Source organism: Strongylocentrotus purpuratus, unplaced genomic scaffold (genome assembly GCF_000002235.5).
Source record: "Strongylocentrotus purpuratus isolate Spur 01 unplaced genomic scaffold, Spur_5.0 spur5_scaffold_5, whole genome shotgun sequence".
Classification (NCBI taxonomy): domain Eukaryota; kingdom Metazoa; phylum Echinodermata; class Echinoidea; order Camarodonta; family Strongylocentrotidae; genus Strongylocentrotus; species Strongylocentrotus purpuratus.
In genome coordinates, this window is record NW_022145611.1 from 29,531,056 (window position 1) to 29,787,173 (window position 256,118).

General features: G+C 35.9%; 11 protein-coding genes and 1 long non-coding RNA gene across 20 annotated transcripts; 5 read left to right on the forward strand and 7 right to left on the reverse strand.

The window, feature by feature from the left end:
• Positions 1-2,400: 2,400 nt before the first annotated feature.
• LOC578197 (TNF receptor-associated factor 3) lies at positions 2,401-21,166 on the forward strand. Of its 5 annotated transcripts, none has more exons than XR_004066531.1 (9): positions 8,295-8,483; positions 9,614-10,206; positions 10,784-11,108; positions 16,756-16,806; positions 17,403-17,636; positions 18,268-18,490; positions 19,145-19,488; positions 19,826-20,319; positions 20,468-21,166. XR_004066531.1 is itself a non-coding variant. In XM_030998757.1 (9 exons), the coding sequence occupies exons 2-8, from the start codon at positions 9,701-9,703 to the stop codon at positions 20,126-20,128; spliced, it is 1,986 nt and encodes a 661-aa protein (XP_030854617.1). In that variant the 5' UTR covers positions 8,295-8,483; positions 9,614-9,700; the 3' UTR covers positions 20,129-20,167; positions 20,468-21,166. The 5 variants fall into 5 exon arrangements, 4 of the variants coding, with proteins under 4 accessions (XP_011667620.2, XP_030854617.1, XP_783477.4 ...); XM_030998757.1 differs by having other exon boundaries at positions 19,826-20,167; XM_030998758.1 differs by having other exon boundaries at positions 8,296-8,483; positions 19,826-20,017; positions 20,168-21,166.
• An 11,042-nt stretch (positions 21,167-32,208) lies between these two features.
• LOC578276 lies at positions 32,209-35,718 on the forward strand. Its single transcript, XM_011669321.2, has one exon. The coding sequence runs from the start codon at positions 33,147-33,149 to the stop codon at positions 34,926-34,928; it is 1,782 nt and encodes a 593-aa protein (XP_011667623.2). The 5' UTR covers positions 32,209-33,146; the 3' UTR covers positions 34,929-35,718.
• Positions 35,719-48,212: 12,494 nt separating this feature from the next.
• On the reverse strand, positions 48,213-61,647 carry LOC578337 (methylmalonate-semialdehyde dehydrogenase [acylating], mitochondrial). The gene is made up of 13 exons (XM_778510.5): positions 61,518-61,647; positions 59,747-59,791; positions 59,058-59,132; positions 58,377-58,538; positions 57,542-57,620; positions 56,910-57,033; positions 56,531-56,561; positions 55,485-55,632; positions 54,805-54,986; positions 53,113-53,242; positions 52,398-52,579; positions 51,160-51,339; positions 48,213-50,266 (listed from the first exon to the last, which is right to left on the reverse strand). Exons 1-13 carry the CDS (start codon positions 61,569-61,571, stop codon positions 50,066-50,068), a joined length of 1,593 nt encoding a protein of 530 aa, XP_783603.3. The 5' UTR covers positions 61,572-61,647; the 3' UTR covers positions 48,213-50,065.
• Positions 61,648-64,404: 2,757 nt separating this feature from the next.
• On the reverse strand, positions 64,405-69,620 carry LOC100890235 (uncharacterized oxidoreductase YtbE). The gene is made up of 8 exons (XM_003723618.3): positions 69,398-69,620; positions 68,814-68,894; positions 68,426-68,533; positions 67,746-67,931; positions 67,260-67,351; positions 66,504-66,602; positions 65,534-65,627; positions 64,405-64,798 (listed from the first exon to the last, which is right to left on the reverse strand). The coding sequence occupies exons 1-8, from the start codon at positions 69,420-69,422 to the stop codon at positions 64,653-64,655; spliced, it is 831 nt and encodes a 276-aa protein (XP_003723666.3). The 5' UTR covers positions 69,423-69,620; the 3' UTR covers positions 64,405-64,652.
• A 203-nt stretch (positions 69,621-69,823) lies between these two features.
• Positions 69,824-88,034, forward strand: LOC578463 (symplekin). The gene is made up of 27 exons (XM_778628.5): positions 69,824-70,055; positions 70,947-71,069; positions 71,500-71,573; positions 73,086-73,218; positions 73,872-73,981; positions 74,367-74,478; positions 75,018-75,121; positions 75,598-75,695; positions 75,851-75,909; positions 76,167-76,262; positions 76,627-76,716; positions 77,075-77,239; positions 77,808-77,954; positions 78,537-78,630; positions 79,208-79,381; positions 79,819-79,905; positions 80,488-80,680; positions 80,899-80,980; positions 81,302-81,484; positions 82,026-82,207; positions 82,639-82,708; positions 83,232-83,340; positions 83,680-83,780; positions 84,198-84,390; positions 84,894-85,129; positions 85,675-85,803; positions 86,269-88,034. Exons 1-27 carry the CDS (start codon positions 69,969-69,971, stop codon positions 86,815-86,817), a joined length of 3,780 nt encoding a protein of 1,259 aa, XP_783721.4. The 5' UTR covers positions 69,824-69,968; the 3' UTR covers positions 86,818-88,034.
• Positions 88,035-89,910: 1,876 nt separating this feature from the next.
• On the reverse strand, positions 89,911-96,412 carry LOC578532 (protein dpy-30 homolog). The gene is made up of 4 exons (XM_030999572.1): positions 96,344-96,412; positions 94,895-94,947; positions 91,482-91,681; positions 89,911-90,673 (listed from the first exon to the last, which is right to left on the reverse strand). The coding sequence occupies exons 1-4, from the start codon at positions 96,351-96,353 to the stop codon at positions 90,607-90,609; spliced, it is 330 nt and encodes a 109-aa protein (XP_030855432.1). The 5' UTR covers positions 96,354-96,412; the 3' UTR covers positions 89,911-90,606.
• Positions 96,413-109,326: 12,914 nt separating this feature from the next.
• LOC100892501 lies at positions 109,327-118,655 on the reverse strand. Its single transcript, XR_004066554.1, has 6 exons — positions 118,512-118,655; positions 115,593-115,617; positions 113,524-113,577; positions 112,357-112,431; positions 111,160-111,256; positions 109,327-110,178 (listed from the first exon to the last, which is right to left on the reverse strand). It is a non-coding gene; the product is annotated as an uncharacterized LOC100892501 (long non-coding RNA).
• Positions 118,656-124,576: 5,921 nt separating this feature from the next.
• On the reverse strand, positions 124,577-146,881 carry tpcn3 (two-pore calcium channel 3). Of its 2 annotated transcripts, XM_030998271.1 has the most exons (20): positions 145,663-146,881; positions 144,495-144,805; positions 142,785-142,867; positions 140,152-140,272; positions 139,107-139,232; positions 138,182-138,304; positions 137,429-137,547; positions 136,618-136,722; positions 135,965-136,091; positions 135,350-135,551; positions 134,652-134,796; positions 131,537-131,701; positions 131,005-131,069; positions 130,420-130,498; positions 129,755-129,824; positions 128,439-128,670; positions 127,799-127,889; positions 127,207-127,320; positions 125,540-125,661; positions 124,577-124,860 (listed from the first exon to the last, which is right to left on the reverse strand). In XM_030998271.1, the coding sequence occupies exons 2-20, from the start codon at positions 144,777-144,779 to the stop codon at positions 124,712-124,714; spliced, it is 2,523 nt and encodes an 840-aa protein (XP_030854131.1). In that variant the 5' UTR covers positions 144,780-144,805; positions 145,663-146,881; the 3' UTR covers positions 124,577-124,711.
• Positions 146,882-147,096: 215 nt separating this feature from the next.
• Positions 147,097-153,091, reverse strand: LOC578588 (iron-sulfur cluster assembly 2 homolog, mitochondrial). The gene is made up of 4 exons (XM_003730577.3): positions 152,940-153,091; positions 150,788-150,905; positions 149,671-149,786; positions 147,097-149,024 (listed from the first exon to the last, which is right to left on the reverse strand). Exons 1-4 carry the CDS (start codon positions 153,038-153,040, stop codon positions 148,850-148,852), a joined length of 510 nt encoding a protein of 169 aa, XP_003730625.2. The 5' UTR covers positions 153,041-153,091; the 3' UTR covers positions 147,097-148,849.
• Positions 153,092-158,552: 5,461 nt separating this feature from the next.
• On the forward strand, positions 158,553-230,508 carry LOC100890668 (calcium-independent protein kinase C). Of its 4 annotated transcripts, none has more exons than XM_030998736.1 (15): positions 158,553-159,285; positions 186,856-186,916; positions 203,202-203,361; positions 207,780-207,811; positions 208,705-208,787; positions 211,564-211,696; positions 214,436-214,569; positions 215,401-215,473; positions 219,782-219,969; positions 222,732-222,905; positions 225,842-225,996; positions 226,593-226,731; positions 227,922-228,110; positions 228,642-228,788; positions 229,696-230,508. In XM_030998736.1, the coding sequence occupies exons 1-15, from the start codon at positions 158,911-158,913 to the stop codon at positions 229,867-229,869; spliced, it is 2,217 nt and encodes a 738-aa protein (XP_030854596.1). In that variant the 5' UTR covers positions 158,553-158,910; the 3' UTR covers positions 229,870-230,508. The 4 variants fall into 4 exon arrangements, with proteins under 4 accessions (XP_030854596.1, XP_030854593.1, XP_030854595.1 ...); XM_030998733.1 differs by lacking the exon at positions 215,401-215,473 and adding an exon at positions 216,498-216,651; XM_030998735.1 differs by lacking the exon at positions 215,401-215,473 and adding an exon at positions 216,498-216,651 and having other exon boundaries at positions 211,567-211,696.
• An 8,592-nt stretch (positions 230,509-239,100) lies between these two features.
• On the reverse strand, positions 239,101-243,036 carry LOC578771 (probable RNA-binding protein EIF1AD). The gene is made up of 4 exons (XM_778923.5): positions 242,556-243,036; positions 241,057-241,165; positions 240,533-240,641; positions 239,101-240,215 (listed from the first exon to the last, which is right to left on the reverse strand). Exons 1-4 carry the CDS (start codon positions 242,640-242,642, stop codon positions 239,885-239,887), a joined length of 636 nt encoding a protein of 211 aa, XP_784016.2. The 5' UTR covers positions 242,643-243,036; the 3' UTR covers positions 239,101-239,884.
• A 1,283-nt stretch (positions 243,037-244,319) lies between these two features.
• LOC578830 (complex I intermediate-associated protein 30, mitochondrial) lies at positions 244,320-251,148 on the forward strand. Its single transcript, XM_030999602.1, has 4 exons — positions 244,320-244,447; positions 249,264-249,900; positions 250,398-250,583; positions 250,937-251,148. Exons 2-4 carry the CDS (start codon positions 249,412-249,414, stop codon positions 251,141-251,143), a joined length of 882 nt encoding a protein of 293 aa, XP_030855462.1. The 5' UTR covers positions 244,320-244,447; positions 249,264-249,411; the 3' UTR covers positions 251,144-251,148.
• Positions 251,149-256,118: the final 4,970 nt, after the last annotated feature.

Genomic DNA, 256,118 nt, shown 5'->3' on the forward strand with positions numbered 1-256,118 from the left:
AAAAGCTACATACTACCCAGGCAGGTTTCAGGAAAGGTAAATCAACCACCGACCTGGTGGCCTGGCTTGTTATCTTAGAGACCGCTTTCCACAAGAAGCAAAAGTTTGGTACAGTTCTTGTCGACCCTACTGCAGGATTTGACACAGTATGGCACCGTGGCTTATACCTCAAGCCCCTGCAGCCCATCCCAGATGTAAGGAGTGTCAAATTTAGCATGCTGCTTGTACAAGACCTGTCATTTGTTCTTGAAACATCAAACGGCAAATGTAGCAGGAAGAGGAGACTCCCCAATGGTGTGCCTCGAGGCTCTGTCCTAGCTCCGATACTTTTCACCATTTATGTCTCTGATATGCCCAAGGGGGGATACATGCAGTATTCCTATGCATATCACACCGCACTGGGGTTTGATAACCACTCCTACGAGGCAATCAAACCATCACTGGAGAAGGACATAAGCATGCTAGCCGAGTTTTTCAACAGATGGCATCTCAAGATGAGTATACCCAAGACTGTATCCTCCCGTTTTCCATCTGGCAAGCCGATGCGCGGCATGCGCCAGCCTAGAGTTGAATATCTCACTAAATGGGACTAGGCTGAATTTCGACCCCACGCCAAAGGAACTAGCTAGTGTCACTCGATCTTGATCGACGCCTCACCTTCCACGAGCATGCCAAAGCCACAACTCAAAAGACCCAAGCCAGAGTGCCTCTCCTAAAGAAGCTTGTTTGGAGCGGATAGGGAGCTGATTTCACCACCCTTCGCACCTCCACCCTAGCTAGCTCCTGCCTTCTCCACCGCCGAGTATGCCACACCCGCATGGAGCCACAGCACCCACATAGTACACAAGGTTGATGTCGTCCTCAATGATGCTATGAGACTAATCATCGGAACACTCACTGCAACATCAGTCTGTCAGCAACCTTCCAATACTGTCTGGCATACCACTAGTTCAGCTCAGACGAGATGTGCAGGACACTAAGCTTGCCTAAAAGCTTGACAGAAATAACTGCCTTAATTGTTCTTGCCCCCGGTCTCTGCCTTTGAAGAAGGGGCATCTGCCTGTGGAAAGATCGGAACTATGGATCACGACATCGATGCTTGTCCTGTTCACAAATCCCCTCACGGTGCTTCTGGACTTCGAGAGCTTGATGATGAGACCATCGTTTGGCTAAATAAAGATCTTTCTAGTTAGATGATGTACTCCACAACTCCCTGATAAGATATTCTTCGTTCCTCCAATATTGCTGAACAGTAATTACAAACTATTGTTTATACTAGGTCAAAGTTAGTTTAAAAAAGAAACAGAATGAGTTAATAGCTTAATCCAATGTGTCTTCTCATTTCTCTTCGTTCAATGTTGGTTTTCTGTACCTTCATGCTTTTCTATCCTTAGTTAATAATTTGACATGGGCAGACATTAAAACGGGAAATACTTTATGATATACCCCTAAAATATTTAATTTATCATGAACCTTTCTTGTGTATTTTTTGCACGAGAAAGTAGGTCTGATATTAGAGCAAATAAATGTATGTTTATAAAAGGACTGCGCTTAAAAACATCAGCGCATATCTTCTTACTTAATGGAGGCAGCTTTCGGTAGTACAACACTCCCGAAAATAAGCGACTCATTTAAGGCTGGAATGCAGACTATTCATTTTGGGGATTCCCCGCAGCTATTCATGGACCTACTGCGTCGTAGCATAGGTCGTAGGTCCATGGTTTATTACAGCTGCGTATGTTATCTGGCTGTTAGCCATACTGTATAATATATGCGATGTTCCTCGTAGCTTTATTAGCATCAACTTCCTGAGATGCATGCCGGGTGAATATGACACCCCCCCCCCCCCCTCCTCCCCTAGAAACCAGAAGAGAAAAAAACGAGCTATAACAAAAACGAAGTGAGCAAGATTGATCAGTAATGTCTAACGGTAATACGGTACTGGATTTCGGCAAGCATTTTTTCCGGCGCCTAAAGTAGACGATACTTATTCAAAATTGATTACTTTCAGACAATTAAAAAAAAATTGAGACAAGCATGTCTGTCACTGTTCGCCACTGGAGTAACACATTAGCTTCTTATTACAAGTAAACGGAAATAATACTAATGTAATCTGATGATTAACATTTCCTAAATAAATTATTCTGATTCGTTCTTAACAAGATCCATCTCCTCCCAATACCATGGGATCGGGTCTGTTTAAATTGCTTGAACTGTGTGTAACCCTACTACAAGATTATGTACTTAATTGTTGTATCCTTATTAATCTCATGCTGAAACACATATGGTATTTATACCGCTTCGAAACTGTAAGAGAATCGTTTTTTTTTTTTATACAGTATAACAAAACTTGTGAGCAATGAATCAAGGCAGAGTCTCTTAGCTTTATATACGCTCTATAGTCGAGAATAGTTTGTGGGGATTCCCAGGCAACCATTCATCTTGTTGCCCTTTTAGTTGCCATTCTTATTCACAGCGCTTTCGTGGGAGCGAGAACATGTTAGTGGCTTCCAACAGCCATCGAAATATTTGCATTCTTTGATTGAGGCATCTTTGCAATTGGATTAGTAGGAATACCCTATTCGGAAATCTATCTCGGTATATACCAGTAATCATGACTTGTTTCTTCAGCGTTTGCATCTGGTGAGTAACTACCGAAAAACCCCTATCTCGTCACTCTGCCCTCTTCTTTCTCTCCCTCCCCTCTCCTCCTCCTCTCTCTCTCTCTCTCTCTCTCTCTCTCTCTCTCTCTCTCTCTCTCTCTCTCTCTCTCTCACTCTCTCTCTTTCTCTCTCTTTCTCTCTCTCTATCTTTCCGTCGTTTTATTTGTTCTTCATCGTCCACTATTATGTTTATTATTTGTACACGCTCATCAATTAACTCATAAACTTATTGTGTTTTTTTATATTTTTTTTTAGCAAAATGCTGCTTGTTATTGTTAGATGCTATATCGAGCTGTTGCTTTTTATTTTGTTTTATCTTAATAATAATTTATGTACGGGATCTCTTTCAGCATGACTTTGAACTCGGTGGATGTCTGATGGAGAAGCACTCTCATCTTAACGATTTCATTTTGTCAACGGAAAGTGGCAAAAACGATGATTTCAATACGTTTGTTTCCTCACAAATAATACTAATAGGCACAACCTCATATGAGATTTTGAAAGGGATGTTTACTATTCCCTTTCCCTATAATTCATATTTAAAAAAAAAAAAAAATTGCACTTCAAATACAAATTTCCATGACTTTTATACAAAATAAGCAATATGCGAGTACTTTCCCTTTCATTTTGTACTCTCACATTTTCCCTTTAGAAGACATTTATTCACTGTAATACGTACGATAAAATATTTCATACTGAATCAAATTCGCTGCCCGTATTCAATTGCGGCATTTGTCGTTGTGGTTGTTGTGGGTTGGGGAATAACTGAACGGTGGGAATCCCCTTGAAAAATAAATTCATTTGCACAAGTTAGATGGCGCTGTTCGTTTGCATCATTTTTTTTTCTTTGTCTTTTTCTTTTCCGTAAGGGAGGGATAGTGTGAGAGATGAATAAACATACCGTGCACTATATTTAGAGACGAGGGTGAGGGTGGAACATGATCAACTTCTACACAGTATTTTTTCCCCAGTGTAATCGTGTGACAATTACGATAAAGAAAAAAAATCACTCTTTTAGATCTCTCGCAAGGGCAGAGGCGGCGGAGCGACTTCCAAAGTGGGAGGGCACCAACAAAAAGGGCATTTTCTGGAAAAAGGGCACCTTTTCAAAGGGGAATCTCAAAGCGAAAATATACACTTTTTTATACATCGGTATATACCCATATATATTACATTATCATTTATCATGGATGATTTCAATATTGCTTAAAGGTAAAGACCAGTTATGGTAATGCGATTGCATTGTGAAAGAAACGTTGTGGAATCGATCAGAAAAGGTTGATCATCTAGCATCTAGCATCTGCAAGGTTCTGGAATCATCAAAATGATAAGAAATTTGGCCCATTCTTCGTAAAGTTACAAGCACTACACAGAAAGATGTATATGGGACTACCCTATATCTCAAACAGACCATGAGAGAAACAAATTTACCAAATATATGAATTAGTAGGCGGTTTCCCGGCAATTTTTTTATCATCATGTATTAGTCAAAACATATTCTTTCACATGATTGGTAATGAGAGCTTCCATCTCATTTTTTGAAATTGGGGCGTTTCCAATACTGGTCTTTACCTTTAAGCATCATACTTTGCAGTTGGGTGTGATGGTCTGAAAATTCATTTGCGAGCGAGGACATTTTTTAAGATTTGTGAGGTCGCAGTGTGAAACTTTACATCTTATAAAGAGGAAAAACCAATCCTGATACGGTTATAAGCACATTCTCATAACGGAAGACTGAAAAGACCTTTGATAAGTTACATAATTATAACATAACTACGAATGAGCGTAGCGAGCGAGCTTTTGGGGAAATCGCTCTTAGTCGCTTGACATTAGGGGCACATTTAATGATGAGAGGGAAAGGGGACACTTATCGAAATGGTTAAGACACTTATTTGAAAAGAAAAGGAGCACGTGTCATAGTACAAAGGCTAATTACCAGAGGTGAAAATGGGGCACTTCTTACACCTAAAAAAAGAGGCATGCACCAGGGATGAAAAGGCACCCATCAGTGTGTGTGTGTGTGTGTGTGTGTGTGCGTGTGCGTGTGCGCGTGTGTGCCTGTGTGCGTGTGTGCGTGTGTGTGTGTTTTGTATTGGGTTTTTACAGACGTGTATCAATCAGATATGATTATTTACGTCTGGGGACCGACCTTTAAACGTCACCATCCGAAAGACGTGACTCAGTTTCGAACCTGCGTCCTGGGATGAATCAGTTTGTAACTTCCACTGTTAGCTGGATTACAGGCGCACGCCACAACGCCTAGTCAGATTTTGAAAGGGGCATTTATGAAAATGGGATAAGTTCCTTATTAGAAAGGAAAAGGGGGCACATATTGTTAAAAGGGTAATTATCAGAGGTGAAAAGGGGCACTTATCGCATCTGAAAAGGGGCACTGACCATACATGAAAGGTGGCACTTATGAAAATGAAAAAGGGCTTTTATGAAGAGGGGGGAAGTGGCTCTTATTAAAAAGAAAAAGAGGCACATGTTAAAATAAACGGGGCACTTATCAAAGATGAAAAGGGGTAATTATGAGAAGGGGAAGAGGCACTTATAATAAGGAAAAAGAGCATTTAGGAAGGAATAGGATGACTTTAAAAAAAGGGGGGCATTTATAAGAGATGAAAAGAGCACTTATCAGGAGCCGAAAGGGCACTCGTCAAAGTAAAACGAGTATCTCTCAGAATTGAATAGGGTCATTTACAAAATATGAAAAGGGACACTTATGAGAATAAAAAGGAACTATTTTCATAGATGAAAAGGGGGCATTTATGAGAAGGGAAAGGGGCCCTTTTTAAAATGGGGGCACTTATAATGAGGAAAAGGGGCACTTATTTAAAAGGAAAAGGGGCACATGTGAAAATATAAGGTCCGCTTATCCAAGTTTAAAAGGGGCAGTTATTAAAAGGTGTAGTTATTAAAAGAGGAAGGGGCACTTTAAAAAAAAAAAGGTAAAGTGGAACTTGTCAAAGAAAAAGATGAACCTCTCAGATTTGAATAGTGCAATTATCAGAGGCGAAGGGGAAGGGCACTTTTAATAATGAATAGGGGCACTTGTCAAAGTAAAAGGGGCACTTTTGCTATTTAAAAAGGGGCACTGCTTACAAAGTTAAAGGGGCACTATTCCTATGCAAAAAGGAGCACTTTTAGGGTAATTGAAAAAGTGGGAGGGCACTGTGCCCCCTGCCCCCCCCCCCCCGGAGCGCCGCCTCTAGGGGTTGGGGTTAAACCTCCTCAATTTTTTTAAATTAAAAAAAAAAAAACAAAATTAAAAAACAAATATTTTGTGTGTTAAAGAGGCAAGAACGGTTCAACGAATCGTCTTCTTTCTCTATTAATTTAATGAAATGTGAAAGCTTCCGCGCTGCGCGCGGGATGGGCGAAAAGGATGTCGGGAGGGGGGAACTGAATTCAGACAAGGGCATGATACAACGAATCGTCTTCTTTCTCTAATAATTTAAAGAAACGTGAAAGCGGGATGGGCGGAAATTGAATTCAGACAAGGGCACGATACAACGAATCGTCTTCTTTCTCTAATAATTTAATGAAACGCCAAAGCTTCCGCAATTCACGCGGGAGGGGGGAGGGATACTGAATTCAGACAAGGACACGATACAATGAATCGTCTTCTTTCTCCCTTATAATTTAATGAAACGTGAGAGCTTCCGATTTTTGCGCGGGATGTGCGAAACTGAATTCAGACAAGGATTAAGAGAAATAATTTATTGAGACGTCAAAGCTTCCGCGCTTAGCGCGGGCGGGGTGGGGGGAACTGAATTCAGACAAGAAATCAGAGTCGAGAACGGTACAATGAATCGTAGGCTATTCTTTCTGTAATAATTAAATGAAATGTCATAGCTTCTGCGCTCCGCGTGGGAGGGGCGAAACAAAAATTGAGAGTCGGGAACGGTGCAACGGATCGTCTTATTTTTCTAATAATTTAAGTGTCAAAGCTTCCGCGCTTTGCGCGGGAGGGAGAAACTGCCCCGGGTTAATAGGGTTAAATCTGTAGAGATTGGGACATTGGCATTAATATATTTGTCGGTAATTAGGGGATAGTTTTGTCGGTAATCGGTGGCCTTTACACCCCCCCCCCCCACTGAAAAAGGTCTAGCGACGCCCCTGATAACAACACACTTTATACACTCGAGTTAATTTTGGAAGTACTACTGGTGAAGTACCAGACCACCGTGCATTGTGCAGCAACGAAGCATATACAACGTCTCACGACGTGACAGGTCACTTTTCTCTAACTTCTAACCAATCAGAAGGCCTCTTTTTTTTCCAGGAAGACAGTGTCGGTGGACATTATGCGCCAAATGTGGTTCTCAAATTGCAAAAGATCCCTACTCTTGCATGGAGGGGGTAGGATAAAGCAATTTTACGTCATATTACTCCAAGAAGTGCCTGAAAATGCGTCTATGTGGTTCTAAAATTGCTAATGCTTCCTACTCGGGGAGGTTGTGACTCAGAACCCCCTCCCAGACCCACCCCCGCTTGGTCGCTCCTCTCCATGCCATTTTGTGCCCTCCCTCCCCCCCCCCCGGTAAGAAATTCCTGGATCCGCCACTGATGCCCATACCCCTTGAGCTTCGGGGGCTCCGCCCAGTAGACCCCACTTTGAAAAACGTTCAGCAGGGTCTGCATGTAAAAGTGGGGGTGATGTGGAATTTTTGTCTGCCCCCCCCCCCCCCCAAAAAAAAAAAAAAAAACGTTTTTGCTCATTACGCCACTAGTGGTAGCTATCCTGAGTTTACAAAATAATTATTCAAACATTTCAGGATCCATCAAACAAATTTTCATGGAATGCAACCCGCCATATCATAAGCAAAATGTCGCAACGAATAACGATGGCGAAGATCGGAGACCATCATATATTTATAAATTTTCTTTCTCAAAATCTAAATGCTAATTATAATAATAATATTGGGTTCTTGTATAGCGCTCATGTCAGTCAGATTTGACCCTCCTGGCGCTCCCGATTATTACCCTGGCTTTAGCACGGCTGCCATACGGCGTTCTAGCATCTAAACACATCTTCGTTCCTCCTCCTAACCTTGGTAAGAAAAACAAGTTGTAGGGTAGTTCTCCCTGTGCATGTAAAAAAAAAAAAAAACTAATACCATTTTAAAATTAAAACACGTGACCGTCCACAACATTAGTGGTGAGGTCCTGATCATGTGCTACCAATTTATTAGTTCTTCCTAATATCACAAATGACATCTGATTGGACTTTTTTCCTTCTCCCCAATACACCCCTCCCCCGTTCTCCCAACCGGGGGGGGGGGGGGGGGGGAGCTTTTTTCTTGACTTGATTTTGTTTGGCGATCAGTCACAGTTGACTATTTTTCGTGCTAGAGAGAGAAAGCTAGTCTAATTACCAGTACACTTAAATTACGACGACAGAAATTTTCTGCGAAAATTGAGTTAATTTGATGAAAAACCTTTCTACCGTAATATTAACTAATTTTTAGTGCTTGGTATTTCTAGATTTTCTGTACCGTGTCTCATAGATCAACCTGAATCTCCATATCAAAATTACAAATGCCTTGTCATCAGACTGTAGAATCTGGAAATCCCCGTTTCTATTCATAGCCAGAGAAATGCAGCGCGTAATGTGTAACGTAAGAAAGCGAACGTAACGTACATGATGTGTACGTGTGTATGTGTGCAGCATGTAAACCGTATTGGGAACAGAGGCATTGGACTAGTATTTCACGGCAAATATTACAGTACTAATGTAATTTTCATCATTATTATACATCCATTTATGCATCAACGGGTAAATAAATATTGTGTTTAGGTAACTTCATATTATTGGTAAGTTTCATAACGTTTTAAATCGTGATTGATGATTAAAATAATGAAATAGACCTTGACTCTTGAGGCTAGCCTTAGAGTGAGACTCGGCTCAGTCAGACTCAGAGTTAGGCTTAGCCTCAGCTCAGAGTTAGACTAGAGTCTAGAGATTACCGGTACCGGTATGTCACTGGTACTGGTTGTGGTAGTGTAAATGTTACTTTAAGTTGAGTGTAAGCAATTGATAAGGTATTGAAAATGATGGATATATTTGCTGGACCCGGTGTTTGAACTTTTTTTAGAGAATAATGAATTTCAATTCAATGAAAAAAAGCTACAAAAATGATTGATCAGCAGATTTCTTCGCTGGGGTCCATGAATGATGGACCTGTATTCAAGATGCATATCACCATCACTTCAGGAATAATCTTGGTAATGCTGCATAGTATGGACATGCATGATAGATTTGGAGTTCTCAAGACATGCAGGACGAAGTAGACCAAACAGGAAAAATATGAAAAAAGATGGCTGCCAGTGGAGAGTCACTTTTTATGAATGACACTATTGCAGTATTGGTATTTAGAACTGTTTTGAGGGCTAAATATATTGATTGCTAATTGCGTATTTTTTATGTTGCATACTTTTTTCAGGATAATACTAAAACTGTAATAGTGCTATACTACTATAGACCCTTTATGTTTCAAAAGATTTGAATTATATGTAAAATATTTCCAAACTTGTGCCAACTTGCAGTCTTAGTTCTTACATTACAGAAATGAAAACATGTTTATTCAGATTCAGAATCACAAAAAAAATGATTGTTTAACTACATTGCACAGTCTGATGTTCGCTACAAAATATGTAGGTCTACTTGAATAGTTGAATAATATCTTTTAAGTAAGGTTATTCAGTTATTCAATAGAAAATAAAATGTTATACAATGTGATGGATTGCAGATAATATGTCTTTGAACACTGGGCAACTGTACATGGATTTTAATATAGTAATAAGCAAACATTAGGAAACATAATGGCATTCAAAACCATTCCTCACACTTTTATGGATTGATTCATGACTTGACACAGATCATACTGATCATCATTGTTTTTCTTTTTTTCTTCTTTCACCCTCTCTCTCTTTACCTCTACCAGGAATGTTTAAGTTAAAGATTTATCTAGTCAACCCCCTGGACTATCCAAGGACGGTTCTACCTACAAGAAACTTTCAGAATAGAGAAGATGCCATTTAAAGATGAAACGGCTCTGATGAACAATACACATTCTGAAAGTGTGATCATCATATACCTCATCCTAGGATCCCTAATCAACTTCACAACGTTGGCTTCTCTCTTCAGCAAAAGTGGAATTCTTCATCTACAGGCAATCTTTTGTCATCAAGCTCAACAGAGAAGTGCATCTTTGTTTTATTTGGGAATTAAGAAATCGAGACATAGATTTGTATTAAGCAGCATGGCGGAGAAAGGAGCTGAGGTGAACCCTAGCATTAGAAGCCTCCAGAGTGATACAGGAGAGTTAGAAGGTCAACCTGGTTCAGGAGCATCATTTCAAGGAGCATCACCTCCTCCATCATATCTGGAATTGCCAGGATACTCTACAAACATCTTTAAAAGTCCTCCATCAGAAGGTTATATTTGTGGAATTTGTGCCCAGGTAGTACGATGGCCCGTACAGACGGACTGTGCCTGTGGATTATTTTGTCATGGATGCTTACATAGATATATAGGGTGAGTGGATTTCAAAGGAAAAGTGTCTTGCTCTGTTGGTTAGAATGTAATTAATTTCAGACCCGCATATCGAATGGTCGTATGTTTTGTGTTGCGCAAAGATTCAATCAGTTTAATTTTGGCCATTACAAGTAGAAGTGGGTTATTGATGTAGACAACATATGCTCATGAACCCTTTACATCTCATTTTATGTATTATATTACCAAAGAAAAAGAGAAGTTACTCAATAGTGGCCGACAGAGAAGTCGAGAAAGTGAACAGGTTTCCTTGCATAATTTGAATACAGTGACACTGCTAACGTTTAAATTTCAGAGATAGGACATACGTGACACATTCATAATTCCTGCAGAATTGTAGACAATTTGATGTTGGCTGCAAAGGGGATACACTACCTTTATAAGACTGCTTCTACCTCCCTCCTGAAAAAAAAACTGAAAAAGAAGGAGAAGAGATAAACCAACTTTGTCAAATTTTCACTAAGTTTAAATATTCTTGCTTTTAGTTTATACAGCATTTATATGTTATTTGCAGCAGAATAAAAGAATATATTATCTCTATTTTCTGTTCATTCTTTAGGGATGAAACAGGATCACTAGAGTGTCCAAGATGCCATGATATGTTTCCAACAACTGAGACTCAGCGAGACAAGATCGCCCATAAAAAGTTGCTCAAGCTAGACATTATATGCCCACATGGATGTGGTACAGACATGTTGCTCAGAGACTTGGACAAACATGAAGAAGAATGCTCATTTGTAATAATAGAATGTATCCATAAACACCAGGGATGCAAAGAACTTATAAAGAGGATCGATCTGGTAAAACATCTAGAAACGCAATGTGACTTTAGGAAAGAATCCTGTCAGCATTGTGGACAGCAGTTTATAGCTACAGAATTAGAGGTGAGTAGTTTACTCCATCTTATTTTCATGTTAATGCCAAGACAACAAAGGCAATTAGCGTCAGTTGGGTACAGTGACATGAATTTATATTTGATATTTATTTTCATTCAGTTTCATAACTTTCATTCTGTTTGGCAGTTTCTAAATTACATTCAGTAATTCCTACACGTCACCAAATGTGGTATTTCAGTATTTTGCAGAGGTGATATCTCTCTCTTTAATCTTATTCTTCCTCTCTCTCCCCGTCTCCCTTTCCCTCTTTCCCTTTCTTTCTCTCTCTCTCTCTCTCTTTTTCTCTCTCTCTAGACTTTATCTTCCTCAGTGGTATACTGTTAAAACATATTTAAATAGCTCAAGTGAGTAGGTGGGGTTTGAAGGTTGGTTCACATTCAGGTGCTTGAGTTTTGTATCTTGCTATTAAACTAGCATGACATGCTTCAACATGAACGATTGGACAGTAAGTGTTCTGCTAATGCTATTAAGCTAAACACACATCCTAAACCAGGACCATGGCCCACATTTAGAAGGGTTCAAAGATTATCGACTCACAAGTTACAAAGCAATACAATTTGCTCATTCATACAATACTTGTACATACTTGAATAGAGTGCCCTTTAGTATATTGCATTATTCTGTAGGGGTGTCTGGTTTTATGCAGTTCAACAAATCAAGGATGATAGCTGGCATTCCTATTCATAAGTGCCATATTTATTCCAATATAAATTATACATTCTACTTATCCCCTTCCAAGGATTATCCTTAGTAGCATAGGAATTATTTTTTGGGAAAAAAATAACTAGAACATTGTATTTCCTGACTAGATAGTTCTTGCATAGACAAGTTCTAGGTAACTATCTACACCCTAGGGTCAACTTGTTGTGAACCGCCTTAAACTCCTCCTAACCGCCTACATCTGTATAAATAGACATGATCGATCAAAGTGTAATACTCGGTAAATCACGTGGTTCGCTGTAATTGGGGATTCCCCTGCTTGTACATTTGGAAGCTTTTATGGCTCCAGATGATTAAAATCAATCATGGGTTGATTCATCACTGAGAACAGTGTTACAAATACACTGTACATGTACATGTACTTGTAGGCAGGTTGAAGATTAGTATTTTCTACACAATCAATAAACAATGACAGGTATATATATTTACCAGTACATACATAGTACTTCCAAAACTACAAATACACTTCATTAGAACTGGTTGCAACATGAACATGCCTCTTATAATTGCATGTACATCGGTAAACACCTCATGACTGCTCTGTGCTTTTTGCGCCCTCATTGTATTCAAAGTGAGAAGTATTGCCGATGATTACCAGAGAATTACATGAATCTGTGCCCCCCCCCCCAACCCAACAAAATTGGACAAAAGATAATTATTCTACACAGAACATGATTAATGTTTATATTTAAAGAGGAAGATAATTTTAAATGTTTCAATAACCTTTTTTGTTGGTAGGAGGGGGAAGAGGGAGGGGGAGTGTACGTACACTGTTATTGTTAAAGGAACATGGGAGAAAACGGGGACATTCTACCCAATTTTTGAATCTGGAAGAGAACAAGAAGCCTCTCCCCTGGCCTATATATAACACATATTAACAATTTGATTCTTTTTAAAATATTTGTAGTTTTCACTAAACATATGAGACATATACGTACACATTTACACATGTACACATGTACATAATCATGTAGGTCTACCTTTTCCTTTCTTTTTCCTTTTTGTTGTACAAACCATGAATATTATGGTAGTTTTCATCTGCTGTGTATGAAAGACTAAACAATGAAACAGTAATATATAGTAATATAAAAAGGTACTAGTATTTTCATTGAGTCTATTGGCAACCACGTGGCATAGTCACAACCCCCTCCCTAATTGTGCTCTGAGTCTGAAAAGATGTTCATACAGTATAGTCTGACACATACTACAGTAAATTATCAATGCAACACATGCTTGTATGGCTTCATGTCAATGCTTAATGGAAACACTTATTCATCAGGAATGCGCTCTGCTGGCACAAGCTTTCATTTTCATTTATAATGGAAGATATAAAACAAATATTGCGCAAATTGTCAGAGGCATTGTAACAGACCAGTGGTGGGAACTGATTTGACATTTCTGTTCTATCCTCTCTTGAAAATGCATGCTGCATATTTAGGACTAAATGAGATCAAATATTTACCCTCTAAATGGCTGTCTATTGGCACAAAACAAAAATTTCTTCTGTTTAATTCTCGTGCTACATTTCATGGTTTCATTCAAGTTTTAAACAAAAAAAAATCCTCTTTTACCAGAAATTTTGCAAATCTATTTAGTGCAGCCCAGGCATATTCCTATGATAAAAGTATTTATATAAATCTATAGATGTACTTTTACTTGTTTCTGTTTTTCTAGATTACCATTTCTTTATTCTTTCATGGTTAGAAGGAAATATTGAAAGATAATGGCAGAGTTATGGAATTTTGTCTGCAGCTATTTAAGGTTGAATACAATTATTTTTTAGCTCCTTGTTCCCTCCTCTTTTCCGGCCTCACGTTGTTTTGGGGGATTAGATGGGTTTTGTGTGTGTGTGTGTTTTTTTTTTTTTTTTTTTTTTTTGGGGGGGGGGGGGGGTTGAGTTGAAATGAAATGAATAAGAATCTGAGGACTTCTAGACAACAGGGTTTACATAAAATCCTCAGGCATTTCAACCTACACAAAAACATCAAATATCCAATAAATTGAAACCACCTCCTCATTTTCAAAAAAATCCACATCAAACTAGGTAGGTACTAGGAATTGATTTTTTACTTGGACTGCCATGGTTATCATGATACTCATGACTCGTCATCGACTACCAAGAGAGGAAGCCAGAGGGGATGTGGGTGTGGTTTAAATCTCTATCCTTCTACTCATTCATGTACAGTGTACACATGTGTAGCTGAAAAATTCCAATATGGGCTGGGCTAGAAGCCAAATACATGTACCAACAAACTTCCATTTTAGGACATTGTATAAGAGCAATTCCAAAAGATTCTATGTGCGTATTATTCACATCTCTTCCTGCATATACTGTATTAGTACGTTGTTAAATTACAAGGACGTCCTACATTACACCGCTTTTGTGATTATGGGTTACAATAGGGAATCCCCCCTTTATTTTGTAAAGGAGGAAATAGTACATGTACATGTGCGCATATGACTGACATTTGTAGCGGTAGGGAATTCCTTGAAGTCGACTTTTAACAAGGAATCGAACTTTAAAAAAAAAAAAATACGCTGTACCTCTAAAAGTCAAAATAATGAATTCATATTTCTAAGAAATTATGTAATACAGTACAGTTTTAGTAGGGTTTCAGTACTTGCATGTGTCTGTATACTATCAGGCAGACCATATACTGAGGAATATCAATTTCCACAATTAATCTTGTCAGTTGTCATAGGGGATTTCCCCTTTAGGGCCCTTACAAATGTTGGTTTTACTTTTAGGCAATATACGCATGGACCTACTATGTCACAGTATAGTGCAATACAATACAAACAGTCATTATTCATTGGGGGATGTACGCATACTCATTTGATAATGATACATGACATATTCAAAGAAGAAAGAGGTGTTGCATATTCTATGAATTCAGGATATATGCTGTGGCAGCTTACTTTTATTCACCTTGAATGCTTAGGGTTACAAAGTGGTGCAAAAGAATTTAAAGGGAAATTCAACCCTTCACAGAAAGCTGGCTTCGGTACTCAGTATATGTTGAAGTAAGAAGTTCATAGAAGCATGTCTGTGGAAGTTTTAGCAAAGTATTGAAGAATAAGAAATGTCAGGTTTTCAAATTTCAGATCTGGAAAAACTTCAATTGGCAATGTACTTGTAGTCATTCGTGATTCATGTGTTATCTTGTTTAACATGGACATAACTCTCCCATTTACTACATGTATGAAATACTGTACACAAAAAAAGCCATTTGGTGATTTATTTTTATCTTTCAAGTCATATAAAATATTTCTTTATATTTCTTATGATAAAAGTAACCTTCGGTATGTTTTGTCTAGGATAAATGGTTCATGCTCTGCAATCTCTAGTGGAAAAAAAAAACAATGTTTGTCTCACCACTAGTATTGAGAAAATGGATCAGTTTGCCATGTATGACATCAAATATTATGACTGCTTTGCCAATGGAAGATTCCCCATATCACTAATTATCTCAAGTTTATAACTTCCTTATTATTTGTGGAATTGGTCATGGTAGACCAAATAGCAATTTACCCTGTACATTATCCAAGAAACAATCCATTATATTATCCCTGGGTAAAATGTTTCAAACTTCACTGAATGACAGGAATTTCATCTTCTTTTTCTTCTGGTGTTTTGCCCTAAGGCATTTTTGCATACCAAAACCAAAAATACAGTATTTTTTCAGCAATTCATTGTTTCATAACTACTAGAATATACATGTACATTATGTACATTCCATGATATCAGTTATTATCTCACTCTATAAAGGTACCTGCATCTCTGAAGAAAAAAAAACCTTCAATATAATACCCCTTTCATAGTCCTTCTATTGTCTATCAGAGTCACCGGATGAAAATCGGCCACAAAGGCGAAGCCGACGCTTTCCCTCATGTGCCATTCATACTGCCGATGAAATTCACTCGCAGTGGCATGCCTCGGCCGGAAGTGAAGAATTATTGCGCAATCGCTGGTCGCTTGATTCTGGATTCGGCAGACAGTGCAGCAGTGCGCAGCTAGCTAGTTACCTACAATTTTACACTAAAGGCAACTCAGCTAGATTCATATCGCGCTGGTGGTGGAACACAATCATGGATCTAAGGTGGTTGCTACTTGCTACTATTTCCTTTACTACGGACTTTACAGTCCAAACAAGCATTTTTTCCAACAAACACAGCTACATGTAGCTGCTAGCCGGGATTCAAAAAAGCGTGCATACACTAGCTGTACAAGGAACCAGATAACAACCTTTTACCATTTTCATCAGTGTTTTTCTCCCATTTTTCTCCTGAACCCATCATAGTGGCCGTTTCATCGGAGTCACCCTTTTTCCTTTCTTTCTATCGGCTATTTCTCTTCTGTACCATGCATTCATAGTGGCCGTTTTATCAGTATCCGGATGCATCCGATGAAAATGTATTTATTTATTTATTGTGGTATAAAAAAAACATTGTACATGGCAGCCTTTCAGCTGAATTGAGTTCAAATTACATATGTAATAACTAATAACAGAAGGATACTGCACAAAATACAATAGTATTAAAAAGTCATTAAAATATTTAAATAATAGAAAACAGAATAGGAAGCAAAGATGTCAAGACGGTATTTAATAGCAGAGAATTATTTTTATCAGCCATATCTCACTACAATTTATTGTGCTTTATCTTATCTGCGCAAGGAAGTCATGCTACACTAGTCATAAGCCTTGAATAAAGTATATATTCTAATTTATTTGTATACTATTGCTCTGGCATGTCACTACATTACATCTTTAGTATAATTGAGAGTTGAGAATAGATATTATATCTGATATACTGATTATACACATTCTCATTGCATTCTCTTCACCATGTGGTATCATCATTTTGTTTCTTATAACATGTATCATTAATTAATTATTCTCTTTTCTTCCTACAGAAACATGAAAAAGTTTGTGCATTTACAGAGTCAGTAACTAAAGTATTAATGGTGAGTGTAATAAACTAGAAATGAATTATTTTAACAAACATTATTTTTCTTGTGTGGTTGGCTATGATTAGCATTTATCTCTCATATAGCCAGTGATTACTAGTTGGTTCTAGTGCATGTGGGATTTTACACATTTGCACTGGATTGTGAATGAATATATTAATATATAAAATGAATATTCTATGAAGAAAATTTTCAATAAAATGGTTGTTGGCAATAAAGTTAGTACATTCAAGTGCTGCTTGAAAGATATGAGACACGTACTACAATGGTTTATTGAAGAGTGTAGCACATAATGTTTAATGCTGGCCCCAACAATGAGAATACACACCTAGACATTGCGATTGATACAAATTATGCATGAAAAATAACTGTTAAATATCAAAATTTCATTAAAAAAATATAATCAGTATTCCAATGGGATGAATGACAGGAATACCAATTTTCAGGCAATAGCCTGAATTTAGGCCTTGGTAAGTTTTTTACAGACCATAGTTTAGGCTTTTTTATGTACAAAATAGCTCATTCTAGGTGATTTTCAGGCCCTCTAAACAATTCTAACCTCGCATCCCTGGAATGACCTTCTATCATTCCAGGCTAAAGGCGGAGATGGTGAAGCAGGAGCTGCAAGTGGAGAAGTAGTCACTCAGGAGCTCATGAAGACTGTAGCCATCAACCTGGAAGCTAAGATAGCTGAAGTCAGGAGGATAATGACCGAAATTGACAATCAGGGAAAAGTCCTAAAGAAATTATATGAGGATAGTAGGGCAACGATTAATAAGAACACAGATAACTTGTCGGATGTGGATAAGTCCGTTAAACAACTACAGGTGAGTAAAAATGTCTTTAGACTTGGTAATCAGTTTTAATGTAAAACAAATTTGGGCAAGACATCTGGTAAGAGGCACATCAGGTTTCTCCTGATATTAAAGTACATGAAGTTGGAAAATAAACTGTGTAGCCTCTTTGAAGATTCACCCTCAGACAGCTGGCAGACTGATGCTTTGATGGTGACTACCCTCAGGAATATATACTTAAATTATTCTATCATCTATCATTCTCCAACATTAATAAATACCGTACTAAGACTCGGACTGAAGCATCAAAATGAGCTTGTACTTAGGGAGCTAGAATATATGACAGATGTTCCTAGAATCTAATTATGTATTTTTGAAAAATATAAGTTTTAGGCATTTTGTACGTTCAAACAGGTAGGAAAGTAGTCCGGCACTACATTGCATTGACATTACCGATTCAGCCATTGTGAAGCGCCCATACTTACAGGGATTACAACTTTCAAAAAATCATAACTACTTTATATTATATTTAGTCAGATTTAATTGAAACTTTCATCAGTTTGCTTCTCTGATTTTTCTGCTTTAGTCTATTTGGGTTGGATTTCCTTCTATGTTACCATCTAGTAATTTTACCTTTCACTTTCCGCTCCACTCTCTATTCTAGAAAATGGTCCTAACGAAATTGAGTAAGCTGCCCGACATTGAGCGGAGTGTCGGAACGAGCTTGTCCCGAACGGAGTTTGAGAGCCACAAGGAGAGTGTCCAGGGAATCAGAGAAGAACTGGACAGTCAGAAGACTAGAATTAGCGAACTGGAAGATCAGAGTAGTAGTGGAACAATTGGTGGATCCAGTGAGGGTATATCTAAACATCTCAAGGATCAGATAGGTTAGTGTGCTTCCTCAATTGATCTCCTTCTTAATTGTTTTATTCATTTGTTTATTTGTTTATTTTAGTATTATTATTAATATTATTATTTATATATTTTTTAATACAATTATAGTTGTTGTTATTTATTTATTTATTTATTTTTTTGGAGGGGAGGAGGGTGGTTGTTGTGATACCTAACTTGAAGGATACTGTTGGTAGCAAATCCTGCTCAGATTCAATTTTGGTCTTCATAACATTGTAAAGAAGAAGAAGAGATTGTTTTTCAAAATTTCATGATGATGGTCCCATGCAATATTGATTGATATCAAGCTTATTGTAGTTCACAGTAATAATTAAAACTTTTCTTTCAAATGTGTATTTTGTGATGCATGTTTCTAAATTTGGCTACATGGGTCAGATTAATTAATGACATTTAAATGTGATCCTTTTCCAGGATTCAGTAAACTTTGGAATTGACCATAGGAAGTCATTAACTTTCTGGCATCTGGATATCCTGCAACTGACAACAGTTTGAGTTATTGCTTTACAGATACTGAATTGTATGAATTTTGGACAGCGTATACAATGTCTGTAAAGCTCTGTATTTTGTGAATAGTGTTTTGAGCATTAGTAATTGATTATATCCGTGTGATCTTTGTCAATCTCTTCCAGCTAATAATACAGAAAAGGTGAATTACTTTGATGATCAAATTAATATGTACTCGATGCGGCTAGCTGAGCATGAGCTACGGTTCCAGTTCCAGGAGACTGCCAGCTACGACGGCACGCTCATCTGGAAGATCAAGGAGTTTGCCCGTCGTAAGAGGGACGCAGACAACGGAAAGACACTAAGCTTGTACAGCCAGCCCTTCTACACTAGCCGCTTTGGCTACAAGATGTGCGCCAGGATATATTTGAATGGTGATGGCATCGGGAAGGGCACCCATGTATCTCTCTTCTTTGTTGTGATGAAGGGTGACTATGATGCTCTCTTGCCCTGGCCGTTCAGTCAAAAGGTAAGCACAAACTTCTGCAAAAAATAAAAAGGAAAAAAACCTAGCTTTAGGCAATTCTTTCCTTCCCATGGCATGTTCTAAAAGGTAGATGGACATGCCCAGACTCATATTTTTGTTTTAAGTATTACTACTGTTTTTTGTTCTCCTTTTTCTTTTTGGAGGGGGAGGGTATGCTCCAGCATTGTCTTAAAAGAATTGATGGAAGTTTTTATTACTTAAAATCTGTAGGTGCCATATGAACATCTAGATTTATTGATACAAAATATTAAAGCAGTTAAACTGAGTTAAACGCTACAATTTAAAAATATCATCTTGTCATTTCTGTTAACCATTCCAGGTGACATTAATGCTCTTAGACCAAGAGACTGGTCGACGTCACCTGTCGGATTCCTTCCGACCCGACCCAACCTCAACAAGCTTCCAGCGCCCCTCTACCAACATGAATATTGCTTCAGGATGCCCTCTGTTTGTCTCTCAATCAGTCCTGAAGGACCCTGCCTATGTCAAGGAGGATACCATCTTCATCAAGGTTGTGTGGATACCACTGATCTCTATGGCCCTTAGTAATGACTGCCCTCGATCAACTCAAGTTCTCTTTAGATGTCTGTCTCTAACTAGTGACCACTTAACTCATTGTTGAGTCATTCGCATAAGGAGTATGGTACAGATGATAGCAAAGGTTGTTGTGGATACCACTGATCTCTATGGCCCTTAGTAATGACTGCCCTCGATCAACTCAAGTTCTCCTTTAGAAGTCCGTCTCTAACTAGTGACCACTCAACTCATTGTTGAGTCATTGGCGTAAGGAGTATGGTACAGATGATAGCAAAGGTTGTTGTGGATACCACTGATCTCTATGGCCCTTAGTAATGACTGCTCTCAACTCAAGATCTCCTTTAGAAGTCTGTCTCTAACTAGTGACCACTTAACTCATTGTTGAGTCATTCGCATAAGGAGTATGGTACAGATGATAGCAAAGCACTGCAGTGCAAAAGAAATCAAGGCGCTAGTCTACAAAGTGATAGACCTGCAAACTGCTGAACTATTTCCTTGAGTTTGTTAAAATAGAGATGTACCAGTTGGAAACTCCATAGATAGAATGCAACTTGTAGGACCACAGCCATCATGGGACAAGACTATAGTCGCAAGGTGTGATCACAAACTTATTCATAGCTAAGAGGCATGATAAGTAGCCCATATTGCACTGCCTGTTACATGTATTTGTAGACAACAGGGATGTCTATGCGCATGTAGTATGATAAACCCATAGTCTAAAGGATGTTTATCAGATTTATGGTGGATGATTTGCATTATCGTGTACATCTTATGTTAGAAAAAAATCCAACAATATTTTATTGACTTTGAAATTGTTATTTAAGCACTAAATTTCAAACAGAAAATAGACTTTTTTCAAATCATTTATCAACATTGATTTATGTGAGAGCAAAAAGAAGTGTCTTTGATCAGCATAGGTTTTCCATTGACTGTTGTTAGTTATATTTAAGTTATAAAATACCGGAAATAAATCAAATAAGTCACTTTTTGAGATTTAAACTTGATTATATTTGTTATTTCATTTCAGCAGTTATTATCATTCAGAGCTTACTTTAAGAAAGAAGGGATATGAGGCTCAGGCTAAAAAATTCATTCTTTTTATTTTAAATTACTAAAACCCATATATAGAGATGTCGAGGTCTAGTAGATACGTTGTCCGACTAGTCCCGCCACGGCACTAATGTACTTTGGCAAGACATTCATCGACATTTGCCACTCTCCACCCAGGTGTGATATAGGTAGAGGTAGGAGTCAGGACGGCATACCTTGAAGGCTGTGAGCACCAAAATCAATAGCCTAGCAGAGCTGGGATAATATTGGGGGGCATTGAGCACTTTGCGAGGTGGATATGTGCGATGTGATGTCCAATATTATTATTATTCTTCTTATCATGAATAATATTCTGATGCCAAGAAAGAATTTTTTGTTTTGTTTTGAGATGACTATTGATAACGTTCTGAAAAAGCAGCATTGCATTGAATTACGTACAATTATCAACTTTAAATGATTTATTCTTTTAGCTACCTTTATGATTATCATTAGTCTTCCATTGGAAACCAAAAAACTTTGGCAGTATTTGTTTTAGTTCAATCATAGATTGTGGATTGTCTTTTTTTAGAATAGTGCTCTTATATCTCCTCCATCAATGGTTATGCTGGAAGAATATTGTTTAATCTCATTTAAAAAATGTTTTAATAGGGAACAGTACCTAACTGTAGGATTAGTGATTTGAATAGACTTGGGGTTAAAAATGGTTAAAGGTGGAAGGACATAGCAATACTACTGTAAAATTGAAACTGCTTGCAAATTTTGAAACTAATCAAGATTCACAAAAGTTACATTCTTGCAAAATAATTGAATTATAACACTGAATTTTTGCAATTTTCAAAAGTTTATCGGTATGGAAATAAAACAGCTTTCATCGATTAGTTGCAAAAGTTTCTGGTTTTACAGTACCGGTAGCTTATTATTTTATCATAATGTCTTAATTTGGGACTCATTGTATCGATAAAAGAAAGAGGGTAGATTATGAATTAGGACTCAAAAAGGTTAAGTTACAATTAAGAGTAAAAAAGCAAGGACATCTAAATAATTTGATTTTAAGATCAAACAAGTTCGGGTGAAAGCCACTAATTATTAAACATATCTCGGTACTTTTTAAGAGCATTGTTATATTGTAACTTGGGTATATCTCTTATTTCAGATTTCAAAGTTAGAATGTAAATTTCTCTGCCCAGATAGAGTGTACTAACCTAGCTCACAATGTCTTTTGATTCATAGAGCACCTAACATTGTCCCTCTCTGTTCTATACAAATGATTGTAATTCTCTTTTGAACTTAATGAAGAAGTCAATTTATGAAATTCATTTCATGATATCAGAATTTTTGTTTATTCATTTACCAGTAGTTAAGAAAGTCTGTAATATATCGTAACACATTAGTAAGTAACACATTAAGCTTGGTTTAAAACAGAGTTTTAAACCAGGCTTAAAGGTAGTTCATTCTCAGCAATGCTGACCCAAACATAGTTATGGCCAGCTTTCTTCTGATCCAAAAATGTGTTATGCTTAGAATATTTATGGCCTGTCATTGATGAAGAAAGAATTGTTCATGTTATATATTTTTGTAATAGTTAATTTTGCAAGGTCTTGTTTTAATTTAAAGGTAGGGTATGTAACCGACATCACTACCACTGCTTTAATGTATTTTCAATTGTGCCATCTTTTGTTGAACGCACACATAAGAGTGATTTTCTTTTCTTGTACCCAAGTGTCATATATTATTGTAAAGAACTTTGATGATATGTAAAATGAGTTGTGGAATTAAGTTCTAGAGGAACTTTGGTAAATTTAATCCAGAGGATAAAGACACTTCTTTCTTCATGACTCTATATTATATAGGGTGTCCCTAAAAAAGGAAACCAAAAATTTAGTGGTAAATTACTCAATAATTCCAAATTGTGTTTTTATTAGTGTATACATCATTGAAAAGCTTGATTTCTCTTCTTTTATATGACATCAAAAATATGATCAATAATCATGCATGACCAATTGCAGACAGTGTTAAGTGGCGTTGTCAGCAACCTAATTGTCCAGACTAAGTAAATTGCTGTTTCGTTTAGTTTATAAGGGTTTTTAGAGAAAAGGAAATGATTTGGGATGGTCATTTTTTTGGAAATATACATCATTTAAAAGCTCATATCCTAACTTTTCATATGATGCCATAATTATTATGGAAAGATCATGCATGAAGTGAGCAGGCACAATTTGTTAATGGTAAGGCACGTCAACATTTGTTCAGCTGCCTAATTCATTACCAACAACAAAATCTTGAGGTGCCTGATCAGTTGCAGATTATGTTTCTTATTCAGTCATGGGGGATCCTTCCATCATTATTATGGTCTAATAGCAACGAGAAAATATGAGCTTTGAAATAATGTGTATTTAAAAAAAAAGTATTGAAACATTTTTCCAATCATGTCATATTTCTTCAAGATCAAAGTGAACCAAAAGAAGCAGCCATTCACTTTACAATTACAATTGGGTTTTCTGACTCTGCCACTTTATGCTGTCTGAAATTGGTCATGTCTGAGGTATTGATGATGTTTTTGATGTCATGTAAATGAAGAGAAAATGAGCTTGCCAATCATGTATACGTTTACCATAAATAATTTTGACTCACCCGTAAACTTGGGTTTCCTATTTTCAGGGACAATCTGTATAGGATTTAATTTACTGTTTGTCATTCCAACTGTATCCTTGTTATTGTCTAAGATATACTTATATCAAAAGCATATCTGAAATATGTATTTTATGGGCATTATATCATTGTAAATATACATCTTTTACCATCCTTGCTACATTAATTATGGGTGCATTATCAAAGTTAATAAAACAATTAAATAAATGAAGAAAAAAAATTACAAAAAAAAAAAGAGGAAAACTTTTCTATACAAAAGCCGTAATAAAAATAAATAAAAAAACACTAAAAAATTTAAAAAGTAAACACAAGCATTTGTAAAATTTATTAATTCTTAATAAATCATTATTAGTAAAGCATAAAGTAAAAGGATTCGTATTGTTCCCTTTCTTTTTTAATCATTGTGAATTTATTATTTTTTGTATTTTTTAGGATTTAAGATTTTGTTGTTGCTAAATATCAGAAAGGTTTTACCTTTTGATTTAAATGTGTACCATACATAAAATTGTGTATTCTAATAAGAAATCTATCTAGGTAATTTGTAAATAAATGCCTGTGCTTATTACATTTATTGGTTTTGGTATAGTTTATCTCTCCCTATGCTTATCCTCCTTCCTTCCCATAAAATAAAATAAGTAGAAGGACAGAACGATCAAACATACAAATTATTCATGGATATAGTTTTATGCTCTCATGCCATACTTTTTTGTGAAAGGCAAAGTGGAAAATTCATTGGATATGATACTTTTTTTGAGGTGAAAACATGTAAGAAAATAGAAACAACATTGTATATATATATAAACACACTATTAGTCACAGGCTTTGTGTCTTCATGTTTTGACAGCCAAATATTGTGTTGTCTTTGGTCACTTGTTCAAAATATGGTAGGTAAGGTTTATATTAGATTTTAATAGAAAGGCTTAACAACCTTCTTTCAGCTCTCAAATGTTAAGCTGAGGAGTTATTATAAAAGCAAAAATTTTCAAATTTTTGTGTGTAAAATCGGAGGAAACAAGAAATTGGAGAATTAACACAGGTGAATACATAACACTAAATATTAGTAATGATTGAGAAGTAGGTTAGTTGTTTGTGTTGTTGTAAAAATGTTTAGCCATTTAGCGTTATAGTTAGAATGTTACATAGGTCTACTTTAAGTCTTAGTATTAGATTTAGAAGTATGAAAGCTCTGAAGTGATCACATTATCAAATGTGAAATGGGCTTGAACTTTTTACTTGTTATGTTTCCTGATAGTTTTCTGTATTTTCTGCTGTACCATACATATCCAGAAAATAATGTCAGATTTGATAACAAAGCAACTAAGTGATATATGTATGAGTTTGGCTAGTCCACATGCAGTTGCTAGTAGCCTTGTCAAATGGGAGTTTTCTCAATATATTTGTAATTCAATGTTGCAGGCATTAATAAACTCTTCATGTAATGCAAATACCGTATATTAGAAATGTAATCGTATGTGTGAACTGAATTATAACAATTAAGCTGTCAAGATGTTTTCTTTATGCGATGGAAATATTATTCACCAGCCTCAGGTTTTTAAAAATGGAATGAATGCTTCATCCCATATTTTTTTGCATGATTTTCAGATTTGATTAATTTTGTAGATTTAAAACTTTGGTTGTGATTGGGTTACAGCTCACGCTTAGAGTTAGGGTTGTAGGTAATATTCTTGGGTACAGGTTTCGAAGTTTGGAATCAGATAAGGGGTTAGAAATTGACTACCGGTACAGAACTCTTATCACCTGGCATATGTTGTATAATTATTGTATCTTTATTACCATATCAAATTATATTGTAACTATACCATTTTCTGTTTAATCCATAGTTTGCATTTTACAAAAGTATGTATATTGTTAAATCAGTGTGATCATACAGGAAGTTATCATTTGCCTGGGTACTTAATTTGATTTTGGGTTGTGCCCTTTTGCAAAAGTATAAATTTAAATTCCTGAAAGAAAGTATTGCTATATATATATATATATATGTATATTTGTCATCACACTCTTGCACAACCCTTGGATAGAAGCAACATTTTAGAAAAGATGTTGTAACAGGAAAAGATATCGCTGTGAAACAAACTTTGAAAAGGTGAACATCAACATATTTATGATTATGGAGAAGGAGCAATGTTCCTTTTAGTTCACATCTGTGTATATATTGTGCTGTAAGATTCTAGGTAATAATAATAACTAATGGTTATCATCAGCAGTAGTAATAATATCTTCAAAGAATGAAAGAAGTATGTATCACCTCTATTGATTGTTTTGTTTTAATGATTAATGGATTGATGTGCTGTTGAAAGAATCATGCTAAATATATCAGCAATTCTAATTGCTTCATTTTAGTGTAAGATTCCTTAAACCGGTGTTAACTGTCACTAGTATAAATATCATAAGAGGGAGTCGAGTGTCAGATGGGGAAATTTATAGGGTGTACTAATAAAGTCACTTGAAATTATATTTAAACAGTGTCTCAGTAGTGACCTATATAATGAAAGAAAAATTGTCAGATAAAAGCAGAGAAAAGGCCTGCTTCTCTTATCAGTTTATTGCTAGTTATTTTCTTTTCTTTTCTTAGTGCATCTTTTGGTCTTAAACTACATTGTATTGATGTTGAAAGCTACACGAATAAGAGGAAGAACTGCCCTGCCAAACAATTTTTATATTAGGTGATGCAAATGTCAGATTAGGACTTTACTATATAGGGAAAAGACAGATCATTACATAAAGCCTGTTGGTCATAAAGCTGAAAGCTAATCTTGGTTATTGACAACACCTGTTAAAGAGAGGGAGAGAGAGAGAGAGAGAGAGAGGGGGGGGGGGGGGGGGTAGATGGGAGTAAGACATGTTCGTATTAGTTGAATAAATTGTCACTTGCGGAGACATGGAATGGATGTCTTGTTAAGAGATTCATCATGCAAATCTGCATCTATTGTATAGAATATTAAACTGTTTTGAACATATTCTAACTGTATATGAGATGACAAATTGGATTCCATGACATTTGCTCCGGCGACAATTGCTCCGCTGTAAATTTCATACACTAATCGAATGGCTAACTTCAACCCTGGATTCAACACTATACCCTACCCTAAACCTAACCCTAAACCTAACATAAAACCCTATTGAAACCCTAACCCTAACCCTACATCTTAGACGAAATAAAGCCCGGAGCAATTGTCGCAGGAGCAAATGTCGTGTCACCGACAAATTGGCAATGAAAGTGTATACATGATGTTGCATTGTTACGTGTTATTGCATTGAAAGTCAAAGAGTTACTTCAAGCTATAGGCTGCTTAACCACTGCAAATGAAAGATATTTGACTCAAAATCGAGTGTTAACAATTTAGTCTTAGAGAAATGTATAAATAAGAAGTTATTATGTGTTGCATTTACAAGAGAAAAATTGATTACAAAACAGAATATTTGAAGTGAGATTTCAATAAATGCACCTAGAAAATATAATGGTAGAAATACTGGAGATTAACATGATTAAGCTTCAATTATTTATGGAGGTGGGAAAAATAAATAAAGTATTCAGTAAAAATTAATCTTAATTCTTAGTTCCTAGCCATTTAAAATTCCATATCCTAATGCAGACAATACAAACAGAATTGCCAAAGTCGTCCTCCTCCTTCAAAGAAATAAAGGATGTTATATATTGTGGTGACGAAGAACTCAATACCCCTGACCTCTCTACCTGAGTTAAATTACAAATGACTTCTTAGAAGAGTAACATAAACCATGACACTGGGTTGGCCGGATATACCCCTGAAGTGAACTTGCTATTTAGAGCAGGGCAGTTGGACCTCCACAACCATATTATGAAATACATGTATGTCTAGGACCAAAAAACACATAATCTAATGAAGAAAGACTGAAAAGTTCTTTAGTAAGTAACATAATCATAACAAATATAACTGACATAGAGCGTAGGGAATTTTTTTTTTAAATGGCTCTAAGTCGCTTTGATTTAGGGGTGCATGTTATGGAGAAGGGAAGAGACAGTTATTAGAAAAGAAAAGGGGCACGTGTGAAAGTAAAAAGGGCAATAATCAGAAGTGAGAATGGGGCACTTATGCACCTGAAAAGGGACACCCAACAGAGATTAAAAAAAAGGCACTTGTGAAAATGGAATCTGTTGAAGAAAAAGGGCACCTATCAGATTTTAATAGGGGCATTTATCAGATGTAAAAATGGGCATTTTGAAAAGGGAAAGGGGCTCATACAAAAAAAGTTTAAGGGGCACTTATCCGAAGGAAAAAGTGGTACTTATTGGAAAGGGAAGGGTTTCTTCTTACAAAGGGAAAATTACACTTATCGGAAGGAAAAGGTGCAATTACTAAAAAAGGAAAAGGGACACGAGTCGAAGTATAAACAAAAGATGCAAAATAATCAGAGGTGAAAAGGGGAATTTCTTGCACCTGAAAAGAGGCACTCACCAGAGATGAAAAGGGGCACTAATGAGAATCGAAGAAGAAAATGAGCTCTTATCAGGATGGGAAGGAGACAATTATTACAAAGGAAAGGGGGCGCTTGTCAAAGTTAAACGTGTACCTGTCGGATTTGAATAGGGGGAACTATCAGAGGTGAGGGGGGCACTTCTCAGACAAGTTAAGGGGTATTTCTCGTGCCTGAAAAGGAGCACTTACCAGAGATGAAAAAGGGCGCTTATGAGAATGGAAATGAGATACTTATTCCAAAGGAAAAGGGGCAGTTGTCGAAGGAAATGGGGCACTTATCAAATTTTGATATATAGGAGCAGTTATCAGAGGTTTTTTAATTAAAAAAAAAAACAATTCCGGTGGAGACTGTAATTCTTTTTGCAACGGTGTATCTATTAATCATATAGTAATAACTCGGTATTGAAAATGAAAATACATTATGAGCCTGAATATCAAGTCAATAAAACATTGAAAACCACAAATACAGTCTATAATCGTTAATACGAATTTAAAAGATTACCAAATTCCAGTGAGGGTTTTATGAGGTTCGCGTCCTCGAATCTTCCAGCCACCTTCTATATACGACAACTGTTATTCAACTTGTACACCCCGTCCCCGCCCTCCATCTTAACAAACGGTCAACAGATGAGGACTATTCCCAACATCTTCATAATTATATAGCTAACATTTTACATGGCATTTCTCGGTATCCTTTTCCTCGTCATCGTCAGTTGTGGTAATCTTCATCTTCGGCCAAATGCCTTCCAAATATAGAATTTTGTAAGCGTGAACATATTTTGACAGTTTCGTGAACATTAAGATTCATAAACAACAATAATTGTGAGTAAAAATTATTCAAAAATCAAATTCAAAAAAATAATTTATAAACATGACATGATATAGGATCATCATCAAAACGAACAAACAAAAAAACAAGCAAACAAAACATGAAGGCAAAACGAAATTACATAAATGAAACAGGAAACAAACGTCAGCTCACTGCCAAAAGAACATGACAGACCGTCCCTAACGTTTATCATAGGTGAAAAGTGAAGGGGATCTAATGAAAAAAATGGGGTTGCACTTATCAAAAAGGAAAACGGGCACTAACAAAAGTGGAAGGGACATTTCTTACAAAGGAAAAGGGGCACTTGTCCAATGTAAAAAGGGGCACTTGAGGGTATTGGAAAAGTAAGGGCACTGCCCCCCCCCCTCCCGGAGCGCCGCCTCTGTAAAAATGTACTATTTATGCAGGTTTCTCTCCCAAACTCTTTGTTACCAAATTTAAGCTTGATTCACCTATTATCAGTGCCATGCAAATGGCATCTCTATGGATAAAGTTCACTTTGCGTTATCTAGTTGTTGCCATGTCGGACAAGCTCTAGTAAGCTTTAGTCGATGAGAGAAACTTTTGTTCAAAAAGTATGTATGAAAACAAAAAGTGAACAGGTCTATTGAAGTTTAGGCTTAGCTAATTATAAAACACCTGTGACTTTCACTGGCTACCCCGGTAGCAAACAACAGATTTAGTAAAATTGAAAACTGCCTGTACCTGAATATCTTAAAAAGAGAATACACAAGTTTTTATTAGCGTGGTAAATATGTAGCTTTCAAAAAGACAATTTTCCTGTCATCTTGGATAACTAGACACAAACAAGATTATTTTTTAAATTGACATCATTTTTGTGCCAAGTTTGGCAAGCATATTGGCACACTTGCGACCAAAGCTATGTATCGTGGGTTAACTTGATACAGGAAATCAATTCAAATATTTTCTCTCAGTCTCTCCGGTTTAAATAATAGCATTTTAAACACCTGTTGCCATCTGTGCAAACTTGGCAAACAAATATTTCTTTATGATTGTTTCAAAAAAGTGACGATCTTTATGAGTTAGTTACCCGAATAAATGACCGTTTTAGTAAAGTTCTTTGAATAACAATGAATACTGTAGCGCTGTAGGAAGAACAAGGACTTTATAGAGATATACAGGTTTTTTTTTTCTTCAATTACGGATTTTTATCATAGGGGAGGGGATAAATCCCTTTTATCCGCTGCGGTAAAACATAATGCAAGCATACCTTTTGTGGGGAGCGGGGGCGGGGTAGTGAAGCATCCTTGTCACAACAGCTGCACAACTTAGTAGCGTATCCCAAATTCACTGAACAATTAAATGACAAAAGTAAAACAACTAAACAAACAAAATATATGGCTGGGATCCAGATTTTGTTATATCTCTGAAAAGAATAGAGATCGAAGATTCAAGAGTAGGTGTAAATGGAGTGGGATGTAGAGCTATCCGCGTGCAATATAAAAATGTAAGATTATGTTTATGTAAGCTTTCATTGGTTTCTTTGACCTGTAACTTCAAACAGGTAGGGTGCGTGGAGGGGCGTATGCCGGCTCCATGATGGATACGACAAAATGGTGAAAATAGAGGTCCAATAATTACGCAGAGATCAAATGCCAGGAAAGTTGAAGTATGCTGTTTACTTGTTTTTCATCAAATTTAACAATAATCGTTATTACCGAGCAAATTAAACCATCTAACTATTAAATCTTTCGATGTCAGAGGGCGCACGACGATTCACTGCATCTTTGCCTGCGCCTCAGATTTATTGGCGGCCAAGTTCGGGGGGGGGGGGGGGGGGTCGATGAATCTGAGGCGCAGGCAAAGGTTTAAGAAGGGGGGGGGGCAAAACAATCATGTGGAAGGCCGGCGAGATTCCTGCGGGAAATGTCATGGATCTCCCTCTTTGCGGGGGGCCAGCTGAACAACCCCGTCCCTGGCAATGAGTCAGAGGATGGTCAGAAATTGAAATTTTTTAAATATTTTTTTTGAAATTTTTATTCTTCTGTCGGTTCATACTTTTTCATGTTGTATATACTTATGTTTTCGTACGTTATAGAAATTCTACAAATTCATCATTATTTTCCTCTTCTTCCTTCTCCTCTTTTTCTTCTTCTCCTTCTTCTTTTTCTTCTTGTACTTAATATCATTTCTATCATCAGTTTAATGTTGTTATTATTATTATTATCTTTAATAAGTAGTTCTTTTAATTTTCTTATCTGTCTGTAAATATTACTATTTTAACTTATTAATTTCATACATGTCTGTAAGGGACCCCACTGGAAATAAGCTCTCGAGCTTTCGTGGGTTATCCTGTTCAAGCTGACTTTTTTTGATCTGTTATTATTGTATATTGTTGTATGTTGGAAGCTTGTCGAATAAAAATCAATCAATCAATCAGAGGTGCCTGGAGTGCGCCAGCATCTTGGATTCCCAGGTAAATTATAAATTCAAGGACAAATCTAAACATTGTGTTTCTCTATAAAAAAAAATTAAAAAAACTGTAGCCCCCCCCCCCCCCTTCCTCCCCCTCTCCTTCATCGATCCAGGCCACAAAATAAAAAAGCCTATATCCATCGCTGGAGAGCATACATTCGGTGAAGAGAAAAAACTACTGGCAGATCTTATCTACATGTTTTCTCTTTTATCTTGATATTAATTGTTAGGTATATCTTTGGGGACCTAGCTATATCGGCTTTCAAGCGGAAGCGGACGGGAATTAAAAAGCGGTATGCACGATTCGATCTAAAAAGAAAAGTACTCAGTTGATTTTCTTATCGGGATTAGATCAAGTGAGACTTGATTTTTTTTTTTTTTTTTTAGCGGGGGGGGGGGGGGGGGGGGGGGGGCTGGCCGGGGCGGGTATTTCTTCATCTAATGTCGGAGGGGGGGTTGAGGTTGAGGAAGACGGGCCCTTGGATTACTACCGGCAAGAGTAAAAAATCAAGCCCTATCAATTTGTTTTCAATCGTCATAGAAATAAATGAAATTCACACAAACCAAAATATTCACGGTATTCGTAAATACGTGCTGTTCACAAGAATACACCATTGTTGACTGAACAAAACACACCCGGCCATTCGAGCGGAAATGGGTCAATTAATTCGATGACGTCATTACTTCCGTTTCGGCGACGAAATAGGCCAGACGAGAAGATATGAACACACTCTGTACGTATTGTGCAGTGCCTAGCGCCTACGACAGGTAGGTACGGTATCGTACGTTCTTGCGCGCCGTGTTTAATGCATGCACGGCCGGTCTATTCACACTTTTTTGTGTTTGCATTGCGATTGCATGTTAGAACAAGTTCATCATCAGAGACTCCAATGTTGACGATATGATATGAGTTTTCTACGTTTTGTCGTACATTTTGCCACCGGTATTTTGTGAACGGATACAGAAGATCATTCGATTTGTTCAGATGTGGGTGACAATGGTGAAAGAAAGAAATTGACACAATTCTACGAACAGTTGCCGTCTCATTTTTCTTTCATTCTCATGACTGCTCGGCCGATCGCGATCCGAGCGAGCTGTAGCCTGCGCCTGTGCAGCTGCAGTGCTACGGAATTCAGTGCAGTGACTCCACTCCAGTGATATTTATCTGAACTCTGTAGTCAAGAGATCAGACTGAATTTGTGAGTTGTTAACTAAACGGTTGTTTGCAGTTTTGATGGAATAGGAGTGGCTGAATCGTTGATTGTAATCTGAGCCGATCCGTTGTCTGCATTGTTCCGACATATTTGTTAACTCCATTGAACATGGACCATGGTCGTACTCGTGGATGCTGATTAAAAATTTGATTTCGGGGAATATGCTGCTTCACACTTTCATCACTCCTTTTGAAATTAGGAGATAGGGTCAGCTGACTGGACTAACCCTCTCTAAAGCCTAATGCCTCTACTTGCACAGCACAGTGTTCCATTTTAGACTCGCGATACTCACCAGGATCACCGCTGCTGAGAGATGAAATCAGAGAACCTGCCTGCTTTGCATTTGTTAGTAGTGTAATGTACAGTCAAGCTTTGATTGACGTCCATGAATGACAAGGCTATGATAAGCTTATTTTATGCAGAATAAGTAGTATCAAAGTGGCAAAGATGGCATCTGCTTCGTCAGCGTCGGTCCTTTTTGCACTGTCAAAAAGGCGGTCCACCTCCTCCCCGCAATTACACTGTGAAGCTACTGACTTTTCATCATTGACTGGCATTCCAAACACAACAAGCACTTCTGCATCATCTTGGTCAGAGAGCAACGGCATTACGGTCAATACAGTGGACAGGAAGAGTGTGAAGATAAATACCATCACCCAGGCATCTGTGCATTGGCTAGAACCAAAACAAAGGGCGGTTCTACAAGATGTTAACCCGGTAGTCAAACCCAAGAACAAGAAGTCTGCCTTTGTTCAGACGAGAGCAGGGGCCAGTGGCAAAGAGAATGCATCCAGTTCAAGACAGCTCAGACCCGATTCTGAATTGCTCTGTTGTAATGAGACAATACATTATCTCCAAGGCAGTGACTCAGAATCAGAGACCTCTCCACGAGCGTCACCAAGACGAAAATCACATGCAGGTATCAAGCACAAAAATGACAGCACCCAAAAATTCAAGAGGTTTAGTAAAGCAGCCAGTCAAATCTTCTCTAAACTAAAGCTTGAAAGCAAAACTATGAGAGGAAAAGACAGGAGGAAGGAGGCTGATGACAAAAGTGGTGATGAATCTGCTGGCGAAGATGTACAACCAATCTCAAGGAGGCGCTCAAGGTCATTAACAAGCAGGGTTATGAAACGATTTGGGCACAAGGAGGAGGATACAAACCCAGAAAGTTCAAAGGCTGAAGCAGTGCAGACAGCAACTCCATCTTCTTCAGGAAATGAAAAGCCCAAATCAAAACATAAAAAACAAGGAAAGAAAAGGTCTTCATCTTCAAGTAGGCGTAGAAAATCGCGGCAATCAACACTTGTTAATTTTGCTAAGTTTGATCCTGAGAAGTATCCCATCGAATGCACAGAAGAAATCGAAAGAGCAGTGAGGGAAAGAGAAATAGAGGAGGGAATCGCTATAGAGGGAATTGATGTACCTGTACCCGTTTCTCCAGGTACAGTACCAGTATCTGATGTGCTCACACATATGCAAAGAACAACAGAGCCAGATATGCCAATATCCAATTTACCTGAAGCTGGTGCAGCTGCAGCGAGTTCTAGTTCTGATTATCAAGTCGTTGATGCTCCAACGCATACCACAGAAGATATCTATGACCTCTATGGATCTTTGACTCCATCTGGAACCTTCATACCTCGGACTGTTCACACACAGATTGACTACATGCATTGTCTTGTTCCTGATCAGTGGAACATCATGAAGGCTCCTTATTATTGGGGTAAAATTGATCGATATGAGGCTGATATGCTTTTAGATGACAAGCCAGAAGGTACATTTCTCTTGCGTGACAGTGCCCAAGAAGAGTTCCTCTTCTCTGTTAGTTTCTGTAGGTATGGACGCACTCTCCATGCACGGATAGAGCAGTGGAATCATAAATTCAGCTTTGATGCTCATGATCCAGGGGTGTATTCTTCAGACACCATCTGCAGCCTCCTGGAGCACTACAAGGATCCCAACTACTGCATGTTCTTTGAGCCAATGTTGACCAGCCCACTTCCTAGGGCCAATCCCTCATCTTTGATGGAGCTCAGTAGGGCTAGCATCTGCCAGCATGTCTCCTATGATGCCATCAGCTACCTGAAGCTGCCAAACGGTCTGAAAGAATTCCTGACAGAGTATCACTACAAGCAACGTGTACGCATCAGGAGGGTTGAGGTAGATATGCCGCAATTGCCAGAGGCCAAGCAAAGCATCGTCACAAATACATGTATCTCTAGGTGAAGTGATCTATTGCATTGTATATTATGTGAAATAATCATGCAAATAATTATTAGAATACATAATCTGTGTACGGCCAGACTGGTGTTAACTGCTATTTTATTACCCTTCTGGCCCCAGGTAATGAACATGTTGTACATGTACGTACATCTACTATCGTCTTTTTGATAGTATCCAGTAACAGAATGAAATCTTAAGTTTATTTGATGAGAATACCTTGTTTTGAACTTAAATGTATTCACATATTATACTTTTTACTTTACATTGTCAATGACCTAACCATTTGTTTGTTTTACTTTTTTGTAAAGCTCATTCAGTAGTCAGTTTCATTAAATCTACCTGTTGGTGCAAAAACATTGATTCTAATGTGACGTTTTCAGTTTTCACATATTTTAATGATCAGTAATTAATTCTAATGAACTAAGTGCCATGAGGGGTGCACTGCTTTGTCAGTTCTCAATCATGATGATTATGAAATTTCTGCAGCACTTGCACTAGATTTGCCAAATATTTTGGACATGTCTTATTATGTCCGAGTCAGTTTGGAAAGGCTATTGACCAATTATTAGTTTTGTTATTTTGTAATGAGCAAAACTTAGCAAATTGTGAGTATACACACACTTTGTACTGTACATGTATGTCCAGATGGTTAGGTTAAATGGACAGGTCATTTTCAAACATGGTAGTTTGTGTTATTTTATCCATTTGTTTCATCAAATTAAACTAGGAAAGGGACAGTCTTACTTATTTGTTCAGTGTTTTGACACACAGGGGATACGCCCCCCACCCCCAATCTTAAAATAAAGAGACAAACAGTAGGAGAGGGCATGCCTAGACTTGTTTTACTATCTGTACTATTATCTATTATACAGGTCTGATGGCGGCATTTATCTGTCCATCGGACTCTATCCTCTTCTATGTTTCATTGATTTGAGAATTGAGCCTGTATATTGCAAATCAGACACAACAATAAATGCTGTAATTGCTCAAACTTTTGATGAACATGCCATGTACAGTACAGTGTGTAAACAATACAAACCAATACATACTTATGTAGATTGCTAAACCAAAGAAAGTACATTTCTGGGTTTTTTCGGCATACATGTAATTAGCAATAGATACCCAGTAAATGGATTTAAAGTTTATGTTTATCATTTAAATTCATAAACCGGACCGGTACTCCTCTTGTAGTGCTGAAATCTAGTGAATAAGAAAAAATGATAAAGATGTATCCATGTACTCGTGTACATGTATCTATCTATTCTATTTGTTATCAAATTTAGATACCAGTTGGTACCAGTTGTAGGCAAACTATTTCCGGTAGCATCATTTGATTTCTTATCCTGTTTTATATCCTGCATCAAAAATTTGTTGGCTTTTGATTGGTTTAGAGCTCGTCACATGACCAGAAATATTTGACCTATTTTTTAGAAAGTACTATATGAGATTGGTTTCCTATTTGAGAGTTGGAAAAAAAATGTGAATTTTTTTTTTTTTAACTGAATCATTTTTTTTTCAAATCATAATTCAATGAAAACAAAATATTTTAAATCTTTTTAGATAAAAATTGACTTTTTTTTTTGTTCTAAATTTTTTTTCCAATTTTTTTTTTTTAAATATATTTTTAAAAAATAATTTTTGATGCAGGATATAAAACAAATATACCATGCCTTCTATTCGAGGTACTGGTTAAACTATGGGCCTCGGTGACTACAAAAGTACCATTTGCTTTGGGGCTGCGCCCCTCAGCAAATAGTACTATTGGAGTCACCTCTTGCACATAGTTTTAACCAGAACCTCTCAAGGCTTGTATAATATGTACATCTTGTATATTCACACTTGCAGGATCTGTGAGTAAGTTCTTAAATTCATGCAATCATGGAGGTATATACAGTAATCTTATATGTGTTAAAAGCTGTCATGAAATGACTGTGCAGTGTTTGTCATTTATATGAATGTGTTTGAGTAATTGTGCAATTAAATATAGATAAGATTAAGTTTATAGTTGTAATTACACATACATGTTAATGTGGGATATTAGCATTTCATTGTTATGGTGGAAAAACTGGAAATCATATAATACATTTGCTAGAATAAGAGTTTGCAATGTGAGAAAACAAAGACGATTACCTGACATAATTAACATTGCTTGAAGCGCTTACCCAAGGAAATTAGAAACTTGATCAGACTTGGATCAATACATTGTACACATATACAATGTACATCAGTGCATGCACCTTGCATATTGGCAAGAAAATAGAGTGTGTAATGTGACCAGGATGTGTCCATGTAACTTGAATAAACTTATGCAGCCAATTTAGCACTAAAAATAGAACAAGTTGTTTTTAAAGGTCAAGTAAAACAAGGCAATGTTTCTCGGCAGAATTAGAGAAACTGATACAAAATATGCTTGTGGTGAATCAAACGTTGCAATGAAATTGCTTTTTCATTAATATGATCTTCTGGCAACTTGGTCATACAAATGTGATGTTTAACACTCGGAACACACCAGTCATTATGTAATGTCTTAAACATGATGAAATGTACTGGTAACTTATGACGTTGAGGAATAAACAAAATAATGGCAAACAAAACATTGTTCCCACTCATGACCAAGCTGCCAATTTGTGCGATATAATCAATTTATTTTTAGGCTGGAATTACACTTAAAATTTCAGAGAGGAAAACCATGTACTTGTGGTTAAAATACTTTTTCGTTGTGGTTTTGTTATAAAGTGTGTCTAAATCTAAAAAGTCATATTTGAAGTTGATACATGTACCTTGAATAAATTGTAGAATTAATAGAAAATACTGCTTGATATGCTTGCATGTCATGAGTTCCTTAGCTAAATGATGTTTGATGTTGTGTTATAAATCAAATAAATAGATTCCTTGCAGTTCAGATGAGCTTTAATAGTGATTCTGAAGAAGAAAAAAAGAACATGAATGTCGAGTTATTCATTTCAGCAGATTATGACTTAAAACCAGAACTCTAGATTACGTTTTATTACGACAGACAGTGCACACTTATCAAGTTTGTACAGTAAAAAACATCCTTTACTTGAACATTTTTGTTACATGCCAGATCAGATGTATCTTTTTCCTTTTTAAAATTTATGATAAACACATAGCATTTTGTTTGTAATACAATTTAGCACAGGATACTGAGGACAATTAGCTAGGGGACCAAAACAAAACCTGCAGATAACATAAATATAGGCCAACCTGTACCTTGGATAAAATGCATATTCTTATTGATGCTTTTCCAGTGTACATGTAGTAATCGTGTTATTTTTATTTTGTAACTTTATGTACATTTTATTGGTCTAAGCTTCCACATGTGATTCATCAAATGATAAACAATTTATAATAGAATTTTCATTATCACCCAAGATTGCCTTTAATGTGTGGATAATATAACCATCAACTGCCTTTAAAACAAGAAAACTGATGTTACTGCAGTACATGTACATGAAGTCAAGGAAATGTCACACATTTGTTATTTCCTGGTGATGTGCAGTTTTTGAAGAAAAGAAAAGAAGTCTAAAATGTCAGCATAGTGTGAAAGCAGTGAATATTACATGTCTATGAACTGTGAAGGCAATAGAGTCAGGGACTTTGCCCATTGAAATGCAAATTTCTGTACATGTGTATGCCTTTCACTCTGATAGTGTTATACAGGTACATATAGTGACATACAGTGTATGGTTGTTCTTGTTGGAAATTACATCTCCATAGTATTATGTATTGTAAAGAAAATAACCTAATATCATGAGATTGATGAAAAAATAGTTACCAAATGATTAGAGAACTCAATTTGATCTATTAAAATAATCACCTTATTTTATAGTGTGTTGCAAGACTTCTGAGGCAAAATACAAAAATTAGGGGGGGGGGAGGAAAAAATACCAGATTAAATAAATAAAATACATTAACCACCATCCCCCATCTCGGTTCGTCTTAGAAATTAAAGCAAGGATAATTAAGACATTTAAGAGTAAAAAGAAATTGGGTTTTTATATTGCAAATATATTTAGCAGCACCTGTGCTTCAAGGCACCAATTCAGATAAAAGAGATCGATAGAAACTTAGAAAGAGAATTCATGTTATTTTTAGAAACGCTCTATTCCGGAAAGAAGAGAATCAAGAGATGAATATTACATTTCAAGCGATGGAATAAACAAGAGGATTTGACTTGTTTTTTTGTTCATGCGGTATCCCTCGGAGTAATCCTGCACTAGCCTCATTTCCATAAATAAAGCCGTAAGGCTTTCTCGCGATACAACGCTTCCTGTCATTTGCATATCATTTGCCAGGAGGCTGGCAGTGGTGGAGATAGCCTGCTTAAATTGTACTTTGTTCTTTTTTTTCCCTTTCTCTTACGTTGCTTTTATTGGAATACCATCAACATATTGGTACAAATGTATACCCTTTTATTTTAGTTTAACATGGTTACGTTCTTAAAGGAAATTGATTACTAGATTGTAGAAATAGAATTCCTCGCAGGAAGGCCAGCATGCCTTCATACATGTACCTGTGCACTGACTCTATAAGGTACTTTATCTGTTCAAATATTGATTAACATTAATATTTTTTTGATGGATGGACTGTTCAACAGTATGCAAGAGAGATGAGAGATTTTCACATTTCCAGATCCTCTATCCTACAGTTGCATTACTATACATTACAAGTAAGTTTGCTTGTTTGTGTGTGTGTTGTTTAATGTTCAGTTATGTTTGGGGATAGTATTTTGGAAAATGTCCTTATTCACATTTCGATTTGTGCAACATCACAATCTATCTGTACATGTGTATGTGTAACATGTTCTTTATATTCATGAAATGATAACAATTTTAGATTCTATTTATTTATTCTAAAGTGATAATTGTTCTTTGTCTCTTCGACTGACCTGGAGCAGTGTCAAATTATTTCTAACCTGGGTCATTTTTCCAACAATTTATATGCCTGTATGCACATGCTTATAGCTAACTGCAGAATGTAAATTTAACTGTACCTATTTGAAATAGTGAAGACTTACAGTGAGATATTTACATTGTACATGTACCGTAATTGCACAATTACTCAATCACAAATGACCATGCCATTGACATGGTATTGTTAATGTTTCTTATATATAATTAGATGAGTTTTCTGTAGAGTAACAGGAGATGAAATGCCAATGCCAATCATGCCATTGATAGTGTGCTCGACACGCCAACGTCGTGCTCAATATATTTATCAAATTTCATGTTTGTTTTTTTCCTTTCTTGGACATGATGTCTCTAAGATATAAGAAGATTATGTATTGTTTTCAAGGACTTTTCTGAAATATGCAGGCAGACTGGCAGAGCTTTGTATATATCAAAATTGTGAATATGAAAAATATTATTAGGATTGTAGTACATGTAGAATGCATGGTTTTGATTTTGTATGTTGCATCTTGATAAATTGTACAATTTCATAGGCAGCAGTCACTTTCTTGTAGAAATTTGGATTGCTTCGACTAAATAAAAATGTGTGATGCTATAGAGAACTTTCTTACTGTTATTATCTTTTGTTTTCAATTCAGCGACTTCATATAAATTGTGTGATGCATTTAGACTTTTTAGCTGTATATGCATTTGTTATTCATTCATGTAGGATTTGGAATGCCTTAGTTTAAACTCGCAATGTTGCCTTTTCTTAATTGCCTTTTAATTGTGCAAGCCTTATGCCAGCATATTCACATGTATGAGGTATGTGAAGATGCAAGCAGGCGCAGAAATACAAAAGCTCCTTTGACTTTTGTGTATTCTCTCATTCGATCCTACATTTCAAAGAATAGTCACAAATGTTACGGCTAGTGGCCTTTTCTCTTCGGTATAGCTTCATACACACCGTACTTGTCATTTGGATATTAATACTTGCATATTCTGATTATTGATTTAGCCTTGATATTATTTTCTTGACATTATTATCTTGACACTCCAAATCAAATTAGATGCCCCCCCCCCAAAAAAAAAAAATAAATAAAATTGGTTACATCAGGTAATCTAATAAAATTTACCCTTTGGAAAAAAGATGTAGAAAAGAGGATAGGTACCAAAATAGATCTGATGATTACAAGAAACGATGAAGTGGGGAAGCATTTCGATAATGGATAGGAAAGCATGATCAGAATAAATCCTGCAATTACATGTAGATGACAGGGGATATTGAGGAGAGAAATTGAAGCGTTTGGGAAAAGAAAAAAGTGAGGAGGCATGGAAATAATTAAATGGATTATGAGACGGGATATGATTTTTTTCCCCCACAAGTACAGAAATAGATATGAGGAAGGGGAAGCATACCAGATTTGATCTCTTATGTTAGACGAAAAGAGAGAGAAAGAGATGTGTCTGACATATGGAACATTGTGAAAGTTGGAACATGTATATGTTTTTATAGAAAATAAACAATTTAAGTTAAGTAAAGAAGGATGAGGAATATATATATATATATATATATATATATATATATATATATATATATATATATATGTATATGTTCTCAGATTGAAGTAGAGTAAGATCAGAGGACTTCGTAAAAGGACGTAGGCCTGTATGAAAATGTACTGGGATTTAATAGAAGATATTTTATGTATCTACTTCACCGCTATTTATTGAAAGAAATTGCATACCGGTACTAGCATAGTGGAGATTACAAAAATGAGAGAAGATGAAAACGTGACTGAAGCAAAAGGCTAGGAAGATGCAAACCAGAAAATAAGGAGAGAATTTAGCAAATGGAGAAGAGAAATCAATTGGAGACAAACAAGAAAAATGAGAGAGAGGGAGAGAGAGACATAGGGGAGTGGTATGAGGGAGTGAAAGGTATTGAAATGCATCCATGTAGGTTAGATGGACAGCTAGCTTTATGAATAAGTCCCTCTCACTCATCTCATATGACTCATTATTACCAGGAAGTGCTTCATTCATCTCCGCACTAAAAATAACTTGCCATTTCACCATTTTGCCCCTGATTTTTGTATGCGCACCCGGCCAAATCATCAATTTATACCCAAAACGGAGGATGATTAAAAAATCTGCAAAGTGACGAATGATGACAAGTGGTGACGAATGGTTGTGTGTACTCTCACTGTGTAACTACTGTAGATTACCAAAAAGCAAGAATGTTGACACATGTGAAAATCTCATGCCATAACGAAATTAAAATGATGCAAAATATATCTGCCTATATAAATGAACAAAATTATGCAGAAAATGTATACATTTCATATGTGGTAGAGTTTCTTTTGCTACAAATAGCTCCAAAAAACTGTGTTATATTGCCATTATTAATGAAATGTGTATTTGTAATGGAGGTGACTTCTATATTGTTTTACATTTTTTATTATTGTGTTTGAAGAGCTTTTAAGAATGTGAAGGGATAAACAATGTTTGTAAGGATAGATTATGATATCTCTTAATTTAATCTATATTCAACTGGTTTGAATCATTACATACAACTGCATAGCCAGGATTTGAAATATAAAGAAGAGATGGTTATTTATTAAACATGCACCAAATTCTTAAGCCTCCCCCAATCTTAACTCACTTCACTTGGGGGCAATGGGAAGGAGACTGTGTTTGCCCATGATTATGCTACCCCAGTATGGTATTTACATATAGTAAATCCCTGTCTCACATGGGATGGGGAAACAGTCAATGCATCTTCATTTCACTTCAATGCAGTCGAAGGCGTCCAATTAATTAAACTTCTTTACACCCAACATACATTTAGGAAAGACATTTTGAGCCCAGAGGAGGGGGAAGGGAGGGGGGTGGGGGGGGGGGGGTGGAGATGCGGTATGTCTCATTGAGGCCTACACATCATCTGCGAATATGAAAATGCTTGTTTTCTTTTACATTACAAGGGGCATAAAGCGCGTATTGTGTTAAAGGCTAAGTCCACCTTGAGATTAAGTTCATTTTAATAGAAGCAGACAAAATAGGAGAAACAGCTCGGTGAAAATTTGATACCATTAAAGGTTAAGTCCACACCAAAAATAATTTGCTTTTAATAGATGCAGAAAAACAAGAAAAACAGAGCAAAAAAAATTGAGTAAAATCGGATAAATATGACAAACTATGGAATATAGAAAGTCACTACATAAATTGCCAATTTGGTTATCAGTTTGTGACATCATTGCCTCACTACGGGTATTCATCAATTGCTTTATATATTTTTAACCCATTAAGTTCCTTTTTTATCCCCAAAAACTTGATTTCCCCATGCCTTTGCCCAAGTTTTAGATTTAAATCATATTGCGTACATGACATTTCACAAAGTCTTTTATGAATTTTGAAGAATTGATACTTTTTTCTGAATATTGTATATTCATAATCATTGATTTTTATATAAATAGTTTAACAAAACTCACATTTTTCATGATTTAACTGAAAAAATTACTCTATATTAGTGTATCCACACAAAAACATACATCTATCAATATAACTTGGATGTTCGTGTGAGGAAATAAGAATTTTAGGGGGAAAATTGTAAATGTATATTAAAGAAAAAAATTAGTGGATAGTGAGGCAATGACGTCACAGACTCATGAGCGAATCGACAATTTGTCTTGTGATTTTCAAAGTCTTTCATGTCATAACCGATTTTGATGAGCCTTTTTACGATTCAGATTTTTCTGCTTCTATTGAAAGTAAGTTATTTTTGGAGTGGACTTGCCCTTTCAAAATAAGAAATTTATTACTTTTGATGTGAAGTTTTGACCAATCAAACACAAATTGGCTCTGTACCAACAACAACAAATTCAAATTTTTAATTTTTCCTAAAATTTTTTTTCAATCATACATGCACCCTAATCTATACAACCCCTGTATGAAACCAATGTATTACTTTATCGACGAGTTAGAAGATGAAACTTTATGAAATTTATGTACAGGGCAAATGACAGAGAAAGAGGAGCTTGCAAGATCATTGCCAATTTGTGCTTCATTGATTACAACTTCAGAAATTCATAACGCAAATATTTTTGATCAGATTTTGCTCAAACTTTCACTAAATTATTTTTCTCATTTTCTGCTTTTATCGAAACCAACTAAATATAAGGGTATCAAAAACAGGACAAATATGAGAAAAGGGTATCAAATTCACAGGTCGTAAGAAGATACATGGAAAGGGTAGGAAATTTGATAAACCTGAAACCTGAGTAGAGGGTCAATAGGGTTTAAAAATCCTGTGGAAATACACAATAAAAATACAAATCTCAGAGAGAATAAATTGAAAAAGAAATGGTTTCTCTTTAGAAAATGTTTTGAGAGTGTTGGAAATGTGCTAACATAAACAAGATCATGTATTTTATGTTTTTTTTCTTTTTATGCCTCCGCCACCGAAGGTGGTGCCGGAGGCATCATGTTTTCGGGTTGTCCGTCCGTACGTCCGTCCGTCCGTACGTCCGTCCGTCCGTCCGTCCGTCCGTCCCGTTTGACCGTTATCACAATATCTCAAGAACCATTTAAGATTTAAACTTAAGACTCGGGAATAGTATTTATCACCATAGGAAGACGATCTGATTAGATTTTGGAGTACGTAGGTCAAAGGTCACAGGTCACAGAGGTCAACTTATGAAATTCCTTGTATTGAGTTTGTTAGCGCGATATCTCAAGAACCATTTGAGATTTAAACTTCAAACTTAAGGATAGTATGTATCACCATAGGAAGACGATCTGATTAGATTTTGGAGCACGTATGTCAAAGGTCAAGGGTCACAGAGGTCAACTTATGAAATTCCATACATTGAGATTGTTATCATGATATCTCAAGAACCACTGGAGATTTAAACTTCAAACTTAGTGATAGTGTGTATCACTATAGGAAAACAATCTGATTACATTTTGGAGCACGTATGTCAAAGGTCAAGGGTCACAGAGGTCAACTTATGAAATTCCATACATTGAGATTGTTATCATGATATCTCAAGAACCACTGGAGATTTAAACTTCAAACTTAGTGATAGTGTGTATCACTATAGGAAAACAATCTGATTACATTTTGGAGCACGTAGGTCAAAGGTCAAGGGTCATAGAGGTCAACTTATGAAATTCCATACATTGAGATTGTTATCATGATATCTCAAGAACCACTGGAGATTTAAACTTCAAACTTAGTGATAGTGTGTATCACTATAGGAAAACAATCTGATTAGATTTTGGAGCACGTAGGTCAAAGGTCAAGGGTCACAGAGGTCAACTTATGAAATTCCATACATTGAGATCGTTATCGCGATATCTCAAGAACCACTGGAGAATTTTCACTTCAAACTTAATGATAGTATGTATCACCATATCATAATATCTCAAGAACCACTGGAGATTTAAACTTCAAACTTAGTGATAGTGTGTATCACCATAGGAAGACAATCTGATTAGATTGTGGAGCACGTAGGTCAAAGGTCAAGGGTCACAGAGGTCAACTTATGAAATTCCATACATTGAGATTGTTATCATGATATCTCAAGAACCACTGGAGATTTAAACTTCAAACTTAGTGATAGTGTGTATCACTATAGGAAAACAATCTGATTACATTTTGGAGCACGTATGTCAAAGGTCAAGGGTCACAGAGGTCAACTTATGAAATTCCATACATTGAGATTGTTATCATGATATCTCAAGAACCACTGGAGATTTAAACTTCAAACTTAGTAATAGTGTGTATCACTATAGGAAAACAATCTGATTACATTTTGGAGCACGTAGGTCAAAGGTCAAGGGTCATAGAGGTCAACTTATGAAATTCCATACATTGAGATTGTTATCATGATATCTCAAGAACCACTGGAGATTTAAACTTCAAACTTAGTGATAGTGTGTATCACTATAGGAAAACAATCTGATTAGATTTTGGAGCACGTAGATCAAAGGTCAAGGGTCACAGACGTCAACTTATGAAATTCCATACATTGAGATCGTTATCGCGATATCTCAAGAACCACTGGAGAATTTTCACTTCAAACTTAATGATAGTATGTATCACCATATCATAATATCTCAAGAACCACTGGAGATTTAAACTTCAAACTTAGTGATAGTGTGTATCACCATAGGAAGACAATCTGATTAGATTGTGGAGCACGTAGGTCAAAGGTCAAGGGTCACAGAGGTCAACTTATGAAATTCCATACATTGAGATTGTTATCATGATATCTCAAGAACCACTGGAGATTTAAACTCCAAACTTGTTTAAATTGCTCTATGGCGGAGGCATCATTTTCGACTGCGCGCAGTCAAAATTCCATCTAGTTTTCTTTTAAATTATATATTTAAAGTAATAATTTTGTCATAAATGTTTGTTTTTATCTGCCACAAAAGTTTTCAGCAGTGATGATTATTATCTGTGTAAAGCCATTATGTATGGAATTTATTTCTTGAATTATTTGTATATGATATATGGATATACTGTATATGATGGAACTTGTTTTTGAAAATAAAGAACCCTGTGGAAGGGGAAAAAATATTTTGAAAAAAATAAAAAAATAAAAAGAAAGATAAAAGCAGAATAATTCTTGAATAGGGTGTAAAATACCATGTAAGATATAAAAGGGATAGATGAGTTTTGTTGCAGAGGGCGCTACACAGAACAATTTTTTTGTGTGGTAATAAAAAAAACTGATTGTCAAATTTGAAAGAACATTCAATATAAATGACTAAAATCATCTGTTTGATCAAAATCTGTTCAGAGACGGCTGAAATATCCACAAACATAACAATTTCTAATATTTGCGGTGCCCCACAAATATTCAATAATTTGAACAAGCCGTTGAAAAAACAAGATAGCGCCTTATACGTTTTATTTCAGCCAATGCCGATGTTGGCTTTTTAGTGTTGGTTATAATACGCACAACCAGCTGCCCTTGTATTGTTATTATCAATTCATTAATTAATCAACAGTCACCATATTTTTTTGAAAGTGGAGCTGAATTGGTATGATGATCGTATTGGCTGAATTTCACACATCTTGGGGTCTAAAATTTAAGGTCCTAAAAGAGTACTAGAAGGCATTTGCGGTCTGAAACAAGAACTCAACTATCCCTTTAAGGGTCTACAAAATGGAGATGTTAGACAGGTTTCCCTGTACATGGTATCAAAACTACTCTTGACTTCATCTTGTAAGGTCCTTTACAGACAAAGATTTAGGAGAATGATTTAGACATTAACATTAGCATATTTGAAGGGATTTATGCTACGGTCACAACGATAATTTCGTACAAATCTGTTTTTCCATTGTCTGAAAATCGTTCGTTAGGCGTTCGTAGCAGTTCGTAATGGCATGTGTGACCGAGGCTTTAGTTTAACACCTTCTATATAGCCATACATATTATGCAAAGTTAATATCACACAATTTTACCGTTTCTGAACTGAGTTTTCGTTGTGTACAATGCATTTAAAATACAGACGCATTTGAAAAATGAGAGCAACGATTCAGTGAAAGTTTGAATAAATTTCTGAAGGTGGGATCAATCAAATACAAATTTATGACTCTGTGACGTATCTCGGGAGCTCCCCTTTCATTTGCCCTGTACTAAAAAACTCCAAAAATTACATTTTTTCCATCATACATTATTTCACCATCAATATTATTATTAAAAATATGTTTTTATGCAAATCCTGTCTGAAACAAATCTATTCCTTCATCAATAACAGAGAAAATAAACATTTATGAAATTTTCTATACAGAACAAATTGGGGAGGAGCTCGCAAGATACGTCAGTGTTGCAAATTTGTGTTTCACTGATGACAACTTCAAAAATTAAAATGTTTCTATTTTCAATTGGATATTGCTCAAACTTTCACTACCGGTATTTGTTTCCCTAATTTTTACGCTTTTATTAAAACCAAGATAATATCAGGTTGGACTTCACCTTTAAGGAATTCAGTACTATTACAAATGATGAAAAATGAGTATCCCAGTCAATTACAGCAGGAAGAAAGCCTGGAGGGTTACAGTGATTAGATTAGCTTTCTCTTTCCAGGCACAGGTGACGCCAAACTGTAAACACTTCATAGAATTGATAGAAGCAACAATACCGTTCACTTCAAATGCTTTTGTATCCCATTACTTTTCCAAAGAAATTAAACATATGCTTTAAACAAAATATGAAACATAAACAACAGACTTTACTTGGCAAAGATGAGTCAGTAAAAGTGAAAAGAAAATGTTGTTCACCGGTCAGATGGCTCTGTGCCAGATTATTAGTTAAAACAGAAAAAGATTCTAAACAAATGCTATAAACAACATTCAAGGAAATACTGAGTCATGATCATGATAAATTTATTGCAATATCATCTGCAATATCAAAATAGATATATATCTTTAATAAGTGTCCATCCAAACAAAAATTGAATCAGTGGAAAGAGAATACATGGCATTTTTTATACAAAAAAGGGAAATAGCATGTACTATATATTCATCACAACTCAAATATAACAGCATGGTATGAAATTTTTGATTTGATTTGTGTACTCTAAGCCATGCAGATGTAATTATTCATTTGATATCTCACCCCATTCACTCCTATCCAATACACAGACATAGATATGGAAGAGTCAACAACCCCTAAAACAGTTCAGATCAATAGCACATCCAATAACAAGTCTTATCTGCTTTTTCCAACTATATTCGAGATTTGTCCACTAGGGATTTTAAATAAAATGTTTAGAAATCTATGCAATTAGAAATTCTTATAGTTGATGTGTTTTCAAATTTTCAGGAGATGCTCTTCAATCTTGAAAGGTTGTTTGTACCACACTTTCTAACTAAATTACCTCACAAGGGAATCGTGGGAATTCCCCTACAATCCTCCCTCCTTGAGAGAATAATCATGTAAGCAGAAAGTCAGGAATAACAGCTCTGATCCACACCTCTTAAGGGATAGAATAACAGACAGCATGGATACAAAACAAATCACTTAGATTTCCTGCTGTCATAAGGAAATTATGTCAATAACTTTTAATTCTAATGAATAATCAAAGCAGTACGATACAAAAACAATCTCTTTCCATTATGCAGCATTAAGACAATTTTTTTCTTCTCTCAAACCTCTTTTCTGAAAGTAATTTCTTTCCTTGTGCATATGAAATTGTGGTTTATTTCCTCAAACCTCTTTACATCTATCAATTTGTACATCTTACAGCAATTACAATGGATATGAATATACCGAGTAATGATAATCATGATGAAATGATGAGTTCTGTGCAATAGATGAGATAACAGTACAGTAGACAATGGATGATGTACTTTGTGCCAGATTCCTGTACAATTCATATTGACTGTCATTAATTATACTTTTGATTATTTCAATGACTTAAATGGCCAAGAAATTGATAACCATGAATCAACAAACTTGGATAATTTGTCCACAAAGACCCTGCCAAGTGACTTTTATACAGAATAATCGCATCTTACAGATATGAAGGCAATAAATGCTAACTATATATATTAAAATAAAATAAAGCAGTCTTTAAATAGTGTTTTAAAGCTTCACATAAGCTGTCTTTAAATTCATAATTAGCATGGAAAATCTCTTAATAACACACTACATGTATTTCTACAATTTGGCATTTATCATGATTATATTTGACATCATGATGAAATACCGTTTCCAAACAAATGGTTGCAGCTGATGCAATGTGTTCATCAGAAGGCATTAATAAGGGTTTGATAATCTCATAAATTCATTATCATGGCTTTAGAGTCCGTTTACAATTTTTTAAATACAGCTGACAGCCTAAACCAGCCACTTTGGGGAAAATAAAATATATTTCTAAATTCTCATATCATTACACAAACACCACAAAAGTAACATAACACCACCCCATGTGGTTTAGAAAAAGCCAGAAAAAAAACAAATTTAACTGCAAATCAGTGATTGACACAAATTATTTGCTCAAATGTATGACCCAAAAATGCCTTCAGTTATACAAAAAAAAATAGGCAGCACATAAGATTGTGTTGAAAGAGAGTACTATTAATATTCCCTTCTTACATTCACCATTCCTCGTTTGGTTCGCTTGTAAATCAAGGACCTGGCATCTAGATACATTTCAGGAAATGAAACATAAAGGAATCTTCATGTTGTTTGGTGAATACCCGAGGTTTGTTTACTTGAGGACTGGCATGGCAACGGCTGCCCTGGAGTGGGTCACATCTTCGGCCCTCCATAACTGGGTCACGGTCTTGACCTGGGTGTAGAACTGGAGACCCTGCTTGCCGTAGAAGTTGGTGTCTCCCTTGAAGGAGCCCCTGGATCCGGTGAAGGAGAACATGGGCAGTGGCACAGGGATTGGTACATTCACACCAACCTAAGAAACAAGGACACAAGATAGATATCTTTGTAATGCAAGATTCAGAAGTACTAAACATCCATTTATCAGGTGTAATTAAGTGGTTTATCCAAATAGGTCAACTATCATTTGTGATGGACGTACGGACACCATTTGAATCCCTTAGTCTCACCTCTACCTTGGTTGGGTAAGACAAAATTCAGATTGTTTTTCTGTAGTCCCTCACAAATCATTACATAGTGTGGAAATTATTTGAAAGTTATGCACATCAAGAAGATAAACATGATTGCTCAGTATTTCATTGTAAGGGTGACACTTGGCCTCAAATAATAGATAATTTTCTCCTCATTAAATAGTACCCTTAGTTTTCTGGAGCGGAAAATCATTGTAGTTTCTTTAAAGATTTTAAAAGCTGTGACAGCTGCATAGATACAGGGGGCACATTCTCATCAAATGAGAGAGAGAGAGAGAGAGAGAGAGAGAGAGAGAGAGAGAGAGAAGAAGATTGTAGGAACCCGCCCCGCTAATCAGTGGCCTTGTAGACCCCAATAACGCCAGTGCTCTTTCAACGGCTAGACCCATGCTACTCCACTGACCTCAGAGGAAACAGTGGTTTGCAACATGAGGTACAGAATCCTCACTCACATGCACCTTGCCATGCCTTTTGTCAACTACCCTAAAATCTCACACTGTAAAAATGTCAAAAGCAATTTACAATTTACTTGAATGTCTCATGTCACAATACTAACTTTGAGTTGATTAAACTGGGAATGACACCAGTCCAATCTTTTCAGATATATGAAATTATAGACAAATTGTAGCAATACAAAATAAAAATATCAGTGCTGCCAATTTGAAAAAGAAAAGATGATCAATATAGCCCTTGAATGATTCCTGCCCTAAAATCTCACCTGGCCAACATCAATCAGCTCTGTGTATGTCCTGGCTGTTGCTCCGTTTGTGGTGAAGATAGCAGTTCCGTTACCATATGGGTTGCTGTTGACTAGTTCAATGGCTTCATCCAGGGTATCTACATTGACCACTACCAGGACAGGCCCAAAGATCTCTTCCTTGTAGCAAGTCATGTTTGTCTAACACACAAATAAGAGAAACATGAATATTCTACCATAATGATGTGCTATAAAAAGATCCAGTTAAAACAAGTGCTATCGCATTGATGTTGTAACAGATATTGGGCATTCTGAAACAAAACATTTGTCACAACAATATATAATGCGTACAGCAAACAAAGTTGGGAGAACATCAAAATATATATTCCTACTGATGATCGACTATAATCTACACTCATGCGCTGGAGTAGTATTTCAAATAAATGTTGACTTTTCAATCTTGCTTCTACTCTGGCATAGAACCCCTCGCAATAACAGGAGAACTGAAATTTTATATGGGCTTCATGATCTGCACTCAATTAAAAAGAACCATAATTCCAATCATAATTGAAATTTGAATCTTGCTCTCACTTTGACATGAACAAACATTATAACAAGATGTCTTTCAATACAGTGTGTGTAGTAGATCAGGATCTAAACCTATTTACAAAGATCCCAATCTAAAACTTGACCCTTGATACTAGTATTTTCAGGAAGCCCTTGTAACTGTCAAAACAAGTGCTTCTGGTGAACCCCAAAGTACGGAACATAGTGTAACTAATACCTCATATTAAAAGGGAGGCATGTGGGATTTTAATTTTACTGATGTTCTTAACAGCCACGAAGCTTATGAAATGTGATAATACCCATCAAGTTAACTTCTTTCTTCAATACTTAGCACCCACCATAAATAATATAAAACGCAACATCACATAATAATGCGATACATATGTTTGATTTGGGGGGGGGGGGGGCAAAAGATAGCATAACTTAATATATGAAATTTTACCTTTGTTATTATTACTTATTTATTTATTTTGTTGTATGTATTCAGAACAAATAACACATCACCCATACACACAAATAACTCTTTTCAACACTGAGTCTCTCTGCATCTGTTTTCAGGGTCATCTTGTTGTCTATGAGAGTGAAAACTGACTCTTCTCCCCCCCCCCCCCTTTTTTAATTAAAAATCATTCAAAAAAAAAGTATCTTTAAAAAGATCATAACTAAAGAAGCTTTTTCTCCCTGTTTCTTACCTCAACATCTGTAATGATGGTTGGTCCGACAAAGTTACCCTTCTCATAGCCGTCAACGACAATGCCCCTGCCATCCAGGACAAGGTTAGCGCCCTCATCGGCTCCAGACTGGATTAACTCACATACTCTATCTTTAGCTTGAGGTGAGATCAATGGACCAAGATCTGTACCAGGCTGGTCACCTAAAACACAAATAAAAAGGGATTTCAAAAAAAGAAGAAATTATTATAGTCCCATACTCATTGTGAAATTATATCTCTACAGTATGTGCTTTGGATATGAGAACACTGTCTGAGAACAGAGCTCTTACCGCTGTTCCAAAGTAACTTTCAACACAACCTTTGTTGAGAGAGAGAGAGGGAGAGAGAATTGGGGGGGGGGGGGGGAGAAAGAGACAACTTCAGATAAATGCCTTGTCTAAAAAATTATGCACTGGGAAGGGATTCAAACTTTTAAACTCTCTCATTGAATGTCAATAAAACTGAGCAAGAAACAAAGAAAATGGAAACAGCTGAGTTTCCAATAAGCTCTATTGCCAAATGGATCAAAAACTGGATTATATAGTACATTTATGATTCAAAAATTACAATATTTTCATGCACTTATATGTGGGTAGGAAAGTAGGTAACATATTACATTCTTAAAAAAGGGCCAAGATTGATCTTGGACTTAAGTTTGAACTTCAAGAATGCCTTCTATGATGCATGTTACTCACCAGCATTGACCTTGAGGGCCTTGGCCCTTTCCACCAGGTCAGGTAGCCATTCCTTGGCTTCTCCTACAAATACTGCAGTAGACAAAGCCATACACCTCTGACCGGCGGCACCAAAGGCTGCTCCACAAAGCTATTCATAAAAACACAAAAAATTGTTACAATTAGAAATGATGTTATAGATACAGTAGGCTGGCACGACGAAGTTACGTCTGTAACGTAGTCCTCACCTAAATAATTGTACAAGTACTTTTGCATATATTTATATTTCATAAGACTGAAAGTAATTTTAGGACTAAAAAATATTGTAAAGATTTCATTTGTATAATAATGGAGCATTACATCTCTAGGTACTTTAACCCTTACTGTACTGCGCTATTTCGAGCACTCTCTGACCGGGGGGGGGGGGGGGGGGGGCCTGGGAGGCCCCCCCCTATGATCTCGGCCGTTGAATGTCCGATGAACGCAAAAATTTGCATGTTTGTAGATATTTACATAAGGAACAAGATGGTATAATTAGTTTTTTCCTGATATGCAATTTTTTGTCGTTATAGCCTAATTAATTATGCGAAATGCTAATTTTATGCATTTTACAGAAAACTCTACATATTTGTCCGTAGACTTGTGAAGAATCTTGAAAATGTATTGAATAAATGTTTCCTTCATCTCAAATTCATGAGGTTTCATTTTTTTAATGATATTTGAAAACGTATAGGTTAATTTGCATAAATTATGAATACGCATTCATGAATATCAAATCTGGAAATATGATAGGGAACTAGAATCATTACAAAATTTGTCAGACTCCACTTTTTGAATGTTGAAACTCATTATTCATATGAAACTTCTTTTCTAACACAAAATAGTTATTTGAAGTAATTAATAATGATAATTTATGCAAATTTGATGCGATTTTCAACTATTTATTTTCTAATGTATTTTATTGTTTTTTATTTCTTATTATATCTATTGTTTTATTTCTAACGTATTCTTTTGTTCTGAAATACATCAAGTTACTTTGAGAAACATATAAAAGCAATTTGATATCAATTCATATCTTCACATTTCTGCTTGTACATGAATATACGCAATTATAGCACTTTTTTGATGACATGCGCATACTAATTGTTATGTAACACCTTACAGGTATATCCGATTTCGACGAAAATGGTATCAAAATGTGCGTAAGACTTGAGGGAAAAAAGTCATGAAACGACAATTCAAAATTCCGAGCGGTTGCGGCGCAATCTCCGAAAATGTCGGGGGGGGGGGGGCCTTCCAGGCCCCCCCCCAAGTACAGTAAGGGTTAAAAGGTTTTGGCTTTTAGCTCTGGCAGCTGTTTTCAGCATAAAGTGCACTTGTGGTAAAAAATCCTACCAGGAACCTGCTTACTACACGTGGAGAGAGAGGGAAACAACAAACTATAGATGAGATGCCTTGTCTACGACATATCCATCAGGCAGAGATATGAACCCTCAACCTCTTTATTTGAAGTTAAAGGTGTGAGCAATAACCTGTCATTCAGTAAAGATAAGAAATAAATACTGGAGTATCTTTTTGGATGTTAAATACACTGTGGATACAAATTCAGCACAAGGTAAATTTGTCATCCAGTGTAAATTCAAGAGTCCTACAAATCTAGTCTAAATCTGAAAACACCCAAATAATAAATAACATAGTAAAAGTTAGCAGTACCTGGTTGAGTGTATTCTCTTTGTTTGCATCAGGCATGATAACACCGTGGTTCTTAGCTCCCATGTTGCACTGTACACGCTTGCCATTACGGCTAGCCCTCTCATGGATGTAGTTGCCGGCTTGATCTGACCCAACGAACGACACAGCCCTGATGTAGGGATGGTCACAGATGAAGTTCACAGCTGTAAGGAGGAAAATAATTGATTGAACGTGGTAAAGAAGAATAACAGTTTAAAGGAATATTTAGGTAGCATACAACACATTATATAGAGATAATCAACTACATCAATTTATTTGACAATGCTCAACATTGATTTTACTCCCTAGTTATTAGTAGTGTTGTCTTTAAACTGGTTAATCATACTGACTGGTGGGGAGGGGGATAAAGATATTCCTCAAGCCAAAATAGTTCCTGGCTTTACCCCCTCTCCTCTGTACTAAGCCTGGGATACCTCAGGTCTACGGAAAATGTGTGTTACACCAAAATCATAAAGGTTAATGAAAATCAAATTCTGCACATGGGACCTTTTAAAGTTATACACAGTATTACAGAACTTCACTATCACCACCACCACCATCATCAACATCACCATCATTACTACCATCACCATAACACTACTATCAACACCACCACCACCACTACTACCACTATCACCACTTCTTGACTACTGGGTACTCACAATCATGTTGACCATGAATGATATTAATGACACCATCCGGTAGCCCAGCTTCCTGAGCTAGTTCAGCCAGGATCATACATGCTCCGGGGTCCCTCTCTGATGGCTTCATAATCACTGTGTTACCAGCAACGGCAGCTACAGGGAACATCTGCAAATATCCAATTAAAAGACATCACAGATTATGGCCCACATTCTTGAAGGTGGTATCTGTTAACCGGTTTTAACTTATTGCGCTAATTAATGGAAGGCTAAGTGTCAACCTTTCTATTAGGGTCCATGTTCTTGAAGGTGGCCTAAATCAACTTAGTCCACTGATTTATGGAAGGCTATGTGTGAACTAATTATTTTCATTTAATTACAGAATTATGATTTGTATAACATGAAGAAGTCCATAAATCAGTAAAGTAATTCTTTGCGTTTAGGCAGGGTATGAACCTGGCCTCAAGTTACACAGCTTTTAAACATAAGGGGAAATTGATCAGTCTATAACTAAAGACCCATATAGAAATTTGTGACTGGGTGCATTTACCATTGATCGGGACTTCATGATCGAAAAAACTCAGATATATGGAAAAACTTCAAAATCAATAACTACATGTATTTATTCCAAGATTTGAAATTGACCTGCAAATATATCAATAATCCAACTCATCATATTTCTATTGAAAATAAAGACCACCTGTGAGGAAAAAATTCTTACATTACATCTGGGTTTCATTCTTTACTAGCCAAGTCTAGGAGCCCAGGTATGTTTCAGAGTATATGCCATGCTTCAAAAAACATTTCAGAATGATTGAATGAACAAAACTAAACTACACAAACAAACATATGAAGTGCATTCCTTAATGGCAAACCTAGAACTATTTCTTCCTTAAACTGAATAGAAGAAAACAAATCTGTACTTGGAAGCGAGACAATGAGGGGAATCCAGATAATGGTCTAAGAAGATAAGAAAGCTGGTTGTAGTAGGGATCAGGATTAATCCTTAGAACAAATACCAATCACATTGTTACTTTGAAGGTTAAATATATGTAGGCTGTACTTACCCATAGTGGAATCATTGCTGGGAAGTTGAATCTGTGGCAAAGGAGAAGAAGAAAAAAAAGAACAGTGTTTAATATCGACAGTGCTAAAACTATGATGATTTTATATTGAATGAATTAACAATTCTGTCATTATTTTTAAGACTGCATTTCAAACTGTACCATTCTAAGCACACATCCTAATCTCTCTCATCATTCAGGGCCTGAAACTGACATAGTAAGGTGAACATGGGTCTCTGGATAAGAATTCTGCACTACAAAATTTGACAAATTAAACAGGGGGCCATGCATGCATGATTTCATTTAGGATCCCTGGTGAAAATTAAGTTGGTGTGCAACCCTGCATCATCACAAAATATCCTAAGAATGAAAGCCATCTTACGGTGTGATTCCAGCGCAGACTCCCAATGGTACACGCATCGTGTAAGTATCCATGTCTTTGGTAATAGAAGGTAGAGTCTCTCCAAGCTGTAATGATGTAATGCTGCATACGTGCTCCACAACCTCTGAAGTAAGGATAATACAGATGGAAGAATCATAGAGTGAAAGAAGTCATTTATTTTAAGCTATGATAATTTACTTTGCACAAACCAGCTTGATGAGAAACATGTATACCTATTTAGTTCTTCATATACACCCATTTTTATAGTTTTATGCTCCCTTCATACATGTCAGTAACCCAAAATCAAAACTAAGACTTTTATTACAAAATTTGGTTTATTCAAAAACTTTAAAAGAATACTTCTTAAGGTTGCTTCCTACACATTCTTCCAGTTACTGGCACTAACTGCACTAGTCATCTCTAAGAAGAAATTTCCTTTTGGAATTATTAATTATATTATTTACATGTATATAAAAATTATTATATTTTTTTTATGACAGGAATATTTGTTATAATTGGTACTACAATTTTTTTTAATTTTTTTTATTAGAATGTCTTTGTTATCTTTTTAATTGTTTCCGGAGTTTTAGAGGTATTCAATTTTTATTCTGATAAGCCTGGGATTAACTTACGGAGTCCTCTCAGTACATCACCCTCAGCATCTACCAGTGTCTTGCCTTGTTCCAATGTGATGGATTCAGCAAGTCTTTGCTGTTAAACAGTAAAGCATAGCATACTAAATCAGTTAATAAGAAACCCAGTGAGACCATTCAGTGGCACTACCCCAGTAGATTGCTTTATTGGCTAGATTGTTTGCTAACTGCTATAAATGGATTACTTGCCACATAGCACTGGCAGCATTAGATCAAGTCACATTGAATTAACACATACATTAAATGAATACACCCCTTTAGTCTGCATGTACGGTATGCTAAATATGTTATTCTGGTATTAGAGTGTATCATAGTTGGCACCCATAATTCAGATTTCTCAAATTGAATTGAATTTAAATAGGCTATGATTTGAAGGCAAATTTTGTATAAAATATATATCAAGTGATAATACTTTAAAAGGTCTTTCTTTTTTCCTTTAAATTATTTTAATTCACAAGGACTTACTCAACAGCATCCTACAAAATTACCTCAAAGTCAGATATTACAAAAAGATTGGTAGAAGAATCTCCTTGCTTAAATACCCTTTCTTCATACTCTATAACTTATCTTCTTTACATGTTCGCATCTACTTACCATATTTTCCTTGATAAGTGCTTGGTATGTTTGCATCTACTTACCATATTTTCCTTGATAAGTGCTTGGTATGTTTGCATCTACTTACCATATTTTCCTTGATAAGTGCTTGGTATGTTTGCATCTACTTACCATATTTTCCTTGATAAGTGCTTGGTATGTTTGCATCTACTTACCATATTTTCCTTGATAAGTGCTTGGTATGTTTGCATCTACTTACCATATTTTCCTTGATAAGTGCTTGGTATTTGAACATGATCTGTTGTCTGGTGAGGACGCTGGTCTTAGACCAAGCTGGAAAGGCGGCCTGTGCGGCATTGACGGCTGCCTCCATCTCGCTGGCAGTAGCTTTGGGAACCCTCGTCACTACTTCATTGGTTGCCTTGTGGGATCAGCCACAATGAAAAATATTTTGTCACAGTAGGTTTCACAATATCGTGAGCTACATAAGGATTTGATCATGGACAAGGCGTTCATATTTGTGTAACAAGTGGGCATACAAAGTGGGCTCAACACTAACACAGAACATGCATACACGGGCCCTATTGATTTCAATCCAGAACAAAGATTGCCAAAATATATACAGAGGCTAACCTCTTCAAGATGTGTTTCACTTTGTTTTCAGGATTTTTAAAGGGATACTCATTTTCAAAGTTTGCTCAATAAAATTATACACGGTACAAGGAGCTTTTGTCCAAGAAAAATAACCGTGGATCTTTTGCATAGATTCAATTTCCAAACATTATTAATGTAATAAAGAAGATAGTATTTGTGTTTAACATACATTTCCAAAAGTTAAAAAATGCCAATGGTTTTCATTGATTTATTTTAATCTTATCAACTAGTTATAAAATATTTCATAAAAATATAACTATTACCAAAGATCCAATGCATAACTTACAGGATTATGGACATCAATCCACTCTGTCGTCTGGGACTCTACCATCTTTCCATCGATAAGCAGTTTGGTAGTTGGCTAAGATTGTCAAATGTAATCAAATGAAAGGATAATATGTCATGGTTCACTAAAATGCTGAAATAAATTGCATATCACTATCAATATCGTTAAATGTTATTCAACTGCTTATAGATATAGAAGTTTTATATACAGATAAGACACAGCAATCTGAATCTGAACGATCGAAAAATGTCCTCTAAATAATGCAGAAAGTGATGAAGACAAATATCCTTCTTGCCCATAGAGAAAGCGAATACTGGTTTTATGTTAAGCAGTCAAGCTTTTAACAATATATTATTTGGTACATCACAAAATTGCAAGTAGTAAAATGGTTTAATAGTTGGCTATATTTTGTCTTAAAACTCTAGTGTAATAGCACCTCCCAGACTTCTGTGTAAATCTTACATCACACACTGCAAAACTATGCACATATTGTATAAAATACATAACAAAATAATTCACATTACAGGTCTGAGGTGTAAAGAGAAATAAAAGTTTGAAGTGCAAACAAATTACTCTGTTTCGAGTGAATTAACAATCAACTGATTTATCGGGTGTAATTATACAATTTATAAAGAAAAATGTCTAATAAATGTATAATAACAATTTTAACAACGTTAAAGTAAACTTACTGCACTTGAGTAGTTACATGATCCAGCTCTACTACCAAGCAGGCCCTATAAATCAAAACAAATTACAATTTGGCTTTTAATAAGGATTCATCAAAGGGCACAAGGGACAAGAAAATAGATAATTACTTTTAAGGACGTTCCGCAGTAATGTTCGTGTGCATCTTACCAGACTGTGCATAGATATATCCTATCCTACCCAGATAAGGTGCACAAGAACATTACTGGAGAACATCCTTAAATGCCAAAGTTTGTATATAATTTATATTTGATGATTGCAAATATAGTAATTAGACTTATCTCTGAAAATTCTGACAATTCTCAGTTTTATTACTAGCTATTTTATTAAAGTTATAGCTTTCATGATACATACAGGGTAGGGATGAGATCTGGGTGAGACGTCCAATGAATATTTTCTTCTCTAAATTGTTGTAAGTTATGTTAAAAGCTTTTATACCATTTGTACTTTTGTATTTTTAATACCTATCAAAGATAAGTAATTTACTAAATTTCCCTTTTACAATGCAAGTTTCATGAAACTCTCGAGTAAAGGTGTGTCTTGAGATAAAAATGATTTACTTTGACTTGCTTTTCAGTTTACTCTTGGTTCATGTGTCTAGACCTATAGTCAAGTCAACAAATTATTAAATGAGGCTTGATTACTGAAAGAGTCAGACTAACTTGTAAATCTATCTATGTAGCATCCAATACACCCCTTCATGGTTAATGGCTGAGGGGGGGGGGGGGGGGATTCGCCTCCAAATAAAATTCAAACATGTTTCAATATGAGTGATTTATAAATGTTGCTGAAATGTTATGATTTTCCAGGAATCCACTTTGAAAAAACGATCGGCGGGGCCTGCATGTAACATGTAAGAGTAGTGGTGCTCATTACGCCATTGCCCCTGAAAGGCGAGCCCCTTGGAATGTTTGCCTCCCCCCCCCCCCCCAATCCATGCAAACTGCTTCTGGCGCATCGCGCCTGTCAGTGCAGTGTAAGCTGCTCTACAATCGGCGCTAGTGTAGTTCCGTATCCATTTTTTTTTAAGCAGTTTAAAAATCCATTCTTAGCAAAGGAATTTTAGCCCAATTTTTAACTTATTTTAATCATAATCATTAAATTATGCAGACTTCTCATATGGTTTATGGTATCGCGCGTACGAGAAGTCTGCATAATTTTGGACTGATAGCTTCAGTTTGAGTTGCAGGACTACAGCGTAGAGCCGGTACTGAGCGACGACGTCGACATCGAAACCTTAAACGAAGGTTTCCCGATGTCGGATGTGATCCAAATTCAGGTGGAAAATGCAATATATGATTATTATTAAAATTAGTAAAAAATTGTGCTAAAATTCATTTGCTAAGAATGGATATCAAACTGCTAAAAAAATGGATACGGAACTAGGTCTACACTAGCGCCCTACGATCTACCACTACAGTACCAGCGTATGTACTTCAACCTGCAAAACGGAGGTCTAGACTGATGATATTATTAGCACTCAATTAACAAGCCGTTGACTTAAGAGCAAAGTTAGATGGGATTTCAGCATTTTCAGAAAACACCACCCATCCAACATGATCAAATGTACGACCGAGGATGCCACCGCCCACGACCCCAGGCACCACACACCCTGCACACACATGGACATGGCAGTTAGCACCAACATTTGATTATGATTCGACACTAGAATCGTTACATTCAAACTCATGTTTTCTTTTCTTCTCATGCTTAAATTGCTTAAAATATGAAATAAAATTATATACAAATAATTACCCTGGTGAGAAGAGAGGAAGTAGATCTACCGAAACGCAACAAAGAAGACGCCATTTTCGCAGTTTTACTCGTTGATGATTTAACGTGTAACTTCACCTGGATGGGGTCGATCGTACACTGAACTCTGACGTACGTCGATATGCGATCTGCAGGTACCGTACCATTTATAAGACAATACTTAACAAGATATCACACTCACGAATAATCTGTAGAGTGATTGTGTGCATGTGGATAAGGCATACATTATCATCATCATTCATCATCAACATCATCAACATCATCATCATCATCGTCATCATAAGTATTATAATTATCATTGTTATTATTATTATCATTGCCATCATTATTGTTATTATTGTATCTGAGAAGATTAACTTTATCAGGGATATGTGAGTTTGTCACAATCATTTCATGAAAATATAGGTATGCGTATAGACTAGGTCTATTATACAATATGTACTAGAAATAATTTATTCTAACTTTAAATGGGCACCATATCTGATTATCTGTAAGTCTACAGCTATGGATAGGATATATTATGTGTCTGCAACGTTATTTTGCACCTTATAAAGATAATGTTTGGGAAATGTGTCAGGAAATAGTATGCCCGGTAGACAATTGATGATACTGCTACTTCCTATATTCAGTTGCGGAGCCATGTAACTTATCTTGTCAATACACATCCTTGAGGCTTGATTGTGGACGTGGGCAGTGGCCATCGAAATCCAATGGCTGTGCATGTGGGGCATGATTGCATAATGGCATAATGGCATAATGGCATGCGCACGCATTCCTGTCTTGTTTGTTGGAGGAGGTGTGAGGGAGGTGTGTCTCTTTCCTTGCACGCTACTGGATACTGGTACTTCATTATTTTGCGTTGTAAAAAGTTGCGATTATTGCGGTTGATATCAATCGTAACTATAAAGATAGGGCCCGCGGCCAGGGGACTGCAAACTTACGATTGATTAGAAGACTTGCGATTGATTCGATCAATAAGATGGGCCCTGATTTCAAAGTAATAATGATGATGATGTTAATGATAATAATAATTATGATAGTAATGATAATATATTAATAAAAGATAGTAATAATAATAATTATAGATAATGTTAATAACAATCACAATAAAAATACTAGTACTGCTACTACTACTACTACTACTACTACAATAATCGTTGTCAGTTTTTCTAAATATGATTAAAATTACAGACATACTTAATTTGGTTTTAAATATCTAAAAGTGCATTGGTATGATTATTGCATTTATTGTTGTTGTTCATGAGTTCTGATCGACATATATATTGGGAAACTTGTATTATTCCATCGTATAATTTCTCCTCTCATCGTATCCTCAAACGAAATAGACTATTTTGGGGGTCTAATGACCATGTGTCACCTCTTGTGATTATATTCCATCATTAACATCCCTCTCTTGACATTTCCTTCCTTCTTCTCATCATTATATTCTTAATGCTTAATGAAAGAAAAGAAGAAAAAACAATATTCCACATCTCTTTTCTCCGCCTCCTAGTGTTTATCCTCTCATCATTCTTCGCTTCATACATGCACTGCTCCCCTCTTTTCCTCCCATCATCTATCATATCAATTTCCTCTTCATGTCATCATCTGCCATTATATTCTTCTTATACATCATCTCTACATTTTATCTTTTCTCATCGTTTATTTATTCTGTCTGAGCTTTTCTACTCTTTCTCTCTCATGCCTATTTTCTATCTCCTGATTTTTCTCTTCTTCTCATCTCATTTTCTCTGTTTTTTTTTCTTTCTCTTTCCCTTCTCCTCTCTATCTCTAAATCTATTCTCTTAGTTTCATTTTTATTTTCTCATTATCGCTACACCTTGGTACATTCTTTTCTTTCCACATTGCTTCATTCACAATCCTATGCTTCCTACTTAGCTCAGTATCATCTAGGACCATGTCATTTTTTACACCTCAATAAAGATATTGGATAACAATATATATCTAGTTTCAAAGCCTTACTCTTTTTAATACCGGTACTTTAGAATCAAGTCAATATTGAAAAAAGAATATGTGTTACAGTAAAGAAAAATTCACCTGAAGAAATAGGATGAACAAGGTGATTGCAGGTATTTATACCATTAAACAGACTAAAGAACTGTTGTTCAACCAAAACATTTTGAAAATTTGTCATCAATTATTGCTATTGAAGTGCCTGTGATTTTAGAAAATTGATACAGATATGAGGACATAACCAGGAATGGAAATTGCCAACAAACACAGAATTGCAACTTGAAACTGTACTAGGACACTTACAGGGAGGACTCTGAGCTGAAAAAGTAAGGTGAAAGCTGCTGTGCATCCAAAGAATCAAAAGATGTGGAATTACACCACAGCATAGGGAACAGTCAGTTAATCTACAATACCAGTTCATAGTTACAGCCCGGCCCCCCCACTCAGGTTTCGAAATGACCGCATGCGTGTTGCCAAAATGTCCTTTTCGTAACAAAAGAAAAAGGTCGACCCGTATTGACTTTACACACCGGACTTTTGCTAAAAAGGGGGGGTGCTGAAAAAGGCTCGTATACAAAAGAAAAAGGTCGAGCCGTATTGACTTTACACACCGGACTTTTGCTGAAAAGGGGGGGTCGGTTGGAACAAGCATATGCGTACCCTAAATAACACTGAGTGGGGGGGCCGGGAGTTACAGTCTAAGCATGAGCAGATAAAGGTCATTGCAGACCAAATTGTGAAATACACGGAGACAAAATACTGGATACGTGCTCATGAAAGTTATGTAATCATTATTCATTTATGCACAATTAAGCAGTGCACTCCATGATAAACAGGTGGAAGTATTCTTTGAAAAGGGGAAACAAAGGCTATTTATGTAGCACCTCCATCACTGTAGGAGTGATTATTTCAAAATGTACAAAGTGGGACCTCTTCATGTTTTGAAGATCTGTGGATATTATGGGTCATTTGGGACATGTGCTAACCATGAACTGGTCTATACAACTATTTGTGGTATGGCTGGTTGGGCTTATAAATGAATTATTGTATTCCTACTTTTCCCAACATACCACTACCCACAACAAAAAAATGCTTCTGTCAATATCCCCCAAAGGGGTTTCTAATTATACATTTCTCTCTTATTCAAATGATCGCTGTAGGATCCCAGGCACATTTTTTTGTTTCTTTGAGGTTATGTAACACTTTCATATCATCATCTGTGAGAGACCAATCATGTACATCACAGTTATCAATGATATGATCAGGCTTGGTAGACATGGGTATCACACCTGTCAAAAAGAAAGAGGAACATTGAAAAGACATCATAAATTACGACACTGAATATATAGCCTGTATTCATTTTGCTACGTATATTTAACAGAAGAGCATGAAAACAAGCCTTTAATAATCAACTTCAAAAAGGAGTTTATCTCTTCAATGACACTTCTGTTGTTGCAATTTCCATGATGGATTTATGAAAGGAAATTGTCAAAAGTCCACATGTACAGGTAGTTTTTGTTGTGAAAGCCAATAAAAGTGTGCCACTAGAAAATGAATGTGCCCAGATACTCTTTATAAGATAATACATTTACAGATTGTGTAATCCTAGATTTGAATAAACGGGAACTTTTATATAGCATTACAAATAAATTTGAAGCTCAACACTTTCACTTTATCATCCCTTTATTAAATGTACACTGCAATATTTCTTGATGAGTTTTGTTATAAGTGTAGGACTGCTAACCATCCATTTTCTGTGAGCTTGTCTTCTTCTAAAAGTTTTAAAATACAGTACAAAGTTATAAACTAACAAAACACCAAATGAGATTTGCAATAACTATGACACAATGGAACTAAATCTTCCATGAAACAGAGACGCAAGCAGGGGATCATTGGAAAATGGACCTTCTCTCTTTAGAAGGATTGATGTGTTAATCTGGTTAATTTCTTCCAACATCCACCAAGATGAACTACTTTATTTATTGATACACCCTGTAGAATTTAAATATTGAAAATGGTCTTACCTATTCCATCCTGCATGGCCCATTTGAGGATGACCTGGCAAGGTTTATGTTTTATTCCGTCTGCAATGGACATTACTGTAGGATTGGTCAGCAGCTGGAAAGAGAAATAACATTCAATAATAATAATGTTGGCTTCTTGTATAGGGTACATACATACTTTAAATTATACCCCAATATCAGTGCTCACAGCATTCACAGATTTTTTCTAACAAGGTACCAAATACTGCATCTGGGTAGAGGGTGGCAAATGATGTTGTTGCAAAGCTCTGAATGAGAAATAGCAAGGAAATTGTGTATGGGACTTGATGCTGTTGTCTTATATCCTGCCTTTTGTCTGTAACAGGCAAAAATAAGCACAGATCTCTAAAAGTGGTCAGCTGCAATAGGGTTGCGAACCAAGATTCTTTACATGAACTTAATAAACACAGACAAGTCTATACCTAATATGAAAGAACTCCAGGAACAATATGTTGCAAACTTAGTTACGCTTCTCTTTCTGTCTCTGCGTTTGCTGGCTCTCCCATTAAGGATACACACATTTTTGAGGGTCAATAATTTTTCAATTGCTAAATTATTATTTCATATTTCTTAAATAGCTAATGATCATCTAACATTTCTGAAATTGCTAAATGATCGTCAAACAAACAGTCTCCAAATTGTTCAGGATTTTCTACAAAACTCCATTCGCTAGATGTCATGTTCTTGGCAGGAATAACTCTTAGATCTGTCAGCATATTGAGTGTAGAGTTCACACGTTATACTAATAAACCCTTTAATGTCTCAAGTAAACATATCATTGAAGGGTGAAAATTTGCCTTCTTATAATTCATGTCAGGGAAAATTCCTATTTCTGCTAACTACATGCATGGCACAATTCAGCAAAATTGCAATGTCCCCTTCCCTTAGATGAATTAGTAGGCCTACTTTCAGATGATGGATAATACTACCAATTTAGATTACTGGTACTCACTTCTCCTCTTGCTAGTGTCGAGTATGATTGAAACTGTATACCCTTTCTCCGACAATATTCCACAACATCTTTATTTAAAAAGAGAGGATGATATTCACTCTGAAAAAAGACAAATAAATCATGAACAACAAGATCAACTACAGCAGTCTTAATCTAAATTTTTATCCCTATGAACACATCAATATATTACAAGACCTAAGAACAAACTATTTCAAGGTTGTTTTTATTCGTTTCCTCAGTTCTCCAATTATTACAATTACAGTATAGCTAAATTATTCGACCGGCGACCTTAGACTACTTCACCTAAGCATGAACTTCTTAATAAAAAAACTCAATCACAACATTAAAAAAAGTATGATACATGATCTTTTTACTATTGATCCAGTCCACTAAACGACTTTTTAAAGTTTAACCCTAGACCAAATACTATACCCAACCTTCCCGTAACCCCATACCTAACCTAAATCCCAATAGCAACCCTAATCCTAACCCTTTAGCTTTGACGAAATAATATAGTCTGTAGTAATTACCGACAGCGCACAAGGCGTTGGAGCCACTAAAAAGGGTCCTCAACTCATTATGATAATGATACTTTAAAAAAACGAGAAGGATCAACTATTTGACAACATAATACATCTGCTGTAAGCTTGAGTGTGGTGATATGTGTCAATACATAATTATTGTTTTTAAAACTATAATGGTGGGGCATTCATTCTTACCGTAAGTCACGAAAGTGTAAGAAACTCAAGCACATACCTGGTTTACAGCTGGTTGAATTTCAGCATATGTCAAGAGCTCTTCCATGTGTCTCACTATGTAGTTTGAAATTCCAATATACTTACACTTTCCTGTTGTCGATAAAAACAAAACATTCTATATGTAATTAACACATTTAAAACATTACATTTTGCATATTCCTGCAAACTGGAAAGAGCATAAACTTTACAATCTAAAAATATAATTTTGTTCTCTTGTTGACAACATAGCGAATGTACATACAAAACAAAAAGACTGCACATATTATTTCAAGTCTGGCAGAGTCTTTTGATTTTGTTTCAGAATATCAATGAAATAAAGGATAAATTACTAATTAAAACAAATAAGTTCTGCAATTCCAACAATCCTCTGGTATTTTTTGTGTGTATTTATTACAGAAGTTTTGTTAACGTTGACTTTTAAAACAAAATTATCGGTCAAAAATAAAGATTTAAACATAACCCAATAATAAAACTGCTCAATTACCTTCCTTGTGTAATCTCTCCAGTACTTTCCAGCTTACTTGTCTGTTCTCCACATTTCTAGGATCATCTGGCTTCAATTTCTGGGTTCCAGGCCAGTGTATGAGGTAGAGGTCAAGATAATCTGTCTGAAGATTTGTCAATGAAAGCAGACATGCATCGTATGCCTTCTCACCTTGGTCTGCTGGAGCTAGATGGGTCAAACAGAAAAGATTCTGGTCATTTCCTATTTTATCTCTACTTTCTACACTTGCTGCAAGCCGCCGAAGATGGCATGATCAACAAATTTGTATGCTCAACATAAGATTATTTTCACCAGGTATACCGGTATACAATTTTGAGATTTACACCATCTTCAGCTGGTATCAGGTATGGGGAGATCGCAGTATACTTGTAAGATTTCTCTTTAAATAAAATCGGCCAGATTCTGCATTACAGAAATGAAAGAGAAATTGGTTAAATGGGATCAAACTGTAACTGTGAGTTAGGGACAATTTCATGCCCATTTACCAATATGAGTTGTAACACAGAATTTTGTTCAGGCAATTTGAACATCAAAAACATAATTCTCAATTCCCTCTATTCATCATGAGAGAGAGATGTAGTTTGTGACAGATTCAGAAAATAAAAAGTGAAAGGACAACCACACACAGAATATTGCCTATAGGCTATGTTTCTGCTCACCCAGTTTACTTGTGATAAAGATATCAGATCTTGAGAGTCCATGTTTTGGAAGAAGCTCTTTCAAAGCATGACCAATGTCTTTTTCATTCTTGTAAACAGTAGCTGTGTCTGTATTAAAATGAAAAACAAGGAAAACAATTATTAACACATCAATACTTCAATCTGCAATATAGCCAATTAATATGATGTCATATGGAGATTCACTGTGACAATATCTAACTCTGATATTTTCTGTGCTCTATCATATTATGAAAATTCAAAGTATGATACTGAATTTTCTGAACATTAACTATATTTATTTGGAATGCCTGATAATCCTTGATAACCCAATATACCCTGGCAGTGGCACCAGTCAACCATTGATGAACATCAATTACATGTATCTTACCAATAAGACGATATCCATGCTTCAGAGCCGTGTCAAGACATTTGTAGACAGTATCTGTACCTCTCATACAGTAAGTTCCAACTGTAAAAATTAAGTTCAAAGAGATATTTATTAATTTGCACAATTAAAACATGTCTCTTCATTACCCTAGTTGCACTTCTGCATGGTCTGTCCATTTTGAAAGAGCGTATGCAGAACTTTCTTCAGAATTAAATTTCAAAATGCACATGCATCCATGGTAGTATTCTTATTTATTCCCTTGGAACTGCATCAAGTCCATGTTGTCTCATCATTCTCATGGGATTAGGAGGAAAAGGTGTTGCAAATATGTGTATACTTTATTGCAGCATTTACAGGATGAAGTAGATCTATACTGTCTACACTAATTCCCAGAAGAAGGAAGAGAAAGCAGATTTGCATTAACTTTGGAGAACTATTTCACTATAATTCTCAATTCTTGATGACTAAATTTTTGACATCATCATGGAAATATGGATCTCGATATTGCTTATTTCGAATTCGATCAACAGGCCAATTCCACTATATTTTGCAAATTAGGGGTGGGGGAGTGACGTTATACTTACGACCAAAAATAGGAAGATTAGTCATTTTTTAAACTTCTTCCAAGCTCGGTGACCAGCGTCATGAACGTCAGAGTGGAATTTATTCTGTTCTTATTTCAGGATTGGTCTATTAAGTTAACAACGCGATGTCGATGCCTTCCTAAAGAGTATAAGCTAGTTCCTAGTCCAGCTCCAGCTCCAGCATTTTATTCCATGTCATACGGGGATCTTGTGATCTACGAGCTACGCGCAAGTTGTCCATTTATAGGGAAAGTCCCGATTGGGTCGCGAAAAAAACTCTTTTGAAGATACCATAGATAGAGAACGCGTGCATTGTGTATGTATGTAAGGTTAGTTACTTACATGTATGGTTTGAGTTCGTTGACTTACAGTTACATACACATGATGTAGAATCCCAATCAACACAGCGCCCGCATTATATATTGTACAGTGCAGTGCATGCTGAGCTAGCTAGCCGGACTCTGCGAGCATCAATCCTGTTTTGGTCGATCGCAAACGGCACTGTTGTCTTAATTTGTTGAAACTACACATTTCTTGCCCCTTTTGTATGTCCTCTATGTAGATGTGAAAGATGAGTGCTGGAAGTAGCAGATTATCTGTAGCCTCACAGTTTTTCATGGACGATGATGGAGCAGATGGCCAAAGCATTTCTGATCGGGTGAAATAATGTTCTTTCAATTTCAATTCAAAGCTCAAAAGTCAAATCCAATGGAAACGGAAACATTTCTGTTACAATGAAATATAAAGACATGTTGTCAAGTGAAATAGTGTAATTGCATTGCCTTTGGAGGGGATAAAACTGTTTCAGTAACATACCCAGCAAATGTGTGTTTTGACAGTTGTATAAAACAGCAATTTGAAGAAGTTTACAAGCAATATTTTTTTAAATAAATTTTCAAAGACTTATGGTGGACAATATTATAACATTAAGATTGTAGATGCTATTTTATGAACATTTATCATTATGTCCGAAGGCTAAAGAGAAGTCTTTATGTTTGTTAAGTGTCCGGACACCGCACATGCCGCACGCAACACTACGTTACAAAATAATATGATGATCTGAAATTTTCTGAATAAAAAAGAGAGATCCCATCCTCCAAACAAGGTTCTGAACATTTTGAAATCTGAATGCATATTTAGTTTAACCGCCAACAGTTTTGCTCTGTGTTTAGTAGAAATGTTGGCTATACAATGTGGTAACCACTTGTTCATCTGCGCGCTGCACTCGATCACACAAATGTGTGTAGAGTCTATGCGGAGGGGACAAGGAGATCAAATAATCAAATAAGCCTTCATGTGCAGAGGCTGAGCTATATTGCAAACCACCATTTGCTCATCTGAGCAAATGGTGGTTTGCAATTTCATAATCCAAAATATTCAACTTTAGCATTACAGCATGTAAGCATTATGTAATTGGGGTCTAATCTACTATAGATGGGCATGATCAGATGATGAAAATTTATCTGAGTGAGATGCGGAGCTGTGTTAGATTTAATAATAATAATATGAATATCTAGCTCGGATATATTATTTTGTTCCTCCCATACAGGTAGTTGACTTGCTGCAACAAACCCACTCTTTACCAAGGGATTCTCAAAAGATTAGCAACCTAAGCCATGTCCAGGAACTCATTATCGAGAAGGATCCATCTCTACTTGACAATTTCCTTGATGTGAGTTTTGACTTTCTTACCATAGTTTGTAGGTTGTAATTAACTCATTGAAAACCAGGGCATCATTTTACAAAAATGTTATTACCGTTGTACAAGTTTACCTACATCCCATGCATGGAAACATGTTAAATTTAGTACATGCATGTGTCATTGGGTTGTCCGCAAACTTATTTGCTAATTGGGGAAAGCACTACATGTTACATGAATATAAACTATTTTGTGAAAGGTAAAACAAACCATAAAAAGAAACAAAGTGAAGAAGGGTATGTACTGTGAATTTTAGATTTTTGAATTGCAATTAACAAATGCTACAAAGAATACGAGGACATCAGGTGGATAAACAGTGTAAGGATTGCATTGTGTTTTGGAAGATCATGAAATAAGTGAGTTTTGAGTGAGACTTTTCACCTTCTTTTTCTTATACGTGCAGGAAGTTCTTCAGTTCCAGTTTGATGAGTCAGTGGAAGTAAGGAACTTTGTCCTCAGCTTTGCAGAATGTGCCTGGTGAGCAAATCTTGTTTGATTTCTTAACCAGCTCTAATTTTGGTGGCAAATATTTCCCAAGAATTCAAATGTTTCACAATGTGTGTTTAACAAAGAATGGCTATTATAAATGTAATGCTTCCTGGGAGAAATTTCAATTATTTAAACATATTTGTGGTTTACACCCGGTAAATAAGATCGATTGATCGATCTGTATTGAAAAACAAGTCAGAAAAAAGTTCAACATGAATGTGCCATGGACCAGTGATGGCCTGGTGGTAGAGTCGCTGCCCGGCAAGCAGTAGATGGCAGGTTCAAATCCCGCTGGTTTCCAGATTTTTTCTGACTTGCAATACAGATCGATCAATCGATCTTATTTACTGGGTGTAAGCCACGAATATGTTTAAATAAAGAATGGCTAGTTTTATCCTTTTGAAATTAAAGGGAAAAGGGTACATGTATACCTAAATTTGTGAGGTTTCCTAATGTGGAATGTACAGGTGTATGTTATGCAGAATTGAACAATCAAACAGTGGAATAAAGCTAAAGAAATGACTAGTGCTGTAACATCACGGATATCTCCAATTCCGTTTAACCGCCAGTCAAAACCGGACGGTTTTCGGTTAAACGCTTAAAAAAAAAAAAAAAAAAAAAAAAAAAAAAAAAAAAAAAAAAAAAAAAAAAAAAAAAAAAAAAAAAAAAAAAAAAAAAAATCGTTTTTTTTTTTTTTTTTTTTTTACCGACTCTGTCGGCAACTTTCATTTAACTGCGAGGTGCATTTAAAGGGGCCGATTTGTGCTTGTGAACTTGTCACAAATAATAGTAACAATGTTGTTTTTAGAAGAATGTGTAAGATCATTAATGTAAATTAAAAACAGTAGAGGACCTAGGACCGAACCTTGTGTAAAAGTTGGATGAATTATTATTATAAACTACATATTGAGATGATGAGATCTATTACAAAGATTACTTTCAAACCAAGATGACAGACAAATTGGAGTGTTGTTCTAGTTTTGGAGTGGTGAGTCAACACACAGATTACTGAGCTGGGAGACATTGCCAGGCATAGTGCCAGGTGGAGGGGCATAAATCGAAACTTTAAAAAAAAAAAAAAAAAAAAAAAAAAAAATTATAAAAAAAAAAAAAAAAAAAAAAAAATTAAAAAAAAAAAAAAAAAAACGGGAAAACGAAACCGTCCAATTGAAAACGGAATCCGCCATGGGCGGTCGGATACCGGGCGGTTAAACGTTTGACTACAGCACTAGAAATGACTCTTGAAAGCTTATCAAAGCTAATTTCTGTAAAAAATTGGCTGCACCAAAGATTTTATTGAAGCAAAATGTAAATGCAATTTGCATTCATTCCATCTTTTTATACTACCGGTAATGCAAGAATATAGAGTACTGAGGTGTGATTTCATACTGGCAAAGTTGTCCAGAAATTTTGTGTAAACAATGGCATGGTGATCACACCAGTGCAAAACTCTGAATTTGGCTAAGATTTATTTATCTGTGTGTTTTGGTCAACCTGCAGCAAGAAAGACAACCAGATGTTGTGCACAGTGTTGCCTCGTCTTCATATGATGCTAACAGAAGAAAACCAGCCTGCAGCAGTACTCAAGAGGGTCATCTTGTGTACCTCACAACTATACAGAGTTACCATTAAAGTGAGTTGTACAGGGATGGCCTAGAAGTGGGAAAAGTTGATGACAGTCTACACATAATTTATTATTTTCTATATCTTGTGTAGAAGTTGGAAGGGTGAAATCACCATTTTACTTCATTGTTTTCAATATTTACCTCATAATATCATTTTGTATGGTCATAAATTACCTTTAGAAAAACAATATCTACCAACTTTGATATACAGGTAAGATTTATATAAATTTCAGGAGCTTTAGTGCTATTGTTATGTGTAGTATTTAAATGTTGATGGTCTCCTCAAAGGTGACTCATGTGTCATGATATCTTGAGCGATACCCTTTTTTTCCTTAATTATTAGCAATTAAGGAAATTAATGAACAAACAAAACCAAAGAGATATAATTACCATTCAGTCATTTTAAAACTGTGAAATATTTTTTCTCAAAGGTACTATAAAATAAACCTTGATTCTGGTATTGTTTTGTACAATTTGTGAAGTACCGGTAGATTTAAAATGATTTTGTTTGAATTAAACATTACATGTCTGATTAAGCCAACAGCCAGTAGTAATTAACAATTTCAGAAGATACCTAAACTATTGGTTATGAAAATAGATTTTTAACATTTTTAAACATTTTAAAATGGTATTTTTGTTGTGTTTGATCACATCTCTGCAGTGGCTGGCTGGTGTGAAAGTGTTACAGGAGGACATGGAGGCTGGCTGGGCAGCTCTGATGTTAATGAAGAAGAAGATTGTGTCTGAGCTTTTAGATGATGATAATGATGGGTTAGTATTTATTAACAAATTGGTTTTCTTTCCTAAAAATTGTGTGATTAGTAAGGTGCTTATTTGTTTGTTTCACAATTATGTACTCATGTGATCAAGTTATTAACACCATGCATTATGAGCTTCCCATGCTTTCCAGGCTTAGTTTTAATTTCTAATAGTTCTATAAACTTTTTTGTATCCTTATTTGTCAAAGAAGTGGAAATCAATTAATCTCTGGGAATTATTTCTGTATACCATGTATTATTGGATTTTTTAGGGGGGAAAATCAGATTGTGAAATGTCTGTGATTGCTTAATCCTGTGTAAAAGTTCATTTGTTTGTTTAGATAAGATAACTGGAGAACCTCAACTGACAATCTTTTTCTAACTTCTTTATATTTTAGGGTACGAACGTATGCCATCAAATTTGCGGAAATGGTTGTCATCACGTTGTCTGCCAAGTCATCTGATTCAGTAGTACCGAAGAGAGCTGAGCAAGATATCACATTGGATCAGGTTTCTAATTTTTAACAATTTCTTTCATAAATCTCATTCAATTGATACAAAATAATTCTTGATTGGGTCAAATTTGTCATCCCTCTGGCTTCTCACCAGCTCACATGGATTGATGGATTTTCTTGATCTTATTTTTTCTATGCATGGCTTGGTCGTTGGCAACAGTCAAAGCGTATTGAGATATTGTTGTGACGTGCACACATGTACGTGATCAAGTTCAATTCATGGAGCTCCAAATAGTTCCCTCCAATATACAATCTCAATGGGAGGGAGCTATTTGGAGCTCCACGAATTGACCTTTTATTGCGTATATGCGCATGTGTCACAACTATCTCTCTCAATATGCTAGGGCAACAGTTATTAATTCTTTTTATGTACCATTCTGAAGCTTTTATTTTACTGGGTAGCTTATTGTAGGTGTAGCTCACGCTTTATCATGATTTGGATAACCTTCCAAATGAAATGAAAACTAGAGAGAATCTGTAGAGTATTGACTATTGTATACAGTTCTAACCCATTTCATGTTTGTCTCGTATCAGTTCCCAGATGGTAATTCTCTTCTTCACAAGAAGAAGCTTCAGCATGAAGGAACGCAATCCTTGGATTCACTGCTGAGTATCTTGGTGTCTGCAAGTATATCCAGGTCAGAATACTCTCATATTGCTGGAGGAATGGAGTGATTATTGTTTGACAATTGGTTAAAGAATTTATGTGGTGTGTTTGGACTTGGAGGAAAAGGGTTTCTATTGAAAATCACAATAAGATAGAATATACCCGGTATCTCAATTTACTATAGGATATTTCTAACTGCACTTTTTGTCAATCATTTTGTAATTTCTTTTTTAAAAATGGAAAATTAAGTTGGTATGATGTGACAATAGGTTCTTGTATGATGTGAGCCTTGTTTTGTATTCCATTCTTTACCTTTTTTTTCTTTTCACATATGCTAAGTACCATAAGAGTTTAACCTGGGTATGCTAATTTACATGTGATGCTGTGCTGTAAAATTTGTATATATGTTATGTCTCAGAGATGTTGATATCAAATGTTGTACAATTCTTTGAAGCAGATAATGTGCAGCTTATTTATTTACCTTTTTTAAAATTTGATTTATTACAGCATTAATCTGATGGTGTGTATGGGAGCACTGACATCTATTGCTAAACAGAGACCAGACTTCATGCCTAAAGTCATCCAGGCATTTGAGAATCTACACGGTAAGTCTTGATACTTTCAAATAGATCAGGGTAGAGACTTCATAGTGACTACAAATCTCTCTCTGTAGTATTACTTATTTCTTGTTTAAAGCTTTACACCATTTTTATTGGAAACTTGCTGTCATATTAACATTATTGTATGTTTTAATTTACAGTGAACCTTCCTCCGACCTTGTCAAAGTCACAAGTAAGCAGTGTCCGGAAAACACTTAAGGTGAGTGCCGTAAATTGAAGTTTATGAAATCAAAGGATTCATCTAGATATCTTTGACATTTATTTCATCACCATGATAGATATTGATTAGCAATTTGTCAATACATCCTGCTTTATATATCCACTGTATCGTCCTTAAAAGAATGTGAAGCTGAAGACCTGAATTTGCATGACATATCAACTGTAATTGATGTGAGTATTTATGAATTATTTCATTGCATCTTTCAAAAGTATTTTGTTGGTCTACCTTGTATGCAGATCCAGCTATTTGGTCTTCTAAGGCACCAGTCGTCTGTTGATCTCAGACGTAACATTGGAACACTCCTCACTGACTTGGGAGCATCTGAAACAGAGGTAAGTTCAGACTGATTTAAACTCAACAATGAATTTACTTCTTTGAAGTCAATGAATCTATTTAAGAATGGCATAGCTAGTTTTGTCTCTCAAAACTTAGAAGAATGTTTGAATGATTAATATTTTAGATGAAGAGCACAGCTATTGTAGCTTTGTCTGTTATATCGAAAGCACTTTAATTTGGTATATCACTTTTCATCGACTGGAAAGAACGAGAACACAATTATGAGCAATAGGAAATCTGGAAGACGTGCAGCATTGTTTTCATGAGGAGATTAGAAGTTATATAGAGAACATGTCTCATGCTATGTCTAAATGTACTTCGCTTGTATTTGACATTTCATGTTATGATACTTCATTTCAGATAATGCGAAACACACCCAGGGTTTCAGAAAGACCAAAGCGGCCACGCATAGAGGCAGACAGTGATCAGAGCAAAAGGAAAAAGCAGAAGGCAAGTAACAAGAGAATGAGAGATATTATCTTTCATGATGGTCTAAATTAAGTTGGTCTTCTTCAGGTGTCAAGAATCATTCCATATGTGCAGATTTTCAGGAAAATTAATGCACAAGAAAATGCCCCAGCAATTACCAGTTACCCGACATCCTTCCCCTATCCCCCAGTTCTATTCCATGTCCCTTTTTCCCCAAAAAACTTTCATTGATATGTTTTGGGTTCTAATTCTACTTATGTCAGACATGCATGAGGGGCTACAGTGTTTATCTTACCAGAAATAGATTTTAGTTCTTATCATGAGCCTTATACGTTCACTTATGAAATAAAATGATGGGCTATCCTTCTTTCACAACCAGGTACTTGATGATGATGAAGAAGATGAAGCAGCAGACAAGAAGAAAGATGAACCAGGACCAAGCAAAAGGGTTACCAAGGCAACCGTGATTGATCTCTTAGCAGATGAGATTGAACCTTTGCTCCGTAACCATGAGAATGTGGCAAACCTGGTTCTCTTGAGTATGGTAGGTATTTAAAGCAAAATACCAAACAAAAAGTGTTTGTTCAAGCCCTTTGCACCCAATTGTCCTAAGCAGCCTGTATGCTTTCACATGATAAACCAGCAAGTGTATAGGATCTTTTATGATGATATTTGGCATGTTTTGATATTAGGGATTCCCAATTTCATTCAGTATTGAAGAAGACAAGTTATTTTTGGGGAAAATGCATCTGCTTGAACTACGCAACTTTCTAGTGAGTAGATAACTGGCGTGCATGTAATATGTGCTACTGGAACAGTGGCTTTTAGAAACAAAGACAGAAAATTTTAAGATTCATGTATTCATGCAACTCTTGCTGTGATTGAGACCAATGTGGATTGCGTATTTGATCAGCAAGTACTTTAAACTAAGAGAAATCACATGGTTTATTTTATTCTTACCAAATGAATTGCCTCCAGGACAAGCCTGTTGAACAACCTGTACGATGTGAAAGAAAGACATGACACAGGTATTGGTCAAGGACCACAATACAGAATCTAGTGACTACAAAGAAATAATTAAATTTACATTATCTTTTCAATTTTTATTGCAGGTTTCCTTACCAGAGACAATGCCAGCCACATTCCTGGCTACTTACACACCCATTGCTGCAGCGGGTACAGATACTCAAGTCCAACATTTAGCTAGGATGGTGAGCAATCAGCTGGCTGCTGCTGGTATCAAACCTAGCAATTATGAGGTGAGTGTGGGAAAATCGAGGAGAAGTATGAGCTCCTTATACCTCTTCTACAATAGTCTGAAGCGAGGTCATAATCCACTAATTATTGGAAGTCCTTTAAGAAACTATTTTGTAATACTGTATTTACACTTGAGTCATTTTCCCTCTGTTAATCTACCCCTCTTCCCATTTTACCTCTTTCTCTTCTTCAAATATCTGAATCAAATGATTTCTTTTATTTCTGTATGCCTTAAATGCCTTGTTTTCAGTGGTGAATATTTTATTTGTGTTATAAAAGATGATGTACTTGAAAGCCTCCACATTGTTACACTGTGTACATATATGTCATGTGACCATTCTTAACATAATAACATTAGTTTTAGTATATTTGAATTTGACCATTACCAACATTGTCTAGAATTACAACCATTAGATAACACTTGCATGTGAATGTTATCTATGAAAGCCTCTTAAAAATAAAATAACTTTAAATTCAATATTTAAATTCACACATGTAACTACATGTCTTCATTTGTCCTTAAAATGGTGAAGTTTTGTCTGATACAGTTGTCATATGGATTCATTGGTTTTGTTTTGATGCAGAATGTGGAAGTAGAAGAAGAGCAAGAACCACCAGAGAAGATGGAAGAAGAAGATTTCACTACCAAAGGCATTCCTGTTCTCGGAGGAAAAAGTGGTAATAAGAACTATGAGTTTGAAATATGTATTGTATGTGCTTCTCTCCATTTTACCACAAGAGATAAATTCTAGTCAAGTTGAAGTATATATGCTATACCACTTTACTTTAAACCAACAGAGAAAATCCTGGTTGTTGTAGAGTTCCAATTTTTTAAGGGGGTCTCTTATATATAAATGACTAAGTTCTTTGTCATATTATTTTTAAAGCACCCTGTCACAAAGGACAAAATAAGAAATCCCCCAACTGTGATAGAGCCTCAAAGCAACCCATTACGGACAAATTTTTCTCATTCCCATAGTCGTAATGCAGGGACCACTCGGTTTCCATAGGCGATGTGTTAGGGGGTTAAATGGTTTTAGCACATGACCTGATTAAAATGACTTGATTCTTCATCATAGTATTGGTAAATCACCCTCTAACAATGAACAAAAAACAAAGCCCCTACTGCAATAGAGCATCAAAGCTTTGAATCAAATGCTTAATACAGGGACCTCTCAGTTCTCTAATATCAAGGGGGAAATTATTTTCCATACATGACCTTGTACCATTCTATTGTTCTTTTATATCGGTAAAGCGCCCCCTACTGATGAATCAAAGAAGAAAGCCCCCATCGTGATGGAGCCCCAACCTACCAAAGGGGGGAAGCGACCCAAGCATTTCAAACTTCGAGAGGTCACCCATCTCTTGTCTAAAGATGATGCCAACAAGCTAGCCCATGGAGCTGTCAAGAGGATAATTGCTGCAGAAAGTAAGCATAAACAGCATTTTCATTTTTTTAAAGGTTTTTCACTTAAAGATAACAGAGGAATGAAATGGATTATGTAGCAATATATAGCAATAAGTGTATATTACTATATTTTTGTCTTGAATTTATTATGATCTCTCTTTGATGTGTGATGCTATAATTATTATAGCCTATTCTTGTCACTACTATTTTGTAAAAGCCGATTGATGTTAAGAGATGCTTTAGAATAATTAAATAGAACAAGGTAGAATGTTTATGAATGATATGAGATTTCATTAACTGGTTCACTACATATCTGATATAATGTGAATTTTCCAAAAACTCTAGACCAAGTTATCTTGTGCTTTGTATTTAAGAGGCTACACTTGATAATATATGATTTTGTTTTGTCAGTGAATAATTTGATACCTGGGATATGTTTCCTATTTTCCTCATTTTAGAAGCTGTAAGCCACGGGCCTGCAGCAAAAACAAGAACCAAGATTCTCTCTGCTCTTGTCACACAGTTTGGAGGAAACCTGTCTGATTGTAAGTATTGTTACTACATTTCTTCTGCCATATGCAATCTTTCATAATTCTTGATATCTATCGCATCTTTCCCATGACACAGGTTGCAACAAGCTTCAAGACGTTATTACCTTTTGTGAACTTGTGAAAGCCCAGAAAGCATTGCAGTCTCTATTCAACACAGATGTATAGACTAGTAACTAGCAGCAACTTTATATTCATAGTCATGACAATGCTTTGTTTGTATCAGCTGTGTCAATCTTTCAGGTATAAGGAATAAATCACAATACAATAATTTAAAATTTAAAAAATATGTGGATGATTAGGGATGGAAAGACTTTAGGTACTCTCTATATTGGCTACAATGTATTAAAGTGGAAAAGGGTGTTAGGTCATTTCTACCTTATGTATCAGTCACACCAGTGAGACTGACACCAGACTGACAACAGACCAAACAAAAAAATTACATAACCTCTAATGGCCAAGAATCAATCGGTTTGGAGTTGGTCTGTAGCCAGTATATTGGTGTGACTGAGGTATCATACTAACCTCTTGTCCTAAACAAATCTTGTCATTCTGCATTTCTCTTCCTTTGTCTTTCAGTGCTGGAGAACCACATCTTGGAGGATCTGCGGAGCCGCAGTGACATAGCTTTGGCATGGCTCTACCAGGAGTATTCTAACATCCAGGGCTACATGCCTCATACCCACGGCCAAGATGTAACCACACAGCGATACGATAGCCTTCTATGTAACCTTCTCAAGAGTTTGCTCGTGAGGACAGATCAGAGAGATGGGTAATGATTAAATTTCATGTCTATTCACCATTTTCTGAGACCAATATAAATGTATTCAGTTTGTAACTTAATAAGTGCTTGAAATATGTCTATTTTAATCTTGTTGGAAATATGTTCAACCTTAGACAATTGTTTTGGCTTTCAAGTAGAGAGTCTTGATTCTGCATTGTGATACTTTAACAGTACCTAAGTCATGTCTTTCTTTTCACGTTGTACAGGTTGTTCAACAGGCTTGTCATGGAGGCACCTGTCATTACAGATGATGCTCTTAAAGTCATTAGACAGTTCTGCGAAGATGAGGTTAGTGTCTGGTACTGTAATGTACAGTGATTTTATTTCCTCTGGCATAATATTTTACCCTTTGTTGTAAGCCATGAATTTTGATTACATTCCATTTTGGATGAGAGTATATTCTCTTGGCATAGCTTGTAAATATTGACCGGTAAGATAAGAATGCAAAGCAGTATAGATGATAAGTTTCAATATGAACCGATGTACTGCATTTTTCCTATTTCTCAAGTTTGATAGATAGGAGGAACCATTACAGTATCTTATCTTTTGAAACACTATCACAAGAGAGGGGCTAACCAACTGGTTTGTATCTCTTTGTCCATTTTTCAGACTCATTTTTATGCTGGTATGCATGCCCTTCGAGAGCTGATTCTGAAGAAACCAGCTGATTTGGAGAAGTATGTGAAAGAGCTACTTGACCTGACCCAGCATGAGAGAACAGAGGTCAGGTCACAGGCCATACAGTACATCAAGAGATTCTATGAAAGATCTGATCTCAAGCCACTTATTGAGGTAATTTTTAAAGTATTTTAACCCTTAATCTTTGATGTGACCCCTCAAGAGCTGGTTCTATAAAGGACTTAATCTAGAACCACTGACCAAGCTAAAGACTATAGAGGTCAGGGCATATGCCATATAGTACACAAACAGATCCCATTAAAGACTTGATCTTAAGACAGTCATTCAGGTAATTATGACATGTAACCCTTAACCTTTGACCTGACCCATCATGTGAGAACATAGGGTAGGTCCCAAGCCATACATTATGAGATCCCTAAAGAAAGGTATAATCACAACCAACTTGTTGAAGTCATCTGTAGTCTGGGAGAGATACCCACTTTGTTATGTATCATTGTATATTTGTGCTAGTGGACCAAGCCTTACACTTCTTGTATTCACCTGTGCTCTACCCTTTTACGCTCATGTTTACTATATGTACATTTTGTATTAAAGACAGTATCTTTTTACAACTGACTTGTTTTGTAGAATTCTTTTTAAAAAGTTCATTGAAAAGCCCCATGTTTATATCCCTTTTGCTTTGTTCCTACTATAGGAGTTTGCTACCTCATTCCTGCGTAAGCTTCTGCTGAATAGACCACCGGCGACCCTCGTGTTGCGTTTAGCCGATCAGGAGATGCAGGCTACGGCTGCGAAAGCCTGGACGGAAGAGACTGCCAAGATGTGTCTCTATCTCTACCTAGCTCTCCTACCAATCAATCATAAACTCATTCATGAGTAAGTTTTGCAGTGATATCACTTTGTGCAGGTCAATTTAGGCTTAACAGCATGTTATTGTGAATGCAAGAAAAATCTTAATAATAGATAAGTGCAAGTGTAAAAGTAATAAGATGAAATTTAAGAAATCGTAAAGTTTTCCTCAGAAAAACTTTCCAAGAATGTTGGATTGTCCTTAAAATTGAATTGGTTATTAAGACTCTGAGATTTGAATTTATTGTAACTTGCAGATTCAGCAAGGTGTAGATTAGTACACTACAAAATTTGTGAATATATTTTGTTGTGTAACTTACTAGCCTTGAGTAAAAAAAAAATGGAAGATACTTCTATCTTTATTTCAAAATTAGCATCCCCTCAATGTATGTAGATCAGACAACAATAACCTACAATCACTAATTATGATAGTAATTATGTTTTATTTTGTATCTCAGATTAGCCAATGTGTATGTAGAAGCCACAGCAGATATCAAGAGAACAGTACTCAGAGTCTTAGAGACACCGGTAAGTTGATAATGCAGGAATCCCAAAAGTTGCGAGACTTTACAGAAATATCTAAAATCAGATTTATTATTCTTTCCAAAGTGTTAAGAGATCAGGGAAAGAAGATAAGAAGGATCTGATAAGTAATTTGAAATGTTGATGAAGGATTATTCATAGAAGTCAAGTTATGTTTTTAGCTTTTAGGTTAGTTGCTTTTATGTCATTTAATATTGCCTTTTTTCCTATAGTAGTGTACACTTTTATACTAATTTTACCTTGTGTGCTCCACAAACTTGTATGTTTCATATATTACAAATGTGTAGTTACTTTTGTTTTTGATAGATTAGTGATACATACGATCATCTGAACAAGAGAAAACCAACTTTGACAGGCCTATTCGGGAGTCTCCATACAATATAGTACACACAAAACAAGGCAATCTCGCATATAAAATAGCCTTGAATAACAATACATAGATTTGACACACATTGTATTTCATATTATTTGCACATGTACTTTCTTCATCAATGTATTCACTTGTCAGGTTCGAGGTGTTGGTATGGTATCTCCAGAGCTACTGCTCCTGGTGGAGACATGTCCTAAAGGAGCTGAGACACTCGTCACCAGAATGATGCATATTCTTACAGACAAGAGTAAGTCATTCATATGGGATGAGTCAAACATTTCACGGCATCATCAAAGATAGTTTTGGGGTTGGCGTATCAGTATCATAATGCAAAGTGGTAGTATGAAAGCTCGCTAATATTTTACGCTGAATATCATCTTTTTATTTTCTAATGAATTTTGCCTCTCTGTATGGTTGAATTTGAGGTAAAAAGTTATTGTGTCGTTTTGAATCATAGAAAGCTGCTTGAATGTACAGCTACATCAGATATAAAATGACTTTGGCTGACGTACTTGATATTAAATATACAATGATATTTAGCTTGAAATTCTGTAAGGTCTAAAGTGCTGTTTTCTCCTTTCTTTAGCTCCACCATCTGTTGAACTGGTGAAGCGAGTGAAAGATTTATATCACAAGAGAGTATCAGATGTGAGGTTCCTTATTCCTATCCTAACTGGGCTTGAAAAGGTAAGAAACTAGTCCAAATTGCTTCCTGTGTCCATGTTACAAGAAATTTGTGCGTCAGTCTATTAAATCACATCTGATGATTTTGCTCTGAGCTGGACAAGAATAAATATTATTATTGAATGAAAAAGCGTCCAAATGAAAGTTTAAGCATATTCATTGTGTATTGATTTGTGGAGCTTTAGATGGGGGCAGTATTATAATACATCATACTTTTTTTATGAGTCAAACAAGTTTTTGACATAATGAAAATCAATTCTTACTCTCCTGTTTTGAGGGAGGTAAATTTTCATATTTTTCCACCCTTCTTTCTGTAAGAGATATAGTTAGAGCAGTGCTCCCATTCTTCATACAGACAAGGCATGTTGTATGACTTGAAAGCTAATATATGATTGAACCCACACCTTGTTGCCCCCATAGAAAGATGTGATATCTGCCATGCCCAAGTTGATACGTCTAAACCCCATCGTAGTGAAGGAGGTGTTCCATCGTCTTCTCATGAGTCATCAGGCAGAAAGCAGTGGAGGTCAAAGCCCTTTGACACCAGCAGAGCTTCTCGTTGCTCTTCATAACATTGATCCGACAAAGTGTGATATGAAATCCATCATCAAAGGTAATGCACAGAAATATATATTTGTTTAAGAAGTGTCCTTTCCATAAAAGAATAATACAATTATTTTGTATGTTTTGTCTCTCTATAAAAAAAGAAAGTTAAAAGATCATGTGGGCATATTGTAGTTCATGTCGTATCTTATTTTGATGAGAAAGGTTATTTAAAAAAGGTTATGGGGGTCGGATGAGAAAAGATTCACATAACATGTCTACATTGAAACTGTCTAGTGAAATCATTAGAGGATACAGGTGTTTGATGTGAACACCTCCATATGTTTTATCTGCTTGCTGCTTTAATAGACCAGCCATGTTCATCAGTAATTGTCCTATTGTGGGGTTTGACAGTAACACTGATCCACAAACAGATGACTGTCTAAATCTAGAATTTACAATTTCACTTTCAAAACTTGTTGCAATCCTGACCATTTCCTTGTTATTACTCAATGACAAAATAAATGTCAAACACTTTAATAATCATCAATCATTTTTTGATTTGCTCAACAGCAACTAGCCTTTGTTTCAGTGAGAAAGCTATCTACACCGGGGAGGTGTTAGCAGTGGTGATGCAGCAGCTGATGGAGCAGACACCTCTCCCAACCCTCCTCCTTAGGACCATCATCCAGTCTCTCTCCATGTATCCTAAGCTCAAAGGATTCATCATGAACCTTCTCCTAAGACTGATCAACAAACAGGTCTGGAAGACACCTAAGCTGTGGGAGGGATTCGTCAAGTGCTGCGAGGTGAGATCCGTGTCAGGGTATTTGTTTGGTCCTTAGAAATCCATTGGAAATGCATACAAAGTTGATGTGAAACCGTCTCCAAATGATTCAAACTTAGTGGTCATATTATTAGCCAAATACAAGGATATAGTGTTTAATATAATGAATTCCAAGCTCTTTACATTAATCACATTGCATGATAGGGAGAAATTTAATTAGGTTTTAAATGAGTTTTCCAAGTGGCACAGAAACTCATATGCAACTCAGTTTGAGGAAAGATAAGGGACCTTTCGAATGAGAGACACATGCTGAACACACTTGGCTTTCATGTTGCTTCCACCCATACATAAAAGCAGTGGCCACTTTGTTTTCTTTTCTTGAAGCCAATGATATTATGATGCAAGAACACAATGAGCAGCAGAGTTACCTTCATCATGTTGACTAGTTTTCAAATGGCCTGTACATGTGAAAGACTAGGGGGAATTACTACAAATGTTCCTTTTCTGACTCCGATGATTCCTTTGTCTTTATTATTAATACTTTCCTACATAATTGCCCCACAACAGCGAACCATACCTCAGTCTTTCCAAGTACTTCTACAGCTACCCCCTCCTCAGCTGACTGAAGTGTTTGAGATGAGCAAGGATATGAGATTGAAGCTTTTATCTCATGTACAGGAATTCTCTTCTCATCAGGTAAATCTAATTACAAAGCCGTGATAGGGTTTTGGTGTGAAAATATTCATCATAACATGGATTGTTTGTACTTGCACAGATTGAATTTTATGTATGAAATTGTTTATTAAATCTATGATAAAGATCTTAGAAATTTAAGTTCGTAATTTTCTACCCCAAAATAGTCCAGTAGGTTGGAATACAATCTGTTTCTTTATATATTTAAAAAAGTCATGTACAAAATACTGATTTTGAAAGAGAAATATTTTTTGTCATATCTTACACTTTTTTGCCCTCGATGTCTGTTTTGGAAGATATTGTTCTTTTTGTTGATAACCAAAAAGCAGGTCTTTATGTTAAATTAAGGTCTTTAAAAAGAGAGAAAAAGACTTTGATGCCGAGAAATAACTCCAACTCCAACAATTACATTCATGATCATGTGGTCAGTGATATTGTACATTTATTTTTCTTCCTTAATTTATATAGCAAGCACATGTACCCAAGGCAATCATGAAAGTGCTGGAAACAGATCCAGTAAAGGAGAGAGAGGAGCGTGAGAGGAAGGAGGCAGAAGAGAGGAAGAAAAAGGAAGAAGAAGAAAGAGTTGCTAGAGAGAAGGCAGAAGAAGAGAGACTAAAGCAAGAAAAGTTAAAGAAGGAAAAAGAAGAAATACTGGCTGCAGTATCAGAGCAAATTAAGAAGGAGGAAGCAGAGAAACGTGAAGCAGAAGAGCGAGAGAGAGTGGCTTCTGCTGAAGCAGCAGCTGCTGAACAGGCTATCAAGAGCGAAGAGACGGTGGAGAAAACAAGCGAAGATATGGAGCAGAAAACAAGTGAAGAGATGGAGACAGAAGAACAACCTGAAGATGAGGGTACGCCAACTAAAGATGAAGAAGAGGAGGAGAAAGCAAAGGAAGCAGATGCCACACCTATTAAAGCAGGTAAAGGAAGGGGGCGAGGAAGGGGTGCTAAGGCGGCAGCGGCACCGCCTCAACCGCCTGCAGCAGGTGTACGTCGTAGCTCAAGGAGGAAGTAGGGTCCTTTGATGTAGATGGATCCTCAACTTGGCTTGTTACTTCCAAGATGGTTTTTAATAATAATGTCCAAAGAGCAACTACAGGAACTTTAAATTCAATCATTTCCTTTGTACATTTAAAACCTGCTTTAGCAATTATCTGTATAGAAATACCACCTGTCTATATAGACCACACCTTCTGTTTCGCTTGAATAGCATTTCCCATTAAAACATGTACTGTAAAAGAAACATGTACTTCATGATCACCTGCCAAGACTGCTTTTGTTGTCTCCTTTGAGCAGTCTTTAAATACAGGATTCACCACTGTATAATGTTGTATACATGACCATGTTGGACACATTCCAGGAGTCTGGAAAGGAGGATCTCAGGACTGTATTATTCAGTCTGCAGGATTATGTCCCATACCAAATACGATGAGTGTGGAAATTTAAATATTGTACTATTATTTGATTTTTGCCCCCAAAGAGGAGTCTCCTTCATGTTATATATTTTGATGAAGGTTGTTGTAGAAGATGGGAAAAATTAAATGCATTTTCAATAATTCTTAAAATTCATGAGTATGCTATTTTTTTCTGATTTTGGTTTATTAATTACTGGTAAATCTTTTGAGGCATTTATTTACTACTTTAATCAAGTTTTGAAAAGCTCTGAGTTAACCATGTTAATATAGTCTGAAAATAAAGGATCAAAACAAATTTGACTGCCGAAATAAATTTCTGCCAGATGGTTATCCCTTCTTATTATATTTCATTTATATAAAAAGTTATGAAGCAACAGATTGCTGGTTTGTGAGATTGTATATTCATATCAGCAGGTCTTACTTAGCATTTTGTTATGTATGCCTAATTATTTTGGGAGGGGTTAAATTTCTCTACATAGTAACAAAAAATTGCTTTTGATTTCCATGGCATCATAAATCACATTGTATTGCTTGATATGCAAGATTTTCAGTCAGATTTGACATACCTTTTTAGTGTATGTTGCATATATATTGTGGTCTCCTGCCAATTGTTTCCTCTCTCAATTTTTTTTCTTCTTCAAGGTTGTAGTTTTTATTTGTTTTAAATTTCCCCCCTCACATGTTATCAGGTACCATTTCATTGGCACAAGGAGCATTTTGATGTCTGATAACTTATTATCCCTTTGTCAAAATATCACTATGTAAGATAATGTACATTTACAATTCAATAAAATGAAATATTGAACCGTGTCAAGTAGATATTTGTTATGTGTGTTTATGTACATTGGTATGTTTCACTTGTATTCGCAAGTTGCTATTGCGTGAATGAAAGTTGAAAATCTGTAGAATGAACTTGTACTTGCAAGTTGCTATTGTGTGAATCAAAGAAGAAAATCTGTAGAATGAACTTGTATTCGGAAGGTGATATTGTGTAAATGAAAGTTGAAAATCTGTAGAATGAACTTGTATTTGCAAGTTGCTATTGTGTAAATGAAAGTTGAAAATCTGTAGAATGAACTTGTACTTGCAAGTTGCTATTGTGTGAATCAAAGAAGAAAATCTGTAGAATGAACTTGAAAATACCTGTAACTATGAATTTGGCAAGATGAGATGTATGAGAATCTGTTATAGGTCAATCCTCTATGAAAAATAATCTGCATGTAATTCAAGAAGAATCAGTGTGTCTAAGTTGACAGTAAGTCCTATAAATGGCAATCATGAAGACATGAACCCAAGTTTCACCACATTTACATGATCTTGCCTATAAAATTCACAACAAAAAAATAAACTCATGTATTATTTGAATGGCATATAGTACAGGGGGGGGGGGGACTATTAGTACATGTAAAGTACCCTTGGATAATCCCTCAACAACAAAAATATGCTCAAACCCAGATAGTTCATTCTTTCATGTACATTCAGTAAAATCTGAAACTCTCTATGCATAACGCTTTCACTTATTTCACAGGACTATCAATAATATTTGGGCATTTGTGTTATTTAGATAGCACATTATGAATAGATGGATAGATAAGACAAGAATAGAAAAGGAGATGACAGAATTTTTTTTTTTTTTTTTTTTTTTGGGGGGGGGGGGGTGGGAAATATACCATTATTAATATAATTGGAGATATGCCATGAAATCTAGTCTGTCTAATGTGGATCTTCAGATACCATGCACAAATACTTTACATGTACTCACTTTTTAAAACGACAATTACCCTAATTGTATGGTATTAAGGTATTTTCCAAAGTAAGACAGGCGAATCCAACATGCAGGGTGGAGCCTGGACCAAATGTGCATCAGACACATGTATTTTTAATTGTATTGTACGATAAAGCAAAAACATCATAGCAACACATAATAGTTGGAACAAAAGTGGACAAGTAATAAGAAGTTGTGAATGTGAGATGTCCATGAATAATGAACATCTAATTGATTGTTCAACTTCAATTTAGTACGGTATCTGTTTTGCTTATTTTTGCTTTCACGGTACAATCGCCCTTTAAAGGGACTTGGTAACATTGTTCAGATGAGAGATAGTGGTGCTAAGGTAGTGACTTCAATGCTAGATGTACAATTAAAGATAATCTGAAAATTTGAGTGAAAACGGACCATTTTTCATGGTACAAATTGGGAAAAACTGATCTGATCGATTCCTTAATTCTCCAACTATATTATTACAATTTTATTACATTTTAGGTGAATAGTAATCTCACAAAGCAATAAACTGGCTCTACATTCCATTCCAGACATTTAAGTGTTGACAGAAAATTTTATAGCCTGTTTTATGTCTTTTTTTTCATGGAAAAACGGTTGGGAGAATTTACTGTTAATCACTGTTACTGTTAGAGGGTGTCATACATCGACGCCTTCAAAGAAAACCATAGATATCTTTGTGGTTTCAGAATTTTTCCAGAATTTTTTGCATGTCAAAGGGTTAGTACAGCAGAAGGAATATAGTAAGTAACATTTTATACAAAAATTAAGCAATTTTTTGCATCAACCTTCAACACTGTTACCAAGTCACTTTAATTGTCATGAATTTCCTTCCGGGCTAATTTAACAATTCATACTTCTATTCTCTTGTATATTGAGGCATCACATTCTCACAAAGGACAAGAAGTCATAGTTTGTACAGGAACACAAAATTTAATAAAATCTCATTATCAAATGGAAAAAAACTACCACAAAGGAGGTTGAATATGTATAAAGAATTGAATTCACTTCACATTAATTTGTTTGTACACGCACAATATTTTAATGAGGGATATATTGTGTACAAGGTTAAATATCTTACTTTGAAACCAAATTTCAGCAATCAATGACATGAAGTTATTAACAATGGAAAATTGACATGACATACAGCTCTTGCTATTTTCCACACATATAAAACTTTTATACTTTTATAAGTATCTGGATTTCTCTGGAATACATTTTGTACACAAATATAATCATTTTAAATATCATACATATAAGGACAAAAAAGGAAAGATAAAGAATAGAACACACACATTCAACTACTGGAATCTGAAAATGTAATATGCACGAAAAGCTAGCACTAACTGGAAAGAAAAGAAAATGACCACAGAAAAGTGTGGATTCTAATCAAAACATGGCTACAAAAACATTCCAAAACACTCGTCTAAATACTCAATTTCCATCCTCCTTCATCTCCCTATGCGGAGTGAGGGTAACCATACTGAGGATTGAGCCCTGCCCAAATCGCCTTGCCCTGCCTGCCTTGCCCCTCTCCAATTGGTATTGCTGCATGATTTAGCAGATGAAAGCAAAATTTCAGAGTTCTATCTTCATCACTGATTGTGGTTTAATTCTCAAACTGGTCCTTGTTCTTCAAGAGGTAGGCTGCTAGGTACTCGATGGGATTCGGCGGTCTGTCCAAGAGAAAGAAGAAAACAGTTAATTGCAAATGTTATGCATTTCTTGCATCTAAAACTAAATGTGAAAGTTGAATTTTAAACATGATTAGAAAGAATACAAGAATTTGGTAATCGTGTTATCTAATTTTGATTCTGGAAAGTTTTTTATCTTCAATTTATGAATGGCAGAAATAGAAGCTGTATAGAATCTATTGTTTTTCAATGTTGTACTAGGTTTGCATCAATGTATTAGGGGATATATGTGGAAGAAATGAATAAAGACATGAGAACAGTAGACCTGTCACGGAATTTTAGACAGTACAAAATTAGTAAAAAAGATTTCATTCTAACTTACATTTACATTTTTTTGATAAGAATGAATTGAAGTGTCCCAAACACATCTGCTCGATTTCCACATATATTTGTACGAGCAAGCACTCTTGAAATTTACATGCAATTAAATCCATGAAGGTCAACACCGAATCATTCAATAAATCACAAATACCTATTTTGAGAATAACAAATAATCTTCTACAGGGTATCTATTCATACATGCATCTCTATTCTGTCCATAAAAGTAAATCTAACAAATTAAACAAAATGTTTGCCTAAACATCATATGTTGACCTTCACAACTTTGCAACTTCTAGACACTTACCCAGTACTTCTAGACCTTACAGATGCACACATGTCGCCAAAACCATGCTTGAATTCATAAGAGACTTACTGAATGTAAAAAACACAGTAAATTGCTGACTAATTTCTGACTTTATGGGTTTCAGAAATACACTGTTATGTGAACAATCTAAGCAGACAAACCTACCTCTCTTTCGCCAGTGCTGACATCGCTTGTAGGAGGATGGGTACTACGGTGTGATCGAGGTAACTCCTGGTTGTCAATGATTGGAGGTCAACTTTAGGTCTGCTCTGCTTTTCCGCCTCTACTTTCTCATTGGAGATAATCTTCTGTACATTTTCTGTCAGGCCATGCTCTGCGTGTGGGTTCTCTACTGGAGCTACAACCTGCAATGCAACAAGAATTTGGATTTGATACAGGTATATGATTACTCGACAGGGCTCAACTCTAACAGGGGCCTGGGAGACATGGGTGCCCAAAATCTAGAACCACAAAACTTTTAAAATTTTGCGCAGGGCTCATGCACAAAGAATTTGAAAAGTTAAAGTACAAGACCACTCTAAAAATAACTTACTTTCAATAGAAGTAGAAAAATCAGACAAACCAATCAAAAAAAGTTTAAACAAAATCCGATAACTGAAGTATGTAAAATTATGAAACAATGAAAATCACTAGGTACACAAATTGCCAATTTGGTTATCAGTTTGTGATGTCATGTCCTCAATATTTATGGATTGCTTTATATAGCTTAATCCCATTAATTTCCCTTTTTATCCCCTAAAACTGGATTGGCCAGGTTATGTGATTTGTATCAAACTGCGTGCATGACATTTCACAAAATCTTTTATGAACTTTGAAGAATTGATACTATTTTCTGAATATTGTATATTCATAATTATTGATTTTTATATATATAATTTATCAAAATTCACATTTTTCATGTATTAACTGGAAAAAATCATTCTATATTAGTGCTTCCACACAAAAACATGTTACTATCAAGTATCAATTTAACTTGGGTGCTGGTGTGAAGAAATAAGATTCTTAGGGGGAAAATAGGACATTTATATTATCAATATAAAGCAAATAATTAGTGGATAGTGAGGACATGACGTCATAGACTGATGAGTGAGTTCCCAATTTGTCTTGTGCTTTTCATTGTTCCATAGTTTTACAAACTTTTTCGAAAATTCATAACTTTCTTATTAGTCATCTGATTTTTTTTATTGGTTTGTCTGATTTTTCTGCTTCTCTTGAAATTAAGTTATTTTTCGAGTGGACCTGTCCTTTAAATCTTGACCCATTCCAAAAAGTACAGTATGTAGCCATGCTTGAGACCCATACGAAATACAATCTCTTAAGTGCTCTACCCTTGTTATCGGATTCATTCACGTACAATGCCTCTGCATTTATTTATTCTGGATTTATATAGCACTTAATATGACTCTTCAAATGAATTGTTACTTTAATATTATATTTCTTCTACTGTACTGACACTCTAACATGCAAAAAATCCTGAAAAAAAATTCTCAAACCACAAAGATATTTATGGTTTTCTTTGAAAGCATCATTGTGTAACACCCTCTAACAGTTAATTCTCCAAACCATTTAAAAAAATTTCCCAACCATTTTTTCATAAAAATAAGACATAAAACAGGCTTTAAAAAAATCTTTCAACACTTAAATGTCTGGAATGGTATATACATTGTAGAGCCAATTTGTTGATTCGTGCTGATCTTCATTCACCTAAAATGTACATGTAATTAAATTCTAATAATATAGTTGGGAGAATTAAGGAATCAATCAGATCAGTTTTTTTCCTAATTTGTATCATAAATAATGGTCTACTTTCACTCAAACTTTCAGATTATTTTTAATTGTACATCTAGCATTGAAGCCACTAAATGTACCTTAGCACCATTTTCTCTCATCTGAACAATGTTACCAATTCCCCTTAATACGAAATACAATCTCTTAAGCGCTCTACCCTTGTTATCGGATTCATTCACGTACAATGTGAATTGTACAATGTGAATCTCCACTCCCTGGTATGGTCACCATGGGGCCGTTTCTCGAAACCGTCATAACTACAAGATCAACGACATCTCGCCACTGTCGCGCAACTTGTCAGCTAAGTGTTTCGCGAAGCCGTCTTTGCCAAGATGAGCGACAACTTCCGCGACAAGCGAGTTGTCACTGCTCCGAACCTGTCATATCTTTTTAATTGCTGTAAAGCGCCATCACAAGTCAGTTTGTTGCCATTCCATGGGCCGCGAAATGGACGATTAGTTTCACTATCATTTTGAGAAAAATATAGACGAGTTCGGTACGTAATTCTCTGGGAATGCGAAATGTAAATGTACAAAAGTGAGAATACAAATTATACAGAAACTTTAAAAAGCTGAATATAAACATTAAATCACAAATCATTAAACTATAACATATAAATAAGAGAGGTAAGAATGTTACACAACGTTTTCCATAGTCGATCCATAGTCTTTTCTTAGGATACCGTCATACCTTTGGGGCCTATGTGCATTATTATTCCCTCTCTAATTACTTCTTCCAAATTATATTTTCAATATCAAATCAATTATATAACGAGTATTTATGAGACTCTAGAATAAAAACTGGCTGAGAAAAGACATTTTGCCTAAAATTCCTCGTCACAATAAATAAAAAAGTACGTATTGATAAACTATCACATTACGGTATCCTTCAACTAACTTTTGATTCGACTGTTGAAAAAAAAAAACATTCACCGCTTTTTCTTCAATTTAAGAATCTTTACAGAAATATGCAAATCGTTTGATGATGTAAATATGATAATGACACTATTTATTATTTATTTTAGGAGAATTTATATGTATATATTTCTTTTTGAACAATTTTAGCCCCAAAACTTGTTTTGGGTTATTCTTCATAAATCAAATGGATCGTGACAAAGACTATCTTCTTGAGCTGCTAGTATCGCGATATATCGATATCATGTCTGTCATGGCTTTGTGAAACGGTTTATCCACTTCATGACATCTCCGTAGGTCGGCGACAAAGATAGGACTGTCATGGAGTTGGTTTCGAGAAATGGCCCCCATGAGGACATATGCCAATTACTAACACAAAGGCTTTCACCATCCTACCAAGTCCTCATTTTCCTCCTGGGTATTGAGTGGCAAATGTAGATTAATCCCTTGCCAAAGGACAATAGCGCCTTTGAATGTTTTTTTTTTAAACAGATGTATGGCGCCATACAAATGCTGTTCATCATCATCATCATTAATGTCGAAGCAGGGATCAAACACACTATCTTTGCATTTCAAGTCAAGTGCTTAAACCACTGCACTACAGCACCTCTACCTAATGTATTATTTGCAGATTATTAGTTAGGATCGTTGTATTCATGTACCTCAGTTTTAAAATTCAAACATTTGTTCCTAGTTTTCAAAGTATTTGATGGCAGTGAATGTATATTACTACAATGTATATTAGTGACATTTAACATACCAATACCATGCAGATTGATTAAATAACAATAATTAAAAAAAAAACATTAAAAGAGAACATTCTTACAGGCAATACAGACAGATAAAACTACTCACCACAGGTTCCTGTGTAACCACTGGTGTCTCAGTTACTGGGGGAATTTGCTCTCCTACACAAAGATAAAACAATGAATATCATTAACATATAATGACAAAAAATGGAATAAAGATGTTGCAATTTATCTGATGTTCATTCGCAGTTTGCTGAGTTTTTCCTGCAGGCCACAATCGACACATCATATTTGACTCAAAGGCTAGTCTGCTGCACAATACAAGTGCATACCGTACTGATGGAGGGTTGCAGGCGGGCGCGCGCCTGTGTGAAGTTATCTACCGTAATGTCTCAGATCCTCATTACGGTAGATAACTTCGCACAGGCACCGCCCGCCCGCAACCCACCATCGGTATGCACTTGTATTATACATCGGTTTGCCGTGAAACCTGAGAAAAAGTTTATACTAATATCATCGTTTTTCCAAAAAATATTCCAAAATAACGACTTTTAAAGAGATCCGGTAACTTTGTCTCAGATTCTGAAACAAAATTCTGGATTTAGCTCATGATGCAATGATAATTATAAACCTTTAGGTCAGTCAGGAACCCCATGACTTTTACAAGCCGATCGCCTGTCTGATTATCAAGATATTTATGATTGGAATTACAAATTTTGAAAACCGTTCGCCTGACGGTTTTCATAACACTACAGTCTATTGGGGAAAACGAGTATGGTAAAACCGGTCACTCCAAGATTTTTACTTTTTTGAGGCACTTCTTGATCATTTTGAAGTGCAATTTTTTTAGGGCTTCAATATTACACCATATCACAGACACTGATAACACGTAGGGCCGTGTATCTCAGATTTAACATTGTTAAACGATCCCTTTAACTCATGATCTTTATTTGGACATTTAATTACTTCATTTTAGGGATGTTACGGGTCAAATTTTGGATACATTTCTAAACAAGCGCCAACTTCTGAAATAGTGCCCTAGTCCCAACCATGTTCAAGCCAATTATTAAATTAAAAAGTTGTGCAAAATCGACAGCAATATTTTGCAAATGCTAAAGACAAAGTCAATAACTCAATGAAATTGAAAGGCAAAAAAAGTTAGGCATCATTTGCCAACACGTTTTCTTGTCAGTAAAGTCTTCAAAAACTGTCTTGCTTTTACAATAGGTCCAACATAAAACATATATCTGAATACATTCCTTACTTAGAAAAGATAAGACTGTGTTGCCAAGACATGCACATGCAAGATAGAAGATAAGAAAATGGCCAACAAAAATCAAAATGTGTGGGGCAAGACTAATTTGACTGAGGCTCCTGCAGTATTGTGCACACATTTATACACGCGATTTAGCGTATTTCTTTTACGCAATATAAAATAACAAAATCTTGATAAATAGCAGCTTATCTTAACAACGAAAGCAATGAAATGAATTCAACGAAAACGAAACATTAAACAAGCAATATCTATTTAAAAGTGAGTAATTTTCGTGTTTACCTTCGGCCATGTTGTCTACAAACAAATGTCACGTGACTAAGTGGCTCGATCGTACTTGCATAGTGCATCGTCGCGATCAACACATATCGTGCCATAAGAAATGCAATTCACACTGGCTTTAGTTTAGAATTTATTTTTTCAAAGAAAATGTTTACATTTGAAGATTTAACTGCAAAAATGGTATATAAGAGTCAAATTAAAAAGAATGTAGAAACAAACTCGGCAGGCGGCAATTTAATGACACTTTACAATATTCCAAGAAAAGAAGTAGAAAAGATATATGTTCAACCAAGGATGTGTACCTTAAAGTTGATACTCTAAGCAAATAAATGTCCCTTAATTTGTTACCTACGGCAAATATATGTTATTTTTAAGTTTTTCAATTACTTAGTATATCACAAAAAAATTCTGTCTACTCGAAATCCTCAATTGAAATGTCGAAAATATCCGCCTCTCTTTGCATAGAAAATCAGTTACGGCGCTGGTCTACTATTTATGACCTCACGTCCGGGAAGCGTTATTTTTTTATGCGGCACAGATTGGGGCTTTTTTTTAAAAGGGGTCTTGATTTACAGACTAATAGTGGTCGTGTGCGTACTAGACAGTATAAGTAGTCGAGGTCTGTTTTTAATAGTGTTACATGTAATCCACTACCGTATGGAAAATCATTACATCAACAATTAAAATGAAATTGGAAATCTGAAGAGGAGGCAGCACGTCAATAAGGAGAACATCATAATAATTATTCAATAAAACTTAACTAACTTAAACTAAGAGGAATGTTATCTAAACACATAGTTCGCGATGGATATTCAAACGTCTTCGCAGCGCTAATGCGCTAGCGAACATGACTAGTCTCACGTACGTGCAGACACTATTCAGAAGGGAAAGAACGTACTTCCCATAGGCTCAACACGCGCCATGCCCCAATCTGTGCCGCATAAAAAAATAACGCGTCCGGGAAAGAATATATTCACGTACCCGGATGTTCCATAGCAAACATGTGCAGAGTGATACGATTTTCTGCTTATTTTTTTTTCAAAGGCTGAAAAGTCTAATAAATCATAATTCTATGTACAATTCTTTACCTTCCCCTAGTACTTCATAGTATTAATATCAATTCCCCTTTTAAAAATGATGCCATATGCATGCCAGCGATGTGCTATTAGTCGATCTTTTTCACCATGTAATTTTTGTTTTGGTGTTGAAATCGGCCCAGGCACGGAGTGAACAGTAGCTGTCAACCCATGCACAATTACCATACACTATATAGCGATCTCCCGATGGTTTCTTCTTCCTTTTTCCCCATGTCTTTCGCCTTCCTTGGCCCTGAAGATCCTTCATCTACCAATTCTGACACCGGTAGTCAGGAGCAAGTCTTTGTTAGTTTTTTTCTTAGCTGGCAACGTCGCTTTCATTCTCTTGCAATTGCCGATAAACATATAATCCCATAACAATACGACGTTACGCCAACGTGGGGCCAACGTAAGCTGTTACGTTGGTCCAACGTCGCCAACATGATGTTGGGCCCACGGCTTTCTTGCCGGCGGGCCAACGTTGGCCCGACAGTGACAAAATGACATTAAGCCAACATCGGGCCAACGTTATGCCGACCCCTATCCGACCATATGTGCCGATGTCCTCCCGACATTGAACCAACGTTATGCCAACCTCTTTTCCACCGTATGCCGACGTCTTTCCGACATTGGACCAACGTCGTCCCAACCCTTTTTTAACCATGTGCCGACGTACGACCAACGTTATGCCAACCCCTTTCCCACCATGTGCCGACGTTGTTCCGACATTGGATAAACGTTATGCCAACCCTTATCCCACCATGTGCCGACGTCTCCTCGACATTGGCCCAACGTTATACCAACCCCTTTTCAACCATGTGCCGACGTCTCCACGACGTAGGGCCAACGTTATTCCAACCCCTATCCCACCATGTGCCGACGTAGTTCCGACATTGGACCAACGTTATGCCAACCCCTATATCCCACCATGTGCCGACGTCGTGGGCTGTTACGTTGCGCCATCGTCGCCAATGTGATGTTGGGCCAACGGCTTTCTTGCCGGCGGGCCAACGTTGGCTCGACAGCGACGAAATGACATTAAACCAACATCGGGCCAAAGTCCCCCCGACGTATGACCAACGTCATGTCAACCCCTATCCCACCATATGCCGACATAGGACAAACGTAATGCCAACCCCTTTTCCACCATGTGCCGACGTCTCCCTGACGTAGGACCAACGTAATGCCAACCCCTTTTACACTATGTGCCGACGTCTCCCCGACGTTGTCCTAACATAATGCCAACCCTTTTCCCACCAAGTGCCGACCCCTCCTCCACCATGTGCCAATGCTAGACCAACGTTATGCCAACCTCTTCTCCACCATTTGCCGACGTAGAAGCAACGTTATGCCAACCCGTATCCCACCATGTGCCGACGTTGTACCTCCCCTTTCCAGTTCATGCCAACATCCTTCTGACATTACCAACACCAACTCAAAAACATATTCACACCAACATCAGTCGTCCGTTCATAAGAACATCGTCAAGATCATACTACATCGGACATGTACAATCATTCAAACACATGCATCACAACGTGACAAGGAAAAGCCAAGTAGTTTAAGATTGGATTAAATAAATAAACAGAGCAAAATCCACAAAATGAAGGTAGTAACAATTTCATCAAAATTAGACTGAATTTGAGAAAAGTTCATTATAGAACTCGACTTAGATCCCTCTGGAAGATATGTATAATAACAATATTGAAGCAAGAGGGACATGTTATTTTAATTTCGTCATGTCTATTATCTTGTACATTTTAATCACTATCAAAACTTGATAACAACTTATTTGTCCCATTTTAATGAAAAGTTCACCATCTTGCTTCTTAGAATTTGCTCTGAATACATCCCCCTCCCTCCAAAACAAAAGAACAAGGAAAATAAACTGATTTTGTGATAAAACATACTTTATTTTATGTGTAATAAACAAACTGTTGTAAATGTGAATACAATTATTGTACATCTTTCTTTTGTATTTTCGTCTGAATTCGAAAAAGATGTAAACATAGTTTCAAGTTCAAGGTATCTCAATGTGTCACAATATAGGCCTACTATCAATGAATGCTAGGACGATAGGAGCTGTTATAAAATGAATTGTCGCTTACACGTAACACAACATAACATACTGAAATTCATTGTACGAATATAATAAACAATCCTCACAACTTCCCAAGTAAAACAAAACAAACTTTGTGGCAGACGAACACGATTGCTTATGACAAGATTCCTCTACATATGTACAGCACAAAAATATAAAGAAATTAATAAAGTGTCCACCATTTGCATACCAAGAACTAGGCAATTAATGTAAACAATGTTCCATAAAAAATAAAAAATAATATTCAGAGAAATTGCCAACATTTTTGATGCTTAGGCATTTCAGAGATGCCGATACATTTCGTCGCCATATCTATTGTTAACACATCTACAAACTGTTTTTTTTTAGGAGGGATAGTATACATTGCTTGAATGTGTGAAGTAAAGCAATCGCTAAATGTTTATATAACAATAGAGGAAATTTGAAAGTGAAGTAAGAAAGAGCAGAGCTTGTAAAGGGAAAAACACAAGTTTCTTCACTCTGATATACCACTTTCAATATTTCTTTAAATTGAGAAGAAGGTAGTACGAAAAACATTCAGTCACTTAGATATATGAAACATTTTTTTCTTACCTTTGAAATTCTTTATAGCATGCATTTAGTTGACACATTATACAGGCATTCAAATCAATTACGACCTTCTTCGACTCATGGTATAGCTCTCTTTTTAAAATTGGGCCATTAGTGAAATTTCACCACAATAAATAACAAGTAAAGATGCATAGCACACTTTTTAATAACAAAAGTTATTGTTTATGTTTGTGTACAAAACATAATGCCTGCAGACCTGGCTAGCAAGCACCGTAGCTTGCCTAAGCGGAGATCGTTCTTGATATAACATCACTAATCCTTTGGTCTATCATTCCGAGGAACTCTGAGAATTGTAAGGGGCGGGGTCCACTATTAGACGAGCAACTTGGAGAGGTTTTCAAAAAATTGTAAAAAATATAAGGAGGCATTTATTTATGAAACAAATTGTTATTTTGCTTTTTTGCTATTTTGCTATATGTTGCTTTAAAAGGGTCTTGATACAAGACATAATAGTTTTAATTTCCTAAGGCAATGGACCTTTAAAGAATGGGTTAGTCGGAATCAAAATCTTGTCTAGCTTGTGGTGGTACAACTTCGACATCTGCGGCAAAAAAAGAAGAAAGAAACCAAACAAGATTTAAAAGCAGATCATGGAAACATCACCTTGAAATAGTACGGATATTAATCAAATAGTACAGCATTCAAGGGAAGTAGTCCTGAGTGGCACATCCTCCCTAGTTTTGATGAAATTTCATGGATAGAAGTACTTTGTCATGAAAATAACTTCGTTCAAACTTTAGAGCGAATGACCCAGACGTATGGAAATTAGAAAGGAATGGATTTCTTTTATTTTTGTCTTGTTTAATTAAAATAGCATCAAACACTCTTCTTAACAAAGGAAATATACATTTCAGGTAAAATGGCAGTAATATTCTTCAATAGAAAGAACCAATTTATAGTATCTGTTTGCTCAGTGTTGAGATACTTGATTGATAACAGTTTAAAGCCCCTCTTAAGTGTTGGATCCCAAAATTAGCCAAAGAATAGATGGCACAATCTCACTTAAATGGTATGATGTAAAAGAGGATGTCATTAACACCCGGACACTTCTGCAAATAGAATATTGCCCTAACAAATGTGTTTGAAGTAGAATATGGATGAAAGAATACAAAATTTGCGTTTTCTGCATACAACACAAAACCCTTAGTTAGTAAGTTTGTATTCTTTCTAATTTTTAGGACAAATGTTTGAAGAAGAGTGGCATTTTCTTTCACATCATTATAACATTGAAGTGAAATGTGAAGCTCCCAATACTTTTTTTTGTATTTATGTAAGCTCCCAATACTTGAGAGAGCTCGAGGGGCTTCAAAGTAGAAACAAAAACACAAAGCTATATCGTTAGTTGCTTATACAAGAAACAAATCATTGACTGTGTTTTGTTTTTTGTGGCACCCTGCATTCAGAATTGTTTCCAAAAAAATACTGCTATAAGCAGTATTTCATGATTTGTTGTTGTTGAATAGTTTTGTAAGTGATCACAATGCAGTTTCTCAATATAATCAGGAAAAAGATACTAGCATCCGTTAGCAGCTATGTCCTACACAAACGTACATTAATCCAGTACATTTGTACTTTGTGTGCAGGGCACAACTAAAACGAATACTAAGAAGTGCTATCCTGTCTACATGTATAACTAAATACAAAATGAATAAAATGCCAAATGACATACCCATATTTCTGAATGTTGAGGTCAATGGGGTCGTTGGGGTCGACAGTGTTCTGGAGGTTGATGGGGTCGATGTCGAAGGGGTCCTTGGTGCTGTTGATGCTGTTCTGGATGATCGAGGTAAGGGTAGCTGGATCTGAACGGGTAGAGGAATCTGGAATTTGTTGTGAAGTTGACGATATGAAATGCAGGATTTAATATTTAAATTTCAGAATTGTAGGGATTATGGGAAAAAAAGTATTGGGATTTGGAAGAGCTATATAGAATTGAATGTATTAATAAAGAACGTCAGAATTTTAAAAATAAATAATTAGAATATGGCCTTCAGTTCAAATTATAGCAATTTAATATACATGTGCATAAACAATAAAAACTAATTTGAAAATGAGAATAAAAATGCAGCAATAATCAAATTTGTGAATAAAAATTGTGAATGAAAATTATGGGATCGATCAGTGTTACCCCCGCCCCCAATAGTTTTTCCTATTTACTATTTGATCAAATTGAGGTTCTTGGCCAATTGCGACTTTAAATGATTGCAAATGCCAAAATGAGGGTAATTCCCACCAGCTACCTCTTTCACATCACACTCACAATTAATCCACTAAATGTGTTGATACAAAGTTCTTGCATATTTTGGCAGACTTGGCACACTCCCTTGTAAGATTTCAGGAGGCTAGAAACATGTACTAGCGGGATATCTTAATTCACAGCCCAATCTCGTAATTTATTCCTTTTCGAACTGAATCATCATCAGCATATATTGAGCTACTACAGAGTATAGTATAGACCTACTTCTAAATCTGAAAGTATCAGAGACTATAATATCATTTAGATATGCATACAAAAATGATGCGTCTTCCCATTCAGCTCTATTTGATTCAATTGGTCTTTCCAACAATGCATCGATCAGCACCTTCAACACTTGTAACACCAACAGATTCACAATCATTTGATTCATGGTCGATATTGCATATTGGGATGAACATCATCACTGTCACGGACGCTGAAACATGATGCATCAATACATCACCTAGGTCCAGGGGTGATAGTGGGCACTAAAAAAAAAATAGGTTTTTTGTTTTCCCCTCAACCACGCCCCCCTTGAGTAAAAAAAAAAAAGGCGATTCGCGGGGAAAAAACGGCATCTAACAACATTCCCCCCTTTCGAGTAAGAAAATTGGGAGAAAAAATAGGGCAAAATAGGGAAGAATAGAGAAAATAAGGGGGGAATCAGGAAAATCAGGATAAAAAAGGGAAGAAAAAAAAAATCTGGTAAAAAAAAAAAAAAAAAAAAAAAAAAAAAAATCTTTTTTTTTTTAAATCGGGAAGAAAAAAAAATCGGGAAAAAATCGGGAAAAATCAAAAAAATCGGGAAACCGATTTAAATCGGGTTTTTATCAGGCCTGCCTAGGTCTAACTCTAAGTCAGGAACATATTAACATTTATCACGGCAAACACTCAATGCATCTGATGCCGACACTTCAGCCCCCATAATAGCCATCACTCACACTTCAATTGCACGCAGCGGGTATGCATGCTAAGCGTACGCCGATCGGTACACTCATACACACTTTCACTTTCATTTGGACAGGGAATTATCAATGATTACTTTAACAATTTCTCATGCTATTTCCCTCGCTTTGAGTTCTCACACTATACAATTTATCAGTTTCACGCGACATGCTCACAAAAATAACGTTGAAAGAGAAAGAAAATCATTAATTTACCATGCAGTGTTGGTACTCCCCGGCAAGCGCGTTTCCGTTTTACACCCTGCCCTAGGCTTTTCGGCAAGAAATTACACGAAACATGCTGTATCCGAAGTCTAAGTTTGTTTATATCGACGTCAAGAATAGCGAAGCCAAAGCTTATGTACAATTTCAATTGGGGATGCGAGGGTCTTCTTGTTCAAGACGGTTTTCCCGATATATTATTGTTTTGTTATCGCTGGGCTAAATTTTGCGAGCTGATCACGCATCCTCACGCTCTTAGAGTATTGCGTATTAATGGATAAAAATAAATGATACGACTAGGAAGATCAACTAGTATAGAGAGTTAGCTAGCGCTACGTGACGTTTTCAGAGTTCTGGTGGTGTGCAGAGCGCCGAGGCAAGATGTGGACGACTAGACTCCGAATACCAGTCGGTTTGTAAAATTTTATTGGAGAAAAGCCTAGGGCAGGGTGTAAAACGGAAACGCGCCCCCGGCAACTGATCCAGACAAATGGACAGGATATGGCTGACGTACGTTGCAGCATGAGCACATGGGCATGCGCACGCATGCAATTTTTTTTACCCGGATGTAGCGGTACTAGGTCGTATTTGCTACGTTGGCCCAACGTCATATAGCCAACCAGTATATACATGCACTATTTATCAGTAAAGATGGAGACGATATAGACCAACGTTAAGCCAAGGTTGGCCCAACGTCGCGTATATTAGCCAACATATCCACCATTTCTCAGTAAAATTTGAAACGATGGACCAACATTGAGCCAACGTTGATAGCCAAACGTCGAATAGCCAATTAACAGCCACAATTTATCAGTAATAATTGAGACGATGGACCAACGTTCAGCCAACATTGGCCCAACATCGAATGGCCAGCAAAAGCCAACATTTATAATTTAAAATTGAGACGATGGACCAACGTTCAGCCGACGTTAGCCCAACGTCGAATAGCCAACCCAAAGCCACCATTTAAAAAAAAAAATTGAGACGATGGACCAACATGAAGCCAACATTGGCCCAACGCCGAATAGCCAACCAATAGCCAACATTTATAAGTTAAAACGATGGTCCAACTTTCAGCCCACATTGGCCTAACGTCGAATAGCCAACCAAACGCCAACACTTATCAGTAATATTTGAGACAATGGACCAACGTTCAGCCAACATTGGCCCAACGTCGAATAGCCAACCAATAGCCACCATTTATCAGTGAAAATGGCAACAATTGACCAACGTTGAGCCAACTTTAGCCCAACGTCGAATAGCCAACCAATAGCCACCATTTATCAGTAAAAATAGTGACAATGGACCAACGTTCAGCCAACATTGGCCCAACGTCGTATAGCCAACTAATAGCCACCATTTATCAGTGAAAATGGCGACAATGAGCCAACGTTAGCCCAACGTCGAATAGCCAACCAAAAGCCAACATTTATCAGTAATAAATGAGACAATAGACCAACGTTCAACCAACATTGGCCCAACGTCGAATAGCCAACCCAAAGCCACCATTTATCAGTGATAATTGAGACGATGGACCAACATTTAGCCAACATTGGCCCAACGTCGAATAGCCAACCCAAAGCCACTATTTATCAGTGAAAATGGCGACAATGGACCAACAATGAACCAACAATAGCCCAACGTCGAATAGCCAACCAAAAGCCACCATTTATCAGTGAAAATGGCGACAATAGACCAACGTTCAGCCAACATTGGCCCAACGTCGAATAGCCAACCAATAGCCATCATTTATCAATGAAAATGGCGCGACAATGGACCAACGTTCAGCCAACATTGGACCAACGTCGAATAGACAACCAATAGCCACCATTTATCAGTGGAAATGGCGACAATGGACCAACGTTCAGCCAACATTGGCCCAACGTCGAATAGCCAACCAATAGCCACCATTTATCGGTGAAAATGGCGACAATGGACCAACGTTCAGCCAACATTGGCCCAACGTCGAATAGCCAACCAATAGCCACCATTTATCAGTGAAAATGGCGACAATGAGCCAACGTTAGCCCAACGTCGAATAGCCAACCAATAGCCAATATTTATCAGTGATAATTGAGACGATGGACCAACATTTAGCCAACATTAGCCCAACGTCGAATAGCCAACCCAAAGCCACCATTTATCAGTGAAAATGGCGACAATGGACCAACATTAAACCAACAATAGCCCAACGTCGAATAGCCAACCAAAAGCCACCATTTATCAGTGAAAATGGCGACAATGGACCAACGTTCAGCCAACATTGGCCCAACGTCGAATAGCCAACCAATAGCCACCATTTATCAGTGAAAATGGCGACAATGGACCAACGTTCAGCCAACATTGGCCCAACGTCGAATAGCCAACCAATAGCCACCATTTATCAGTGAAAATGGCGACAATGGACCAACGTTCAGCCAACATTGGCCCAACGTCGAATAGCCAACCAATAGCCACCATTTATCGGTGAAAATGGCGACAATGGACCAACGTTCAGCCAACATTGGCCCAACGTCGAATGAGCCAACCAATAGCCACCATTTATCAGTAAAAAATGGCGACGATGGCCCAACGATTAGCCAACGTTGGCTTGCCGACTGCGACCCTGCCGACCGTGGCCGACGTTGGCCCAACGCCCTAGCGCACGTACGTTCCATTATAGCAAGCAGCGCCTAGAGCAGCGGCTTCGTCTTACCTCCCGATTCTGCTCGCTTCACGAACGTTCATGCAAGAGCCGCATCACTCGCCAAAATAGGAAGCGCGCTTGCATGATCTCGTTCAAGTTTGATATTTTACAACATAAAATGTTTAACTGGTACTGTATCCTTTTTTGAGGCAGTCACACACATCTATGATAAGTACTATCATAGTTCTAGACCTATTCGTTTTACAAAACTGCTCCTGTACCTTATCTGATGACAATAATGCATCCGCCTATTCATACGTGCACGATTTAACTTTAATTCCTAAGCAGTAAACTCGTCTTAAATCTCTACCAAATAGGTGAATATGAGGATATAAAAAGAAATCAGCGACTGGAAAATGTTGCTTCGTTATTCTTCATTCAAATGAAAACAGAAAATCCATCAAATATACTCCTTAACAACAACAAATCTAAGCTCTGACAGGATAGCATTTACGTAGGGATATCACTGTCATTCACTCTCACTGAGCCCATGAGTCCCGTTCGTGACGTCACGGATAGAGGCCCGACTCTATACGTGCACTTCCGGGTTTCAGACTTAGATATTTTGGTAGAGTTTACTCGAATAAATTCATTATTCTAAACTTGTTTTGTCGGGTGGACACCATTTGGTGTTATTATGGGGGTTAAAAGCTTTATATTTATGTAATATTATCTCAGTATTTGGGATTGTCTTAGAGTATCAACTTTAAGTAGTTAACTGCGAGAATTTCAGTTCAAATTATTGCATAATATTTTATATACAAATCATCATTTACATAGATTCAGGTTCCATGAAAATGGTTTGTGCTCATTTTGCAAAAATTTTGAAGAAACTTATCAACATGTATTCTTTGAATGTTCTATGTTAGTGTTGTGTTTTGTATACTGTTGTACATGTTATGTGTTTAATTGTTGTGTGGGGTGGGGGGGGGGGGGGGTAGTAGGTGTTTTGTAGCTTTTTCTCTTTTTTTATATATATAATTTTTTTGTCTCCAAAGGAAAATGAAGAGGTGTAACTTTTGTATGTAAATGTAAATGATCATTGGTAAATTTATAAAGACATATGTTAAATTATTTTGTTATTTTGTATCCAATGTTATAAATGTACAATTTTTCTTTGAGAGAAACGAATAAAAACCTATGAAAAAAAAAGAAACAAAAATATCGTGCCATATCGCCAAGCTAGCTAGCTTGTTGGCCTCCAGCTTATTCCTCATGCTCAAAGGCAGATTTTACCTTTCCTAATTTTGACTAATTTTTTTTCAATCCCTCTAATGAGATGGTCTGTGGTAATTCCAGGTACCGACGGGATATTTCAACCCCCAGTGAATGAATCATTACTGGTATTTTCCCTTTTTTACTGGTATTTTCCCTTTTTTCACTAACCAGCTGTCTCGCGGGGCTGGCCTATTGGGGGGGGGGGGGGGGACCCCTCCTCCAAAGAAATTGATTACTGAGCACATATATAAAGTACATGTAGCTGGGGAAAAAATGAGGAGGACTACTTTCGCAACCCCCCCCCCCCCCAATAAAATTTATATGCATGTATCAGTTCATCACAGTGAAGCAGTAATTTTAAAACATTGATACCCCCCCCCCCCCCCCGCTCAAAAAAAGTGAGGTGCATTCATCATAATATACACAAGTAGTTGTCTACTTTTGTGTCAAAGCACCTCTCATATGAGAATTTCTCTTTTCTGCACATCGATCAATCGGCAAGTAGCTAAATTTCAACCATTTTCTCTAGCTTATAAAGTCAATCTCAATTAATTTTTTTTTTAATCAGTTTAGTTCTCTAGCTATATCCTGAAAAATTAGCAGGCTTTCATTAGTTATCCTCACACAACACATCACACTTTTGTAGTTTTCAATCCCAATGCCAATTTTTAATCAATTGGAAAGAAAATTTTAGTAAAAATCTAGCTCAGTATTTCTCATGAATTAACAAACTAAATATCCACTTTGTCATGTTCCGTACTTAATATCTACCAGCACTTCTATTAACCCCACTCCTAATAAAATGTTAGTCTTCTTCTCTTTCTCTCTCGGTCTCACTGTGTCCACTCTCTCTCTCTACCTCCCCCTCGTTTTCTCAACCTCAGTTAAATTAAGGCAGGGTATTCTACTGACACTATTTTAGATTTACGTATATCGCCATCTGCTACTTACAATGTCCCACAATCATTACCAACAGCATTATGCACGCATGATGATGCTCGAGTGCAGGAACCAGATATCACTCTTATGTACACCTTCACAAAAAGATCCCCTAATTGAAAACACATTACAACAGTGGTAGCCAAACTAGCGATATTGATCAAATTAAATACGCTGCCTTTAAACTGCACATAAATCATATTACACACACTCTTTTATTTTTCTCATTCCTTGATCTGGCACATACTTTTCCCCACATTACCCGATAGCTCTTAAAAAATTGCATGTACAGCCAAACCTGTCGATAGCAACCGCCTAAGAGAAACACAAAACGTGGTCTTTGTAGACAGGTTCCTTTAGTACATGTTTCAATGAGAAACCATTTTCAAGGGAAACAAAAAAGTGGTCTTTGTAGACTGGTGGTCACTAAAGCAGGATTGACTGTAAATGCAAAACATAACATCAAAGCTAGTCCATGTAAAGAATAACATAACAACTGGGTTTTAAGAGAATTTTTTTTTAGTTTAATCATATTCAGGAAAAACAACATTGAAAGCAGAAAGGTTGAAAGAGGCACTTGATTCTAAATAAAAACCCAGATTTTATTACTTGTTAGTTAAACCAAAAGCACTGTTAATTATTGTTTCAACATGGGAAAGGAATCTGCCGAAACAAATCCTTTTCAAAATAATATGCATATATAACTCTTCAGTGGTGTACGCAGGATTTTTTTCAAGGGGGGTTTTAAAATCAAAAGGGGGGGGGGGGGGTTTCCAAAGAAACATACTTAAAACATACACATAAAAAAAACTCGAGGGGGGGGGGTTTAACCCCAAAACCACCCCCTGCGTACGCGCCTGTAACTCTTCATACTTAAAACAATTTAAATGGCTCTGCAAAGTCTGCATTTAGCTCCAAAACCCACAGATGAAATACCCTGAATGTAGATACCCTGCATGAATGTCGCATGTTTAAATTTTAATGACTTTAAATACAACAGTCTGTTGACATAAAGACTGTCCATGTACTTGTATACCGATACCAGTGATTTACCCAAGGTACAGGTGATCATTTGATTTTTTTGTCACAAGCCTGAGGGTGGGTACATAGTAAATGTTATGGACAATGAATAATACAGTTGTACTTTAAATCAACAAATTAAAGTCACATTACTAAAAAGAAATCATCAAAATATATTCCACTTTGATGATATTGTCAGATAAATAATGTCTCTCTTATAGCTAATGAACAATCATCTCACATATTATCCTTTCTTTGGTAGTGCAATACACCAGTTTACGGTTGTATCAGTGCGCATGCGCAGACAGTTGACCTCGGGTCATTGGCTTTGAAACAAAGCCAATGACCCGAGGTCAGTGGTATTTATGCGTAAATTAAGATTGCGCCCATGCAAATGATGATGTGCGCGCACAACGCAGCGCGAAGGCAGTGATATCATCATAATTTGCAAGGGCGCAATCTTAATTTACGCATAAATACATGACCTCTAGGTCATTGGCTTTGTTTAAAATGGCGCACACAACCGTAAACTGGTGTATTGACATTCAAACTTGATGTACCTTCCTTAAACTTAAACAGAATTGCACCCCTTCATTACAAATTACATCACACCACCACCAATTCTGGTAGATACACAATTTCTATACTACACAATGTAAATTTACACAGTCAAAGCTTTCCATCTTGGACAGCCTGGTGTATCCTTGTAGGGTGTCGAGAAACACCTGAATAGCCGGGGCTACTTTTAGGGTGTTTCTGTCATGATAAGGATAGCCACGATGTCCAACGCGGAGCTGTTTAGCTGCAGAGGATAAGAAAAAAATGTAAATAATTTTTACATTTATTTTGTTGAGATAATTTAGTTTGACATACCGGTAGATCAAGGCAAGTAATCATGAGCATTATTTAATTTCATCAGTTCTGAAGTATGTAAAGTTCCACAGTTTTAATAATCCATTACATGCAGTTAATAATAATAATAATAATTACATTTATAGGGCACTTTATACAGTTGTTTCTAAGTGCACAGGTGGTACTGTCTAACTCAGTACAATTATTCAACAAAATAAAATAAAATATTACTAATACAATACAATACAATACAATTGAGTTGAATGGAATTAACTACTTGTGTGCGCCTCCAGTATACCTAACTGATTAAAAATGTGGGTTTTGAATGATTCAATGAATGGGGCGTTTTGAATATGGGGTGGGAGTTTGTTCCAGAAGGCGGGGGCAATCGATGAAAAGGCATGGTCACCATGGTCACCATAATGGGTTTTTGTACGTGGGCCGTAAATAAATTGCATGGAGGAAGATGAACGGAGGGATCTGGCAGAAGAGGAGGATCGAAGGGAGACTAGGTCAAGAAGATATTTAGGGGCAAGGTTATGTGCTATTTTGTATGAAAGAAGTAGGATTTTTTAGAGTAATGCGAGAATGAACCAGTAGCCAATGAAGTGAGCGATACACTTAGCCATTCGCAATTCAAAAATACAGTCCAGATTAATAAAACACTTTTTTCTTACAATTGAATACCATTGCATATATTACTCTTTCTATAGCTGAGCTACCAAGATGGGGCACTCAAACATGGTAGGAATATCAAAATGGGGAGCAAGTAAGGGTAAATTTATGTTCAGAATTTCTATTTATCAACTCCATTAGATGTCTAAGAAACATTTCTTCTTATCATAACAGGTCTTCATATGTATGAGCTATGCATTTAAACTGATATTAATTTCAACTTTAAAACTGACCTAGTATTCTCAACATCCCTTACCTGTGTCATTGAATGTGATAAAGAATCACATAGCTGCGCTAACAGCATTAACAATCTTCTTCAGCTTGCCTTCACTGTCAATGTATCCATCTCCATTCTGTATGGGAAAAAAAGGTAAATAGTATCAATTTCTAATATCCTGTAAATCTTGCTAATTCATAGAGGTAGTGTCCTTGATGAGAAAGGTTCGTGGTGGGAAACTGGCCGGCTAGCTATTTGCCAAAACAATGCTAGATCGGCTGCTGGCAAAACTTGTCAGTGAGAGAATTCTAAATTCTATTGGAGATTATATAATAAATTAGATCAACAAACGAACCTCGATAGATCTCTAATGACTACCGGTATACAAGTGCTTGTTTATTTCTCCATTTGACGTTTTGTTTTCTCGATCCCTCAAGCCATTTTTTCATGCACGAGTCAATGCAATCTCTGTATGTATGTATGACCGAACTTTCAACACGTAAGATATGAGGAGCACTCGCAGACCTCTTATGAAATTTTGTTGCAAATTTTTCAAGGGGAGAATTTGCAGCTTAACAACTGAAAGAAACTTAGAAAATTACACTTGAATTTTTCATAAAATCGGATTTGTGTTACAGGTAGTCGTGGCCAACTGGCCTTTTTTTTACACTCCAGAATCTTGGTAGATTTGTCAGAAAAAATAATCTCATTTTCCCAGTTTGGTGGTCATTACTAGGCTAATATTTAGAAAGTTTTATTGGTGGTTCTCTTCTTACACTCGCATGATATTTTTACTTACATTTAACATAGGATGGTTAGGGGTAAGACCGGAAAACATTATATAAAAGATATATTCATCCACTTTGCCATAGCACGTGGGCTGTTTAGTGCAAACTCACCCCGAGAAGGCCATTCAGATTTCTGAGCCCTCGCGAAGCACAATCTAGTGCCGAATGAATGTGTGTGAATTATGTGGTTTGTGCATACAATCATGGAAGGATTTTAGGATTCTCATTGTAAAATGATTTGTTAGAGCTCATTCAGTCCACATTCAACTTGTATCAAGTAAGTTTTTTTTTAAAGATTTGTGAACATTTAGTGCCGGCCATGTGAGAATTCTGAAACTGGCGCCCGGTTACGGAAAGGCTTGCTTGTAAGGATCATTCCTCAGAGACCAAGTAATCTTGAAATACTTGAAAACAACAAGAGCCTCATTTAAGCAATTGACTAATTTACCTTCTTGGAATGGATAAGTTTTCCATTGACCTCTACCTCCAGCCATCCGGTAACACCGGGAGTACTTTCTCCAACCTGTAAAATGACAAGTGAGGACAAAAAAAATAAATAAATATAAAGATTTCTTGTATTAGTAAAGTAAAGACTATTGATTACTAAAACTAGGTCCTTTCTGTATTAAGCCTATGAAAATGAGAGAATTCAGTTCTTAACAGGTTGAATGTGCTAGAGAATGGTTGAGTGCAGAGCATCTCTGCAGTGTAAGTGGATTTCTGTAATACTATAAAGCACCTGCTAGTGGCGCAGTGTCGCTTGACGCCGTGTCCTATGTGTGCTCATGGCTGGTGCTTTGATGTAAATGTTTTATGCTCACATATAGGTCTTTATAATCTTTTTCTTGCATATATTTGTTTTCCTGTTAATGTTGTTTTTGTTAATTTTTCTAATTTCTCGATATATAATATGTCATGGTTGTTGCCCCAACCATAAGTTTGTATTCAAACTTCTTTAGGGGCTCCTAACCCCATGTTTTTATATTTCCATGAATTATTGTATATGTATTTTTATGGTTGAAATAAATTGAATTGAATTAAATTCATAACAATTTCTTCAAAAATACACTGTAAGTTAAATCAGGATGGCAGAACACTTGGGCAAAGGCAGAACATTTGGGCAAAGGCATATTCTAGGGCAAAGGCATATTCTAGGGCAAAAAGGAAAACATACCGGTATATAAGAAGCAGACATACGGTATGTTTTAGCACCTCTAAATATGATAGGTAGCATTTTTGAGGGTATGGATGTATAAAGATATAAAAAAAGGTACAAGTTGCTTAAACAATTATGAAGATTCTGAAGAATGGCATTGGTAACAGTAGACAAAAAAGGACATCAGAATTACACTGAAGCCAACAGGTACCATTGAACGGTTTTCAAAAAACTTTGTTAGTGGTTGAATTGTGGATACATTCATTCTACACTGCTTGGGTCAAGGTATTCACTCTTTAAGAAATATCTTTCTAAGTACGGTAGATTAGGTTATGATCTACCTTTATACATGTAGATCTACATGAAAGAATATCAGGCGTACATAAAATTGAATGTCTGCGTTAAAACTGTAACAACATGATTTCCCTGCAGAATTCAATTCAAAACAGTCAAACTCACCATATCAACGTCATCGCCGAACTCATCCTTGAGCTCTTGCTCTAAACGCCGATACTACAGATGAAGGAAAAAAAAAAAATTCTCCTGTGTAGGTCATTACATTTTTGGTTAGCCCTAAAAAAAAAGTTTAATTTAATTTTCTTAGATTTTAGATGATAAAGAACTCAATTTGGGTCATGAAACTCAAAAGCTCCAAAGAGTTAAATGGGGGCATATGGATATGAACCTTTCATTTTTTCATCAGGAAAACTATGAATAAATTAAACACGAAATGAAGTACAAAATAAGAAAAAGTTAAAACATTTTATAATGACCTTGCCATTGACAAAAATTGTAGGTTTCTTATGATGCAACCTGATTTTTGTCAAAATTCTTTGATGTGTTTGTCCGATATTTTAGTTTGTATTAAAAGCAAGTTATTACTGGACAAGGCTTGCCCTAATTAACAAAAATTACAAGTGAGGAATGTTCATTTCAGACCACTTGAAGAAAGAAAAAAAATATACATATTTTTAATTAGATTTTTTTTAAAGAAACACCAAAATTGTACAATACAGTAGGTGTCCTTGTGTGACTTAATGTACAAAAGATTGTTATCAATCCATAATTAATAATTCAACTTCATACTTCATTAGCAACAATCTTGTACACTATTCTCAACTGTCTCAAATTCGTTAATTCATAACAAATGTATTTTTTCTTTTTTTGTAGCAATTTGTGGCAGTTGGGTAGAACAATGGATATACTTCCACAGAAAATTTCAAATAGTGTTTGATATAAAGAACTAGTAAACTTAAAACAAAAACAGACAAGGGATGCTTGAACTAACAAGTCATATCCACCTGACCCACAAATATACTTTGAATTAATGAATACTGTACTTCTTCAAAAAGGCTTTGTCTAGTTACGAGTTACATATTTCACTCATTCCAGGTGAAGATTATAAAAGCTTTGAATACAAATACCTACACTCCCAATTATGCTTTGTCATGCATTTTGTTAATCATTTACGGGGGCAGTAAATATTATGTGCTCCAAAGGTCAGAATATAATTTCCATACACAGATTAGATTTTGCTTTGTCATGCAAATATACTGGTATGTAGCATGAGCTTTCCTTAAGCTTAAAGGGAGACTCCACCCTAATATTAAAGAGAAGGTTGAGTTCTGGCAAGAGGTGAAAATAACATCTGAGCATTATCATTGTTATTATGCAAATGTGAAAGAAGATCAGGAAAAAAATGTTCCCTGAAAAGCATGGCTCTTCAAATTCCTTAATATTTTAAATATGGCATGTTACAGCATAAAAATCAGTACTGATTTTTATGCCTCATGTTCGTGTAGTCCCATATACATATTTCTTTGCAGTACTGTGCTTGTAACTTTACCAAGACTGGGCCAATTTCTTATCATTTTGATGATTCCAGAACCTTGCAGTACACACCAATACTTATGCTAGATGATCAACCCGTTTTGATCGATTCCACGCCGTTTCTTTCACAATGTAATCGCATGACCAGAACTCAACTTTATCTTTAAGTTGGTTTTAATAAAAGTAGAAAATTGAGGGGAAGGGTGAGCAAATTCACATTAAAATAAGTAATGACATTTTGAAGTTGCGATCAACACACATATTGGCAACACTGATGCATCTTGTGAGGTTTTCTCCAATTTGCTTAGGTACAGAAAATTACATTAACTTTCATTTTTTTTTATGAAGAGGTTGTTAAGAAATATAATGGCAATAATTATATTTAGGGTGCATGTGCATGTACGGTTCAAAATTTTCTTGACATTTTTTTTTTTAAGGACAATTGAATGAAAGGGATCCTCACACGATACACCACAGAGATGCTAATTTGTAGTTGATTGATTACGGCTTTAAAAATTCATAACTTTCTTATTTTTAATTGGAATTTGCTCAAACTTTCACTGGCCGGCTCCTCTCATTTTTCTGCTTCAATTAAAAACCCAATATCAGGGTGGACTTCCCCTTTAAAAAATTCATATGATTAACCATGATTAGAGACATAAAATTTGTACACATAGTTGTGTACAACATGCACTTACCCTGGGGCCGTACCCTCATCCACCACTGGAAGAAAAAAAAAAAGATAAAGAAATTATATAAAATAGCCTCAATGGACGTTACACATCTAGACAGTAGACTCACAATTTTTTTTAAAGATTTCCATCCAAAGAACTTCTGAAGCACACTTTGGATTTAACATGCAAAGTCATGCATGGATTTTAGCATATGAAAAAAGACCCAAGAATTTACATGTACAGGCCCCTTTGAACCAATTTCTAGATCAAGTATTTTATACTACTTCATTTTGCAGGAGAACAAGGTCGGAGAGATGTATGAATTATAAACCTTCATTATGCTTGAACTTTAACGAAAAGAAGAAAAAAACCCAGCTTAATCAATTTACAAATGAACTGACTGAAATATCTCATGACTTTGAGATAAATCATGCAAAACATCCAGCAAAGTGACAAACAAAATAGGATTACATCGATGTTAAAAAATTATTTTTTTAATTCACTGGCAAAGAACAATTGAAAAGTGAAAATTAAATCCAATATTGAGGGCTTTGAAGTTTGAGGCCAACAAAATTTCAATCAAGAAAACTAAATAAACATTTCTCCATAAAATCTGATCCCTCTTGTTTACTACTACTACTAATACTAGATCTACTACACATTAAAGCATTTTAAGTGCCTTTAAGAACTTATTAAAAAGTTACCTTTATTCTTGTCAATCTATTATAGCACACAATGAAAAGTCTGAAAAATGGTGAGACAACTGAGCAAGCTAATAAGCCATCGTCATGTTTTATAGGGAGCGGCGAGCCTATTCTTCACTGTGCACTATGGCATGAATTCCATTGAATCAATTCACTGTAGTGGCACAATGCTTCATGCATGTCCCTTTTGCAGCCAACCTCAAATTCTGTAGAACTTTGCAGGAATTATGAATATGTCATGTATGTCCTGTCTGTGAAATTTAAACGTTAGCAGTGTCCTCATATTCAAATTATGCAAGGAAACCCTGTCAATCTATTATAGCACACAATGGAAAGTCTGAAAAATGGTGAGACAACTGAGCAAGCTAATAAGCCATCGTCATGTTTTATAGGGAGCGGCGAGCCTATTCTTCACTGTGCACTATGGCATGAATTCCATTGAATCAATTCACTGTAGTGGCACAACGCTTCATGCATGTCCCTTTTGCAGCCAACCTCAAATTCTGTAGAACTTTGCAGGAATTATGAATATGTCATGTATGTCCTGTCTGTGAAATTTAAACGTTAGCAGTGTCCTCATATTCAAATTATGCAAGGAAACCCTGTCAATCTATTATAGCACACAATGGAAAGTCTGAAAAATGGTGAGACAACTGAGCAAGCTAATAAGCCATCGTCATGTTTTATAGGGAGCGGCGAGCCTATTCTTCACTGTGCACTATGTCATGAATTCCATTGAATCAATTCACTGTAGTGGCACAACGCTTCATGCATGTCCCTTTTGCAGCCAACCTCAAATTCTGTAGAACTTTGCAGGAATTATGAATATGTCATGTATGTCCTGTCTGTGAAATTTAAACATTAGCAGTGTCCTCATATTCAAATTATGCAAGGAAACCTGTTTACTTGCTAGACTTCACTGTCAGACATTATTGAGTGACTGACTGGCTTTTTTCCTTCTTTGGTAATAACATACATGAAAAGAGTTGTAAAGGGTACATGAGCATTTGTCTACATCAATAACCCACTTCTCGTGATGGCCAAGATTAAACTGATTGAATCTTTGCGCAGCATAAAACGTAGAAATCTATGACAATTGTCTGAAAATCAAGACTATTACTTTTGGGCTCTATAGCCCTAAAGTCGATTTGACAACTAATAGTCGTTATTTTCCCACTTGAAGACATTTTCAAGCCCCACCTTTTTTAAGGGAAGTTCTAAATCAGTATTATCTTTCAAATGCAGTTGGAAATTAGATTTTTCATTTTTTTGACCTGCAAATGGGACATACATGTAGGGTCTAGATCTAGGCCTAGTACTTTTAACAGTCTTTAGATTCTTTGTGCAATTTGTGTGTGTGCTGTACAGTACACTACTGCCCTAACAACAAGGTAGAAAGAATTCATGCATGGCTGATTGTCAACGAAAAGGAGTTTCTCATTTGTTGCTACGGCAGGCAGCCAGTGAAACTAATTCCTTTAAAAATATTATGGAAATGCAAGTATTACTTTAAACGAACAGAACTTTGTTATTCCTGGCTCATTTGAGGCGTCATATGAAAGGCCAGAAATGAACTTTCTGGAAATATGATTTTCTCTTTAAAATTCAGATACCATTCCTGCGCCAAATGACTTTTTGGTACTCTTTCTTCAAACTGTTTTTAATCATTCATGCGTGAGATATGCAACATATGTACATATCAGTTGCATCAAATGAAAAGAGGATCTAAGCTTTACAAATATGTGTAATTTATTAATTCTACTTGTGATTAGTTAGATCTATCTAAGTTAGTATGAGTATGACTGAGTAGACCTAGATCTATGATAAATCATCGATAATTATCGGCTTCGTTTTTTCTGGGACACACTGTATTTAGGTCTAGATTCTACATGCGCACAAAAGTTTGAGCGCAGGCAAAGAGATGACAGAAAATGGCAAACTTTATCAGCAAAGATACAACAATAATATCGCCCCTACTAGTACTTTTACTAGCTCCTAGGCTAGCTAGAGTCATAGTCACGTCGCCGCTCCAGACCAGCGCGCCGCTGAGCTGAGCTCAACTAGCTCAGCAAACTAGCTAGCCTATGCCCGCTTGGCTAGCCCCAGGAAGCTCGATGCGCAGCCGAACACGGAAGAGGTACCGATGACTTGCGTCACTCTTCCGAAGAAATAATGAATTTAAACCGTGAAAGCTAAAGCTAAGAAGTGTTAACAATTGATATACACTCTACATTCTTACCAATAAATCACTTTCACTATAACAACCATGGCTGGGGAGTTTTGCTTGCTCTCAAAACGTCTCAAACTACTGACAAACTGGCTGCTCTTTCCGCGTAATAACAGAAATTGACGTGCCAACATAGTCGAGTCGTGTCGGTACGTACGTACGTGTGTATGCAAATAAATATAAGCACGTGATAGGGCCGGGTAATGATTGGTCCAGAGTGCATACGTCACTTGACTTCAGCTCTTTCGGTATTACGTAATATTTATATAAGATTGGATTGATTGATTGATTGATTGATTTTTATTCGACAAGCTTCCAACATACAACAATATACAATAATAACAGATCAAAAATAAGTCAGCTTGAACAGGATAACCCACGAAAGCTCGAGAGCTTATTTCCAGTGGGGTCCCTTACAGACATGTATAAAATTAATAAGTTAAAATAGTAATATTTACAGACAGATAAGAAAATTAAATAACTACTTATTAAAGATAATAATAATAATTACAACATTAAACTGATGATAGAAATGATATTAAGTACAAGAAGAAAAAGAAGAAGGAGAAGAAGAAAAAGAGGAGAAGGAAGAAGAGGAAAATAATGATGAATTTGTAGAATTTCTATAACGTACGAAAACATAAGTATATACAACATGAACAAGTATGAACCGACAGAAGAATAAAAATTTCAATCATATAACATGTCATTCACTTCTCTTCTCTGATTGTCAAGTATTAGGTATTCCTTTAATTTCCTCTTAAAATGATCATAGTTTCCTATTTCTTTTACACCATTGGGAAGGGAATTCCAATGTTTTATGGCATTGTAATAAAACGAATTTCCAATACTACCTACTCTTTCTGGTAAGTTAAAGTTGAATCGGCTATTTCTTGTATTATAATCATGTACGTCAGTAACAAGATCGAAGTTGGATCGAATATAATGATTCGACCTAGTATGATATATTTTATGCACGTGATGCAATACGAGTTGTTTTGATTTGTGGTCGACTTTAAGAAACCAGCTTTAGAAAGTTCGCTGTAGCCAACATGAGTTCTTGGACCAGAACAGTTGATAAATCTCACCATTTTGTTCTGTATAATCTTCAACTTCTTTTGATCTGACTGGTTTATGTTACTATACCATGCAGGGTTAGCATAGTCAAATAAACATTGAATAAGAGCAAAACAGAGTGTACGTCTTGCTTTTAAATCCATACAACTTTGATATGATCTGTACAAAAATTTCAGACGAGAATTTGCTTTTTTTACAACTGATTCTACTAAAGATGAAAAATAATGATTGCGCTAGCCAACTCAATGTCTAAATACTTCACAGACTCTTTTCTCTTGATTGCTTGATTATTGTGTGTCACTTTGAATTCAAATGACTTTTTAGAACTACTTTTAGAACAAAATAAAATGCTTTCTGTTTTTCCCAAGTGTAAAGAAAGCTTATTATAAGTCATCCAATCGACACACGTAGACAGCTGTTCACTGAGCTTTTCCTAATTATATTTAGGATCAGGATTTTTAGTACGCTGTCATCTGCGTACAATAATAGTTTGAAGTCTTTTATACAAATACATAACTTGAAAATAGAATTGGTATCCTTGTTATGAAGAAATTACGGTTACTTACCCTTGATATTTCTTTTGTTGTTAAAATTCCCACAATAATTATTAGCTTCATGGTACGTGAAAATCAGTATGAAAAAAGGGGAAAATCGTTCATTTGAGCTATGAAGACTTTTCTTTTAATGCTAGGATAAAATGTGTTGATTTGACATGATGTTAACACCTCAAGCTCCCCCTCTATTCTCTCTCTCAATCGACGCCAGTGCTTTACTTTTTACAAGAGGCTTCCACTGACAACTGCCAATGACAAATGTGTCATTTATGGTAGGAATAAAAGATACACGTATCCTAAGCCGGGAAATTATGGAGTTGATTCATTTTTAATAATTTGAGCTCCCGAAATATCGATTGTGAATAAGTCCTAATTGGACTAAACGTTTTAACGTTTAGTGCCATCTTTTGGCTTAATTTATTTATTTTATATTCATCTTTTTAATTTTATTTCCCAAAATCTCAATTCCATAAGTCATATGCGGTTGAATTTAGAATGAGAGCGAGTTAAGACACTTCATTATGTCACTACTTTATGATAAGGCTAATCCAAAGTGAATATTGAAATAAATATATTTTAAAAATCTAGGGGTAAACTCTGGTCTGCGAACCCTTCCTTTTCAGAACTACAAGAAGGCCCGAGTGTTCCCGTGCGGGGGAAAAAAATCAGAAATGAAAATGGGAATTTCATTCCCCACATCCACCTCCTTCGGAGAAATACACTAAGCTTTTGAAGTTATGAATCTTCATTAATGTTAAGTTTAATGAACACAATGGTATAAGAATTTTGTTTGTTCCTAATTAATCTCCCTCAGAAAAATGAATTTGTAAAAATACAAATAACCCAGGGCACGCCCCAACTGGGTTGACAAATAGCCAGTATGACATTTGTTGTCTTTGAAATGACATGCTGATTTTGCAAGACAAAATGCAAATCCAACAATTTTGGGTAGGAACATGTTGTTATTTAAACTCTATACAAGGGCGATAGTAGTTCTGGGATTTGGTTTGGAACATTAACTTGGGCAATATTGGCACGGCCCTGTTGTGCGCCTTGGACCGATGACGATGTCCCTTGCAACCAGACAGATGCACCGACTCATGGAATATACTAGATCTATATAATTATCACAGTAAAGCTCTTATCACATTTTGATAGTACAATTACCCTCTGCACTATTTTAATAAAATCTACATGTATATGCACATCTTCCGCAAAATTACTTGAGGATTCACAAAACCGGCATGTCAGGTTTATGGGTATATTCTGACAATTTTTCTGGTCTCGTGGGCTGTCTATATAATCCAAGCCAAATCACAAGCAGGAATTGAAAAGTTATCTTTCTTTGATTATACTGATCGGTCATATGGAGAGGGGTGCCAAAGAATAGTTGATAGTGTGTATGTGGGGCTGGGGGGGGGGGGGGGGGGGAGAAGGAGGCAACTGCCAATGCCCATTTTTCCTAAAACATCACAGAGTATACAGAAGAAGTACTTATCGATTGCATTCAGCACTGCAACTCATTTGAACTTTGACATATGTCATATCACTTTTATTCAGTTAATATACCGAGATACTGGCCAAAGTTGGAGGGAATAATTATTTGCAAAATAGCACCTTTCGGGCTCAAAATTTATATTTCATACACTATACATAACTCAATGAAATTGATATCAACTTGAAGGTATTTTGATTATTCACCTTTTGACACCAAACCCATTGGTGATTATAGATTTTACTTTAAGTTAACTTTAAAACTTGATGTAAACACACCAAAACACGTGAGGCTCATTTATGTATATATTTTTTTAAAGATGAAGAAGAAATTTATTTTGTATCTTCATATCATTTCAGATATTTCATTATACCTGATTGGTATGTTTTCTGTATGAATATCTGTAAAGCGCTTTGAGAGGGCCTTCGGTCCTGAAAAGAGCTATATAAGAACTAGCTATTATTATTATTATCAACACTTGCTTTCTCCGCCTCTCAGTTTTGTTGCTTGTTTCCCTCCAATGCTATTTTTGTGCAAAATAATAGGGACAAAGTGCAAAGGAAGAGTCGCTTCGTGCGACACAATTCCTTAGCAAAATTACACAGTTGACTTGATTAGCTTCATGACAACCCTCTTTAATACTGGAAAGTCTGGTATAAATTAATCTTCCACTGAAAACAGTTAATAATCTTGAAGCATTTGGTATATCTATTCCATCAAAAATACAATGTGGCACAGGGTAATTTATGGTGTGACATATAAAGAGTTGATGTAATCAAATGCGCACTTGTCATGACATGAACACTAAGAGATCACAAACCTGAAATAAATGGTTTAAATTCTTTATTAGAAAAGAAATCAAGAAACACCACATTAATTAGTCTTCTTTCAAATGAAGATTGTGCAGCTGATTTAAATAAGTAAGAGTAAGAGAAAATTTATTTCTAACAAAATCTCTCCCATGGAGCTTCCTAAAATTTCCATCAAACTTATTAAATTCCATGAGTTCAGAAAGTTTGAAAAGTAAGTATGAATTACTGCTAAGAAAATGCCAAATATAAACAAAGAAGACATTGAATGCTCTTGTAATATGAAAGTAAATATATCTTATATTACATTTTAACAAAATACAAACTTGCTTCAGCTTGAACAAATGTAATCCATGCCGTGATATATATGTAATCCATTACATTTACTCCCATGTATATCAATAGAAAATTTACATTACTTGATAAAAAAATCAATGTTATGCTTCTATTATCTAAATGAACCCTGACAATATGTACAACAGCCATGACAGAAATATCTCCTCCTTCTTCTTCTTCCAATGTAGTACATCCCTCTCTCCTCATTTTGTCTTGTCTCTAAAGACTAAAATAATAGATTATATTATATGTCATAACTCTTCAGATTAAACCAGAGGAAACAACATTGACTATAAAACTGTTGAAAATAATCAAATGGAATGGCTCTTCTTTCAGGGAATATCATGGCATAGAGATGCTTTCACCATACACTATATAACGCACACTTGTAATCAATGTATTCACACTTAGGTTTTGTTTCAAAACAAGAAATATACTCCTGAATCATTTACAACAAGATTTGGCTTAAAAACAGTGTGAATCATATTGATAATCATTTCCTTCATACAGATATGTATTCTATAACGGTTAACTAAATATATGAAACATGAAAAATGACAAATAACTTGTACTTTTCAGAAAGCAAATCATTGCAAAATAGAGCAAAGTGTCACCTGATTTGAAATGCCGCTTGAATGAAAATTTAAATATAAATGTGTACAAAATGAGATGCAGGCCAGGGTAGATTCAGGAAGTTGTTGCAATATGGCATCTCTTATTATAGTTAGGATTAGTGTTAGCACTGACTAGCAGGTGAAAGCTGCATAAAAAATGAGTACACATTATGGGAAAATACCTCTTCAATGTCAATGTACTGACAATAAAAATCACTTCTGGGAAAACGAAATCATTATCTTGAGTAATTTTAGCTATATTGCATGTCTAAATGTATCAACAAAATAACATATACCTATAATGTACTTTTATCCTCTGAGATTGTTACATCACAATCAAGTGATAATTACCAACACATTTCCAACAAAATAGAATACACAATCTAATCATAATATTACACATATTTCACAAATGATTGAACTAACCCTCTGTAGCATATACATTTCATATTTGTATACTTCTTGCTAGCAAATATAGAGTTATATGTTATATATGCATTGTACATTGTAACTTCAATGTAGTAAACAGGAAAAAACAAAAATAATACATACAGTATGTAAATGGTGTTAGTAATAATACTACACACTTCTCTATCAAACAGCTTACTAAAGATACATCATGTGTATGCTGTGTAGCAATGTACTATACAGGGTGCTCATAAATAGCAATTCTTACAGTAATATATAATTATTTACTGCAATGAGAGAATGGTTGAACTAAGATTGGGTTTCATACTGGTCTTGTCCAAAAGACACCCGTCACACAAATTTGACTAGCGGTACTGGTATCCCGATGGCAGGATTTTCCTGTGCATCAAGGAAAATTTTAATTTATGTACTCTAATCAAGGCCTGTGTTTTTAATATCCTGTCGGAAAAATCCAACAATTATTAAGAATAGCACCTACAACTACAAATAATATCATCCCATTGTCCACTTTTAATGCATGATCTTTGAAAGCTTTGTTATACAGTATACAAATAATACACAGCAGTGAGGGCATAATTAGTAGGAATAACCCACTCAACGTACCTTTGGAAGAGGCTGACACGCCCAAGGCGATAGCCGAGGGTGTTTGGACTGTTTGAAGGTACCGAGTGTGGGTACTGTTACTATTGCCCGAACAAAATGATGTGTATTATTTGTTTTATAAGATTACGTTTTATTTGTTTTATAAAATGATTTTACTAATGACCGGTCATTATCAAAATTACTTCTTACCGGTATGCAAAATAAATGTCTAGATCCAATCAACGTCATCATCTTATAATAACTAATCACTGGATGAAACACACACATTCGTCTATCGTTCTCTTCATATTTACTCTCATGCTATGTTATCCACGGAAAGAGGAAAGGGGGTGATGTCGGTTTCTGGCATATCATCGACATCATCGATCTCCTCGGGACCTATATCCTCATCATCCAGCTCGCCTTCAAACATGTTTTGTAGAGTCACTTGCATGGCCTTGCGGCCTTTAAGAATATACAAAATATATAATTATTAGAAATGTAATAAAATCATATCAATCAATGTGAATACAATAATATCTACATATATCAGCTGCTTCACCAAAATCAATCAAACTGATATATTATGCATCATTTTTCAGGACTGCGAGGTCTGTAGCCAAATCCTTTACATTCTTAGGTTTCAGTTAATTGTTTTCTGTTACACTGGGCAGAAATAATACCATATTATAAATAACTTCCATCAGAAACCGGCATGAATATTGTTCCTTCTAATCTTTCTACTGAACACCTCTATGCCTACCAGTATTTAATTTTAGAAATTCGTTAGTGATTATGAGTGTGAGGAAAATGAATGTATCATTTCAACAGTGAAAATATTGACAAGTTCACAAATACAGTAGTGTTGAAATTTCAGAAGGGATGATAATTGTTCATGAGAAGAATTCTTTGGAGTACAACTGCTACATGCCTGGTTGAATTAAATACTAGTTTTGCAATTGTCTTCAATAATACAGCTCTGCATCAGGTAAATAATCCTAGGATAATTTTGGACATCATTATAACTAAACACCTTATGACTTGATTGCTTATGTTTTTGACATTGCATTCAAATGGCAAAGGTGCATCTCAATCTATTGCATGTGAATATAAGTACACATTGTTTAACAAAAATTGAACTTACGTTTGCCAAGTCTAAACTTGATATTATCATCAGGGTTTTCAGGGTGTTCCTGTTCCATCTCTTTCACCAACTCTTTACGATCTGGCTTCTTTCTCCTTCTACTGGCCTCCTCCAAGTCATCTCTGAAAATCAAGTCAAGAAAAAAAAGAAAAATCTTGTAAAAGCCAAACCTAAGAAACTATCATTAATGGATTGTGCATGTCCATGCCATCAAATGAAAGACATTTTCCATTTGAAATGTTTAATATCACCATTTTCTCCCCTCTCAGATTTCGTAAGTTTCTCATATATCTCTCACCTATTGTTAATTATCATGTATTTATATGTTATATGTTTAAATTGTATGTATGTATAAATGGAATAATAAAATAAATAAATCTGAATCTGAATCTAAAGTGGCATACAAATCTAGAGTCTAATAAAACAAATTGAACATAAAAGACGCATCTACAGTGTACGATAAGGATCACTTTCAAACCTGATGTAGCTAACAGAGAAGACAGGATTTCCTGAAACACAGATAAGGTTGTAATGTAGCATACCAGCAGATGTGTTGCATAATGTTTATCCAAGGCCTATGCAATTTGTAACATAACAGTTGCTGCAGTAATTTAAAGGTACTCTGTCCCATTTGCAGGCCAAAAAAATGAAAAGGTTAAATTCCAATGACATTTGAAAGATAATACTAATTTAGAACTTCACTTTAAGTGGGAATATAACGACTATTAGTTGTCAAATCGACTTAAGAGCTATAGAGCCAGTAAGTAATGGTCTGAATTTCAGACCATTGTACCGAATGGTCGTACGTTTTATGCTGCGCAAAGATTCAATCAGTTTAATTTTGGCCATAAAAGAAGTGGGTTATTGATGTAGACAAATGCTCATGAACCCTTTACAGCTCAATTTATGTTATTACCAAAGAAGAAAATAAGCCATTAAGTCACTCAATAGTGTCTGACAGTGAAGTCTAGCAAGTAAACAGGTTTTCTCGCATAATTTGAATATTAGGACATTGCTAACATTTAAATTTCACAGATAGGACATACATGACATATTCATAATTCCTGCAAAGTTCTACAGAATTGGATGTTGGCTGCAAAAGGGACATAGTTTCTTTAATTACTAAGCTCAAACTAGAAATGAAGATTAGGGCACAACATTCCTTTTCAACTTAACTTCTGCACTACTTGGCCAACTGATAAAATCCCAAACTAAATTTCAGGTTTGAAATATCAGATAGTCTTCTTCACATTGATTCTGGTATTTAAATAGTGAAGCTTTTTTGTTTGTTAGGTTGTTTTACCCGACTGCAAAGAAAGCATGTGTATGCTTGTGGGTAAGCAACCAGGAGACCAACGGCTTTAAGCACTCTCTGAGGGACTTGGTATTTGTAATTAGGATATACAGGCCTTACCAAAGAGCATTGACTTGCATGGTTTTTAACCCAGGACCTCCCGGTTAAAAACCACTGCTCTACCACTGGGCCATCGCGCATCCTCTAACTTCAAAACAATACTCCTAATCATTAGACACACGTCCATAAAATACACTTGGGATATAGAATTGCATTTTGAATTTCAGCTCAAATGACAAATATGTCACTAAACCACGAGCCTCTCTGGTCATAAATGTACAACCATAAGGACATGACAGGGTCAAGGACTTACACTTTATCACTTAGGCCAAGATCTTCTACTACTTTCTCTAAGGCACTCTCATACTCTGTCTTTGACAAGGAATACTCCACCATGAACACCTCCAGGATAAAGGCTATGAAGATACTGAAGGAGAGAGAGAGAGAGAGCAAAGTAAAATATACAGGTGTCAAATGTAATGCAAATTATGTAGTAATAATCCTACTGAGATGATAAGGGGGGGGGGGGCAGCCCAAATATGACAAGAGTAGAAAAGGGAACATAAGAAATAAAAGGTTATTCACTGTTTACCTTAATCTACAAAAAAAAAAAAATCTACTGCAAAATGACAGACATTATTAGAGCAGCACTGATACTTAACATATCCACATGAATATTCAAAATGTATAATAAATGCAAGATGAAATTGTTTCACTGGAATAAATGTGAATCCTCAAATATGAACCCGTTCTTATCTCAGAGTTTACTTCATTTTAATTTATGTTTTTAATATAGTGTCTACTTTCAAATTAAGATTACCATATTTCAAAAAGTAATAACATCCATATTATCAGTTACATATGATATATCGAGGTCAAAGGTTAAAATATGCTGTAAAACTTACTTGATAATGACAATGACAACCGAGATGTGGAAGAAAAGGAAGTAGAGACGAGAAGCCTTGTTGGTAACGATAACATATCCTTCAGAGATCAGTGTGACTAGTTAAGAAAAATGAATTCTTGAAATAATAATGAATCATCTAAAATGCTCACAGTTTGGTTTGATAAACAATTTATTTTCATCAACATGTATAAAAAATCCCCCCAAAATCGATTGTATGCATTGCATGATTCTGAACATAAACTCATTAATCATGATATTAGGTCAGTCAGCCATAACACAAATATCTTTCATGGGCGAATCAAACAATCTTAATCTTCCATTGAATATTTTGTTTAAAAAGGCAGATGCTCCAAAATATTCTTTATATATTTTTTCTGTATACCGGTATATAATATATATATATATTTTTTCAATCATTTTAATTATTTTGCTTTTAGGGTTGGGGGGGGGGGGGGGGGGGAGGGAGCAGTGCGGGCTGTTTTGGTCACTGCCAACATTATTAAAAATCATTAATTAAGTACACATACTCTCAAATTCAGTTCTTTTAACCAAAACAAATATCATTTGAATAACCAAAATAATTATTAATAATACTAAATCATATGAAATAATAAAAATAAGATTGTTGATAAGGATATCATGCCACTGGTTTACAACCATTAGCTCAATCAGAAGAATGAATGCCTTCAAGATGTTGTTGAAGTTGTTGTTGCAGTAGTGATCTCGGTAGAAATCTGAACCACGCAGGAGAGGGTTGCCGCAATAAAGCTCATCCTCTGTCAGGTCAGCACCATCTATCTCGTAACCATAGTAATTGACCTTACCTCCGTACAACTCCATTCCAATCACAGCAAAGATGTAAAATACAACCTATCATATGAAAAGGATAGTGCAGTGAAAACTGCTTTAGTGATAGATGTAAAATACAACCTATTATATGAAAAGGATAGTACAGTGAAAACTGCTTTAGTGAAAGATGTAAAATACAACCTATCATATGAAAAGGATAGTATAGTGAAAACTGCTTTTGATAGATGTAAAATACAACCTATCATATGAAAAGAATAGTATAGTGAAAACTGCTTTTGATAGATGTAAAATACAACCTATTATATTAAAAGGATAGTACAGTGAAAACTGCTTTAGTGATAGATGTAAAATACAACCTATCATATGAAAAGGATAGTATAGTGAAAACTGCTTTTGATAGATGTAAAATACAACCTATCATATGAAAAGAATAGTATAGTGAAAACTGCTTTAGTGATAGATGTAAAATACAACCTATCATATGAAAAGAATAGTATAGTGAAAATTGCTTTAGTGATCACCTGTTTAGAGAGACCATCTATCCATAATCAATAAAATACAAAGTGTTTCTCGATGAAACCTGCACAAATGTAATGTGTACATAGAGACCACCTGCTGTTGAGACCCCATTTCTTGCCTCCCTCAAGCAGTCTATATACAGGTTTCAATGTAATAACCATCGTTTGTAACAAGATGGTCTAGACATGGTTGGTCAATAGTATATGTACTAGATCACAACTATGGCACATATGTTATACTGCCCAGACAATAAAATAATCTGCATATTTCAGTTCAAATCAAATGCACACAGCTATCAAGTATAAATGACAATACCTATGCTCAGTGTTCCCTCTAGTCTGAGTGATTCCTCTAATATTCCTTGCGTTTCTTTAAAGGTGAGAGTCATTGGGCTGAATAATTATGCAAAAATGCCCACTTTATAAATTGCTTGTATTCAATCAAGTTGATTGGAAGATCAAAAAGGACTGACTATCAAGTCAAACATGTAAAAAAAATGCAGAACCACTATCAGGATTCTCTGGTGAAGTTCTATTATTCAAGTCTGCAATGTCTTATTGAAAGTAATGTATGTACTCTCAAGAAACTAGATACACAGGCAGTGTACTTGTCAGTCAATACTTACAAATATAATTGCACCAAAAGTTATGATTGATGGACCAATATTCATCACTGTTGCTACGATGACATGGAATCTGTGAAAATTAAGAAATGTAATAATATCTTCAATCATTAGAAATGGGTTTATACATGGAAGAAAGATCAAGCTACAGAATAGAATAAATCAGGGAAAACTGTAACCTACAGGGATGCATTATAACCTCATTTTGGGTAAAAGAAATGCTTTTATGATAAATCGATACCACCAATAAAAACTCAACACATTTTACTCGAAGGTGAAAAAGAGAAGAGAGAGAGAGAGAGAGAGAGAGAGAGAAATCGGATGAAGAGATATAGAAAAATGGGGGAGGGGGAAATAACAGTACAAGAAATATACAAAGATAAATTAGAGGGAAGCAAAAGAGAAGTAATAGGGGAAAGGATGACAGAAAAGAAAAAAAAAAAAATCGAAAATAAAAGACAAAAAAAGGGAATGAAAAAAAAAAAGAAGTGAGAAAGACACAGAGAGAGATGTCGTAGGACAGCAGTGAATGGTACGACACAGATCAAATGAAAATCTAGAAATAGATTACAAGTGAAACAGAGAGAGAGAGAGAGAGAGAGAGAGAGAGAGAGAGACAATGAAAACGAACTATAAAGCATATATATATGAATTGAAGTCATTAATACCTTTCTATGTTGTTGATAATTCTGACCAGTCTGAGTACCCTAAGGATCAGCAGAATATCTAACGTGGTTTCTGTCTCGTCTGTTATGAAAAAAAATGACCAGAAAGGGTTAAAACATTGTAAAATAGAAATTAAGAAAATGAAGAAATCTCCTACAAGTATTCAGCTAAGTTCCATGTTTATGGACAATGAATGATCATGTGGAGATTTAGAATTGTTTAACTTTATTTTTATGCATTATTCCCTACTTGTTGATGGACCCAAAATTCAGGTCCACAGAACTTCTGATAGTTATCCAACTTTGGAAATTATATCAGGTTGAAAATACACTTCAAAATAAGATTTTATGTGACAGACTTCATGCAGTTGTGGGTACATGTGTGTGTGGGGGTTTGTTTTGGTAATTGGTTTCGTATTTGCAGGCAGTTTGCTGCCTACGAACATACCCTTTTCTGGATGTTTAAATAATCCTTGTATGGGGAATGTTCAGTACAGACCTTGAATGTTTTTCTGCACCTTTAAATGTTTTTAACCTTTGAATGTTTATAACAATCATAATCAGTCAATTCATGATTAATATACTCACTGCTGTCTAGGATGGCTTCTATAATAGTGATGACAACAGCAGCTCCAATAACAAGAAAATCAAATCTGCAAAATAATTTTTTGGCGAAGAAATTAAAGGCCGGCTGTACTAGTTCAGCCAGAAGGGATTAGACCACACAGCGAGGTCACTGACAGGTGGCTATCTCATGAACTCGGCTCTCAATTAACATAAGAAAAAGAGGATCATGGGGGACCAACAGACACAGATTGGGGAAGTTTTCTATATAGAGGGAGCAAGTAGCTACAAGTAGGACAGTGTGGCTTTAAATCAAAGCAGAATTCACTTTATTTTCAATATTTACAGGTAAGATTTAAAATGGTTGCGACATATTCATCTGTTCCCCTACAACATGCAAAAGGAAATTTGCAAAATTTCTGATACCTCATTGAATATTTGAATCCAGATTTATGAACATATTTTGGCTGGGGATGTAGGAGATGGTACACATGATTATCAACTTTACTCTCATCTGTAGACAGGGCCAGTTATGGTTTCACACAAAGTTACTTACACATTCCAGAAGCTACGGAAGAATTTATAGAAGCCCAGAGCATACATCTTGAGTGCAATCTCCACCGAGAAGAGAGCAAGGAAGTAGGGTTCCCCCTCGTCTAGTTTGAATCCCACAAAGAATGCATTGATGATGATTAGTAGATCAAACACGTAGGTGAAGTATCTGTCAACAACATAGAGGGATATTAAAAGACATATTGAGTAAAATTACATTTGTTTTTGTTGTTGGGTTTTCATTGCAATGATTGAATTATGGTAATCTGTACAAGATGAACTAAGATATTGACACCTGGCAATTCACAAACCGATAAATTATCTTGATGCGCTTAAATTAGTTGGCGTGTAAACCTCGCTCATTTTAAAGAATACCAGCCTATGAATTTAAACTTGGTACAAGTATACACCTATGCACAATCTACATAATACTCCTTAGTTATCTGTGGCAGACTAAAGTTCTGGTAATGAGACTAGCTCTTGAGTTTTGTAACAAGTCAGACAGTGCTTTTCAGATAAGAATTTATTATAACTAAAGCTACAACTACCATGTATACTACCACTACAATAGCATCATCCCTACTATCACTAATACAACTACTACCTCTACCATACCACTATGTACCATCACCACTACCACTACCATTATAACTACTACTACTTCTACCACTACCACCCGGTCGCCCCACTCAGTTTTATTTAGGGTAGGCGTATGCATGTTCCCTCCTTTTGAAAACACCCTCTAAGTCTGGTGTGTAAAGTCAATATGGGCAGATTTTGTGTGTGTTACGAGCCGGACTTTGCTGCGTGAAAAGTACCCCTTTACCGGACATTTTGGGAACATGTATGCAATCCCTTCATTCCTGGAGTGGGGGGCTGGGCACTACCATGTATACTATTACCATAATCACTCCTACTACCACTACCGCTACCATACCACCACCACAAGCGTTAGTACAACTACTGGTATCACTTATGACTGATACTAAAACGCACCTATGACGGGCGGATCGCGCCATAAAGATGACAACTATACAACTATACATCCATCGAATGGATGTAGGGTTTTAACCAATCAGAACGCAGGAAACTGTACAACTATACAACTATACAACTATACGACTATGCAAACATACAGCTATAGAACGTATGTAAGGTTGTTACGTTTGCGGGCCGAAATGCCATAATTGCGAACAACCATACATCCATTCAGCTTTATGGTTGTACGGTTTTAACCAATCACAATGCAGGAAACTATACAGCCATGGCGGCGAGAATGTCTGTATAGTTTTATGCCTGTATGGTTTTAACCAATCATAATGCAGGAAACTATACAGCCATGGCGGCGAGAATGTCTGTATAGTTTTATGGCTGTACGGTTTTAACCAATCACAATGCAGGAAACTATACAGCCATGGCGGCGAGAATGTCTGTATAGTTTTATGCCTGTACGGTTTTAACCAATCATAATGCAGGAAACTATACAGCCATGGTGGCGAGAATGTCTGTATAGTTTTATGGCTATACGGTTTTGATCACAATGCAGGACATTATATAGACTAGCCATGCATCGCTAAACTTATGCAATAAGGCAAAGAATTTGTTGTTTAATTAACCGAACGATATTCTAAATAAACATACAAATATTACTCCCCAACTTGGAAAAAGATGGGCGAATTGCACCAGTTCATGCATTTCAGTCCCATTCATATAAATTCATCCAGGTCCAACTGCAAATGTCCACCAAAGTTTAATGTTCGGTTAGGAAAGGTACAAATTAATTAATTTAATTTATTCGTGCAGTTGATAACAATGTAGGTCCTCCACGTCATTAGGAATAATCATGTTGTAGTCTATATATACATTTGCCGATGGGTCTGTTGCTTAGAGAGAGATCTAGACCCTATATACCCCAGACTAGATCTAAATAGACCTAGGTCTAGATCTACAGTTGCCGATTTAGGAAATTAGATCTAGATCTAGACCTAGTCTAGTATTAGTAGATCTAAATAGGAGTAAATCTAGGCCTATAGTCTACTAATATTTCTATAATAGACCTAGATCTAGTCTACTAGAGTAGATCTAGGTCTAGTCTATAGTAATAATAGTCTAGATCTACTATTTACTAGTAGGTCTAGGTCTATTTATAGTAATAGTCCACTAAATTAAATAGAATAGTACTAGGCTAGACCTAGTAGTAGCAGTACTAATTAAGCACTAGATCTAGGCCTAGTACTAGTACTAGTACTAGACCTAGCTATCACCTAGTCTAGATCTAGTTCTGGTCGACTACTAGTAGATCTACCACCAGATCCAATATTATTTAGTACTAGTAGGCCTATAAGATCAATTTTTATTTTTATTTTTATTTATTCCATCATTGCTTTGCTATGTTCAGCATTCAATGGCTTTAGAGGCATAAGTGTCGGCTAAATTCAGACATTCTCACTGCCATGGCTGTATAGTTTCCTGCATTGTGATTGGTTAAAACCGTACAGCCATAAAACTATACAGACATTCTCGCCGCCATGGCTGTATAGTTTCCTGCATTGTGATTGATTAAAACCGTACAGCCATAAAACTATACAGACATTCTCGCCGCCATGGCTGTATAGTTTCCTGCATTGTGATTGGATAAAACCGTACAGCCATAAAACTATACAGACATTCTCGCCGCCATGGCTGTATAGTTTCCTGCATTGTGATTGGTTAAAACCGTACAGCCATAAAACTATACAGACATTCTCGCCGCCATGGCTGTATAGTTTCCTGCGTTCTGATTGGTTAAAACCATACAGGCATAAAACTATACAGACATTCTCGCCGCCATGGCTGTATAGTTTCCTGCATTGTGATTGGTTAAAACCGTACAACCATAAAGCTGAATGGATGTATGGTTGTTCGCAATTATGGCATTTCGGCCCGCAAACGTAACAACCTTACATACGTTCTATAGCTGTATGGTTGCATAGTCGTATAGTTGTATAGTTGTATAGTTGTACAGTTTCCTGCGTTCTGATTGGTTAAAACCCTACATCCAATCGATGGATGTATAGTTGTATAGTTGTCATCTTTATGGCGCGATCCGCCCGTCATACGCACCCACATGTTCAAGTTACCTGTGATTGATTACTTTCCTCATGAACAGACTTGCTTTGGAGTTGTAGCAGGTTGGGCAACGTCTCTCAGAAAAGGACTTCTGTTTATCCACTTGTACAATGGGCACATTCAAGATATCCACCACCTTCATGAAGGTGCGTTTATCTGCATCAAGACACAAACAATAGTAAAATGTTTAGTATAGGGAGTAAAGGAACGTTTCAACTTCGACATGGGATAAACACTATACCTCAAACTCACCATAACCTAACCTAACCTAAAACTCAATGGGAAACCCTAACCATTCATCTAATTTTTTGACATAATTAAGCCTGGGGAAAATTCTGCTAAAGCATGTGTCACAGCTCTAATGGCATGTTTCTTTTTTTTTAATACAACAAATAATCTTAAATAAATATTTCCTGCTCGGTAATGATTTTTAATGACTTTTTCATGACTTTTGATAAGTTTCCTTTCATTTCTTGACTTATATTTTTGACAATTTATAAAACAAGTTTTCAAACACAGTACCCCTCTTCATTGTTTTTCTAAAACACATATTGCTCTCCATTTTCAATCTCAAGCAGAATTTATTTTCTAAATATATATATATATATATATATATATATATATATATATATATATATATGCAGTATGAAACTCTTGGTGGTTCAACTGCGTACATCAATGAAAGGGTTAGAAGACCAGATCCACTTACTGATGAAATTGACCCCATCCTGATCGAGAACCCTCCATAGAAGACGTACATGGGCACGGTTTAGCTTAGGGGCTACCATCCCCATCATCTCCTTCCAGCGCCCCCAAGAGAGGAGGAAACGCCCCCCATGCCACTCCTTAAGAATGTCCCAGGCACTGGCAAGCTTGCGACGTTTGTTGAACACTGACTTCTGAACCTCGTTCTGACAAGAGATGGTACATTTCATTATGAAATCAAACAAAAGATATCACAGAATATAGAGAATGATTCAGAGAACAAGCACTAAAAAATGATACTGAAATCATCAGAGGATCCATATCATAATGACTTTTTATTTACATACAATCATCATTAAATACTATTCAAGAAATGCAAAACTAATCCATTAGAAAAGTACCAAAATTTGAGTGCTACTCCAAATTTTAACAATGCTGTTGCTGTTGCTGCCACAATAACTAACCCTATTAGTACTCATTTTCCTCCTCCTATTTCTATTAATGTTACTATTACATACCCTGCTACTACTACTACTACTACTAATGCTACTACGTAACTACTACTAGCATTATAATCACAATAATCATTATAAATATCATGATTGGTTAAAATGTATACCTTGAGATGTTTGCGGTAATTCTTGTAGATGACAGCCAGAAAGATGGACATGAATATATACAGGCAGATAAAGATATATGTGATGAAGTAAAGCATGTACCAAGGGTTGAAATCATACGCAGGCATCCTGTGGTGGAAATAGAAAAAAGAAAAATTAATTCTGGTAATAAAAACTATTTCAAATTGCATATATCATATAATATTATTATTATTATAATTACTATTATTATTATCGCTTACAGTAAATGACAATTACATAAATACATGTGCTAAGAAATTTTTTTTCCAACTTCAAACTGCAAAAGAAAAGTGTTTTCAAGGGCTTTCTAAAGGTTATCACTTATTATCTAATTCTAAGTGTAGATCATTCCAATTTTTCAATGGTAGCTCATAACTCAGTCATTATATTTTCTTCCAAAATTGTAGATATATATAATACTTGCAGGTTCGATCATTTTGTGTCATCTTTGTTTGATAGTGTAGAAATGTATTTTCTATTATTGTTAGATCTCCTGATCATCTTTAATATGAACTACTTCTTCACAGTGATCAATGGTCCCTTGGGATAATGTGTATCAGACTGAATTTCAGGAAAATCAAGAAAGTTCCATTATGTGGTCACACAAATGGTTAAAAAGCCTGGTCATACTTACATTATATCTGGACTGTTTGCTGTTGTTACAAGAACGTAGAGGTCCCACCAAATCTCCCAAAAATCTGTAAAGTATGGAGAAACTTCATCGACCTTCTTTAGATTACTGTATATATATACAAGAAAAAAGAGAGAGAAATGATTAGGGGAACTCAAACAGGAAAGAAACAGATCAATATTCCAATGCCCTATCTTATACATAATTTTGATTATTTCAAATTGATAAAAACTTGATACCTATCGCATCTCTGTACTGATAAGATATACGTTTCAGGTTTACAGTTGATAGCAGGACTTGCAATCTAAACAGATTAATTGAAGCTCTTTATGAGACAGGGCCCTGAGCTTTGGATGGTGACATTAAAGGTTGGTCCCCAGACGTAAATAATCATATCTGATTTATACACGTCTGTAAAAACCCATTACACACATTAGTAGATCGGACAGTATATTTGGGATATCCTCTCTTTAAAGATGAAGAGTGTAAAGGAACTAAATTTATTGGAAATTTGACAAGCCGAAAATAGGATTAGCATAAATTCAAGAAGTAAACAGTGAGCTAAACAGCTCTAGAGAGCCCTGTCTTCCTGATATGGTCATACAGTAATGATATCAAACTAGTTACACCTTACCACAGTTCTACAAAGAGAGTAAAAAACAACTATGCTCATGTTACATACTTGTATAGACTTCACCTTACTGGAAATTCTTGACCTTGCTGTTAGCTTATCAACTTACTGGTACTACTTCGCTGAAGGTCAAACATTAATACAATGATGAGCATAGACATTGATGTGATGAACTAAACTTACTCATTTCCAAAGAGCTCTCTACCAAGGAGAGCAAAGAGAGCAATGACAAGAAAGAGAAGGATGAGGACATTGAGAATCTCAAGAAGCGTCTTACGGATGTTGCTGAAGGCTAGACGAACCTGGACAAGCACACATGAGAATCAATCAAGGGTACTAAGCCTGAGGGAATGATTGTGTGGTAAAGGTTCCTGCTATTGTCTAAGCTGCCAAAATGATGTCTATAGTAGGCTTATAAATTCAGGACTACATTTATCTGAACTGCACAAATCAGTTATCATAAAATGGGATGAATAGACACAAGCAGGGTGAATATCAATGAACAATGGAAAGCATTTCAGAAATACTTTTCCCAGGAATAATTTAGATCTTTTTCTAGGGCATGCAGTAGTATATGCAATTCAGTCTGCTTTGTTCCTAGGGGGGAAAACAAAATATCAATAACAACAAATTAGTTTCCAACTTTTTTTTCAGTTCACGCTGATGTTCCAATTCACGTGGTTTAAGTTACTAAATGTCTAGGCTGATTTGAAGGAGTGGGCTGAGAAAGAACCCTACAGGAGTGGTACAGATCATTCTGTTTGTAATTTGTTTTATTATTTTCTTTCATGAATAGAACTTTTAAATACAATTTTGTTCTCCAATTTAAGTAGCTAAAACAAAGAAACATGTAAACTAATAAACAAACAGATAAAGCACACACACAAAAAACAGTAATACCTGTTCAAACTATACTTTCAACTCCCATGTACTTACCAGTTTCATTTCAGCAAAAGTGACCATTAGCACTGGCCGGAGGGGTCTTGACCATCGCACAGCCTTGTCCTTAGCACCCAACTCATACATCATAGTGAACATCACCATGTCAACAACTGTCAACTGAAAAAGGCCATTAGAAAGGAGAGAAGAAGGGTTGATAAACTAGACTATTCTTGTTTAGGTGACATTATTTATTACAAAAATTGCATTGTATAAGAAACGTTGTGGAATCGATCAGAAAAGGTTGATCATCTAGCATATAAGTATTGGTGTGTACTGCAAGGTTCTGGAATCATCAAAATGATAAGAAATTTGGCCCAGTCTTCGTAAAGTTACAAGCACTGTACACAGAAAGATGTATATAGGACTACGTACACGTGCGCGACACGTGCGTTTATCACTCACACACCAATAGATAAACTAATTTACCAAATATATTGATTAGTAGGCGGTTTCCCGGCAAATTTTGTATCATCATGTATTAGTCAAAACATATTCTTTCACATGATTGGTAATAAGAGCTTCCATTTCATTTTTTGAAATTGGGGTGTTTCCAATACTGGTCTTTACCTTTAATGTCCATCTTTTAATTGGATCCAATCATAACAAAATATACACAAAAGAAAACCTTAAAAAATGTAAAAATAACATAAATATTCAATAACCACTATGGCTGCAACACTGACTGCAATACCCTAACATTCATTCAAATGGAGTGCCTCAATACATGGTAGCAGATGTAAATCTATTTCCGGTACATTCAATGAAAAAATACAACACATCAAATTCAGACTTTTTGAACCCAGTGTATAGTGATATTAAACCAAAGCACTTAGAGACATCTGACATGTATACGGCGCTATATAAACCCAGAATAGTATTGTTATTAATATTGGTGAATGCATAAAGAGGATTTACTTACGATGATGACAGTAATGCTTGCAACGTTTTTCATATCTCGGAACCATCTCCCTGCTGCACAATAGTGGCTGTGGAGAAGTCGCAGGGTGAAATAGACTAAGCAGCTAGTCTCCAATAACATTGAAGCCTAAAATATACAGGAATAATAACAGGTGTCAAAAATCGACTGTCAATTTAACAATGGTTGTGTGTGACATACAGTGTATACTCCCTTCGCTCCTCTCAAGGCATCACAACTGCTGCTCCCAAACCCTTGGAATAACCTACCCATATCTCTTCATAACCAACAATCTGTCAATACTTAAAAAAAAATATCTAACGAATCACATCTCCTGTTAACAATATAACTGTAAAGCGCATTTGACTCTATATATAAAATGCGCTATATAAATACATTATTATTATTTTCATTATGAAAAACATAAAATCCACGCATTCAAATCCCTCTAAGCGATTCACCTTTAAAAAAATCTATGCATCAACTATTTAGTACATGTAGTTCATATTATGTCAGTATTTTATATCATGCATATGTAACTTTTACTACCGGTATGTAATTTTTAAAAACGTTATTTGATAATCATTTCATACAGTCTACAAGAAGATAATTCATTACTAAATTTATAAGCCATAATTCCTTCATGTCAAACTTATATCTTGAACACAAGTTACACTCACTGTACCTCTTTGAATTATTCCCAATTTATGGGGAATCGAAAGGAAATTTCATTCAGGGGATTTCAATTTAGAATAACGATTGAAAATTAGCAAGGGGTATATATATACATAATTGCAAATACTATACCTCTAGAATCTTGCTAAGAAATAATCAGAAAAGGGAATAACTTATGGGACTTTCACTGCATTATATCACTTTTAAGGAACCAGAAATGTTAGGATAATATATTTCTTTTCTGGGAAGCCACAATTTGTGGGTGGCTGTTGAATCACATCAGGTAATAATCTGTACATGTAAGAATAAAATTCAATGGTGCTTTTATGCCCACGTATGTTTAAAATAAAATTAGATTAATAGATTTACATACCCAGTAAGGTATATGGAGGTTTCCTACTGCAGGCTCTTCAAAGATGGCTAGAGATAGATTAAGGAGCATGAAGAGATACAGCACCCAGCTAAAGATTGGCATGTTGTACAAATGGTAGTATCTGTATAGTGCCGGGAAGAGACCAAGTAAAATAGAAAATTGTATAAAAGATGATTAGGACAGGAATATCATAGAAATGATCGTATCTGGACTGATACACGTAAATGGAAAATAAAAAATTATGTTATGAGGATGTGAACCCCAATGCTGTTTAGTTCATTGTTTATTCAAGCTATAGTTAATACCCCCTTCACATACACTGATTTTCCTTATGAGTCCTTACGGATCGCCAACTTGTAGTCAATCGCAAGCATCCGTAAATAACTCAATGGTATTCGTAAATAACTTGTCACAACTCGCAGACACTCGTAAGGATCCGTGAACGGAGAGGCAAATTTGGTGACATGTCAAAAATCTTCTTACGATTGTCCACGGATTTATTTTTCCGTAAATAGCTCGTAACAATCCGTAAGTATCGTAAACCACTCGCAACAACACGTAACGATCTGTAAACTGCTCGCAAGAACCCATAAATGACTCGTAAGAATTTTTTTAACGATTTGTTAGGGTTATTTTACTATTTGTTTACGGATTATTTACGGTTTCATTCGGTTTGTGTTACGATGGCTTTACGTATTGTTACAGGTTAATACGAGCACTTTAAGTATAGTTACGAGTACTTCCCGAATAGATACGTATACTTTACGTATACTTGTTTACGATTTGGGGAAAGGTAGAAAAGCTGTAAACTCGTTAATACTCGTAACTAAGTCGTAACAACACGTAAACACATCGTAACTAACAGTTGCTCGTAGTTATCCGTGACAACTCATAACAAATCATGGAATTTTGCAGTAACAACTCGTAATAATTCGTAATAATCCGTAACTAACCATAAATAGCTCGTAACAACTTTTAAATCGTCGTAAAAGTGGCCAAATTGTAAGGATCCGTGAAAGATCCGTGAATTTGTGTGATCCGTAAGGACTCGTAAGAAATATCTGTGTATGTGAAGGGGATATAAGTCTAGTTGAGACACTTGTAGTGTGAGTTTGTAATTTATGTAATGCCAAAATGCAGATGGACTACAATAGTACCTGAGGTTATTTCAATAGGTTATGAAGATCATAACATATTAATGTACATTTATGAGTTTCTTCAAGAGACTGTATTATTGCTATGAATTTGATGATGCTTTGATGTACTTGTTTTTTAAATCCTTTATCTGTGTCATTATTCCACAGTTTTCACGGAATGGAATGGTATGGAGTACAATGAAGCAAGATTTACTCCAATCATTAAAGCTACAAATTCGCATGGAAACCTTTCTCCAGACTTATCTTAGTTGTTGACCTCACTACAGCCACACTTATAGTTTAGCAGCAAATACAGAAAGACTAAAGCTTTAGTATGCCTGTGTTCACTGCTATTTATAGGTTTCGTTCTAAAAGTTTAAAAGTTTTTTTCTACATGTACATTGTAGATAAAACTTGAAGGGACAAGTATCCAAAAATATATGATGGTGATACAAAATATGATTATCATATCATATATGCTATTCGAAATAAACATTTTGAGAAAAAATATTCATTGTATGAACTAATGTAAAGCGGACTGAAATCATTACTTAATTCATTTTCATTGAAATGTAACAGTTAGTATTTTGTATTTTGAGATCCCTTTCTGTGAAATATTCATGAGATTATTTGGACTACTTCCAATTGTATTTATGGCTCACTGGGAGTGTTTCACAAAGACTAAGATCAACTTTAAGTTGGACTTATCTATGGCAGGCGGTTCATGCCACTGTTTGCTCTCACCATTATGATCTTTAAATAATACTTTTTCCTTCAATAATGAATTATCAAAAAATGTAAGTTCTGTAGATTTGAGACCATGATTTGTACATCCCTTGAAAGACCAATGCCAGTAAATGGTGAGAGCAAACAGTGGCATGAACAGCCTGCCATAGTTAAGTCCAATTTAAAGTCGTTCTTAGTCATTATGAAAAAAACCCAGGTCTCTACTATCCATCAAAAATTACAACAAAACAAAACAGAACAGAAATATTTCATGCACTGCTTTCATAAAAAGATTTTGCAGGATCAACATTTCTGAGAAAATGTCACTTATAAATCATGAAAGGTAACTACTTCACAACATCCCAATATTCCCACTTGCTTCCCCCGCTCTCTTCCTATCGCATTCCTGTCATTAAATTACAGTCTTCCTCTAAAACCCTTATTTATATCCCTCTCTTCCTTTCGAGTCTAATTGCTTAACTAATACACTCTTTGTCGTATAACTCTTCATTCCCTCTCTCTCTCTCTCTCTCCCCCCCTTCCCCTCACCCTAGCTCTCACTCTCCTAATACACACACTTCATCTGCAAATTTGTATCCTTCCCTACACATACTCACCCTTGTTTATGATGGTATCTTATATTTCAATTCCTTTATTTTTTCTTCTCATTTCTGTAACTTGTTGTACTTTTCACCTTGTCTTTAATAACCTACATTACAAAATATTTCAAGATTAACCGTTGACATTAGTTACAAAAAATATTTTACTAACCTTAAATGTTGTTCTGATGTTTTGAATTTGAACTTCCTGCCATACTTAGCATCTTTGATATACGTCGCTGCTAGGAAAAGATCCTAAACACAAGTAGAAATAAGAGAGGAGAGACAATACAATATTAATTCTAATAATTATTATGGGGAATGCAACAACAGCAATTCAACATTTTTTTTCATTGATGCACAAACTAGAAGCACAAAACTAGAAACAGATTCTGAAGTAATATACATTCCATCATAACTTGTGCAAAATATTTCTGACACAGTCAAGGATACAACATCTAATATTGAACGGGTTTCCTCTTACAAATTAAGGAGGTAGTGAAGAAAATTTGAAAGGAAATGATTGTACCTCTCTTCTCAAGGCAATTCTGGCAGGACATAATACAATTATAATATTTCATTTGCTGTTGCAAGTGAAAAATAACTCAAAATTCAAGCTGATTTCCAAAAGGAGGCAAGAAAAAATGTTTGGTGTTTTGAGTTGTCTGGCTTATTTTCATAGGGTATAGCTTTCACTATATATAAAGACATAGATTGAAACACAATCTTCCAAATTACAAGGAATACATCTACGTACCCCATAAAAAGAATAAAACAATAGAATAAACAAACAGATATATAGATAGACGGGTAGATAGACAGACATATAAATTAATAATAGATAAATAAACTAATCAATCAATCAATAAATTAATGAATGAGTACATAAATGAATAGAAAGACAAATAAATGAATAAATAAATGAATAAATACAATCCAAAATGCTAGATTTAAACAAACATGTACATTGAACTATTTCCCCTAGCATAATATATTTTTTAAAGCTACACATACCGGTATATGTATTTGTCTTATATATATATATATATATATATCTGTTAAGTAGACTAGCCATAGAAGCTAGGTTACTGGACTGTGACCTCTGCTGTTTGGGGATTGATGGATATCTTAATCAAACATTCAGTACCAGGGGATTACAGTCTGTATCTTCACTCAATTTGCACCTTAGCTCCATTTATAGAATGTCTCCATCGTAATTCATGCATGCTGTGATTGTATCAGAGCTATAAACTGAAGAGTTTGTGTCACACAGCTTGCAAAGTAGGCAGGATTATGTCAATAAGCAAATGACTGTTTAAATGGTAGGGGTAAAATTTTGAAATAATAAAAAGTACATTAAGATATATGTAATATACAAAATAAATTATGAGGATTTCATTATGTTAGTCTAAAAAGTTTAGTATTTCTTGTGAATTAATTAAGCAAGTAATATTGTGTGCAATAAGTATACTCTCTGCATCCTCTTCCTGCAAAAGAAAAGCAAAATTCTTGTCCTGAAACTGCTGCATTAATTGGTTTAAATTGGTGCAGCTGATAACTTAATCAAAAGTATTTTAAATAGAACCCTCTAAACACAACCTTTGTATTTAAAGGTGCAAATGAACATTTTTATAAATTATACAAAAACTACATATAGCTCTTGAATAGGATGGTCAAGCAGCAGTCCACTGTTGGATGAATGAATGAATGAATAAATGCATGAATGAATGAATAAATTAATAAATTAATAAATAATTACTTTTTTTAATGTAAATATGTAATTTAATTAATTGAGAAATGAACAAATTGATGAATAAATAAATAAGTAAAATAAGTAAAATGAATAAATAAATATTTTGAAATGACTAAAACATCCACTAACCAGCGCCTTGATGGGGTGTAATGAAACGCTGAATGCTTTAGCCCTTCCATTTGCATTGACTTCCATCTCAATGAATTCTATTACAGGTGTCAGCTCTTTGTCTGATCTCGACGAGGATGATGAGGTCACAGGAGATGAGGGTTCAGAGAATGTGGTATTGTCCAATGATGTGGTATGTTCCAATGTATTGTCAGATGTTTTGGTATTGTCCGATGTCTTGGTATTTGAGGACTTGCTCTTGCTCTGTCGCATGTAGCTATCAACATAATCCTTGGGGCCCTCCATCTTCGAACAGTTTGTTTAAAACCGGTCTGTATAGAATTATAATACAAAATATTTATGAAATCTGTTACAGATCACATCCAAACTACCAATCATGAAGAATATGAAAAGCAAAAACAAACAAACAAAACAAAAAAAATAAAAGAGAGAATGAATAAAGATATTTTGGATATATTGATTTCTTTTCTTCAATACTATCTATTATTTAGGACTCTTTAATGCATTTTTCAATCATTAGAAAGTGAGATAAGTATCTATCCGTTGGGTTTTTCAAATTCCTTCCAAAAAGAAATATGTAAATAATCAAAAGTCTCCGACTGTGGTGTTTGTTAAAAGGAAAAGAAGGTAGAAAACAATCATACAGAACAAAACAAATACAATCTTTTTCAATACACTGAATGGTAATTATTGTTCTTTAAATGGGTGTGCAAGAAATTGAAATATGGCCTTCAAAACTATCAACAAAATGACCATGTTAAGGGCATTAAAGAAACATTATTATTATTGTAAGTTTTAGAAGACAGTACCGGTATATTAAATATAACCTTTTTTTTTTTTAAGTGGTCACTGGGGTGGTGAGTAACGATATAATAAAAGAGAAGTAGATAATGCGTTTTAAAAAGGTGAAGTAATTTAAAGCAATATGATAATAGATGAAACATTTTTTAACGAGGAGAATTATTACCAAATTATTAATACTGTAATGTTGGATCAATAAAATAAAGGGAAAAAGGGAAAAAAAGAAGAGGAATGGATGAGTATAGAGAGAAATAAGGGAGAGAGAGAAAAATAGAAAAAAATATAGGAGATGTATGTATTAAAGTCCATAGGGAAGGAAATAGAAAAATGTAAGAAAAGAAGGTTTGAGAAAATATGGATAACTTACCATCAGCACACAAGGTATATCACAGTTGTTGCTCTACCTCCCAAACAGCTTGAGGTATAATCTGTTCTTTCCTATATTCTGCATGGGATATGATCCTGTAATTTTCTCTCATATATCACAATTCATTTCCACACCATTACAATGGTCTGGTGCTACAAGTGTTCCCACTTCAAGTCTCAAGTCCAAGCTAAATTCAAGTTTTCATCAAATCAGAAACTTGTCCAGTGACATAAGAATATCTTCCAAAGGTCGTCCCACCTGAGCATGTTTAAACTTACTTCCACTTGTCAAAAGTCCTGGTCACTTTATTAATTCAAAACTCTTTTTACAATAGTTATGAAAGAAATCCACTCACTGGACACACATTTAATACACCCACATCACAAGTCCACTACATATTACTTCAGAAGTAATTGTTTGCATAGCTACTTAAAACAAATATCGGGTTTGTTTACATTTTTAGGGGGTGTTGCCTCCAATTGCCTATAGAGGGGGTGGATACACTGCCATGGCATAAAACCATTGAGCACACACAGGAGGGGAAAGGAAGGGGGCTTTTTAGCATCTTGGACATGAAGTACATGTTCATGGATGACTCACAACAGAGAGTCATAAGACAAGGACATGGCACTGAACATATTGGAAAATGTTCAAGATACAAGATATGATTGTCTTTCATCATTGTAATCTAGGAATGATTCATGTTCAATGCTGAAGGGAAAACATTCTCTTTTTAGTCAGAACTTGACCTACATGTACATGTAGTTGAAATATGTAATGAGTTGGTCTAGCTTTGAAACAATAACAACTGTTCATCCTTCATTTGTGGGGCACATTGCATCAACAAAACTGTATCATTTCTTTCTATTCATTACCTCCTCTGTTCACAGACACTCTCCTTGTAATAATGAAATATTAAATAATACATTAAAATTTATTAATCACAGCCAGAATATTGAAGGAAAATATTTGAGTAAAACGCAATGTCACACAAACTGCATTACCAAAATTCATGCCTCTGAATCATTTTCGAAAGAAAAACAAATTGTTTTGAAAATATCCTGATCATGTATTCCAAAGAATGGATTTAGAAGGTTTTATCTGTATACACAACTTGTACAACTAAATACAACTTGACTATCTGAAAATCAGAATCATATATTTAAGACTTGTTTTAGTTTTTAGAATTGCACTCGATTCACCATCTTTTTTTTTAATCCAGAAAAATGGGTTGCATATTTGGAGAATGAACTGGATTGAAAAATTATCAGTTATTCTGGCAGTCATTAGATGCAAGATTTAGGGGAGCAAAGAGGTGAATTGATTTTCAAATTGTTATAATTTATCACAAATTTTACTTCACAAATAATCAATTCTGATGAAGAGGATTTTAGTTTTTAAAATAATTAAACTTTATTTTATTTACAGATTTTGATTGCAACAGCTGACTTTAACTGCTCAATCACAAATTGTGTCATGCATTAACTTTCCATTTTGGAAATATTATTATTCACTTACAACAAGTATATTAATCTTCCCTACAATATGCATTTCATACATGTATGTCTTTGAATCTCAATACCCCAAGATGAAATTTCCATGAGAAGTGCATATAGATTATGATTTAAATTGGTAATATATTTGGATATTTGGAATATATTTAAACGTTTAATTTGATTTTGTTAACCTTGAAGTATCTGTAAAGTTTTAAACTAAATTGCACAAAAATTCATTGTACTTGTTTAGTTGAAATATTTTACTTGGTATTTGTTTCCCCGTTGCACATGACACCTGCATGTTACACATCTGAGTTTTGAATTAAATTGCTCTGTTCAATTTAAATGTAAGATAGTACCTTTCATAACTGAAGTAATGTTACTTTGCAATTTAGAAACTAAATGAAATAGATATTATTATTGAGATTAACAAGCAACATCAATTGAAGATGTTCTTCTAAAAAAGAATACTACATGCACTTTAAAATAACTGGCATATCTAGATGGATGTGCCAGTTGTTTCATCTTGGCTTATCATCCCATTATAATAAAATTGCATTCTAACAATGGGAGTAAAGCCTCATAACTTTTGCATATAATATTGCAGTTTCCAAATTGGTGGTGAACATTTTATAACCTCAACTTCCAAAGTTTGCTTTGTGATATAATTCACAATAAATTCTTGTCATTTTAATAATATCATGCGACTTGTGTGTCATAACAAGGCTGATATGAAATTCCACACTTTACACCTACTGGCCTTGGCAAACTTATCTGGTTACTTATACATTTGTAAGTTCAACAAAACAATATGAAACTAGTTGGGTACAGCATTATTATACAGCATATGTGTAGATATGTCGATATTACTCATGAGTTTATCCCAAAATCAAGCTTGGTATGCGGGTAATTGTAAACCACAAATATTATGAAATACTGGAAATATAATGAATATGATGATGATCCTTATATAAAGTTAACACCGAACAATTGGAATCGAATATCATATATTGTAGCTTGAAAATCAAGAAGTTAGGAGTAAGACTTTGGATCGATGAATTTAATGAAACTTACATTTTGTTATATAATCATATCTGACCTTAAATAATAACAGAAAAAGATGTGCTTCTAGTCTACATACAAGTACTTTGTGCTTTGAACCTTTGTAGGCAAGATGCATGAATGTAAATTTTCAACACTTTATGTGAGTACATGGCTTTGTATTAGAGTTAGAGCAAGGGGGTCTCAAGTTCTGAAGGATAGCATAACTTGATGTTTAACCACCTGTAGTGATCGTATTATACAGATCATATTAAGTCCTCTGCAGCTCCTATAATAATGACAGATAGTTAAGTTAGAACTTATTGTCGGTCATCTTTTGCTTTTATTTAGGAGCTCTATATTGTAACTCACTGCAGATCAAATCAAGTTTCTTACCCAGGAGTTAATCATCGATGCTGAATATATAATATGCGTGAGACAATTTTGGAGCAAGTTTCTGGAACGCCAGGCAGAGGAGATTACTGGTGCTAAACAAGAAGCCATTGTCCTTATTCTCGTCTTTATGCACACATGTAAAATCTGAGCTGATAACATCCAATATATATATAGCTTGAAAATAAATTCTTGAAGACGTCATGCTAACACTGAAGGTCTTATAACAGTTTTTATCTTGGCTTACTTTCAGAATGTCAGAGTTTGAAAGAGAACGACGCACCACAGGAACAACCCATCTCTGCTCCAGGGTTATCAATGACACTGAACGCTGACCTGATGAGCTCCTCGTGGTAGTCTATCGTTGAACCCTTGATGTACTCCAGGGATACATCATCCACTACCACCTTAGCACCGTCTCTCTCAAACACCCTGCATAGAAACAATGAACGAGTTCTATCATGCTTCTATAATTCCATACCACATCTCTGACATAATTTTCTCTCTCACACATATAAAATGTGTGTAAATGTTCAGTACATGACATGACTACATTCTATTGTTTTCAATTTTTTTTTAAATACTAGTAATGAAATGCAAGGCTGTTAAAATCCCTGTGATTCGTCAGCTTCCCAAAAAGTTATTTCTTAAAGTAATATATTGCCAAGAGGTAACTTCTAGGCTAATTTTTCATCCCATAATAGTGTTGACTGACTTTGTCTCATTGTCAATATTATTGGTGATTTTCAACTTCCCTGTTCATTTCTCATATAAATGTACATGAGGCATTTTATGTCCGAATTAGAAATACAGTTGCACATACATCCTATGTCCACATAACTTGAAACTTACTTTCGAAAATGGCAAAAGTGTAGGAAAAGATGATAGAATTACAGTGTTTAAATAATTGCATGAACAAATTCTTCACTTTACATTACTGAATCAAATCTTTTGACCTGTGACTTTAATGCTAAATGATCTTATTGGTGTAATTGATAACTTCTGATTAAATTAGAATGGACGAAGACAAGAACATGAAAGGTTCCAATAAAATGATTGTGTGAATCTTTATCCATACCTATCATCGTCTGTCATCTCTGAATCCATTTCAAACTTGTATTGGAAGCCTGAACATCCTCCTCCTTCAACAAGAATCCTAAGAAACTCTTTGTCCTCTCCGAGTTTGTGCAGTTGCTGTAGTTTGGATGAAAAATAGAAAATATAGGATGGAGGCGGGTTGGATGATAACGTTTCTTGAAACTGAATTGTTACAAGACTAAAGTCATAATCATGAAGGGTGTATAAGATACATTTTACGTAACTTCAATAATTCATAATTGTTTTCCCAATTTAGCTCTAGCTAGCCCGAATGGCATAGGTGAAAATCACTTTCATGATAAACCTCAACTACAGGATCCCACTGCATGAGTAGTGATTCTGCTTCTTGTAATAAAGAACTATCTAAATCAATACACATGCAATAATATTTGTTGACAAATTTGCTTTTCAGTGCATATTGTAGTTAAAGCTTATACATTGATTGTGAATTTACTGGTAAACAGATATCATGATTACATAAAGTGAAGGAATATGCTAAACAGAAAAAGCAAAACCATTCTTCTACAAAACCATGATGATCTGAAATTATACATCTATAAGAAAAATGTAAAGAATACTTCTTTACACCTAGGATAAGGAACCAACTTAATTACATTTAAGTATATGTTCATGTATGACTCAACAGAGAGTCAAAAGACAAGAACATGACACTGAACATATTGGAAAATGTTCAAAATACAAGATATGATTGTCTTTCATCATTGTAATCTACAAATACCACCTACAAATGTTGTAAGATTCATTCTGAGATCATTAAACTATACACCCTATAGCTAATTTAACTCCATTTGTACAGTATATGAAAGGCATCGAGTCCTTGGCTTGTACAAGCTTTGGCTCTCACCCTGACAAAATGGTTGTCTGCAGGCACAGGTTAATATTCAATCATTATTCCATAAAGCCCTGGCTTTGTCAATAGGAGCAGCTACAGTACAGAGCCTATGGAGTGCAGTAGAGTATTCTACATAGTCTCACAGTATAGACAAGTGACAACGGTTTGTGCTTGCAAACTAAGAAAAAGACAAGACATAAAACATGAGGCTTGGCTTGGCATTCATTTTGGAGCTGAATCTAACCTTAACACAGCTATCACTCAGTTTGAGCTCAGGTTGAGTTGATTCTTGTGCTTCTGCTCCTGTTGACATTAGCTGAGTCTTAGATCCAGTGGTTGGGGCACACTTCAATGCTTGAGTCCTACAAAGAGAATATAACAAATGTTAACATATCATTGTTTAGTCCAAAGACTTTAGGTTGGTAAGTTTTGGGGGTAGTTTTTAAGTACATAAAGTGCATTGGCTGTTTTTTAAAAGTTTATGTTTACTTTTTTTTTTAATCATTAATTTCTTACCGGTATGTCAAATAATATTTGTTTTATTTTTTAATGACGAGATCTGTCAATTAAATTTTCTCAGTAAAGCTCTTACTTGCACAAATAGTCCTTTATATAAGTGTTCTTTTTATTCATCTCTGGGGCTGTTTACATCTTTGAAATTTGAAGATTCTTGCAAAAGTCTTCATAAATATTGTACCAGTATGTCACAAGAGTATGGTAGTGCATATATCGCTAAGTTACAAATTTCACTCAGAAGCAGCACCAGTATCACTAGACAAATGGTTGGGTAGAGGGAGCTATAACAGCATCCTCTGAGGGAATGTTTAATACCTTGACAATTGACAGTTTTGGTAGGAAACAGTCAACAAGATAAAATATTTACTTTGTTTAAAAAATTATATAAATTCATTTTTTTTCCATATAGGGTCTACATGTACAGTTAAACAGAAAAGTGAGTAGAAACTGTTATAAGTTTGACATATTAACTTAACCCATTAAGTACTGGGGGTCGTTTTTATGAAACCAACTACATGACAGTCAGATTTTTGTCCCGAACCTAAAGAGTCCGTTTCTGCACGAAGCAGACAACTTATTTTACAAAACCATGATAGGCGACAACTTTATGATTTCGATACTATCGGCTAAAACTGATAGTCTTTGTCCATCAGATTTTATTCTGAATTATCGAACAGATAATAAAGCTTTAATTTCACCCAAACTGTTTGAAAATGTAAAAATATATGAGAGTGGGAGCACAAATGATACAAACGTTCAAATGTACTGTATGTATGTATGAAAGCATGTGTTACTAATAACATTTCAGGTAGCTTTAGCAACAAGCAATTAGAAGTTTGCAAGTAAGAGCATACCATAACCCATGTCCAATCAAAGGAAGACCCTGATTTTATTTCTAGTCCAAAAAATAATGAAAAGAGGATATTTATGACTCATATTTTTATTATTTATTGATCAAATAATTATGTGATAAGATTTTTATCAAGTTTAGGCTCGAGAATGGAGAATATCTACCGAAGTACTCGAGCATTCGACTACTCGTCGCAACCCTAGTACATGTAAGCTTATCATCAGGAACAGTCGTGGATGGAATTAAAGAAAAATCGATATAACTCTGGTATCAAATTTGTGTTAAATTCTAGGCCAATTTCAAAGTGTTTTTTATGAGAAGAAGAAAAAGTCCACTACCGAAACTCTGAAGTCAGTGTGCAAAGTTCATTGGGTGCGGGATGTAGGAGTGGGTGAATAAGAACGCATTTTATGTTTGGTTTACATCATTCTTGATGCAGGGGTATGGGTGCCATAACAATATCATATTTCATATTATCACTAAGCCCTTAAGGCTAAAGACTACCACGACCGCTTCTAGTGACTGAATGAAGCTTTTGGTGTAGCCGTGACCAATCGAAAATTTAATTAAAAACTTCCAAATTCTTGTGAGTGATGATGCCTGATCAGTAGGGGCGCTGGTCCGAGAATAAGGATTGTCAGCATAAACAAGGGGCCTCTTCCCAAACACGGACATACGCGCCTGCAAATATAAGGATCGTCCGCATTTTCGAAGACGTTTCATTTTCCGATCCGCGCATTGGTGATGCGTAAAACAGATTTCACAATGATTTTCTTGATGCATTTCACATTAAAATGATATTTCAACTGAAGAAAAACTGGTTTGTGCATTACTATCTATACATTGTGTATGATAGAATAACGTTACATCATATACATGAAGACATCATCATACATTTTCATTTCATCAAAAGCGATATGACATCTACCTTAGAGAAGCGAAAAACTTACAATTTATTAAGTAGGTGGGACTGGACTTCCCAAAAATACACAAATAATAGACCAAATGATGCGTTATTAAGAACACTAACCTGTTATGCATTATTACAGATGAACGTCTGCAAGCACCTATGAGAGTGCCCATCAATCTGTAACCACATGCTGCCATTTTAACTTGTTTTTTGAGCGACATTCACATCATCTGATGACAGTATTATTTTATGCATCGACTCTCTCTCTCGCGCATAATTTCACCATTGAATTGCACACGTAACATGCACTGTGCATATACGGCAAATAAACATAAAACACTACTTCCGGTTACCCTTTAAATTCAGACTGGTATCAGAACACATCTTGGTGAAATTGATGTAAGGAACCGATAAAAATGAAAGTTATGATCATTGTATGCCTATATCAGAAATCCCTGCCTATATTATATTTCATTGTATCTTATGTAAATTTTATATAGTCAAACCGGTCAATAATGGCCACCTAAGCCCGCTAAGACAGCAGGTTTGACTGTATTTGAAAAGTTTATAGATTAAAACTGCACAGCCAGTACAGTCAGTGGGGGCTCAACCACGGGGGGGGGGGGGGGGGGGGGGGGGGGGGGGGGGGGGCATATGGAGCCCACACCCAGACACCCTCCACACTTTTTCAAGTACACCTATAGGTTATAGTACCCCTTTGTACATAGGAAAGGTGCCCCTTTTCACTTCAGATAAGTGCCCCTTTTTATTTCTAATAAGTGCCTCTTACCACCTCTGATAAGTATGATAATTGCCCCTATTCAAATCTGAGAGGTGCCCATTTTACTTTAACAAGTGCCCTTTTTTGTATTAAGTGCCCAATTTACTACCTGATGAATGCATCTTTTCATCTTTGATGAGTGCCCCTTCTCACCTCTCATAAGTGCCCTCATGCCCCTCATCTTATAATGAATGCCCTATTTTCTTCTGATAAATGCCCCTTTGTTTTAATAAGAGCCAAGTTCTTTTCCTCATAATTGCCCTTTCTTAAACGGTTGATAAATTCGTCTATTGAAATCTCATAGGTGCCCCTTTTATTTGGACATGTGCTCATTTTCCTTTTTGATAAGTGCCCCTTTCCATTCTCAAAAATGATACTATTCATCTCAGGTAAGTGCCCCTTTTCAGGTACAAAAATACCCTTGACCACCTCGGATAAGTAACACTTCATCTCTAATAATTGCCTCTTTTCAAATCTGAGAGGTGTTCCTTTTGTTTTTACAGTTTTAAGTGCGTCTTTTTATCTCCGGTGAATTCCCTTGTTACAATTTGAGAGGTGCCCCTTTAACTTTGTATTAATAAGTGCATCTTTTATTTTGACATGTGCCCTTATCCTTCAGTCTAATTGGTGTCATTTTACTTCTGATAATTGCCCCTTTTCCTTTGTACATGTAATAAGTGCCCCTTTTCCTTTGTACCTCTGATAATTCCGATTTTCTACTTTGACACATGCTCCTTTTCTTTTCTAATAAGTGTACTTTTGAGTAACGTTGGATATATGTGCCCTCTTTAAAAGAGGGCACGTATCCAACATTAAAAGTTTTAACGTTAGATATGTGCCCTCTTTCCTTTCATCATAAAATTTGCTCCTAATTTAGAGCGACGAAGAGCAACTTTTTCTTCGATTTCACCCAAAGCTCAATCGCAACCCTCGATCGCATTTTATGTTAATATAATTTTGTTTCTTATTAAAGATCTGTGCAGTCTTTCATGATTAGGATTTTTCCCTCCTTCTTTATAAGATTTTCACACTGCCACCTCACAAATCTTAAAATCACATCCAACGGCAGAATCTTGGACCATGTAAAAAGAGAAGAAAAAAAGGAAAATCAACCCTGATAATCTAATATAAGAGCTTACCAATGTAAACAAATGGCATATATTCGTACCTATATATAGAGTACCTATTGATCTCAGGTTCATTGGATGCTGTGTATCAAGTACAATTAAGAATGCCGAGCCAAGAATTAGTACTGCTTCTTGTCCTTTTTTTGGCGGGGGGGGGGGGGTCGTACGTGAGGAGGGCTTCGGAAGTTCGGACCAAAGAGCCCCCCCCCCCGAACACGCCAGTGGATAGTGGGTAGAAGGAGCCTCTTCTTAAAATCCACAACCAACCCCTTTATTATAGGTTTATACAATATAATGGAATTCCTTTCAAACCTGAGGGAAGACATTACTGCAAGCAGAGTTGCAATTCTGAGGGGCATGGAGACACATCCCCGGTAAGATTGTGTTTCCAGGGGATCGCCCTATCCCTCCTCTGTGAATGTAAACAAAAGGGTTGTATAGTAAATACAGTGTAACAGCACATTTCTGTAATGCAGATTTTCACTAGAAATAGTTTTAAAAAATGGGAGATTTTCTTATTCGGTCGCAACGCTCCCTCGCGTACTTAAACTGTACTTTCTTGTCCTCTTTACATATATTTGTATTTGTAAGCGCTATGGTACTTATTGTTTTTAGTGCTCCTAAATATTCGATATTATTATTATTATTAATATAAAGAAGATATGGCAACCATAGGCATAACATAATTGACAGGAGTCGTCTCCCAAAATTGGAAAGCTGATACAAAATTCTATATGATGATTTCGTGCTTCCCATCGACATCAGAGAAAAGATTGAACATAGAGCTCAACAATCAGCAAAATTCATTTGTTCGGTCGACACGCGACCTCGCGAAATATACTTGTAGTTTACCAAATACGTTGTTAATGCAATATTTCCATAGGCATAATGGACAATGTTGCCTATATATTTGGATTTTTTTTCTTCTAACCTCTTTTCGTGAAATGACAACGTGATTTATTCTTGACAGATAAAGTTTGTAACTTCTCATTGCTTTGAAAAAACAAATTATTGATCAATAAAAATTAATAAGATTTCAATTGAGAAAAATCAAAGTTCATTTATAAAGATCTAGGGAACAATCACCCCCCCCCCCACTTTCTCGGAAAAAAGAGAAAAATAAGAAAGATAAAAAGGAGAGGAAGACTTAGGGTCAACGAGAGAGTGAGAAAGAGAGAGAAAGAGAGAGAGAATGAGAGAATGAGAGAGAGAGAGAGAGAGAGAGAGAGAGAGAGAGAGAAGGGATAGGGGAATGGAGTAAAAAAAAAAAACAGGACTGAAGCCTTTCACAAATTCCATAATATTTTAGAGGATAGCAGTTTGTCTTTTACCACAGATCTCAGGTAGTAGTTTTGTTAAACATTATTATTATTGTTTTAATACTATTTTTTAAATAATTTCACCATACTGTAAATATAATATATTATACGTTATCCCATTTTATTGGCACTTGAACTTCCCTTGTTGATGTTTTGCAAGAGTTTGGACAATAATTTTTTTTTTCAAAACCAAAAATAGCATTATAGTTTGTGTTTTGCTGATGACACAAATTTATTCTTTCTCACAAAGACTCTCGTAGATTAGTTGAAATAATTAATATTGAAATGTGTGATATTTTATTGTGGATTAGAGCGAACAAATTATCATTGAATCTCTAGAAAACGAAATAGGCCTATGTGTAGTAATTCTATAGATTCGTTTCCAGCTAACATAGTTTTGGACAATACTCCATTGTAGTGTGTTTCATTTAATACATTTTTAGGTGTAACAGTTGATAACAAGTTTTCTTGGAAATATCACATCGACAATATTTGTAAAATTATTTCCCGAAATATTGGTATTAATAATAAAGTAATGACATATCTTCCTTTTAACTCATTAATTATGCCTTATAGTTCTTTGATATTTCCATACTAGAATTATGGTCTCTTAGTTTGGGGTAACACACATCAAACATCATTAGTTAAAGTGTTGTTATTACAAAAGAAGAACATTATTCATATCATTTGTAACTCCCCCTCTCGCTCCCATCTATGTTTTTTTGAAATAAGTTACTTGAGGTAACAGACTTATATTTTTTCAACAAGGTCAATTTGTGCATAATTATACAAATAATATCATTTGCCATCTGTTTTTCAAGAAAAGTTTTTTAATTTGTTATAGCTCAGTCCATAATTACCTAACAAGACATTCGGAAGATTTTCATTTACTTTCTTGCGGACCCTATTTAGCTCAAAATACATTGATATATGGAGGTCCAAAATTATTGAATTCTTTAAGTAATGAAAATAAAATGCTCCATCGATTAATACTTTTAAGAAAGAAAAAAAAAATGAAATTGTTTTTATTACAATCTTATGAACCTCGTTGAACTATATCGCCCATTTATTCTTTTCCCATCCTCATAATTATGTCTGTCTTTTTCTTTCTTTTTGTTGTTGTTGAAATAAGGTCATTCTCTACTCGCTGACTAAAATATAATTTGATATTGTGCCCTCTCATCAGGCGCGTACACAGGGGGGGGGGGGGTTGGGGGTTGAACCCCCCCTTTGGTATTTTTGTGTGTATAAACCCCCCCTATAACCCCCCTTTTTAATTTTTTTTTTTTATTAAAAATTTAAAAAAAAAAAAATCATGCCCATGGGTGACCTAAAAAAAGTAACCTTACCCCTCCCCCAACGAAAATAAATGTCAAATTTCCAAATTTCGAGACCAAAAAAAAAAAAGTGTCCTCTTACCCAGAATTATAAAATTAAAATAGAATTAAAATTGAATTGAAATTGAATTAAAATTGAATTGGTTTGATACTTGAACATGAATAAAACCCTTTATTGAAATACGTCACACACCAAGATGAGAGGTGAAACCCAATTCTGACCAAAAAATTAAGCTGTTGGAAAGGCAGGGGGTCAAAATGATAATCATGACAAAATTCCATTATGCAAAAAAATTGGCTCAAGTTCTCACGGGCAATTTAAGTCTGCTTGGTAAACATGCTGACTTTGTGCTGAAAACATGGGCGAAAATCATGTGGCAATTTTTCTTCTTCTTTACACTGTCACTGGTGGATACCCATTGGACCGTCTCCTATACTCTACTCCCGGCCGCGTCATTTTTTCTGCGGCACAGATTTGGGCTTTAAAAAAAAGAGGTCTTGATTTAACCCTAACCCTAACCCTAAACCTAAGCTTTCCCATAGGCTCAACACGCACCTAACCCCAATCTGTGCCGCAGAAAAAAAATAACGCTCCCCCCCCCCCCCCACTCAGTGTTATTTAGGGTACGCATATGCATGTTCCCTCCTTTTTAAAAATACCTACTCACTTAAACAACAATTACCCGGCGAATACCCTAAGACTGTTATTCTTATGAAACAATGTATGATTTTTAATGAGAATTTGAAGGTCACTTCAGAAATATTGTAGGAAATTGAAAAATATTATGAAGTGCCTTCTCGAGTTTGAGCTACTAGCGTCTAGCGGGGACTCTTTTACCCCCTACGAGGACAGGTGGTGTAATCCCGGGGAATCCCCTTTCTCGGTCACACCCATCACGAAGAGAGTGGTCTGGTGACCGTTATGAACTGCCCCTCCCCTTTCATGATCTCATTTTTTTCTTCTTCTTATGCTTTCCCTGCACATTTATGCTTTCTATGAAAATTAACTCTGTAGTTTTTAAGGTTTCCCCCTCCATTTCCCCTTTCTAACCTTATCAGTTTTCTTATACGAGAAGAGGATACACAGTCCCTTATCAATAAGAAGTGATTTTCACCAGTCTCTTCTTTATGTACTTTGCCTTATGGGACGGTTCTTCATAAACAACAACATTGTAGAGACTGCACAGCTAACCGACATCCTTTCCCCTGCTCTGTGCTCCCGTGCAACGAAATTCAGCGGCACAGCTGGGAGCTAGCTCGCTCGCCGAAAGCTAGGGCAGTGCTCGTAGCAGTGTACGTGTGCCAGTGCAGTGGGGTGCGATACGCGCAACAAGGGATACCCAGTGACATTAATTTAGCTTCTGTCATCGGAAATCGATGGCTTCTAACAGCTCGCGAAAACTTCAGAATCAGAACCCACATTTGCCTCAGATGGTGCTTTAAGAAGGGAGATAATCATTCTGTGAGAATATTTCCCTTCATTTGGTTGCCTATTTGTGAGTTTTTAAGACAGGGATCGCCTGCAAAATGGTGGTTTTTAACGGGACTTTCCGTCTGAAGATCTGCGAGGCGGTGGATCTAAAACCTACCGACTTCGCAACGCGTTTCGCTAGCAGCAGTAGCAAGGATGCTGCGAAGGCGGCCGCCGTTGCCATTGATCCTTTCATTGAAGTCAGTGTTGATGACGTACATGTTGGAAAGACAACCATCAAACAAAAATCATTCTCTCCCACTTGGAATGAAGAATTTGAAACCAAAATCCAGAATGGAGAGAACCTGATATTCACTGTTTATAATAACTCCATGATCAAGTCGGAATTCGTTGCAAACTGCACAGTTGCAATCGAAGACCTGCTTCAAAATGCTACCGGTCCCAGCAATCTACTCAACTCGGACATCTGGGTAAGGACTTGTTTTGGTTTTGTTTCATTAGATCTAGTACGGTTGAATATCTTTTGGATAGATATCGATGATTAATATCAGATGAATATAGATCTTCACCTTCGCTTGGTTGTAGGTGTCCAATTTGTACCCATCTGTGCCTCTCTCATCTCCCCCACATCGTGATGGGGCAGACGGGCTTTTCATTGGCACACACTTCAAGTCCAGATATAATTTTATAAACATTCCTCCAGAGATGGCTAGCAAAAATCAGTTAGACAGTTCTGTTGTATTTCGTGTTGGCAATCAAAAATTTATATATTTCATAGCCTGGTGTAAACTCAACATGGGCTAAATCTCATGTTACCATCTACACACTGTAGATGATCATCTCTAGACTTGTGCCTTTTATTGTTAAGTTTTTAACATTGATTTCCAAACTTACATTAATGTCATGATGTGTAAGGCTAAGATTTGTCCTTCGTGAATCAGAGAAATCTAACATGTATTGAGGCTTTTATCTTGTGTGGGAAGGGCAGTCATAAGTGGTTCAGTTAATGTGTCTTATTACATGTATGTTAGATATAATGTTTTTGTTTGTATGTTATTTGGTGAGTTTTCATTAGTTCAATAATTCAAGCTTCAACAATGTATTTGTGTTAATGTTTCTTGCCTTTTTGAAATTGTTAATTTGATTTTGTTGATGTGTTTTGTTTTCTTGTGTTCAACCTGAGTTGTACCCTAGCTCGGTCATATAATTTTTCTCAAGTCTGTGTTCCTTATGATTTTTGAAGTCTTCAACAGAAAATGTACTTGTGTCATTGGGATTCTGTTTCTGATCCCAAAGATGTCTTTTCAAGTTTCACCTTTGTTGTTTCTTATTATATAAAGGGGGAGAGGGGGCGGGGCTGTGGGGGGGGGGGGGGGGGTCACAATTAAAAAGCTATGCCCATTTTTAGGTTGTTTAACTGTTTCATTTAGGATTTAATTTGATAAAAGTAATAATAGCTTAAAAAGGGAGTCGTCCCTGATTTACTGATATGTAGTTTGTTTCAATGAAGACAGAAAAATGAGATAAGTGAAGGACATCTAATCAAGGATGAGAAAGATATGATTGGCTATTTTGAGTAGAAAATGCATACTACTGGTACATCATTACATGTGCAGTAGCTACACTGTACATAATGCACAAACATAGATGAGGAAATCTAGGTAGAAGTCTAAACCATGTGCATTGCTTGGATTCTCATATGTGGAGTTGTGACTGTGAGTAACTTATGCCTCAGTAAATATGCTTTCCAGCAAGTACAACCCATTGACTGTGCGATAAATCATTCAGAGTTAATTAGATTACCCAGAAGTGGACTATTTTAAGTTTTGTCATGTTGGCTGAGTTACAATCATGATGATTAATGAATAACTCTGTTTGCCACAATGTTTTAGACTTGAAGTGAATTACCCTATGAAGTATCAACAAAATGGAGTGTCTATTAGATACATGTAAAGTATGTTGTAGAGCAGGCCTTCTCAAATGGCGGAGCTTGCAGTCAGTCGGAGTGGCACTCGACTGTTGCAAACAATATATATATATTTTAGAATTAAAAACTCAGCAAAATCAAGAAGTCGCAGTCGGAAGCTGAGCCCAAAATGTCTGCTTAACAAACAGGAAGAAAGGGGAATTTATAGTTTTTTTACCCTTTTATACGACTCTAAACCTGAGCTCTAAACAACAATAAGCATACGATGTGCTACTAATTTTAACATTGCCGATCTATGGAACCATCTTGTTTTTTATACAGTAGGCTTGCGGGTGCACCATGTGAGAGAGAAAGAGAGAGGATTGAGGTGTCCTGAAAAGGACTCTCAGTAATCTTTCTTGGGGGTGTGTAGTCTTGTTTTTTGTTTGTTTGATTTTCACTTAATTTTGACATTTTTTGGTTTATTGCACCAAAATAAATACATATAAATTTACCTCCAGTGTAATTGTACCCATAAATTGTACCAATTTTTTCACATCTATAATGGTGGATCAGTGGTTAGAGCGCCCGCCTCATGAACGTGGGTTCGAACCCCGGCCAAGTTATGCCAAAGACTTATAACAATGGGACCTTCTGCCTTCTAGCTAGGCGCTCAGCAGATTAGATTGGAGAAGGGTAGTAATAACTTTATGTTATGCAGGGCCCGCTGGAAGAGCAGTTTCATAACTGAAGTTGCTACCCTGGGTAAATAAAACATTATTATTATGGAATTAAATGGTGTTAAAAATGCCACATCTGGGTCTTTAGAAAGCCCTAATATCCACCAGCTTTGGGGGGCTCTGGCCGCTCTGCCCCCTGCACCCCCGTTGTGGCTTTGCCCCTGGACCCTACCCGTTTTTGGCTCGGTCGCTATGCTCCCTCTCAGCACAGTCAAACATACAGGTTGGCACTTTAACTACAGATTCTTTTTGTTTTGGCACTTCTAATAAACTACATGTAGTTGAGAAGGCCTGTTGTAGAGCTTCTAACCTATTTCACATTGTCATTGTTCTTTTAGGCAGATATATATAAAATCTCAGTTAATCATAATTTGGGCTTACAGTAGATTAGTTATTGCCTTCAATGTTTATCATCCTATGCTACTGTTGTCTTTTGGCAACAACTATAGTCTAGAAGACACAGTCTCATAACAACACCCTTTTTGAGAGCTGCCTGTCCATTCTAAACAAAACAACCGCCCAGTACAAAGTTATTGTACAATGTATCTTTGACGATTAAAGAGTTATTCAAATGTATCTTTAAAAAAAAAATCTCTTTTAGCAATTGTGATAGTTCAAGAAATAGAAATGATATATCTAACATTTTTATGTGTTTTCCTTGTGATATCAAATTATCAATCTTAATTGTCAAAGAATGTTGTGTGAGACTTCATATTGATACTACACAATCTAAAAAGCAGATACTTTTGAACAATATTAGTATTGATGGACTTGGGCAAAGTATTATATTTTGAAGAACATGTTACTTTAGAAAATTATCATTTGAAATCATTCCAGATAATTTATTGAGTCCAGGCCAGGCTCTTCAATGTTCCCTGATAGGTTTTTTTTCTTCATTGCATTGCATATTTACATTCAAGTTTAGATTTGTTTCATTGAAATCACAGCTAACCAATGATACTACCGGTATCCTGTATAATGCAATATCACATGAAATAAAGCTGGACTAGGCCTCTTATTGGCAGCAGCCTTTTAGATTCTCTAGGCTTAAATGTGGACTGAAAATGCAGTATTTATCTCATTTGATAAAGCAAACTAGATCTTTTTATTGAGCAGTAGACAAAGTGATTTTTAACAAAAACCATGCTAAAAGAAAATAAATATCTATCTACAATGTAAACACACATGATATATGATGAACAATCAGTATTGAGAAAACAATTTCTACAGGGTCTATCTGCCTTTGTGTAGGCATACATATTTACATCTGCTGACTAGTACATACAGCCTATTATTGTGTGGATTTGTTTAGATATTCTAGGTCGCTGTTGTGGTATTTGTTAGGTTTATTGTATATTTTTTATTTCATATTTACACATACTTATCCTCAAATTATAAAAGGTCACTAACAATGTATCAGGAAGCTGTACATGTAGTATGAGTAATATTTTATCAACAGGAGCTTGTTGAAAGTGAATTGTTTGCTTGGATTTCCATGTATTTGATTTGGGTGACTGATTTGATAGGCATTTGACGTTTTAATGCCTCTTTGGTTTAGCATAAAGGTCTAATCTGTCATTAAGATTTAATCGTGTTGATGCGATATAGGTGAATTCATGCACTCGAAACACATTGTTTCACATCCATTATTTAATCTCAGAGGAATAATTACATGAGATAAATAGTTTATGGGTCAATTCAACTCAATTGGTTCTATGTTATAGAACAACCAATATGCATTTAACTTGCTTTGCATACAGACAGAGCTACATGTAGGAGTCTGAAAAGAAGTAATTCAATGTTGAAATGTTGACTTGGCCTCATGGGGCCTGATTATGATCTGATTATGATATGAGTGCATGTATAATTTCAGCTTTGAATGCATACATGAATGAATGTACACTGCAGATAATGCGATATCTCCAGAGTTTTACCAAGGTTTTTACCAGTATTGATGAGTACAGTAATGGTGTACATAAGAAAACAAAACAACAGAAAAACAAACAAAAAGAAAAAGAACCCCCCTCCCCCAAACAAAAATGTAACAAAACAAACCCAAACAAACAATATAAAACCAACTAAAAACATACAAAAACCAACAAACTTAATGACAGCATTCTGCAGGTTGGGAATGAAATGAGCCCTTTGTTACTCACTGGTACGTGAAGTTCTGAATACAAAATTTAAAAACTATTCTTGAAAGTTCTAATAAATGAGGAATGCTCAAAATATATGAATAATGATGTGAACTAATTTTAATCACTTATCATACTTGTATGAATAAAGAATCCCTTTACTTGTTAACTCATACAAGTGAATTGCCATGGGCCTACCTTAAAATAAAAAATGCTTGCATTCAATTAGTTTATTGAAAGTTGTTTCTGTTTTCATATTATAACTATTAAAGATGAGTTCAGCCGAGTGTTAGTCAGTCTTTCACCTATTATCAAATTGGTATAAATGTACTCATTTTAAAACTAAGTCACATCATGGATAACATCTCTGATATTCTCAGATAAAACACGGTACATGTTTTTCCTTGTTGAATTTTTGTTGGTACTACATACTGTACTATGCTTGTTTTATTGATCTACATATACACGAATGCCCATAAAGTTGGAATATTTTTAAAACCATTTTTCATGAAATGGTTGTGATATAAACATTGTAATTTATTTTTGATATATACATGTAATGTAGATAAAGTTCTGAGAAGATTTAAACTTTATATATCAAGAATAAACCATATTGTCACAATTATTTCATAAAAAGGAGGAAGAATTTTTTCTGTGACCTTCATGGTCAACAGTGGGTGTATTTAACCATTCTCATTAGATTTTATGATAACCTTACCACAAACTATCAATGTATTGCCTTGTGGGCGAGTACGTGCTGTAGGTCTTTGTGGAAGGAAACCAATTAACACTTTGTTTAAAACTGAGTCATCCTGTCAATAATGCAGATTTTTGATTCTTTTCATGTGATGACAAAGTAGGAGGCCTAAAGTAACCCCAGCTTGCACTGAAATCAGAACAATTGAACTAGACTCTTTTGTAAATAAGGGAGATACATGCATGTATGAATGTGCCGCCAAGTACATGTACGTTGTGAAGAAAAACAGTATATGAGGGCACTTTACCCCTAAACCAAAAAAAAAGACACAGTTAGCCCACTCTAGTATATATGTAATTGAGTGAGAATTTTGCGAAAAATACAATGTTGGTCATTTGAACATTGTGAATTTTATTTTCAATGGTTTTGATATTTGCAGTATTATATATTTGAACATCAAGTTTTTAGTATATATTGTATAAAAACTTATTGGAAAGGTTCAAGTAATGTGATAAAAGAGGACTGAATGAAGAGAACTACATGTAAACCTATGTTACCCTGTTATGAAGTTTGGTATTATTGTTTTATTTGGCACAAAAATGTCTCACTCAAGTTCACCCTTCTCTATTGCGAGCTTCTACATGTATAAGAAATGTATACATACGGTAGCCCACATGTAGACCAACTCAAGGACATGTACAGTGTACAATCAGCTGTTGCAGAATTACCAAACCGCAGCCCTTGGTAGTTACTTATTTTCATGTGCTTATAGCTTTAAAGGGAAAGTCCACCCTGATAATAAGTTTCTTTTAAAATACAAGGAGAAAAATGTGAAGGGCAGATCAGTGAAGGTTTGAGAAAAATCAGACATTAAAGAATGGTTATGGAATTGTTTTAATCCGCAACTTTCATGAAATACTTCAAATCTGTGAGGCAAATTGGCAACGCATATTTTATCCTTTGTTGAATGCAAGAAATGTCATTAAATTTCATTGTGATCAAAAGATATATTTTCTTCATGCCTACCGTATCTCAATCATATATCACTGATAACATGTTCTTTCCTGCACCCCCATATACATGTATGATAGGTCTACTATTAAATTAACATTCAGATAAATGGAGATATTGGGTCATTTAGTCATTCAGATCATTCAGATCAGTGGTGCAATGTGAGGGGATGACATCACAATTTCTGACCGCATTGCCAATTTGTCTCAAAGATTCCATGATTTTCATGATTTTGAAACATTCATAACTTTCTTATTTGTTGTTCGATTTTTCTCAAACTTTCACCAAATTGTTTCTCTAAATTTTCTGCTTCTATCAAAACCAATTCAAGAGTAGGTTGAACTTCCCCTTTAAGCAGATTTTTATTCATTTGATAGTAACCACAAATGATCACAGCCATTTCCATTGGAACTTCCTCCTCTTTGAAAGAAGAAATGTAATGATTTTAATACAGTTACATGTAATACTCAATATTATTTTGTATCAGTATGGTGCCCTGTTATCCCTGAACACTTGTAAGGTTCTGTCCTGCCCCTGAGTGATTGCCATCTCGGAGCCTTTATCCAACTAACCCAGCTCCTCTTATTAATAACCTCTGTTCTTGGACAGGAAGAGAATCAAAATTAGATTTTGAAGCTCTCCTCGATCCAATCATACTGTAACTGACCGGACAAAGATCCTAATTAGAAGATATGGAGCATACAAAAGGCCCCTTGTAGAAAGTATCTTCCCTGGAAGACTCAATGTACAGTGTATACATGCACAGAAGTAGTCTAGCCACGGACAGTTGTCATTCACATGTAGGTTGTAAATGTCTTGTAAGAGAGAGCAGTTGTTCCGAGACAAAAACAGAACATAGAGATGCATCTGTATTGTCCAAAATATTTGTTGATATGTGAGCACTTTGATGTTATTTCTTCTCTTACTTTTAAGGGAGGGGTAGGGTAATTTTTCCACTGTGGTCAAATTTTATAAACTTGTATCATGTACATGTACTGAATGAAACAGAATGAAACATTAATGAGGAAGATGACAATGTCCTAATTTCTTTCCATTGTTTTGATTGTCCACATGGAAAGCCCTCATGAAAAGGTATTTTTACAAACTTCTGTCCAAGATTTATGAACTCATTGTTTGTTTTGCTTGGTTATCTTACTGTCTCTGCAAGTACCATGTGGACTGATTTTGCTTCATAGCCCCACTGATACAGCTGGTCTACCCTTGTGTTGCCATTCTTTAGTGAGTGATGTACCACACCAAACATGTACAATGTAGTGTTATATACATGCAGCATCAAAATAAATGTGTAAGACAAACTGAAGTCAGAACTAAAGGGGGATGGTGATGGTGATATCCAACAACTTTAAGCTAAGAATAGAAATTCAAATTGTGTTTAAATCGTAGGATTAAAAAAAAAGGAATATTAAATGAATCTAAATCGAATGATATTCAGAAAGTCCAATATAACAATAGACATTTGAGATTGTTCAGGTAGTATGATAGGAAGAAAATGAAAAAGTGGCTTAATATTACAATGAATGTAACTTTTAATATGAGCTAGGATGGCTGAGCTAGCTAAAGGTCACCCTGACCTTCTTACGCTCAGTTATTCCCATGGTGCGTTTCTATCCGATTCAACGTTTTCACTGTGTGGCTCATCGTAGCCAGTCAACCTGAAGCATTCAAATTTGATAGGCTTGGACAGAACCAATCAAGGTGGCATTCTAACACAACCATCAAAGACCCCAGCCTGTAAAACCTTGTTAAATTTCTCATATCCTTCCCTTTCTCACTTTGCCATTACAGGGAAAGCTAACCAGTCGTTCATGTAGTCTAAGAAGCTAAAAGCACAATAACACATCACCAGTCCTTTCAACAGAATTTTTGAGAACACACAAATGGATTAATGAATTGCCTCAAAATAAGCCTACTGTTTTATATTTCGTCCCCCCCCCATCTAACCAGCAAACTGTATTTTGGAAGTGCCCATATCTAGAGTTTCCTTCAAATTAGGTTACTTACATCCTTGGTATAGCTTCCTGTCTCATAACGAGCCTCTGAATAGCAACAGAGGAAGAGGACGGAGACAATAGAGGGTATAATGGCCAGAAAAAAGGAGCTCTCTTGAACTTCAGACGTTGGCAACAGTACAATGATGTATTTCCAACAACGATTGTGGAAATGAAAATGGATTTCCTATAAAGCTTTTGCCAAACGATATTGTGATTTTGATTGTGAGCTTGCTGACGTGGACCGGATTGCTTTTAAATACAATGTTTACATTCATGAAATTAAGAGGATGCTCTCCATGTTAATTATAAAATGACAGGCATATCAGAATTAGGACAGAATTACAAGAAAGATTAAAAATGTGATAATTACCTTGTATCTATGATATCCATGTGACTTTCACATCATTTTGTAATAAAAGTGAATGGAAGAAAGGTAAAATCTAGAAATATTAGCCTGTTATTGGAAAACGACCCTAGATTTTCCTTCAATATTTCCCTTGAGAGTTTAAAAGGCATTACCTACACAATATCAAAAGAGTAACTGCCCTGCTGGCTCTAAGCCGATAAATACTTGGGATGAGGCACTATAAGACATGTACAGTGTAAATTTTGTTGTTTTATATTGGAAAGTAACCATAGCTTTTCTTGAGTTAATGATAATTTCACATATACCGGTTGAGAAGAAGATCCCAAATTGTTCACATGAGATTCCTTAACATATTTATTTGTGTTTATATCATATGAAGATAATCGTTTTTTATTCAAATTTATTTTAAAAAAAAACAACTAGCAGGACCCGCGGAAATCTGTGGGATTCTAGAGGGGGGCGGGGGTGTAAATAGATGTATAGAGACTCTCTAAATTAAAACCACCAAGAACTTTATTTGCCATTTATTTAAAAAAAAACGATCCAACTCTACCGGTAGTTATTCTTTAAGCCTCATACTGGAACTGTGTAGAGTTGCGAAGTGTGGCGTACCGACTACGCAGAAATTAGGCTGCATATTAATGGAAAAATGTTGCTTCACTGTAGTCCCTGCCTGTAGGCTAAGGCTAGTTTACAGGTTTGTTTATGGTTGCTTACGGTTGCTTACTGTGTGGAAAGCTTTTACTGCTTTGTCGATCTGGCGTAGGGTAGCGTACTGTTGCGTTGGCATGGCGTACAGTAGCGTAGTGTTGCGTGAAAAGGCGTACTTTCTTGTTTGCGTCCATCAGCATATAGTAATGTAGGCCAGCATAGTTGGTACGCAACACTACGCAAATCTACGTATGGACCCCACGCGGCAATCGTGATGGAAATAGGTCTCTAAGTTTGAATGTCGACGGGAAGCCTCGTGTATCTCTCTCTGGCTTGTGCAGCTACTACAAAGCACATCCTATAGCAAGACGCTTTACACTGGGTAATCCCGCCCTTTGCATAGAGCATTTAATACGCAACATAATGTGAGTTGATGGTCATCTGTTGTGTGTCTGTTTCATACGGATGTAATGTTGAATATGCATGAGGTATCTCTGTCGTCACGCATATCATGCATTATGCATATTGCGTCTGTTTTCGCCCTGGACGTCGACACGGAGGAGGAACTCAGGCGGAGTATAGCTAATTCCACAGATTAGACTCTCTCCGGACGATGGCACCGGGCACCGGGCACCGGGCACCGGGACCCCGAGGGGAGGGTTCAGGAGGAGATAGCTGCACCAACTTCGGTCGGCGATCTCATTAAAAAACAATAGAATATAAAGGCTCGCGGAGACGTCATGCCCCCCGCGGTGTTTTAGCATATTACTTATAGTGATTCAAATAAGCCCTGAGATGTAGAACTCAAGTTTTTATTGCATTTATTTCAGAAGTTTTTCATATATTTTTTTCTTATTTATAACCGTAATTTGTTTGTTAGGAGTACTGCTGTAATTTGCATAAATATTTAATCTGGATTAGATCCATTTAAAAAAAGGTAAACAAAGATGAAGTGAACGCATTTAGATCTTATTTCCAACTTCACATGAAATTACAAAGATTTTCAAGTTGTTAGTCACACCTGTATAAACTAAACACGGCCCACTGGTTACATGTACATGTAGCATAAATTATAACTTGCTGCTACGAACGATACAAGAAAAGTTTAGTGGAAGTGCATGTATAGCGCAAGTTGCTTGCATTTTTATTGAAAACAAAATTGGGATGTGCATGGATACACAGTATGTTAAGAGGGATTCCAGTTACTACATGTATGAATGATAAATTTCATACAGTTCTTTGTCACATTATTACATGTTCGTATCTAACTGAACTTGTAGAAGTGTATATAGACCTCTATTGAAATATTTCCCTGCAACTTCCTGTTCTCGTGCAAACTGTAGAAATCTTTTCAATCTGCCTAGCAGAAGTGCCAATATTGAGCATAGTGTTGATTTAATACCAAGTGAACAATACCGTTGTGTGCTTTCAAGTTTACAAGTTTGTAGAGACCAAGTTTTGAGACCAAGTTTAGAGACTGCGTACTGTCTTGATGAGCTGATGGAGAGTGAAGGATTATGAATGCACATATGACATGGACATGCTCTGACAGAGTGTAAAGTGAAACGTGTTTATCTTATCTGAAGTGCGATTCATATTTAAAGGAATTCTGTGGAGGCCGCGTCACTGATTGCGTCAGAACAAGGATGGGTGATTTGTCGTTGGTCACGGCTGATCAAATTGAATCAAGTCAAACATGGTTGAACCAGTTGATGTAACCCCCCCCCCCCCCAAAAAAAAAAATGTTTTATAGTTCAGATTAAAAAAACTTCACTGCAAAATGTTTGGTTTTAGGTCTTGCTTGTTCGAATTAAACTTTTAAAATATCTGTAAATGTCATAAGTTTTTTATGGATTTCGCCAACACTCTGTCAAGGTTTTAATGCTCTTATACAAGCACACCATTTTGGATAATTAGGAATTTAGTAACTACCGGTAAGCATTTGTTGTTCCCTGTTTTGTTTGTATGTTGCATGTATCATTCTTATCAAAAAGATGTCACATGATCTTGCAAAGTTTTTGAAATTGTTTAAAAATAGAACACATCCAATGTACAGTAGTAGTGATGACCTTGGTAAGCTTCAACTGGAAAGGGGGACTTTTTAACACTGCTTGGGAGGAGTCTGTCAATTAGGAAGAGAAGCACAATTTGTTTCTAGGAACTAAATTGTTTGCATAAATGCATAAGATTAGGTCAACTGCATATCGGATAATTAAAAAATGAATAACTCAAATAAAAGCACCTCTCAGGAATTTCGCAGTGTTTTGATGACATCACCTAATGGACTACTGTAAAAGTAGAAATATTTGTGGTACGTTAATTTTTCGGGAATTTTGCGCTTAGATTGGCAAGCGTGAATTTTAGAACTTGCAAAAATATCAGCATAACTTCTTATGCATGTTTTGAATGGGCTGAAGAATTGCGTGCAACGAAAGATTAATCATGCGAAAATAACAATGTTTGCAGTAATCCTGCGCAGACAACGTCCCATAATTAATGAACATATTTTTCAATAATAGGAGTATGATTAATTTTAAACATGTATTTCACACCATTTTAAAAGGGAAGTGAAGCGAATGCTGATGATTATTATCTTTTTCTTTGAAATATTCAGGGCAAGGACAAATGATTGATTAAAGACACCACTGAAATATCAGCACTCTTTCGAATTGAAAAGCCCGTCAAATAAAAGAATGGACAGTGTTTGTTCCTGATTGAAACGCTGCACATGCGTAAGTGTATGCAGCTGAATGTACAGTTGTCTTTCGTACAAGCTATAGTGGAGTTAAAACTGATTCCTTTACTGTTTTTAATGCTGCATTTGTCATCAAAATGAAACTACAGGTGTATGTCCAAAATTTAGAGTGAGGCAACAGATCAACCAGTTAGAATGAAGCTGGTTAATTCAGAAAAATAAGTGATGAGGAGATGACGAAACAGGCGCTGAAAATGTGTGCATTGTTATAGGATATTGTCTGCTTAATATGCTAATTCGGTCCCTTGGTTGACATCACAAATCTCAGCAGCAAATCTCCAAGTGAGAAAGAAGGGCTGTATTTTACCATTATAAAGTTAATAATTATCATTACTTTGAAATATGATAAACTTTGTGTGATCTAACCTTCCCTTGTCCAATGATAAAAATTAAATCAATATTTGAAATCAATGGAAAATGTATGTCTACTCTAAGCACAACATCAACATGTAAATGTAGGGTTCATTTAATTTTAGGCTTGGTTGATCTGTTTGTGTGGTACAAGCGAATAATTTCATGGTTTCTGGTTTAATGACTGAAGTCTCAAAAAATGATTTATTTGACAATTTAGCTGGAATGAAATATGACAACAATATTGAGCATAGAACATGATGCTATCTTTAAAGGTCAAACATAAAATGAATTATCACAACTTTGAACATGACAGAGTGAGTACCAGGATTCTTATGGTAGCCACCTTGCAATTGGTGTGTCATCAAACCCATATGTTTTGACTTCACATATTGGGTTGCAGCTAAACAAGTCGTACAGTGCAGATATATGAGATTGATCTTTTGAATATACGCAGTGCCCCGCTGCTCAACATAACCATACATCTTATAACAACTCTCAGCATGTATTGAAGTGAAGACACCCAAACGAACGAATGAACGAACGAACGATCGGTGCAATAGCTTGCTGGCTGTAAAATCCAGCCACTGGTGTAAGCATCACTGCTAAAGCCAAGCTACACAGACGTGATTATATATGAAAGGGGCCCCTAGACTAGTAGCAGCTCTGTCTCTCTCTTTTTCTCTCTCTCTCTATCTCTCAGTATGCCCTGCACTCCCACAGATCTTGATGTTCATTCCCCCCATGCCTTTTTACCTCTGGTTGTACATGATGGTTAAGTGTCCCTCTCTCTCCCTCGCTCTCTCCCTCTCTTTTTTTCTCTTTCTCTGTCTCTCTTTCTTTCTCTCGCCCTCTTGCTCTTTTGTGGGCGTTCTCTCTGTGTCGATACGCTGCTACTGTATCTTGCATTTCTATGTCTTTTTTCATGATCATTTTCATTATTTCTCCAATATCCTTCAGACCTTATAGGCAATGTCTCTTCTTTTATTTCCATGTCTCATGTCTTATTTATTTTGTTATTCAGTATGAACCTCATCTTGTGGAAAATAGATTTATTCTTGGCCTTTTCCATATTCCCTTTTCCCCCATCCATCTCACCCTCTCTTTTAATCTCACCCTAGCTGTGCGTCTCTCTTCAGATGTAGGGTCTACATGTAATCAACACACAGAAATGAATTCACAACCATAGCATGCATGCACTTGAAAAATGAATATTGGGTCTCGGTCTTACGGACATGCCTGCCTGCCGTGCATTCAATTACCCGGGTGCATGATGTGCAGTGTGGTGTGGTGTGTGTGTAGGGGTGAATCGAATAGAGATAGCAGGCTGGCTTGCCGACCATACATTCATTATCTTGTTAGTGTGGGGAATCTATTTTGTGGCTGGGCTTTTGTTTGAAATGATTGGTTAATTGACACATAATAACTCTCTAATCCTCGCTGGATATAATCACTGATTCTAATGAGGTCGTAGTAGTGAGCTAGGCAATAATCATGCGGCTGCTGTAACTCTTCCATGACTTTATAATCAGTGCTCACACATTTGCTTCTGCGATGTTTGCCATAGGCTCTATTTTGTCAAAGATACAGAGCTAGATTTTGTTCATATTTTAGGTTTATTGGGATGGTTAAAATTACATGATGTACATTGCATCAATTGTACAAGTGGTATAAATTGACCGTTGAGCAGCTGTTGTCTGAGGATACATGTACATGTCATACAATGCTTAGATCAAGACTAATGTTGTCAGATTATATCTTTGTATGTATAGCAACAATACTTGCTTTGTCTCGTTTGAAGAAAAAAAAAATTGTTGTAGAAAAAATTGAGCTGCTCCTTTACCACCTACAGATGTATGCAGCTTTAAATTAAAGGGATGTCAACCTTGATCGCAAACTGCATTGTACTCTAGAGGAAAGCAGAAAAATCAGAGAAGTAGACTGCATGGTGAGAGTCTGAATGAAATTGGGACAAAAAAATAAAGATTTTATGAATTTTTGAAATTTGTAATCACTATACTGTACATGTAGGTATTGCTTCTCCAAATTGGCTAAATCCCAAATGTCGCTGTGATATACTGTAGTGGTGGACAGCTTTCCAATTTGTTCCAACACACAAAATGACTCAAATTTCTTTAAAATGTGTGACTCTGGGTGGATTCATCTTTGTAGAAAATCTGTAATAATATACTCTCCGTAATATATATTTTGAGTAGCGCCCCAAGGATGAAGGCACTTGGGAGAATAACAGAAATTAGTGATATTGTTGTACACATGCATGACAAATGTAAGAGTTATCTGTTCCTAAGTCGAAATCCAATGACCAACTTTCAAATTTGAGATTCACGATTCACATTTCTGTAGTGATCTCATATTTCAGACATTCATAAAATGATGGGTTTCAAACTTTTGCCATGCTGTTTCTCTTATTTTTCTGCTTTCATTTAAATGAACTAATTACAAAGGTTGTATTACCCTTTAAAGAGAAGGTTGAGTTCTGGGAAGAGGTGAACAACAATTTGTGAGCATTATCATTGTATTATGCAAGTGGAAGAACATCAGATAAAAAATGTTCCCTAAAAAGCATGGCTCTTCAAATGCCTTAATATTTTAAATATGGTATGTAAAATCATAAAAATTGTGACAGATTTTTATGTCACATGTTCGTTAAGTCCAATATACATCTTTCTCTCTACACTGCTTGTAACTTTACCAAGACTGGGCCAAATTTCTTATCATCTTGATGATTCCAGAACTTTGCAGTATACGTGCTTAAATAAGCATGTACAGTAAGATGTTACCTACAAATTTCTACGATGTACCAGCACAATAGGAAATTCTTCAAACTTCCCATAAATTTCTTGGAAGAGATCATCTGTACTTAAACTTGTTAGGTACACACTGTATGTGAAAGGACCCCCCATTTGATATTCATGTAGATCAGTTGATCTCTGAACTTTCTTTGAGTACTGATATCCTGCTTCCGTTTCCTTAGCAGAAATAGGAATTCACACATTTCAGCTTGCAAGCAATACTATGTAACTGTCACTTGTTGAGCCTGAGGAAGTCTGATGTTAAAAAGTCAAATTGTGTCAAACATTGTGCATGCATGTGTACTGAGATGAACTTGCACTGTTGAATGCAAATTTTCTATATATATTTTGTAGACTTGCATTTAGACTTGCATTGATTCATTGCAAGTCCGCAAAAAATCTATAATTTACATTATTCAAAATGTGGTCCTTTTGGGTTTTTTGTCTCGCCTGTGTCGCCTGCGTAGCAAAAAGCGAGACATAGGCGCCGCTTTTCCGGTGACGACGACGGCGGCGACGGCGGCGTCAACATTGAAAACTTACCTTAGGTTAAGTTTTTGAATTTTTGATATAATTTTGGAAGTATAAGTTCTTAGTCAATGAAACTTGGACTATAGGGTTATCAAGTCTCCCCAATCATGTGAGTAGAATTTCAGGTCACTAAGTTAAGGTCAAATGTCATTTAAGGTCAACAAACTTAGACTTTGTTGTGGCATCAACATCAAGATTTTCAAAATGCTTCTTCTTCTTTATTTTTCAACCGATTTTGATTCTGATTGTTTCATATGATAGGGCTAGGAGGGGGATTTAAAACTTCTGCACAGAATTGTGAAATTCATTATCTATGCTAATTTATGCAATTTTATTCGAAATCACAAAAAACGCTTCTTCTCCTTCATTTCTTGACCGATTTTGATTTGGTTTGCTTTATCTGGTAGAGCTAACTTTGGTACACTAATCATCTACACCGAATTTTGAAATTGTTCTCCATTAATTAATTATGGTAATTTATGCAAATTTATTCCAAAAATTCAAAAATTGCTTCTTCTCCCTCATTTCTTGACCGATTTTGATTTGGTTTGCCTTATCTGGTAGAGCTAAATTTGGAACACTAATCTTCTACACCGAATTTTGAGATTTTGCTCCATTGATTAATTATGATAATTTTTGCAAATTTATTCCAAAAATCACAAAAAATGCTTCTTCTCCTTCATATTTCGACCGATTTTGATTTGGTTTGCTTTATATTGTAGAGCTAACTTTGGTACACTAAACTTCTACACAGAATTTTGAAATTGTTCTCCATTAATTAATTATGGTAATTTATGCAAATTTATTCCAAAAATAACAAAAATTGCTTCTTCTCCCTCATTTCTTGACCGATTTTGATTTGGTTAGCCTTATCTGGTAGAGCTAATTTTGGAACACTAAACTTCTACACAGAATTTTGAGATTTTGCTCCATTGATTATTTATGGTACTTTATGCAAATGAAATGAAGTTATGTCCCTTCCAGGGCATCAAATTTTTATTTTTTGACCAGTTCAAAAGTGTACCACATAAAATTTACAATATTTGTTGTTGCGAGATGCGGATGAGAGCTACGTCATTGACATTCTGGTTTATCATATTGAATTGCGTTATGCAGGCGAGACCGCCGAGAGCGTTTTCCTTGTTTGTTTTAAAAACTTCTCAATAACATGGCTTTAAAAAAAAATGGAAACATAGATTGAGGAAGATTGATATAGAAAATACATGTTTATTTCTTAGTGATTCTCCATGGGTTGGGTACATTTAAATGCTCATTATTACCTTTGTTTAGGAAACAGGAATGTCCTGTAGAAAGAGTGACTACATAAAGCTGTATTGATTTGGATTCATTGAATATATTTGAGTCAACACACCGGTTACTGAGATGGGAGACATTGCCAGGCTTAGCGCCATTTGAAGGGGCATAAATCGAAACTTTAAAAAAAAAAAAAAAATTGTTTTTGTTTTTTGTTGTACCTGTGTATAAGACGCACCCCCGACTTTGAATTTTTTCGGCGGCAAAAAAAGTGCGGTTAATACAACATTAATTACGGTATTTAAAACTGCTTTATTGGGGGGGGGGGGAATGCTGCATCTTTTTGTATCAATTCATATTAGTATCATCCTGCTACACATTAATTAGGGTAATATCTCAACTTTACAATGAGCTCATATGTACATAATTTATTCTCCACTTTCATAATTCTTTCATAATAAAGTAGGTCACTACTAACGAGGCCATGTTTACAAGGGAAAAATCTCAAAGTAGGTTTAGAGAGATTTGTTGAGGTAAAAATTGCAGGGGGGGGGGGATAAAAGTCATTGTGTGCAAAATGATTAAGGCTTACATGTACCCCAACCATACATGTATATCACTCTGCTGACATGCAGCAGTATCCCACTTGCTAGAGAACATAATTTTGGTGACAGTAGGGGCATTGACTCTGCAAGCAAAAACTGTCGGATTTTACTCACAATCCAGAGTTTTCCGGAGGTCACTCGATAGGCAACTACCCATAAACACAACAAAAAACCCCAAACAAAAAACTTACCTCTGGAGTATGGTTCTTTGAAATAAATATTATTTGGTGTCCAAATGGGAGTCTGGGGTGGTTGTGTGGTTTGGTTCCGCATACATTAAAAATACCCACTTCAAGATTCAAACCTGTCTTTATTTCCTTCAAAATGATTATAAGATCTGGACCGATTATAAAAACACTTTGCACATCATCACTGTTTCCATCAATTGATATATGAAACGATAAAGAAATACATGTGTATAACATTCACACTGATACACTTTCATCACCAGTGCTCACCTTCCATTTCAACTCTACTACGGTTGGTTGATTAATGTGTATGTGGATGGGTAATGTGTATCTGGCTAGCAAATTACTACTTACTATAATTGTGTAGTTCATTTGGTCTTTTCAAGGTCGCATTTCAGGGCCTATTGGAAACAATGATTACTCAATTACCAGGCATCAGATGGGAGTAATGAGCTGGAATGGTTGTGTTGTTGGCGTTGTCATGGCAGATATCATTGATGATGTACCTTACATCGTTGGCTGTCGGTAAGAAGGCCGTAATAGCCATGTATTGTCAATGGCAGTACTAACGGCCTTGTTGCGGGCAGCCGCTAACATGCTAGTTGTACTGTAACAGATTCCAAGGCTCCGAGTAGGGATGTGTCACATTTATAGATCTATGTCATTAATTGATTACTGATTTTTGCATTTTAGTAGAATGGGCCGGTAGGACGATTGTTGATTTCATTTTACACATTTGGAACAAGTATTTGGGGCAAATAAATGATTCATGGTTAATTGGTAATTAGTATCATTGCATTGATTAATGGGTAATTGGTTATTGGTATAATTACATGTGTTATTCATATATAGACCGATAGGCATGTATTTGACAGTTGTGGAGTTTTTCTGTGTGTATATTGTGGATGATAGTACCATGAGTACAATATTACCTATTTATTATACTTCTCACATACTCCTACATGTTGTAATGTTTGTTTTGTAGTACCTGTGTAATGTTTTCCCTAAATGTATCTTTGGTGCTTCAGTATTTACTAGACTGCTGGGATACAGACTTATTTACATTTTTTGTTCATGTTTACAATTTCTTTCCATAATTGCTGTCTTGTATATAAAATGGAATGACCTTTATTGACTTTTGAATGTATCTCTGCCTCCATCCAAACTTGTTGTGTATACTCTCAAATGTCTGCATTTAATGGTCATTTTACATCTTTCTCAAATAAATATATCATACATGTACACTAATCTAAAATGATGTTTTGTGAGCACACCCACACTGTACATTATACAGATGCAGTGAAAATGTCATGAGCATCTACATGTATGTGAAGAGTTGAATGTCAGAGTGTGTCTAAGGAATTGAAACGACATCCTGAAAAGTAAGAAATGTATGAGAAGAGAATTGCCTGGAGCTCTTTTGAAAATGAATTTATACATGTATATTACAGGCATGAAGTCTGCTTTATAAGTAAAAACAATGATAATTTTAAATCCTGTGATTTTTTTTTTTGTGACCGCTATTTGTTTTGGAGGTACATGGGATGATTTTGCTCCAAATGGTAGATTTGGCAATGGGGTAAACTGATCCACCAATTATATCAATATCAATATATGTTTTGTATGGTATCTGATCAGATTTGAGGGTACAAGATTATATTTTGCAATATGCTAGTAACAGATTCATATATGTTGCTATACACACCCTTCTCCTTGATAACATACGCACACCCATCCTTACACATGGCACCCACCCCCATCATGCACACACACACACACACCCTCATATCATCTACACACACACACTACGCTACACAGAGGCATACATAGGGGCCGTCGTACACATGCCGCCTCTATTATACACATGTGCACTCACACACAAAATAATCGTGCACATGAAAATCGACTGCCGCCGCCGACGGACCGCATGCATAATAAGCTAGCATGTTGGTTTAGGCTATAGACAGAGCATAACACAGGCCAGCAAGCGAGCAATTCACGGAATGCGTTCATCTAATAACTAGCCATCCTCCTTGATCTATCCCCCTCCTGTATAGTCTACTGTCACATGTCAAGATGGCCACTTTACATGTGTTCACCTGCTTTACATTCGCTCTAATCATTACTTATTTACACTTCAAATCCAATATGCTATTTCAATCCAGACAGCTACGTGTCCAAGGAGCTCTTCAAGTTATTCGCTGAACATGTAACTCGCAATTAAGTCATGCTCTGTGGTTGCCTATGCTCTTCTCAGGGATATTCAATATTCAGTGTTTTCTCTGAAAATTCATATTCAATCCCGTATACATGATCTATTAGACTCAAAGTTTTATCAATCATCCAAATGACATGTTATCTGTTTGATCCACATACGCAAACAAATGCCCTTGATACATTTTCTAGCTCGTCCCTTTGTAATCATATACTGCACGTGGGTAGTTTGATGTAGGCCCTACAGCCTTTGTATAATATTGAGTAAAGAAGCTCATGAGATGGCTCTAAAGATTCAATGAGAGAACATTTCTTTTAAATCTTCTATTACAAGGATGTCACAAACTCATTACTGATAATAACATTGATATCAAGTCAGGTGAACAGTGCTCAGCAAATTTTCTGAAATCATTCAATCTACCATATCAAATTTTTTATTAACCAAAAATGTTTTGTTTGGAATGTTTGGAGTTCTTGTCGGTAGACTTAAACCAACTTCAACCATTTCTTCTGAGAAAAAAGATAATGATAGTATGGTTATGAAAAAATAGTTGGATCTTGGTTTAGCGCTCATGTCTGTAAAACTGACACTCCTGGCATTCAACAATAATAACGGGCTTTAGCATTGTTGCCATTAAGGCGCTGAAGCACTTTAAGGAATTAATTCCTGAAAGGCGCCCATTTACCTCACCTGGGTTGGGTGTGGCAAATGTAGATAAAGTTCTGCCCAACAGAACCTTGTACTGTATAGTTGATAGTCCGGCAACTTATCCACTAGACCACTACACCTCTTACAATTCTGATATTCAGGTTTAGGTTTAAGAGCAAGAGAGAGATAGAGACAGAGATAGAGACAGAGATAGAGAAAGAGAGAGAAAGACAGAGATGGACAGAGACAGAAAGACAGACAGAGAGAAGGGGACAAAGGAAGAGAGAGAGAGAGAGAAGAAAAAAAAGAGCAATCGAGGCACAGAGAAATAGAGGCCCAGACTGACAAAGAGAGAGGGGGAAGATGGGGGGGGGGGGGGGGATAGCGGGATAAAAACAGACACGAGGACGAAGATTGATAGACTGTGGAGAGCATTAATGTGGTGTCTGGGAAGAGATACAACTAGCGTGTTGAGATGTGGAATGGGGGAGAATTGATGATGGTGGCAACGGCAGCGGCGGCGGAGGAGTGAGAGAGAGGAGTAAAAGAAGCTGTCCCTGGGCCTGTCATGTGGAGTGCATCTAAATACCAAGGGTGACATCAGGGTCAATGAATCCATAAAGAAGACCTCACCCTCATCACTATGTTTCCATTATGTGCTTCATGATTTGTTAGGAGGTATCAAGTATTAAACACCTATCAACCCTCAATAGAAGCTGGCTTGCATAGGAGCAGAAGAGAATAAATTACTTGTATGACCTGTCTTCTCAATGGAGAAACATGGGGAAATTTTCATACCTATTTAAATTCTGAATCTAACAATTGTTCTATGTATGACACCCCACTTAATGACCACATTGCCAATCAATCTAGAAGATTTCCCATATCATTAGTGATCTGCACTGTCAAAAATTCAACATTTCTGTATCCTTTGTCCAATTTTTCTCAAATATCAATTGAAATACTTCCTTGATTTTTTTACTTGTAGCACCGAAGCTAATGCTATGTTTCTACAAAGGGTGAATCCCCTTTGAACATGTATTGAAAACCAATCAATACACTGTGTACATACATATTCCCAAGGGAGTGGAGGTGACAGGAGGGTCAATGAATCCATTGAAAACCTCGCCCACATTACATTGTTGTTCGTAATCTGCTTCATTATTCTCAGGATAAATAACATTTGATTACCAAATAATACAGTGGGAACACACTTTTGCAATAAATGCAGTATACTTTACATCAGTTACATGCATACACTGACACAAGAGACTCTGGTTGAAAATATGGTACTATTTAAGAGACATACTACTTTCTGGAGGGTTGCACTTCAGGAATATAGTAGGTCTACTTTCAGGTAATGCAGAGGGTGCTATACATGTAGTTCACTGGAGACAAGAATATACACTGTAGGCAGTGTATTTGTCATCTTAACCAAAGATTTGCTAAGGTTTTTAGACCTACAGTACATGTAGGTTTTGGTACCCAATGATGAAAAGAGGAAAGTGGGAAAAATGTATTTATCACTAGCTCAGCTGAATGCAAGAATCTGATGGTCTAGGATGTCACTTAGTACATACATGTAGTATGCATGGTAAGAATATATATTGGGTGTTGGTCATAAGGTGTGAACTTTTCTGATCACATGATGTGCACTGGACCGTTTAGTTGTAAAGATTCCCTTTATGATGGATTGTTGCCATTAATGAAGACTTCATCTACATCACCACATGTTCATGTTTTGATTTCATAGAAATGACGCCCGTCTGATTACGGTACGTTTCAGTTCTTATGAAGACACTTTACTAGGAATATAATATGAAATATAATGAAGACATTCGCCCACATGTATGCATGTAAATCTAAGCATATCAGGAGCTCTTGTAACATGTAATGTTGGATAGTTTCTGCGCTCTATAAATGTCTTATTATTATTATTTTAATAACACAAATAGAAAAATTACTTTCATTGAACAAATCAACTAATTTCAGAGATAGAATGCTAGTATGCTATATCTTGTGTTTGAATGCCTGTATAGACAGGTGCATCTAGTGGCCAGGCCATTGTGTGGAGTGTTTGCTATCTTCACCTGATGTAGAGTTGTTAATTTGAAAACTAACGCACAGTGATGTCAAAGGTCGTGAAATTAATTGTCTTTGTATCTTTATGGACTCAAGTAATTACAATCCACTTAATTGGCATTTCAGTATTTTCTAGAACTACTACAATGCCCCCTAGGGGAAAGATAGATCTTTCTTTCTGTAATTGAGAAATTGTTTATTGTCACAAGCCTTTAACATATCTTGACTCCGCACGATTACCTGTACATAATATACTGTCTGGACTCTGTTGAGATCCAAAATGGCTTGAACACTTGTGTTAAAAGATGAATAAAACGCTAAAAGCCATCATGGCTAGTCTCGGCATTACTTGCATTTCAAGCTGCATTCTGTATTCTTCTAAGGTTCTGTATAACCTTCATAGCAGCTAAGAAGGTGGGCGATGTAATGAACGTGGTAATGAACATGGTAATGAACGTGGTATGATGAAGGTGAATGATTCCCTTTAATGTGAGCTTCCTTCTTCTCACTCTTCCTTTGTATCATCTCCCACTCACTCACTCAACCACCATATTCTTAGAGTGATGCACATGCAGGCAGCTCAGAAGCACAAGGCCGACTGACTACCGGTGGCTCCCAAGCCATACATACATGTACAGTACATGCAGGCTGAGGCAGGCAGGCAGGCAGGCAGGGTGGCACGCTGATAGGCAAACTTGCCGGCTGGCTAATGAAAAGTGGTGAATGTATATCAGGTTTCACAGCAAGGCAGTGGTAATTGGCTAAATGGGGCGGTGTTGATGCGGCCTGGCTTAGGCCATCTCGTCCCCTACCTGTTACATGAATTAGATTTATTACTGTGGCGCCTAATGTGCTTTTAGCCACAGCTGATGGCAGAAGAAAGAGGTCCGCGCACATATTTCATCACGTCTCTTTGCGTAATGTTGTGATCTGTTCACATCGTAATTCCGTTGACCTGATATCATATCATTAGATAAATGAATAAATTGCATTTTAGTTTGATTTGGTTTATTACATGCATCCGCCTTGGATTATTTTGAAACCTGAGCGAATGTGTTATTAATCAAAATTGATATGGATTGCACTTACATGTATTTATATTATTGTTGTTTTATCGAGTGTCTTTTACATGTAAATTATATAAAGCTCAAAGTACACACTACATCAAATGAGCCATGCTTGAAATGCTTGAAGATAATTATCAGGTGATTTTATTCCTGCGTGAATCATTTACATTTCAGAAGTGATTATTGTTTTCAGATGTGATTAATTGGTCACTTCAATTTCCACCACATACTGTTCCTGGGGGGAAAAAAGCCTGAACTTTGTCAAGATGACCAAGAATTATGCGAAGTTTTATGTTTGAATATCAACTGTTGAATGTGTCATGCATAAACAATTTGGGCAGATCCGATGCACCAACTGTCATATTACTGTAAACGCTGTTATTTTTGCCTGATTAATTTTTTCGCGCTGTGGGACCCCAAAAATATTTGCAGGTTCTTAAATTTGCGTTGCACAGAATTCAGCCCATTCAAAACATGCATTAGAAGTAATGCTTATATTTTTGCGAGTTCTAAAATTTGTACTGGCAGGTATTAGCCAGGCGCGTAGCCAGGGGGGGGCGGTGGGGGCGGTCGCCCCCCCCAAAACGCCGGCCAAAAAAAAAAAAAGAGAGAGAAAGAGAAGAAAAAAAAGAAAGAGGACGTAGGAAGAAAAAGTGAAAAGGAGTCGAGAACGGTACAATGAATCGTCAAAGCTTCCGCGCTTCGCGCGGGAAGGGGGAAACTGAGTTCAAATTAAGAAATATGAGTCGGGAAAGGTACAACGAATCGTCTTTTTTCTCTAATAATTCAATGAAACGTCAAAGCTTCGCGCGAGAGGGGGGGGGGGGGAACAGAATTCAGACAAGGATTAAGAGTCGAGAAAGGTAAAACGAATCGTCTTCTTTCTCTAATAATTTAATGAAACGTCAAAGCTTCGCGTGAGAGAGGGGAGGGACTGAATACAGATAAGGATTAAGAGTCGAGAGAGGTACAACGAATCGTCTTCTTTCTCTAATAATTTAATGAAACGTCAAAGCTTCGCGCGAGAGAGGGGAGGGACTGAATTCAGACAAGGATTATGAGTCGAGAAAGGTACAACGAATCGTCTTCTTTCAAAGCTTCCGCGCTACGCGCGGGAGGGGGGAAACTCCCCCCTCCCTGCACCCACCCCCCCTAGGGAGCGCGCTTTGCGCGCTCTTTAAGTAATTCGCACGCTTTGCGTGCTCACTACCGCCCCCCCCCCCTAAAATGAAATCCTGGCTACGCGCTTGGTATTAGCGCGACATCAGCGAAAATTAATGTACCGCAAATTTTTCCGCATTTACAGTATATGATTTGTATTTCCTTTAGTACTTGTCCTATTACCGGTAGTTACACAAGTATTTTAGAAAAAGGTTAGCTTAGGGTCAAAATCTGGTCATTTTGTCCGACAAGAAATACACACACACAAAAAACTGCTACACATTGAGTTATTGATAGGATAGTTGTCAGTAGGGTGATTTGAAAAGTTTTTTAAAAAAGGAAGAAAAAAAGTAGGCCTTGTATCAAATCATTACGTTAAGATATTCAGTGAAAGCCTGGCTTTAACGTTTAAAATGACATTGCATGAATAATTGCATTTACATGTACACACATGTGTCCGCACAGCATGCTACAGGCAGTAATGTAACCTACTTTCTCATAACCTCTGTTTTTTGTCTCTGAAATGCTCGTCGGGATACAAGCAAATTTAACAGGTGACATTAGTCTTGCATTTTCTTTGACACATAGAGAAAAAAGGGAAGGTACCTGCAAGCAAATGTATTTGCCTACAGAATTAATTTATTACCTTTTTCATGGAGTGACAAATTGTTTTACAAGTACTACAATTTTGTTTTCCTTTTTATGGCATTTTGATGAGCTACTGCAGGTGATGCATATTGTCTTGATGATATATTGGAGGAAGTCCTTCATTTGTATTCATGATTTAATGAATTCACAGAATGTGTCAAGAATGATCTTCTTGTTAACCAGAACTCTTTATTAATATCAGACACATTAATGTAAAAAGTGAGATTTACTTATATCATTTCGCTTGACCTCCTTTGTGCTTCTCAAGTTGGAGTATGGCTTTCTGCTTCTGAATGTGTTAGATAATATGTATGCATTTTGTATATAAAATATACTTGTTCACTTGGGCATTTCTGTTAGACATTCGCAGGGTGATTTCCTTGTAGGGCCATCTAAAATTCATGAAATATAAGTTTTCATATACATTGTTACCAATATGGTTTATCTTGCAGGAGTCATATCACTACCATTGTAATCATTAATATGGCCATTGCCTCCTGTATAATTTCTATCATATAACTGTTATTAAATGAATTTGTATTTTTAATTCAGTTTTCTTGCAGGAGCCAAACTATTTTGGAAGCTTAAAAATAATCATGTGAACCAGATTTGAATGTGGTTTTGTTCAGTAATCATGTAATTAAAAAATCTAAGATCTAAAGCCTGTATTCTAAAATCTGTCAGATGATATAAAATGTTAGGTTTTAAGAAAACATTCACTATTGAATGAAGAAAAAACAATCGTTGTATTTGTATTTCTACATTTGTTTGTAGAAAGAAAAAAAGAACTGAAGCTGCAGATATAACAATCATTCTACCAGATGAATAGAACCCCCACGTGTCCAATTATTGTGATTATTCAGTGTAAAATATCACCTTACCTCTATCATACTCATCAACACCTTTCAACCTTCCATGAGATCTAGTCTTCTTTTGGGAATTTGAATTTAATCAGTCAACCCTTTTCATTTATTATCAACATTTCTATGCCTCTTCTGACATACATGTAGTAGTCAGTGCCGAAGGTCATATGTTTTCAGGTTGCCCATATAGTACATTACTTTTAGCAATAGACCATTTTCGTAATGTAACCAAATTTAATGCAATGGTCTACGTGAAGTGAAGAGCCTCAATATGATATTTCATTAACCTGTAATGAATAATTCTATTTCAAAAGTCAGACTGCAAAATGCTTATATTATGTTAGGAAGGGCAGGCAGTGATGTTTGTCCTAGGCAACAACTAATGTATGCAGTTCGCATTCTGACAATTGAAATACAATTATTTGTATAAACAGATGAAAGAAATAATTTGTATCGAGGCACTTGACATGCATTAGATTTGGTAACATTACACATATGGTCTATTTTTATTTGTTGTGAGGTTCTGTTCGATTATGGGGCAAGGATGATCGAGATATTGAGATGGAGATTGAGATTGAGATTGAAATGTTATGAAAGATTACAAAAACACATTAAGTAATAATTGCATGCCATATCATTATGTTTAGCAATTGTTATTTGTTGTGAGGTTGTGTTTTATCATAGGGCAAGGGCGATTGAGATTGAGATTGAGATTGAGATGGTCCCCTGACACACTATTAGTGTTTTTCTGCTAGTTACATTTACATGTACAAATAGAGAGAAAGTTCGATCATCAGTCAAGTCATTTAATTGTATAAATGTATACAAATTAATTAAAATATATTTTGTTAATATATATGTATTTAATACATTAATACATTTAATACATGTATTTACTTCTTATGACGATGATATGATGGAATTAATTGGACAATAATGATGTGTAATTAAGACACTTTCAAAGAATGCATATCATATTCATATTCATGTTGATAACAACAATCTTGAAAAAGTAAGTTTGCAAAAAATTCTTGATTCTTTTGTTTTTTCCTTGATAGATAGATTTATCAACATGAAGCTACACTGTACATTTGTATGTCACATCATTTAAATGTTTGTACATAAAGAAAGTGGATGGCAAGAGAAATAGCTCAGAAATATAAAATCATCTCTTAATTAATTTTTGTATCCAATGTGGAGGAGCAAAATTTAGGATTTGTAAATTTGTACTGTAGTATTCTATCCCTTGAGTGTGTCTGCCATTGAGTGTTATTGTTTGTGTCTCATATTCTGTATCATGTTTTGACGATGCCTTATTATCTTCCTGTTTTTCGCCCCAGATTGACCTGGAACCTGCTGGGAAGGTACACGTCATCATTGAACTCCAGGGATCTTCAGAGGGTGAGTACCCTGTTCACACTTAAAGACATTTATATGAACCCTGTGTATAGAAACGTCACAATAAAGAATCACTGTATGGCAAATGAGGTGTTCACATGTGTATTGTACAGAGAAACGTTGTATAAAGGAAATAGATGATATGAAAGCTGGCCAGTCATCAGTGTATGCCCTGTCTAGTTTGAGGCGAGTTCAAGTTATTTTTTTTCATACGTTCCCCCAAACATCTCTACTAGAACTACAATCAAACAAAATATCAAATTAAAATGACGCTTATACGGCAATTTATGTACTCAATGCCATAATACAATTCCAGAGAAAATTGGTGCTGATGGTATGTTAATATTTTTCTTTAACTCGCCCCTGTACTTTAGAAGTGGACACGATTCTACATCAAGTTAACATTTTAAAAAATGTTCAAAACTCTGTTTTGCCATTCAACATTTTGTTACGTCATGTTCGGTCTAGAAAATTGTCCATGTGTCATCTTATAGCTTTACAACTTTTGTATAACTTTGCAATGGATTTGGCTGGTCTGAATGGGGTAAATCCGAGTTGGCTTGTCCTTTTAGTGCAAGGGGAAAGTGCTATGGAGGGAAGGAAGGGAGGATGTGAGATTATAAATTAGAGAGCAAGGATGCAAAGAAGTGTGTTTTGAGGAAGGGGATGAGGAGCAAGGGATGTAGGGTGAATGGGGAAGGGGAGGGGAGGGGGGGGGGGGGATGTGTAAGGTTGAATGGGGAAATGGAAGGTGGGGTTTAGGATAGAGAGGTGGGGAGGGAAAGTTTCAAAAAGAGTTGGAGGAGATGTTTAGGATAGAGGGGTGGGAAGGTTTGAGAAAGAGTTAAAGTGGTGGTTTAGGATAGAGGAATGGAGACTTGAGGGTCGGGATAGAGGGATGGAATGAGAAAGTTAATGGGTTGGCAAGGATGAGATGAGTAAAGAGGGATGGGAAAGAAAGGATTGGGAAAGAGTATTTGTGAGAGGAATGAAGTAATAAAAGGAGGATTTAAAAACAACAGGAGGGGGTTATCAAGGAGGGGGTGTGGAAGAAGGGGGTAAGGATGAACGGGGAATAGCAAAGGGGTGTGGAAGGATGGGTTGATGAAAAGAAGAAGGGATGGGGAAGGTGGGGAGATGCCTCTGTGAGCTAAAGGTATACTGTCAGTGTGTCTCACCCCCCATTTCTTCCTCTCAATACACTTTATCTTCAGAGCTTTCAACTTTCACCGGAACATTTCAGTATTCTATTGACAAAGAAAGTAGACATTCAAGTTCATTCTTTGCAATGGTGAATATTAGAACCCCTTGGTAGCTGTCCTAGATTAAGGATGCACATCACACTTTTGAATGTATAAATCACAGTGGGATAAAACAATAGAATCATGAAGTTGAAAGGTCTCATGGTGAATGGATATAAAAATCATATTCTTGTAATATCTAATGATATATACTAGGGTCTGATTTTTAATAAAATCCCCCAAACTCGGATGTAGGTTTGAGTACTGTATGTGTAGAAACTAGGAAATCTCACATTTGGTGTATTTAATTGATGTAGTGGTCATCTGATAGATTTTTGTTCTCAGAACATTTACATGGCATTTACTTCAAATCCTCTGTTTTGAGCCAGGAGGGCATTAACTCATACACCGGTACTTTAACAGACAAAATTGAGTAATACACATTTAGGTACTGTATTGTGAACCAGTTCACCTTTAGGGTAACATATATATAGGAACTGCTAAAGATGGCTGCTTATCAGTAAAATCAGGTCGGCACATTGGCAATGATTTGTTACACTCCTTCCTCTAGATATTTTGTTCTGTTTGTAAGCAGCTTACGAGGGAAACCTATCATTAATCTTCAGGCTCTCTAGCTGTACATGATGCCATTTTCAGGCTGTATGTTCTTATTAATGTTAGATGCAGAGATTCCATGCTGATGATTCCTGGCTCCTAGCTGCTTATAACCTTCAAGCTTTGCATAATATGGAGAAGGTAAAAGGATTGGGGATCAGAAGATGAGCTAAGCCTCTTTATCCCGGTATCATCGACAGTTGATCACTCAGGGAAAAGTGAAGTTGATGTACCATTACATACATGTCAATTATAATTCAGTAGACGGATTGGATGAAGATAGGAAGGAGGTGGGTCTAGTATGTGTTGAAAGGTATCAAGGGTCGAGATGTGCCGAGAGTAGGTTGGCAAATGCACACACGAGGGGGAGGCCTACTTCTTAGTGGGAACTGAGACATCTTGAGAGGGAGGGCATGCCCTTTAAAACAGAAGATCACTTGGAGATACAGGTGGGAGGAGGTGAAGAGAACACTGATTATGTGAAGAGATGGTTACAGCCTGAGAAAGAGATGCTAGTGTAGATGTGTAGCATAATTGTATATTGCTCTTCATAATCTGTAGGATTTTTCAACAATCTGTGTTCCTCTCGCATATCACATCAAATGCCAAAGGACTGTCCCTGATAGCAGAATATCAAAAAAAAAATTAAAAAAGAACACCCTTGATAAGTTGCCTTTTCATTTTGTTAAGTCTTCGATGCTCTTGATTTCTCATGGTTTTGCCAGTTTCCTCGTACTAGTATTCTGATAACCTTTGTAAAAAAGCCTAGAGGTAGGAATAAGAAAAATGCCTTGAGTAACGTAGACCGGCACAGTTTCTAATAACCGTCCGGGGACCTTTACGGTGGAGTCACCAGGAGGAATGGAAAATGTAGGTCATGTCCCGGGTTTAGAAACACCTTCATTTTCACACATGGGGTGACATTTCTGGAAGGCTATGCAGGTGAATAATCTAGTTCACATTCATGGCAGGTAAGAATGCGACACTTCTTGTCATCCCTCGCATCGCATTTGTTACAGTCACAAGAATGGAACAAGTTTAATGGAGTGATTTCACTTGACTTGTGTGACCTCTCTCTCTCGATGCTGTTTTCATGATCATGTAAATGGTTTTCTTATTCATCGGATGCATATAGGTGAAATTACATTAATGTCAGGCTATTATATATTTAGTCTGAATGTTCAGAATTGATCTGACATTTTTTATGTCAGGGACACTGCAGTATGGAATTCGAAGTAAAACACAGAAAATAGGGACTTTTAGATTGAGTGGATGAGGATGGCGTGAATGCAACTGATTATGCTTGTCTATGGCAAGCCATTTTAATATTTATTCCTAATTCTTGATATCAAGAATTACCATTGCTTAACAACAGAAAATCATTTCTTGATATCAAGAATTACTATTGCTTTACAACAGAAAATCATTTCTTGATATCAAGAAATAGGAATAAATGTTTAAACGGCTTGCCATAGACAAGCATGATCAGTGGATGTTCACGCCGTTCTTGTCCACTCAATTTTAAAGTCCCTAATGTAAGGAGTTCTGTGTAGCTGAGAGCTAGAAGGGAATTAAATCTTATCAGTTTACATAGAGTGAGCATCCCTTTGCCTCTCAGGATGACATTGTTCTCTGAAAGTGTGTTCAATGTTTTGTCAGACAAGCCAGCATTTGATGATGATTATAAATCTGGATTTATTGCTTAATGCAGAATACCATCTATAAATGTCTCTAAGCCAGCATTTTTTAGTTTAAAAAGATGCAAAAATGCAAAAATGAAAAATAGAGGAATAGATTAACTCTTTTTACATAGCTGGGCCTTTGCTGTATGATAGTTATGTTTGCAGCCCCTATTGCCTGTGGATGTGATGTGGTGCTAACTTCTTTAGATTCTTGATGCATGGTGCATCATTGCATACAATTTTGATGCAGGTTGCATTTGCTTGCCTGGGGAAAATATCTATATACTCACCTACAAACACACTCCGCATAATCACGGTAATCCACAAATACACAATGACAGCGAATGTTACCGTATGACGCCTGCCAATTACTTGGATTAGCCACAGATTTGTTGCCATGGAAACACAACCAACGATGTACTCCAATTCGATTGAGATATTTTTAGTGGGCTTGTTGGAGCCGGCCGAGGCAGGTGCTCCTGATTAATATGTAGGTCTGAAATGGCTCGTGTCCAAGCGGCGGCATTGTAGAGCAGTGACGGTGGATTGTGTTAATCAGGACACTGGCCCCTACAATAGGCTCTCTCTTGATCACTTCAAACTAGTCATTAGGAGAATGAATACATGTATGATATCTCTATAGATGTAACTTGGCCACTGAATGGAAGGGGGTACAAATCTATATTCTGGAAAATATATCTGCTGTGGTGATTGTTTTGGTGAGATGCCTCGTTATCTTTATGCAGTTGTTGGCAATGCCAAAAAAAATCACACTAAATATAGGAGCCAGTGTGATATTATCTGTGCAAGTGTGATAAAAGCCCACACATGTACATCAAAATAAACCACAATCATTCACAATTTGGTTAGTGAATGTACATGTTTACATCACACGTTTGATGGTATTGCCTGGTTGTATGCGGATGTCTTTGTCATTTTTCTGAGATCACTTCCTGTTTTTGCAGGAAGTAAACACGAAATTTTGAAAGATGGTCAATTGTTGGAAAATAACCTGCCTGAATGCCTCAATCATGACACTACAATATAGATGTAAACATGTCATACATTTCATACTTTAAAAGATGGTCAATTGATGGAAAATAACATCCCTGAATGCCTCAATCATGACACTACAATAAAGATGTAAACATGTCATACATTTCGTACTTCTCATACACAGACGTCCATAATCTGTAATGCACATGTACATGTATATGTACATATGCCTTGATTTTTTTCTTCAATGAAATCTCTTCTCCTTCATCATCATCATCATCATCATCATCATCATCATCATCTTCTTTTTCTTTCTTTCTTTCTTCCTTGTTATTGTTCTTGTTCTTATTCTCATTCTTCTTGTTTGTCTTCTTCTTCTACTTCTTAATTTCTAATGATGACTTCTGAAACAACCACATCCCAGTAAAACATAATACCAAAAGCTTCTTTACTGTACATCAGAGCCAGACATATCTTATCATATCATTGAACTGATATTCATTGTCCTTCAAACTCTCAATAGAAATATTCATCTATTTATAAATTTCTTTTGTACGACAAACACTTGCAGGTTTATGTTTGACTTTATTCTGATATTTATTGACATAGCACAATTCTATTATGGCAATTGTATTATAGCAAGAAGAATGTTGAGGAAGGAAATACTAGAAAAACATGAAAACCAGATCAATTGTTAAATCCGGGAAGGTATGGCCAAAAAAAAAATCAGAAAAAAGAAGGGAAAAAAGAAAAATAAGAGGAACAAGATCCTTGTAAGGGTGTAGAATATTGCGATATCATATTTGAAGGGGAATGTTTTTTTCATTTTCCCATATTGAATGTTTGTTACATCTATAGAGGGACGACTTTTCACTCAGAGCTAATAACTTCTAAAGTTGGAAAAGGCAAATTTGCTAATTCCATTATGATTATATTTAATAGTGTCTGCTATACATTTCATTATACATTTCATTTTGTATTGATTATTTTTTCAGGGCAATTTTCTTATTTGTGTATTACATGTATGAATGAATGTAAGCATATTTGTTACACATGCAATGATCATGTTTTATAGGAGTTTGCTGTACCCATTTACTCATAATCATTTTACTTTATTAATATTTGCCATGTAAATATGTGTACATACCGGTAATCAACTTTTTATAGTATTGCCTCAAGATTGTTTTAATAGTCATGATGGATAGAATTTTGAGCTAATCATTTGGCAAATGACTTACGCTCCTACTTGTCAAAATGTGGGTCTGTTTTCATTGTTATAATATGTATTGTGGAAAGTTTCTTGTGATTTAGTGTAAAACCAACCAATAACAAAATGAAATGTGCACATAGCATTGCCAGCTATGTTCTAAATTCCCCTATGTATTCAAGTTCTGACAGATGAAATGTCAACTCTGCATTATTTGATAATATGTTTGTAACAGCTGTGTTTACATCCTGGATGAAATGCCATAGCAACACAAATGCTATATGAGTTCATCTACTGAGAGCCAGAAGGGTGTTAGTTCTGTTTTGAAGTACATTAATGCCCTTTACATGTATGTTGCTCTCAATAGAAGAATTGATCTATTGATATACAGGTACATGTAAAAGCATTCCTTTTTTGTATCACATTTTTTTAAATCGTAGTTACTATCTCCAGTGGAAGAAAATTGCAAGGAATACACTAGGAAGTGCTAGGAAAATAGTAAAGTAGACAATAGAACTAGGAATTACCTACCCGGTACACATCTATGAATATATGTATTCTGTATCCAAAGTATAGAAGGATTTTTGATGAGCAGGCATGCCACAGATGGTCCTATTATCATACAGATAGCATGTGCTTGTGTACATTTTGAGTAATTTTTCAGCTTGTGCATTACATGTAGATCCAACGAATAATATTTAAGGTACATATACAAGAAACAAGGTGACCTATATATATAAGATGTTAGATACTTCACCTTTCTTTCTTATTCCATGCACGTTACTTTGTATTAAAGAAATGGGAACGCACTTAAAGAAGGATATTTACCGGCCATGTTTACCAGTCTTCTCCTGTGTCTATACTCCAGGGCAGGCAGGCAGGCAGGCAGGCTTGGTTCAGCAGGGATGGGAGGGAGTGCAGGCAAATTAAATTTTCATTGATGCATCGAGGTCTCTTTTAATGAATTATTTGCTCTGTTTGTTTCTTAATCTCAGCTCTGACAGACTGTGTAACTAGCCAGAAGTTCATAGCGTAACCCCATATTTCCTTGCCAGTCGGAACGGGAGAAGTCATGGGATCTGCAAAATGTGCAGAGTCACTTGAAAGACTTGATGACTTTGCCTAATCGATAATAGGATCTAATTTTTTATGCAATGGGGAATTCTCTCTTCATCAACCGAATTCAAACTGTTACCTTGGTTACAATACATCAATTAAGATTATTCTTTACCGTCTTTATTGTCATTCGATCAAGTGCTTCAAACATCCAGACGTCATTATTCTTTGAACTTTTTTTAATGAGAAGTGGAGAAAGGCTTATTCCAGACAGATCTTTCAAGAAACAAAAAAGAGTAGGGGATCAAATACTATATTTTATGATTTCATGGATGAAGATTTAGACTTATAAATGGATCTGGGTTAGGAGAACAAATGATACTCTTTGGTGAGTGCCGAGCATTGATATGTTAAACAGGGATGGCACTAACTGAATGCTTTTGATACATTCAATGTTCAATGCAGCAGGGTTTGGGCGTACATATTCTCTCCATCTCCCTCTCTCTCTTTTATAGTTCAGCCCAAAATGCCAAATGTCATCCACATAGAATCCTGAAGCATGCATGACTGTGTGCACATGCAGGGCTTGATGCTTTCAGAAATGGGATGTATTCCATAATCCCTGCAAGGAGAAGGGGGGGGGGGGAGGAGAAAGAAAAGAAAGTATTTCTGGTGCAATCTATAAGTGTGATATAGCCGTGACAAATTGTGAATGGGGGGTGGATAGATTGTAGTGATGATACAGAGAGATTGGAGAAATACGTGGAATACAATTTAAACAGAACTTGATTGATGAAGGTATAAGGAGAAGGGTTTGAAAATCTGGGGCTGTGATATAAGATAGCAATGTAAACAACAAGATATGACAACATTAGATATGTTATGAAACAAACGTTAAAATAATAGCTACTTTAGTTCATTATGCGTATAAACAGCTGTTTAATTTTGTGATCACTGAATCAAAATCTCATTCAGTGACTGTATGAGATTAGGGAAATGTTTTAAAGCATTTTGATTTGATATTTTAAATGGGTATCATATTTTCTCTAGTAAAAGTGTTCTGAAGAGATGTTGTTTGTTTTTAAAATGACTCACTATATTCTTTATTGCTTTGAAGAAGCTCTGCACATTGAAAGTACATATTTAAAGTTTGATCATCTTAAATATAAATGAAAAGTGTTTTTTAAAGAAAGGGCCGATATCTGATTATATTAGCATACAGATAAGGAAGAGAATTATTTCATTTTACATACAGCCAGACAGATCTGCAATCATTTGTCACTTTTGAATACACTGAAATGGAGTAAGCTTTTGAGAAAATATGGAAGGGGAGGAGGGAGAGGGAGAAGGGGAAGAGAGAGAGAGAAAGGTGGTGAGAGGGTGGATTGGAGAAGGGGGTGGGGGATTGAAATTAAACGATTTCTAGACCATGTATCACCAAGGGGCAAGTCTGATGTGAGCATGGTAAACCAGGTCTGTGTATTTAGAAAACATTGCCATGTATTTGGCTGTGAACAAGTGCCACTGGTTCTCCTCCTCTAGAGCCACTTCAAACAGAGCCCACTGATGCATTACAGTCTGTTTAGGCCTTGCTTGAGGCTTGAATAACTTAAACCCCTTTCATACTCGCATTTGAGTCTGGAGTGAGTCAGGAGCAAGTCAGGAGCAAGTATGCTTCAAAAGGGCGGGGTTTAAATAAGTTATAATACCATCATCATCATCATTTATTAAAGTCAGCATTTTCCCTTGTACGAGGAGTTACCAGCTTTTGCGTCATGATGACACTCCCTCTCTCCACTTCTTCTTGTCTCAAGCATCCCCCTCGTAGCCCTTTCATATTCATGATTTAGTCCGGAGTGAGTCCGGAGCAAGAACTACCAACTAGATAAGGCTTGATTACCAGTAAGTCATATTCCAGTCACTCCTTTCATACTTGTGGGTGAGTATGGAATGAGTCCAAAGCGAGTACCAATCACTTGATCAGCATTCAGCACCCAAAATTGAGGCTTGAATAAGTTATACCCCATTCATATTTACTTCCAAAGAGGGTTGAATCGAGACTTGGAATTTGGACTTCCTATTAGCGTCACTTCACTCAAAAATCTGCACAGATTTATCAGCCTTTGCTCAATTTGTTTTGTGTCAAAGATTTAATACATAGTGATTCTGCACATGAGCTAAATTCTCCATCAGTGGAACAGGTCTGATGTTGATTGAAACATTGTTGAAAAGCTATGTTGCATGTCATGACAGAATGACATGAAAATATTTCAGCATGAAAAAGTAAAGTATAATCTGTTGGTTAAACCGTGGAAACAAATGCAGATAGATGAGTCTCGATAGCTTTGAAAGTAGCATCATTTGAGACATTGATTGAGTCAACACTTGCTTTCTTTAATATATAGGCCTATACTTCATCTCTCCCTAACTCAAACTATTTTCTGTCAACTCTGTATCATCATCATTTTCATATTTGCCTTCATTTGTTTTCATTAGGTCATAAGTTGTCTTTACAAAAGATAAAAGGATTAAAGGTTTCTCCTTATAGTCCTAATTTCCATAGCTGTACGTGCAGGGAATAATTTTCCTCAAATTTTTTGATTAGCAATTTCAGCCGATGGATAAATATTTCAAATGAAATTCTGTACATTTCTATGGAAGAAAACTGCTACACAAAAGATATTTTGTATAGCAGTCATGCAAAAATGCATAGCAAATTGCGATGCGATACCAGGAAAATTATTCCCTGACGTGGCCACACCTGTAAGAGCAGGGATCAGAATCCATGTGCTAGCTCTAGTGCAAGCTGTAGATGCAGAGTTTGGGAAGCATCTTGCATTATGCATGTTTCCAGTATGAGATCAAAATGGTGGCACAGAGGTATCTTGACATTTGCTCCTGTGACAATTGCTTCAGGCTTTACTACATCAGAGATATAGGGTTACTGCTTAAGATTACGGTTATGATTGGTTTTAGGTTAGGGTTAAGGTTAAGGTAAGGTACAGTGTTAGGTTCATGGTCAAATTTAGTTAGCAGAGGAATCATCGCCTGCGTCGTACATCTAGCAGAGAGTAGAGAGCGAGGAACAAGGTGCATGACAATATGAACGAGGCATCCATCTGTCAGCCACCAACGTGCGTCTTGAAGACTGTGTAAAACGCGTCACTCTCTGCGTGTGCTCTGTGCATCGCACCGTCAAATGTGAATGCCTTTCTGCTAGGAGCATGCCTGACTGGTTCCAACATCAATCTCTCTAGACATAGCAATTGGTTTATACCTCTCAATGCAATTTCATACCTATTTCAATGGTTCTCTAATTCAGTTACGCCAAGTGGATCCCGTGTGCGTGGGGGGATTTCATAAGGTCATTAATGCTTCATAGAGGGCTGCATAAATTTGGATGGTTTGCAATGTAGGTAGTGTTATCATGATTTAATGAGTTGCTTGAAAAAGAAATACTTGAGCCATGCAAAATAATTTGGTTGGAAACAAGAGATTTACCTATGGGAATGAGTTTTTGCCTATTGAATAGTTTCATCATCTTTAATGTGAATGTATTTCAGTCATGGTGATGTACTTTTATAAAACTGATTTTTATTTTAAGTACTTCTTTGACATTTCATGAATTCCCACATTTTCTAATTAAAACTAAGGAGGATCTCTCCTTACAGACAAAAAAAAATGTGTTTAGACAAAATTTGCTTATAATTCCAATAAATCAATTTAATCAAACTATAATTTTGTATATAATTACTTAATATGTTTTTAGTGCAGGATTGTATGTCAATTTCATTTATAAAATCATACATGTATGTCTATCACTTTGTTCTATTTTCTTTAGTTACATCAGCCAAAGTTGTATTACTTATTTATACCCAACCTTTTGGTTTGAGTGAAAAACGGTTAATTGATAGAAACAGCTGAAAACAAGCATTTTGCTGGGTATGTTTGGGAAGTGAAGCGGATTGTTTGACGTCATGCACCTCTTGTATAATCTTATAGCACCTGAGGCATAAAAGCATATGTTAATGTCGCTCTGAATGTTTTTCTTCTTCAATGTACAATTGGTAAATCTTATACAGTAGGTTTACGGGTGCACCATGTGTGAGAGAGAGAGACTTGGTAATCTTTCTTGGGGGTGTGGTAGTCCTGAAAATGACTGTTTGTTATCTTTCTTAGCATATAGTTCTAAGGAGAACTATAGCGCTTGGAGAGGATGAGTGGCTCGACGTTTCGAACAGGTTGACTATCTGTCGTCAGGAGTGGATCTTGTAGATCTTGAAGAAGTAGTGAAGCGAAGTTGATCAATTTTTGGGGTGGAGATATTGGTAAAATTTACCAAGTTGAATTCAATGAATTGATATTTCAGCAATGGTATATGTTTTCTCTTTGCTATATATTGTTTTTAATTATTACTTTTGGGCTTTGTATCTCTTGAAAAGGTACTTTAAATATGAAGTATGTTATCATTATTATTATGATGATGATGATGATGATGATGTTGATGATGATTATAACTATTATTATATTTTGTGGAAGATATTGTGAAGAAAGCAGTATAGTGGGTCTAAATGAGGAGGATGCTCAAGACAAGGAGAATTGGGAGGGAGGGAGTGTCATCATGGCACGAAACTCAGTGCCCCCTCCTGAGAGGGAAAATGCTAATTATGATGATGATAAAGATTATTATTATTATTATTGAAGAAATAATATTGGGAATATAAAGCATATGAACGATAGAGCTGTTATCCCTTTCATCAAAAGGAAAAAAAAAACAAAAACAACTACCATTGATAAAAAAAATCCCATCACTGAGCTGAGTATCCACCTTTGCACAAGAAGCAGTGTTGAACCATGGTGATGCTCATTTATACGAGGCACGACCAAATTTTCCTTGTGAAATTTATTTGGTAATTTTTCGACCAATGCCGCATTTCCTATCCTGCACTTTGTCAATGATGAGATACATTGTCAGCTAATGTACATGCTCTAGCTGGCCTGAGGTATAATGTACTTCAGAATCAGTATAGAAGATGCATCAGGTCCTGTGAATTACATTAGGAATTCCCAGTATTTTCATTTATGCATTTGTATTAAAAATTTATATCTGCATTACAAGATATGTATTTGTTCCAATATATGTGTTTTACTTCCACTTCCAAGTTTTAGATTTTTGCTCTCTGTAAGATAATTGAGTTTCCGTCACCGACTTGCTCCTCTCTCTCTCTCTCTCTCTCTCTCTCTCCTATTTGTTCAATTTCTATCTCTCTTACTGAAATTCTTTTATCCCTGTTCTGAAGTAGACATGGTCTTAACCTATGTTGTCTGGTATTTTCTTTTCATATACTTTTCTATGATCCATTGCTATACTAACTTTTTACTTGTAACTGTATGCATTTCTCTCTCTCTCTCTCTCTCTCTCTCTCTCTCTCTCTCTCTCTCTCTCTCTCTCTCTGTATTTCTATCTATCTTTCTGTTTGTCTTTCTGTTGTCTCTTTTTTTAACACTATCCCACTATCTCACTCTCTTGGCCTCACCCTTGACATGTTTGTCTATCACTCCTCTTTCTTTCCCCTTCCCCCTCCCACCTTTCCTCCCCCTCCCACCTTCCCTCCATGCAATCTAACCTCTTGCTATATCGATTTCCATAATGCTTTCAAACTTTCTTCTTATCTTTCACCTCCAACTCTTTCATTGGTTTATAAGCAAAGATCTTCCTAGCTACCGGGAGCGGGAGCTAATCATAAATTTCATTATGGACACAGACGAGACCAATGAATATTAAAGCTCTCCCAAAGGGCAGGCATCTCCATCAGCTTGCCAGAGATTTATTAATTCACATACATTTGCTTCGATTCTGAAGCATGAAACATGCGCTACTCTCCAGCCTCCATGTCTGTCGTGGCTGAGTGTGTCGTCTTGTTATGTGCTATAGTCTAAGTGTGTGGGGAGGTAGCAGTGTATGTGTATGTGCTGCTCAGATTTCAAGTGGCGGGCCATGGTTGTGTGTTTCAATGTTAGATTTAATACGCTCATGATATTCCAAAGCAACATAGAACATCTCATGAGGAGAGATTGAATGCTTTTGTAGCATAAAAACGCATCAGTTGTTTCTTCTTTCACATTCTCTGGGACTATCACATTTGTGTCTTGGATATAATTTCTCAAAATCTCATTCTCACTGTCATTCTCGTTCTCCCTTTCTTTCATCATGTTGTGCAGCATTCCCCCCCCCCCTGTATTCTTGTGCAGTCCGTACTGCAGAGTTACTGCACATCATACTTCTGTGTCTGCCTGGAATGGGTTTGAATAGGTTATCTTTATTCAAGAAATACTTAGTGAGACATCATTCACAGTAACCCTATATATTTTGTGTGACTGTGAAAATATTATGTAGAACTATATATTTCAGGTGCCAAGGTGATCAGGTGGTAAAATCAATTTAGATTTTCTTTTCCGTGATGAATTATTGTCTAGCTCTTCAGTTAGGTTTTAAAGATAAAGCCATATAAAAAAATGTAGTACTACAATCATGTCTTCCTCTGCATACTTTCTTTCTTCCTTTCCCCCATTTATAATGTATAATTGTATTTATGTATTCGGGCGTACCCACTACAAGCTATGCTTTTCGGGTTTCGCGCCTTCTTCCTTGTAATACAAGTTCTTTAATTATATTTATGTTCCTACTTATAAATTGTAATGTTTGGAAGAAAATAAATGTTCATTTGAATTGAATTGAATTTCATAGTGAAAACAAAGGTACAATTTTAATAGGTAAACAAATTTGACCATGACAAAATACATAAACCAAAATAGCAAATTGGAGTGGGTAACATTTTCTATGTCTTAATTGTAGCTGAAGCAGGGTAAAGACAATTGCATTAAGAAATATTCACCTGAACAAAAAACAAACAAAAAAAACAACAACAAACCAACAGCTTATTAGAATCACCATGTTAAGACTGGAGTAAATTTGATTCTCAAACCATAGTTTTTTTAAGAGTAGAGTGCTGATCGATCATGGTTTTGAGTGACTTATTTTGTCAGAAAGGACACTATATAAATCTATATTATTATTATTATTATGTTGACCTTTAAGTTGGAGGTTGAAACTAAAAAGATGCATAAGATCAATCATGCCATGATGTATTATCATATAATGCATCTTGATCAACATGTTATTTGACAGGAGGAAATCACTATTCATACGTTAAAAACAAACTTTGTATCTATATTTTCTTTACCCAATTTGCCATTTGTCTTAGTCTCCTGAAAGCACCTGTTTGTTTGACTGAAAGCAGTGTAGAATCTAAATCGGGGATCTAGATGATCATATAAATGATTGATATGTAATTTGTTGACTACGTTTTATCCTGAATTCATAGTAATCATCTTAGATTCAAATGCGAGCCTAAAGCTGCCACTTATATTATTGTTAGGTGTTCTTAATTTGCTTCATCTTTTCCCAGAACTTATTAAAAGTTTTGTTTCAATTTGTATTCAATTTAGTTCTAGATAGTCTTATTATGTGACTGTTAGTGACTAAAAAACACCTGCCCACCTGTTAATACTTTGACATTATGGGAGGGTCCACAGTTATTACGTTTTGGGTCCATTTTTACCCTGTGTTAGAATTGAGTGCTGCCCTCATGCCTGCCTCTCAGTAGAACATCATCAAGCCAGAAATGCTTCACGATGATTATGAAATTAAAAAAACTTCTGCACCTAGTTTTTCTAGTCATATCCCAGGGTCTTGTCAACATTCACCTTGTTCCTTCAAATTACTCTCCTGAAAGTACACATATGCAGTGTGTATGCTGCAAACATTAGGCTCTGTTTCAATATAGCTAGGCAAACTGTGTTGCTAGGGTCCTCTGTTACACACTAGCTTAGCTCACAATGTCAACTTCCATAACAGAAATTTGTATGAAAATTGTGAATGAAACATCCCTGAAAGAATCCTTGCATCGATGGATGTGAGTCAAATGGCTACCTGTTATAAAATCTAATGAAAAGTGTGTTGCATACATTATTTCCTCTGAAACTATTATAATAATGATAATGATAATAATTAGCATCATAGAAATAGTAATGATGATAATAATAATATTAATAATCATAATTATAATTATGAATGATAATAAGGAGGAGGAGGCATTATGAAAGCTGGAATTTAGTAAGGTGAAAGAAATTGCCATCAGTGCCACGATCACTATTTCCTATCATACAATATCATCAGTACGCATATGATTATTTCCCAGTATTTCCGGGGAAATTGACAACCCTGCTTATCAGAGTGGAGGATGATGTGTATTTGACCCTTTATTGACAGTCTTGATTTCTTTACCCTTTAAGCTTCAGTAATTACATAGGTGTTTTTCATTTTTGTGATTTTTGTGAATCTTGACCAAAAATTTGAAATGTTTGCTTTTACAAGGCATGTGAATCAAATGCTAACTTATGGTTTATCACTTATGGTACATGTCTACCGTAATGAACGGTGTATAAACCGCCATCACATGTATTAACCGCACCCCTCTTTTTCGCCCTAAAAAAAAAATAAAAAAAATTAAAAAAAATAAATTAAAAAAATTGCTGACTTAAAGGTAATACAAAGTTTTGGGAAATTTTGAAAATTGGGTGGATAGTGAATCTTTACAATTTTGATATATTTGGATGCCCCTGTGGATGTATTATAAGCACTAAAAAAAATAGCCCCTAAAACACTGCTGTTTTCGAGAAAAATTGAATATAAAAATTTACCGGTGCTCCCGGTAAATTTCAAATAGCGCCTATGGCCGTACAATGGTAGTTGCGACCATGAAAATCTCAGAATATGTAGTTGTGATATATAATTTCCAAACGGGAATAGCTAATCGGTCGACTTTAGTCAAGAAACATTGTTTCATAGCTAAATTAATATCTTGACCTTGAGAGGGAGCTATACAACATAAAGAGTTTATTATTTATAATTTCATAACTTCAGACTCGATTTCAACCGCGACAACGATCAATGAATATTGTAGGAACGCATATGCTTCCAATATTTTAATTTGAACCGAATTCATGACCCCATACCGAAACTTTGTAATACCTTTAAAAGCAGTAGAGGACCTAGAATAGAACCTTGTGGTACGCCGTGTAATAGAAGAAAAATTGGAGGAATTATTATTATAAACTACATATTGAAATCTATCAGAAAGATTACTTTCAAACCAAGATGACAGACAGATTTGAGTGTTGTTCTAGTTTCCCAGTGGTGAGTCAACACACCGATTACTGAGCTGGGAGACATTGCCAGGCATAGCGCCAGGTGGAAGGGCATATATCGAAACTTTAAAATAATTTTTTTTTTTTTTTTTTTTTTGTGTACCGTGTATAAACCGCACCCCCGACTTTGAATTTTTTTCAGCGGCAAAAAGGTGCGGTTAATACATCTTTATGAATAAATAATTTCATACTGTTCCTTTTTTTTCTCTCTTTGACATCAGCAGAGCCACCGAAGGAGAAAGTATTTCGAGTGCGTGAAAATGCAGTGCACAAAAGACGAGGAGCTGTCAGAAGACGAGTCCACCAGGTCAACGGTCACAAATTCATGTCCACCTTTCTGCGCCAACCCACATTCTGTTCTCATTGTCAAGACTTCATCTGGTAAGTGTCTTCTTCTAAAACAGTGCTCTACAATACCATTCAGCGTTTTCATCGTTGATCACTGATTGAGTAACGATTGTAATTGAATTTACTTTTTTTACCAAGGATATCATATTTATCAATAATTACTTTGTGAATTTTAGACAAATAGGATTCTGAAATAAATGTGAAGGAATGTATCCTTTAGACCCGTAGTAAAATATTAAAACTTCCTCTGTTCTGAGCCTTTGTGTGGTATTGACAAGTACATCATCAATTTGTCAGAGTTCTGTGATTTGATTTGATATTTGAGCAAAGTGGGTTATGTAGAACTATGCCCTTTTCCCCTTTTTGGGGGGTTCAAATTTCTTGTCAATATTGTACATTAAATGGATGTTCATGAAATGGCTTTTGAGAAATACATGTACGCTTTGTATCGTCTATACACACAAAAAATGAACACGACTGCTCCCTAATTTATGTTGTGGCTCTTAATAATGTGGCCATTAATATTGTAGAAAGCAATAATGTAATGGTCCAGATCACGAGGCCTCTATGGTGGATCTATGAATTCTTAATGCATTTAACAATTTTTTGGAGTATCTGTGGCTAGAAAATGAAACGGTACCTGGTAAAATGAACCATTATTAGAGATAATGGTAATTGTCTAGGAATATGGTCCATTATTGTCTAGCTCACTATTGTTAATATGAAGAGAAAGATAACTAAAGATCTATTTATGCATGGATTATTATGGTATTTTTGATTGGCTCTCAGTTGTGATGAGCATGAGATGGTCATGGGAATTCAGGAGAGGAATTTGAGAGGAAACCATCGCAGTGCTTCCAGGGAACTACTGGCATGATTAAATGTTAGCATTCATCAAGATAATTCCTAATCCATTAGTGGGACTCAACATTGACATATATATATCGGGTAATAATTCATGGCGAGAGGCTCGTACACGACACACAGTGGACTGGGATGCAAAACGTGCACCTTGTTTGCATCGGCCTCTCACGTACTTCGCCATGAGGCTCTGTGATGGGCCTCCTGCCTCAGAGTATTCTCCTGCTTTTGTTTCTCCTTTGCCTTTTATCCTCTTTTCACTAGGCAATGCCAAAAGCCCATCAATTTCTGTCTCTTTTGCTGAAGATAGATTACCTTTGGAAGTCAGGATCGGGGCTAAAAGCTCCCTTTTCGCTTTACTAGTATACTTTGTACATGTCAGAAAAAGATATTGATGTCAAGGTATGGATCTTAAATGAAGCAATTTATCCTGGGAAGACTGTCAGAATGGACATAAGTTTAGTTGATGGGTTTTTTCTTCCTTTTTTCATTCTGATATACCTAGGTGGCTAAATAGATGCAAGGCTCTGGCTGCAGTAATGCTAGCGCTTAACAATGCTTAATAAGGCATGATTCTCCCAATTTTACTGACATGTATTTAAAATTTGGAAAAAGTCAGCATACAGCATGTATCGCTGTTTTTAACAAATGAGAAGCTTTGATGAAATATTATTATTTCAGCCTTCTTATCACACATGCTGTTCTATAGGAGGATTGAAGGAGTCTTTTGTATTTTACCGCAATGTTTTAGCCCGAATGCCTTTGAATCGACTCTAATAATAGGGAGCTACCAATTGAACGTTAGTTATCAAATTACCAGCTGCTGTGCAATTAAGCATACAGGTCTCATTTTTTTTCTTTTTTTTTTCCTCCCGACTTTCTCCCGACTTTCCCCGTCCCAAAATATTAATGGAAAGGATAAAAGAATGAATTTCCACATCCATGGTGATGATGTTGATTTTTTTTGCTAGACAAACATCAAGTACTCCAGACGCAATCGAGAGCTCTCGATTGTTATTATGATACGGGAAGGGAAAATCTGAGTAGTGATACATGCGGAATCATCGTCAACCTCAACATTCCATTAAGTTGATTAGTGACCAATGATTGAGGCATGCAAGTTATTGGACGCTGTAGATGAAATATAGATGACCTTGCTTTAATGTTTTGAATCAATAAGATGTGATCCCTGGCCTTATTGATGATAACTCCGGGTGAAGAGAAGCTAGTTTTGATCTTTATTTTCTAGAATTCTCCATTCATTTCAACTTTTTCTTTGAATTGGAAAGATGGTTTGAATCATTACAGCTACTCTTGAATACTTGCATTTACAGTAAATGATACACTGAGGTCGATGGCGACTCGTTTCTTTGCTCTAAAAACATGCCACTCTACCTGAAAAAGAGCCTCCGTTTAATTTTGTTTTTTCAGTTGGTTTTAATGCACAAAATCTCTTTTAAAAGAAACCTTCCTGTTCTGTGAAGATTTAGTTTGTGAGAGATATAAATGATTTTGAATTGTTATCATGTAGTGAATACGAATACTTGTATACATTTTAGTACTTTTTTGAAACACTCGTCAGCAATATGCAGATTGCTTAAAACTGCATGATGCTTGCTTACCTGTATGCATATATCGCATACATACATGTACATGTAAGAACATTTGTAAGGCCTAGCAGTTGGCCAACGTATTAATATTGGTGGCTGAGTCATAGTCAGGGCAACCCATGGGCTGTTATGTTTGTTTCACTAATTGTTTAGCTACTATGTAAGAGTTTATTTTGTTAAAAGTCATTTTGCCCATAATTTCTGACACTTCTAAATGTTCAGTGACATTGTTTTTACTGCTTCTGATCAAGACTGGATGTCCGGTTTACCTTTAAGTGTATTCTCATTTGATTTGTGGAGGCTGAGTAGCAATGTCAATTCAATGAGTTGCCAGAAGACATTTTTATTGCCACAGCTGGCATTCGGACAGTTTTTTCAAAAGAGGATTTGCATGTGACAAGAAAAGAAAATATTTGTGAAAGCAACAGAAAGTTAAGTTCAAACCATCTGAACTACATGTACTTACAATATAGCACATGGTTTAAAAAAAAAATCTTTTACACATATATTTCATCATTTTACACAGATTTAATGCCCTATGACGCCAAACAAACATTACACTCTTCTTATATAACTACATGCACAGACAATCTAACAGGTGTTGCATTCCCTATAAAGTGAGATGAATGTTGAGCACGATGAATACTTATAAAACTTTTGAAAGAAAAACAAAAAAGGAAGAATTAAAACAAAATGAAATACCAGAACAGGTATTCTTACTGATTGATCGTTCGATATTCACATTGATATTCACATTGGAACTTCTTACAATCTTGTCACACACTGAGAAATCTAAAAATGATAGACATAAAGGAAGGGGGAAAATCGATTGTGTTGGGTGGGGGGAGGGGGGGGGGGGACTGGATAGATACTAAACTGCCTCAGATTGAATGCTTAGCAAATTTGATTTCATGATTGTTTACAATCTACCCTGTAAGAACCTCTATTCATTATCATTTTTTGTCTGCGTGCTAGCTCTGCCCACATCTACCCAAATCTGCCTTCTTATTTTGTCTCCAGAGGCACTAGTGTGTGGGAGGAGTGGTCTATGTTTAGACATGAAGTCTGTACGGCGTATAGAGTTGCCTCGTAGAGAGAGCTCTGTATAAATTTGACAAAAGCATACAAGTATTTCTTCTTCTTTCTAAAAAGAATAAGCTGTCCTCATTTTTGTTGTTGCTTGTGAGATGCAAATAGATGCTGCTAATACCGAAGAAGGACAATCAGATAATGCAATATATCCATTTGCTCAGGGAATTGTATGTGTGAGTGTGTATCTCCACTGTTATTATTATTCACCACATGCTTCAAGCAGTCTTTGCTTTTGTCTGCTAATTGGTGGGAATTAGATATAGAGCATTGTATCGTAATGCATTTTTTCATGGAGAGCCACTTGTGTTTGGGGTAAAGACACATCCATATATATTATACAACATAGAGATATATGCATAAAAACAAATTTCTCTCATGCACTAGTAAATACTGGTATGCAAGGCTTCAGCAAATGTAAAAGAATTTATCAAAATATAAAACCACTCAGAAATCTGAATTATTCTTTCACATTTCCTTTTCTTCTTTTTATTTGGTCAAAGGCTGATCTTTCTTATTTGCAATCGATGTATTTTTTTGATAAATAATTGTAACACAGGATGTTCAAGACTTTTTGTAAAAAACAACTTGTCGGCAGTTTTATGAACCGACGAACCAATATTTATCCATGTACGGATTCATTGGTTCATTATAATGATAACAAAAGTTGAGTACCATAAAAGGTGATATGGAGTATAAAAGAACATTCCATATGCAGATTTTCATTGTTATTGTTCATAGATATATCTATTGATATTATATTTATTGTGAGGCTTGATCATTGGAAATGAAGGAGATGAAACAAACTCGTCGTTGAATATGACTTATTTCACTGAAAAGAAAATCTGTGATTGCTAATGGCTGATTTGTTGTTTCTCTCTCTCTCTCTAGGGGTCTGTATCGCCAAGGTTACCAATGCCAAGGTAAGTACTCTTCTTAATCTGTGTTACGTTACAAAAATAAGTTCACATCTCACCAAGATCTCACCCACCTCTTTTTTATTTCAAATGTCTCTCTCTCTTCTTCATCTCACTTTTGGTGACTCTCTCTCTCTCTCTCTCTCTCTCTCTCTCTCTCTCTCTCTCTCTCTTTCTTTATCTTTATCTCTATCTCTATCTCTATCTCTCCCTCTCTGTCTGTCTCTCTGTCTCTCTCCTTTTTTTTTTTTTTTTTTTTTTAGAGTTATGGGGTAGGACAAACTTGCATATCATGAGTATCTGTAATTACTGATTATATTTACCATGAACAATTTGAAGACTGATGGCCTCATTAATTCAGTTTGTATTGTGGCATATTTACTTTCTCCATTATGGACTCTTGGTATACCACATATATTTTTTATTCCCGTAATTGTCTACAGTTGGGAAGCTGTTTTAAAGGGAATTTGTGTAGAAAGATTGTGTTCATATAAAAATATCCATGATTACATGAATATCATTCAATCGGTCTGCTATAGTCCAGCAACCTTTTAAAGGTGTATGCTTGTCTTGACAGAACAAACCTTACAATGTCTATCTGACTTGATTTATTTTAAACTTGAAGAAATATTTAATAACTGTTGTTTTATCCTAGTAAATAGTGGTAGTCCAGTTTGTAGTCTATGGTGGATCTTCATTAAAAAAAAACATCATTCCAATTTCCCATCTAATTTAGATGTTTTTGTTAAAAATGAAAATAAAAATAAAAAAATCAACATGCATCAGCTTATGGCTGCTTCTTTGAATATTTCTCAGAAAACCATATTAATTTCAATCATTATGACTACCAATTACTGATCATAGCTTTATTTGTTGTATTTTCTTTCTTTTCACTCCAGTCTGTACAGTTGTTGTCCACAAAAGATGTCATGAGCAGATCATCACTCGCTGTCCAGGACATAAAGATGAAGGAGTCAACGATGTAAGAACTTTCATCTTTGCTTCCTACTCTACCTTCCATCTATTTGCAATAGACTAAGTTTACTAACATATTCAAATTTTATGCATATTTTTTAAGCAAAGATTTTTCTTAACAACCTGAAGAATTGCCCAAGGCTTGCCTGACATAGCGAAAATTAATGTGTGCAGACTGTATTCCAAGTATTATAGCTCATTCATTCATAACAAGTTAACGGATTACCTCATTATGACTAGGTTCCCAGGAAAGTAACATCCATAAATTTTAATATGTTAGTAAACCGGTCTATTACACTGAACACCCTGGAGAAATCTGAACTCATTATGACATCACAATATTATCAGTTTGGAGCCAGAAGGGTGCTCTCTCAGATACCGAAACGCAAGGTCAATGCCCTTCTGGCTCCAAACAGACAAACTTTCTTGTGTTTTTTTACATGGCTGTTCAGGAAAGACCTTTTTATTATCTATGTGGACAATGTTTAATTTTCTTAATTGCCTGTCATTATGCTGACACATAGATTCCCCCTTAGTATATTTGCTTTGAAACGTGCGCCTACTTACTTTGATTATTTACCCTCTATACATTTGTTTTATTCACAAAATATTCTCAATGACATTCTCAATGACAATCTTAATGAAAACCTCAATGACAACCTCAATGACAAATCTTATGATGAAATGAGGAAGTGAGGTGATGTAGAGAAGATGTATCACCCACCCACGGATACTGACCTCCTATTTACTTACATCTTCTATTGCCTTCTTACACTGCAATGAAGAGTGTTAGTACTTGACCGTATAGAGAACCTTTCCTCTGTGAATTAGCCAGTTGGTAGATACTATGTGTGCATGGGCAGATAGAGGTTATTTGTACAAACCTGTAAAATCCATCTAGACGAATACTGGAAAGTGTGTGTTCACACAAAAGTTATATAATCATTATTCATTTATACACCCAAGAGTACATTCTATGATGCACAGGTGCAGGTACCGGTATTCTTTTTTAAGGGGCAAGCAAAGTGTATTCATGAAGCACTTCTATCTCTTTGGCAGTGATTATTGTGAAATTCACGAAGTGACACTTAACATATTGAATGATCTGAAGATATATTTGTACGATGTGCTTTCTACAGCATTAATTTTGTGTGTGAACACAATCAAATCTTGTTCACACATGACAGTTTAAATAAATGTACTGTTTTACCGCAGAATTCCTCTTTTTTTATATGTTATTACTTTTTCTCCCTGGCAGAGAGGGTTACATTGAAGTGAATATGCAAAACTAGGTACTAGGTGTACTTACTTAGCTGTATAAGATACGGCAATATGAAGCACATTACTGTCATTTTGCTTTGATGGTTTACCGCAGTGGTTTCCTGTGGCACATGTTAACAAGGTTTTCACACGGAGACGACCCCAAAAAGTGATGATATTGGAATATGTGCAGATTTTGATTAATATGTCACCTTCAAAGTTGCAAATGCATTTGGTAAATTGTGAGCTGTGTGTGAAGTCCATATTGTGGCCATGCTTTGTTAATTGGAGTAATGGTGTTATGGTCAACTGAGCCTTTCTAAGAAGCAAAAGTAATAATACAGTATTGATAGTGATGCCAGACCAGATTTGGCAAAGAAAAATAATTCCATTTTGAAATATTGATTTACATCCTTTACAAAAAAGGTTGGTGATTTAAATTGATTTTCTTTACTAAATTTGATTTAGATTTCACATTTATATTTCAATATCACAGCTTTTATTTTGATTTATCCAAAAAGATCATACAGTGGTATCAGACAGTAATGAAATGTTGGTATATTTGGGTTTTAAATGATATGTATTTTTTTTTTTTTTTTTACTTGATTCTGTAAGGATAAAACTAGAAGAGCTAGAATGTAAAAAGTGTGTGTATGAGCCTGTCTGGAGTGAGTTTGTACAAAACCCTGGGAGTAGCGGCCCGTGCGGGGAGATATAAATAGCAAATGAACAGTTGGAGAATCTTAACGAGGTTTAGATAGGAAAGCCAAACAATGAATAACAATGTGATGACCATGGAGATTGAATGCTTACCATTGTTGCTCACCTGATGACCACAATATTGGATTACATGCTTGCATCGTTTGGGATAATTGGTGGTGTAGTTCATTAATTTTCTATCACATCTACCTCTTGGTATGAATTGGGTAATTTATATCAAACTCAAATCAAGAGTAGCAGTATTTATAAGTAAATAGGGATTGGTTAAGGAGCATTTGTAGCAATAAAAAGATCTCTCACTTAAATTGAGATATAAATACTTCTGTCAAGTACCACCCCAGAATCTAATTTGACAAAATTATAAAGTTGCAACATACACTGGATGGAAAGCACAGTTACTGTTCATGATCCTTTTACAATATATACAGTATTCTTGATTTATGGAAACGTGAGCAATTAATTTGTTTTAGATAATGTGGGTCATTTATGGCATATCTTTACCTGCATTATCTTTGCCAAGTAAATTGCTCTTTTGGTTTAATAGAGTATGCGTCATATACATGCCCTGGAAGAAAGTGCTCTATTTTTCAAAGTCCTGACATGACTATCAGCATTTTTTGTTTCTTCACCTGTATGTACATAAAGTCTATGTTGGCTTACATGTCCTCAGGTTTCCCCCTCTTTTGTGTCACTGTATCAACTTTCCCCCTTTCAAATCATTTCTTAGAGTTCCATACAATTGTACAATGTCTGCGACGTCGAACGACACTGACACCACTGTTTGTTCTTTTTCTTGTCTCCAGCAGGTCGGATCACAGAGATTCAACATTAACATCCCCCATCGCTTTTCCCTCCACAATTTCCGAAGACCAACATTCTGCGATCATTGTGGGTCCCTACTCTATGGTCTCTTCAAACAAGGCGTGCAATGTGAAGGTTAGTTGACCAGTGGATCCTATGTACACATTCTTCATGTATAAATCTATTTAGTCAGGATTCATCTAACCCTCTCAGTTATGTAGGTGGTGTAAAACTACCCCAACATTGAAAATGAATATTGTACTGTTTATAAAGGTTAGCTTCTATGATCATGAAAATTACAAAGTTCATATGTTGAAATTTTGTTTATATCAAATGAAAACTGTGAAGAAAAAAAGACATCATAAATTAAAACATGGTTTCATTCATAACAGATGTATGCAAATTTGGTAGCAAATGAAAGGTTAAACATGCAGGATCAGCCCCTTTGCAGCTACTATAATGTATATGAATATAAACTCTTTTGTGCATTGGTGAAGAATTTTTGTTTGTGATTGAGTCTTCAACAAGACTGTGAAGATGGTGCTTTTTTATGTCAGGTGTTAGACTATTCCTAAGCTTTGGAGCGGCACAACTGAAAGCACAATCTTCAAGAGTTACTTTTGTTTTATTGTAGGATAGTTTTGCATTACATTGACATTGACCTTCAAGCAATTGACTTTGACATGTAGAGTATGATATCAAAATCTTAGGAAGATGTAGACATGTTGCCAGAGAAAAATCCACTATTTTCTAGAAATCAATATTTTGACGCAATCAGTAGAGGCGTAGTCAGTACACATCTTATACAATCAGACTATTGACCTGAGGTGTTAATAGCACCTTCATCCACATTGTAACCTTTTACAGCAATTGAAAGTGCCAGTGGACAACAAAAAAGCAGATGCAGGCATTTGAAAGTGATTTGCCCCAAAACTCTTTCAAAAGCCACTGTAAATGAAAGAGAGCCACCATTAATAAAGATGCGTTCTAATACAAACAAAATCCCTGAAAAGGTGACTTAAGTAAGCTCTTCATGTTGGAATAAAGAGTGGTCTTGTTTATTATGATTTTCACACTATTCATTCAAATCTAATTTTTACTGGGATTTGATATTTGCCAGTAGTACTTTGATCAATAAATGGGTTCAGCAAGGGAGATATATATGTAAATGACATTGCTCTTTTGTTTCTCTCATCTTCATATTCCTCTCTTAACTCAGCTGAAATTGCTTTTCATATTCTTTCCTGAATGAGGAGAAAAATTAGGGCATTCTTTCATTATTCCCCTCATACAATAGAGAACCTCAAATCTGGAGCAATAGTCAAAAATGCAATAATATATTAAAATGAAAATATAGGTTACTGCTGATTGGTACAAAGATACTGGTTTTTCAATAGCTGTGAGTTGAATGTGATGATATGCTTTATTCAATTGGTTTGTTATGTGTAAGGAATGAAGCTCTTAAAATGCTGTTAAAACTCATCTCAAAATAAGGGAGGTTTAGCCATAACAAACCCAAGGACATCGGGTGGAAAAAAACACCTTGCTTTACTTCTTCTTGTTTCTCTGCCTCGATTTTTCCTCTAAACCGCTGTGATTCTAAATGCTGGGCTGCGTGCAGTCTTATGCAAAGATAAACTGAAACATGAACTATTTTTGTACTGCAAATTGGTGTTGCCATGGTTACTATTCTGTTGTGACGTGTTACACCTTGAAGGTGAGTGTACCATAGGAGATCCCTGGATACTAGGAGCTGGACAAAATGAGAGGAGGAGGGAGAGGGAGAGAGAAAGAGAGAGGGGGAGAGGAGGAGAGGAGGAGAGGAGGAGAGGAGGAAGACGAGAAAGACTACTCATATCGGTGAGAGAATAATAGAGAGGGAGAGGGGGAAGAGAAAGAAGACGGAGAGAAAGAGAGAGGGGAGAGGAAGAGATGAGGACGACTACAAATATGGGATGATGATTAATAGAGAGGGGAAAGAGAGAAGAGGGAGAGAAAGAGAAAGGGAGAGAGTTAGAGAGAGGGGGAGGGATAGAAAGAGAGAGAAGGAATATAAAGACTAACAGGAGTTCAGATGCTCATGAAAGAATGAAAGAAATCAGTGGCTAGGTTATGCTGAACAACCTCATTTTCTTTTTTTCACTAAAGGATACAAGGAGAAAATCAACAATTTTTTGTCAAGTATACTTTCAATAGAAAACCAGAGGTGCTTACATATCATTCCACAGGTCCATTGTTCTAAAAGAATGTCCTTCCCAAAATAGAGCTACATGTTTATGCGAGCAAGGTACAAGCAGTATTGATTGATCTGAACACTCCTCTTTTTCTTTTTTCCTCCTTCAGGCCTAGTGTTTCAGAGGCAATTAATGAAGTATCACCTGCTTATAAATAATACCCACTTACTGTTCAATTTGATTATGCTATTTGGAGAGGAGTACACATAGCTTTCATTTCTCGTTATCATGACAATGACAAAGACTTAAGTTGCGTTGATTGTCCTTGAAACACCTGTTGTACTGTACATGCAATGAGGGTACTTGTACGTATGGTTGTGAATGTGGCAAATTTCATTATTTGATATATGTAAGAGTCGCTTGCATAATATTTGCCGTTACACTGACCATAATATTACATTATTATTATTATTATTATTATTATTATTATTATTATTACCAAGCCAGATAAGGGTGATAACTTGGATCAATTTAGACAGAGAGACAGAATTGACACCATTATTACTCTACACAGATGCCATATGGTTTTTCATGAATCAAGTGTAATTAAAATATAAAAGTTTTATTCTCTCCAAATCCATTAATTCATGAACTGAGGTTGCTAATATTTTCATATTCTCTTTTCTTGTTTATCTTGTAGTGTGTAAAATGAACGTCCATAAAAGATGTAGTAGAAATGTTGCCAACAACTGCGGTGTGAATAACAAAGAAATGGCAGACATTCTTAGAGAGATGGGTGTAACAGGAGACAAGCTTTCAATAAAGAGGAAAAAGGTGAGGTCACAAACCAATATTTGCACTGAATAAGATTGCAAAATCAATTTATCAGAAAATAAACTAGATTAGACAGAAATTCTGTGTTTATGACCCAACTGTGCCAGTCCGATCTGTATGGTGCTAAAGATTTAATGAAGATGATTGATAGAGAAGTATGTTGTCTTCTTCATCCATCCATTTAGATTCATATTGATGTAAACCAAAGGATAGATTTATGGATGGACTGATAAATTTCTATAAAGAATTAAACAAATTATTGCGATCAATATTTCAGCTACCACATGTGTAAAAATACAGTTGAAAGCTAAAAAGTGCTTAATAATTTAGCATCCAAATTATTGAAATGTGGCATCAAATTCAAATTATAAATTGAAATCCTACCGAACATTTCAAGCTGTGTTTTTACCACTCTTTTGTTCCAGTGAAAATCGTACATGACTATATTTTTTGAAATTTAGGTATATGAAATTATTTGTATCATGCAGTGTAAATATTATTTTTAAAATGTTAATTTACCAAATATTGAAAACAACATGTTGGCTTTGATCCCTTATTTGATTATAATTGTTTGTATTTGTTAATTGCCATCAAGAATGTTGTGTTTTTCTTGTAGTAATATAAAAAACATATTTTACTACCTTCAAAAAATTCATTCTCAAGTTAATAAAACAGAGTAAATATTTGTATCATGTGCGAGGCACTTAGCATCCCACGGGATAGATTCTGTGCACATAATAGATATAGTTTTTATCGCTAAATTATCATTCATGTAACTTTGATGTGATTTTGAGTATTACATTGACATTACCGAGGGGAATCTATTCCTAGGCTGTTGTCAAAGATTCTGGGAGCACCTGCACAATGTCAACAATAACTGAAAGTTCAGCCAGTTCTGGAGAAGGTACATCCATGTTAATCATTCCTGCATTCCTGCACCAGATATATATATGACTATATATGACTATATCTTTATCACAAATACATTTAATGTGCACAGCCATATGTCATGTGAGCCTAAAGTTTCATGTTATTTTCACCCCTGTGGGTTTCTAGCCCTTTGTTTTTAGAATAGATATGGCAGGTGACTGGGTAGCGTAGCTCTTTTTTTTTTTACCTTTGTCGTTTGCTCGCAGTATGTTGACACTCATCTTTTATTATTTTCCTTTTTTTAGTGCAGTATTTTAGATCACTGTTTTCTTGTTCACGATAATACCTGAATACTTCAGACATGGTGGTAATCAATTTGTCATGTTGTGTCTCTTTTTTGTATCCTTTGTTCCCCCCTCCCCCCTATCATTCCAATCTCCTCTATATCACATTTGATTAAACCTCAAACCCTTAACTCCCATGTTTAATGAATTGAAACCATTCCCCTCCTTCATCCACCTTCTCCTTTTAAAACCCTCCAACCACCCACCTGCTTTAACATGGTTTACCCCCTCCCCAATCATGCCACCATATCTGTTCCAAATTGCTGAAATTTACATTCATATTGATCAAAAATTTGTTCAACCATTGTATGTTACCCACAACTCAAAATAATTTCACCCAATATTCAATGTGTAAATTTACCCTTTTTATCGGCCATTACAATCACCTACTGTGATATCCCATACCATTTGTCTTAAATCAAATTGCTAATTATTACCCTCCCCAACCTGCACATACCCCTTTTTCTCCTTGCTTAATTTTGGCATAATCGATGTTGCAAATGATATCTTCTTAAACTGATATAATGTAAATGTGAATGTCATGACATATGCTACCCTTGAATGCAAACACCATTCCTGATGAACACTTTTGTTGAAAATAAATTCCATATGGATGCTTCTCTGCCCAACATACCCCCTCCATGATGCCCTCTCACTCCCCTCCTCTCTTTACGTGACCCAAACTTTCCTCCACCTTTTTTTCGCCACCATTAGTCTTCTTTCGAAATTCGCAAGCACCACCCTCCCCTCAACAACTCTAGATCTCTGTCGCTCTCGTCGGCGCCCCTCTTGCAGGAGCTGGAAGGTACCTCCAATCGGCATTCGGCATTTGCATGTCACCAACCCTATAGCATGCACCACTACCAGAGTACGTAATCAACAACACAAGATACTCAAGTAAAACAAACAAGAATGATAAGTACTATACGAAATGGGCACAAGAACAAATTTAAATCATGCTGAAAAAATTATTAAACTATGCAGCTAAACAAAATGAATTGAGACATGCTCTAAAACAACTTACATACAAAATAATTGCAACTGTGATACACAAATAAGGTTGGTCTCTTAATTTTATATGCTTTTGAAGCATCCTATAAATTATAAATGATAGCTATTAAAAGAAAGACGTAAAAATAGAAGTATAAAGAAAGCCAAAATATTCATGTATTTTTGGTTCAATTAACTTTTGCTAAATGTACTCATAAACTGTAGTCTTTCTATTCCGAAACTCTAGCAGCAAATTAAAAATAGAATTCTTGAATAGAAATTTTGCATTTTTTATGAAGATAACTGTCAAAAGCCTTGAAATGAAAGAGAAATGAGCCACATTTGCAATAGAATTTTCTATTTAAAAGTGAAGGCAGTTATGCTATCTTACAAGTTAGCCAATTTATAATATAATAAAGATTTTATGGACTCAGGATATTGGTTGACAGTTGGCACTTAATTGTTTCAGATTAATAAAAGAATCAATGACTTCAAACGACCCTTATCATGGCTCATTAATTTGAAAGCCATAATATTACAAAAGAAAATATCTGTGTAAAGCATATTATGACAGTCACATTAAGGAATTAGTTTCATATCGTGAATCAGAAATGAACAAAAATAACAAGCAACAAAGTAATTTGCTTTTTATATGTAATTAGGTTAAGTGTTTGCATGAATTTATGTGGTGCCCTTTATAATAAATGTTTTGTTTTGATGTACCCTTCCGTGTAAATGTCTTACGCATGACATGTTATATAAAACATGATCGCAATTATTTTTGAAAAATCAACTCAACGGCAATTTCAATTCCCTGTTGTATATCCCATAGAAATCATGTTGGCATTCCATAATACGTCATTGTCATGATTGCACGGTTCAATAGGTGACACACAAGGATATAGAAATTGCGTTAGATTTTTCAAAAGTAGTTGCTATTGTGTTTATTGCAAGTTAATGTTGGTCTTGTTTGGAAAAGGGGGTTAATTCAGAGAGGCAACATTTATGATTGTATTATTGTGAATATTATGTTGTATAACTTTGACGAGGTAAAATAAATATGAAAATTTGATTTTGGACTTCATGTGAAAGAACCATGAACTTTTGTTTGAGCATGAAAACTTTATATTATTATTTGTTATGTTACTTTTCAAAGTACATAACTGAAAGTTATCTGTGACCTCAATTATGTATACAGAAATTTTGAAAATTTTCTGTCATTTATCAATTCAGATGTTTTTCAGATATGTAATGGTCACCTACAGGATAATTATTTAATGATAAATTTAGATCAGAATATAAAGATCATACACATAGCATTGCAGAAGCATAAGCAGACAAGAGCTAGTCACAATATACATTTTGATGCATTTGTTGCCTGATGTTTTTGTTGTTTACTGTGATATGTTTTAAAACTAATATGAAAGTGTATGGCATTGGACCCATACTAACTATGCCTTTGTACCAATCAGAGTTTTGACCAATTTTCTAAGGCATTGTTTCTCATTGTTTTCTCCTTACCCCCCCCCCCCCCTCCCCCCACCCCACTTATACTTGTGGATCACTATCTTTTCTTGTCATTTTCTGAACATCCCATATCCAATTTTCCACTTTCTAATCATGCTTATTCTTCTACTTTGCTCTATTTATCTGTACATCTTTTTTAAAATTGTCTTTCCTTTTTGTTTTATTGTAATTTTACATTTGTGATAATCCATTTTGCATCATCACATTTCATGTCGCATGTTGTACTTTTTTCTGACAACACTTCCCAAAATATCATTTTATGCCATATTTTAAATATGTTCATTCTGTCACCTTCTCATACCGTCCCTATTTTCCTGATCATGATTCAATCATTATACCTCAAACCACTAACTGTCATTCATTTGTCTTCATCAATCCCATTTCCCCCCTTTTACAACTAATGTTTACTCATGATTTATGTGGTATTTTCTATCCATGCATTTCTGTGCTTTCTACCTTTTAAAAAAAAATACTGAATTGCATCAATGCATAATCTTTCTATCTTTCATGTTTTCTCCTTTATTTCATCCTGTATTTTCCCATCACCATTACCCTCTGTTTCCCCAACATTTTATGTCCATTCCATTTACTGATTCCATTTACAACCTTTACCTGATAAGTGATCATTGATTTTTCCCTATTACCTCACTCATGATTGGCTACTTTTAATAATAAAAATGTATTCAACTCTCCTCGTGATGCCCTCCCTCCCTCCTGCTACTCCTATATTCTGTCTCTATTCTAATGAATCTAACCTACTCATGTTGTTATGTTATCACATGTATTCAAACTCTACTTGTTTTATCTAATTCCCTTCCAATTTTATATCATTTCTGTTCCAATGACCACAATACTTCTTTATCCATTTTAACCTAATCCATACTCTCCAACCTTTGATATACCATGAATGTGCCATCTCAACTCCTTTTGATGATGACATTCATCTTCATCTCATTTCCCCCTTTTTTCTTCATCACTTTTTCTTTCTTTTTATTTTTCCATCTTTGCTTTTCTTATCTTCACTTCTATGCATATCTAATTCTTTTCATTTGTTGTTGTTGTTACTCCTCTCTATTAATCTTCTCCTCCTCCTCCTCCTCCTCCTCCTTCTTCTCCTTCTTCTTCTTCCTCTTCTCCTCCTTCTGCTCCTCCTCCTCCTCCCCCTTGTCCTCCTCCTCCTCCTCCTGCTCCTCCTCCCCCTTGTCCTCCTCCTCCTCCTCCTCCTCCTCCTCCTCCTCCTCCTCCGCCTCCGCCCTCCCCCTCCCCTCCTCCTCCCCCTCCCCCTCCCCCTCCTCCTCCTCCTCCTCCTCCTCCTCCTCCTCCTCCTCCTCCTCCTCCTCCTCCTCCTCCTCCTCCTCCTCATCTCTTCCTGCCCATCTGCTTCACCCCCAACTCTTCTCCCCATAACCATTATTACCCTATAACTAACTCATCTCTCCTCCATACCTCTGTCTGTGCGTCTCCTGGGTTGGGCACTATAGGTACCAGTAAGATTGAAGAGATGTCTGAGTGTGCCGACAAGCTCACGCTAGGAGACTCTAAGGGCCATGGAGGTTCAGGCATGAGAACACAGTCACTACAGGAGGAGCTCGAGAGAAAACCAAGCAAACGCTACAACCTGGATAACTTTACGTTCCTCAAAGTCCTTGGCAAAGGAAGTTTTGGCAAGGTAAGTTTTGCTGCTTGAGGACTGGTCATGAAGACATACCTGCCAACCCTTTCCGAATAATCCAGAATATTCTGTTTTTCTGGATTTTTAGGACCCCAAAATCCGGAATATTCCGGATTTTCAAAACTTTGTTTTATCATATGCTGCGATTTGTGAGAGTTCATGTATTGCGTGCGTTGAAGGGCTGCATGATTGAGTAGCGAATTTGTATTCGCTTTTTTGCACAGATTTACCGCGTATTGCCAGTTACACTTGCCGCTGCATGTGCAAACGCCTGTTAAGGGTACAGATTTCTTATTTTCGAAGACATACCGTGCTAAAAATTCTTAATTCTCATTTTCAAATGTTGGCAGGTATGTGAAGAGTGTAGTCTAGATATGTGCCTTATTGGTTCACCACTAATAAAAAATGAGTTGTTTGTCACTTTGGGGCTACCAGGTTTGATTTAGATTTTTGATGGACCAGTCTCAAGTTTTTGAAGGCCAGATGAACAATGAAATACAAAGATTTAAATTTGTCTTGTGTATTTGTGCTGTAGAATCTGGTAATCATTCATGTGATTGTTCTACTGATACCTTCTTAAACAGCTATTCTTTCTCTCTACCTTGTATTCTCCCTTTCTCTCTCTCTCCCTCTATCTCTGTCTCTCAGTCTCACTTTGTCTTCCTATCACACTCGTTGCATCTATCTTTTCTTCCTGTACCCTACCTCCGTTAATCAGTTTTCACTGCCTTCCTGAAATTTGACTAATAGAGTAAGACTTTCTCTTAAATCATATACACTCAACAAACAATTTTAGGTTGCCAGACATGGACTTTTTAGTTTTTAGGAGTTTGGTTACCCTGGAACACTGGGTCATTGGTAGTTTCAAGCCTTGCATGATATGTGTATAATAGATACCTATAGTATAAGCATGGACCTACTAGACATGTCCCCGGTATAAGGTCACATGTACTTTCCCTGAGAGCTGATTTATAGGTAGTCATAAATTCTAAAGCCTCTTCTGAATTTCCACTTATCCATAATGAAGACTGTGCTATAGCCCTTGAAAGATCATCATATACATCTTTAACTGGTTTATTTGGACATGATTTGGCTGCCCTCCTGAAAGAATAGGGCTTTAGTAAATTGCTTTATTACCTACATCCAGACAAGTTGGATGCATGATTGTTTTTTTTTCAGGAGGTACGTAATGTTGTTTTATAGGATTCTTTAAGTTTTAGGTTGAGAATGTTGTCGTATTCTTACAAGCATTGTTCCAAGTTTATTAGACAAGATTTTTGTTTTAATTTGTTGTATTATTTGTGAATTCTGATGCCAGTTACAGTGCTAGATTCTTTGAGGGCTTACCAATTGTTTGTGTATAGTGCAGTTCAGTATACTCTATTTCAATTAAGTGTTTAATAAAGTGTAATATCTAAGTATCTAAATTATATACCATGAAGTGATAAATTGGTCTTCAATTCAAGGACACTCCGAGTCTCTATGTACCTGTTATGTGTAATATTTTTCTTGATAATAAAGTGGAATTACATGGAATCACATGCCATGCCACACTACTCATACACCAAACTAATTACTTGCCTCTATAGAAAGTGAAACCCAACATGCTTCCTTCCTTCCCTAGGATTTCAAAGAACAATCAATCAATTACGCATTAGCAGCAATATCAACCACTGTACAGTGGGTATCAAATGAACACTTTGTATGTATATTTGCCTTTGACGGTTGCAGGTTTTGATAATTCCTGGTTTGAAGCTTTTTCATGTTAAATGGATGGTTCCGAATGGATAAAGGAGACTCTGAAGAGTGCAAGACAGGTGTCTTTGAACATAGGACTTTCACCAAATATTACCCGCCTACTTTTGTGATGTTGGAACCCCTTTCCAACATGGAATGGGGTTTTTTCTTCTGTCAAATCAAGTTGGGTCGAACAGAGTCGTTCTTCTTTAAAGGGATCGTTTAACAATGTTAAATCTGAGATACACGGCCCTACGTGTTATCAGTGTCTGTGATATGGTGTAATATTGAAGCCCTAAAAAAATTGCGCTTCAAAATGATCAAGAAGTGCCTCAAAAAAGTAAAAATCTTTGAGTGACCGGTTTTACCATACTCGTTTTCCCCAATAGACTGTAGTGTTATGAAAACCGTCAGGTGAACGGTTTTCAAAATTTGTAATTCCAATCATAAATATCTTGATAATCAGATGGGTGATCGGCTTGTAAAAGTCATGGGGTTCCTGACTGACCTAAAGGTTTATAATTATCACTGCATCATGAGCTAAATCTAGAATTTTGTTTCAGAATCTGAGACAAAGTTACCGGATCCCTTTAATAGACATAAATAAGTGATGTGTATACAGTAACTATAAAGGTTTACTACCTGTTGACTCTTCGGAAGATAATTTCATCTAAATCTTAGGTACACAAGGGTGAGGGGGGGGGCTGCATTCCCACTTGGTATTATTAAAGTTCCCATATTAGGCATCCACCACCTCAAATTTGGGTAGAGAGGTGCCCGAATATCTTCACATTTGGCTGGGGAGATTGCAAAGTAATCTCGTATTTGGGCATCTCCTGCCGAAATATGTAACTTCTGTAATTTTCACTACAAGCAGTGTTACAAATTAGAAACTATATAGTATTCAGTCAATATCATCAACCCCCTTGCTAAAATTCATTTGGTAGCTTTGCCAAATTTGATGATTGGCATGAGATTTAAAATGGGGAATCCATGTATAAATGTGTGTTGTATTTTGACAGGTCATGCTGGCAGAGCGCAAGGGAACTGATGAGGTGTATGCCATCAAGGTTCTCAAGAAGCATGCCATTATCCAAGATGATGATGTGGAGTGCACCATGACAGAGAAAAGAGTCCTGGTGCTGGCCAATCGTCATCCTTTCCTCACATCGCTACATTCCTGCTTCCAGACCAAGGTAGGATTATTGAGAAATCTTTAAATTATCTGTTTGAAAACGATAAACGATGTAAACCAAACATTTTTTGATTTACGACACATGTTCTGGTGACCATTGCTTCGATGACAAATGCTCCACAGTCAATTTCCTACACAAACTGAATTCCTAACTTTTTAAGCCTGGACCATGCCCTATGCCTTACCCTAACCAGACACCTAACCTGAAAACCAGTTGCCTCCCTAACCCCATATCTTTAATGATTCAAAGCCTGGAGTAATTGTCACCCGGGCAATTGTCGGATCACCAAATTAAAACATATAGCTCGAAATAAAGAACTATGCCTATGCCTGTATGGCTTATGGCCACCCTACACCATATGTTCAGACTATGATTCCATTTTGAAATACACTGAAATTAGTTTAGATATGTAACTTCAAAGATGTAAATTCTTCCTGACTTAGATCTTAAATTGTAATACCAGTATTCAAATTTAAGGGTATTGTGAACCACTGACTGGTTGCAGATTGAATTTAGTAATGATACATCTATTAGCATTTGTGGAAGAAGAATATGGATCCCCCCCCCCTCCGTAACTATATTCTGCCCTAAGTTAAGTCGCCTCCTCCTTTTATGCCAAATAAATATGTAATTGTCTTAGATTCTGAAGATATATAATGTAAAATACATTGATTCCAATCCATGAGGTCTTAACAAACATTAGAACCTCTACTACCATGTCTTCCAAAGTTTTCTGATCCATTTTACAGAAGATTTTTTTCAGTGAAATATTTGCAAAAGACATGCCCCAATGTATTTCCCATCTTTACTCTGCAATTTCTGTTATAAGAATGTTCCTGGCCTCAAGTAGGGCAAGCATTTGACATTTGAATTAGCAACTCCTCTGAGATTCTGACTTGGTTTCCAAAACAACTGTGTAAACGGGATAAAGTGTAAAGCATCCAACACATGTTTCGCAGTAATGTTGATTGAAGGGGTGTTTACATCCATGCTAGTTTGATTATTTCATATATTTTATGGAATAGCAGTTTTGTGTTACAAGCTGTTTGGCGTGAAGGCACAGGATTCCTGATAGAATATAAGGGATTCTGCTTAGTGAAGCAGTAGGAAAGAGTCAAATTAAGGATGATTTTGTAACGAAGATGCGCTAGACCTGATAATCTAATTTCATCATAATGCTTATTTCACCCTTTATGCAGAGGTAGCCAGTATAATTATGTACTACTTAATCCCAGTGATTATATTACTGCTACATGTAATTGTCCATTTCTGCATTTTAATTTTATTGTTGGGAGTAGAACAAGCTAATAAGAATTTAATTTCAATTTTGTTGAAGCATTCCTGTATGAACAATATGAACAAAGAGCAACAATAATGTCTTTTGTGACTCGTAAAAAATAAAAGAGGCTGTTAGTTTGTAATTATTATACTCTTGGTACGATCTTAGTAAATAAAGTGGAATGAATTGGAGGGAAGGATAAGCTTCAGAATGACACCTGTGAAAGAATTTAGCAGATATTCAATTTGATTCAATTCAATTCAATTCAATTTACTTTGTTAAATTGTTTTGCCATGTTGAAGTATTTTATGTATATAACTACATCCATCTTCCTTTGTTTCCTTGTGATCTGGGGGTGGGGGGGGGGGTGGGGGTGGTTGGGTTCTTGTTCATTTGTTGGAGTTTTCTTCAACTCTTGTCTTAGAAGTGAGTACTCAAATGGTGAGTTTGAGAAGTTCAATTGAGATTTCCGATATAACTCTGGTATTATTATTAGGGAAAAGGGGAAAGCAAGCAGTGAAAACGCACTCCTCCTTCCCTGAAAGTAGAGCAGCCATTAGAGAGGGTAAGGAAACAATGGTGTGCCCTCATTTTGCATCGAGTGGTGGTATTAGCACACAGATACGTGGGACAAGGATTTCTCATTACCTCCATCTCAGGGGAATTGGGTTCGCCAGACAGATCTTGGAATCTAGACTAATTCCACAAGTCCTAATTTTGCGGGGTAGCTTCTTCATGTATCAGTGACTAATCAGGAATGTATACACCATGTCCTGCCTCCTACCTTCTGTACCATGAATTAGAACATGTATGATGTTCTTGTCTGAGCCGCATGAACTCATGTTCAAATTGGGGCAATTTATATCTGGTTCATTTTAAATTAGAATGACTTACTGTATTTCATTTTCAGTTGAATGTTGTATTTATTTTTTAAGCATATGAAAGGAAAGAATGTTTGGCCAATGCAGTATGAAAATTTGAACTTGAATTAGATGGCCAATGTTTCCTTATTGTTTCAAGGAAATCATGTTCATGTCTAGGCAATTACAGACTTTGTGTACAGATTATTACTTTTAAACCCTGTCTGGTTGTATCAGAACAATGCACGTGCATGAACGAAGCTTCATTACAGTATGGTGGACTAGACCTACCCTTTTTAAGCAAAGGAGGAGGTAAATTGAAATTTGATCTTCAGTAATATAGAAATGAAAGACCCAGATGAATACCCTCAGCAGGTTTGCATCATAACCATATGGTGAGCCTCACTTGGCTTGGGACTTCTTCACTGCAGTCTTGCAAGATGTTTTGTCTTTCTCTGTCTCTGCCTCTGTCTCTGTCTTACACTCCCATTCCTCATCTTATCTCCCTTTCTCCCACTCCCTCTCTTCTCCACTTTTTCCTGTCTGTCTCTCTGTCTGTCTCTCCCTCTCTTTCTCTGTCTTTCCCCTTTTACTCTCCCTCTCCCTCTTCCCTCTCCCTCTCTTCTCTTCTCTTCCTTTCTCCCTCTCACTCTTTTTCTCTCCCCTCTCCCTCCCCATCTCTCTTCATCTCCCCCTCTCTCTGAATCTCTCCCTGTCTGTCGTTTACCCTCTCTTCCTCCCTCTTACTTACTCTCACTCTCACTCTCCCTCTCTCTCTCTATATTACAAATGTGCAGGACCGATTATTTTTTGTTATGGAGTACGTCAATGGAGGGGATCTAATGTTCCAGATCCAGAGAGCCCGCAAGTTTAACGAGCCACGTGCCAGATTCTATGCTGCCGAAGTCACGTTAGCGCTAATGTTTCTACATCGGCATGGGGTAATATACAGGTAATGACTCCCTCCAGTTCCTCTGCTCTATATAAATATCTTATTTTTCAGGTCTCTCCATTACGGCCGACATACTTTAAAATCTATTTTATGTTTCCCAAACATTGCCTAAATTGTACACCAATTTTATAATTTTCTCAAGTATACGTTCAAATGAAAATTCTATTTTGTGTGAAATAACTACATATATATACAATCAAACCTGTTTTAGTTTAATGCTATCGCTCCATGTAATAATTGTTTCGAGAAAGAAACATGTGCAGCACAACCTGCTTAGAATGCTACTCTCCATATTGTAGGCCTTTATAGAAAATTTTGATCAATATATTTATGTTTAGGATTTATAGTAGATGTGCAATAGAGCATGTGAATGATATAAATATGACTTCATTTCAATTCAAAGTATGACTCAAACATCATTCATGTGCACCATACAGGAATCTGAAGTGATACATTATATTAGACATTGTTAGCTAAACGAATATAGAAATTTGTCAGAAATATGCTACTGATCCTTTTACATTGGGTAATTGAGATAATAATCATCATGATCTCATTTCATTACATATCATGTTTTTTTTTTGTGCCCCACCCAGGGATCTCAAGTTAGACAACATTCTACTAGATATGGACGGCCACTGTAAGCTGGCTGATTTTGGTATGTGTAAGGAGGGTATCCTAGATGGCCGTACCACTGCAACATTCTGTGGAACTCCAGACTACATTGCTCCTGAGGTGAGTACCGTCCAAGGGTATCAGCAAAGCTTTTAAGCATTGAAAAATATAGTAAAGTACTTGCCACATATCATGTAGGTAGTACATCAGAAAAATAATTTAATTTTCAGTTGTGTTTACGCAAGGAGTATTTGCATACAGCATCTAATTGTGCATCAGTGCATACGCTGTTGTAATGTGCAAAACCTGGCAGGCTGAATGCAAGGATTTGTGTTTTGATAATTGATTTCATTTCATTTCATTAAATGTGCCAGCACCGTCACATGTGAAGGACAACATGTGAGCTCTAAAATTTGGGTATAATTTGTGTATAAAACCAGATTAGTGTGTCTGTAGCTTTTATCTAAACAGAAACTTTTCCTGCCCAAATTGGAATGTTTGCTTTGAATTCAAACCTTGTAAGATGGCCAGAGAGATTGAGGAATTCTTTTCAGTTGTATGTAGCACTTAAGTAATAGCCACCAGAATGTCAATCATTAGGATAAATTTTTAAGGATGTGAAGGTGGCTTTGAAAGATTTTAGAAGTTTTATTCATGCAAGTGATACATGATGTAAAGAAATCTCCTAAGAAAGCAGATAATTATACACAAACTGCTAGCTGTATATGAGTCCAGTGACTATAGTAGGAAAATAATTACCGTTGGTGAAGGCGATGGGACAAACTATCACTTTCGAGGCAATCTTGATATTAGCTATCTTTCTGAAGCGAAGCTGAGGAAAGATAGCGTATACATTCAGATCGCTGAGGAAGTGATAGTTTGCCATCGCTTGAAACCAAAAGGTGATTATTTGCGTTATATTTCACATCAGAAACATTTGACTTCTTCCATCGTTTTAGAGCAACAAGTCATCAATTAATAGCTCGCAAGGTTGTGTGACCATGGTTCGTGCGTGACCAAAGTTTTCGTACGAACACTAAAAGCGCTTAAAGAGGAGAGTAATAGCGCAACGCATACAACTAAAGTGCGTTGCACTGTGTAGATAGTACTACTATCTACGCAGTGCAACAAACTTTTCTTCTCCCATCAATGATGGGCGAACTATCTTTCATCCCGTGATTTACTTTTGACCAATCATAGAGCAAGATTCTTAGTATGTGGAATAAAAAAAAAATAACAGTGGTTAAATATAGTGATTACTTACAAATCAAAAGAAAACTGATGATCTTATTTATTATCATTAATATCAGATTCTACAAGAGCTAGACTACGGTCCATCGGTAGACTGGTGGGCTCTTGGAGTGCTCATGTATGAGATGATGGCTGGTCAACCACCGTTTGAAGCAGATAACGAAGATGATCTGTTTGATTCCATCCTCCATGATGATGTCCTCTATCCTGTGTGGCTCAGCAAAGAAGCAACGTCCATCCTCAAAGCTGTGAGTACCGTATGATAGGAAGTGGGGGGTTTGTGTGAGGGGGGGGGGTGTCTGGAAAGCCTGGGGAATTGGTAGTCATCTATCAAAAAGTAAAACGTCAGGGAATTCAAGTACATGCTACTTCAGAACGGCAACCTATATATGAAGAGTTTATTTCCAAAACATGCTAAATCCAGAAAGTTCCACAAATCCAAAATCCAAAGTTCTAAAAAAAAAGAATTTTAACCCTTGCAATATAAAAGCGAAATAGTAGCAAGGTTGATTTAAGTGTATACTTTTTATGCAGAATACATGGGAATATTGGAAAATACATGTAAGTATTATTTATCTTGGAAATCAAAAAATATTTTAATAGATATGAAAGTGTAAGAACCCTGATGAGACACATGCCCTCATAGGAATACACCTTGCAAAATTGGGAATCAAACAATAGACAAGTGAATAATTAGGCACTGATGTGACCGTTCTCAAACATCTGAGTATATTGCCTGTGATTTGATTTAATTGTGATACTTTTATTTCCTGATGCAGTTCATGACAAAGAACCCAAGCAAGCGTCTAGGCTGCATGGAGGCGCAGGGCGGAGAGAGAGCTATATTATCACACTCCTTCTTCAGAGAGATCCATTGGCAAGAGCTAGAAGAGCTCAAAGTAGAGCCTCCATTCAAACCTAAGATTGTAAGTAACTTTCTCTCTATCTTCACTTTAATACCTTACCTATGAGTTAGTTTTCAGGTTTGACAACTTATGCTTTGACAATATGCTTGTTAATTAGCAATATGCCAGTTCATAGTTGCAGTCTGAGCATGGGCAGATAAAGGTCATTGCAGACCAAATTTGAAAATACACGAAGACAAAATACTGGATACGTGCTCATGAAAGTTATGTAATCATTATTCATTTATGCACGAGCGCAGCACTCCATGATACACAGGTGGAAGGATTCTTTGAATAGGGGAAACAAAGGCTATTTATGTAGCACCTCCATCGCTGTAGGAGTGATTATTTCAAAATGTACAAAGTGGGACCACTTCATGTTTTGAAGATCTGTGGATATTCGAGGTCATTTGGGACATATGCTTACCGTGAACCAGTCTATTGAAAGAGCATCTCGAGTCTCAGCAATTAAATCCATATTCTAATTAGGCTTTGTTGTTGTCTAAGTATAGTGTAGTCTGATGTGCAGTGATGTGGTGCAACAGTCTTCCTGTATATATTACCAGTCAACTTGAGTGTCGACTTCATATAATCAGTCTGTGGTATCATTGTCAAATCAGATTGTATGTAATTGAACGGGGAGCCGGTGAAGAGATTTCAGGATGGGAGTGTTACGAGATGATCTTGAGTTTGTCACAAGACGGGCAGCAGCATTTTAAACTTTTTGCAATCGGTTAATTTGGCTGTCGGGTAATCTAAAGAGTAATGAATTACAATTATGAAGGTGAGAAGTAACAAAGCATGTACTAACTGTTCCGTGTATCGAGGATAAAGATATTGGCTAATCGAGATAAATGTAATGTGTCATTGTTTTGATAGGCAAGAAAGATCTTATCTGAAATTTGTCAAAATTTGTGTATCCCTGCAGAAAACTAAGAAAGACTGGAACAACTTCGACACAGACTTCACCCGGGAGGAACCCAAGCTGACGCCCATCACCACCAAGATCGTAGAGTCCATCAACCAGAACGAGTTCAGTGGCTTCACTTACACCCGGCCAACGGAGGAGGAGACCCAGGCCACCACCACAGACATCGACTAAGAGGCAAGCAGGAGGAGGAGGAGCTACCTTTTCTACCAGTGGGATTATATGCAATAGACTTGAGGAGGAGGAGGTGGAAATGGATGAAGACTTGGGATGTCTTGGTCTAAGGAAGCTGGCACCTTGTAAATGCAATGCAAATGATTTGTGGGTTGCCATGAGAAACTTGAAGTCTACACCAACTCTGTAAGGTGGTGCAATGAATGAAAACAGTGAAGACTTGCTTGTGTGGATGTTTTGGAGCAGAGCGATGAGCACGCGGGCTAATTTAGTGTTCATCAAGCGCTACGATTGGAACCAAGAGAGGGATATCGACAATCCTCACCGAAGCAAGTGTTTTTAAAAGTGTATGAAAAAAAAATGTTCAAACTTTCATCGAGCAGGAAATGTGTGTGCTGCTATGAGATGACTTTTCGATGGAAGCCTGGCAGCCTTGAATTAGCTGCAGATTGGTATCTTGATGGGGTCGACCTTTGACCCCAGGTCCATCTCCGTGTCGCTTCAGTCGTGCTTCGAGTATTGGTAATGATATTCCAATGATAGGCCATGTATGATATGTGATGTGAAATTAATACAAATGATGCGTCTTTCTAAAAGAAGAAGAAAATTGGTAATTTTGTCAACTTTATCCATGTCAAATGAGAGTAGATATAACAAGTGCAGTATACCATATCTTTTTCCTCTTGTCAAAGAGTTGATTAACAACCCTAACATTATTTCCTAAAAAGGATTAAATGTATTTGTAGTTTGGACATTCTTAAATCTATTGTACTAGTAGTATGAACTACTGCAAGTAGACAAGTGCAATGAAACACATAAAACACAAACTACTTCTGATTTTGGCTGAAAGTAATTTTTAAAATGTAGATATACCAAGCCTGCTCCTTTATACTCACAGAAGGAATTTGACCATTGTTAAACACTTATTTACAGGGGGCTATAGATTTCTGTCAAACAGATCTTCCCAGTGCAATTTTCTTTTTTGTCTTTTTTGAGAGGTGACTGATTAGTAGCTTTAAGCCCATATAAAAAGGATTTAGACTACACTAATGTTTGTTAAAAGGAATAAAATATTTCCCCTTTTTACTGCAATGACAGTTTAAAAAAAGATACAGCTCTTCAAGTGTTTGAAATAACATAAGGGGCCAAAAGAGTTAAAGGTGTGAATAATGACTTGTGTAAAAGTGCAATTTTGCTCTATTGAAGACATTCAATGGAAACTTAAACTGACAATCAGTACATATGTGCATTTTGCTTAGTACTTCCAGATGACCAGTAAACATTGTGTTACTGTTACAATAAGGTAGACAATAGGGCATTTTAACCCAGACCTTATAGTTAAGCACACATTGGAAAGGTAGACAATCAAAACAGCAGTCATTTTAATACAAATGAAAATCATTACAAGTCCTAAATTACCTTGAAGTACAAACTGTAATTGGCCAAAAAATATGGAGATCACCATTGAAAGAAGCTTGTGCAAGATTTGTCTACCACATCAGCATCAGACCTTCCTTCAATAAAAAATATTCTTGAGATTAAAAAGTATTTTATGATTAAGAGTCCACTCATAAGATACAAACCTATTTCCATGTTGCACCATGTTAGATTGATTTGAAGATTGTACCTTTTGGTCACCTTATTATGCCAGTCCTCTTCCCCTATACACTTACCATTTCTTTTTTTACTTACAGTGTTACTCATAGAACTCTTTTCACCTTTTTATTGCTTTGAACCTTGACAATTGGGAAAAAGACACAAACTAACCAGGGATAATATGGGTGTTTTTTTTATAACGATGTTAGAGGATATGTTTCATTTGGATTTGACTCCCTTCAGGCTGATTATTATAATCCATTCAAAGTTACAAGTATTGAAGCTTAAGTCAGTTTTGACGAAAATTACAGCCTTTTTCCGAATTCAGCTCACAGTAATGAAGTTTTTGCCGATGCGTTGTATGATCTAGACCTCATGAAGTACCGATCTCTCAAAAATTCCTTCTTGTGCAACTGTAAACATAAACCGTATAACTAAGATGTGTTCATCATTCTTTCCTTTCTATGACCAATAACCGTGTTTTCTTTCATTACCATAACAACCTGAACGATATCTGGAGGTATTTTGTTTGTCTCCTTTGAAACCATACTGTCACCAGAACTTGTAGGAGTCTTTGACATGGCAAAACAACTGACCGACAAGTTACTACAGTTCACACATACTGCTGAGGCCGGACACAATTTGAAAATGTTGTGTATAGTGTTTGTACATATATATCTGGAGGAGGCAGATATGTGACTACATAATAAGTATGCCAATGTGTATATAGCATTATAATATATATATATATATTATATATATATATATATATATATATATATATATATATATATATTATATATATATATATATATATATATATAAATCTATAAATATGAATATATTATTTCGATCAGAATAGTGGTGGAAGAAAAGGGAAGAAAAAAAGATGTCTTTGTATTGAATGTGGATTATTTATTGGGGATTAGGAGGACTTTTAGCAATGCATTTTCTGTATTTCCTCTCTGTTTCTCGAAATAATAAGACTTTCTGTTACTCTTGCCATAACGACTTCAATTTGTGTTGATGTATTTTATGTTTTGTGTAAATACATGTACTTGTAACTGACCTACGACAGGAACGTGCATTGCAATATGATATGTAAAACAACTAACAATCTTTGATAGTGGAGATACGCTGGTAAAATGGAATTGCATAAAGAATAAGGGTGTGTTGAAAGCTTGTGTTGCTTTGATAGCACAATCATAAAATTGGAATTATGAGGGTATTTCCAACTCAAATAGAGCCCAAATGTGCCCAAATTACAAACCCAAAACGTACCAGTAGTTCTTATTCATATCAGTTAGGACTTCCCTCGGAATGTTATTCTTATAAATGATAGGAATATCTGCTCGTTTGTACATGGTTCCAAAACTATGAAATCATGAAAGTGGTTTAGAATTTACTATGTTTCCCATAGAGAAATGATAGATTTGATTGATTACCGGTAATATGCTTAAAGAACCTGGAATGCATCAATCATGTACGTAGTGGTTATTTCTTATTACATTGAATGTATACCAACAAGCATTTTTTGGAAGAATGGCTATCAAGTATGGTTGCTTATGTTATTCTGCACTGCCTGCCTTTTCAGTTTTCTTATAAACTGATTTTTTTTTTTTTTTAAATACACAAGTAATCAAAGAACTCAGGTCAGATGAATATTGAAAAACACAATGCACCAATCCAAGATTTACAGTGTGTCCTATTTAAATGGTAATCCTATTTTAAAATTATGTCATATGACCTTGCTTTGCCATATGCTTATACGTGTTTAGATGTGTGCATGAGAATATTCCTGGCACCTTTGCTTTTATATTTATATTGAACCTTATCTGTCTAATAGAGTGATTATAATTTTTCTGTGTAGTTTTTATTGAACCACAGTGAGTTTTTGTGATGCATGTATATTCAATCTTTTTTTAAACCCTTGTATCAAACGATTTCAGGATTTCTTATCAATGATAATGTTATGTCATCAGCACGAAGTAAAGAAACTGGAAACATTTTAAAGAATTTTCCTGCCCATTCGAAATGAGTGTAAGTCTCCATCAGTGATTTAGATTGTTCTGTTTATGTCCACAGTGACTGAACAAGGCATGCTTTCATTAGACATGCAACAATGCCACTTAAATTACAAACCCATTACCGATATTTTAGTCTTGATAACTTTTATAGCCCAAGTTTGCTGATACGTTTTTCATACTTGCCACAATGTTTATAGTCATAAATTTCTTCAATTTGAATCTGTAAATCTGAATGTTTTAAATGACAATCATTTAATTAACACTCAATTTGAAATGAATCATCTAATACTCATCCCAAATGATGAATAGAGATATGATCTTGTGAGTAGGTTTTTGTGACTCAACTGCACAAACTCATTTTTTAGCCCTACTTTATTCTCATGTTATTTATTATGCACATGTATGTCTTGCTGAAAATAATATTAGCTTTCTGTATACCACTATCCAAAATTTCAGTTACATTAATCTCCCGGGGTTGATTGACATGAAAAACGTCCCTTAAATGTTCAGATAGTTCACCCGATGTACTTATCGTGTAGTTTGAGTTGATGCCAAAATGAAGTACATTGTTATGAACAGGAAAGAATGCAAATATTGTCTAATAAAGATTGAAATCACTGATTGAATTAATTCCCTCTTATTTAGTATCCCAATTGATTGAAAAAAATTAAGTTGATGAAGAAGGATTTATTTCTATTTTATATTCCTTTTTTTCGTTTGTCTATTTTGGGGGAAATCTTGTAATATGTCTCATATTAAAGACCTTATTACCATCAAATCTTCATTTGAAAATTGGCTGAAATTTAGATTGCCTGCTACCTGTTTGTAGTAATTTGAAAAAGAAAACCGAGGAGTAAAAGAAAACACAGTTCACTTTAATGAATCATGTTCATTCTGAAATGGCTTGCGCATACCGTCTACCCGGCATCTATCCTTGCCCCCTACCTGCCTTTGAAACTTTGCGTCACACTTTTCAATCTGTTCACTTCATTTCCTTCCTTAGGATAAACCTGTACATAACCTAGTTCAGTCAAATCTCTGGAGTTGCAAACCAAATCACCTTTATGCTATTTTCTTTGTGGGTAGATATATAGAGTTGCTCTTTTTCAAAACATTTTTTTTTTTTTTTTATATATTGTGCTATTTTTGTTCTGTTGTTTCGACTTTGTAAATTGTAAATAAATATGACAGCAAATGAAGACAAATACTGTATTTACTGCCCTTTGGTGCAATTGTTATGTAAGTAAGTGATACAAATCAAATCAATTGGTGCAAAAGATTGGAGAGTGGGAAACACACAAGGATGGTGGTAAGACCCAGGGAAATTGTCTTTCTGCTTTTATTGTATCTTTGCTCTTATTTTCTTGAATCTTTCTCCATACCTTACAGTTATTTGTTGCAACAAAAACAAAAGCATTTTAACTTTTTTTTTTACTTTGTTTCATTTTTGCTGCATATAAGTTTGGTGAGCTAGAGAAAATGTATCATTCATTGTGTTTGTGTTTATTTAACTTCTCTGTTATTACTGTAAACTTTCCAATGCAATCCCAGCGAATGAGTTTCAGAAGAATTTTGTTTGAAAAATTAAAAGAACCTTGAAAGTGTGTTTTGGTATTTTATATATTTTGTCACTTATAGTAAGAATGGTTTTTCTTTTCCTCTTGAATTTATGTCTCATTAAATGATAAGAAATGCGGTTTCTTAAATCTTAATACAACATTGTTTTGGAATTGCCCTTTAATTTATTTTAATTTTTTTTAAACATATAGAACCACTCTCTGTTATTATGTGACATCATAAGTCAATATTTAAAGATGGATTTCAACTCCATAGAATTTTTTTGAAATTCTGTGTCTGTAAGACGATCATCTGCATGCCCCATGAGACAGTGTTCCATGCTCTTTTTCAGCTTTAACTCTCTTACTCCAGTACCACAGCTTAGATGACTTAATTTCCCTTGCTGAATTATCGCCTATACATGATCAGATAGCATACATGGCATACAGGAGTGGTTTGCTTCTGTATAAGAACTATGTGAATGGGAGAATGTAGCAGTCAGTGATTGAACCTCGATCATGAGGGCATCTCAACTCTTTTCATACAAGCTTTTTATTTATCTTCTTCTTTTTTTTTAATAACCTTAATATGATTGAGGGTCCAATAGACTGTATGACCTATGTTTTGAAATGTGCCTGCCAATACCTGCTGCGTTATGCAAGTATTCTTCAGCCATAAGCAGTTGCAATTTGACCACAATAGGATGGGTACATTACTTTGCCGAAAAATAGCAGGCATGTTTATTAACATAGGGCACATTGTCTGTACATTAAATAAGCAGTTTGATTTGAATGATTCTAACCTGCTAACTACCAGATATTGAATGGTACATAGATAACGGGGGTTGGTGAATGATTTTATGATGGTTTGGGATGTCTCTATTCAGTAAAACTTGTAGAACTTGTAGAATGATTATACTGCAAATGTTATTTATTTTGAATCTCGATTATGACAATCTTAATTTCTTGCCTTCATTCAATGAAATTTCCCCACTGACCACCTGAATGAATCTGTTTCATTTTCATTTGATTTAATTTTTATTTAGTTTATTTCCAGTATTTTGTCTCAATATTAGGATATAAAGTGTATGTACGTGTAGTGTTGGTTCTTAATTGAAGAAAAAAAGCCATCGATTCCTAAAAATTGATATAAGAGGACAAATGTAATAAAATATTCTTAGTTCTTTGTTAAGCGGATAATCATAGACATGTATGTTCCAGGGTAGTTTTTTTGTCTGTGTGCCATGTAATATTCTTATCTTCTTCTTTCTTTCTTCTTTTCAAACCACTTTTAAGAGGCTGCAACAATTAACGCAAATGTATGAAGAAAAAAAAGAATATAAAAATGTGTGCAATCAAGAATATGACTGAAACAGTTTTAGAGTATTAAAGTCATTACATATTGTATAAATATTTGTACTAAAATCGTAGGAAACCATACTTTGTAGGTTTTGTAAAGCTTATTTGAAGAGAGACTGAACAAGACATATTTTCTATGTAGTGCTGGGAAAAGTTACATGTATGTAGCACTGCTTGCTTGTCATCTATTTCTATGTACAGAAAAGTTGGTTTTTAAGAAAGAATTCCAACTCCATGATTTCTCTTCAGTGACGTTTCATCATTATGGGAGAGATGTTCTGTTTATTTCATATAAAGGATTGGGGTGGGTTGTTAAACATCAATTTCTGATCAATAACTTGTGCATTTGCAAAATGCACTACTGTTTGTTCGAAGGTTAAAAAAAAAGTGTACAATACTGGTCTTTCTTGGGTAAGATATGTACAATGATGTTCATACAGCAATGTCAAATGTTACAATACGGATTACTTAAAAGGAGAAACAGGTTGTGGTAGTTTTGAAGATAGTGATTAGATATATGCCAAAAGATGTACATGTAGGTTTGTGTATTTAATTGGTTGTCATTCAGCCGACGAAGTAGATATATTTTAGCTCTTAGAATAGTGATTGAAGGCCAATGAAGTAGATTTTGAACATGCTGAATGAGAAATACTGGAGCTGAGATTGTTATGTGAGAAATCATGAATTCAATGTGTTTTTAGTGTTTGTGCTATAAATTATGAGAAAAATAGAGATACATGTACATACAACATAACTTTTCAAGAAAATGATTGTGTATTGTCTAGCTTAATTCAATATCAAGTGTTCAAATAAACTTATTAATGTTGATTTGAATGAGGATAATTTCCCTAATTGATGTTGAAAATCTATTAATATCATTGAGTAGTACCTTTGTTAATCAGTTTTGAAGATGGATGGGCTGCGGGCTTTATCAAGCAAGTGTAGTACACGAACATAATTGTAAACTCTTCTATTTTTTCCATTCTTTTGTGAATTTTGGTTTGTAAAATGGTCAAGATCATCTATAATTTGTTCTATTATGCAATGTGGACAAGCAAGAAAAGGTTTTGCTATTGCCACAAGGTGCTTGGCACTAGCATACCGCTTTTGTTTTAAAATTTACAGACTTCGGACTTGTGACCTATTTTGCCTTAGTGGACGATATGTTTCTATGATTCATATGCAGTTAGAAACCTTGTGTGCTGGTGACTAGATCTATAACAAAATGATGTTCATATCCTAAACAGTGTAGAAACTACTTGAGAAAACGAGACAAGATTTCTTTTTAAAGATTACCATAAATAGCAAAGAGATTAATAAAGAACTCTGTCAAAGTCCTTGCATTTGTTGTATATGTATTGTAGTTTTATGAGAAAAGAAAAGAAATAAAACAGTTGTTGCACCACATCTGTACAAATCATATCCAGATAGTGAAGAGTTTGTTATTTCTGCAGATTTTGCTGACTGATTTGTGAAATTTGTTTGAGATGAAAGATCAATGTTGAGAGAAGAGCAAGAGGTGCATAGAATTGGGAAGGGGAGGAGAAATAGGCAAGGAGCTATAAATATGATTAAAATTATAAAAGGTAGAGAGAGAGAGAGAGAGAGAGAGAGAGATAAGGGGGTATTAAATACTGAATAACCTGATCAATGCTATATCAGGCAAGCCTCAGGAAGCTCTCTACTAATTGAAGAAATATCTTGATAAGTAATCAATAGAAAATCCTTCCTTAGTACTAAACTACTATAACTTAAATCAGAGAAATAGACTGGTGAAAATTTGAACACAAATTTCAAGCTATTGCCATTCTTTTTTCTTATCATTCTGCTTTCATACTAATAAAACTATTACAAAGGCAGACACCCATAGCATGTATGCATTGAAGTAAAACAGTGTAGCCTTAAAGAAGGACTAACTTAAGTTGTTCTGAGAGATTTATTGCATTCTTGCCCATCAATTTACAAGATTCCCCACCAAAGTGTATGAGAAAGGCATAAAGCAAGAATAAAGAACAATTTCTCAGCAAGACATGGGCATCCCCATTTTCTTAATTGCTTGACGTATTATGCAGAGTCGTTTTATCAACTAAATGTAGTCAAATTTATGGATGTATCCTTCCCAGGTGTTTGGGGCATTGAAGCATTTCATTAACCTGCAATGTACATGTACTCGCAATTGACAGAACACAAATTGCATAAATAACTAGGTGCTGTTCTGGGGTGAAGGTTTTGCATAAATGAAATACCGGTAGATTTTTCAACTGCTATATTTTAGTATTTATTTATTTATATTTTTCACCAAATGTAATTTTTACCTTCTCGGCTATGATTTTCCATCATTGAAAAGTAAAGGTTTGTTATTGAATGAAAAAGTCTTTCCAATTAAAGCCTGGTGCATGACTGTTGACACATGTACAACTCTGCCTGGTACGTCACAAAATTCAAGAAAATGGCTGCTCCCATGTCATGCTAAAAGGCATTACATCATGCCAAGAAATCTTCATTTACATATCTCCTGTACACATTCGTAAGATTTATTGTACATTAAAAGGCAGGAATTCATCTTGTTTTTCAGAATACCTACACTTATTCTTTAGGGTTAGTTCTCCTTTAAACCTCTGTACGTACATGAATATAATTTACATGTAATAATATAACACAGACAAACTGTATAAAGAAAATCTGAAAATGTATTGAGCTCATCTTTTCTTTGTATCATTTATTTGCATTGTTCACATACTTTGATCACATACCAGCATGTCAAAATTAGACAAATCTTTTTCATAAATATATGAATAATCACTTTCACCTAGCAGAAAACATGATATGTAACGATAGATATGCCATCTAAATTGAAGAAATTGTTGAAATAAATAGTCAAGTAAAGGCATTGCTTAAGAGGGGAAAAGACTCCTAGCTTTTGTTCTTAATACATGTAGGTACACTCTTTGTATCAGTAATGGATCTACAAGTTTGAAAGAGGTAGGGGGAGGGGGTGGGGGCAGCTGTGCTGTGCAATGTCCATATTTTACAAACTGTAACTTGTGAAGGAATTGAAAACAGAAATGGGTGGGGTGCCTAACACATCCCCAATATTGCCTGTCAGCTCAGAAACAAGCATGTTTTTCCAACCTCATTCCTGCTAAACATGGACTTAAAATAAATGTTTACCCTAGGCCAGCAAATGCACTTGAAAATGAAAAGAGTCATCGACAAAATCATGAAATGAAACTTATGAGAGCACACTGTGCAAATGTAAAGCATGAATTTTGCTACCTTATTCCAAATTTTCTTGGAAGGATTCTGTACTTTGCTTGTGATTCATAGGCAAGTACATGCGTAAACTACATAAGTACAAACTGAGGGAATGATGCAAGACCTCTACATCGTAGTTTTCAATAGTCCATTCTCGAGAGAACAGTCAGTTCTTCTTCTGTGTAAATCATTTCACAGATCTATACCAATCACTGGCATTCTTCATCGGTCAGCACTATGATCATCATCTGTGCCATCTTGATTGTGCTCCTCCTCCTCTTCCTCCTCTTCTTCTGAACTGTCCGAGTAATAAAATGTGACGGTCGGTCTGTTTGTGTTGACGAATAGGTCCTCATCATTGTCTTCACTGCTATAATCCTCCTCATCCTCCTCTTCCTCTTGTTCCTTCATGGTCTTGTTATCCTTGCATTCTACCTGGACATCAGTAAGGGAGGCATCGTTGAGTTGGTTGGTCAGGACATCCACATTGGCTTCAGTGTCTTCAGGATTCTGATGCCTGCTCTCATTGGCTCTTGTGTCAAAACCTTGAGGCCTACAAAGACAAACAAATCCACAAAATTAAGTTAGTATATCCTTTTTTACCGACAAACTGTGATCTTTAAAATACCTACATTGTATTTTTACACACAAATCACATCATAATGAGTTAATTTTCACTAAGGATAGCTTACCTTCACTTTAAAACTAAAGATCTTTTGCCAACCTTCTCATTAACAATCTAGTATACTTTAGAAAGATCCATTCTATCCTGATTCATGTATATCACGTTATAAAGCAACTTTTTATAAATCTTTTTTTTTAATGGGGGAAACAATATAGAGTGAATTTCCCTGATGTGAGTGTACCTACCATAGTCGTTCTTGCTTGATGTATTTAATCTGCTTAGGATAAAGGATAGCAACAATCTCTGCCTTCACCTTGTCACCTTCTGCTATAGGATCAGCTAGCACAAAGTCACCTGACATATCAAACAAAATACAGACATTGCATTAGAATTGTAAACATCTTTGTAATAGAACATAAACTTATAATTCTGAGAAAAGATACAATTTTTGTGACAGTAGTTGTTCATATTTGCATGTACATTTAGTTGCCACCTCGTACTTGGGATTGGTGCCCTAGTTTCACAAACAAACAAAAAGAAAGCCAGTAGCAGTTTTTAAGAAAATGTACATTTTTCCAAACTTCAATAGAATGTAGACAAATATAAACATTTGTAAATCATCATATTGTTGCCAGTATTACCAAAAGTACAAAAGTACATGTACATGTTATTTTGGAATTTGGAGTTTGGTTCTTCTGCTTCCATTGAACTGAACCTTAACTGTAATTCCTGCTAGTAACAGAGCTAATACCAATCATCCAAATCTTACCCCTTTTGATCCAGACATTCTTCCTAAACCTGGTAGGCATACTGATAAGGAATTTATCTCCTTCAGATGTCTGGGCTTCATGAAGATTGTTTCCTCTTCCTCCAAGAATCTGCAAATACAAAATATGATTGCAATTTGTAACTGATGGAATGGAAATTGTGTTTAAAGCATTAACAAAAATATATTTTAATACTTAAAAAGAAAAAAATCAATTACTTATTATCTTACATTTACATCAAAAAGATAATAAAATGTACAATAAGTTAGCTGCCTGCATGCTGCAATATTGCCATGTTGACATTGGTATATCATGAATTCATAAAGATCATTACAGAGATTATTTTTGTTTGATGCTGCCTAAACTCTGCCAAATAGGGATCAACTAGACAAGGCAGAGTGCAGTGTATTCATTTTAAAGGCAATTAGAGAGAAGCTTTGCTTGATGTTTGCTTTGCTTTGAAATTTGAACTGTAACATCATCCAAAGTCCTAAAGTGTAATATTATGGGGACTACTGGTAAACAAGTGATATTAATTTGAAACACAGGTGGGCAATTCCACGGTAACGGAAGGAACGGAAGGACACTTAGACAAGATTTTTGAACTTCAGGTTCATACTAAAAGAACTGTTTTATTAGTATAAGATGTGAAACAGTACAGATATAATACCTATATAAGTGCCTTTAATTCTCCCCCAAAAAATTGTCATTATAGTTAAGTAGTTTAAGAATGTGCATATTAATTATCTCGGTAATGGAAGGACATAAAAATGGACATGGTTTTTCCAGGTAATTAGTGTTTATCCAAACTTTGTGAAGTTGATGAAGCTTTCCACTTGACTGAAACACATTTTGTTCCCCATAGTTTAATATATACTAATAAAACATTTCTTTTAGTATGAACCTGAAGTTCAAAAATCTTGTCTGAGTGTCCTTCCGTTACCGTGGAATTGCCCAGGTGTACATGTACATGTAGTTTACAACAGTTAAGACTGAAACTTTAAAGGGCAAGTCTAGTTCAAAAACAATTTACTTTTAATAGAAGCAGAAATATCAGACAAACCAATCAAAGAGCGAAGAGAAAGAACGCATGTGCGATGTGCCGCGCATGCATACTTTCTCTTCGCCATGTTGAATCGACTATATACAACATGGGATGAATTGGGTTAGGATGAGGAATCACCCTTTTTCCCATCAAAGACTTCTTCAAATTATAATTTAAAGTGGTTGAACGGATGCCCAGAGGATTAAAAAAACATTGTAGACCCAAGTCAAAATTGTAATTACTACTTCTTAACATTTTGAAAAAATGTGACCCAACCCGCTGTAGCTCCCTGGAGTTCACATTGACAGTCATAGACCTCTAGATTAGATACTGGTACTCATACTCAGTCATGTGTCATGTCATTATGATGATGCAGTCTAGTACAGCTAGTACACTACAGGCTACAGTCATCAGTATGTAACTTTATTCTAATTCACTAAGTTAAATTTCATTAACCTTCAAAATCTGTTGATTTTCCTCTGGCAAAATATAATCTTCCAGAACCTCTCTCGTCACATGCTTGCGTTTCGTAGCTTTTGACATGATGTGTTATCCACGGGCACTCGTTCACGATGGGGAAATTTCTTCGGCTGAGTACAGCGAAGCCAAGTCTGCTATACTGCCTACCCAAGAGATGCGGCTGAACTCGATGTATTCAAACCGGTCGGATCTCGCACTCCTTGATAATTATTGATTGCACACACAATAACGTTACGAATGATGTCGTAATCAAACAGTTCGGCGAATTTTTATAAACAATTCACAACCCTCACGAAGGATTTTCCGCCGACTGAGATATCTTAAATCGCCATGATTGCTTCGGTATGCCGATTTTAAGCAAATTGATACAGAAAAGATGAAAAATAAGTGAAAATGTTAGAGGGACAGCAACGACTCGTCTTGTTTCCAGCCATTTCACAATCCAAAGGAACGCACTGAGGTCGTCTTTCGTAGTTTTCGGTATATCAAAACTCGTCCCACAACGAAACCCCGTTTAGTAGGGATCTTCAGTAGATAGCGAATAGACTCTATAGTGGAATATTTGGCCTAAAAAAAATTAAAGAATAATCTTTTTTTTTGTTTAATCCTCTGACAGACTGAAAACCATTATATAGATTTAGTTTTCTTAACATTCATAACCATATACTCCATTATTATTATGGGTACCATCTGAATTTAATGTAATTCGCACATACTGGTGTTATGTGCCGGCCCCCAACTTACTTTCACATATCTGACTAAAATTTGATTCAAATGCGGTTTAATTGGGCTGATACCCCCGGAGGGAGGGAGGGGGTCTCATAATTGATTTGGACGGGGTGTGCCGCTCAATTCGCGAAACCTCTACCCATTTTTAAGGGTAATTTGGGTTTTTTTCTCGAAATAAAAGTCTATATTTCACCCCCAAAAAACTGACATATATGCAAACACCTGACCTATTAGAGCAACACCTCCCCCCCCCCCCCCCATATATCGCTTAATGTGTGAATACCCTTCTTTACCATCATCCGAAGTCTACAAAAACAGAATAAATGGTGAACGTTTCATTGGAGCGGCCTTTCATATGGACAATTAGAATTTTCTACATTTCTATTTAATGATTACTGATCATTACTGCTCCTCATTAATTAAATTGAATTTTTTATATTTTTATTTGATTTTGAAGGCAAAATTTATTTATTTCTGTTTGATTTTTCTGTTCCTTTTACAGTTTTACAAATATATAACAAACCCATCATTGCAAATTGTATACATGAAAAAAGAGTATAGGCCTATTATGTAGAATGGTTGGCATCACATAGAGATGTTTTCGATTATTTAACCCAATTACTATACTATTTCCACATCACCAATTCTCAACATAAAAAAGCAGAGGCTTGTTACTTGGTACAACTATGATGTGGTGAGATCACAAAAGTTTGGTAAATCTTGTAAACATGATTTCATTAACAAGAATGCACTTTGCGTGCTCACTACCCCCCCCCCCCCCCCCCCTAAAATAAAATCCTGGCTACGCGCTTGATTATAATTCCTCTTGAACTGCTTTGATTGAGTATGGTGAAATTATTGTTCTTCTTACTGTATACTCAATTTGATCTCTCAGCGCACCAAACTGTTTGTAATTATCATGTTAGGAGTCTCCACTCCACCCCAACTTTTTTCTTGACTACTCCTGTGTTACATGTATTATGTTACGCCGAGCATTGCGCATGGCAGGAACGCAACAACACGGTACGAGTAATTTTCTCGAGCGACTCTATAGAGAGACGAAATGTCTAGTGCATATTGCATTGAACTTTGCACATGTGGATAATGCATGGACTTTATCCGGAGTTGGACAGGCTAAGGTAAGACGCTCCAAATTCCAATTCACCGTCTACATTTTCTCTTAGTATCTTTAAGATTCTTTGCTCTTTAGCCAGGTAATTAGGGTAAGACTGATTAATAATTCGTTCATTTAATTAATTTTCGTCACTCCATAAGTTTATCTACACGCTCGTCCGTCCTCGGGTCAGTGGGATTACTGTGGAGGGGGAGGGGCAGGGCCAGGGTAGAATACCGGGAGACTTCGGGGGCTCGCAGAGCGAACGAAATGCTCGCCTAGCTAGATTGCATACCGGTACATTCAATCCATAATTTTGCCAGGACCATGGTGTCACGATCACTGTGACTATTTGCTCTTTTCTTCTTCTTTGCTTAATAAGTTAATGACATTTACAGCTTGTTACACAGATTAAACATAGATAACCATATGGACTGATATTTACGGAGCCCCGGAAGTGACATGGAGAAATTTTTTTTTTCTCGTTTTCCTGAGATAAATTCTCGTTTTCCTGAGAATGAGACAATTTTTCGTTTTCCTGAGATAAATTCTCGGTTTCCTGAGATAATTTTTCGTTTTCCTGAGATAAATTCTCGTTTTCCTGAGATAATATTTCGTTTTCCTGAGATAATTCCCGTTTTCCTGAGATAAATTCTTGTTTTCCTGAGATAATTTTTCGTTTTCCTGAGATAAATTCTCGTTTTCCTGAGATAATATTTCGTTTTCCTGAGATAATTCGCGTTTTCCTGAGATAAATTCTCGTTTTCCTGAGATAATATTTCGTTTTCCTGAGATAAATTCTCGTTTTCCTGAGATAAATTCTCGTTTTCCTGAGATAATATTTCGTTTTCCTGAGATAATTCCCGTTTTCCTGAGATAAATTCTCGTTTTCCTGAGATAATTTTTCGTTTTCCTGAGATAAATTCTCGTTTTCCTGAGATAATATTTCGTTTTCCTGAGATAATTCCCGTTTTCCTGAGATAAATTCTCGTTTTCCTGAGATAATTTTTCGTTTTCCTGAGATAACTTCTCGTTTTCCTGAGATAATATTTCGTTTTCCTGAGATAATATTTCGTTTTCCTGAGATAAATTCTCGTTTTCCTGAGATAATATTTCGTTTTCCTGAGATAAATTCTTGTTTTCCTGAGATAATATTTCGTTTTCCTGAGATAAATTCTCGTTTTCCTGAGATAATATTTCGTTTTCCTGAGATAAATTCTCGTTTTCCTGAGATAATATTTCGTTTTCCTGAGATAATTCCCGTTTTCCTGAGATAAATTCTCGTTTTCTTGAGATAATTTTTCGTTTTCCTGAGATAAATTCTCGTTTTCCTGAGATAATATTTCGTTTTCCTGAGATAATTCCCGTTTTCCTGAGATAAATTCTCGTTTTCCTGAGATAATATTTCGTTTTCCTGAGATAAATTCTCGTTTTCCTGAGATAATATTTCGTTTTCCTGAGATAAATTCTCGTTTTCCTGAGATAATATTTCGTTTTCCTGAGATAATTCCCGTTTTCCTGAGATAAAAGACACCAGTCTTACTCGTACAATTTGGATGATAAATCTATCTTGATTCAAGAACACTTTATTAACAGACTGCCCGATTACAATAGGGGACAGCCCACGAGGCCGACGGCCGTCAGCCTAGGGCCTAAATCCAGTTTTAGGGGGGTATTCAGCAGGCGCGGATCCAGGATTTCTTAGGGGGGGGGCCCAAATTTGAAATTTTGCGAGCCAAATATTGGTACGTAATGGTGACCAACAGTGACGTAATGCGGGGGCGGGGGTCGGTGCAGGGAGGGGCGATTTTCCCCCTCCCTCCTCCGCGAAACGCGGAAGCTTTGACGTTTCATTAAATTATTAGAGAAAGGAGACGATTCGTTGTCGAGTTCTCGACTCTTAATCCTCGTCTGAATTTAGGTTCCCCCCTCCCGTGCGAAGCGCGGAAGCTTTTACGTTTCATTAAATCATTAGAGAAAATAGACGATTCGTTGTACCGTTCTCGAAAATAATCCTCGTCTGAATTTAGATTCTCCCCCAACCCCCTCCTCCCGCGCGAAGCGCGGACGCTTTTACGTTTCATTAAATCATTAGAGAAAATAGACGATTCGTTGTACCGTTCTCGAAAATAATCCTCATCGGAATTTAGTTCCCCCTCCATCCCGCGCGAAGCGCGGAAGCTTTTACCTTTCATTAAATCATTAAAGATTCGTATTACCGTTCTCGCCTCTGAATTCAGGTTCCCCCCTCCCGCGCGAAGCGCGGAAGCTTTGACGTTTCATAAGATTATGAGAGAAAGAAGACGATTCGTTGTACCGTTCTCGATTCTTAATCCTTGTCTGAATTCAGTCCCCCCCCCTCCCCTCCTGCGCGAAGCTTTGACGTTTCATTATATTATTAGAGAAAGAAGACGATGCGTTGTATCATTCTCTATACTCTTAATCCTTGTCTGAATCAGGGGCCGTCTTAGGGCCCCTGGGGGGGGGGGGGGTCGAGGCGGCGGAGCCGGCCCCGGAAGCTCAGGGGTTTTAGGCGTTTAATTAAGGTCAGATGAGCATTTTTTTGTATACCTTATTATTTTGTGAGACTGGCACGTCACTATTTGGCGTGGGGTCCAGGGGGCGGAGCCCCAAAATATCAGGGGTTTTAGGCATTAAATTACCGTCAGATGAGCATCTAAGGGCCCGCCGTAGGGCCCTAGGTGAAATCCAGGGGGCAGAGCCCCTGGAAGCTTAGGGGTTTTAGGCATTAATCACGGTCAGATGAGCATATTTTGATGCCTCATTATTTTTCAACACTGGCAGTTAACTATTCTTTCTTTCTTGCTCTCATTCTATTTTATTTCTCTTTAATATACTTTTTCAAAAAAGTAGGGGGGGGGGGCTCGGGGCTCCCGATCCCCGCCGTACCTCGGGCCCTGACAAGTAGGACTCAACTAAAAAGTGAGGAAAAATCTCGGAAATTATGTCATTTCAGCATTATTTGTAATCCACCGTTGTGGAATTAGAAATAAACCACGTTTGAATTTGATTTCCCCCAAGCCCCCCTATCAGTACGCCAGTATCTCCTCTTTTCCTTTTTTCTTTCCCTTTCCTTCCTTCTCTCTTATTTTTTTGATTGGGGGGGGGGGGGGTCAACAGCCTGGGAGGCAAGGCCCTTTCGCCTTCCCCAATCTCCTTCTTCCCCCTTTTCTTTTCTTCTTCCTCTTCTTTCTTTCCCTTTCTCTCTTCTATCTCTTTCCCTTCTTTTCCTTTCTTCTCTCTTTTTTTTTTTTTTTTTTGCGGGGGGGGGGGGGGGGGGGGGGCCAAGGCCCGCTCGGCCCCCCCCCCTGGATCCGCACCTGGTATTCAGTTATTCACATCACCTTGTAGGTCTCAACATTCAATTGTCGAAATTCGATATATTTATGAAGATAATTATCAATTCCAAAAGGGCCTTAAAGGGGAAGGCCACCCTATAAATATCTATATTTTAATAAAAGGAGACAAATAAGACAAAGTGATTAATAAAAGTTTGAGGAAAATCGGATATGAAATAAGAAAGCTATGAAATGTTCAAGTTTTAAACAAATTAAAATCGATCAAGAAAATCGGGAAATCTGTGATCATATAACAAACGATGTCTGGGGTTTCGAAAGTTATGCAACATGTATTGGTCGGGAATTATCTCAGGAAAACAAAAAATTATCTCAGGAAAACGAGAATTTATCTCAGGAAAACGAGAATTTATCTCAGGAAAACGGGAATTATCTCAGGAAAACGAAAAATTATCTCAGGAAAACAAGAATTTATCTCAGGAAAACGAGAATTTATCTCAGGAAAACGAAATATTATCTCAGGAAAACGAGAATTTATCTCAGGAAAACAGGAATTATCTCAGGAAAAAGAAATATTACCTCAGGAAAACGAGAATTTATCTCAGGAAAACGAAAAATTATCTCGGGAAAACGAGAATTTATCTCAGGAAAACGGGAATTATGTCAGGAAAACGAAATATTATCTCAGGAAAACGAGAATTTATCTCAGGAAAACGAAATATTATCTCAGGAAAACGAGAATTTATCTCAGGAAAACGAAATATTATCTCAGGAAAACGAGAATTTATCTCAGGAAAACGAAATATTATCTCAGGAAAACGAGAATTTATCTCAGGAAAACGGGAATTATCTCAGGAAAATGAAATATTATCTCAGGAAAACGAGAATTTATCTCAGGAAAACGAAAAATTATCTCAGGAAAACGAGAATTTATCTCAGGAAAACGAGAATTATCTCAGGAAAACGAAATATTATCTCAGGAAAACGAGAATTTATCTCAGGAAAACGAAAAATTATCTCAGGAAAACGAGAATTTATCTCAGGAAAACGGGAATTATCTCAGGAAAACGAAATATTATCTCAGGAAAACGAGAATTTATCTCAGGAAAACGAAAAATTATCTCAGGAAAACGAGAATTTATCTCAGGAAAACGAGAAAAAAAAAAATTCTCCATGTCACTTCCGGGGCTCCGTAGATATTAGATCTAGATCTATGTGGTATGGGGAATTCTTTAATAAACTCAACTGACATGTGATTGTCAAAGAGGCATTCAGTTGAACAACCGTATTATCAGAGACTGAATTTGGTTTAGTAATACAGATGAGAATGAAGAAATGTTATTGTTAACTGAAATGTTAAATTTTCACAGTTATTTTTGTGTCGACTTCTTGACTCTAGGATTTATCGTCTACTAAACAGCCTAAAGTTCATTATTAGTGCTAAAATATGTATGTTTATCAACATTTGAAATATTCTGTTGCATTCATTCAATTGACATGTACGGTGTGCCACTTATTTTGCAGATAAAACAACACAGCCATGACAGCCGTTTTAGTGCCAGGTATGCTGTTGTAGATCTATAATCTGCTGAGCCTCCATAATGAGACGAGTTTGACAGCCGATTCTGGAATATAACTGCATTGATTAGGCACCAAGTACAAGGCTACAACTATGGCAATGCTTCCAAAACACATCTTTTCTCATTTGAGGGAGAAAACATGGAGGACACTTTGGCAGTGTCAGCAACGGTCAAATCTCCACAGACAATTGACAGCTGTCCCTTTCCTTACAAATAGCAGACAGAGTAGCTCAGATCAAAGCAGTAGCTCTAACCCCCCAAAACAGAAGAGAGAAAGCTATCTCTCCTTCATCAACAAAAATGTAAAACTCCTAAGTGAGGAAATGTGGACCAAGCTTAAAAGTCCAAACTTAGACACTATGTTTGACCAGAACAGGGTGTTGTGGCATTTTGATGGACCTGACAGTATTGAAGACTTCATAGTCCACAGTGATGCTGAGATAGGAGGGAAAAGTAGTGCAGGAGTGACTATGAGTCGAAACAACAAGCTGTTGTTTCATGGTAACCTGTGCACAGAGCTTCCAAGGGATGGAGAAACCAAGAGGAGTGGATACTGTGCTCTGAGAACAAAACAATCCTATGTGAGTCTCATCAAATTAAACACAAACAAATAAATCATCTTCTTGTAGGATCTTGGAATCTGGAAAATAAATAGAGGAAACCAATTGATTGTTGTCAGGCAGACTGGCATAGTATTGAAGGAGAGGATACAATCCAGCTAAACTGATGTGTACTTTTTTAACTGTTTTGTGATCTGTGTGATTAAAAGTGTAATGCAACGCATAATGAACACTTTATTTAGAGCATTTGATTGTATTAACTAATAATCATAATATTAGCAAGTTCTTATATAGCACTTTTTAGGATCGAAGGCCCTCTCAAAGCTCTTTACAGATTTACATGTATATATTATTGGCAATAAAAATTGAGATACAAATGTATCTCATTGAAACCTGTATAAAGGTTCATTTGAGTGCCCGAAGTCTGTATTTGATCATAAATGTCAGCTAGATATTCATAATAATGCATTTCACCTCTTTTTTAATCCTGTCTCTCTCCAATGTTATATTCCTGACAGAGATCATTCAACAGGAAACAGGCAATGGACCTGACACCTTTCAATGTCCTAAAGTTGAGGGTACGAGGCGATGGTCGAGCCTACATGGTAAACCTGATGATCAAAGGCTACTTCACAGAGTCACATGATGATGTTTGGAGTTACTTCATGTTCACACGAGGTGGACCTTATTGGCAAGATATAACGGTAAGAAACATTTCAAATTGTACTTGTAGGTCATAGCAAGTGCATGATAATCATTGTCTCTGCCGTCATTGTATATGTAGGAGATGCATTCTTGCGGTTATTTAATTTTGAAATAACCAGTGTTTCTGAAAATTACAGTTGTACAGCTGATTATAGACCTAACCCTGAAGTGTTATGAATATCCTATATTGATGCTCCACCAGATGGATCTATTGATATTAAATACAAAACCATACAAATTTTACACTTATCATCTTAGATTGTGTACTGTGTTTAAGACCAAAAAAGGTGGGACTTAGAAAAAAAATTAGATCACTGAAATGAAAGTTGATTTTCATGTTTTGCCTCTTCAGATCCCTTTCACCAAGTTCTTTATGTCAAGTCGAGGACGAGTCCAGGACAAACAGATGCCACCCGACCTGGAGTCAGTCAACGCTATTGGTCTAACTATGGGAGATGCCGTGGATGGGGAGTTCATGCTGGAAATTGACTCTATCTCAGTCTCGTATGATGCAACACACACTGAGGAATATACATATGAAATGTATAAATCTCAATGAGGAAATGTTTGATGAATTTATACTTATCTTGCAGAATTTATCTTGCAGATGTATGTTCATGAAACACAAAATGCTAGTCTGGCATCCATATATTTGGGTTGTTTGTAAGCTATCAATTCATTTTGTAATGATGGAGAAAAGTTTAAATCTAATCCTTTCACTCCAAAGTTGCACATGAACAGCAGTATGGCATAGCCATGGCCATGGGGAGCACATGTGCCTTCCAAAACTTGACTGGCATTAAAAGAGAGAGAGAAAGGGGAAGGAAGAGGGGTAAATGTTATAAGATGGCACTTCACCCCCTCCATTTTAGATTGTCTTGCTCTTTTACTCTTGTTTCTAGTTCATTTGTTACATAGTGGAACCAGTGCCCCTGCCCCCTCCACCTCATTATACCATTGCATGTGAACCCCTGTGCATGTACTTTTGGCAAGAGCAAGATCTTGTGATTTTAAACAGGGTTTGTTTTCAATAGCTCCATTCAACTTCATGATATTGTAGTTTGCCGTACAATACAAATTCACTGCTGATAACCCAACATCATATATTAAATATATTATGTCTCTGTTTAAAGTTTGTAAGAAAGCTGCTAGCTAATGATCACACATTTTTGGTTTTATGATATTGAGTAGAAGAGTAAATAACTTCAAGAGAATAGTTAAAGCTAAAGACCAGTTATGGTCATCGATTGCATTGTGAAAGAAACGTTGTGAAATCGATCAGAAAAGGTTGATCATCTAGCATAGATGTACTGCAAGGTTCTGGAATCATCAAAATGATAAAGAAATTTGGCCAAGTCTTCATAAAGTTAGAAGCACTGTACACAGAAAGATGTATATAGGACTACACACACGTGCGCGACACGTGCATTTCATATCTCTCAACAGGCGAGAGATACACTAATTTACCTAATATATCAATTAGTAGGCGGTTCCCATCAAAATTTTTATCATCATGTAATATTCAAAACATATTCTTTCACATGATTGGAAATAAGAGCTTCCATTTCATTTTTTGAAATTGGGGCATTTCCAATACTGGTCTTTACCTTTAAAATCAATTCTAAATTTTTGTTAAAATTATTTATCATACGTGAAATCAATGGATGGAAATGTGGAGGATATGGCAGACAAATAAACACATTATTGCTTTATGAATACCACTGAAATTGTCTTTATTTCATTCATTATGAATAATTCTGGTCTAATTTACAAGATAGTAAAATATAATTTAGAAATAAATCAAATGAATATAATTACATCTTGCTCTTAGATGTAACATAATTTACATCTTGATTAGGAAAACAAGTTGTAAGTACATTAATTCATTTACGATGTACCACTTTTTTAAACCACATTGTACAAAAGTGTTATAATAGAATGAGTTAAAACCAGGCTCATATTAGCACTATCTCTATTAAATTTGTAGTTATATTGTTACATGTACAATCTTACTAGATATGCATTATTTACTTCTCTAGAAGAAGAAAATTAATTAAAATTCTTTATACAAGAAACTCATAATCTGATGTTGGAAGAAGATGATTTTATCTTAAAAAACACTGAAGACACAATACAAGAACCAAGCAATATTCATTTTAGGAATACACAATTTGAAGGATAAAAGCCTAGGCATGTGTTTGAATTCTTTGGTGGAGTAAAGCTATGGTCACAAATCTGAGCAGCGACCGGCCGATCAGTAGCCTGCTCGGTCGCTGCTGGAATTAGGCTTCGCCCAGCGATTAGGTCGGTGCCCGGGCGGCGACCTACCAGGCACCGAGCGTATTTTGGGCGGCGAGTGAAAAGTGAGCAGGCGCCGCCCAAATTTTAACTCCGCGCTAAAACTTCAGCGGCGACCGAGCGATGCCCTAAAATCGAGTGGTGCCTGGGCGGCCGCCGCTCGGTGGCCGGGCAGCCGCCGGGCAGAATTGGTTAAAAACTCGCCGCTCGGCCGCCGAGCAGCCTACTTTTGGGTAATGTGACCATAGCATTATATAATACAATGCACAATACACTTTAAAATGCCCAGGAAAACTCCTCTTATGGAAATGTAACACTTCTTAAACCCCCCCCCCCCAAAAAAAAAAAAAAAAAAAAAAAAATATATATATATATATATATATATATAAAAAATCAAATAATAATAATATGTTCCAATTCCAATTTTAATGTAGATGGATATACCATTCTTTACTTTTGCCCCAAGGTGATTGACAAGTCACTTTGCATCCAGGAAAAAATAGCAAAAATATCCTCTACCCAACTTTTTTTTAAAAATAAAGATTAAAATTAAGCCCTTTTACATTATAGTTGCATCTGGACCCAAGGCACAAGGTGATATGAGGGTAATAACAGAATACACTGTCAACATTTTGGGGTAGAAATAAATAGAGATGAAGCAAAGATACCTCCAAAAAATTCAAGAAAGTCTCAACTTCTATGTAAAAGCAATAACTAAAAAGTACTGAACCTGTGTCAAACAAAACAAATATAAATAATCCGTCTAAAAGTGAAGCATCTGAAGGTTTCAGTCAATTATGGTTGACAATAAATTAATATGATTTTTAAAAAATTGTTTTGTGTTTCATCTCAAGCTTCAACTTTGGACAATGTAAAATTCTGAAAGACATACTTTACACATGTATCAAAACTGTAGATGAGCACAATGTGAGATGAAAAGTTTATCCCTAGACTATTTGTAACACTTTATTTCATTTAAGTAATGGATTTCAACTTAATTTTCACTGTCAATTTTTGGTCATTTGCCCATTTTACAAACGCCTTGTTCTGACAGAAATTGAAAATCAAATGAAGGCAAAAATGTATTTTTCAAAAGACAAGTAATAAAGGCGACATCATTATCAATATATACATGTAAGGCGGATACATTTTTTTTTCAAAACATGTACATGATTATCATTAGAACAAACCAATATCTATAAATATGTTAGATAAATAAGCACTCAAAGGACAAAAAGAATAATACTCGCATGACAATGGCATTACAGATTTCCGCATTCTTTCCCTCTAAGCAATTATACAAATTACTGAATATAAAACTGCTTCGAATATTAATGCAAAATTGTTTCACTAGTAGAAGAAATGGAATGCAAAATCAACATGATTTAATTTGAAAATACATGTCCATATGAAAGTTTTGGAAAGAATATATTATACACTTAAAACAAATTTCTTGAAGATGTATAAAACTCTCCTATTCATTTTTTTCAACATATTATTTTCATCATAAAGTTAATTACACTGAATAGTACAATTTGATAGGTAAAACTAATGAAATATCCTTATAACATTTATTATGAGGCAGTTGAACAAATGACTTATTCACATACAGTTGTATATTCAGCAATGTAAGTGCCAAGTGGCACACTATTTCTCATATAAACAATTTTCAGAAATGTGGTCAAAGTGATTTCCAGTCATATTCTCATGCACAATGCCCAAAGTCCCACACAGGATTTGTCAGTGTTTTCTATGAAATTTTGTAAAAGGGAGGTTTCCATTATCAAGTAGCTTCACACATTTTGAGCTATTTGAAACAAATTATAGAATAAATGTCCAGTCACCAGTTAAACCAATAACATTAAATTGCACATTTAGTCAATACTTTCCAGTATGACTTCTTTAAAAGGCAAAAACACATATATATAGACAAACAAGAAAGAAATAAAAAAATAAAAAAACTGTCTATGCTCGCTTAATTTTCTAAAAGAAGTTTATATCAATTCAAAAGTTTTTTATTATCATAATTTATTTGACGATCTGGGATTTGAAGATTTGAGTATTTCAAGGCATATTAACTGCTTAATATTAGGGTTATTTTTATTAATTTTACAGGTAAATTCAAAATAATGTTTGAATAGCCGGAAAAAAACACTGGACAGTCTACGCATATATCTATAGTAGATACAAGTTAGCATTCTGATATACATAAAAATGCGGGTGGGCTTTGTCTGATGAAAGCAATAAAAACACATATTGTAGTTATGAAACCCTGTCTAAAGGCTTGTGTTCTACAGGAAAAAGTGTACGACCTTTACTAATAAGAACTTATAACACTTCTAAACCCTGAATATTGGGGAAACAAAACAGAACATATAAATATTGTAGAAGATAGACTGAGTCTATAAATACAAAGCAGTGAGGTATCAATATACTACACATTTAGTTCAGCCCACATGATATGAACATCAAGAAAATCAACTGAAAATAAACTTTGCAATGTCAATGCATGCAAGATCGTCATAATGAAAGCTCTTTGTCTTCACTTCAATAAGCATTTTCTTTTAAGAACAAGTTTGTCCATTTGGCACTTTTTATTTTTTATTCATTCCCACATCATCTTTAATAATGTCAATCTGATTACTGAGAATACACTTCACCCAGTATCTCTTTTATTGATTAACCAAGATCTCACTTCTAAACACATACCTTTTCACCACTATCAGCTGACTGGTGATTGAAAATTTTCACACACAGGACAGAGGAATCTCCTAGACTGATCAGGCTAACAACTCTTTTCTACTTTAAGACAACTAGCCATCAATGAATAGATAGAGAAACAGAAAGAAAACAAACGATGAGTTGCTCACTAAGTTCCCCTACAATAAAAGATTTCACTATGCAGCAATGGAAATGTCTAAAAGATAGATAGGTAAACTAGAGATGTAAAACCACCTCTCTATCTCATACTCTCCCTTTAAAGGTACTAAGTCCCATTTGCAGGCCAAAAAAACGAAAAGGTTAAATTCCAATGGCATTTGAAAGATAATACTAATTTAGAACTCCCCTTAAAATGGGGGGCTTCAAAATGTCTTTAAGTGGGAAAATAATGACTATTTGTTGCCAAATGGACTTAGGAGCTATAGAGCCAATAAGTAATACCGTAGTCTTGATTTTCAGACCATTGTACCGCATGGTCGTACGTTTTATGCTGCGCAAAGATTCAATCAGTTTAA

Excerpts from the sequence above, each read along its gene's own strand:
- LOC578197 (XM_011669318.2), top strand. The coding sequence starts at position 9,701 with ATGCCATTTAAAGATGAAACGGCTCTGATGAACAATACACATTCTGAA. Across the intron at positions 11,109-16,755 it reads TTATAGCTACAGAATTAGAG|AAACATGAAAAAGTTTGTGC; the intron begins GTGAGTAGTTTA and ends TTCTTCCTACAG. Across the intron at positions 19,489-19,825 it reads CCTGGCCGTTCAGTCAAAAG|GTGACATTAATGCTCTTAGA; the intron begins GTAAGCACAAAC and ends TAACCATTCCAG.
- LOC578276 (XM_011669321.2), top strand. The coding sequence starts at position 33,147 with ATGGCATCTGCTTCGTCAGCGTCGGTCCTTTTTGCACTGTCAAAAAGG.
- LOC578337 (XM_778510.5), bottom strand. The coding sequence starts at position 61,571 with ATGGCGTCTTCTTTGTTGCGTTTCGGTAGATCTACTTCCTCTCTTCTC. Across the intron at positions 55,633-56,530 it reads CAGCAATGATTCCACTATGG|ATGTTCCCTGTAGCTGCCGT; the intron begins GTAAGTACAGCC and ends GGATATTTGCAG. Across the intron at positions 53,243-54,804 it reads AAGAGAATACACTCAACCAG|CTTTGTGGAGCAGCCTTTGG; the intron begins GTACTGCTAACT and ends TTTTATGAATAG.
- LOC100890235 (XM_003723618.3), bottom strand. The coding sequence starts at position 69,422 with ATGACTAATCTTCCTATTTTTGGTC. Across the intron at positions 68,534-68,813 it reads GCATGGATATCGTCTTATTG|ACACAGCTACTGTTTACAAG; the intron begins GTAAGATACATG and ends ATTTTAATACAG. Across the intron at positions 65,628-66,503 it reads CGACACTAGCAAGAGGAGAA|CTGCTGACCAATCCTACAGT; the intron begins GTGAGTACCAGT and ends TTCTCTTTCCAG.
- LOC578463 (XM_778628.5), top strand. The coding sequence starts at position 69,969 with ATGAGTGCTGGAAGTAGCAGATTATCTGTAGCCTCACAGTTTTTCATG. Across the intron at positions 82,709-83,231 it reads TCAGAGTCTTAGAGACACCG|GTTCGAGGTGTTGGTATGGT; the intron begins GTAAGTTGATAA and ends TTCACTTGTCAG. Across the intron at positions 85,130-85,674 it reads GATTCGTCAAGTGCTGCGAG|CGAACCATACCTCAGTCTTT; the intron begins GTGAGATCCGTG and ends GCCCCACAACAG.
- LOC578532 (XM_030999572.1), bottom strand. Across the intron at positions 91,682-94,894 it reads TGGTTACACAGGAACCTGTG|GTTGTAGCTCCAGTAGAGAA; the intron begins GTGAGTAGTTTT and ends GTTGCATTGCAG. Across the intron at positions 90,674-91,481 it reads TCAGCACTGGCGAAAGAGAG|ACCGCCGAATCCCATCGAGT; the intron begins GTAGGTTTGTCT and ends TCTCTTGGACAG.
- tpcn3 (XM_030998271.1), bottom strand. The coding sequence starts at position 144,779 with ATGGAGGGCCCCAAGGATTATGTTGATAGCTACATGCGACAGAGCAAG. Across the intron at positions 136,092-136,617 it reads GCAAACAGTCCAGATATAAT|GATGCCTGCGTATGATTTCA; the intron begins GTAAGTATGACC and ends TTTCCACCACAG. Across the intron at positions 131,702-134,651 it reads AGGAAAGTAATCAATCACAG|ATACTTCACCTACGTGTTTG; the intron begins GTAACTTGAACA and ends TGTTGTTGACAG.
- LOC578588 (XM_003730577.3), bottom strand. The coding sequence starts at position 153,040 with ATGTCGCTCAAAAAACAAGTTAAAATGGCAGCATGTGGTTACAGATTG. Across the intron at positions 150,906-152,939 it reads TCTGTAATAATGCATAACAG|GACTCAAGCATTGAAGTGTG; the intron begins GTTAGTGTTCTT and ends TTCTCTTTGTAG. Across the intron at positions 149,787-150,787 it reads TGAGTGATAGCTGTGTTAAG|CAACTGCACAAACTCGGAGA; the intron begins GTTAGATTCAGC and ends TCCAAACTACAG.
- LOC100890668 (XM_030998733.1), top strand. The coding sequence starts at position 158,911 with ATGGTGGTTTTTAACGGGACTTTCCGTCTGAAGATCTGCGAGGCGGTG. Across the intron at positions 207,812-208,704 it reads CCAAGGTTACCAATGCCAAG|TCTGTACAGTTGTTGTCCAC; the intron begins GTAAGTACTCTT and ends TTTTCACTCCAG. Across the intron at positions 228,111-228,641 it reads CAACGTCCATCCTCAAAGCT|TTCATGACAAAGAACCCAAG; the intron begins GTGAGTACCGTA and ends TTCCTGATGCAG.
- LOC578771 (XM_778923.5), bottom strand. The coding sequence starts at position 242,642 with ATGTCAAAAGCTACGAAACGCAAGCATGTGACGAGAGAGGTTCTGGAA. Across the intron at positions 241,166-242,555 it reads AAAATCAACAGATTTTGAAG|ATTCTTGGAGGAAGAGGAAA; the intron begins GTTAATGAAATT and ends TTGTATTTGCAG. Across the intron at positions 240,216-240,532 it reads ATCAAGCAAGAACGACTATG|GCCTCAAGGTTTTGACACAA; the intron begins GTAGGTACACTC and ends TTGTCTTTGTAG.
- LOC578830 (XM_030999602.1), top strand. The coding sequence starts at position 249,412 with ATGGCAATGCTTCCAAAACACATCTTTTCTCATTTGAGGGAGAAAACA. Across the intron at positions 249,901-250,397 it reads TGAGAACAAAACAATCCTAT|AGATCATTCAACAGGAAACA; the intron begins GTGAGTCTCATC and ends TATTCCTGACAG. Across the intron at positions 250,584-250,936 it reads CTTATTGGCAAGATATAACG|ATCCCTTTCACCAAGTTCTT; the intron begins GTAAGAAACATT and ends TTGCCTCTTCAG.